Source organism: Bombina bombina, chromosome 12, assembly GCF_027579735.1.
Source record: "Bombina bombina isolate aBomBom1 chromosome 12, aBomBom1.pri, whole genome shotgun sequence".
In the NCBI taxonomy this organism is placed as follows: Eukaryota; Metazoa; Chordata; class Amphibia; order Anura; family Bombinatoridae; genus Bombina; species Bombina bombina.
In genome coordinates, this window is record NC_069510.1 from 71853611 (window position 1) to 72141968 (window position 288358).

The window sequence follows — 288358 nt, forward strand, 5'->3', positions numbered from 1 at the left end:
ATAGGGGGTTTGGCTTCAGTGATGTCAGAATCACAATATAAAATATAATTTTATTAGTTTTAGAGACTTCGTTTTCGTGTATAAGTAGGTAAGTGCTGAAATAGTAACTTTGGTGCTACGAATGTGATTATCTAATACCGCTTAAAAAAGTAAACTTTTGGAATCCTTTAAGACACGTTTTTGCTTAGACAAGTTTTTTTCATTTTCTTTTTTCTAAATATTATTAAAAGGAGAAATGGGTCTGTTTAAATGGAATGTAGATAGTATAGCTTAATACCAAGGAGCAGTCTTTATACATTTGATACAATATTTTATTAATATTTAATAATACAATATATAATAAAGAGCACTGAAGGGTGATAAACTAAAACACTGTCATCACCCTAAAGGCAGATTAACCTATTTAGCACAAAAATATTGATTTCAAAATTCTTATTTATTGGTGTGGGTTTTGAACACAACAATAACAAATAATAAGCTATGCTAGATAAACACAAATAATACTACTAATTTGGGAGCTCCCAACATAAACCTTCACATAATGTAGCTATATAGCAGAGCAGAAAGTTAGTACTGGTTAGATTGCTAGGATTAATGGTCAAACAAATATTAGCAGTTAGCATATCAAATGGATCCAGCCAGGGGCGTATTTTGGCCTAGGCAAACAAGGCATTGCCTAGGGCACCAGATTGGAGGGGGGCAGTGCATGTTTTGTGGCTATATTTATTATTATATTTATTTTAGTATTATACAGGTATATAATGGGAGCTTACATTCTAGGGAGGATAATATGAGACTGCCTATGGAGCTTACAGTTTAGAGGTAACTCTGAACCTTTTATTTATTTAGCTTGCTATTGCCTTTAGTTTTGTTGGCTTTCAGCACTTAGTATTATGTTTGGGGAAGTATTGTTTCAAAAAATCTGTTTGGGTTTTATATAAATATATATATATATATATATATATATATATATATATTCAAAATTCTCACCCTTGCATACAAAGCACTCACTAACTCCGCTCGCCTCTACCTATCCTCAAGTATACTTCAGCCCGCCCACTAAGATCCAACAATGACCTGCTCCTTGCTTCTGCGACTATCACCTCCTATCATGCTAGACTGCAGGACTTCTGTCGTGCAGCACCTACCCTCTGGAACACTCTCCCTCGTGCTGTCAGGCTTTGCCCAAATCTTTCTTCCTTTAAATGCTCTCTGAAGACTTTTCTGTCCAGAGAAGCCTACCACCCAACTCAATAATATTCCTTTTACCTAACAACATTTCCCTTCTCTAACTCTGCATTAACATATTTCTCACTCTTGCAGTCCTCACCTCCTGTTTCCCAACCTCCTACCCTTCTAGATTGTAAGTTCCCACGGGAATAGGGCCCTCGATTCCTCCTGTATGCGTTTGTAAATTCTGTCCTGTCTCTTAGTCTTAGAAGTTTTATACTATTGTTTTATTTAAATGATCTGTATCCATGGACAGCGCTGCGGAATATGATGGCGCTTCATAAATAAAGTATAATAATGATATATATATATAAATATATATATATATATATTGCAGCAATAGATAGATATGTGTGAAAAGTGTTTTGCAAGCCCTGGTGAACATTTACTTTAGAAATGCCATGAAAAAAAACAAGTAACTCCCTGATCAAAAAATATCATGGGCAAAAATGGAATAAAACTGGGGGGGAGGGGCAGCAGAATTGTGAGTGCCTAGGGCAGCACAAAATCGAAATACGCTACTGGATCTAGCGTATTAGAGGTCAATAGCTCAGCATGCATGCATTGTTTAAGTTTTGGACATTTCATAATGGTTCAAAAGACTTTGTTGTATTGAGGGACATTCATGGTTATGTGTTGTGTTAAAATACAGTCCAAGCAGTCAGTGTTAATTCAAATAAAAACTGCAGCTTGCTATATTAGTGGATAAGTCTGTTACATTTTTTTTTCTTTTTTTCCTTCGGGAGTTTATTTAGGCAGCTGCTGTCTTACAATTTTAAGCACTTTATTCAGTTTCTCTTTACTCAAACAAATTACCCTAAACGACTACAGGGGATTAGCGGTCATTCATTATGTGACACAAGGCTACTATCCAACGTTTATGGGACTCACTTAGAAGAAGCATATCACAAGGCTTATTGCCATACACACTGTTACCAACCGCATACCAAATTTTTCTCACTGCGGTTCATACGATGCTAGTCAACTATGGTTGATGTGATATGTATGAGGGTGGTCCGTCTGTTTCAGAATTCATCTTCTCTGAAGGTACAGGGATCCTGGTCCGGTCACTGTGTTACTTCAAATCAATAGCGCCTTCAAGTTGTTGTTTTTTTTGCGGCATTACTGCTTACCCTGAAGCAGAATTTCAACTTGGAAGGCTCCCAATGAAAAGTTCATTTTAAAGACAAGCTTTAAACAAGCGTATTAGTCTTCTCCCATCTTAGTATAGCGTGTTTGAGCCTTAGCTATGCGCGTTTCACCCTTTCAGGCTTGGGTTTGTTCCAGCTATTAGTTAGTGATAACGTACTGAAGGATTCTCCTGATTTTAAACAGTTCACAAAACTCCTCCTTCTTTTCAGTGTTAGATTCTTTTAAAGCCGGTCTTTTTTGGGTGAAATAGTTTCATTGTTCAAAACAGGTATTAAAGGGACACTGAACCCAATTTTGTTCTTTCACGATTCAGATAGAGCATTAAATTTTAAGCAACTTTCTAATTTACTCCTTGTCAGGTCTCCCTGTGCCTTTAACTACTTTGTCCCGCCTCTCATCACCTTCCCATAAAGGTTCGACGCTTACACCTGAACCTTGCTTGTTTATTGAAGCTAGTTTGCTTTCTCAGCTTACCTGCAAACAACCAGACTATGCAAGTGGAATCTACTTCAATCAAAGCTCCTGGATTCTTCGTTGCACTAATCTAAAGATCTACTTCTAAAAAGCTTGCAAGATATATTTCAAAACTCATATCCTTAAACTCTTTCTAGAGTGAAGTTAATTTACTAAAAGCCTGCTTCTTGATTTCTGCAGCTGAACCACAACATCAAGCCACGCTGCATTTGTTTTCAACCTTTAAAGCCGCCTGTATCAACTGTCAACTAAACTCGCAGTGCTAACGGCCTGAACCGCAAGTATTTCTTTACAATAACTTCTTGATACAGACTGTATAGACTTTGTAAATACATCTAGCATTACCTTGTTCATATTTCAATCACTGTCTGCAGCATTTCACACTGTTGCTCTGTGAGGTTAACACTGGTCTCCGCCTCCAGCTGTTTGCTCAAAAGAGACTGCTATTCTTCTGTGTTAAAGTGCCACGTTTTCTCTTACATGCATCAGTTGCTAACAATAACGATATTCTGCAACATTCTGTAATTCTTGTATGCTGTACATCTTTAACAAGGTATCTTAAGCAAACACTGAAAAGAGGCTTATTGCTAAAAATAACTTCACTGAATTTAATTCAGTCCGTCTTGCTGACATTTTACGGCTACAAATAAAAGCGCTGTTCTAACATTGTCTTCGCTCATAAAGAAAAACATTGTGCGTTGAAGTAAAGGAACAGCTACAAATTCAATATTTTATTGAATTATAAAAGCAGTCATAACACTCCTATTATCAAATTTTCTTTGTTCTCTTGGTATCTTTATTTGAAAAGCAAGAATGTAAGTTTAGATGCCGGCCCATTTTTTGATGAGCAACCTGAGCTGTCCTTTCTGATTGGACAGCAACAATAAAAAAGTGATGTCCAGTGTACTGAACCAAAAATTGGCTAGCTTCTTAGCTTAGATGCCTTCTTTTTCCAATAAAGATAGCAAGAGAATGAAGAAAAAATAATAGGAGTAAATTAGAAAGTTGCTTAAAATTGCATGCTCTATCTGAATCCCTTTTTAAAGGGACATAATACTCATATGCTAAATCACTTGAAACTGATGCAGTATAACTGTAAAAAGCTGACAGGAAAATATCACCTGAGCATCTCTATATAAAAAAGGAAGATATTTAACCTCACAATTTCCTCAGCTCAGCAGAGTAAATTCTGTGTAAAAAGTTATACTCAGCTGCTCCCAGCTGCAGGTAAAAAAATAAATAAAAAAAATGAAGAAATGAATAGCAGCCAATCAGCATCAACAGTGTTGAGGTCATAAACTCTTTTAACCCCTTAACGACCAAGGACGTGCAGGGTACGTCCTCAGAAAAAAGGCAGTTAATGCCTGAGAACGTACCCTGCACGTCCTCGGTGTGGAAAGCAGCTGGAAGCGATCCTGCTCGCTTCCAGCTGCTTTCCGGTTATTGCAGTGATGCCTCGATATGGAGGCATCCTGCAATAACCTTAAATGGCCATCCGGTGCAGAGAGAGCCACTCTGTGGCCCTCTCTGCACCGGACATCGGTGGCCGGTAACGTTGGTGGGTGGGAGCTGACTTGGGAGGCGGGTGGGCGGCCATCGATGGGCCGGGTAATGTAGAGGGGGGCGGGATCGGGGGCGGGGGCGATGGGGGCGCGCACAGGCGCGCGCACGTGCACGCCGGGTGGCGGGCGGGCGCGTGCACGGGGCGGGAGCGGGTGGGAACCGCTACACTACAGAAAAGTTTCAGGTAAAGCTTTTTATTATAAAAAAAAAAAAACAACAGTCAAAGGTATCTAGGAGGGGGTGGGGGTTTGTTCTTTGGTGGGTAGGGGAGCTACACTACAGAAAATGGGGGAAAAAATGAAAAAGCAACTGGTTTTTTTTATAAACTGGGTACTGGCAGACAGCTGCCAGTACCCAAGATGGCGGCCATTAAGGCAGAGGGGGAGGGTTAGACAGCTGTTTGGTGGGGGATCAGCCAGGTTGGGGGCTAAGGGGGGCTCCTACACAGCAGCATATGTAAATATGCTTTAAAAAAAAAAAAAAAGCCTAAATATATATTTTATTTTAGTACTGGCAGAGTTGCTGCCAGTACTTAAGATGGCGGGGACAATTGTGGGGTGGGGGAGGGAAGGGAGCTGTTTGGGAGGGATCAGGGGGTCTGATGTGTCAGGTGGGAGGCTGATCTCTACACTAAAGCTAAAATTAACCCTGCAAGCTCCCTACAAACTTCCTAATTAACCCCTTCACTGCTAGCTATAATACACGTGTGATGCGCAGCGGCATTTAGCGGCCTTCTAAGTACCAAAAAGCAACGCCAAAGCCATATATGTCTGCTATTTCTGAACAAAGGGGATCCCAGAGAAGCATTTAGAACAATTTGTGCCATAATTGCACAAGCTGTTTGTAAATGATTTCAGTGAGAAACCTAAAATTGTGAAAAATGTAACTTTTTTTTTTTAATTTGATCGCAATTGGCGGTGAAATGGTGGCATGAAATATACCAAAATGGGCCTAGATCATTACTTGGGGTTGTCTACTACACTACACTAAATCTAAAATTACCCCAAAAAGCTCCCTACATGCTCCCTAATTAACCCCTTTACTGCTGGGCATAATACACGTGTGGTGCACAGTGGCATTTAGCATCCTTCTAATTACCAAAAAGCAACACCAAAGCCATATATGTCTGCTATTTCTGAACAAAGGGGATCCCAAAGAAAAATTTACAACCATTTATGCCATAATTGCACAAGCTGTTTGTAAATAATTTCAGTGAGAAACCAAAAGCTTGTGAAAAAATTTGTGAAAAAGTGTGAACGATTTTTTGGATTTGATTGCATTTGGCGGTGAAATGGTGGCATGAAATATACCAAAATTGGCCTAGATCAATACTTTGGGATGTTTACTAAAAAAAAATATATACATGTCAAGGGATATTCAGGGATTCCTGACAGATATCAGTGTTCTAATGTAACTAGCGCTAATCTTGAAAAAAAAATGGTTTGGAAATAGCAAAGTGCTACTTGTATTTATGGTCCTATAACTTGCAAAAAAAAGCAAAGAAGATGTAAACATTGGGTATTTCTAAACTCAGGACAAAATTTAGAAACTATTTAGCATGGGTGTTTTTTGGTGGTTGTAGATGTATAACAGATTTTGGGGGTCAAAGTTAGAAAAAGTGTGTTTTTTTCCATTTTTTTCTCATATTTTATAATTTTTTTTAAAGTAAATTATAAGATATGATGAAAATAATGGTATCTTTGGAAAGTCCATTTAATGGCGAGAAAAACGGTATATAATATGTGTGGGTACAGTAAATGAGTAAGAGGAAAATTACAGCTAAACACAAACACCGCAAAAATGTAAAAATAGCCTTGGTCCCAAATGGACAGAAAATGGAAAAGTGCTGTGGTCATTAAGGGGTTAATGTGATCTCATGAGATTTGACTTAACTCTCGTGAGATTTCATAGTAAACTTCCTTAAACTGAATAGGGAAATAAGATGAGTGTTTACAAAGCTGACTCCCTTAGTTGTCCCAGGACAGACATACTGATTTGCTGCTTAGAAGTCCTTTACAATGGGATGTGGCTACTGAGGAACTTTTGAGGTAAAATATCTTTCTTTTTTACATAGAGATGTTCAGGAGATATTTTCTAGTCAGCTTTTTACAGCTATGCTGCATCACTTTCAAGTGTTTCAACATTTGGGTATCATGGCCCTTTAAGTAATTTTTTCAGATTATGACATTACCTATTTTCATATGATACAATTAGGCTATAGAACACATTTATTTTATTCACCTATACAAATAATGTTAAACTTTACTGTTATTTATCATTCATTCAAATATATAATTTTTTTCAATTAGAAGTATGAAACCGTAACGAAACACTGGTTTTTAGGCAGAACTAACCATAATACTCTACATGTTATGTTCAAATGTGATTAATATTTTTCACATAAATAAATTCTCTTAGTGCTAAAATATTACTTGTTTAATATATATATATATATATATCTCCTTTTCTTTTATGTGAAAATCATTGGAATATAAAATCATAATATTATTTGGCTTTAGCTTTGTAGGTTAGCGCGCAAGCAAGTCTTTGGATTGAAGTTAGCGCGATTGCGATCTCTAAAGTCCTGAAGATAGCGTGCATTAGGTTCTGTTTATTTTCAGTGGTGTTGGCGAACTTGCAAAAAATTGTGCGCCACTTGTAGTCTGGCACTCAGCTTTTTTTTATCCTGTAATACAAGTAGCTGCACTTTTTTTTTTTTTTTACGCAATTTAAAAGTTTCAGAACAAATATAAAATAAAAACCCTCAAGAAAGTGCACCACATCTGTAACGGGGAAAAAGAATACTTAACCCCTTAATGACCGGACCATTTTTCAATTTTCTTACCCTTAATGACAATGGCTATTTTTACATTTCTGCTGTGTTTGTGTTTAGCTGTAATTTCCCTCTTACTCATTTACTGTACCCACACATATTATATACCGTTTTTCTCGCCATTAAATGGACTTTCTAAGGATACCATTATTTTCATCATATCTTATAATTTCCTATAAAAAAAATATAAAATATGAGGAAAAAATTGAAAAAAACACACTTTTTCTAACTTTGACCCCCAAAATCTGTTACACATCTACAACCACCAAAAAACACCCATGCTAAATAGTTTCTAAATTTTGTCCTGAGTTTAGAAATACCCAATGTTAACATGTTCTTTACTTTTTTTGCAAGTTATAGGGCCATAAATACAAGTAGCACTTTGCTATTTCCAAACAACTTTTTTTCAAAATTAGCGCTAGTTACATTGGAACCCTGATATCTGTCAGGAATCCCTGAATATCCCTTGACATGTATAGATTTTTTTTTAGAAGACAACCCAAAGTATTGATCTAGGCCCATTTTGGTATATTTCATGCCACCATTTCACCGCCAAATGTCATCAAATAAAAAAAAAAGTTCACTTTTTCACAAATTTTGTCACAAACTTTAGGTTTCCCACTGAAATTATTTACAAACAGCTTCTGCAATTAAGGCACAAATGGTTGTAAATGCTTCTTTGGGATCCCCTTTGTTCAGAAATAGCAGACTTATATGGCTTTGGGGTTGCTTTTTGGTAAGTAGAAGGCCGCTAAATGCTGCTGCGCACCACACGTAAATTATGCCCAGCAGTTAAGGGGTTAAATTAGGTAGCTTGTAGGGAGCTTGCAGGGTTAATTTTAGCTTTAGGGTAGAGATCAGCCTCCCACCTGACACATCCCACCCCCTGATCCCTCCCAAACAGTTCTCTTCCCTCCCCCACCCCACAATTGTCCCCGCCATCTTAAGTACTGGCAGAAAGTCTGCCAGTACTAAATAAAAGGAGTTTTTCTTTTTTTTAATAAAAAAAAATAAAATGTTTTAGCTGTGATGGACCCCTGCCTTAGCCCCAACCTCCATGACCCCCCCCCAGCTCTCTAACCCTCTCCCCTACCTAATTGCCGCCATCTTGGGTACTGGCAGCTGTCTGCCAGTACCCAATTTGCCCCCCAAAAAAGTGTTTTTTTTAATCTTTTATTGATAGTTTAAATTTTTCTGTAGTGTAGCAGCCCCCCACAATACCCCAACCCCCTCCCCCTCCCAGATCCTCATATATTTACTTTTTCCCCCCTCTTCCCACTCATTGGTGTCAGTGTGGGTAGGTAATCGCGCACGCACGCTCCCGGCACCCGGCGTGCACATTGCACTTACAGGAGCCGGATGCCGGGTAGCGATGGGCCGCCCACCCGCCTCCCTGTTGCGCTCCCACCCACCAACGAACCGGCACCATCGCTACCGGTGCAGAGAGGGCCACAGAGTGGCTCTCTCTGCATCGGATGCTTTCTAAAGGGTATTGCAGGATGCCTCAATATCGAGGCATCACTGCAATACCCTGAGAGCTGCTGGAAGCGATTGCGATCGCTTCCAGCACTCTCTTAGACAAGTGACGTACCAGGTACGTCCATTGTCACTAACTGCAAGTTTTTGCAGGACGTACCTGGTACGTCACTTGTCATTAAGGGGTTAAAGGGGCATGAAACCCAAATTTTTTTCTTTCATGATTTAGAAAGAGCATACAATTATAAACAACTTTCTAATGTACTTCTATTATCTACTTTGCTTCATTCTCTTGATATTCTTTGCTGAAAAGCATATCTAGATATGCTTAGTAGCTGCTGATTGGTAGCTGCACATAGATGCTTCCTGTGATTGGTTCACCTTGTGCATTGCTATTTCTTAATTAAAGCATATCTAAAGAATGAAGCAAATTCGGTAATAGAAGTAAATTGGAATGTTGTATTCTCTACCTTAATCATGAAAGAAAATGTTCAGGTATAGTGTCCCTTTAATTCCAAGATGGAGACACCTAGTGTAATGATGTAGCGCATGCTAACCAGCACTTGCAAAGGGTTAAAATAATAGAACAGCTTTAAAGAAAGCTACATGCATATGGGGGGGGGGGGGGAAACAGCATGGTGAGTATTAAAGCTCCTACCTTAAAGGGATACTGAACCCAAACTTTTCTTTCGTGATTCAGATAGAGCATGACATTCTAATTTACTCCTATTATCAATTTTTCTTCGTTCTCTTGCTATCTTTATTTGAAAAAGATGGCATCTAAGCTTTTTTAATGGTGGATGAATGTATCCACCAATCGGCAAGGACAACCCAGGTTGTTCACCAAAAATGGGCCGACATCTAAACTTACATTTCAAATAAAGATACCAAGAGAATAAAGAAAAATTTGATAATAGGAGTAAATTAGAAAGTTGCTTAAAATGTCATGCTCTATCTGAATCACGAAAGGAAATATTTGGGTTCAGTGTCCTTTTAACCCTTTGGGTGCTAAGACATTTCCCACCTGGGGGTTAATGTCCCATTAACAAAATGTTACACATATATGCTAAATAACTGGAAAGTGATGCAGCAAAACTGTAAAAATCACCTGAGCATCTCTGTGTAAACAAATAAAGATATTTTACCTCAAAATTTCCTCAGTAGCTACATCCTATTGTAAAATTATTTTTGTGCAGCCAATCAGGATGTTAGTCCTAGGACTAACAAGGGAACATGCATCTGGTCCTGTTATTTCCCTCCTCATTTTAAGGACATTTACTATGAAATCTCACAAGACTGCAATAAAACAAAGTGTGGCACTATCAAGATATCAGAAAAAAAGAGTAGCTAATGAATAGCTGCTTACACAACACTTACTCTGCTCAGCTGAATAAATTATGAGGTAAAATATCTTCCTTTTTTTGTCAGCTTTTACAGTTATGATGCATTCATTTCAAGAGCTTCCAGTATTGGGTAACCTATCTATATAAATGAAATGTACCTTTCTCTTGTTCTCCTTAGTAAAACCATATCCATGAGGGCATACTGAGGTAGGCTATTGAGCACTGTTATAAAAGTAACCTATAGAGGGCATTTAACTGCAGCAGGGAATACACACAACTCTGTCTTCACTTAATGCTACTGCACACACTGTTTAAATGTCTCCTATCCAAAGACAGAAGCCCTGAGTCTGTGCTCAGATCTATAAAAAAATTACTTCAACTAATATGCAGCTTTAATTTACCATAGAGTTTTACCACAGAGTGGCTGAAGATATTGAACTCTGGAGCTCCCTCTACAGGTTGCAGATATAATAACCTTGCTAAACACACTGCTGGCTCAAAATGCTCATGAAAAATGCACATTCCTGAGCCCTACCTGTGTATGCCCTGCTGGAAATAAGACGACTAATTTCAACCAATAGAGAGAAAAAAAGTCAATTTGATGACAGATGGAAATTTGTGGGGTTTTTTTTTTTTGTTTTGTTTTTTTAATTAATTAATTTATTTTATTTTTTTTTCTTTCATGATTCAGACAGAGCATACAAAGTTTTTCTAGGTAACATGCAAATTTCTGGAGCATTACATGACAGGAAACACTGTTGCCATATATTGCTCTAGTCACGTGCACTCTCCTACATCTTCCTACTTGCTTCTCAACAAAGGATACCAAGAAAACAAAGTAAAATTGGTCATCAAAGTACATTGGAAAGAATCATGAAATAAATCTGTGGGGTTTTATGTCCCTTTAAATCCTACTTCTATCTGTCATGTCTCTGTCACAGAAATCTGCAGCTTATAAAATCTATTTTATCATTTAAAGTATAAAATACTTTTTTTTTTTTTTATTATTATTATTTTAAATATCTATAGATTCTTTAAAAGTGTCATAACTGTCTCTTCCTGTATTTTAAAGGGGACAACTTAAAACGTGTTACATTTTCCTGTCCTCAGGCCTCCCCAACAGGCCAGGTTTTCAGGATTACCTTGGGTGAGAGCAGGTAAAATAACCATATTTTACTAATCAGCCGATTAATTCACCTGTGCTCTAGTTCAGATTTCCTCAAAATGTGGCCTGTTAGGGAGTCCTGGGGACAGGTTGGAAAACACTCAAGTCAAAATTAAACTTTCATTATTCAGATAGAGCAATTTTAAACAACTTTCCAATTTATTTTCATTAACATAATTCTATTTATATTTAAACTTGAGTTACCAGCTCCTACTGAGCATGTGCAAAAATTCAGACTATACGTATATGCATTTGTGATTGGCTGATGGCTGTCACATGGTATGGGGGTGTGGAAATTAAAAATTTTACAATTGTCAGAAAAAAAATCTACTACTCATCTGAAGTTTAGACTTAGTGCTATAGCATTGTCTTGTTATCTTGCATTTGATGATTATGCAAATCTACTCTGTTTACTGGTCCTTTAAGCTTGTTCTATCTTGATTTTGTATTAATTTGCACCTTCCCCCATTGAGACTAGCTGAGCCAAACTAAACAAATATCACTAATCACTAGATATATAATTACATTTTGTTATGAGTGATTGAAACACAAATTGCTTGAGTACAACATCCAACTAATAACTGATTGCATAAAAAAAAAACTTTCCAAACACCCTGATTTCCAAGGGGCAGACATTTTCATTTTAGTCTTATTAATTTAAATATCCTCCATAGTTTTACAATGTGACTGAGTTTTTTTTTTTTTCTACAATTTAAAAAAATGTAAAGGACTGAAGCTAAATTATTAATATCATCTTTGTCTTCTGCAGATAAATGAATGACAACACTACAAGAGCCTTAGACTGGGTAAACTTTGAAAATACTGGATCTCCAATGGACACCAAATTACTGCCTGATAGAGATGTTGAAGGGGTCCAACAAAGACAACTAGAGCTTCACTCTGCTGGGACACGAATGTTCTACAATTTGTTGATGTTCAAACTCAAGGGTAAATTAGGTGGCCATTGGACTGATGAAACTAAACCTCTCAGTCATGAAGACCATGATCATTCTGAGGTGGTACCCAGACCTGGAATCTGCCAAAGGAGTAAGATGCTGCTTGTGGTTGGAGTGTTCTTGGTCCTGATGTTGATGGTGATGTTACTCCTCTGGAACTATAAATGCATTGTTATTGATCACTTTTGCCAGGGAAATCGGGAAATGTTAACACCAATATTCAAAGACAATTAGCGTTTCCGAGATCTTCATTCCACAAACATCTAATTTGCTTTAACCCTCCAAAACCTGAAGGTTCTTTACAATGTATGGTTCCTTTTAAACATTCGCTCTAAAAATACCTCATCTGGAGGCTATACTTGAGATTTTATTTTTTATATCAATTTGTAAATACAAAAATATAGTTGCCTGGCAATAGGTGTCATCAACAGAGACTGTGATATTCTGACCTTTCAATTTGGATTTCTGTTGACCCTAAAAAGATAATGTTTCATATTAAATATAATTATAGTTGATCTAATATTTAGCTGGATATAGGATCCAGACCGATTGATGAATATATATATATATATATATATATATATATATATATATATATATATAGTGTGTGTGATCTATCTTTCTGCATATGCTGAAAATATAAAGCAAAGCAAATTTCAGTTATGTATGTATGTATGTATGCATTATTATAAGATTATTTTTTTTGTCCACTGTATTTTTACACATTAGTAAATGTTAATAAACAGGTTTCTATTGAGATTTTTTTTTATTCTACAATACAATTAAATAGGCAGAAGAACTACTGTAAAAATTGGTGATCAGGGGTGGACTTAGACCCAACCTCAAGGGACAGGGTCTTCAAACCTCCAGGGCCCCCAGCCTGCCGACCCGTTACTGCTTATTTACTCACAGCTATGCTTGGTCCTGATTATCTGCAACCCTCCCCAACTCGCAACCACTAGAGCATAGCTAACCTTTGAACTTGGGGAGGGGGAGCTGTAATCGCTTACGTGTTTGTGGACACATAGTAAAACTTGCCTGCCTGCTGTAGCCCCTTCACTTACAGTAGCAATCGCTAGCTCAGCCGTCACTTCTGCACGAGCTAATTCAGTCAGCTGTGAGTGTAGGCAGCAGACCATGAGCATTGATGACACCACTTGCGGGCCCCTTCTATCCAACAGGTCCTACTTGCTTGACTGCTCAGTATTTCCCTGTTTGTGATTTAATTAATGAGACTAAGAGTGTGGAGTATTTATTTATATATATATGTGTGTGTATGTTAACCTATATCTCTCATATCTCAAATTTCCTTTATATTACCCAAACCTATTTTATATTTAGATATACAAGAAATTCTTAGAATTTGGCTAAACTTTTTTTGTGTGTCTGCTAATAAGTATGCAAGTTTCATTTTTGTTCACATTCATATGGTTACCAGGTGTCTAGTATTTCAGCAGGCTGTCATGTAAAATCTGTACAAAAATAATGGACAGCCCCCTGAGTGACAGCTAAAATTAGCTCTTTTGCCTGTATGTGTGTATTAAAAAAAAAAAAAAAAAAAAATGACCTAGAAAGATGGGACATTCTGTGTTACTGGCAGGTAAAAAAATGTACTGCCTTAGGTATGTGAAGAACAAGATAGGGACAGAACACCTTAAAGGAACAGTAAACACTCCTTATAAAATTACGTTATTCAGTAGTTGTGAACTTGCTGATAAGTCTGCAATATTTTAAATTATACCTGTACACATCGTATTGTGTCTGATTGTAAATTCAAACTGTGCATCCAGACCGTTAAAAATGGCCCCCAAACTCAGCCCCTAAGGATACTTCTTCCTAACCTTGATTCCATATGCCCCTCTAGTAAACGACTAGTAAATAATTTCTTCTGTCCCTGCACGTACTGTTACGCTTGCGTCATCCGATCGTCTTACACGTGACTCGCCAAAATTGCTCATACGCAATGTCTGGGGGGAAGAAAAAAAACGGAACCTTCAGACAACAACTTTAGTTCCTGTTGTTTTTTTTACGGATACTGCAGAAAAATTACACTTGTTATTTCAATTCCGTTTTAGGCATTACGTTATAAAAATATGTATAAAGGAGAAAAAAGATCGATTAATATTTTTAAATAATTAAAATATGACGTCTTGAGACATTATATTTTAGAGCTAGGTATATAGTATGTAAATATTAGTAAACTGTGTGATACAAATACACCTGGCTGTAAGGGTGTGTATGTATATATATATATATATATATATATATATATATATATCTCAGAAGAGAGAGAACTGCATTCCTGAGATAGAACAACTTCCCTGCCTGTTCATTTTTATTTCAACTCAGGGTGCGCGTTCTTTTAGCACACTATGCCTGCCCTTCTCACAGAGAAAAAATATTCTGTAGCATTTCAGTCTGACCCTGCCCAATGACAGTCCAGCACCGAAATACCAAGCAATTCCTCTCTAAACAAGAGAAACAACAACTCCAAACAATCATTTCAGCCTTCTGTTGGCTTTGTCAGTGAGGTGCAGATGCATCCCTCTAAGGACATGAGTGCAAGGAGCCCACATCTGGTTTTCCCATTACTCTTGGGGAGACCCAAGAGTAATTTGCATAAATATCAGAAGAGAGAGAACAGCACTCCTGGGATAAAACAAAAGCTAGAATTACTTTCATGCCTGTTCATTTTTAGGGCATAGTGTGCTTAAAAAGAGCGCTCACCCTGAGTTGCAATAAAAATGAACAGGCATGGAAGTTATTCTAGCTTTTGTTCTATCCCAGGAGTGCTGTTCTTGTTCTTCTAATATTTCTGCAAATTACTCTTGGGTCTTCCTAAGAGTAAAAGGGGAAACCAGACGTAGACTCTGTGCACACATGCCCTTAGAGAGATACAACTGCACCTCACTGACGAGGACCACAGAAGGCTGAAACAAATGCCTGGGGTGGTTGTTTCTTGTTCAGAAAAGAATTGTCTTGTATTTCGGTGCTGGACTGTCATTGGGCAGGGTCAGACTGATATGCTACAGGATATTTTTTATCTGTGAAAGGGCATCAACGTGTGCTAAAAGAACGCGCACCTTGAGTTGCAATAGAAATGAACAGGCATGGAAGTTATTCTAGCTTTTATTCTATCGCTTCTGATATTTATGCAAATTAACCTTGGGTCTCCCTAAAAGTAATGGGGAAACCAGACGTGGACTCCTTGCACACATGCCCTTAGAGAGATACACCTGCACCTCACTGACGAGGCCCACAGAAGGCTGAAATGATTGTCTGGGGTTGTTGTTTCTCTTGTTGAGAGAGGAATTGCCTGGTATATTGGCGCTGGGCTGTCATTGGACAGGGTCAGACTGATATAATACAGGATATTTTTTTATCTGTGAAAGGGCATCAACGTGTGCTAAAAGAACTGGCACCCTGAGTTGCAATAGAAATGAACAGGCATGGAAGTTATTCTAGCTTTTGTTCTATCTCAGGAGTGCTGATCTCTCTCTTCTAATTAATTTATATATATACCCCCCCCCCTCTCTCTGCTTATCCGGTAATGAGGAAAAAGAAAACACATTGCGGTGTGCATCGCTGTGCAAATAGCGTTTATATGTCATCCTCACTGCGTAATGACACAGTTGAAAGCCTTGGGAATGAGCCAAGGTATTGTAAAAAAAACAGAATTTATGCTTACCTGATAAATTACTTTCTCCAACGGTGTGTCCGGTCCACGGCGTCATCCATAACTTGTGGGAATATTCTCTTCCCCAACAGGAAATGGCAAAGAGCACAGCAAAAGCTGTCCATATAGTCCCTCCTAGGCTCCGCCCACCCCAGTCATTCGACCGACGGACAGGAGAAAAAAAGGAGAAACCATAGGGTGCCGTGGTGACTGTAGTTAAAGAAAGAAATTTATCAAACCTGATTAAAAAACCAGGGCGGGCCGTGGACCGGACACACCGTTGGAGAAAGTAATTTATCAGGTAAGCATAAATTCTGTTTTCTCCAACATTGGTGTGTCCGGTCCACGGCGTCATCCATAACTTGTGGGAACCAATACCAAAGCTTTAGGACACGGATGAAGGGAGGGAGCCAATCAGGTTACCTAAACAGAAGGCACCACGGCTTGCAAAACCTTTCTCCCAAAAATAGCCTCCGAAGAAGCCAAAGTATCAAATTTGTAGAATTTGGCAAAAGTGTGCAGGGAAGACCAAGTCGCTGCCTTACATATCTGATCAACAGAAGCCTCGTTCTTGAAGGCCCATGTGGAAGCCACAGCCCTAGTAGAGTGAGCTGTGATTCGTTCGGGAGGCTGCCGTCCGGCAGTCTCATAAGCCAATCGGATGATGCTTTTCAGCCAAAAGGAAAGAGAGGTAGCAGTAGCTTTTTGACCTCTCCTCTTGCCAGAATAAACGACAAACAGAGAAGACGTTTGTCTGAAATCCTTTGTTGCTTCTAAATAGAACTTTAAAGCACGTACTACATCTAAATTATGTAACAAACGTTCCTTCTTTGAAACTGGATTCGGACACAAAGAAGGCACAACTATTTCCTGGTTAATATTCTTGTTGGAAACAACCTTTGGAAGGAAACCAGGTTTAGTACGCAAAACAACCTTATCTGAATAAAACACCAGATAGGGCGGATTACACTGCAGAGCAGATAACTCAGAAACTCTTCTAGCAGAAGAAATAGCAACCAAAAACAGAACTTTCCAAGATAACATCTTGATATCTATGGAATGTAGAGGTTCAAACGGAACCCCTTGAAGAACTGAAAGAACTAAATTCAGACTCCAGGGAGGAGTCAAAGGTCTGTAAACAGGCTTGATCCTGACCAAAGCCGGAACAAAAGCTTGAACATCTGGCACAGCTGCCAGTCGTTTGTGTAACAAGACAGATAAAGCAGAAATCTGTCCTTTTAGAGAACTCGCTGATAATCCCTTATCCAAACCTTCTTGGAGAAAGGAAAGGATCCTAGGAATTTTGATCTTACTCCATGAGAATCCCTTGGATTCACACCAACAGATATATCTTTTCCATATTTTATGGTAAATTTTTCTAGTTACAGGTTTTCTGGCTTGTACCAGAGTATCTATCACAGAATCCGAAAACCCACGCTTAGATAAAATCAAGCGTTCAATTTCCATGCCGTCAGCTGGAGAGAAACTAGATTTGGATGTTCGAATGGACCCTGTACTAGAAGATCCTGTCTCAAAGGTAGCTTCCATGGTGGAGCCGATGACATATTCACCAGGTCTGCATACCAAGTCCTGCGTGGCCACGCAGGAGCTATCAAAATCACCGAGGCCCTCTCCTGTTTGATCCTGGCTACCAGCCTGGGAATGAGAGGAAACGGTGGATACACATAAGCTAGGTTGAAGGTCCAAGGCGCTACTAATGCATCCACTAGAGTCGCCTTGGGATCCCTGGTTCTGGACCCGTAGCAAGGAACCTTGAAGTTCTGACGAGACGCCATCAGATCCATGTCTGGAATGCCCCATAATTGGGTCAACTGGGCAAATATCTCCGGGTGGAGTTCCCACTCCCCCGGATGGAATGTCTGACGACTCAGATAATCCGCCTCCCAGTTTTCCACTCCTGGGATGTGGATCGCAGATAGGTGGTAGGAGTGATCCTCCGCCCATTTTATGATTTTGGTCACTTCTCTCATCGCCAGGGAACTCCTTGTTCCCCCCTGATGGTTGATGTAAGCAACAGTCGTCATGTTGTCTGATTGGAATCTTATGAATCTGGCCTTTGCTAGTTGAGGCCAAGCCCTGAGAGTATTGAATATCGCTCTCAGTTCCAGAATGTTTATCGGGAGAAGAGACTCTTCCCGAGACCATAGACCCTAAGCTTTCAGAGAGTCCCAGACCGCGCCCCAGCCCACTAGACTGGCGTCGGTCGTGACGATGACCCACTCTGGTCTGCGGAAGCTCATTCCCTGGGACAGGTGATCCTGGGTTAGCCACCAACGGAGTGAGTCTCTGGTCTTCTGATCTACTTGAATCACTGGAGACAAGTCTGTATAGTCCCCATTCCACTGTTTCAGCATGCACAGTTGTAATGGTCTTAGATGAATTCGCGCAAAAGGAACTATGTCCATTGCTGCAACCATCAACCCTACTACTTCCATGCACTGAGCTATGGAAGGTCATGGAACAGAGTGACGAACTTGACAAGCGTTTAGAAGTTTTGACTTTCTGACATCTGTCAGGAAAATCTTCATTTCTAAAGAATCTATTATTGTCCCCAAGAAAGGAACTCTTGTCGACGGAGACAGGGAACTTTTTTCTATGTTCAAATTCCACCCGTGAGATCTGAGAAAGGCCAGAACGATGTCTGTGTGAGCCTTTGCCTTTGAAAGAGACGACGCTTGTATCAGAATGTCGTCCAAGTAAGGTGCCACTGCAATGCCCCTTGGTCTTAGAACCGCTAGAAGGGACCCGAGTACCTTTGTGAAAATCCTTGGAGCAGTGGCTAGCCCGAATGGGAGAGCCACAAACTGGTAATGTTTGTCCAGAAAGGCAAACCTTAGGAACTGATGATGATCTTTGTGGATAGGAATATGTAGATACGCATCCTTTAGATCCACGGTAGTCATAAATTGACCCTCCTGGATTGTAGGTAAAATCGTTCGAATAGTTTCCATTTTGAACGATGGCACTCTGAGAAATTTGTTTAGAATCTTTAAATCCAGAATTGGTCTGAAGGTTCCCTCTTTTTTGGGAACTACAAACAGATTTGAGTAAAACCCCAGTCCTTGTTCCACAGTTGGAACTGGGTGTATCACTCCCATTTTTAACAGGTCTTCTACACAATGTAAGAATGCCTGTCTCTTTATTTGGTTTGAAGATAAGTGAGACATGTGGAACCTTCCCCTTGGGGGTAGTTCCTTGAATTCCAGAAGATAACCCTGAGAAACTATTTCTAGTGCCCAGGGATCCTGAACATCTCTTGCCCAAGCCTGAGCGAAGAGAGAGAGTCTGCCCCCTACTAGATCCGGTCCCGGATCGGGGGCTACTCCTTCATGCTGTTTTGGTAGCAGCAGCAGGCTTCTTGGCCTGCTTACCCTTGTTCCAGCCTTGCATCGGTTTCCAAGCTGGTTTGGTTTGCGAAGCATCACCCTCTTGTCTAGAGGCTGCAGAGTTGGAGGCCGGTCCGTTCCTGAAATTGCGAAAGGAACGAAAATTAGACTTATTGTTGGCCTTGAAAGGCCTATCTTGTGGGAGGGCATGGCCCTTACCCCCAGTGATGTCTGAGATAATCTCTTTCAATTCTGGCCCAAAAAGGGTTTTACCCTTGAAAGGGATATTAAGCAATTTTGTCTTGGAAGATACATCCGCTGACCAAGACTTTAGCCAGAGCGCTCTGCGCGCCACAATTGCAAACCCTGAATTTTTCGCCGGTAATCTAGCTAACTGCAAAGCGGCATCTAAAATAAAGGAATTAGCTAACTTAAGTGCGTGAATTCTGTCCATAACCTCCTCATACGGAGTTCAACTACTTCCAGACCCACACACATGCAGCTGCATGTACTGCTCTCAAAAGTAACTGCGCAGTAATGGCGCGAAAATGAGGCTCTGCCTACTACAGAGAAGGCCCTTCCTGACTGGGAAGGTGTCTAAACCAGTGCCTGACGTAAAAAAAAACGTTCCCCAAAGTTATAAAGTGTGAATTTCAACATCAAACTGTATAAAATGCCCAAATAAAGCAATCGATCTAGCCCATAAAAGTGTCTACCAGTTTTATAGCCCATATTAAGCCCTTTATTCTGTTTGAGACTAAGAAAATGGCTTACCGGTCCCCATGAGGGGAAAATGACAGCCTTCCAGCATTACACAGTCTTGTTAGAAATATGGCTAGTCATACCTTAAGCAGAAAAGTCTGCCAACTGTTCCCCCCAACTGAAGTTATCTCATCTCAACAGTCCTGTGTGGGAACAGAAAACGATTTTAGTTACTGCTGCTAAAATCATACTCCTCTCACAAACAGAACTCTTCATCTTTTTCTGTTTCAGAGTAAATAGTACATACCAGCACTATTTTAAAATAACAAACTCTTGATAGTAGAATAAAAAACTACAACTAAACACCACATACTCTTCACCATCTCCGTGGAGATGCTGCTTGTTCAGCGGCAAAGAGAATGACTGGGGTGGGCGGAGCCTAGGAGGGACTATATGGACAGCTTTTGCTGTGCTCTTTGCCATTTCCTGTTGGGGAAGAGAATATTCCCACAAGTTATGGATGACGCCGTGGACCGGACACACCAATGTTGGAGAAATTTGAATGTAGATAAAGAAGGTACAGGGAGGAGTTTGGTGGCCATTTTGGAGACATATAAATCGATCATTATATTAGGGATATTTATGGCTGCTGCTATTCTTCACTATTGGGGGTATGTGAATAATGATTGAATGGTTATGTATTTTTATAATATATATCAATGTTAGTGGTGTTTACTGTCCCTTTAATGGTTCATTTTTGTTGCTCAGGCAAGAGAATTTCTCTATGTGTATGTTAGGTGTGAGGTAGGAGGGGGAGGAGTAAGCAGGTTATTTAAAGAGATTAGACACTTTGAGATGTTCTATGGCGATTTACCAACTGGCCATTGAACAGGCTAACAATGTTATTGAGCTGGTTGTTCGTGCCTGTGAGTGTGCTTCTCTCTGTATGTATTTAGTCTCCCTATGGGAAAAAGGGGAAACCAGATGTGGACTCCTTGCTCAGTGTGCTTAGAGGAATATGGCTACACTTCACTTATGAGGCCCAATGAAGGCAAAAACTATCATCTGGGGTTGCTGTGTTCTTTGTTCATTGAGGGATTGCCAGGCATTTTGGTGCTGGATTAACCGAAAGTCTGCCAGTATAAAATTAAAAGGGATTTGTTTTTTTATTATATATTTTCTGCAGTGTAGGATCCCCCCCTTACTACCCAACCTCCTTGAGCCCCCCAAACAGCTCTTTAACCCTCTACCTATTTGCCGCCATCTTAGGTACTGGCAGCTGTCTGCCAGTACCCAGTCTACTTTAAATTTATTGTACTTTTTTTTTTAAACACAAAAAATACTTTTTTTCCCCCATAGTGTAGCTTCCCCACTCCACGATCCCTTTACAGACATGGATTCAACATAGGATCCCCATCCTCCCTCCTTCCCACTCACTGCCAGGATGTAGTGGTCCCACCCACTTCCGCCCTCCTCCAGCGATAGGCCACCCACTCACCTCCCTCCAAGCCCTCCCACGCCACCAACGATCGGCACTATCGCTGGTCGATGCCATAGAGTGGCCCTCTCTGCATCGGTTGCTTAACAAAGGGTTTTGCATGATGCCTCAATATCTAGGCATCACTGCAATACCCTGACAGCGGCTGGAAACTATCGCTCCTGCACTTGAAACCCCTGAGGAGGTACCAGGCACCTCCTTGGTCGTTAATGACTGTTTTTTGTAGGACGCACCTGGTACGTCCTTCGTCGTTAAGGGGTTAATGTCCCTTTAAGAGTATGTAGACAGGAAGTTGGCCTCTTACCTTGTTTGCTGTCTTCCGTCCCTATTTTTTTAGGTGAATCTGCAGCGGTGAATAGGTCTTCAGTCTTAAAGGCTGGCGTTCAGCTAATTGGCTTTAGATCATCTAGGCTGGAGGCTGAATAGTCATTCAGACCTTTTGTAAGTCCTGAGTGCTTTAATTTGGTAGCATGAAGCTTCCCTTCGGAACTCGCATTCTTTAGGATGATGTCCATTGCCTTGTCGGTAATGGAAGCGTCCCAACCCCAGGTTTGGCTTTAAGGGATGAGGCAAACTCATTGTAGGAGATCAGTCCAACAGTAGAAGGGAGGGACAAACAAAGCAATTTCTCACTCCAAATTTTTTGGGGCCATGCACAGGAAAATAACTATACACCTCTTTGTGCTCACACAGCATATTTTTCTTTCATGATTACCCACAGAACACAGCATGACCAAAAATGTATTTAAAGGGACACGATTCAGAGCATACAATTTTACACATCTTTCCAGTTTACTTATATTATCAGTTTTGCTTCATTCTCTTGGTATCCATTATCGAAAGAGCAGCAATGCATAACTGGGAGCTAGCTGAACACATAAGCCAATGACAAGAGGTTATATATGTACAGCCACCAATCGGCTAGCTCCCAGCTCCTGAGCCTACCTAGGTATGCTTTTCAACAAAGGATACCAAGAAAACAAAGCAACTTAGATAATTGAAGTAAATTGAAAAGTTGTTTAAAATGGTATTGTCCATCTGAATCATGAACGGTTGTTGTTGTTGTTTTTTTTGTTTCTATGTCACTTTTATGAGAATTCATTTTTACATGCTAAAATACAACAAAATCTAGCTTAATCCTGTTATTTTATATTGTGTTAGAATTAACTATGCTATACCTATAGAAGCTGGTAGGAATTTTAACTAGTTCCAAGTAAAGTGCATAATGTTTCTTTTTCAAGGTTACAACAGTTTTATCACAGATACATTTTGATGGGGGTGGCAATATTCTAAATTGTTTTGTCACTTGCCTTCAACATTCAGTTTTATATGAAATGACCTTTTATTTATGTAAACTGAGAATCTTTATTTCACATATTTATTTAAAGGGATGGTAAATTTAAATAATATACTAAGTGCTAGTTGATGTAAAAATAAAAAATAAGATGAGTTTAATTCATAAAAAAAAACCAAGTTTACAACTTACTATAGTAAATGATATATAAAAGCGCAACTTTCCTATGTTATCCGCCGCAAGCCCAGACACAGACACATGGCGTTTTGGCATGTTTCAATAGAAAAAAAAATATTTTGGGCACGCGTTAGCGACGTCATGTTTCTTGTCTGCATAAGCGCATTACAATTTTGAAGAGACATGCCCACAGTTCATCATATACAGATTATACACGGAGCGCATATTTTGAATGATGATCATGATTTCGTATTGGGTGATTGTTTGTTTATATATATATATGTGTGAAAAGATACACCAGCTATTTGTGAATATAATTAATGATGAGCACAAATAAAAAATAATTTATAATTCCATCTGGTGCAAGGAGGTGCACAAAATAATGAAATATGAAAGTGAAGAACAATACAGGCGAACCTTTAAACCAGCACACTCTCATTAATCATAGTATATATAAGTAGATGATTATGACTCAATAATCAGACGCAAAGCTGTACTCAAGAAAACACAAATACCCTTTATTAACTTCAAGTAGCAATCATATTTGGTTGCAGCACCAAACAACAAAATACACGTGTTTCACCCAAACTTTCGCTCTGATTGGGCTTCCTATAGATGGATCTCTGATGAAGTGCATCTGAGCATGCGCGAAACGCGTCAGATCCCTTGCACCTGCCCTGTACACTGAATAGTGCTTCACCTGTAAAAGCTTGAATAAACCACGTTTGGTTATCGATTCTACGATTCCTTGTTCTTTTTGGTCTATATATATATATATATATATATATATATATATATATATATATATATATATATATATATATATATATATATATATATATATATATATATTTAAATATATATATAACCCACTTACTATAAAGTTTATTTTGCTTGTTATGAATGGGAAATCACTTTCTATGATATAGTCAGCACATCTGAAAAACATCCAGCTTACACGGCTCCGGAGATACAGAATGAATCATTTGAGTGATTTATTGTATTCTCCGTAGCCTAAATATCAGCAAGTCGGCGAGCTTGCTATTGACGGCTCAGTATGTAAACAATGATTGTGACTCATTCTTTACATTGCAGCCGGATGGGTTGCAAAGAGCATGCACAATTGGTTAACCAAAGTTCACGATCGCATCATGAATAATAAGCGAGGGGGGTGGGAACAATATGGAAATAACAGAGAAAATACAGGAAAGTTAAAGGGTGCAGAACTTCTGACTGAATAAACAGCTCTGTAAGTATATAATTTATTACACAAATAGATTTTAAATAAAAGTAAAAACGTTAGCGACTATTACAAACAACTATTGTTAAGAATTGATTGTCTGCAATAGTAAAATTTACTATCACTTTAACGTGGTATAAAGCACGCACATACGTGAAGAATAACATTTGACAAGTAATAAAGTACAGACTTAAAGGGACATGAAACCTAAAATGTTTCTTTCATGATTCAGATAGAGAATACAATTTTAAACAACGTTCCAATTTACTTCTATTATTTATCTTGCTTCATTCTTTAGATATCTTTTAAAGAAATATCAAAAAGCACATGAGTGAGCCAATAACATGAGGCATCTTTGTGCTGCCACCAATCAGCAGCTACTAAGCCTTTCAACAAAGGATATCAAGAGAATGAAGCAAATTAGATAATAGAAGCAAATTGGAAAGTTGTTTAAAATGGTATTCTCTATCTGAATCACTAAATAAATATTTGGGGTTTCGTGTCCCTTTAAAGGGTCATTAAACTCATAATTTTATTTCCCATAATTATGCAAAATTTTAAGAATCTGAACAAATAACATCATCTACTGGTGGATATGTCTACATTTCACCTGTGGAGGGTCCTGGATCCCACAAGGAGCAGCTCATTGTAGACCAGATTGGTGGAAAAGTCCTCGTTTCACCTGGGAGGCCTGAGACATTTCCCACTGAGAAAAGACCATTTCAGTGCCTGGCTTATAACTTCTTATCTACCCTCTGAACAACAGGTTACTGCAAGGAGGATTTGAGCCTCAGATCGGTTAGAACTGTATTTCTCAACCACGCCCTCAAGTACCCATAGCAGACCATATTTTCATTGTGTCTTAACTAGAGCACAGTTGAAATAATAAAATGATGGGTGAGAGCAGGTTAGTAACCATGGTTACTGATCAACTGATTATTTCACCTGTGCTCTAGTTCAGATATCATGAAAATCTGGCCTGTTAGGGGTACTTGAGGACCATCTGATGAATCTGTGATTGGTTGATATGTGCAGGAGCGCCTAAATGGCGACAGCAATTGAACTAATAAAAAACATTGAGGCGTTTCAGGTAGTGTATGCAAAGTTTGTAAATCATATTTTTTTGTGTTAAGTACCCGTTTCCAAAATAGAAACAGGGAGATCACCCGAAACTTATTGATACAAAAGCCTATTCACACCTCTTAAGGTTACAATAGGTAAATACTAATTTAGATGTGTGTGACATTAACCTATTGTAATCCGAATCCATTCTCAACACTAATTAACCATGTGAATGCCATTGGTATTTTGGCATGAAGGGCATAATTCAATAGTCACTTCATGACCACAGCATCTACAAATGGCATGTTTTTAATTTGAATTTGAATATTTGATTATAAGTCCCCACTTGCAATGCTGTGATTGTCACTAACAGTACTGGCGTCTTTAAAAATAAGGTTTTAAAAGGGGACTGCACAATCACGACTTTCATAGGAAACTACTGTAATCCGTTTCCATCCACACCACTGTTAAACCCTCTGATTGTATTTTTTATGTTGTCAGGATGGGGAGATTGAGCTCTATTTTTCTATAACTATATAATCGCTTTTAAACTTAGACAAGTATTGTTTTTGACAATATTTATTTTTATTATTTGTTTACGCATTGTTTCCATTTTGGCGTGATCTAAAAACAAGATGGTGACTGTGGGTTTCTATGGATGGTACTTATATCGTCTTAACAGTACTTAAACACTGGCTACATGCCAACCTTAATTAGTAAGACTGGAAGTGATTCTGAGAGCAGGTTGGGTACATAAGATTTATCAATAAAACAATGATAACTTTAATTAAAGCACTTAGCAAACAAGTTTATTGCAAACATGTTCTCATAAACTTTGAAATGCGGTGGTGTGAGTTTTTTTTATATGTAGAATGTTTTTTATTGATGCAAACAGAAAATACAAATGACATCGCAAAAAATGAGATAAGACAAAAACATTACAGTTAAACAGCATTTGATACTATACTAAAGAGATACTAATTGCTGTACGGTGATCAACTGAAAGGTTGGGTGCAATCATTTTACAAATAAAATATTACAGCATATAAGATTACATTATGAAATTCTGCTAACCCTCAAGTTTTAATAATAAATACAGTAACATACAAAACAAGATTCTCCTACATCTTTAATAGGCCACTTGTGGACCTGTAAGGGGATATTTAATAAGCAGCGTAGGCTCTGGCGATCTGGAAACTGAGGTTTAGAAGCAGAGGTCGTAAGACCGCTGCCCCTTAACTTGTCCACCAATCATCCTGATCAAATACGATCGGGATGATTGACACCCCCTGCTAGCGGCCGCGAATGTGCAGGGGATGGCATTGTGAAATGCTTGTGCAATGTTAAATGCCAACAGCGTATACTATCTGCATTTAGCGATGCTGAGCGGACATGATTCGCTACAATGAATCATGTCCACCCGGCACTTAGTAAATTTACCCCATAGGCTCAACAGTTGATGCAATATTTGGAGGGGAAAGCTAAAAACAAGTAATCTAGTTGTCAACCTGTTAACCACATTGCAAAAATAATCTATCAACAGGTTTGAAAATATATCTGAACCAGCATTTTATATATCTTAGTAAATAGCCAGCAAAGGATAAGGAAAATTATATGCTCAGTTTAACACAGTAAGTAACCACGAACCATGTACATATATGAATCACTATATGTATTCTCAGAAGTGTATAATACAGCTTAGTCGCCATAGTACAGCTTTATCCACTAGACAAATGAGTAATTCATTAACATTCTGTCCATTAAATCAACATAGATCTCAGATTTAAACTTTAGCAGTTTAGTTAAAGGGACAGTCAACACCAGAATGTTTGTTGTTTAAAAAGAAAGATAATCCCTTTATTACCCATTCCCCAGTTTTGCATAACCAACACAGTTATAATAAAACACATTTTACCTCTGTAATGATCTTGTATCTAAGCTTCTGCTGACTGCCCCCTTATTTCAGTTCTTTTGACAGGCATGCAGTTTAGCCAATCAGTGCTCACTCCTAGGTCACTTTACGTGCATGAGCTCAATGTTATCTATATGAAACATGTGAACTAATGCCCTCTAGTGGTCAAAATGTATTCAGATTAGAGGCAGTCTTCAAGGTCTAAGAAATTAGCATATGAAACTCCTAGTTTTAGCTTTCAACTAAGAATACCAAGAGAACAAAGCAAAATTGGTGATAAAAGTAAATTGGGAAGATGTTTAAAATTGCATGCCCTATTTAAAACATGAAAGTTTTTTTTTGGACTTGACTGTCCCTTTAATGTCCTTTTAACTGAGCCCAAAATATATAGACAAAAAGCTCACTTCTTCAAACGTATAAAGCAGATAATATTGCTATACTAGTAGAAACACTGTAGCCTAGATTACGAGTGGAAAGCAAAATTGCGCTTTCATGAGCGCGATATTTGCGCTCCACTCAGTAATACCAGCAAACACACAAAGCACGCTTCCGTAGGCTCCAATGGGAGCCTCGTTCTCATGCCGTGAGACACGGCAAAGAACCTAGCACAGCACAGGGGGTAAGTCGGGCAGCGTTTGGTATATACACATATTAATACATAAATATATATGTATATAAGCATTTATATATATATATTATGTAAAAAAAAAGTCCCCATAGACTGCAATGTAAAGGTACTTTTAAGTGCTGCTTTTTTCCAACATTCCACATGCCACAACAATGCTCATATTTTTTATTTTAAGAAAAGAGCTGCCCACTTTATAAGGGTGACAATTGGGGAACTTTTTTTTTTATTAACCAGAAGTCTGAGGTCGGCGGACAGGGGCGCATATGTACGTCCCTGTCCGAAGTAGCATGATAAATCGACCCCTAAGTATTGTATTAAATAAAGAAGATAAGGACGACTGAGTAAATAATTAGACAGAAAACAAAATGAGGTATTGTCTCCCCACAAGATCAGCTCACTGGTTTCAGCTAGCAGAAACAGCTATTTTATAATCAAAAATATACCTAAAGGAAAAATATCCCATACATGTTAAACTTGCCAGCTGAGCTGTTATAAACAAGTAACTGGAAATTAATTAAGGAGAAAACAATTTAACAGTACACCTTGGGTTGCCACCTTTCTTGGAAGAAAATACCGGCCATGCTAATTAACATAAATTTGCATAAATAATTAAACAGCATAACTCAAAAACTAAAGCTGATAGGACTGATTTTAAATGCTCATTTGTTTATAACTGGTATTGATCACACTCAGAAGAAGATGCACTTTGACAGGGGCTTTCTTTCAATATTTATTCTTTATGTTCTACATTGACATGAACCTTAAAAATACCGGTCGTGTCGGTAAAATACCGGCTGGGTGGCAACCCTAAGTATACCATCCCTTTTACGTATTCAGTCATACAGTACATATCACCACCAGGCAGGCATGGTATTTGAATCCTGATGCTCTAGTAACGTTTAACATATGTGCACATGCTGCTAAATCTCTAATAACTTTTACTAGGAACATTTTTGCTAATGGAAGTATTTTTGGCTTAAAGGGACACTGAACCCAATTTTTTTTCTTTCATCATTCAGATAGAGGGTGCAATTTTAAAGGGACAGTAAACACCAGAATTTTTGTTGTTTACAAAGGTAGATTATCCCTTTATTACACATTTCCTAATTTTTCATAACCAACACAGTTATAATAATATACTTTTTACCTCTGTGATTACCCTGTATCTATGGCTCTGCAAACTGCCCCCTTATTTCAGTTCTTTTGACAGACATGCATTTTTAGCCAATCAGTGCTTGCTCTTAGGAGCTTCACGTGCCTGAGCTCAATGTTATCTATATTAAAAACATGAACTAACGCCATCTAGTGGTGAAAAACTGTAAAAATTCTTTCAGATTAGAGGTGGCCTTCAAGGACTAAGAAATAAGCATTTATACCTCCTAGATTTAGCTTTCAGCTACGAATACCAAGAGAACAAAGCAAAATTGGTAATAAAAGTACATTGGAAAGTTGTTTAAAATCATAAAGTTTTTTTTTTACTTGATGTCCCTTTAAGTAACTTTCTAATTTACTCCTATTATCAAATTTTCTTCGTTCTCTTGGTATCTTAATTTGAAAAAGCAGGACTGTAAGCCGGCCCATCTTTGGTTCAGCACCTGGGTACAGCTTGCTAATTGCTGGCTTAATATACCCACCAATCAGCAAGTGCTATCCAGGTTTCTGAACCAAAAATAGGCCGGCTCGTAAGCTTACAGTCCTGCTTTTTCAAATAAAGATACCAAGAGAACGAAGAAAAATTGATAATAGGAGTAAATTAGAAAGTTACTGAAAATTGCATGCTCTATCTGAATGAATCATTAAAGAACAAAATTGGGTTCAGCATCCCTTTAATATTATGACACATTAAACGTGTTACAAGAATGATTGTGATACAGAAGCAAAAGTTTATTTGTGGCAAATATTTATGTTGTAAACATGAGGTTTTATAAAGCTCTGAAAGTCCGTGATTATGGAGTAGTCGAGCGTTAAAATTGTTTCCTGCCATGATGGAACATATGAATGTTTATTACCGCAGTTGTCCTTCTGCTGTGATGTTTTCCAAGTCTTAATTATTACGCTTCAGTGCCTCAGTCCTGACCGTTTGAACCTATTTTCAGCTGGCAAAATGCACACACTGCACTATTATACAGATAAACAGCGGCAGAGGGAGAAAAATGATAAAGGTTTTAAAATGGTGCCTCTGGTAAGGGGCGAATCTACACATTAAAAATACCAGCTGCTAATGAATAATTATTTCTAACTACGTGTTTAAATCTTTTTTTTCCCCCCAATTCCTGTTTCAAATGTATAAAGCAGACTTAAAGGGATATATAACCCCAATTTTTTTCCGTGATTTAGACAAGACATCTGCATTCTGAGGTTTTGGATGCATTCAAATGCAGAAGAAGGTGGCTGCTCGCGGAGTTCTTTTTAGAGCTGGATTTCTTCGCTACCAAAGTCCATCTCTGGCGGTCTCGCTGTGTAGATTGTTACAATCCTATGCCATCCTGTAGCTACAAACTTGATACAAAGTTTATTTTGGTCAATACAGATTAATACTCCGAGTGACTTTTCACTGATTTCAATATTTTATTGTTTCTGATTGATACCTTTTTAACCCTTTGAGTGCTAATGACGGCTCTGAGCCGTCACAGAGTTTCCCACTCTGGTGCTAATGATGGCTCAAAGCCGTCACTAGCACTCTCCCACCTTGAGGGAGATCTGGGGGCTCCCACCCGCTCCTACCCCGGCGATTGTGCCTGTAGAGTGACAGGCATCGCCGGGGCATCATGTTTTGTGCGGTGACGTCACGCGCAATGACGTGATGACGTCACCGCACAACTTTATTTATACTTAACAATGTTAAGTATAGGAGCAGGGGGCATGCTGCTTAGAAGCCTGTATCTTAGGCATCTAAGCAGCTACAGACCCCCAAGACCCACCATTGGAAAGGTAATCGCCTAACCTTTCCAATGGTGTAAGTCTTTGGGATCTGGAAAAAAAAACACATTTTTTTTTCACAAAATAAAAAAAGAAATTAAATCAGCTTAGCACCCAGGTGGGAAAGTGCTTAGCACTCAAAGGGTTAATAAATACTGTATAGTTTGACAAGTGTTCCAGTTTACATCTTATAGCTTTACTCAGTGGCTGATACTGGGTATGCGTTATATATAGAACTTAATAGCTCTAGAAAGTATGAGTGTAAGTCTGTTTAATATCATAACTCTGTTTAGCATTATGGTATCACGCTATATATACGCTTTTATACTTTGAGCAATAGCAACGCTGGAAGACCAATTTACTACGGACATCGATAGGAGAAGGAGATCTGAACCTGACAGTTTTTGAATCCAGGATCGTCCAAAACTTGAGATTTTGATAACTCAAGTTAGTGTGAGTACGCACTTTGTATATTATGTGTGTTTGCAAAGACATAGACGATATTACACTGTATTTTAATTTTTTCTATAAGATAATTTGTCACAGTATTGAAGATTCTGAATGATCACGGAACGGACTTTGCACACTTATTCTCATATACATTGATCATATTTATTTAATGTTTATTATTTACAGTGTGATTTTTTTGTGTTATTTATTGTTATTCACATATACTTGAAGCAGCAACCAAACTCTTGCTATGTTTAAAGGAATAGTCTAGTCAAAATTTTATGCAACTTTCTAATTTACTCCTATTATCAATTTTTCTTCGTTCTCTTGGTATCGTTATTTGAATGGAAGCTTAGGAGTATTTTTGGTTCAGAACCTGGGTAGTGCTTGTTGACTGGTGGCTACATTTAGACACCAATCAGAAACTGTTACTCAGGTGCTGAACCAAGAATGGGCCAGCTCCTATGCTCACATTCTTGCTTTTTCAAAAAAAGATACCAAGTGAGCTAAGAAAAATTGATAATAGGAGTAAATATGAAAGTTGCTTAAAATTGCTGCTCTGTCTGAATCATAAAAGTTTAATTTTGACTATACTATCCCTTTAATGAGAATAGTAGAACAGCAAAAAATATATAAAAATAAATAAATAAATACCATGTAGTGAGCAAAAGAAACTGAACAATAGCAAGTTAAGAGGTCACTGTATATCAATCAAACATATAAAGATAAAGCATCTGTACCATAACATAAAATTACGAGCTTAGGGGAGAACTATCGGCATCAGTAAGGAAAGGAAAGGAAAGCATGGTTATAGCCAGGAGAGAGTTAAAGGGACACTGAACCCAATTTTTTTCTATGGTGATTCAGATTGAGCAAGCAATTTTAAGCAACTTTCTAATTTACTCCTATTATCAATTTATTTTCATTCTCTTGGTATCTTTATTTGAAATGCAAGAATGTAAGTTTAGATGCCGGCCCATTTTTGGTGAACACATTGTGTTGTTCTTGCTGATTGGTGGGTAAATTCACCTACCAATAAACAAGTGCTCTCCATGGTCCTGAACCAAAGAAAAAGCTTAGATGCCTTCTTTTTCAAATAAAGAAAGCAAGAGAACAAAGAAAAATTGATAATAGGAGTAAATTAGAAAGTTGTTTAAAATTGCATGCTCTATCTGAATCACGAAAGAAAAAAATTTGGGTTCATTGTCCCTTTAACTATTAGGTAGATCACACAATACTAGCTGTCTACTGTAAGAAACCCAACCCAGCAATATATTAAAATAAGATACCGCCTTTATATAAATATATATATATATATATATATATATATATATATATATATATATATATATATATATATACAAACAACAACCAATGTCAGGGCTTGTCTCATTATCATGCTATCCAGCAATAAAACAGTGAGTATAGCTGTTCAATATAAATCAAACACGCATTTAGTATTCCATTAGGATGACAGTAAACTGTCCAGAGTCCATTCTTTACTACCCAATAGCTTTTTAACCTAGAGAGATTACCGGAGCTTGTAAAGATGGCAGCTACATTGCAGGTTGTTATGTGGGATGGAGCGCCTGCAATCAAACAACAAGTTCCACACTTCACTTGTTTGCAAGTAATGTCATATTCACTACTAGTAGCCTCATTAGCATGGGATCCATAAAAGCCAATGGAGCTGCAAGACCACTGAAGCCAGACAGCAACCGCCCTATCCCAGGGTTCTGACTTGGTTTCACCAAAAAGGTAGAACCAATCTCTGCTCCAAGGGAGGTGTCTGTTGTCAGAATAGGTAAAGGATTGTTGCTTACAGATTGCTCACCTGTATATTGTGAAACTAAACATAGAGTCTCTGTATCATGATGCACCTCATGGTCGTGCCGACTGAGTAGCGTTCTTCAAGACCTCTCCAGAACCGCCATCAGATCCTTCAGCTGCACCAGCTCAGCAAAGTGAGTATTGATAAAGGTTGTAACTGTCATTTCCTGTCATTTCCCAATGCTCAGTCCCAGACATGTTGAATAGAATTTCACACCAGGGACATAGATTACTCTATTAGATCTGAAAGTTACTAGAACAGAGTCAGCAGGCACACCGAAGTATAACAACAGTTGTATAGCACCTATAAATGCAGGTGAACTCAGCATAGAAGGCAATCGGTGGTGGTGGGGGGGTGTAGATGAAGGCCTGAACGACTACATAGTCGCCACTGCATGTTTGATTGTTTCAGGTATTTATGAAGGAAATCTACTAGCAATCTGCACATTAAAATCCAGATACAATTAAATTGAAATAGGCTTGGATTACAAATCTGAATTCTAAAACCAGCTTCTAAAAACAGCAGCCATTTTGTCTGCCACCAGGAAGCAGCCCCCTTGTGCTGGAAATTTTAGAGGAAATGGCAGCAGGCATGTAAAACATTAGATTTTTCCAATCTATTACGGCTAGATTAGGAGTCTTGCGTTAGCCTTAAAAAGTAGTGTTGAGAGGTCCCAACGCTGCTTTTTAACGCCCGCTGGTATTACGAGTCTGGCAGGTACAGGTGTACCGCTCACTTTTATTCTGCGACTCAAGCTTACCTCAAATCCCCTTACGTCAATTGCGTATCCTATCTTTTTAATGGGATTTGCCTAACGCTGGTATTACGAGTCTTGGAAGAAGTGAGCGGTAGACCCTCTCCTGTACTGATACCGCATTTAAAAGTCAGTAGTTAAGAGTTTTATGGGCTAACGCCGTAACATAAAACTCTTAACTAAAGTGCTAAAAAGTACACTAACACCCATAAACTACCTATTAACCCCTAAACCGAGGCCCCCCCCGCACATCTCAAACACTTTAATAAATTATTTAACCCCTAGTCTGCCGACCGGACATCGCCGCCACTTTAATAAATATATTATCCCCTAAACCGCTGCACTCCCGCCTCGCAAACACTAGTTAAATTTTATTAACCCCTAATCTGCCGTCCCTAACATCGCCGACACCTACCTACATTTATTAACACCTAATCTGCCGCCCAACGTCGCCGCTACTATATTAAATTTATTAACCCCTAAACCTAAGTCTAACCCTAAGTCTAACCCCCCCTAACTGAAATATAATTTAAATAAAACTAAATTAAATTACTACAATTAAAAAATTATTCCTATTTAAAACTAAATACTTACCTATAAAATAAACCCTAAGCTAGCTACAATATTACTAATAGTTACATTTGTATCTAGCTTAGGGTTTATTTTATAGGTAAGTATTTAGTTTTAAATAGGAATAATTTATTTCCTTGTAGTAATTTTATTATGAATATTTAAAATCATATTTAAATTAGGGGGTGTTAGGGTTAGACTTAGGTTTAGGGGTTAATAACTTTATTATAGTGGCGGCGACGTTGGCAGATTAGGGGTTAATACATTTAATATAGTTTTGGCGACGTTGGGGGGGCAGAGTAGGGGTTAATAAATAAAATGTAGGTGTCGGCGATGTTGGGGACATCAGATTAGGGGTTCATAAGTATAATGTAGGTGGCGGCGGTGTCCGGAGCGGCAGATTAGGGGTTAATAATATAAAGCAGGTATCGGCGATGTCGGGGACGGCAGATTAGGGGTTAATAAGTGTAAGATTAGGGGTATTTAGACTCAGGGTTCATGTTAGGGTGTTAGGTGTAGACATAAAATGTATTTCCCCATAGGAATCAATGGGGCTGCGTTAGGAGCTGAACGCTGCTTTTTTGCAGGTGTAAGGTTTTTTTTCAGCCGATTTTGCCCCATTGATTCCTATGGGGAAATCGTGCACGAGCACGTTTAGCCAGCTTACTGCTACTGTAAGCAGCGCTGGTATTGAGGTGAGATGTGGAGCTAAATTTTGCTCTACGCTCACCTTTTTGCGGCTAACGCCAGGTTTAAAAAAACCTGTAATACCAGCGTTGTCTTAAGGGAGCGGTGAAAAAAAAAGGCTTGTTAGCAACGCACCCCTGTTACCGCAAAACTCGTAATCTCGCCGTTAGTTTGTTTTCTCTGACTGGTAAACTATAGTCATATGTTCAGACTGAGGGCCCCATGTATAAAAAGGCAGGCGGACAGCTTCTTAACATGCAAAGCTGTCCGCCTGCCTTCACTGCATACGGGCAGCGGATCTGTTCATCCGCTGGCCCATATGTATCATTACACAAACCTTTGGCTAATAAATTAATTTCCTGATTGTTTAGCTTTCTTTTGGTAAGATCATAGATATTCCCTTTATTCCTCTCTAATAGTTCCTTCTTAGATCTCGCTCTCTTGAAAAAGTCTGGATGATACCAGAAGAAATGCGTTGAGGTAACGTGGGTTCAGTCCGACGCAATTTACAAATCCTCTAAAAGCCTGACGCTCACCAAGCAGAAGCACAAGAACTTCTAGCGGTTTCAGGCAAAGGCGGACATTCTATTGCAGAGGAGAATCACACGGTGACAATTCACATATTGCACATTGGTTTTTAAACGTTTGTACGTGTATTTTTATGTTTTGCGCATTTTAAGTACTGAGTAAAACTTCTACCCTTAGATTGGCTTTTGCGTTAATGTCTTTCTTTCTTTTGTTTTTTCTACAGCATTTCGTTTGGGAGGCAACTCACAGATATCCTCCGATTACACTGAGCAGCAGCCTCCAAGTCTCCAATTTTCATTCCGGATGATACGGGTCCTCAAATTTTTGGACTGCAGAGACATACTTCTTTAGTACATTATCCTAGGATTATCCAGAGATTAAGGTCTGTTTTGTTTCTTGAGATAAGACTTTCCTGTATCATAATCTGGACAGAATTTCAGGTCACTGACCGATCCATTGCAAACACTCTATTGCTTATTTAATTGCATACATTAAGTGGAGTAGAATGGATTTTTATATATACAGGATATATGTTCACTTATATTGGGAAGCGCAACAGTATATTTCTATTTGTTTAGATGTGTTCACTGTTCAGGTAGCTGCCAATGTTCCTTCAACAAAGGATAACAAGATAATGAATCAAATGATAATAGTGGTAAATTTGAAAGTTGATTAAAATTGTATGTTCTATCATAATCACGAAAGAACATTTTGGGGTTTCTAGTCCCTTTAACTGTGCTTTATGTGAAGCTGTTTTTTTCCAGAACATTTACCATCGATATGCATTTAAAGGGATATGAAACCCAATTTTAAAATAGAGCAGCTTTAGAAATCGACCCCTATGTGACACGGTCTACATATGTTTATCCATTTTAGTGTTTTTTATTGTGGTTTCCTGAAATTCCTTTTAATGTGCCAGTTGTTGCACATGCGTAGATATTTATTCAGAATCTAACTTCTGTTTCAAAGGTATTAGCTCCCATATCACAGTTTGACAGGGCTACGCTACACAGAGAATTTCTAAGTGTTCATTATGCAAGAAAGCAAGCAAGTTGTTTGCGGTTTTTTTACACAATCTGTTTCTTTTTAGGTTTACTTTGATTTACTTTAGTTCTCTCCTAATTTCTCTTTTTATCTCTCTTGCCAGGTGTTCAGCTTGAAAAATGCAAAACACTATCGAACCTTAGAAATTTCTCAAGATTGGAGTTTCAATCAAAACTAGAAGTAATAAATAATGGAAGATCAATGCCTGAGCTTAATGACTTACTTCAAAAACAGAAAAACCTGACACGGTCATTTCAAATATAGTGGTACCAAAGGAAAGAATGGCTGTGCGGCTGTGCTACGAAGAATCACGTTTACTACTTTCTAGGGGGGGTATCATGTCCGCCATATTCAGCATTGCACAAGCAGTTCTAGTGAACTGATAAAGAAAAAACACAAGCTCCCACAAACGGACCTCTAAGGGTAAAAGTTTTATTAACAATTAAATAGCGCACAAATAAAATGCACGTACAGTATTTAAAATAAGTGTAAGCAGTTAGTAATAGTGTCACCGTGTACAGCTCCTCTGCCTGAGCGAGCCTCTCTTGAACTTCAAAGCCCCTACTGTGATTCTTCCTATAGTCACCAATCTGGTGTACGGACCGCTTATGGGGCTAGTTCACTGTTTGAAGACTGGCTGTAGTTTAAAAATCATGGTACTTGACTGGGTAGCACCTAAAACCACCAATAACAGACTAAAGACACTCAGACAAAAAGAAACATATTAGATCTATGAACTCAATACTCTAAATAAAGCGAATGAGAAAGGGTTAAACATAGACTTGGATCTACAGGCCTTTATGTAACGAAGCAATCATGAAAATAAATTCAGTATCACTAGATAACCATTAGTTTTAGATATAATAAATTTATCCACAATAATGTTGACACATGAGTTATAGGTCTCAGATTTATTGCTCTCTAGCTTCTTTAGTTATTATGAACACATACGTGATTGTCATAATAGCGGAATGTCAGTACTACTTGTATTTTTTAGTTGGTGCATTTTTAAGGATTTTTATGCCAGCGTATTTTATATATGTTTATTCTATCTGTTTACTCAGTATACGGTGGTATAGTTTTATAATAGATGCTATATCATACTCACTTGTATATTTTTGTAACATTGATATGAGCGATAAGTATAATCAATTGTTTTTCAAGTTGGGGCGGGCTCTCACCAGACCAGTCCCTTCCGATTGGATGCCCTCTAGCCAACCAGGACCCGGCATGAAACCTGGGAGTTTTTACGAAACGGACTATTTAAGATCAGAGCTCAGTAGCTCTTTAAACTTAACTCTGGAAAAAGTCTGGGTGCCACCAGATGAAACGCGTTGAGGACAACGTGTCATCGCAGCAACGCCAGCCAGCCAGTCTTCAAACAGTGAACTAGCCCCATAAGCGGTCCGTACACCAGATTGGTGACTATAGGAAGAATCACAGTAGGAGCTTTGAAGTTCAAGAGAGACTCGTTCAGGCAGAGGAGCTGTACACGGTGACACTATTACTAACTGCTTACACTTATTTTAAATTCTGTACGTGCATTTTATTTTTGCGCTATTTAATTGTTAATAAAACTTTTACCCTTAGAGGTCCGTTTGTGGGCACTTGTGTTTTCATCGCAAGCATTTTGGGAGACATTCTACAGGAAATCTCCCACAATACAAAGCATCAGCCTCTAAAGATATACCACACTGGGGATTCTGATGTTTCTACAAGGCAGACTTAAAGATTCGTAATAATATATACTGTCTTGTACTTCAAGCCCTTACGTGTCCCCACATACAAGGTCTGTGTTTTTTTTCTACACACTCAGGATTAGAATTACAATTGTTCAGAGCATACATCAGTATACGTGTGAGTATATGACTGTGGACATTTTCAGTTCTGTGTCTTTGATACATTATATCAGAGAGTCCACGATACATTTATTTTTTAAATGATATAATATTACTGTTATAGTGAAAGTATTTAAAGAGTTATAAGACTCAAACATCTATATAAGAGGGTAGCGCAACAGTTTCCATATCTTTTGTAGTTCTAGTGAACTGCTTGTGCAATACTGCCCCCTGCAGATTCGCGGCCAATCGGCCGCTAGATAGGGGTGTCAATCAACCCGATCGTATAGGATCGGGCAGATTGCTGTATGCCGCCTCAGAGGTGGCGTATGGGTTAAGGAGCAGTGGTCTAAAAAGGCTTGCGTGGAAACAGAGTGAACTGGCCCAATTCGGCCAATAATAAATTGACTCTGTGTCTTTTTTTTTCTATTACCGAAAATGTTTGGACAAATGCCGGATTTGCAGACTTAAAAAAATCTATCAAGGGGCCTCAACAAACATGAGAAATCAACAACTCACATTCAGAACCAAATTGCTTTAAAAAGCTTTGGAACAGAACTTTTTTTTTATTTTCTGCGATGAGATTTTTTTTTAGTGAAAATGTTTCTGCAGAATCTCCCTGCACACGCACGCACGCACGCACGCACATATATATATATACAGACACACACACACACACATATATACATATACACATAATATACACACACAAATATATATACACACACACACACACACATACATACACACATATACACACACATACATATAGACAGACACACATACACACAAAATACACATATACACACATACACACACAGACATACATACAGATACATACAAACATACACACACATACATTTATTAAAGAAAGATAAATCTGACTCCTAAAAGTATTTTGGTTGGCTCCTATACTTAAAATTAATTTGTTAAGCCCTGACTTCTGGTTCTCACTATACCAGCTACAACAGTCTCTGTTGAGAAGTCACTCTCTGCTTTAAAGAGAATCAAAACACACAGCAGGAATCGAACCGATCAAGGACATCTAAGCTATTTTTTTTGTTCAGCACTTTTTTTATTGGTGGATGAATTTATCCACCAATCAGCAAAGACAACCCAGGTTGTTCACCAAAAATGGGCCGGCATCTAAACTTACTTTCTTGCATTTCAAATAAAGAGAATAAAGACAATTTTATAATAGGAGTAAATTAGAAAGTTGCTTAAAATGTCATGCTCTATCTGAATCACGAAAGAAAAAAATTGGGTTCAGTGTCCCTTTAAAGGGACATGAAACCTAAAATTTTTCTTTCATGATTCAGATAGAACATGCAATTTTAAACAACTTTGTAATTTACGTCTATTATCAAATAGTCTTCATTCTCTTGGTATCCTTTATTGAAAAGCAGAGATGTAACCCTCAGGAGCATGCACATAACTAGAGCACTATATGGAAGCACTATTTCCTGCCATGTCGTGCGAGAGACGCCTAAGTATCTCTTTAACAAAGAATAACATTAAAACAAGGCAAATTTGATCAGAGAAATCAACTGGAAACGGTTTTTAAAAATGGTTTGCTCTGTTTTAAAGGTTTCATATCCCTTTAAAGAGGAAGAGAAGGAACACATATCCTCTGCATGCACCTCGTAATGTGCTGTTGACAGAATATGGGAGAAAGGGGCAATGTATAATGCCATTGGATGGTATAGATGAGACGTCATGAGTAAATATGAGCCCAGCATACAATACAATCATCAATATCACAGATCATCAGGCAAGGCATAACAATGCTGCTATTAATTTCTTGGGACAATAATAAAGCATAAATTAAAGCTTACCTTGTTCACCAGAGAGAATAAAAGCAAATCAAATCAACTTCAGAAACTTACTTTATTAGAACGCACTAAACATGGTTACCTGCAGATATTATTGGCGATCAGCAGGGTGGTATTTTGGTCTATTGGTGCAGACACACAATATTACAAACTCTTCAAAGTACGTTTTTCTTTCTGGATTTCAAATATCTTATCCTTTAAGAAAATGTATAATCGTAGAAACACAGCTAACAAATAACTAGAAACGAGATGTTTCTACTGGACCTGCATAAGTCCTGTCTTGTCAATGCGAAGCCTTTAGACTCTTCTGTGTAATGAGTTCCAACAATGCAATTTATGCATCAGCGAAATACAGACTTGAATCATTATTCTGCTAGACTATGGATTGACGGACATCCTTGGAAATAAAATGTGGATACTGGAAGCTAAAGATTCCGGCACTTGGTATATAGTTCCAGAAATTTAGCTGGAGTTCTTAGGAAGTCTGTACACTCCTCCGGAGTAGACCAGTTGTTGATCACTGACTTTCTTCTGAAGGAAACTTTGAAGTTCTTGCATATCAATCTCTGTCACAACAGGGCCAGTCATTACAAACATTTTCAGCATACTGTGAATCCTCTCCAGAGGCAAACTCTCAAGATTTGTCAACATCGCCTGAATGTACGTCCAAAACAGCTAACAGAACAGGGAGAGAAAAAAATTGTAATCAGGACAATGAGGCATAATACTATTAACCAGGAGCACCTAACAGAAGTAATGTAAAAGTGTCAATACAAAGTTTATTATCAAACAATAAACAATATTAAAAATATATATATAAAATAGTATAAATAATATAAGTAGTGAATCCGAAAAATAAATAAATGTTAAGTGTTCAAAGAAACCTAAATGGGGTAATCTTCTTTAGTGAAAAAAATATATAATCCTCCTCTATAAAACCATTCACTGATTGAAGATGGATACGTATGAATTGTCATGGTGGAAACATTAAAAATCTGACCAGATGTAACAGAATTCTTACGGCTAGATTACGAGTTTTGCGTTATGAGCGGCTCGGTGCTAACTTGCAAGTTATTGTCACCGCTCACCTCCCTATAGCGCTGCTATTACAGGTTTTCAAAAACCCGGCGTTAGCAGGCAATATGGCAGCATTGAGCTCCATACCGCACACAAATAACAGCGCTGCTTTGAGCTGGTTTTACGTGATCATGCACGATTTCCCCATAGACATCAATGGAGAGAGCCGGCTAAAAAAAGCCTAACACCTGCAACAAAGGAGGGTAAAGCTCCATAACGCAGCCCCATTGATTCCTATGGGGAAAGAAAATTTATGTTTACACCTAACACCCTAACATAAACCCTGAGTCTAAACACCCCTAATCTGCTGCCCCCAATGTCGCTGCCACCTACCTACACTTATTAACTCCTAATCTGCAGCCCCCGACATCGCCGACACCTACATTACACTTATTAACCCCTAATCTGCTGCCCCAATGTCGCCGCTACCTACCTACACTTATAAACCCCTAATCTGCCACCCCAACATCGCCGACACCTACATTACATTTATTAACCCCTAATCTGCCACCCCCAATGTCGCCGCCACCAACCTACACTTATTAACCCCTAATCTGCCGCCCCTAACATCGCCGCCACCTACATTACACTTATTAACCCCTAATCTGCTGTCCCCGACACCGCCGCCACCTACATTATACTTGTTAACCCCTAATCTGCCGCCCCCGACATCGCCGCCACCTACCTACACTTATTAACCCCTAATCTTCCGCCCCCAACGTCGCTGCCACTATGCTAAAGTTATAAACCTCTAAACCTAACCCTAAGTCTAACCCTAACACCCCTAACTTTAATGTAATTAAAATAAATCTAAATAAAAATTACTATCATTAACTAAATAATTCCTATTTAAAACTAAATACTTAGCTGTAAAATAAACCCTAAGCTTGCTACAATATAACTAATAGTTACATTGTACCTATCTTAGGTTTTATTTTTATATTTCACAGCCAAGTTTGTATTTATTTTAACTAGGTAGACTAGTTAGTAAATAGTTATTAACTATTTACTAGCTACCTAGTTAAAATTAATACAAATTTACCTGTAAAATAAAACCTAACCTGTCTTACACTAACAACATTACACTACAATTAAATAAATTAGATTAATTAAATACAATTAACTAAAAAAAACAAAAACACTAAATTACACAAAATAAAAAAGAAATGATCAAATATTTAAACTAATTACACCTAATCTAATAGCCCTATGAAAATAAAAAAGCCCCCCCAAAATAAAAAAACCCTAGCCTAAACTAAACTGCCAATGGCCCTTAAATGGCCCTGACCTGTAAAAATTACAAAACACATTAAAAAATACAAACAACCCCCCAACAGTAAAACCCACCACCCACACAACCAACCCCCCAAATAAAAACCTATGTAAAAAACCTAAGCCCCCCATTGCCCTGAAAAGGGCATTTGGATGGGCATTGCCCTTAAAAGGGCATATAGCTCTTTTTCAGCCCAAACCCCTAATCTAAAATTAAAACACACCCAATAAACCCTTAAAACAAAAAACACTAACCCCCGAAGATCCACTTACAGTTTTTGAAGACCGGACATCCATCCTCAACGATGCTGCAGAAGTCTTCATCCAAGCGGGGCAAAGTCTTCATCCAAGCCGGTAGAAGTTTTCATCCAGAAGGCATCTTCTATCTTTATCCATCCGGCGCTGAGCGGCTCCATCTTCAAGACATCCGGCGCGGAGCATCCTCTTCAATCGACAGCTCTTACAGAATGAAGGTTCCTTTAAGGGACGTCATCCAAGATGGCGTCCCTTGAATTCTGATTGGCTGATAGAATTCTATCAGCCAATCGGAATTAAAGGAGAAAAAATTGCATCAGCCAATAGGATTGCATCAGCAAATAGGATTTTTTCACCTTTAATTCCGATTGGCTGATAGAATTCTATCAGCCAATCGGAATTCAAGGGACGCCATCTTGGATGACGTCCCTTAAAGGAACCTTCATTCTGGAAGAGCCGTCAATTGAAGAGGATGCTCTGCGCCGGATGTCTTGAAGATGGAGCCTCGCCGGATGGATGAAGATAGAAGATGCCGTCTGGATAAAGACTTCTGCCGGCTTGGATGAAGACTTCGGCCCGCTTGGATGAAGACTTTTGCCGGCTTCGCTGAGGACTTGTGCCGCTTCGTTGAGGATGGATGTCTGCTCTTCAAAAACTGTAAGTGGATCTTCGGGGGTTAGTGTAAGGATTTTTTAATGGTTTATTGGGTGGGTTTTATTTTTAGATTAGGGGTTAGGCTGAAAAAGAGCTAAACGCCCTTTTCAGGGCAATGGGGAGCTTAACTTTATTTAGATAGGATTTTATTTGGGGGGGTTGGTTGTGTGGGTAGTGGGTTTTACTGTTGGGGGGTTGTTTGTATTTTGTTTTACAGGTAAAAGAGCCGATTTCTTTGGGGCAATGTCCCGCAAAAGGCCCTTTTAAGGGCTTTTGGCAGTTTAGTTTAGGCTAGGGTTTTTTTTATTTTGGGGGGCTTTTTTATTTTGATAGGGCTATTAGATTAGGTGCAATTAGTTTAAATATTTGATCATTTCTTTTTTATTTTGTGTAATTTAGTGTTTGTTTTTTTTGTAATTTAGTTAATTGTATATAATTAATGTAATTTATTTAATTGTAGTGTAAGGTTTGGTGTTAGTGTAAGACAGGTTATTTTTTATTTTACAGGTATATTTGTATTTATTTTAACTAGGTAGTTTGTAAATAGTTAATAACTATTTACTTACTAGTCTACCTAGTTAAAATAAATACAAACCTGCCTGTAAAATAAAAATAAAACCTAAGATAGCTACAATGTAACTATGTTATATTGTAGCTAGCTTAGGGTTTATTTTACAGGTAAGTATTTAGTCTTAAATAGGAATTATTTAGTTATTAATAGTAGGTTTTATTTAGATTTATTTTAATTACATTAAAGTTAGGGGGTGTTAGGGTTACACTTAGGGTTAGGGGTTTATAACGTTAGTATAGTGGCGGCAGCAGATTAGGGGTTAATAACAGTAATGTAGGTTGCGGCGATGTTAGGTACAGCAGATTAGGGGTTAATAATATTTAACTAGTGTTTGCGATACGGGAGTACGGCGGTTTAGGGGTTAATATGTTTATTATAGTGACGGCGATGTTAGGTACAGCAGATTAGGGGTTAATAATTTTATTTTATTATTTGCAATGTGGGAGGGCCTCGGTTTAGGGGTTAATAGGTAGTTTATGGGTGTTAGTGTACTTTTTAGCACTTTAGTTATGACTTTTATGCTACAGATTTGTAGCGTAAAACTCATAACTACTGACTTTAGATGGCGGAACGAATCTTGACGGTATAGGCTGTACCGCTCACTTTTTGGCCTCCCAGGCAAAACTCGTAATACCAGCGCTGTGGAAGTCCCATTAAAAAAGGACTTTTTGAAAGCTGCGGTAGTTACGTTGCGTTACGGCCCAAAAAGTGTGCGGTACAGATATACCTGCAAGACTCGTAATACCAACAGTAGTGAAAAAGCAGCGTTATGAAGCTTTTTCACTCATAACGCAAAACTCATAATCTAGCCGATAATTCTTTAAATAAGCCCGTTCTATAGATTCAAACACAAAATACTTTTTTATTTTGGTCCAGTTTTACCTCTTTAAAATATCAATTTCATATAAAATTCTCTCATAAACAAAACAAATCCAGTTAACTAATACTGCTTGTGTTTCCATTACTGTGTGGCAACAGTTGTATTCAATATAAAGACCATAAAGTCAAAATGAAATGATCATGATTTAAAAAAACATGCAATTTTTAACAACTTTCCACTTCTATTATTAAATGTACTTTATTCTCTTGATATCCTTTGTTGAAGAGTAAATATAGGTAGGCGGATAGAAACGTGCACGTGTCTTTAGCATTCTATGGAAGCAGTGTTTGCAACTATGTATAACATTGTTATAAATTTTGTTGCAAACTCTGCTGCCAGATGGCTAAAGACAGGTGAATGTTCCTGAACCTCACCTAGGGTTACCCTAACAAAAGGATACAAAAAGAACAAAGCAAAACTGATAACAGATGTCATTTGGAAAGTTTAAAATTCCATGTTCTATACAATCCATTTTAAAGGGCCACTTTGCATAATTATCAAATGCATAATAAAAAAGACAATGATTTAACACCTACTCTGAATTTCAAATAAGCAGTAGATTTTTTTCTCCCATTTTCCGGCCCTCTGTATCATGTGACAGACATCAGCCAACCACAGACTAGTATATAGAAACTATGTATATAAAAATACTGTGCAAAATGTGATAATGGAAGTGTCTTAAAACGGCTTGTTCTTTCTGATTCAGAAAACTTTATTTTGACTTGATTGTCCCTTTAAGTTTAACTCGCTGTTCCTTTAGGCAAATGGATAACAAATGTGTAAAGCACAGTAACTATGATTAATAGCTGAGAGTTTAACAGTATCTGGTTATACCTGTAACTCTTCTTCCTTCTGGTCGGCCTGCGAAGCCATGGCAGAATCGCCTTCTTCGTCACTATCTATTAACACCACCTTTTCAGGCCGGTCTTTCTGCTCTTCCTCAATCACATGAAATGTCTCGGGAGGGTCCTCGCGTAAAACCCCTTGCTGGAGCCATAAGGTCATTTTCCTTCGAAGAGAGGTAACTGGCACCTTCAGGACTTCACTCAGCTCTTCAAGAGTCCATGTGCCTAGAGACAATTAGACCATGATTACAACTGACCTCAGCTAGTCAAATGGTTACAAAGAAAAGTCAAATAATCCAAAAAACTTAATAGAAAGGGTAACGTTCTGGAGCGGTGACTTTCAGGAGCTCATAACTTGTCATGCACTGGCTTATTGTACTAGACCAGGGGTCAGCAACCTTCGGCTCCCAGATGTTTTGTAACTACATTTCCCATGATGCTCAGATAGCCTAAAGAGTGTCTCAGCATTGTGGGAAATGTAGTTCCAAAACATCTGGGAGCCGAAGGTTGCTGATCCCTGTACTAGACCAGCGATGGCCAGTTTTCTAACCCATGGAGCCGCAGATGAGTGTTTTTGATTCTTTAAACGGATATGAAACCCAAAAAATTATTTTGTGACTCAGAGCGAGCATATACATTTAAAAAAAGTTACCAATTTACTTCTATTAACACATTTGCTTTGTTCTCATGATATTCGGTGTTGAAGAGATACCTTGGTAGGTGTCTGGAGCACTGCATGGTAGGAAATAGTGCTGCCATTTAGTGCTCTTGCAAAGGGATAACATTCTAGCAAACCTGCTGCCATATAGTGCGACAGACACGTGCACGCACCTAAGCTTATGTTCCTGCTTTTCAACAACTGATACCAAGAGAACGAATACAATTTGATAATATAAATAAATTAGAAAGTTGTTTAAAATTGCATGTTTTGTCTAAATCACGAAAGAAAATGTTTGGGTTTCATGTCCCGTTAAGGGCCACAGATCAGTATTTTAGAAGCCTCAAGGGTCACATATAAATTCACGGCTACACACAAATAATACATTTCCTAAAAATGTCCAGTAGCACCGGGCCTGGTTTAGGTAAGGTTGTAGGGCACCCTCTGTCAACTGTTCTCCCCTTTAGAGGACTCTTAAAGGGACATGAAACTCAAACATTTTCTTTCACAATTTAGATAGATTGCACAATTTAAAATTGCTTTCCAATTTATTTCTATTAGCTGATTTGTTTAGTTTCCTTTGTATCCTTTGTTGAAAAGTATGCATAGGTAGGCTCAGAAGCTGCTGATTGGTTTCTGTACATATATGCCTCTTGTCATTGGCTTTTAGCTAGTTCCCAGTAGTGCATTACTGCTCCTTCAACAAAGGATACAAAAAGAATAAAGCAAATTAGGTAATACATATATTCATTATCTCTCAATGATGTCATGTTTGTGCTGTATCCTTTGTAGACTTTCAAAAAATAAAAAATAATCTTATTTGAAATGTTCATGGTAATCTGCAGACCGTTCCCCCAACTGAAGTTGTCCCAAACTCTTCAGTTATGTGTGAGAACAGCAATGGACCTTAGTTGCAAACCGCTAAGATCATCAACCTCCAGGCAGAACTCTTCTTCTAATTTCTGCCTGAGAGTAAAACAGTACAACGCCGGTACCGTTTAAAAACAACAAACTTTTGATTGAAGGTAAAACTACACTAAGTCACCAAATATCTCTTGATACTTCCTCTCTTGTCGAGAGCTGCAAGAGAATGACTGGGGGTGGCAGTTAGGGGAGGAGCTATATAGACAGCTCTGCTGTGGGTGTCCTCTTGCAGCTTCCTGTTGGGAAGGAGAATATCCCACAAGTAATGGATGAACCCGTGGACTGGATACACCTTACAAGAGAAAAATCCTTTTAAAGAAACACTAAAATCCCACTTTTCAAAATCTTCCATTACACACATCATTGAAAAGATCTGTCCCAGTTTGGCTTACCCCCAACTCTTCATCCTCCGCCCAGATCTTTTAGCTGTTATTTTCTTGTTCTGAAGTGGACGATACAGCCAATGAGAAGCTACCATCACCTCTAATATAAAATAGCAGAGCATACTAACGCGCCTCTCCGTATACTATACAGCCACCTACCACATGCAGAATCAGAAATAATATATTTTTAATTGGTTGACAAAACCATGTGATTAAACGTATCTAATTAAAGGTTTCGATGTCATAATATAACCACACCAAAAAAATACTGTTTATTGATTGAAGTCATGTGACTTTTTTTTATAATATCGTAATAAACTATCGAGTTTATGTGGTGATAGATCACAAATTTTGAGTTGTTTGGCATATAAATGAAAGGGTTTTTTTCCAAATAAATCAAGAGTCACTGAATGGAATTTTTATCAAATTTAATATCGTCACTGCATTTTTTTCCTTATTATGATGGAACAACGAGGTTGCCCTGATGTAAACCACTTCCCAGCACCTGCGTGAAGGCTGTGTTGGGAGGTGGATAGGCAGGGCCGTTTCCTCTATATATAGTTGTTTTCTAGGCAGTATTACACAGCTTATTTTTTCTATTTTTTATTGTTAATTTTCTCTTGAAAAAGTCAAAATGTGTTGCCGAAACGCGTAGAGCTTTTTGAACTGTTTTTAATAAATCTACACTTGGCTGTTGTTTCTCTGAAGCCTTTCAAATAAAAGAAGAAGAGTAAATTCCATTTCGTTTCTCATTGTGTTTGAAAATATCACGCTATTCTGAGCCAACTGTTCTATCATGGTGGTTGCAGTGATTGGAGCCGGAATGAGGAAACAGACGAGAGGAACCATTAAAGTGATAGTAAACACCAAAAATGTTATTGTTTAAAAAGATAGATAATCCCTTTATTTACTATTCCCCAGTTTTGCATAACCAACACTGTTATACAAATATACTTTTTACCTCTGTAATTACCTTGTATCTAAGCCTCTGCATACTGCCTCCAGGCAATTGGTGCTGACTCTTAAATAACTCCACGTGCATGAGCACAATGTTATTTATATGAAACACATGAATGAATGCCCTCTAATTGTAAAAAAACTGTCAAATGCATTCAGATAAGAGGCGGCCTTCAATGGCTTAGAAATTAGCATATTAGCCTAGCTAGGTTTAGCTTTCAACTAAGAATACCAAGAAAACAAAGCAAATTTGATGATAAAAGTAAATTAGAATGTTGTTTAACATAGCATGCCCTATCTGAATTATTAAAGTTTAATTTGGAGCTTACTATCTCTTTAAAGGGACAGTCTAGGCCAAAATAAACTTTCATGATTCCGATAGAGCATGTCATTTTAAACAATTTTCCAGTTTACTTCTATCACCAATTTTGCTTTGTTCTCTTGGTATTCTTAGTTGAAAGCTTAACCTAGGAGGTTCATATGCTAATTTCTTAGACCTTGAAGGCCACCTCTTTTCAGAACGCATTTTAACAGTTTTTCACCACTAGAGGGTGTTAGTTCACGTATTTCATATAGATAACACTGTGCTCGTGCACGTGAAGTAATCTGGGAGCAGGCACTGATTGGCTAAACTGCAAGTCTGTCAAATGAACTGAAATAAAGGGGCAGTTTGCAGAGGCTTAGATACAAGATAATCACAGAGGTTAAAAGTATATAAATATAACTGTGTTGGTTATGCAAAACTGGGGAATGGGTAATAAAGGGATTATCTATCTTTTAAAACAATAAGAATTCTGGTGTAGACTGTCCCTTTAAGCCTGACATTCCCAAGAGACACAGTGTCGCGAAACTAAAGATTGATCCGAGCCACAGCATAAGAAGAGCAGCAGGAATACACTCTGTACACATTCTGATTTGCTTACAACCTGCTTTACCATAGAAATAAAACAAATCCAAAAGAATCTGGGTGGAAGGTGAAGAGAGGGGTATAAGCCGGAACATGGATTTAAAATGATTCATGGAGAGAGCTCTAAGGTGCTGGTCTGGGACAAGTGTTAAGATTGTGTGTTCTACCTAAACCATGAAAGAACATTTTTTGGTTTCATGTTGTTTAATGATTTAGATAATGCCATTTTAAATTATTTTTCAATTTACAGTTATTACCACTTGGTATTCTTTGTTGAAGAAAATACCTAAGTGGACTCAGTAGTGCATTGCTATTCCTGAAACAACCCTTTAATAAAAGGACACAAAAAGAATGAAACAAATTTGACAATAGAAGTAATTTGGAACGCTATTTAACGCTAGTTGCATGCTCTATCTGAATCATGTAAGTTTAATTTTAACTTTACCGTCCCTTTAACTGACAACATAGACCCAAGTACAGAAGTACTGAAAGGGGAACTCACTCTTGTTTTGAAAGTTTAGGATAATTGCGGCATGCACAGGTGACACTGAGAAAGACAGCGTGCGGTCAGCCAGTTCTACATCAAGGTCCACCAATCCAAGATGATGTTTCCAGTTGAGTGTTCGCATGGCCTGTGAAAAAAAAAAAGGGGGTTAAAGTGACATGAAACCCCAAATTTTCTCTCAAGATAAAGAATAATAATACATGTCTATTATGTCATTTGATTCATTCTTTAGGTATCCTTTGTTGAAGAAACAGCAATGCACATGGGTGCTCTAATAACACGAGGCATCTATGTGCAGCCACCAATCAGCAAGCTATGGAGCATATGTAGATATGCTTTTCAACAAAGGATGCCAAGAGAATTAAGCAAATTATATAATAGAAGTAAATTGGAAAGTTGTTTAAAATTTCATGTTCTTTCTGAATCATGAAAGAAAAAATGTGTTTCACATGACATTTTTAATGGAATATGAAGAAGAAGAAAAAATATCACATGCATAGGAAAGATCAGGAGTCAAGGATCAATTGCTGATAGAGACAACTTATTTAGCTCTATTAATTAGTGGAAAATCCCAAAAGTTCTACCCCCCCAAAAAAGTTTTTTTTAAAAAGTTTTTTTTATCTGTTTAAAGGGACAGTCAAGACCAGAATTTTTATTCACTTTATTACCCATTCCCCAGTTTTGCATAACCAACACAGTTAAATAAATACACTTTTTACCTCTGTAATTACCTTGTATCTAAGCATCTGCAGACTGCCCCCTTATGTCAGTTCTTTTGAAAGACTTGCATTTTAGCCAATCAGTGCTGACTCCTAAGTAACTCCACTGGTGGCAGCACAATGTTATCTATATGGCACGCATGAACTAATGCCCTCTAGTGGTGAAAAAATGTCAAAATGCATTCAGATTGGAGGCGGCCTTCAAGGGCTAAGAAATTAGCATATGAGCCTACCTAGATTTAGCTATCAACTAAGAATACCACAAGAACAAAGCAAAATTGATAATAAAAGTAAATGGGAAAGTTGTTTAAAATGACATGCCCTGTCTGAGTCATGAAAGTTTATTTTTGACTAGACTGTCTCTTTAAAGTTAGTGCTACATCTAAGAGGTTCTATATTATTTTATTTAAAGTGATACAGCAGGAAAATATCAAAATGTACAAATCCACTTAAAAAATGACTTCTAGTAAGAGTTATCAAAGGTTTTGTAGTAACTATTATGCACATAACTTTATGAGTATGTGGAATAAAACAGTGTGTATGATTATTCACTTATTGCTTATGCTCTGAGTGGTTGCGCATCACAGCTGGCACATTCAGCATACGAGATGAGTGTCCCACAACTCCACCAAATTGTCATCTCTTCAGTCTCTGGCATCTATATAATCCTTCAACCACCCAAAAGTACATTCAGTAGACCCTTGTATCTTTATCATATTGGCTGCCAGAGACGGCAATGCACTGTAAATATCTAATGAGTTAGATGAACTGTCGACTCAACAAATGTTATTGTTTATACCCATTCCCCAGTTTTGCACAGCCAACATAGTTACATTAATACACTTTCCGCCTCTGTGATTACCTTGTATCTAAGCATCTTCTGACAGACCCCTGATCACATGACTTTTTATTTATTTATTATCTATTGACTTGCATTTTAGCTGTGTTGTGCAGAACCCACGGGAGTGAGCACAATGTTATCTATTTGACCCACATGAACTAGCAGTCTCCCATCGTGAAAAGCTAATAAAAAAGCATGCGTTGTCTGTAGTAGCTTAGAAACAGGCAGAAGTTAAGAGGTTTAAATGTTATAAAGTATATTAATCTACGAATGTTGGTTGTGCAAAGCTGGGGAATGAGTAGTAAAGGCGTTATCTAACTTTTTAAACAATAACAATTTTGGCGTTGACTGTCCCTTTAATATTGCCTTATTGTTGCACGTCTTTTTCATACCTTCAGCTTCTCATATTTTTTGGTGTATACATCCATAGCTGCTTTTATCTGATCAGGCAGCTCCAGTTTTTCTTCTTTCAGTGCCGGCCAAAATTCGCTGGAAAGAATCACGGAATTCAGTTTAAATTCAGGCCTTTCCTCCTCAGGTAGCTTCTCGTCCTCATCGTGAATGTTGGTGTTAATCCTTCTAGAATCTGCCATATCCTAAAAATGAATAAAAAAACAGAATTTATGTTTACCTGATAAATTACTTTCTCCAACGGTGTGTCCGGTCCACGGCGTCATCCTTACTTGTGGGATATTCTCTTCCCCAACAGGAAATGGCAAAGAGCCCAGCAAAGCTGGTCACATGATCCCTCCTAGGCTCCGCCTTCCCCAGTCATTCGACCGACGTAAAGGAGGAATATTTGCATAGGAGAAATCATATGATACCGTGGTGACTGTAGTTAGAGAAATTAAATCATCAGACCTGATTAAAAAACCAGGGCGGGCCGTGGACCGGACACACCGTTGGAGAAAGTAATTTATCAGGTAAACATAAATTCTGTTTTCTCCAACATAGGTGTGTCCGGTCCACGGCGTCATCCTTACTTGTGGGAACCAATACCAAAGCTTTAGGACACGGATGATGGGAGGGAGCAAATCAGGTCACCTAGATGGAAGGCACCACGGCTTGCAAAACCTTTCTCCCAAAAATAGCCTCAGAAGAAGCAAAAGTATCAAATTTGTAAAATTTGGTAAAAGTGTGCAGTGAAGACCAAGTCGCTGCCTTACATATCTAATCAACAGAAGCCTCGTTCTTGAAGGCCCATGTGGAAGCCACAGCCCTAGTGGAATGAGCTGTGATTCTTTCAGGAGGCTGCCGTCCGGCAGTCTCATAAGCCAATCTGATGATGCTTTTAAGCCAAAAAGAGAGAGAGGTAGAAGTTGCTTTTTGACCTCTCCTTTTACCAGAATAAACAACAAACAAGGAAGATGTTTGTCTGAAATCCTTTGTAGCCTCTAAATAGAATTTTAGAGCACGAACTACATCCAAATTGTGCAACAAACGTTCCTTCTTTGAAACTGGATTCGGACACAAAGAAGGCACCACTATCTCCTGGTTAATATTTTTATTAGAAACAACTTTCGGAAGAAAACCAGGTTTAGTACGCAAAACCACCTTATCTGCATGGAACACCAGATAAGGAGGAGAACACTGCAGAGCAGATAACTCTGAAACTCTTCTAGCAGAAGAAATTGCAACCAAAAATAAAACTTTCCAAGTTAATAACTTAATTTCTATGGAATGTAAGGGTTCAAACGGAACCCCTTGAAGAACTGAAAGAACTAAATTGAGACTCCAAGGAGGAGTCAAAGGTTTGTAAACAGGCTTGATTCTAACCAGAGCCTGAACAAAAGCCTGAACATCTGGCACAGCCGCCAGTTTCTTGTGAAGTAAAACAGATAAAGCAGAAATCTGTCCCTTCAAAGAACTTGCAGATAATCCTTTCTCCAAACCCTCTTGTAGAAAGGATAGAATCTTAGGAATTTTTACCCTGTTCCATGGGAATCCTTTCGATTCGCACCAACAGATATATTTCTTCCATACTTTATGGTAAATTTTCCTAGTTACAGGCTTTCTAGCCTGAATAAGAGTATCAATGACAGAATCTGAGAACCCACGCTTTGATAAAATCAAGCGTTCAATCTCCAAGCAGTCAGTTGGAGTGATGCCAGATTCGGATGTTCGAACGGACCTTGAACAAGAAGGTCCCGTCTCAAAGGTAGCTTCCATGGTGGAGCCGATGACATATTCACCAGGTCTGCATACCAAGTTCTGCGTGGCCACGCAGGAGCTATCAAGATCACCGAAGCCCTCTCTTGATTGATCCTGGCTACCAGCCTGGGAATGAGAGGAAACGGTGGGAACACATAAGCTAGGTTGAAGGTCCAGGGCGCTACTAGTGCATCTACTAGAGTCGCCTTGGGATCCCTGGATCTGGACCCGTAGCAAGGAACCTTGAAGTTCTGATGAGACGCCATCAGATCCATGTCTGGAATGCCCCATAATTGAGTTATTTGGGCAAAGATTTCCGGATGGAGTTCCCACTCCCCCGGATGAAATGTCTGACGACTCAGAAAATCCGCTTCCCAATTTTCCACTCCTGGGATGTGGATTGCAGACAAGTGGCAGGAGTGAAGCTCCGCCCATTGAATTACTTTGGTCACTTCTTCCATCGCCAGGGAACTCCTTGTTCCCCCCTGATGGTTGATATATGCAACAGTCGTCATGTTGTCTGATTGAAACCTTATGAATTTGGCCTTTGCTAGTTGAGGCCAAGCCTTGAGAGCATTGAATATCGCTCTCAGTTCCAGAATGTTTATCGGGAGAAGAGATTCTTCCCGAGACCATAGACCCTGAGCCTTCAGGTGTTTCCAGACCGCGCCCCAGCCCACCAGGCTGGCGTCGGTCGTTACAATGACCCACTCTGGTCTTCTGAAGCTCATCCCTTGGGACAGGTTGTCCAGGGTCAGCCACCAACGGAGTGAATCTCTGGTCCTCTGATCTACTTGGATCGTCGGGGACAAATCTGTATAATCCCCATTCCACTGTCTGAGCATGCACAGTTGTAATGGTCTTAGATGAATTCGCGCAAAAGGAACTATGTCCATTGCCGCAACCATCAAACCTATTACTTCCATGCCCTGCGCTATGGAAGGAAGAAGAACAGAATGAAGTACTTGACAAGAGCTTAGAAGTTTTGATTTTCTGGCTTCTGTCAGAAAAATCTTCATTTCCAAGGAGTCTATTATTGTTCCCAAGAAGGGAACTCTTGTTGACGGGAATAGAGAACTTTTTTCTACGTTCACTTTCCACCCGTGAGATCTGAGAAAGGCTAGGACAATGTCCGTATGAGCCTTTGCTTGTGGTAGAGACGACGCTTGAATCAGTATGTCGTCCAAGTAGGGTACTACTGCAATGCCCCTTGGCCTTAGCACCGCTAGAAGGGATCCTAGTACCTTTGTGAAAATTCTTGGAGCAGTGGCTAGTCCGAATGGAAGTGCCACAAACTGGTAATGCTTGTCCAGAAAGGCGAATCTTAGGAACCGATGATGTTCCTTGTGGATAGGAATATGTAGATACGCATCCTTTAAATCCACCGTGGTCATGAATTGACCTTCCTGGATGGTAGGAAGAATTGTCCGAATGGTTTCCATCTTGAACGATGGGACCTTGAGAAATTTGTTTAGGATCTTGAGATCCAAAATTGGCCTGAATGTTCCCTCTTTTTTGGGAACTATGAACAGATTGGAGTAAAACCCCATCCCTTGTTCTCCTAATGGAACAGGATGAATCACTCCCATTTTTAACAGGTCTTCTACACAATGTAAGAATGCCTGTCTTTTTATTTGGTCTGAAGACAATTGAGACCTGTGGAACCTTCCCCTTGGGGGTAGTTCCTTGAATTCCAGGAGATAACCTTGAGAAACTATTTCTAGCGCCCAAGGATCCTGAACATCTCTTGCCCAAGCCTGAGCGAAGAGATAGAGTCTGCCCCCCACCAGATCCGGTCCCGGATCGGGGGCCAGCATCTCATGCTGTCTTGGTAGCGGTAGCGGGCTTCTTGGCCTGCTTACCTTTGTTCCAGCCTTGCATCGGTCTCCAGGCTGGCTTGGTTTGAGAAGAATTACCCTCTTGCTTAGAGGATGTAGAATTCGAGGCTGGTCCGTTTCTGTGAAAGGGACGAAAATTTGTTTTATTTTTAGCCTTAAAAGACCTATCCTGAGGAAGGGCGTGGCCCTTTCCCCCAGTGATGTCTGAAATAATCTCTTTCAAGTCAGGGCCAAACAGCGTTTTCCCCTTGAAAGGGATGTTAAGCAATCTGTTCTTGGAGGACACATCCGCTGACCAAGACTTCAGCCAAAGCGCTCTGCGCGCCACAATAGCAAAACCTGAATTTTTCGCCGCTAATCTAGCTAATTGCAAAGTGGCGTCTAAGGTAAAAGAGTTAGCCAACTTAAGTGCTTGAACTCTGTCCATAACCTCCTCATAAGAGGATGCTTGATTGAGCGACTTTTCTAGAAACACGCTGCTGTAGTGACAGGAACAATGCATGAAATTGGTTGTAGAAGGTAACCTTGCTGAACAAACATCTTTTTAAGCAAACCCTCTAATTTTTTATCCATAGGATCTTTGAAAGCACAACTATCTTCTATAGGGATAGTGGTGCGTTTGTTTAGAGTAGAAACCGCCCCCTCGACCTTGGGGACTGTCTGCCATAAGTCCTTCCTGGGGTCGACCATAGGAAATAATTTCTTAAATATAGGGGGAGGGACAAAAGGTATGCCGGGCCTTTCCCATTCTTTATTTACAATGTCCGCCACCCGCTTGGGTATAGGAAAAGCTTCGGGGGGCACCGGGACCTCTAGGAACCTGTCCATCTTACATAATTTCTCTGGAATGACCAAATTGTCACAATCATCCAGAGTAGATAACACCTCCTTAAGCAGAGCGCGGAGATGTTCCAATTTAAATTTAAATGTAATAACGTCAGGTTCAGCTTGTTGAGAAATTTTTCCTGAATCTGAAATTTCTCCCTCAGACAAAACCTCTCTAGCCCCTTCAGACTGGTGTAAGGGCATGTCAGAACCATTATCATCAGCGTCCTCATGCTCTTCAGTATCTAAAACAGAGCAGTCGCGCTTTCGCTGATAAGTGGGCATTTTGGCTAAAATGTTTTTAATAGAATTATCCATTACAGCCGTTAATTGTTGCATAGTAAGGAGGATTGGCGCACTAGATTCACTAGGGACCTCCTGAGTGGGCAAGACTGGTGTAGACATAGAAGGAGATGATGCAGTACCATGCTTACTCCCCTCACTTAAGGAATCATTTTGGGCAACATTATTATCAGTGGCATCATTGTCCCTACTTTGTTTGTCACATTCATCACATATATTTAAATGGAGAGGAACCTTGGCTTCCGAACATACAGAACATCGTCTATCTGATAGTTCAGACATGTTAATAGGCATAAACTTGATAACAAAGCACAAAAAACGTTTTAAAATAAAACCGTTACTGTCTCTTTAAATTTTAAACTGAACACACTTTTTTACTGAATATACGCAAAAGTATGAAGGAAATGTTCAAAATTCACCAAAATTTCACCACAGTGTCATAAAGCCTTAAAAGTATTGCACACCAAATTTGAAAGCTTTAACTCTTAAAATAACGGAACCGGAGCCGTTTTTACATTTAACCCCTATACAGTCCCTGGTATCTGCTTTGCTGAGACCCAACCAAGCCCAGAGGGGAATATGATACCAAATGACGCCTTCAATAAGCTTTTTCAGTGGATCTGAGCTCCTCACACATGCATCTGCATGCCTTGCTTCTCAAAAACAACTGCGCATTAGTGGCGCGAAAATGCGGCTCTGCCTATGACTAGAAAAGGCCCCCAGTGAAAAAGGTGTCCAATACAGTGCCTGCCGTTTTTTTAATAAAATTCCCAAGATTAAAATAACTCTCCAAAGTTATAAACCATTAAATATGCTTATAAAGTAATCGTTTTGGCCCAGAAAAATGTCTACCAGTCTTTAAAGCCCTTGTGAAGCCCTTTTATTCTTATATTGAAAATTAAGAAAATGGCTTACCGGATCCCATAGGGAAAATGACAGCTTCCAGCATTACCAAGTCTTGTTAGAAATGTGTCATACCTCAAGCAGCCAAAGTCTGCTCACTGTTTCCCCCAACTGAAGTTAATTCCTCTCAACAGTCCTGTGTGGAAACAGCCATCGATTTTAGTAACGGTTGCTAAAATCATTTTCCTCTTACAAACAGAAATCTTCATCTCTTTTCTGTTTCAGAGTAAATAGTACATACCAGCACTATTTTAAAATAACAAACTCTTGATAGAAGAATAAAAACTACATTTAAACACCAAAAAACTCTGAGCCATCTCCGTGGAGATGTTGCCTGGGGAATGACTGGGGAAGGCGGAGCCTAGGAGGGATCATGTGACCAGCTTTGCTGGGCTCTTTGCCATTTCCTGTTGGGGAAGAGAATATCCCACAAGTAAGGATGACGCCGTGGACCGGACACACCTATGTTGGAGAAAAAGCAAGAATGTAAGCTTAGGAGCCGGCCCATTTTTAAAATCAGCACCTTGGATAGCTCTTGCTGATTGGTGACTACATTTAGATAAAGATACCAAGAGAATGAAGAAAAATTAATAGGAGTAAATTAGAAAGTTGCTTAATACTGCTCCTCTATCTGCATCATGAAAGTTTAATTTTGAATATAATTATCCCTTTAACAGATCACATGTTAAATAAGTATAGACATTTTCCTTTCTTTAAAGGGGCATGAAACCCACATTTTTTCTTTCACGATTCAGATAGAACATGCAATTTTAAGCAACTTTCCAATTTACTTCTATTATCTAATTTGCTTTGTTCTCTTGATATGTTTTGTTGAAAAGAATGCCTAGGCAGGTTAAAGGGATAGTAATAAACACCAAAATTGTTATTGTTTAAAAGGTAAATAATCCCTTTATTACCCATTCCCCAGTTTTGCATAACCAACACTGTTATATTAATATACTTTTTACCTCTGTGATTACCTTGTATCTAAGCCTCTGCTGACTGCCTCCTTATCTCAGATCTTTTGACAGACTGCATTTCAGGGAATTAGTGCTGACTCTTAAATAACTTCATGTGCATGAGCACAATGTTATCTATATGAAACACATGAACTAACGCCCTCTAGCTGTGAAAAACTGTCAAATGCATTCAAATTAGAGGCGGCCTTCAAGGGCTTAGAAATTAGCATATAAACCTACCTAGTATTAGCCTTCAGCTAAAAATAACAAGAGAACAAAGCAAATTTGATGATAAAAGTAAATTAGAAAGTTGTTTAAAATGGCATGCCCTATCTGAATCATGAAAGTTTAATTTGGACTTTAATATCCCTTTAAGGAGCAGGAAAGCACTACTGGGAGCTAGCAAAGGATACCAAAAGAACAAAGCAAAATTAATAATAGAAGCAATATAGAATGTTGCTTAAAATTGTATGCTCTATCTGAATCATGAAATAAAAAAATTGGTTTCATGTCCCTTTAACAAATAGAAAATGTTGGTGAACTTAAACGTTTCTATGTATTATTGTGATAAAAGACATCAGTTATGTTCGAATTAACTCTCACCAGTCTACTTTTGTGCATTTAAAGGGACAGTCTAGTCCAAAATAAACTTTCATGATTCAGATAGGGCATGTAATAGTAAACAATTTTCCAATTTACTTTTATCACCAATTTTGCTTTGTTCTCTTGGTATTCTTAGTTGAAAGCTTAACCTAGGAGGTTCATATGCCAATTTCTTAGACCTTGAAGCCCACCTCTTTCAGATTGCATTTTAACAGTTTTTCACCACTAGAGAGTGTTAGTTCACGTATTTCATATAGATAACATTGTGCTTGTGCACGTGAAGTTATCTGGGAGCAGGCACTGATTGGCTAGACTGCAAGTCTGTCAAAAGAACTGAAATAAAGGGGCAATTTGCAAAGGCTTAGATACAAGATAATCACAGAGGTTAAAAGTATATTATTATAACTGTGTTGGTTATGCAAAACTGGGGAATGGGTAATAAAGGGATTAGCTATCTTTTAAAACAAAAACAATTCTGGTGTAGACTGTCCCTTTAACTGATATGCTATAATATTTTCACTTGTTATCACTATTTTTGTAATGGCAGGTAATGCAGTTTAACTAATTGGATTATTTCACAGTGCTACACATTTACTGGTATGAAATATATGTAACAAATAGTTATCAACTATTGCAACACAAGTATTTACCTTCAGCATGACCTCACAATAATGCATCTGGGCTTCTCCAAAACGCAACTTCAACAGCTCCACATTACGGATTTCTCTGTTAAAACAAAAGTTTTTTGTTTATTATTTTTATATTCATAAAGAAAATTCATTCAATGTGTGCCAGTAAATAAAATAGAAATACTACCGCCAATTCTTTTATATATCCATTATCTAATATTACTAAACAGAATACCCCCTATCTGATTCCTTAGGGAAAAGGAGAGAATGAATGTAACATGGAATATACAAGTATATTTATAATATAGTTTTCTAAAAAAAACACATTTTTATTTATATTGGTGCAAATCGTGTTGTCAAACCTTTAAAAACCCATGGAAATTACTGGATATATTCTATAGGTTACCTGATATTAAAGGGACATTATACACTATTTTTTTCTTTGTATAAATGTTTTGTAGATGATCTATTTATATAGCCCATAAAGTTTTTTGTTTTTTTTAAATGTATAGTTTTGCTTATTTTTAAATAACATTGCTCTGATTTTCAGACTCCTAACCAAGCCCCAAAGTTTTATGAGAATACCGTCAGATACCTTCTCCAGCTTGCTTCTGTTTGTGTAAAGGGTCTTTTCATATGCAAAAGAAGGGGGAGGGGGGTGTCTTATTTCCCACTTGCAGTGGGCTTTCCAGTTACCTTTTCAACAGAGCTAAACTGAGAGCTTCTAAGTAAGTTTTTAACAGTTTGATACAGGATTTTTATATCAGTATCTGTGCATCTTATTCTTTATAGTAGTATCTACTACATGCAGTTATATGAAAATTGGTGTATACTGTCCCTTTAAGTAACCAATGAGCGTTCCAAAAGAATATAGCAGGGCTTGACAAATCCAGGGGAACTCAAAAACAGTGTGTGTAGATTTGCAAGCTCTGATACTGATCCATTAGGCAGACTTATTTTCACACCAAACTAATGTCCTACGGCCGCCTATATCAAACATAGAAACTAGAATTCCCTCCAGTTGTGTGCTATGTTCAAGAAGCCAGGCCACACAGCATAATGTAGATCTCATGCTCTATGCAGAGTGAGATGCACACAACCACGGGGCACTAATGTGCAGAGAATGGTTAAAGGGATAGTATAGTCAAAATTAAACTTTTATGATTCAGATAGAGGATGCAATTTTAAGCAATTTTCTCATTTACTCCTATTATAAATTTTTCTTCGTTCTCTTGATATCTTTATTTTAAAAAGCTGGAATGTAAGCTTAGAAGCCAGCCCATTTTTGGTTCAGCATCTAGATAGCACGTGCTGATTAGTGTCTAAATGTAGCCATCCAATCAGCAAGCGCTATCCAGGTGCTGAACCAAAAATGGGCTGGCTCCTAGACTTAATTTCCAGCCTTTTTAAATAAAGATACCAACAAAACAAAGAAAAATTGATAATAGGAGTAAATTAGAAAGTTGCTTCAAATTGCATGCTCTGTCTGAATCATGGACGTTTATTTTTGACTAGACTATCCCTTTAAAGGGACAGTGTACACAAATTTTCATATAACTGCATGTAATAGACACTACTATAAAAAATAAGATGCACAGATACTGATATAAAAATCCAGTATAAAACCTTTTAAAAACTAACATAGAGAGGCGGAGCCTGGAGGAGCACAGTGATGGCTGCTTAATCACTGTGCTCTGTGCATTGAAAGCAGATAAAAAGCTGCAAAAGTTCAAATAATGAGCTAAACTAGCTAAAATATAGCAGACAATCTCCCTGAGACTAGTGGGACAAAATTGAGTCGAGGTAAATCACACTGAGGAGAGCCTGCACGGCAAGGAATCAAAACAGACACCCACGCAGTGAACACCTCAGAGCGCCCGCCATTAAGGGAGCCGGTCACAGAGGACCATGGAAACAAGCAAGTGGGGATGAAGATGAAATCCATCTGTTACCGTAACACAGCTTAACCCGGCTCCGGTAAGAGATCTCAATTAGCCACTTGATGCAACGCAACACATAGTTGAGATAAGAGGAGGGGGAACTGAATAGTGCTATAAGCCGCCATTACTACACTATCCTGACAGGATCTTTGGCATATGATATATTACACAGCTTACAGGGACCGGGAGCCAGCACATAGCATGCAGAGGCATAAATGTACATATCTTGAGACCCTTGCAAAAAAGCTTCAGAGAGCAGAGGATTAAGCAACAGAGATCACAAATGACAGGGCCCCAGCATCCGGTATATGACAAGGAAAATGTAAATGCGCAATCAACAATATAGATATATCCCAAAGCCATTAGCAACTATCCAGCAACTGAAAAGTTCACCCCCTACACAGGGCAAGAGCCAGATGATACCATAAAGCCCCAAAGATTTATTTAGGGGAACAAGCATGTGAAAGGCAGATATCGAAGGCCCACAGAAAGTTATATACCGGCAGCTAAGAGACAGTAGCTCATCACAAACCGCACAATTATTTGAGGCACAAATGTCTATATATGCTAACTGTTCTATGAAGCCAGATGTCAATTCAGCATATGAGGTAGTGGGACACTGATACTCGGATCTCAAAGATATTATATTTAGCATTGCCTACCCGGCTTGATTTATCTGACTACAAACAAGGGACAGAATATTCCCCTTCCCCTTCTTTTCTTTTTCCTTCTGCATAAAATATATTTGTTGGTGCAAGGGACAACTATGTCTGTTAGAAAACAGAATAAAGCAGGACCCAATGCAAAATCGCAACATCCCTTTTTTAAGTAATCTAAAGGAGATAAAGGACTAGGGACAGATACTGTACCATCAGAGGAAGACATGGACTCTGACACAGACTCCCAAACTACTAATGCAGATCTAACCCCAGCAACAAAAGCAGATATTAATAATCTTGTATCTAAACAAGACATCAACACGATCTTCGATAAGATGTGGGAAAAGATGGATACCTTACAGACCACAGTTACCACTAGTCTAGCAGATATTAAACAGGATATCAAAGACCTAGGAACCAGAGTTGAATCACTCGAAGAGAAAGAGGAGACAACAATGGAAGAGATAAGTGCATTGTCCCAAAATATGGCCTCCCATCAACAAGATATAGCTGAAATTCATGACAAGATGGAGGATTTAGAAAACAGAAGCCGCCGATGCAATCTAAGGTTGAAGGGAGTCCCCGAAGCCGTCACACCTTCGGAGCTGCCTGATTTTCTTTTGCAGCTATTTCAAGCTGTTACAGATAATAAAGAAGATGGCAAATATGAAATAGAGAGGGCGCATAGGGCCTTACGAGCAAAACCCAAAAAAGGAGATCCACCAAGAGATATAATAATAAAGATGCTGCGTTTTCGAGAAAAAGAGGAGATAATGACAGCAGCAAGAAAGAACCCGACTTTCAAATTTAAAGGCTCAGTTATCCAGTTCTTTCAAGATTTATGTTTAAGAACACTGCAAAGGCGAGGTACCCTGCGCCCTCTCACACAACTTCTACGTAAAAACCAGATACCCTACAGATGGGGATTCCCATTTTCCCTCAATATTCAACACGATGGGAAGAATTTGTCAATTAAAGATCCAGCAGAGATCCCAGAAATATGCCAATACTTCAAACTCAACTGCCCAGACATACCTACCTCATCCCAGGGAAACAAAGAGATACATCAGCCCTCCCAACAACCAACGGACAGATGGTCCAAGGTGGCAAAGAAGAAGCAAAGAACCTGAAGTCCCATCAATCTTTCAATATCATATTGGGAACTTAACTTTGAACATAACTGAATCAAGTTGCAGCATTTGGGGGGGACCCTCACAGGAATACACTCCTAATGCTGGAAACAGTTTACAACACCATATCAGGAACTTAACCAAAGGATAAGCAGAACTGAGTTGCAATAATCCTGGAGGACCTCGACAGTAATGGACTCCTGACGCTGAGGACAAGTTGCAGATGAGTACACTTCTGTAATCTGTTAAATGTATATTTAGATTGGGGGGAAAGAAGGGGTTTCATGTTTATTTCTCCTCTGGAGCCATTAGCTTCAGCGGACAAAACAGGTATGCTATGCACCTACTAAGACTGTCTTTGGAGCTGCCAAATATTTGGAGGTAGCCTAAAATTAATCTGAACTTTATCATACTAAGACTGCTCTTAAATACGCATCTAGCTTTACAATGCACATCCGCCTAGATGTGTAATCACCGAATGTTATTAGATGTTATATACAATTTACACGTTACTGTTTTTCTGTTTTATTGTTCTATTTTTTGTTTTTTAGTTAATGTTATCAGTTCAGTATGGGATTGCTCATACTACACAGTCACTAAATTCAATCGGTCACACACTAGGTATCTTTACCCAGACCCTCACAAGGTGTCACGACTACTAAGAAGAAGATTTAAGGTAAATTATAATATGAATGACTATATGATGTGTTTCTCCCTGATTGCTTGCAAAACAGTTTTAGATCCTTATTTCAAAGTACACTTAAAAAGCAATGGTCATGTTAGAGATCATACATACATTATAAAATATGGATATATGGACCATTAACTTAATATCCCACAATGCTAGGGGTCTGAATTCAGATATCAAACGTAGGACAGCAATCACACAGTATAAATCCTTACAAGCAAATATAGTTTTCCTTCAGGAAACTCACTTTATGAAGGCTCAGATACCGAAATATTGGACCAAGGCTTTTCCACAACACTTTCACTCCACATCAGACACAAAAAAACGCGGGGTATCTATACTTATACATTCTTCATTGCCCTTTGTACATAGGGAAACAATAGAGGACAAGGAAGGTAGATTTCTAATTGTGAGAGGTCAGATCCAGGGAACTGATATTACCCTATGCAATATATATGCTCCTAATGATAAACAAGATACTTTCATTAGACATATTACACACCTTCTGACAGAGTGGTCTCAGACGAGGACGATTCTGGCAGGCGATTTTAATGTAGATTTTACGCTACAATCTAGAGGATCTCACCTTACGCTCACTAATAAACAGAATAAGCAATGCAAAATGACTAAACTAATACAAGATCACCTAACCACACTTGCTCTAATAGACTCCTGGAAAGCTTTATATGGTCACACAGACGACACTACCTTTTTTTCAGCAGCACATAAGACATATACAAAATTAGACTATGTTTTTGTTAGTCAGTTCTTACAACCTATATTGATAACTTCGTCCATTCACTCCTGTGTGTGGTCGGATCACTCTATAGTGCAACTCAAATTAGGCAGTATTCAGGTACCAAATAGGAAAAGAGTTTGGACATACGATCCAATCTGTCTAAAAGATCCTATGGTCCACAACACAATCACACAAAGTATGCTGGAGTATTGGGACATTAACACAGGATCTACAGATAATCCTATTTCAACATGGGCAGCTCATAAGACTTACTTGAGGGGACTGCTCATTAAAGAAAAATCTATCTTACTCCGCAAAAACAACACACAAAGATTAACTCTCCAAAAAGAGATAGACACGCTAGTGAGACAACACAAACTTACACAATCTGGAAGTATACTTACGCAACTCAATGACAAGCGCACAAAACTAGCAGCAATTCTAAATGATCAAGCGGTAAAAGCAGCATTCCGACTCAAGACAAATTACTATATTTATACTAATAAACCCGACAGATATATGGCGAATAGAATTCGCGAGAGAACAAAATTAGCTACAATACCACAAATTCAAAAACAAGACGGCACCACTACATCCCACCCGCAGGAAATTGTTGATTGCTTTGCTCAATACTATAGCACGTTATACGAGGGAACTCATGTCAGCCATTCCCCACATACCGAAACCATACTTACTAAATTATTAGACGAAGCCCAACTCCCCTCCATTACAGAAACAGAAAGAGATGACCTTAACAAGGAAATCACTATTAATGAGGTACAACAGGCTATCAAAGATCTAAAGCCAGGGAAGGCCCCGGGTCCGGATGGTCTGCTCGGGGAATATTATAAACTATTTAAAGCCTCATTAGCCCCACATTTAGTTAAATTCTCAAATTATATTATGCAAGGTTACGAGATTCCATCTGATCTTCTAAGAGCTAAAATAGTTGTCATCCCTAAACCAGGGAAAAACCCGAAATGCTGCACCAGCTATAGACCTATATCCCTTATAAATCAGGACTTGAAAATTTTCACTAAGATTTTAGCAAACAGGTTGAAATATATCCTCCCGAACATAGTACACCCAGACCAGGTAGGGTTTGTTTTAGGTAGAGAAGCACCGGACAATGTTCGGCGCATAATCACTGCAATAAATCACCTAGACCACACTAGAACGCCTTCTCTGGTCCTGTCATTGGACGCGGAGAAGGCGTTTGACAGAGTTGACTGGACATACATGTTCACGGTTCTGGACAGAATGGGATTTGGAGGCCCTTTTGTAGAAGCCTTGAGAAGCATATACTCTAACCCCATGGCTACGGTAGGTGCCATGGGACATCACTCTGGGCCCATTTACATACGAAATGGCACGAGGCAGGGATGCCCACTATCCCCGTTGCTATTCGCCCTATGCATGGAACCTCTGGCGGCTAGTATTAGACGCTCCCCCGATGTAACAGGACTTAAAATTAAAGACACTGACTATAAAATCACCCTCTTCGCGGACGATGTTCTGCTGACGCTGACCAGACCCCTTACGTCTTTAACAGGCCTCTATGATATCCTACAGAGGTTCTCTATTGTGTCAGGATATAAGATCAATATGGATAAAAGTGAGGCGCTAGCAATATCTTTACCAGCCCACACAAAAAAACTAATCGAACTGAATTTCTCATTCTCATGGGCCAAATCATATATTAAATACCTAGGAATTAAGTTAACGGTTCGCTATAGTGATTTATATAATACAAACTATCTCCCTATGTATAGAGAATTGCGAAGAGATATGGCTAAATGGAAGCTTCTTAACTTTTCTTGGTATGGCAGGATCTCTGCAATAAAGATGAATCTATTACCAAGAATCCTCTATTTGTTTCGGACCTTGCCTATACTAGTCCCAAAAAAAGACCTAAAAACCCTTCAGACAGATATTATCTGCTTTGTAAACGGCAAAAAGCAATCGAGACTCCCTTATAGAGTACTAACTAGACATAGACAATTAGGGGGGGCAGGGGTCCCTGATTTACTTAATTATTACGACGCATCTAGGCTGGCCCAAACTGCGCTGATGGGATCCTCAATAAAATACTTGGTGTGGATGGACCTAGAGAAGGAGATAGGAGAATTAGATTCCCCGGGAGATTTGGTTTGGGACAGACTTCAACCCCAAGGTAAAATCAAAAAATACTCCCAAACCACAGTATTTTCGATTGATCATTGGACAACACTAACGAAAAATGAAAAACTGATGCCAAGCTTTTCCTCTAAGATGCCACTTAAATATCTTATTCCACATGACTACCGAAGACAGTTAGACAAATGGGAAAACAAGGGTCTGTACCGGGTAGGGGACTTGCTAGCACATAACAAACCACTAACCTTCAATCAACTAAGAGAAAAGTTGACACCCATTCCCCTACATTGGTATTTATATTTACAGATTGCATCTGCACTAAATCGATATATACCACACATGCACAAACAGATTAGCACTACATTGGAGAGATTGTGCTGTACCCCCTCTAGACCCAAGAAATCCATTTCACTGTTATATCTTGCGTTACAAAACTTAATTAATGAAAATAAACCAGCGGTCATGCTCAACTGGGAAACAGATACACATTCAACACTAGAGATAAGCGAATGGCAGGAATTGTTCTATTCCTCCTGTAAGGGACTAATTAGTGCCGATTTAAGAGAAAATAGCCTTAAGACCATTTTTAGGTGGTATCTAACCCCAATCAAAACGTCACACTACACTGAGGGGAGAAGTAGAAATTGTTATCGTGGATGTGAGTCGACTGGTACATACATACATATGTGGTGGGAATGCCCTGGTGTGACTCACATCTGGACTAGACTATCGGTATTTCTCAGCACCCTTCTAGATGAACAGATATCACTGACCATTTCCCAGGCGTTATTAAATGCTCCACTTCCAAACTTTAATAGGCATATTAATACCTTCATTAGAATACTCTGCACAGTCACGAGAATAGGAATAGCCAGACACTGGAAAGAGGGAGTACCGACATGGTGCGAGATACTAGAAAGATTTAAACTAACATATTCTCTATACGAAATGGCAGCAAAAATACTAGATACGACGGAAAACTTCCAAAAGATTTGGTTCTATTGGATAATGCATCCACCTTAATATGATTATCCTAATCTAACCTGATAGAACAGTAAAAAGAAACATGATGGGAGGGGGAAGAAGGTAGGAGTTTTGGAGAGACATAATTATGAAGACTACACTGAGTTTACTATATCATATTCAGAGGTGTGACACATCAAGAGTACATTCTAGTGACCTAAAGTTATGTTTAGTTAGTTTTCTTTTATTGTAATAAAAATCCACATGAGAGATAGGTGTCTTTCATAAGAAATATATCAGGTATGCCTTACTGACTTTGAGACTTGATTGTATGTTGTAATTCCATGTGAAAAAAGATAAACCTCAAACTGTTAAATTTAGGAACTAAAGGGTTTATATGCCTGACAAGCTGATAATGTAATCAACTGTAAAAGACCGATATTGTATTCAATGATGTTATTTCAATAAAAATTATTTTATCATAAAAACTAACATAGAAGCTCCCAGTTTAGCTCTGTTGATGAGGCTAGGCTGGGACACCCAGTGAAAGAGGCTGGGAAAGCAAGAAGAGCAGAGACCCCCCCCCCCACCTATGAAAAGACCCATTACACAAATAGGAGCAAGTAGAGTAGGAGTCTGTAGACCTGGGTCTACATCTGATACTTTGGGGCTTGGTTAGGAGTCTGAAAATCAGCACAATGTTATTAAAAATAACTATGCATTGTTACAAAAACACTTCCAGATGTAATATTTAAGTGGATCATCTACAAAACAGTGCACAATGTCCCTTTAACACAATGAAGGTATAAAGTAAACATTAATGCATTTATGACAGACTAATAAAGGTTTTAAAGGGACATTTACATCCAAAATTGTTCTTTCACAATTTAGATAGAGCATACGAGTATCATTTTATTTTTTTTCCAATTTACTTAAATTATCATATTTGCTTCATAGTCTTTATCCTTTATTGAAGGAGCAGGAATGCTTTAATGAGAGCTAGCTGAATACATAGTCAACCAATGACAAAAGGTATATATGTACAGCCACCAATCAGCAGCTAGCTCCCAGTAGTGCATTGCTGCTCCTGAGTCTGATTTTCAACAAAAAAGATAGCAAGAGAACAAAGCAAATTTAGTAATACGAGTAAATTAGAAAGTTGCTTAAAATTGCCCGCTCTATCTGAATCAGGAAAGAAAAAAAATGGGTTTTATATCCCTTTAAGTTGCAAAATAGCTTAATTCCATAACTGAATTGCAGTCATGCACATTTCAATGTTGGCTATTATGCTTTTGTTTGCAAAACATCTCTGAAAAATGTGCTTGCTTGGGCATGAAACTCAGCATGCATGTGTCTGGATCACTATATAGCAGCAGTTTTGCAACAGCTCAATGTCATACATTGTGCAAAACACTGCTGCCATCTAGTGCACAAAAAATATATAACATTGTTAAAAGCATTATTGCAAAACCGCTGCTATATAGTGCTGTAGACACTTGCACTCTCCTGAGCCTACCTAGGTGTTCTTTCTAACTAAGGATAAAAAGATAGCAAAGTCAATTTGATAATATAATTAAATTGGAGATTATTTTTTTTTTTTTTAATTGTATGCTCTGTCTGAATCATGAAATAAAAATGTCGAGTTTCATATCCAATTAGAAGAGCCATTATAGTGATAGTCACGTTCTAATTTGTAAAAGAATGTAATTTTATCCCTTCCAAAGTAGTGTTTTAAATCCCACAAATGGGTTAAACACATAATTAAAATTATAGTCGTGAGCAGCAGAGAACTGCTGGTCCCAAGCAGAAACTGACACGGATCCAATCACAGCTGGGTCGTGTGACTAGGGCAGCAGTTACCACTTGAAACCAGCAGTTCTCTGCAACTCCCAAGCGATATTTTATGTATTTACCCATTTGTAGGTGTTAAAAAAAAAAGTGTGGCAGTGTCACTTGCGATAAAATGATATGCTCAAACAGATTAGAGTATGTAAATGTATCACTATAATCACACCTAAAATATGGAAAAATTTACCTGAGCTTGTATTTTTCTACATAGGGGCACTTTAATGAGTGTAAGCTCTGAGCTAGCGAATGACTAACTGGTTACAGCAAAGGAGACCAGGATATAAGCTTTTTCAAAATGACAGTGTTAATAGATGTTTTTTAAAACATTGTTTAATTGAGGGTATATGCCAATGAGTTTTAGGTCCCTTTAATTTGCTTTAGTGGCTGCAGTGTCTTTTACATCAACTCTTTACAAACCCTAATTATGTATAAGAATAAATAACGCTGCAGTTACCTTTCGGAGCTGTAGCTGAACTGATGGAGAAGTCGGTCGGCGAGCAGGGTTCTGTATTCATTAATAAACAGCTCCTTGCTACCGTATATACTGACCAAGAGGCTGATGATGTCCGACGACCTGCGCTTTGAACTGCTTTTACCTGGGAAACGTGAAAACGTATATTTTGTTTGAGATGTGGGCTAAACAGAAATACATTTCTTTGCTTATAAGGTTTCTGTTTAGCTATAGAGAAACCAATACAGTCTACAAGTACTGCTAATAAGAGTCATTTACTGTACAATATTCGTTGTGAAAAAGCTACCATCAATAACGGAGAGTAAATGAGGTTTAAAGGGACGTTAAACACTAAATATGTTTCATATGCTTCCCACTAATCATTGGTTGCCACTATGATGGAACCTAGGTTACACTGCAGGTATCTGAAGGAGAGTACTAGAGTGTAGTGAAAGCTAGATTTAGTGTTCAATATCCACCTAATACATCACAGTTATCCTTAAAGGGCAATGATGCCCAAATGTTGAAACACTAGAAAGTGATGGAGCATAGCTGTAAAAAACTGCATAGAAATTGTCACCTGAACATCTCTATGTAAAAAAAGAAAGATATTTTACCTCAAAATATCCTAAGTATTCAAACCCCATTGCAAAGGACTTTAAGCAGCAAATCAGTATGTCTGACCCGGGACAGCTAAGGGAGTGAGCTTTCATGAACACTCATTTTATTTCCCTATTCAGTTTAAGGAAGTTTACTATGAAATCTCATGAGAGTTAAGTCAAATCTCATGAGATCACAGTAAAAGGGTTCATGACCTCAGCACTGTTGATGCTGATTGGCTGCAGTTTATTTCTTCTTCATTTTTTTTTTTTACCTGCAGCTAGACAGCAGCTGAGTATAACTTTTTACACAGAACTTACTCTTCTGAGTTGAGGAGATTGTGAGCTAAAATATCTTCCTTTTTTACATAGAGATGCTCAGGTGATATTTTCCTGTCAGCTTTTTACAGCTATACTGCATCAGTTTCAAGTGATTTAGCATATGAGTATTATGTCCCTTTAAGTGAAAAAAACATCCAATCACATCTCTTAGAACCAAGTAAGAGAAGGTATAACTGGAAAGTGATACTTAAAGGGACAAAAAACAACATTCCAATGTACTTCTATCTAATTAGCTACATTCTTTAGATATCCTTTGTTAAAGAAATAGCAATGCACTTAGGTGAGCCAATAACACGAGGCATCTATGTGCAGGCACCAATCAGCAGCAAATGAGATATGCTTTTCAACAAAAGATATCAAGAGAATGAAGTAAATTAGACAATAGAAGTAAATTGGAAAATTGTTTTAAATTGTATTTTCTATCTGAATCATGAAAGAAACATTTTGGGTTTCATGTCCCTTTAAAGAAAAAACAGGGCTCTTATCTGTCAAAATTTACTTTTTATTTCTCATTACTATAGCAGAATACACCAACAAATTGATACTCCTTTATTTAACCCCTTACCGACCAGCGCAGTACCCTGTATGACGCTGGTAGTTATGCCTTTTATGGACCAGCAGAAAAAGATTTGCAGAGTTACCGATGCAGAGAGGATCCCTCTGTGGCCCTCTCTGCATCGGACAGCGGTGGTGCCGATCGTTGGTGGGTGGGAGGGTAAGGAGGGAAGCGGGTGGGCGGCCCATCGCTGGAGGGGGCGGGAGGGAGGCAGGAGCGGGTGGGACAGCTACGCCACACTACAGGGGTTGAAAAATAAAATAATAAAAGCTGCGTCATTGAGGGGGAAGGAGGGAGGAGTAGCAATGAGGGTGATCCAATATGGGATCAATTGAGGGAAAAAGATCTGGGAGGGGGGTAGGGTATTGAGGGGGGCAGCTACACTACAGAAAAAAAAAATCTGTATTTTACATTATTTTATTTTTTTTAAAACTGTCTAATTTGCAGAAAACTGGGTACTAGCAGATAGCTGCCAGTACCTACGATGGCATCAAATAGGTAGAGGGGGGAGGGTTAGAGAGCTGTTTAGGGGGATTAGGGAGGTTGGGAGATAAGGAGGGATACTACCCTTTTCTGCCAGTACTTAAGATGGAGGTGACCTTTGGGGTGGGGGAGGGAAGTGAGCTGTTTGAGAGGGGTCAGGGAGGGATCAGGGGTGGGATGTGTCAGGTGGGAGGCTGATAATCTACACTAGAGCTAAAATTAACCCTTCAAGCTACCTAATTAACCCCTTCACTGCTGGGCATAATAAAAGTGTGGTGCACTGCGGCATTTAGCAGCCTACTAATTACCAAAAAGCAATGTCAAAGCCATATACTGTATGTCTGCTATTTCTGAACAAAGGAGGTCCAATGGAAGCATTTACAACCATTTGTGCCATGATTGCACAAGCTGTTTGTAAATATTATTCAGTAAGTAACCTAAAATTGTGAAAAAATTAACGATTTTTTTAATTTGATCGCATTTGGTGGTGAAATATACCAAAATGGGCATAGATAAATACCTTGGGTTGTCTACTAAAAAATATATATAGTTTTGACAGATAAATATAAAAAATTGCTCTATTTCTGTTTAAATGTAGTGATGGCAAAAATGCTCTGGTCTTTTGGGGGAAGTTTTTGTCTGAAATGCTCAGTACTTAAGGGGTTACACTATGCATCAGTCTTATTTAGAACCTACCTTCTAAGCCTAACTACAGCTGAGGCACAAACATGATGCAACTGATGATGTCTCAAAAGTATGCAGATAATCTAAACTGCAGCTTTACAACATACATCTAATTCTGCTATCTAACAGATATAAATAGCCCATGTAGTAAAGAAACCTTGCTATTCTGTTAAGCCATAGCAATGGATGAAACAATTGACAAGGCAACAGGAGATGTTTCATGCAAAGTGTACATTCTATGCCTTTGTGAAACCCCTTGCTGCCTACTAGAGAAGTCATTTGCAGGCACACGTGTGTGTATATATAATATTTTTCACATACACACACATATATATATATATATATACAGTGTATATAACAACAAACAGGAACGAGGACTCCCAGAATCGATAACCAAAAGTGGTTAATTCAAGCTTTACAGGTAAGGCACATTTCAGTGAACAGGGCAGGTGCAAACGATCTGACGTGTTTCGCGCATGCTCAGATGCACTTCATCAGAGATCGCCCATTCGTATATATATATATATATAGACACAGTGCTTTTTGTGTAAAAGAAAAGGTGCCAGTATTAATATGTATCACTATGATACATAGTATGTAAAAAACTTAAATAATCAATATATGTTGGGCAGTATAAGTCCATTAATGTGATCCTATAATATGTTACTATGGCGCTCCCTCCCTAATGCTTGTGAGCTGCTTTCATAGTAATTGCTAGTTACAGCACGGTTTCAACATTCAGATATGTACATATTAAATCATAGATGCAAACAAGATGTTTAAAAAGCAGACAAGATGTATGTATATTTATATATATATATATACACACACACACATACTGTTAGGAGAAACACACATACCAAACACCATCTGCATCATGTACAGCCGAAAACGCTACACTTGTGAGTGGTGGGCGTGACCAATAGGGGGTCATTGGGGGTCATCGAGCGTTACAGACAGAGGCGGCCAATCAGGCCGGTGTTATGTCACTCAGAAGAATAGATATTGACAGTTATGCCGGGGACTCACAGCGTGTGTGCAATGGGCATTGGTTCAATCCATTTGGATATAAAGTTCTTAATCTAAATATCCATTTCGATTCAGTTTGTAGAAGACGTTGGTTTCTGTCCCCTCCCCCTCTTTATGGGTGGTACGTGATCTATGAGAATGAATCTTAGATCACTCACTGTGTGTTTGTGTCTCATGAAGTGCCTAGCCACAGGTAATTTGCTTTTCTGCTGGTCAATACTGATCCCAACAACGGTATCTATATATATATATATGCATCTTGTCTGCTTTTTAAACATCTTGTTTGCATCTATGATTTAATATGTACATATCTGAATGTTGAAACCGTGCTGTAACTAGCAACTACTATGAAAGCAGCTCACAAGCATTAGGGAGGGAGCGCCATAGTAACATATTATAGGATCACATGTGCACTTATACCGCCCAACATATATGGATTATTTAAGTTTGTTCACATACTATGTATCATATTGATATTTGTCTTTTGTGCATATGATTCACATGATGATGCTTATGGGCGGTTTTTCTCTGATTAGGGGTGGGGCTAGCACCTGTTAAATATACTGTTTGTTTCTTACATTTTCACTTAGTCTGATGAAGGGGTGACTGATCCCCGAACGAGTGCCTTTTTGGAACTGTATATTTTGGTTGCTTGCACCCTGGTAACTGACTTTGGAGGTGGGAGTGACCTAGTGACCTCTATTGTGCATTATATATATATATATATATATATATATATATATATATATATATATATATATATATATATATATTCATCCCTTTTAATGGTTGCTTATCTGTAGAGAAAGACATTCATGATTAAAGGGAACCACAAATATTTAATTCATGATTCGGACAGAACATACAATTTTAGACAACTTTCAAATTTACTTTTATTATTAAATATGCTTCATTCACAGCATTGCACAACTGGCAGCTAGCTGAACACATCTAGTTAGCCAATCACAAGAGACAAATGGGTGCAGGTACCAATCAGCAGCTAGCTCCCTCTAGTGTAGGATATGTGCGTATTGATTTTCAACAGGGGATACCCAAAGAACAAAGCACATTTGAAAATAGAAGAGATTTTTTTTAAAGTGTATTACAATAACATGCTCTATCTGAATATTGTAACTTTAATTTGGACTTTCTTATACCTTTATTATGAAATTTGGACACATTTTACAGGAGAATTCAGGAACTTTCTCAAAAGTTAGAATAGGCTGAGGATATAAAAAAGACCCAGTTCTTTATCTCGTGTCAAGTCAATGTCAAACTGGGCCGTCAGTGCAAATCATAATAATAATAATAATAATCTCACCTGGGTCAGCATCCACGGGGTCCGGCACCCAGTCCTCAGGCTCGGACACATCATCATCACTCTCCTGCCCATTCTCCAGAACCACAGGGTCTGCTTTAGAAAGCTCATTGGCCAGGTCATTAGAGCTTTCTGAGTCACCAGTTAAACCTGCAACAATCTGACGGACTGTATCATCTCTTGTCCTGGTAAATACAAAACTCGCTTTGTCAGATGCATATAAAAAGATTTGTACACATTAAACTGCTGTCTTAAAGGGACACTAAACCCAAATTTTCTTTCATGATCCAGATAGAGGGTGCAATTTTAAGCAACTTTCTAATTTACTCCTATTATCAATCTTTCTTTGTTCTCTTTTATCTTTCTTTGAAAAAGCAGGAATGATAGCTTAGGAGCCTGCCCGTTTTTTGGTTCAGCACCCTGGAAAGTGCTTGCTGATTGGTGGTTACATTTAGCAAACCAATCAGCAAGCACTACCTACGTGCTGAACCTAAAATGGGCCGGCTCCTAAGAGTTCATTCCTGCTTTTCAAATAAAGACACTAAGAGAATGAAGAAAAAATTAACAATAGGAGTAAATTAGAAAGTTGCTTAAAATTGCCTGCTCTATCTGAATCATTAAATATAAAATGAGGTTTAGTATCCCTTTAATAGTTAACTAAGGCATAAGTTTGATGCAAATACAATACATACAAAATTAATCCTAGTTTGCATTACTTAAAATCCCTTTCTACAGTAATAATTGGTAAGTTAAACGAGATAGACTAAATGAACACAAGGAGCAATAATAAAGTACTCTCATGTGCTACAGTATTTTCTATTACACTATTGCTTGTAGAGAATTATGTGCATAATGCACGCAAAAGAGTTAAACAGATAAAGTTTAATCAGAAGAAGCACTGTGCTGAGCTAAACACAAATAGTTTGGAAAACAGCACCCTCTTGTCAGGCCTACAATCTGCCCTTAATCATGTCATGCCATGATTAAGGGCTAATTGTAGGCCGAAACGTTGTCTATTTGTTATACTTGGACCCTGCCATGAAACAATAAAGGTCCCTTTTTAAGAACATTTGATGGCTGGAACTCATCTCTATTTTCTTCTGAGCTAAACACAGCCAATGATTAGAGGCTACACATAGATGTCACCCGTGATTGGCTCAGTGGAATTGTTCAGCTCCAGACCATAATGCATTGCCCATCCGAACCTATCTTTGCAGGGGTTAAATACACAGTTATCTACAAGCAACAGTGCTATAAAAAAATATGATACATTAGATTGTTTTAATATTGTTTTTTTTTACCTTAAAGGAACATGAAACCCAACATTTTTCTTTTAGGAATAGAACATACATTTTCAAACAACTTTTCAATTTCCTTCTATTATTAATTGTGCTTCATTCTCTTCATATCCTTTATTGAAGCAGCAATGCACTACTATGCACTACTGGGAGCTAGCTCAATACATCAGTAAGCCAATGACAATAGACATATATGTGAAGCCACCAGTCAACAGCTAGTTCCTGAGCCTACCTAGGTATCTTTTTCAGCAAATTATATCAGAAGAACTAAGAAAGTTGGATAATAGGAGTAAATTGGAAAGTTATTAAAAAATGTATGTTCTGTCTGAATCATGAAAGAAAAATGTTGGGGTTTCATATCCCTTTAAAAGCACATATACATGTAAGACACAAACTTTATTACATTTAATAACTTATTTTCTCACCTCAAAATAAAAGTATATCATATTAAAATGTGCACATAGTTAAAGACGCATAAATCTTTTCACTAGTGGTGCAACTTGTCACTAAACAGGCGCGATCGCCGGGGTAGGAGCGGGTGGGAGCCCCCAGATCTCCCTCAATGTGGGAGAGTACTAGCACCTGAGTGGGAAACTCTGCAAAGGCTCAGAGCCGTCGTTAGCACTCAAGGGGTTAAAGGGACAGTAAACACGTTGTAATTAAAATACATTTCTGTTGTGCTGTTATAGAAAAATATATCAGCTAAGTCTTAAAGTTTTTAAAACATATTAACATCCTTTTTACTAAATTATTTATCAATAGCAAAACTCCAACCACCATTTGCCTTATTTAGAGGAGCCAATCAGGGCTTTAGTCTGCAGACAACAAGGCAAGCTTGGCTAAAACGTTAGTTTTGATCAAACACTTACTGCATTGACTATAGCAGCGTTGGGCTACAGGGTTCCATTTATTAACCTGCAGAAGTAGCTTTGGAGAATGACCAAGCCTGCAATGCTAATTATGAAGTGGCGGTCTTAAAGGGACGCTAAACATAGTTATTAAGCACTCGCTTATAGGGGCCCTGTTTTCATGTTGGTCATGTAGCCAGTATTTCTGATTGGCTGTGGAGGTTACAGCAATGTTTTTGTTTGGTGTATCGGTTCAGGTGTCTGTTGATCGGAATTCATTATTTTACTTTATTAACAGGAAAAAAACATAATTTATGTAAGAACTTACCTGATAAATTCATTTCTTTCATATTAGCAAGAGTCCATGAGCTAGTGACGTATGGGATATACATTCCTACCAGGAGGGGCAAAGTTTCCCAAACCTCAAAATGCCTATAAATACACCCCTCACCACACCCACAATTCAGTTTAACGAATAGCCAAGAAGTGGGGTGATAAAAAAGTGCGAAAGCATATAAAATAAGGAATTGGAATAATTGTGCTTTATACAAAATCATAACCACCACAAAAAAAGGGCGGGCCTCATGGACTCTTGCTAATATGAAAGAAATGAATTTATCAGGTAAGTTCTTACATAAATTATGTTTTCTTTCATGTAATTAGCAAGAGTCCATGAGCTAGTGACGTATGGGATAATGACTACCCAAGATGTGGATCTTTCCACACAAGAGTCACTAGAGAGGGAGGGACAAAATAAAGACAGCCAATTCCTGCTGAAAATAATCCACACCCAAAATAAAGTTTAATGAAAAACATAAGCAGAAGATTCAAACTGAAACCGCTGCCTGAAGTACTTTTCTACCAAAAACTGCTTCAGAAGAAGAAAACACATCAAAATGGTAGAATTTAGTAAAAGTATGCAAAGAGGACCAAGTTGCTGCTTTGCAAATCTGGTCAACCGAAGCTTCATTCCTAAACGCCCAGGAAGTAGAAACTGACCTAGTAGAATGAGCTGTAATTCTCTGAGGCGGAGTTTTACCCGACTCAACATAGGCAAGATGAATTAAAGATTTCAACCAAGATGCCAAAGAAATGGCAGAAGCTTTCTGGCCTTTTCTAGAACCGGAAAAGATAACAAATAGACTAGAAGTCTTACGGAAAGATTTCGTAGCTTCAACATAATATTTCAAAGCTCTAACAACATCCAAAGAATGCAACGATTTCTCCTTAGAATTCTTAGGATTAGGACATAATGAAGGAACCACAATTTCTCTACTAATGTTGTTGGAATTCACAACTTTAGGTAAAAATTCAAAAGAAGTTCGCAACACCGCCTTATCCTGATGAAAAATCAGAAAAGGAGACTCACAAGAAAGAGCAGATAATTCAGAAACTCTTCTGGCAGAAGAGATGGCCAAAAGGAACAAAACTTTCCAAGAAAGTAATTTAATGTCCAATGAATGCATAGGTTCAAACGGAGGAGCTTGAAGAGCTCCCAGAACCAAATTCAAACTCCAAGGAGGAGAAATTGACTTAATGACAGGTTTTATACGAACCAAAGCTTGTACAAAACAATGAATATCAGGAAGAATAGCAATCTTTCTGTGAAAAAGAACAGAAAGAGCAGAGATTTGTCCTTTCAAAGAACTTGCGGACAAACCCTTATCTAAACCATCCTGAAGAAACTGTAAAATTCTCGGTATTCTAAAAGAATGCCAAGAAAAATGATGAGAAAGACACCAAGAAATATAAGTCTTCCAGACTCTATAATATATCTCTCTAGATACAGATTTACGAGCCTGTAACATAGTATTAATCACAGAGTCAGAGAAACCTCTTTGACCAAGAATCAAGCGTTCAATCTCCATACCTTTAAATTTAAGGATTTCAGATCCTGATGGAAAAAAGGACCTTGTGACAGAAGGTCTGGTCTTAACGGAAGAGTCCACGGTTGGCAAGAGGCCATCCGGACAAGATCCGCATACCAAAACCTGTGAGGCCATGCCGGAGCTACCAGCAGAACAAACGAGCATTCCTTCAGAATCTTGGAGATTACTCTTGGAAGAAGAACTAGAGGCGGAAAGATATAGGCAGGATGATACTTCCAAGGAAGTGATAATGCATCCACTGCCTCCGCCTGAGGATCCCGGGATCTGGACAGATACCTGGGAAGTTTCTTGTTTAGATGGGACGCCATCAGATCTATTTCTGGAAGTTCCCACATTTGAACAATCTGAAGGAATACCTCTGGGTGAAGAGACCATTCGCCCGGATGCAACGTTTGGCGACTGAGATAATCCGCTTCCCAATTGTCTATACCTGGTATATGAACCGCAGAGATTAGACAGGAGCTGGATTCCGCCCAAACCAAAATTCGAGATACTTCTTTCATAGCCAGAGGACTGTGAGTCCCTCCTTGATGATTGATGTATGCCACAGTTGTGACATTGTCTGTCTGAAAACAAATGAACGATTCTCTCTTCAGAAGAGGCCAAAACTGAAGAGCTCTGAAAATTGCACGGAGTTCCAAAATATTGATCGGTAATCTCACCTCCTGAGATTCCCAAACTCCTTGTGCCGTCAGAGATCCCCACACAGCTCCCCAACCTGTGAGACTTGCATCTGTTGAAATTACAGTCCAGGTCGGAAGCACAAAAGAAGCCCCCTGAATTAAACGATGGTGATCTGTCCACCATGTTAGAGAGTGTCGAACAATCGGTTTTAAAGATATTAATTGAGATATCTTCGTGTAATCCTTGCACCATTGATTCAGCATATAGAGCTGAAGAGGTCGCATGTGAAAACGAGCAAAGGGGATCGCGTCCGATGCAGCAGTCATAAGACCTAGAATTTCCATGCATAAGGCTACCGAAGGGAATGATTGTGACTGAAGGTTTCGACAAGCTGCAATCAATTTTAGACGTCTCTTGTCTGTTAAAGACAGAGTCATGGACACTGAATCCATCTGGAAACCCAGAAAGGTTACCCTTGTCTGAGGAATCAATGAACTTTTTGGTAAATTGATCCTCCAACCATGATCTTGAAGAAACAACACAAGTCGATTCGTATGAGATTCTGCTAAATGTAAAGACTGAGCAAGTACCAAGATATCGTCCAAATAAGGAAATACCACAATACCCTGTTCTCTGATTACAGACAGAAGGGCACCGAGAACCTTTGTAAAAATTCTTGGAGCTGTAGCTAGGCCAAACGGCAGAGCCACAAACTGGTAATGCTTGTCCAGAAAAGAGAATCTCAGGAACTGATAATGATCTGGATGAATCGGAATATGCAGATATGCATCCTGTAAATCTATTGTGGACATATAATTCCCTTGCTGAACAAAAGGCAAGATAGTCCTTACAGTTACCATCTTGAACGTTGGTATCCTTACATAACGATTCAATATTTTTAGATCCAGAACTGGTCTGAAGGAATTCTCCTTCTTTGGTACAATGAAGAGATTTGAATAAAACCCCATCCCCTGTTCCGGAACTGGAACTGGCATAATTACTCCAGTCAACTCTAGATCTGAAACACATTTCAGAAATGCTTGAGCTTTTACTGGATTTACTGGGACACGGGAAAGAAAAAATCTCTTTGCAGGAGGTCTCATCTTGAAACCAATTCTGTACCCTTCTGAAACAATGTTCTGAATCCAAAGATTGTGAACAGAATTGATCCAAATTTCCTTGAAAAAACGTAACCTGCCCCCTACCAGCTGAGCTGGAATGAGGGCCGCACCTTCATGTGGACTTAGAAGCAGGCTTTGCCTTTCTAGCTGGCTTGGATTTATTCCAGACTGGAGATGGTTTCCAAACTGAAACTGCTCCTGAGGATGAAGGATCAGGCTTTTGTTCTTTGTTGAAACGAAAGGAACGAAAACTATTATTAGCCCTGTTTTTACCTTTAGATTTTTTATCCTGTGGTAAAAAAAGTTCCTTTCCCACCAGTAACAGTTGAAATAATGGAATCCAACTGAGAACCAAATAATTTGTTACCCTGGAAAGAAATAGAAAGTAAAGTTGATTTAGAAGCCATATCAGCATTCCAAGTTTTAAGCCATAAAGCTCTTCTAGCTAAAATAGCTAGAGACATAAACCTGACATCAACTCTGATAATATCAAAAATGGCATCACAGATAAAATTATTAGCATGCTGTAGAAGAATAATAATATCATGAGAATCATGATGTGTTACTTGTTGCGCTAAAGTTTCCAACCAAAAAGTTGAAGCTGCAGCAACATCAGCCAAAGATATAGCAGGTCTAAGAAGATTACCTGAACACAGATAAGCTTTTCTTAGAAAGGATTCAATTTTCCTATCTAAAGGATCCTTAAACGAAGTACCATCTGACGTAGGAATAGTAGTACGTTTAGCAAGGGTAGAAATAGCCCCATCAACTTTAGGGATCTTGTCCCAAAATTCTAATCTGTCAGACGGCACAGGATATAATTGCTTAAAACGTTTAGAAGGAGTAAATGAATTACCCAATTTATCCCATTCTTTGGAAATTACTGCAGAAATAGCATTAGGAACAGGAAAAACTTCTGGAATAACCACAGGAGCTTTAAATACCTTATCCAAACGTTTAGAATTAGTATCAAGAGGACCAGAATCCTCTATTTCTAAAGCAATTAGTACTTCTTTAAGTAAAGAACGAATAAATTCCATTTTAAATAAATATGAAGATTTATCAGCATCAACCTCTGAAACAGAATCCTCTGAACCAGAAGAGTCATCAGAATCAGAATGATGATGTTCATTTAAAAATTCATCTGTAGGGAGAGAAGTTTTAAAAGATTTTTTACGTTTACTAGAAGGAGAAATAACAGACATAGCCTTCTTTATGGATTCAGAAACAAAATCTCTTATGTTATCAGGAACATTCTGCACCTTAGATGTTGAAGGAACTGCAACAGGCAATGGTACTTTACTAAAGGAAATATTATCTGCTTTAACAAGTTTGTCATGACAATCAATACAAACAACAGCTGGAGGAATAGCTACCAAAAGTTTACAGCAGATACACTTAGCTTTGGTAGATCCAGCACTAGACAGCGATTTTCCTGTAGTATCTTCTGACTCAGATGCAACGTGAGACATCTTGCAATATGTAAGAGAAAAAACAACATATATATAAAGCAAAATTGATCAAATTACTTAAATGACAGTTTCAGGAATGGGAAAAAATGCCAAAGAACAAGCTTCTAGCAACCAGAAGCAATGAAAAATGAGACTTAAATAATGTGGAGACAAAAGCGACGCCCATATTTTTTCGCGCCAAATAAGACGCCCACATTATTTGGCGCCTAAATGCTTTTGGCGCCAAAAATGACGCCACATCCGGAACGCCGACATTTTTGGCGCAAAATAACGTCAAAAAATGACGCAACTTCCGGCGACACGTATGACGCCGGAAACGGAAAAAGAATTTTTGCGCCAAAAAAGTCCGCGCCAAGAATGACGCAATAAAATGAAGCATTTTCAGCCCCCGCGAGCCTAACAGCCCACAGGGAAGAGTCAAATTTTTGAAGGTAAGAAAAAATGATTAAATCAAATGCATTATCCCAAATATGAAACTGACTGTCTGAAAATAAGGAAAGTTGAACATTCTGAGTCAAGGCAAATAAATGTTTGAATACATATATTTAGAACTTTTTTAAACAAAGTGCCCAACCATAGCTTAGAGTGTCACAGAAAATAAGATTTACTTACCCCAGGACACTCATCTACATGTTTGTAGAAAGCCAAACCAGTACTGAAACGAGAATCAGCAGAGGTAATGGTATATATAAGAGTATATCGTCGATCTGAAAAGGGAGGTAAGAGATGAATCTCTACGACCGATAACAGAGAACCTATGAAATAGACCCCGTAGAAGGAGATCACTGCATTCAAATAGGCAATACTCTCCTCACATCCCTCTGACATTCACTGCACGCTGAGAGGAAAACCGGGCTCCAACTTGCTGCGGAGCGCATATCAACGTAGAATCTAGCACAAACTTACTTCACCACCTCCATCGGAGGCAAAGTTTGTAAAACTGAATTGTGGGTGTGGTGAGGGGTGTATTTATAGGCATTTTGAGGTTTGGGAAACTTTGCCCCTCCTGGTAGGAATGTATATCCCATACGTCACTAGCTCATGGACTCTTGCTAATTACATGAAAGAAATATGTTTTCCCATTTTTTTTTCTATATCAAAACAAAACAAAGATATACGGAGGTTGGAATAACCCCATAATTAAATGCAAGCAACAGTGCAATAATAAAATGCTCTAGCACATAAAAGCATTTTCATTTATGCCCTTTAATATCCATTTAAACATGTTATATTACAATTTCAAACTGTTTTATGTCTGTATAACACATTTTAGATATTCTTATAATAAAGTCAATAAAAAGTAATTGTGTTATTGTCAAATTAACAGCTATCTGATTTAATGATTACACACATTTAGGAACATAAAACTCAGAATTAAGCTTTCATTTATCAGATAGAGCATGCAATAAAAAAAAAAAAAAATCTCCAATTTATGTCTACTTACAAATTTGCTTTATTCTCTTGGTATCCGTTATTGAAGGAGCAGCATAACACTACTGGGAGCTAGCTAAACATATTGGGTGAGCCAATGATAAGAGACATATATGTGCAGCCACCAATCAGCAGCGAGCTCCCAGTAGCGCATTACTGCTCACGAGCCTACCTAGATACGCTTTACAGCAAAGCATATCAAGAGAATAAAGCCAATTTGATAGTAAAAGTGAATTGGAAAGGTGTTTAAAATTGCATGCTCTGTCTCCGTCATGAAACTTACATTTTAACTTTACGATCCCTTTAAGTAATTATAAGTTTAACATCCCTCCTTGTATTGGCCCAGCATCTATGAGTAAGACCTCCAGACAAAACGCGTTAGACGTGTTTACTGCAACTGCTGCAGATATGTCTTTAAACAAGTGAAACAATAAAGAAAATGGTGTTTGATCCAGAGCGTGCCGCCATTACTTTATACAATTGTTTTGTCTGCTGGTTCCATAAATATCAGATATAAATGTAACAAAGACATATACAATACCTTAAGTATTTTCTAATCGGCTCACAGGCGACTTCTAGAATAACCATGGACGGATCCAGTTCTCGCAAGGCTTTAATGGCAGATATATACAGCGTGATAATGTCAGAGGTATTTACTCCTAGTAAGACAATACAATGCCAAAATTAGCTTTCACGTGGGTTTGCAAATCAAAAGGACAAAACAGAAAAGGTAGAGACACTAAATAACAATGTCCACCGAATGAACGCGTTCGTGAAATCAGCCCTCATGCCATCCCTCGGATCCTGTGGTCTGATAAAATACCCTGGCACTAAATGTTACTTGGGTAGAGGTGGAGTACTCGCTTCTCTGTATCATTATAACCACTTAAAGCACAGTCACTGTGCGTCACTTTCACCGGAATACCCAAGTTTCAGTATCATTCTGTGATCGTTTCCTTTTCCCATGAATCCCTCTTCAATTCCAAGCATGTGGCACTTATAAAAACAGAGTATCACAAGCAGCTAACCCAGTCCCTGTGCCTTCCAGACAACTAAACTGTTAATTCACTGCTACATATAATAATATCAATAATCATATATGGAGAAAAAAAAATCAGTACAGTATCCCTTTAAGTGCCCTGTGTGTTTCAAGCAATCAAGAATTAAATCCCTACTATATGTATGTTCTAGGCAATTAAAAGGCCAATATAGTCAAAAATTACATGCACTAATTTGGAGACTAGTGACCCTGCACCTTTATGTGTTTAACTCCCGCAAAGGGGTTAAAACACATGGTAGAAGTAATTAGCAGTGCTAGCTACACAGCTGGGTCATGCAACTAGCGCTGCCAATTGGGTCAGCGGCAGTTTCCAATGAGGGGTACTCCTACTATGTGTTTAACACCACTGTGGGGGTTATATACAAATATAATGGCCCTTTATTGGGATAAAATATACCAAGGAATATAAATACTCTCCTAAGTGTGACATACTGTCGAATATGCAAAGACCTCATTCTAGCTGCATACCAGGGTGCAGCAGCCTCGTTTCCAACGCAGCTTTTAGCGACGTGAGCAGCTGCTGCCTCAGGTTGGTCCTTTCCAAACAATACTTTAAATCTTCAATCGCTGGCTTGGATTCAGGAAAATCTGTAAAATATTTCTCACTATTAAATAACAGAAATATTGCATTTAACACAAATCTACACAGTTGAATAGTTTGCAACAGACAGTAAAAGTGATGTGTACAATACTATTTGCATCTGCTGGCTTACCGGCACCTGTCATATGACCCAATAAATTCCATGTATACTGTTTTTTGTTATTTTGTGTACATCAACAGTATATCAGTAACTTTAAACTTAGAAATCATTTACCACTTATTAAACGTACGTGTACATAACTTATGCTAGTGGAAATAAGCTGCTAACATTAACCCATACATAACCAGTCTATCATGAATATTTAAATGATGTTCAGACCTAATTAGTTACATTGAATTGAATATACTGACCCCAACAGAGGAACAGATCATATATTGACAGACAACTATTGTTAAAGGGACAGTAAAGTGAAAAAAACTTTCATGATTTAAATAGGGCATGTCATTTTAAACAACTTTCCAATTTACTTTTATTACCAATTTTGCTTTGTTCTCTTGGTATTCGTAGTTGAAAGCTAAATCTAGGAGGTTCATGTGCTAATTTCTTAGACCTTGAAGACTGCCTCTAATCGGAAAGCATTTTGACAATTTTTCACCACTAGAGGGCGTTAGTTCATGTGTTTCATATAGATAACATTGAGCTCAGGCACGTGAAGCTCCTAGGAGTCAGCACTGATTGGCTAAAAATGCATGTCTGTCAAAAGAACTGAAATAAGGGGGCAGTTTGCTGAGGCATAGATACAAGGTAATCACAGAGGTAAAAAGTATATTATTATAACTGTGTTGGTTATGCAAAATTGGGGAATGGGTAATAAAGGGATTATCTACCTTTTTAAACAACAAAAATTCTTGTGTTTACTGTCCCTTTAAGTTTCACTACTGCAACTGATGTTTGTAACTAACTGGGTAGAGCGTGCTGATGGGTGGCTACATTTAGACACCAGCAAGCTCTACTCAAGTGCTGAACCAAAAATGGGCCGGCTCCTAAGCGTTCATTCTTGATTTTTCAAATAAAGATACCAAGAGAATGAAGAAAATTTGATAATAGGAGTAAATTAGAAAGTTGCTTAAAGGGACATTGAACCCAATTTTTTTATGTTGTAATTCAGATAGAGCATGCAATTTTAAGCAACTTTCTAATTTACTCCTATTATCAAATTTTCTTCATTCTCATGGTATCTTTATTTGAAAAGCAAGAATGTAAGTTTAGATGCCGGCCCATTTTTGGTGAACAACCTGGGTTGTTCTTGCTGATTGGTGGATAAATTCACCCACCAATAAACAAGTGCTTTCCTGTGTGCTGAACCAAAAATTGGCTGGCTCCTTAGCTTAGATGCCTTCTTTTTCAAATAAAGATAGCAAGAGAACAAAGAAAAATTGATAATAGGAGTAAATTAGAAAGTTGCTTAAAATTGCATGCTCTGTCTGAATCACAAAAGAAAAATTGTGTGTTCAGCGTCCCTTTAAAATTGCCTGCTCTATCTAAATCATGAAAGTTTAATTTTGAACTAGACTATCCCTTTAAGTTTTTATTTTGTTGTGACCCACGCACCAGAAAAATGTGGGATGAATTTGAGTGCTTATAAGTATCCTTTTCTTTCAGTTCCTTAAACTGAATTAGTAAATGTATGAATTTGATACATAGCGCCTAGTAACCACAATATAATAACAATAAAGGCCTGAGTATTATTTAAAATGGAAGAATCCCTAATAGAACAAATATTATTCTTACAGTTACTGGCACCCGATTCATAAACACATTTAAACGATTATAAAACCTGGCATTTTTCTCTTATGATTCAGCTAAAGAGTACAATTTGAAATATTTTCCAATTTACTTCTATTAAAAAAATGGACTTCATTCTCTTGATATTGTTTATTGAAAATCAAGTAGGTAGCCTCAGGAGTGTGCATGTGTCTGGGACACTATATGGTAGCAGTTTTGAAAGATTTATTTTAACAAAGTATACATTGTGCAAAAACTGCTGCCATTTGGTTAGTGCTCAAAAGCATTCTTGCAAAACTGGTGCTGTATACACGTGCACGCTACCTACCTAGGTATTCTGTATAACTTAAATGAAGATACACTACTTTACTTCTAGTGGCAGGAATTTCCGGTCAAGGAGATCTATCTGAGGGAATCCATATGAATTGATATGCAGCACTTACCTCATATAACCTTTGTAACTATATATTTAACACACACAATATATAAAAAACTAGAATGGATCCAGCTGCACCAAGCTAAATTTTAGGTGGGGCTGACGATGGCCAGAGCGGTGAAATTGAGGGGCACCCATGGTTGTCTTGGGGACTCTAAACTAGGGTGCCAGGACCTTATTTTAAGAGTCCTGTGGCTCCCTGGCAACTGGGTTTGTCAAGCCCAAAAGAAAAATAAGAATGTTGATTCTACACTATAGCGATTTAAGATCTATGCACCTCTTATAATACTGAAGAGCTCGTCAATGCGCATGTTGGCGTAGAGGTGGTAGAAGAAGCGTTGAACGTGACATCGCCAGCGTTTCAGTGTGCTGTTGGGCTCCGGGGTAGAGGCAGGATGGGCACCATCATGCAGGAACACTTTGCTAAGCCAACCAATCAACTTCTCTATCCACTGTCAACAGAAAAAAAAAAGTGCAGGTTAAAACTGGAGATTAAACTTTTCCTGCAATGGAAAAGTCACACGGGTGGAAATCTGACAATAATTTAAAGGGACATTTTGTTAAAAAAAATTGATCATAAATATGAAAGATTACCAATTAAATCTCTTAAAAGGGACATGAACCCTAACATTCAGACAAAACACACAATTGTAACCAACTTTCCAATTCAAATTAAGAAGCCGAACCACCGTTTGCTCACTCTAGTAACATTTATATCTGTCCATGATTGGCCTCAGCAGAGAAGATGAGATAAATGAAACCAAGGTTACAACATGGTAGTGCCTATTATTAGGGAACTTAACCTTTACTCTTATTTCTTCAATATTTAAACAACTATTATTAAAAATAAATATATATATCTGTATATTATTCTCACGGTTGTATGGGACGTACAACACATTTGTTGTCTTTCATTAATCAGATAGAGCATACAATGTTAAACAATTAACTTCTATTATCAAACTTTCTTTGTTTTCTTGGTATCCTTTGTTGAAAAGAAAGAAAGTAAACTCAGGAGCGTGCAATCTACAACAATATAGAGCAGCCGTTTTGAAAGAATGTTATACATAATCGAGATCACTAGAGGGTGGCATATTTTACTGTCATGTAGTTTCAGGCATGTGCACGCTGCCTATCTTAAAGGTACAGTAAACGTTGTAAAAAATGTTACATAATTCTGCACTATGTGCAAAAAGGTATTACATGAAGATACCATTATTAATTATTTTAACTTGTTAAAAGCATAATATGTCCCCCAAAAGTATACTTACCTCTACTGTGAAGCCGTCCTCTTCAGCGTGGCTGCTTTTTCAAACAGCGTATCACGGGCTCACTGTCTAATCACAGCGTGCCCAATAGTGCCATTGAATTACATGTAGTGCGCTCCTGCACTAAATAAAACAGACAATGGGGCCGAATTATCAAGCTCCAAATGGAGCTTGATGCCCCTGTTTCCGCGCGACCCTTCAGGCTCGCCAAAAACAGAAGTTATGAAGCAGCGGTCTAAAGACCTCCATAACTTGTCTGCCTGCTCTGACGTGGCGGACAGAAATCAACCCGATCGAATATGATTGGGTTGATGGACACCCCCTGCTAGTGCAGGGGGGGCGGTATTGCACAAGCAGTTCTGGTGCAATGATAAATGCAGACAGCGCATGCTGTCGGCATTTATCGATGTGCAGTTAACATGATACGCTGCATTGTATCATGTCCACTTGCACTTTGATAAATATGCCCCAATGGTTTTAGTTAGTGCAGGAGCGCGCTACATGTAATTGTGTAAGTATATCTCCTGAGCCTCCCTAGGTATCATTTTCAACAAAGAATACCAAGAGAACAAAACAAATTAGATAATAGAAGTAAATTAGAAAGTTTTTTAAAATCTCATGCTCTATCTGAATCATGAGGAAAAAAAAAATCGAGGTTTTATGTCCCTTTAATACCTTGTATTGGAAGAAGATTCAAACTCCTGATTATACTCAATGGATAAGAGAGGTTAACTTTATCTCCCTTGAAAAAAATAAATTACTACAGCTTTGAAGTAAATAGCCTCCTGCACCATTTTCTATATCATGCAGCAGGAACTAATGATTTTAAAATAAATATTGTTTCTGCCACTTTGGTTGCCAAGCTCCGCCCTCTGATGACATCATGATCATTGAACGTCTGTTGAATCCAACTAGTGAAATTTTTGTTATTGGCCGTCCTATGCAGCCCAGATCGTGATGTCATCACTGGGCTGAGCTTGGCAGCCATTTCAAAGTAGCCAGAAACAATATTCATTATAAAATAACTTGTTTACTGTTCCTGCTGCATGATATAGAAAGGATGCAGGAGGATATTTGCAGCTTAATCTAAGGTAGGACTTTAAGATGACCAAGGTGTAGACTGTCCCTTTAGATATATTCCACTCAAATTGATAATATACCTCCTGGAATTCATTGAGGAACGACCGCTCATACTCCCCACGGCATCTCTTTTCCATTCTCTCCTCGATCATCTTGTGTAGGATTGTGGTGACTGCTTCAGAACAAACTCTTTCCATCAGATTGAGCCTGTGACTAGAGGAAGCACAAAGAAAAAAAAATCTCTACAATCCAATCACAAAAATGTATACAAATCTGGGTATATAATCAACTGAATATTACCAAAAGGTTAAAAATATTACTAATATGAGACAATGACAAAGGATATGAAGTAGTATATATCTTGCAAATATAAGAAAAATGACTTTCACAGAACCATCTCAAGAGCTTTGGCTCCTAAAATTTTAATTTTGACTCTTAACTTTTTTTGGGTTATCCCACTAACAATACTGTATGCAAACACACTCATCTGGTTCCTAATAAATCTGTGTTGCTACTCACTATTCTTGATAGGCCTTATAGTGATGGTAAATCCAAGCGTTAAAAAAAAAATGCTAGGAATTACCATCACTAAAAATAAAGTGGAGTTTCAGTAATGAGTTTCAAAAAAAAAAACAAAGGGTGATAAACTCACCCTTTTTGTGCAGGGGCTCCTCGCTAAAGTCAGCTGCTCCGGCCGCCCACGGCACAGCGCTCTTCTCTCAATGAGATGATGCTTCCATCTCTAAACCAATAGCCGTGCTAGCATACAGAACCCTGTCAGATGACTAGGACGGCTATTGGTTTAGAGGTGGAAATGTCACCTCATTGAGAGAAGAGCACTGTGCAGTGGGCTGTCAAAGCCGATGACTTTAGTGAGGAGCCGCGGCACAGAAAGGGTCAGCTTAGCACCCTTTTATTTTATTTTAGAAACTCATCACTGAAAGTCCACCTTATTTTTAGTGATGGTAAATCCTAGCATTTTTTAAACGCTCGGATTCACCATAACTTTAAAGTGATAGTAGGATTTACAAATGCAACTAATAAAGGGGACTTTCAGTCATGAAATATAAAATATTTCATGCTAAAGTTCCTTTATTTGTCTGCATCGTTCACCACACTGAGCGCCTCAGGCAGCCCGCTGCAAAACGCTATTTTGCAGTGAGATGATCTTAGCCAATAGTGTGTTAGCTATCCGGCATAGTGCCAGCTGGCCAGTTTGGCTATTGGCTAAGAGGTGGAAACGTCACTTCACTGAAAAATAGCATTCTGAGGCGGGCGGCCTGAGGTGCTCAATGCGGCGAACGCTTCAGACAAATACAGAAACTTTCAGAATTAAGTATTTTATACTTCATGACTGAAAGTCCTCTTTATTTGTTGCACTGGTCAATCCTAGAGTTTCACAAACACTAGGATTTACTATCACTTTAAGTTTGATATTAAAAGGATATAAAAGAGACAGTAAAAATATTGTAATTATGATACATTTCTGTTGTCTTGCTATAGATTAACATATCAGCCAAGTCTAGACATTTTTAAAACAAATTAACATCCTTTTTACTGCAATTGTTTGTCAATAGCTAAACTCCACCCATCATTTGCTTATACGGAGGAGCCAATCTGGGGTTTAGTCTGCTGACTATAAGGATGGTCACAGTCATACATTTAGTATTAAGTGAATTGTTTTGCAGTTATCATCAGCTAAAGCCTATTAGGGAAAGATATATAGCTGAGTCAGCCTTGGCAAATCAGCTGTGCGCATTTCCACCTCTAAGAATAAAACATATCTACAATTTTCAGAGTTAAATTACAAGAAATGGGGGCAAAATAAATAACAATTATTGGAAAGTTGTTTTGCTACACAATACTAAACATTTTATATTAAAATCTCAACATATTTACTGTCCCGATTGTTTATTGCTTTAAGACAGTGCTTTCTAAACTGTGTGTCGTGACACATTAGTGTGTCGGCGGCAGTGTGTAGGTGAGTCCCTGCTTCAGCACAAATATTTTTTAATTTAAAATTCTTTTTAAATTTTCTTTTGGTTTCCGACTTTCTGCCTGCCTGCTATGCATACCACGTGGTTGACACGTGATTGATACCTAGTGGGTCACAGATCATCTAAACCTATTGGCGCAGCTTAGCTGGAACTGAAACTATTCCCATTGGCAGCACATTAGCTCCTGAATGCACGTGTAGTCTCCTCAATCGGCTCGTGACTGCATGTGTAGTCAGTAAGAGGGATAGCAGTGTGTTTGCAGCACGGGCAGTAGTCAGTCGGACTCGCAAAGCTCTGAGGGCAGCAGCTTTAACGCTGAGCTGAAGTCAGAAGTCAAAGTGTTTTTATTTTTTGGCAGCTAGCTCCCAGTAGTGCATTGCTGCTCCTGCTCTTGATATATGGATAGTAGGTGGAATCTAAAAAATGCTTGATGATGAAATGCGAGTATATTTATCTTATAATCCACTAAATATTCAGAAACTGTGTTCATCCCATCAACCTCATACATCCCATTAAAATAGTAAGTAGCTATTGGTGGTATTAAACCTTTTTTTTTAAATTCTTGCACATACTTACTGTTACTTGTAAATACATTTCATTATTATATCATTTATGTATGTGTCCGTATCTCAAACAAGTTAGTTTAATTTCCTGTTTGCTAGAACAACTGAATTACAGTGTCGCCAAATGATGTAGGTCTAAAAAGTGTGTCACCAACATGAAAAGTTTGGAAAGCTCTGCTTTAAGAGATAATCCCTTTATTACCCATTCCCTAGTTTTGCATAACCAACACTGTTATATTAATAAACTTTTTACCTCTGTAATTACCTTGTATCTAAGCCTCTGCAGACTGCCCCCTTATTTCAGTTCTTTTGACAGACTTGCATTTTAGCCAATCAGTGCTGACTCCTAGGTAACTCCACGTGCATGAGCACAATGTTATCTATAGGACACACATGAACTACCACCCTCCACTGGAGAAAAACTGTCAAAATGCATTCAGATTAGAGGCGGCCTTCAAGGTTTAAGAAATTAGCATATGAACCGCCTAGACTTAGCTTTCAACTAAGAATACCAAGAGAACAAAGCAAAATTAGTGATAAAAGTAAATTGGAAAGTTGTTTAAAATGTCATGCCCTATCTGAATATTAAAGTTTATTTTGGTCTACACTGTCCCTTTAAACTTATTAAACCCCTTTTCTATATACTGCAATCTAGAACTATAAATGTAAGGAAAAGGAGGAGACTTTAATGTAACTTTGGATCCATTGCTAGATAACTCGGAAAAAAAAATCTGCTACGTCTAAATATATAGTAAATCAAGTTAACAATTGTCTAAGACAGATAGCTATGTATGATTCATGGAGATTGGTAAATCCCGATCAAAGAGATTATACTTTTTATTCATATCCACACAGGTCTTATTCAAGACTAGATTACCTCTGTCTAAATTTAAAAGGGTTATCAAAACTACAGGAAATTCAAATATTACCAATGACATGGTCGGATCACGCTCCAGTAAAGATGAATTTAAAATGGGGAACACAGGAGAAGTATCAATATACTTGGAGAATGGATGACTATATTTTAAAGAGAATAGAAGATAAGGATAAGATAGCAAGAATAATGGAAGAATATTTTGGCATAAATAATACAGAGGATATATCAGTAATGTCCCTCTGGGATGCACATAAATGTGTTATGAGAGGAGAGCTAATTAAATTGAGAGCGGAACAAAAAAGGCTAAGGGATACATTTTTCCAGGAGACAATGAATAGGATCTATAAATTAGATAGGAATCATAAATTAGATTTTAGAAGAGCTAGAGAAGGAAAGAAGGAATATACAGGAATACTGGCCTAACATAAATAAAAAAAAAGCAATTTGGTTAAAACGTAAGTATTACACAGAAGGGGATAAAAATGGACGGCTTTTGGCTAGGGCGATTAAGAAAAAAGAAATAAGTAAAGGGATATATAAATTAAGAAATGATAAAAAGAAACTCTATAAGAATCAACAAGAAATTAGTACCCAATTTGAAAATTTTTATAAATCCCTATATAATATAGACCCCCGAAATAGAGAAGACATAGATTGGAATATGTATATAAATAAAATGAAATTAAATAAAATTACAGATTTGGAAAACCAAAAGTTAGAGGAAATAATAACAATACAGGAAATACAAGAGGTGATTGAATCTCTCCCAGAAGGAAAAGCCCCAGGTCCAGATGGGTTCACGGCTGCCTATTATAAAAATTATAAGGATATTTTAATACCACATCTATGGAGGTTATTTAGGTCAATAGATAAAGGGAAGACATTTTCCACAGAAATGCAGGAAGCCTGTATAATAGTGATTTCTAAACCGGACAAAAATAAGGAAGAGGTTAAAAATTATAGACCAATATCACTTTTAAATTTAGATTTAAAAATTTACGCAAAAATTATAGCTAATCGTTTAAGAAATATATTGGAAAGAATTATCCACTTAGATCAAGTAGGCTTTGTCCAGAACAGAGAAGCTAGAGACAACATCATTAAGAATATACATTTGATTGAATATGTGCAACATAAAAATATACCATCAGTATTTATATCGGTGGATGCCGAAAAGGCATTCGACCGGGTTAAGTGGTCATTCCTAGAGAGAACATTAGGATTATTTAATATTAATCAGGTAATGATCAAGAGGATAATGGCCTTATATTCAAACCCAACAGCTAAGATAAAGATAAACGGGAGTATGTCTAATAGCATAGAGATACATAATGGAACTAGGCAAGGATGCCCATTATCCCCAACACTATTTATTTTATCTATAGAAATTTTAGCAGCATGTATTAGGTATAATAACATGATAAAGGGGATCAAGGTACGAGATAGCGAATATAAAACTTCTTTGTTCGCAGACGACATCCTCCTGTCTCTATCTGACCCGGTTTCCTCAATTAAAGAATTAAAGGAAGAGTTCAAGATATTTGGGATCCTATCTAATTTTTCAGTCAATTTAGACAAATCGGAAATACTACATGTAGAAATAGATGATAAGATACAACAAGATATACTTAAGATCTCACCCTTTAAAAAGGTAGAGACGGTGAAATATTTAGGGATAGTGCTAGCGAAATCAGTGAGGGAAATGTGTGACCTTAATTATATTAAATTTAAGAAAACTATAACAAATGAGCTGTTATCTTGGTTCCCTAAAAGGATATCATGGTTAGGGAGGATAAATATAATTCAGATGAATATTTTACCTAGATTTTTATACCTGTTACAAGCATTACCAATTCCATTGCCGACTAAATACATAGCAGAAGTACAAAAAATAATTAATAATTATGTATGGGGGAAAATACATCCAAAAATAGGTATAGAGACTATGTATAGGAAAAGGATGGAGGGAGGATTGGGGTTACCCAATCTGGCTAAATATAGACAGGCATCTATGATTCAAAGGGTAATAGAATGGCATGTGAAAGAGAAAGAGAAAAGTTGGGTAAAATTGGAAGGAGACCTTATAGACAGGAAGATGTTAAGCAATCAGTGTTGGGTATACCCAAAGGATAGATCTATAAAAATAGAGAATTATAGTATAATGAAAGAAAATTTCAAGATATGGGATAAAATAACTAGGAAAAAAGGGGAAATATCATCAAATCCATCTCTATTATTAGCCCTAGTAGAGAACAAAAATTTTTTAGCCGGACAATTTAAAGGGGATGAAAAAGAGAACAGCTACCGCATTATAGACTTAACAGAGAGGGGTAAATTGAAATCACAGAATGACCTTCGAATGAAGGGCTTAACGGAAATAACGGACTGGTTTACTTACTCACAGGTACACCATTATGTATCAACAATTAAAGATAAAGAGAAGATATTCAGAGCATTAACAAAAATAGAGAATCTGTGTAATGCTAAAATTAATATAAAACATACTCTTTCTAAGGCATATAGTATAGTACAAGAGCACAAAGCACCCCTCCCAACTTATTGTAAGAATTGGCTTGGTGAATTAGAACGAGATATAGACCATAAGACATGGCTAAATATATTCCAGAATACAGCTAAATCTTCCGTCTCAGCTAGAATGGTGGAACAAAACTTAAAGATATTAACAAGGTGGTATTTAACCCCAACTAGAATCAAAAAATTATACCCACATACTCAAGATAGTTGCTGGAGAATGTGCGGGGAAAAGGGATCACTATCACATATTATGTGGTTTTGCCCCAAAATAAGGCTTTTTTGGGCGTCCATATTACAAGTAATAGATAGAAGGGAAGATAGGAAGAAATTACAGAACTTTACTACTGCTATATTAAATAATCTAGAATTCAAGGGAGATAAAGTTAGAAGATATTTATATCAGATTATGCTTAATAGTGCAAAGAATCTAATTTTGTCTAAGTGGAAAATAGCAGGGGTTCCTACAAAAGAAGAATGGATTAAAAAAGTTAATGTAAATTTGTTGAATGAGGAATATTATTTTCTGTATAACAATAGATATGAGACTCCTAGGGCAGCAAAAGCTTTGTGGGAGAGGTTAATAGGGATCTCTCCATCCTCCTCAGAGCAAAGAGGTGGGTAAGGAAGTAATAGTCCAAAAAGGAGTTAATACATTTATGCGGTGCTCATATAAGAAAACTTTAGAGATTGTTATTATTTTGGTAAACCCTGTGTGTGTAGCTTTGTTTGTATGTCACTTTTAAAGAAAAAAATAAATAAAAAAGAAAGTAAATTGGAAAGTTGTTTAAAATGACATGCCCTATTTGAATATGAAAGTTTATTTTGGTCTACACTGTCCCTTTAAACTTATTAAACCCCTTTTCTATATACTGCAATCTAGAACTATAAATGTAAGGAAAACCAAAGGAAATGTGTACAATACATGTGTAATGATGCAGGTTACTTACAATATGTCATTGAGCTGGTGAAATTGTTCCATGGCACATTGGCACCAGCACTGGTCCTTACTGTTATCACATCCTTTGCAGTTTAGGTCCTCTCCCCTGTCCTCAGAGTCACTCTCTCTCTCATTTTCATTCATCATGTTGTCACAATCGCTGATGCTATCGTCTGCTCTTTTCTTCTGCCTCATGTAAATCTTAAATGACCTGCTGTAGAACTGTTGAATCATTTCTGGAAAGTTTTTAGAGGTCGAGAAGAAAAGAATGGCCTTAAACATGGTAAAGACCTGATCACGGAGCAGCTGGGAGTCTGAGCTGGGCAGCAAACCCGTATCTGCCCACCTACCCAGGATGTCCAGACTCTTCAGATAGGGTTCCATCCTGGACATAAGCAAAGAAAAAGTATCCAATAAGAGCACAATGCATTGCTGTTCTTCGACTGCATTCTCGTGCTGGTTGATGCCGTTCCAGAATTCAGGTGCAATGTTTCTTTGTAAGTCGGTCTGAAGTACTTCTGTGAACCATTCCTCCACCACATAATGAAGATCATAGTTGTACAAAACCTCCACAGCATCTTTAAGATCAGCTTCTTTGATGGATTCAACCAAAGTAGATCTGGAGGCATCCTACATTTAAATACAATTACACCAAATTGTCAGTCTATCCGAACAGTCATTTCAATAAGTACAACATGGTGTTGCATGCAGTTAGCTTAAAGTTATTCTTAAAGGAATAGGCTAGTTAAAATTAAACTATTAAGATTCAGATAGACAACTTTCTAATTTACTCCTATTATAGATTTTCCTTCCTTCTCTTAGTATCTTTATTTGAAAAAGCAGGAATCTAAGAATAGGAGTCAGACCATTTTTGGTTCAGCACCTGGGTAGCGCTTTCTGATTGGTGTCTAAATGTAGCCACCAATCAGCATCAGCAAGCACTACCCAGTTTCTGAACCAAAATGGGCCAGCTCCTAAACTTACATTCAAATAAAGATACCAGGAGAATGAAGAAAAATGTATAATAGGATTCAATTATAAAGTTGCTTAAAATTGCATGCTCTATCTGAATTATGAAAACTTAATTTTGACTAGACTATCCCTTTAACTATCTTTTAAAGGGACTTGATACCCAAATGTTGAAGCACTTGAAAGTGATGCAGTATAACTATACTAGAAAATATCCCCTGAACATCTCTATATAAAGAAGGGAAGTTATTTTACCTAAAAATTTCCTCAGTAGCCATGTCCCATTGTAAAATGACTTTAAGCAACCAATCAGGATGCTAGTCCTTGCAAGGGAGCGTGCATCTGGCATGCACAGACACAGTCATGTTATTTCCATAATTAGTTTAAAGAAATTTGCTATGAACTCTCATGAGAATACAATAAAGCAAAGGGTGACATTAGCACTGATGAAGCTAATTGGCAACTATGAACAAATTTGTAGGTAAAATATCTTCCTTTTTACATAAGTGTGTTTGCAAAAGGATTGGGGAAGCACATCTATTCTACACAAGATCCTTATATAAATCAAGGCCTGAAATGAGTCTGTTCATGCAGTATTGATGAATATAAAGGGTCACTAAACACATTTTGATTTTGTGAAAAAGGTAAGCTTTTCCCACGCTCCCTAAAGAGGCCAAAATGCAAATTCAGTAATCTATGATCTTCAAAACGCTGCAAATTGCCTAAACCAGCTATAACAGGAATACTAAAATCAAAATTAAACTTTCATGATTCAGATACTTCAGTTCACTTATAAAATTGTACACATTGTTTTTATATGCACACTTTATGAGGCATCAACTCCTACTGAGCATGTAAAAGAGGGCACAGTATATACCTATATGTGTAATTGGTTAATGGCTGTCACATGATACAGGGGAAGGGAAATTTGAATTAACATTAAAATTTGCCAGAATATTTTTTTACTATTAATTTGAAATTCAAAGTAAGTGCTGTTGCATTGTTTTTTTGTTGTGCATCTGTTGACTATGCAGTATTTATTGGTCCTTTAACTTGTGAACACACAGGTTATATAATTTGCTTTTTGGTATTGCTAAGGAACGTGGAAAGGGCACAGTTTTTACACAAACAAGTGTCTAGCATCCCTTTAAAGTATTAGTGGGCAAAGGGGAACTCAGCAGTCACATGCAGCCCTCACTGGATTCCCCAACGTCCTCCATCCTTGGCTCCCATTTCCCATTTGTACATCACAAACATTGGAACACCCTTCACAACCCTTTCTAACCTTAATCAGATAGTTCCTACAAAGAAAAAAATATACATTTTGCTGGGAACACAACATAGTGGTTCTGCAGTAACAAAATGTGCTTCATATGTATGTGCCTATGAAGCAAGGCTTGTTTAACATATGTTTGTGTACACATTACACATATACAGTATATGTCTATATTATTATATAATGTATATATTTCACATTAATACATAGATTATTAAGTGTGAGTTTTGCAGCATGTGTAAAAAGGGCCCAGCAGTGTGTGTTCTGCAGTATGTGTAAAAAGGACCCTGCAGTATACATATACACAGATGCCAGTGGTATGTCCCACACATATATGAAGAGAAGCCAGTGGTGTGTGATCTGCAGTATGTGCCATACATATATGAGAGGCCAGTGGTGTGTGATCTGCAGTGTGTGCCATACATATATGAAGAGAAGCCATTGGTGTGTGATCTGCAGTATGTGCCATACATATATGAGAGGCCAGTGGTGTGTGATCTGCAGTATGTGCCATACATATATGAGAGGTCAGTGGTGTGTGATCTGCAGTATGTGCCATACATATATGAGAGGTCAGTGGTGTGTGATCTGCAGTATGTGCCATACATATATGAGAGGTCAGTGGTGTGTGATCTGCAGTGTGTGCCATACATATATGATGAGAGGCCAGTGGTGTGTGATCTGCAGTATGTGCCATACATATATGATGAGAGGCCAGTGGTGTGTGATCTGCAGTATGTGCCATACATATATGATGAGAGGCCATTGGTGTGTGATCTGCAGTATGTGCCATACATATATGATGAGAGGCCATTGGTGTGTGATCTGCAGTATGTACCATACATATGTGATAAGAGGCCAGTGGTGTGTGATCTGCAGTGTGTGCCATACATATATGATGAGAGGCCAGTGGTGTGTGATCTGCAGTATGTGCCATACATATATGAGAGGTCAGTGGTGTGTGATCTGCAGTGTGTGCCATACATATATGATGAGAGGCCAGTGGTGTGTGATCTGCAGTATGTGCCATACATATGAGAGGTCAGTGGTGTGTGATCTGCAGTGTGTGCCATACATATGAGAGGCCAGTGGTGTGTGATCTGCAGTATGTGCCATACATATGATGAGAGGCCAGTGGTGTGTGCTCTGCAGTATGTGCCATACATATATGATGAGAGGCCAGTGGTGTGTGATCTGCAGTATGTGCCATACATATATGAGGCCAGTGGTGTGTGCTCTGCAGTATGTGCCATACATATATGATGAGAGGCCAGTGGTGTGTGCTCTGCAGTATGTGTCATACATATATGAGAGGCCAGTGGTGTGTGCTCTGCAGTATGTGTCATACATATATGAGAGGCCAGTGGTGTGTGCTCTGCAGTATGTGCCATACATATATGAGAGGCCAGTGGTGTGTGCTCTGCAGTATGTGTCATACATATAGGAGAGTCCAGTGGTGTGTGCTCTGCAGTATGAGCCATACATATATGAGAGGCCAGTGGTGTGTGATCTGCAGTATGAGCCATACATATATGAGAGGTCAGTGGTGTGTGATCTGCAGTATGTGCCATACATATATGAGAGGTCAGTGGTGTGTGATCTGCAGTGTGTGCCATACATATATGAGAGGCCAGTGGTGTGTGATCTGCAGTATGTGCCATACATATATGATGAGAGGCCAGTGGTGTGTGATCTGCAGTGTGTGTCATACATATATGATGAGAGGCCAGTGGTGTATGCTCTGCAGTATGTGCCATACATATATGATGAGAGGCCAGTAGTGTATGCTCTGCAGTATGTGCCCTATATATATAAGATGAGAGGCCAGTGGTGTGTGATCTGCAGTATGTGCCATACATATATGATGAGAGGCCAGTGGTGTATGCTCTGCAGTATGTGCCATACATATATGATGAGAGGCCAGTGGTGTATGCTCTGCAGTATGTGCCATACATATATGATGAGAGGCCAGTGGTGTATGCTCTGCAGTATGTGCCATACATATATGATGAGAGGCCAGTAGTGTATGCTCTGCAGTATGTGCCCTATATATATAAGATGAGAGGCCAGTGGTGTATGCTCTGCAGTATGTGCCATACATATGATGAGAGGCCAGTGGTGTGTGATCTGCAGTATGTGCCATACATATATGATGAGAGGCCAGTGGTGTATGCTCTGCAGTATGTGCCATACATATATGATGAGAGGCCAGTGGTGTGTGCTCTGCAGTATGTGCCATACATATGATGAGAGGCCAGTGGTGTGTGCTCTGCAGTATGTGCCATACATATGATGAGAGGCCAGTGGTGTGTGATCTGCAGTATGTGCCATACATATATGATGAGAGGCCAGTGGTGTATGCTCTGCAGTATGTGCCATACATATATGATGAGAGGCAAGTGGTGTGTGCTCTGCAGTATGTGCCATACATATATGATGAGAGGCCAGTGGTGTGTGATCTGCAGTATGTGCCATACATATATGATGAGAGGCCAGTGGTGTGTGATCTGCAGTATGTGCCATACATATATGATGAGAGGCCAGTGGTGTATGCTCTGCAGTATGTGCCATACATATATGATGAGAGGCCAGTGGTGTGTGATCTGCAGTATGTGCCATACATATATATGATGAGAGGCCAGTGGTGTGTGATCTGCAGTATGTGCCATACATATATGATGAGAGGCCAGTGGTGTGTGATCTGCAGTATGTGCCATACATATATGATGAGAGGCCAGTGGTGTGTGATCTGCAGTATGTGCCATACATATATGATGAAAGGCCAGTGGTGTGTGATCTGCAGTATGTGCCATACATATATGATGAAAGGCCAGTGGTGTGTGATCTGCAGTATGTGCCATACATATATGAAGAGAGGCCAGTGGTGTGTGATCTGCAGTATGTGCCATACATATATGATGAAAGGCCAGTGGTGTGTGATCTGCAGTATGTGTCATACATATATGAGGCCAGTGGTGTGTGATCTGCAGTATGTGTCATACATATATGAGGCCAGTGGTGTGTGATCTGCAGTATGTGCCATACATATATGATGAAAGGCCAGTGGTGTGTGATCTGCAGTATGTGCCATACATATATGATGAGAGGCCAGTGGTGTGTGATCTGCAGTATGTGCCATACATATATGATGAGAGGCCAGTGGTGTGTGATCTGCAGTATGTGCCATACATATATGATGAGAGGCCAGTGGTGTGTGATCTGCAGTATGTGCCATACATATATGATGAAAGGCCAGTGGTGTGTGATCTGCAGTATGTGCCATACATATATGATGAAAGGCCAGTGGTGTGTGCTCTGCAGTATGTGCCATACATATATGAAGAGAGGCCAGTGGTGTGTGCTCTGCAGTATGTGCCATACATATATGATGAGAGGCCAGTGGTGTGTGATCTGCAGTATGTGCCATACATATATGATGAGATGCCAGTGGTGTGTGATCTGCAGTATGTGCCATACATATATGATGAGAGGCCAGTGGTGTGTGATCTGCAGTATGTGCCATACATATATGATGAGAGGCCAGTGGTGTGTGATCTGCAGTATGTGCCATACATATATGATGAGATGCCAGTGGTGTGTGATCTGCAGTATGTGCCATACATATATGATGAGAGGTCAGTGGTGTATGCTCTGCAGTATGTGCCATACATATGATGAGAGGCCAGTGGTGTGTGATCTGCAGTATGTGCCATACATATATGATGAGAGGCCAGTGGTGTATGCTCTGCAGTATGTGCCATACATATGATGAGAGGCCAGTGGTGTGTGATCTGCAGTATGTGCCATACATATGATGAGAGGCCAGTGGTGTGTGATCTGCAGTATGTGCCATACATATATGATGAGAGGCCAGTGGTGTGTGCTCTGCAGTATGTGCCATACATATATGATGAGAGGCCAGTGGTGTGTGATCTGCAGTATGTGCCATACATATATGATGAGAGGCCAGTGGTGTGTGATCTGCAGTATGTGCCATACATATATGATGAGAGGCCAGTGGTGTGTGCTCTGCAGTATGTGCCATACATATATGATGAGAGGCCAGTGGTGTGTGATCTGCAGTATGTGCCATACATATGATGAGAGGCCAGTGGTGTGTGATCTGCAGTATGTGCCATACATATATGATGAGAGGCCAGTGGTGTGTGATCTGCAGTGTGTGCCATACATATATGATGAGAGGCCAGTGGTGTGTGATCTGCAGTATGTGCCATACATATATGATGAGAGGCCATTGGTGTGTGATCTGCAGTATGTGCCATACATATATGATGAGAGGCCATTGGTGTGTGATCTGCAGTATGTACCATACATATGTGATAAGAGGCCAGTGGTGTGTGATCTGCAGTGTGTGCCATACATATATGATGAGAGGCCAGTGGTGTGTGATCTGCAGTATGTGCCATACATATATGAGAGGTCAGTGGTGTGTGATCTGCAGTGTGTGCCATACATATATGATGAGAGGCCAGTGGTGTGTGATCTGCAGTATGTGCCATACATATGAGAGGTCAGTGGTGTGTGATCTGCAGTGTGTGCCATACATATGAGAGGCCAGTGGTGTGTGATCTGCAGTATGTGCCATACATATGATGAGAGGCCAGTGGTGTGTGCTCTGCAGTATGTGCCATACATATATGATGAGAGGCCAGTGGTGTGTGATCTGCAGTATGTGCCATACATATATGAGGCCAGTGGTGTGTGCTCTGCAGTATGTGCCATACATATATGATGAGAGGCCAGTGGTGTGTGCTCTGCAGTATGTGTCATACATATATGAGAGGCCAGTGGTGTATGCTCTGCAGTATGTGCCATACATATATGAGAGGCCAGTGGTGTGTGCTCTGCAGTATGTGTCATACATATAGGAGAGTCCAGTGGTGTGTGCTCTGCAGTATGAGCCATACATATATGAGAGGCCAGTGGTGTGTGATCTGCAGTATGAGCCATACATATATGAGAGGTCAGTGGTGTGTGATCTGCAGTATGTGCCATACATATATGAGAGGTCAGTGGTGTGTGATCTGCAGTGTGTGCCATACATATATGAGAGGCCAGTGGTGTGTGATCTGCAGTATGTGCCATACATATATGATGAGAGGCCAGTGGTGTGTGATCTGCAGTGTGTGTCATACATATATGATGAGAGGCCAGTGGTGTATGCTCTGCAGTATGTGCCATACATATATGATGAGAGGCCAGTAGTGTATGCTCTGCAGTATGTGCCCTATATATATAAGATGAGAGGCCAGTGGTGTATGCTCTGCAGTATGTGCCATACATATATGATGAGAGGCCAGTGGTGTATGCTCTGCAGTATGTGCCATACATATATGATGAGAGGCCAGTGGTGTATGCTCTGCAGTATGTGCCATACATATATGATGAGAGGCCAGTAGTGTATGCTCTGCAGTATGTGCCCTATATATATAAGATGAGAGGCCAGTGGTGTATGCTCTGCAGTATGTGCCATACATATGATGAGAGGCCAGTGGTGTGTGATCTGCAGTATGTGCCATACATATATGATGAGAGGCCAGTGGTGTATGCTCTGCAGTATGTGCCATACATATATGATGAGAGGCCAGTGGTGTGTGCTCTGCAGTATGTGCCATACATATGATGAGAGGCCAGTGGTGTGTGCTCTGCAGTATGTGCCATACATATGATGAGAGGCCAGTGGTGTGTGATCTGCAGTATGTGCCATACATATATGATGAGAGGCCAGTGGTGTATGCTCTGCAGTATGTGCCATACATATATGATGAGAGGCAAGTGGTGTGTGCTCTGCAGTATGTGCCATACATATATGATGAGAGGCCAGTGGTGTGTGATCTGCAGTATGTGCCATACATATATGATGAGAGGCCAGTGGTGTATGCTCTGCAGTATGTGCCATACATATATGATGAGAGGCCAGTGGTGTGTGCTCTGCAGTATGTGCCATACATATATGATGAGAGGCCAGTGGTGTGTGATCTGCAGTATGTGCCATACATATATATGATGAGAGGCCAGTGGTGTGTGATCTGCAGTATGTGCCATACATATATGATGAGAGGCCAGTGGTGTGTGATCTGCAGTATGTGCCATACATATATGATGAGAGGCCAGTGGTGTGTGATCTGCAGTATGTGCCATACATATATGATGAAAGGCCAGTGGTGTGTGATCTGCAGTATGTGCCATACATATATGATGAAAGGCCAGTGGTGTGTGATCTGCAGTATGTGCCATACATATATGAAGAGAGGCCAGTGGTGTGTGATCTGCAGTATGTGCCATACATATATGATGAAAGGCCAGTGGTGTGTGATCTGCAGTATGTGTCATACATATATGAGGCCAGTGGTGTGTGATCTGCAGTATGTGTCATACATATATGAGGCCAGTGGTGTGTGATCTGCAGTATGTGCCATACATATATGATGAGAGGCCAGTGGTGTGTGATCTGCAGTATGTGCCATACATATATGATGAGAGGCCAGTGGTGTGTGATCTGCAGTATGTGCCATACATATATGATGAAAGGCCAGTGGTGTGTGCTCTGCAGTATGTGCCATACATATATGATGAAAGGCCAGTGGTGTGTGATCTGCAGTATGTGCCATACATATATGATGAAAGGCCAGTGGTGTGTGATCTGCAGTATGTGCCATACATATATGATGAGAGGCCAGTGGTGTGTGATCTGCAGTATGTGCCATACATATATGATGAGAGGCCAGTGGTGTGTGATCTGCAGTATGTGCCATACATATATGATGAGAGGCCAGTGGTGTGTGATCTGCAGTATGTGCCATACATATATGATGAAAGGCCAGTGGTGTGTGCTCTGCAGTATGTGCCATACATATATGAAGAGAGGCCAGTGGTGTGTGCTCTGCAGTATGTGCCATACATATATGATGAGAGGCCAGTGGTGTGTGATCTGCAGTATGTGCCATACATATATGATGAGATGCCAGTGGTGTGTGATCTGCAGTATGTGCCATACATATATGATGAGAGGCCAGTGGTGTGTGATCTGCAGTATGTGCCATACATATATGATGAGAGGCCAGTGGTGTGTGATCTGCAGTATGTGCCATACATATATGATGAGATGCCAGTGGTGTGTGATCTGCAGTATGTGCCATACATATATGATGAGAGGTCAGTGGTGTATGCTCTGCAGTATGTGCCATACATATGATGAGAGGCCAGTGGTGTGTGATCTGCAGTATGTGCCATACATATATGATGAGAGGCCAGTGGTGTATGCTCTGCAGTATGTGCCATACATATGATGAGAGGCCAGTGGTGTGTGATCTGCAGTATGTGCCATACATATGATGAGAGGCCAGTGGTGTGTGATCTGCAGTATGTGCCATACATATATGATGAGAGGCCAGTGGTGTGTGCTCTGCAGTATGTGCCATACATATATGATGAGAGGCCAGTGGTGTGTGATCTGCAGTATGTGCCATACATATATGATGAGAGGCCAGTGGTGTGTGATCTGCAGTATGTGCCATACATATATGATGAGAGGCCAGTGGTGTGTGCTCTGCAGTATGTGCCATACATATATGATGAGAGGCCAGTGGTGTGTGATCTGCAGTATGTGCCATACATATGATGAGAGGCCAGTGGTGTATGCTCTGCAGTATGTGCCATACATATGATGAGAGGCCAGTGGTGTGTGATCTGCAGTATGTGCCATACATATGATGAGAGGCCAGTGGTGTGTGATCTGCAGTATGTGCCATACATATATGATGAGATGCCAGTGGTGTGTGATCTGCAGTATGTGCCATACATATATGATGAGAGGCCAGTAGTGTATGCTCTGCAGTATGTGCCATACATATGATGAGAGGCCAGTGGTGTGTGATCTGCAGTATGTGCCATACATATATGATGAGAGGCCAGTGGTGTATGCTCTGCAGTATGTGCCATACATATGATGAGAGGCCAGTGGTGTGTGATCTGCAGTATGTGCCATACATATGATGAGAGGCCAGTGGTGTGTGATCTGCAGTATGTGCCATACATATGATGAGAGGCCAGTGGTGTGTGATCTGCAGTATGTGCCATACATATATGATGAGAGGCCAGTGGTGTGTGATCTGCAGTATGTGCCATACATATATGATGAGAGGCCAGTGGTGTGTGATCTGCAGTATGTGTCATACATATATGATGAGAGGCCAGTGGTGTGTGATCTGCAGTATGTGTCATACATATATGATGAGAGGCCAGTGGTGTGTGATCTGCAGTGTGTGCCATACATATATGATGAGAGGCCAGTAGTGTATGCTCTGCAGTATGTGCCATACATATATGATGAGAGGCCAGTGGTGTGTGATCTGCAGTATGTGCCATACATATGATGAGAGGCCAGTGGTGTGTGATCTGCAGTATGTGCCATACATATGATGAGAGGCCAGTGGTGTGTGATCTGCAGTATGTGCCATACATATGATGAGAGGCCAGTGGTGTGTGATCTGCAGTATGTGCCATACATATATGATGAAAGGCCAGTGGTGTGTGATCTGCAGTATGTGCCATACATATATGATGAGAGGCCAGTGGTGTGTGATCTGCAGTATGTGCCATACATATATGATGAGAGGCCAGTGGTGTGTGATCTGCAGTATGTGCCATACATATATGATGAAAGGCCAGTGGTGTGTGATCTGCAGTATGTGCCATACATATATGATGAAAGGCCAGTGGTGTGTGCTCTGCAGTATGTGCCATACATATATGAAGAGAGGCCAGTGGTGTGTGCTCTGCAGTATGTGCCATACATATATGATGAGAGGCCAGTGGTGTGTGATCTGCAGTATGTGCCATACATATATGATGAGATGCCAGTGGTGTGTGATCTGCAGTATGTGCCATACATATATGATGAGAGGCCAGTGGTGTGTGATCTGCAGTATGTGCCATACATATATGATGAGAGGCCAGTGGTGTGTGATCTGCAGTATGTGCCATACATATATGATGAGATGCCAGTGGTGTGTGATCTGCAGTATGTGCCATACATATATGATGAGAGGTCAGTGGTGTATGCTCTGCAGTATGTGCCATACATATGATGAGAGGCCAGTGGTGTGTGATCTGCAGTATGTGCCATACATATATGATGAGAGGCCAGTGGTGTATGCTCTGCAGTATGTGCCATACATATGATGAGAGGCCAGTGGTGTGTGATCTGCAGTATGTGCCATACATATGATGAGAGGCCAGTGGTGTGTGATCTGCAGTATGTGCCATACATATATGATGAGAGGCCAGTGGTGTGTGCTCTGCAGTATGTGCCATACATATATGATGAGAGGCCAGTGGTGTGTGATCTGCAGTATGTGCCATACATATATGATGAGAGGCCAGTGGTGTGTGATCTGCAGTATGTGCCATACATATATGATGAGAGGCCAGTGGTGTGTGCTCTGCAGTATGTGCCATACATATATGATGAGAGGCCAGTGGTGTGTGATCTGCAGTATGTGCCATACATATGATGAGAGGCCAGTGGTGTGTGATCTGCAGTATGTGCCATACATATATGATGAGAGGCCAGTGGTGTGTGATCTGCAGTATGTGCCATACATATATGATGAGAGGCCATTGGTGTGTGATCTGCAGTATGTGCCATACATATATGATGAGAGGCCATTGGTGTGTGATCTGCAGTATGTACCATACATATGTGATAAGAGGCCAGTGGTGTGTGATCTGCAGTGTGTGCCATACATATATGATGAGAGGCCAGTGGTGTGTGATCTGCAGTATGTGCCATACATATATGAGAGGTCAGTGGTGTGTGATCTGCAGTGTGTGCCATACATATATGATGAGAGGCCAGTGGTGTGTGATCTGCAGTATGTGCCATACATATGAGAGGTCAGTGGTGTGTGATCTGCAGTGTGTGCCATACATATGAGAGGCCAGTGGTGTGTGATCTGCAGTATGTGCCATACATATGATGAGAGGCCAGTGGTGTGTGCTCTGCAGTATGTGCCATACATATATGATGAGAGGCCAGTGGTGTGTGATCTGCAGTATGTGCCATACATATATGAGGCCAGTGGTGTGTGCTCTGCAGTATGTGCCATACATATATGATGAGAGGCCAGTGGTGTGTGCTCTGCAGTATGTGTCATACATATATGAGAGGCCAGTGGTGTATGCTCTGCAGTATGTGCCATACATATATGAGAGGCCAGTGGTGTGTGCTCTGCAGTATGTGTCATACATATAGGAGAGTCCAGTGGTGTGTGCTCTGCAGTATGAGCCATACATATATGAGAGGCCAGTGGTGTGTGATCTGCAGTATGAGCCATACATATATGAGAGGTCAGTGGTGTGTGATCTGCAGTATGTGCCATACATATATGAGAGGTCAGTGGTGTGTGATCTGCAGTGTGTGCCATACATATATGAGAGGCCAGTGGTGTGTGATCTGCAGTATGTGCCATACATATATGATGAGAGGCCAGTGGTGTGTGATCTGCAGTGTGTGTCATACATATATGATGAGAGGCCAGTGGTGTATGCTCTGCAGTATGTGCCATACATATATGATGAGAGGCCAGTAGTGTATGCTCTGCAGTATGTGCCCTATATATATAAGATGAGAGGCCAGTGGTGTATGCTCTGCAGTATGTGCCATACATATATGATGAGAGGCCAGTGGTGTATGCTCTGCAGTATGTGCCATACATATATGATGAGAGGCCAGTGGTGTATGCTCTGCAGTATGTGCCATACATATATGATGAGAGGCCAGTAGTGTATGCTCTGCAGTATGTGCCCTATATATATAAGATGAGAGGCCAGTGGTGTATGCTCTGCAGTATGTGCCATACATATGATGAGAGGCCAGTGGTGTGTGATCTGCAGTATGTGCCATACATATATGATGAGAGGCCAGTGGTGTATGCTCTGCAGTATGTGCCATACATATATGATGAGAGGCCAGTGGTGTGTGCTCTGCAGTATGTGCCATACATATGATGAGAGGCCAGTGGTGTGTGCTCTGCAGTATGTGCCATACATATGATGAGAGGCCAGTGGTGTGTGATCTGCAGTATGTGCCATACATATATGATGAGAGGCCAGTGGTGTATGCTCTGCAGTATGTGCCATACATATATGATGAGAGGCAAGTGGTGTGTGCTCTGCAGTATGTGCCATACATATATGATGAGAGGCCAGTGGTGTGTGATCTGCAGTATGTGCCATACATATATGATGAGAGGCCAGTGGTGTATGCTCTGCAGTATGTGCCATACATATATGATGAGAGGCCAGTGGTGTGTGCTCTGCAGTATGTGCCATACATATATGATGAGAGGCCAGTGGTGTGTGATCTGCAGTATGTGCCATACATATATATGATGAGAGGCCAGTGGTGTGTGATCTGCAGTATGTGCCATACATATATGATGAGAGGCCAGTGGTGTGTGATCTGCAGTATGTGCCATACATATATGATGAGAGGCCAGTGGTGTGTGATCTGCAGTATGTGCCATACATATATGATGAGAGGCCAGTGGTGTGTGATCTGCAGTATGTGCCATACATATATGATGAAAGGCCAGTGGTGTGTGATCTGCAGTATGTGCCATACATATATGAAGAGAGGCCAGTGGTGTGTGATCTGCAGTATGTGCCATACATATATGATGAAAGGCCAGTGGTGTGTGATCTGCAGTATGTGTCATACATATATGAGGCCAGTGGTGTGTGATCTGCAGTATGTGTCATACATATATGAGGCCAGTGGTGTGTGATCTGCAGTATGTGCCATACATATATGATGAGAGGCCAGTGGTGTGTGATCTGCAGTATGTGCCATACATATATGATGAGAGGCCAGTGGTGTGTGATCTGCAGTATGTGCCATACATATATGATGAAAGGCCAGTGGTGTGTGCTCTGCAGTATGTGCCATACATATATGATGAAAGGCCAGTGGTGTGTGATCTGCAGTATGTGCCATACATATATGATGAAAGGCCAGTGGTGTGTGATCTGCAGTATGTGCCATACATATATGATGAGAGGCCAGTGGTGTGTGATCTGCAGTATGTGCCATACATATATGATGAGAGGCCAGTGGTGTGTGATCTGCAGTATGTGCCATACATATATGATGAGAGGCCAGTGGTGTGTGATCTGCAGTATGTGCCATACATATATGATGAAAGGCCAGTGGTGTGTGATCTGCAGTATGTGCCATACATATATGATGAAAGGCCAGTGGTGTGTGCTCTGCAGTATGTGCCATACATATATGAAGAGAGGCCAGTGGTGTGTGCTCTGCAGTATGTGCCATACATATATGATGAGAGGCCAGTGGTGTGTGATCTGCAGTATGTGCCATACATATATGATGAGATGCCAGTGGTGTGTGATCTGCAGTATGTGCCATACATATATGATGAGAGGCCAGTGGTGTGTGATCTGCAGTATGTGCCATACATATATGATGAGAGGCCAGTGGTGTGTGATCTGCAGTATGTGCCATACATATATGATGAGATGCCAGTGGTGTGTGATCTGCAGTATGTGCCATACATATATGATGAGAGGTCAGTGGTGTATGCTCTGCAGTATGTGCCATACATATGATGAGAGGCCAGTGGTGTGTGATCTGCAGTATGTGCCATACATATATGATGAGAGGCCAGTGGTGTATGCTCTGCAGTATGTGCCATACATATGATGAGAGGCCAGTGGTGTGTGATCTGCAGTATGTGCCATACATATGATGAGAGGCCAGTGGTGTGTGATCTGCAGTATGTGCCATACATATATGATGAGAGGCCAGTGGTGTGTGCTCTGCAGTATGTGCCATACATATATGATGAGAGGCCAGTGGTGTGTGATCTGCAGTATGTGCCATACATATATGATGAGAGGCCAGTGGTGTGTGATCTGCAGTATGTGCCATACATATATGATGAGAGGCCAGTGGTGTGTGCTCTGCAGTATGTGCCATACATATATGATGAGAGGCCAGTGGTGTGTGATCTGCAGTATGTGCCATACATATGATGAGAGGCCAGTGGTGTATGCTCTGCAGTATGTGCCATACATATGATGAGAGGCCAGTGGTGTGTGATCTGCAGTATGTGCCATACATATGATGAGAGGCCAGTGGTGTGTGATCTGCAGTATGTGCCATACATATATGATGAGATGCCAGTGGTGTGTGATCTGCAGTATGTGCCATACATATATGATGAGAGGCCAGTAGTGTATGCTCTGCAGTATGTGCCATACATATGATGAGAGGCCAGTGGTGTGTGATCTGCAGTATGTGCCATACATATATGATGAGAGGCCAGTGGTGTATGCTCTGCAGTATGTGCCATACATATGATGAGAGGCCAGTGGTGTGTGATCTGCAGTATGTGCCATACATATGATGAGAGGCCAGTGGTGTGTGATCTGCAGTATGTGCCATACATATGATGAGAGGCCAGTGGTGTGTGATCTGCAGTATGTGCCATACATATATGATGAGAGGCCAGTGGTGTGTGATCTGCAGTATGTGCCATACATATATGATGAGAGGCCAGTGGTGTGTGATCTGCAGTATGTGTCATACATATATGATGAGAGGCCAGTGGTGTGTGATCTGCAGTATGTGTCATACATATATGATGAGAGGCCAGTGGTGTGTGATCTGCAGTGTGTGCCATACATATATGATGAGAGGCCAGTAGTGTATGCTCTGCAGTATGTGCCATACATATATGATGAGAGGCCAGTGGTGTGTGATCTGCAGTATGTGCCATACATATGATGAGAGGCCAGTGGTGTGTGATCTGCAGTATGTGCCATACATATGATGAGAGGCCAGTGGTGTGTGATCTGCAGTATGTGCCATACATATGATGAGAGGCCAGTGGTGTGTGATCTGCAGTATGTGCCATACATATGATGAGAGGCCAGTGGTGTGTGATCTGCAGTATGTGCCATACATATGATGAGAGGCCAGTGGTGTATGATCTGCAGTATTGTGCCATACATATATGATGAGAGGCCAGTGGTGTGTGCTCTGCAGTATGTGCCATACATATGATGAGAGGCCAGTGGTGTATGCTCTGCAGTATGTGCCATACATATGATGAGAGGCCAGTGGTGTATGATCTGCAGTATTGTGCCATACATATATGATGAGAGGCCAATGGTGTGTGATCTGCAGTATGTGCCATACATATATGATGAGAGGCCAATGGTGTGTGATCTGCAGTATGTGCCATACATATATGATGAGAGGCCAGTGGTGTGTGATCTGCAGTATGTGCCATACATATATGATGAGAGGCCAGTGGTGTGTGATCTGCAGTATGTGCCATACATATATGATGAGAGGCCAGTGGTGTGTGCTCTGCAGTATGTGCCATACATATATGATGAGAGGCCAGTGGTGTGTGATCTGCAGTATGTGCCATACATATATGCAGATATGCCAATGGTGTGTGCTCATGCTCAGCAGTATAATTTTATAGTATTGTGTGTTGTGCTGCTTGTGCAATGCATGAAGATGGTAACCAATTGTGTGTTTACAACATGCGGGTAAAGAAGATAGGGGAGGCTGTTCTGTAGTAATTTTTAGACATGTTAATGCCTCAAAAAGGGAATAGCTGGTTTTCTCTGACTTCTCAGCACCACTAACATATGTCACAGCACTTAATAAGAGGGGGTACCAGGGCAAACGCACTGACCAGGCCTAGAGCGCACGCCGGGACCAAGCCACAGCTCAGTGTGTTCCAAGCCGCTGACACCTCTTCCAGATCGTTCTGCAACAACATCTCCCCAGCCATTCCCGCTGCGTTCCTTATGAAGCACTACAAGACAAGGCGGGAATAAGTGACAAATACAGGATCGTTAACATGACAACCAATAATGCTGCCAGCATCCAGGAACTTGGCTACAACATCACCATTGTAGAAACTACATTGGGCCGAGCGCATCAAAATACGCATGCGCAGTTTCTGACTTCCGCCCTCTCTCGGTTGAAGGCTACCATGACAACAGGCGACGCTCTGCACTTTTCACCGACGCTTTGGGCTTCTTCTGGGAGCAATAGCAAAACGTCGCTGTTGATTTGTGGAGATTTTGCGCATGCGCATTGCGACAATGCTGGCCGCGGAAGTTTAACAGAGGCGATTGCACTCAGGCTGTACAGTGTTTTGAGGTAAGTGTCCGTGCTCATAGATTATTATTATTATTATGTCCCTTATAGTGGTGTGGCAGTGATATGGACTGTATTATACGTGGTGTAGGCAGACTTGAAGCATACATTTATAGTATACACTATAAATCTGTCATCTCTAAAGCAAATCTTGGATTTCTGGTTGCCCAATATTTTATCTGTCTTTTCCAAAAGAATATATATTTACAGAATGACTGGGTCTTATGTGGGCTTATGTGACAAACACTACAGGGACAGGGGGTATGATCTGAGGAGCAATAGAGGCTGCAGGGGATCTGATCTGAGGTCCAGTGTGGGCATTATGGTTGCCAGGGTTACAGGAGCACATTAGGTATGCTATGCTCATATATATATGCAAGCGGTGAGATATACAGTGCTCATATATCTGCAGGAGAGGAGCACATCAGATATGCTCCCCATTTGCACATATTTGAGCACTGCATATCAGATTGTAAGTGCTCATATATGTGCAGACAAGAAGCACATCAGATATGCAGTGCTCATATATGTGCATACAAGGAGCACATCAGATATGCAGTGCTCATATATGTGCATACAAGGAGCACATCAGATATGCAGTGCTCATATATGTGCATACAAGGAGCACATCAGATATGCAGTGCTCATATATGTGCATACAAGGAGCACATCAGATATGCAGTGCTCATATATGTGCATACAAGGAGCACATCAGATATGCAGTGCTCAAATATGTGCAAATGATGAGCACATCAGATATGCAGTGCTCAAATATGTGCAAATGAGGAGCACACCCGATATGCAGTGCTCATATATCTGCAAAGAGCACATCAGATATAGTGCTCTGCTCAAATATGTGCAGACAAGAACCACATCAGATATGCAGTGCTCAAATATGTGCAAATGATGAGCACATGAGATATGCAGTGCTCAAATATGTGCAAATGAGGAGCACACCCGATATGCAGTGCTCATATATCTGCAAAGAGCACATCAGATATAGTGCTCTGCTCAAATATGTGCAGACAAGAACCACATCAGATATGCAGTGCTCAAATATGTGCAAGTGAGGAGCACATCAGATATGCCTTGCTCAAATATGTGCAAATGAGGAGCACATCCGATATGCAGTGCTCATATATGTGCAGACAAAGAGCACATCAGATATGCAGTGCTCAAATATGTGCAGACAAGAAGCACATCAGATATGCAGTGCTCAAATATGTGCAGACGAGGAGCACATCAGATATGCAGTGCTCAAATATGTGCAGACAAGGAGCACATCAGATATGCAGTGCTCAAATATGTGCAGACAAGGATCACATCAGATATGCAGTGCTCAAATATGTGGAGACAAGGAGCACATCAGATATAGTGCTCAAATATGTGCAGACGAGGAGCACATCAGGTATGCAGTGGTCAACTGTGCAGGCGAGGAGCACATCAGGTATGCAGTGGTCAACTGTGCAGGCGAGGAGCACATCAGATGCTCAAATATGTGCAGATGAAGAGAACATTAGATATGTAGTGCTCAAATATGTGCAAACAAGGAGTGCATCAGACCTGCAGTGTTCATACTTAGATGAGAAGTGCATCAGAGCTATAATGTTTATATGTACTCATATGAGTAATTCATATGTAATACTAGGAGTGCATTAGATCTGCAATGTTTATCTGTCGTCGTTTAAGGAGTGCATCAGATTTGCAGTGTTCATATATGAGGAGCGAAATAGATCTGTATTGTTTATATGTATTTAGACAAGGAACGCATCAGATCTGCAGTGTTCAAATGTTCTTAGACAAGAGCACATCAGATCTGCATTGTTCATTTGTACTCATATGAGAAAAACATCAGATCTGCAGACTTGTTTATATGTACTCATAAGAAACACGTCGGATCTGCAGTGTTCATAAGTAGACATACCAATAGTGCATCAAATCTAAAGTTAACATAGGTTAGGAGGTGTACTTGCCCCTTATCCATGATTATCCTTGTCACCATACTGATATTATTTCTGAGGAAGGGGTGAAGTCCACGAAACGTAAAGGCTTGCAGTGAATCCAGAGAGTGTGATTTTCTTTTAAAGCTGTACATTAGTATGAAACTGTGAAAAGAAAAAACAAGCGCATCCACGATTCACTGTATTTATATTTATTAGGTCACATGTAAAAGCTTAAAAATGCACACTTACAAGATGTGTGCATCAAACATGCACGTAGTAAGTCTTTACAGCGCCGTCTCACTTGGGCTCCCACTGTGGATAACTGATTAGGATTGCCAAAACTTTCTCACATTGACCCAGTGGTTCCGGCTGTCAGCTGAAGGTGAAAGACTTTCACTGAAAGTGGAAATGGGTTCCAAATGTGGCTTCCTTCTGAACGCGTTTCGTTCACACCCGGGTGAACTTTATCAACAGAGTTTGTATACAAACTCTAGGAAATCAGTGCCGCAATTCTAATCAGATATCCATAGCGGGAGCCCAAGTGAGACGGCGCTGTAAAGACTTACTACGTGCATGTTTGATGCACACATCTTGTAAGTGTGCATTTTTAAGATTTTACGTGTGACCTAATAAATATAAATACAGTAAATCGTGGATGCGCTTGTTTTTTATTTTCACAGTTTCATTCTATATAAAGATCCAAGTACAAGCAGGACCTTGAGACCAGCAGCACCGGAAAGATTCAGTCTCCCTCTAAACAGGATACTAATACAGTGGATTAGACCTTGATATGGTTTTTTTAAAGTTTTTTAGAATCCAATTAATTTCTGGACGTCCATCAGGATAATAGAAAGAGACGTTAGTATATTACATCATAGGTATATCGTTGTTTCGTATTGTTATTCATTTGTTAATTGTTATTCATATGCTAATTGTCTCTATTAGGTAACACATTTTTGTATACATATGAAGTGAGCTTTTTTACTCTCAGTTTGATACACCCACTACATTTGAACCATTCAGTTAGTAAGGTTTATTTTTAGTGGGATTACGATTTTATTTTTACAGCTATTTATTAAGTCCAATTCTGTTAGTATATTCCTAGTACTCTAGATTTTATTTTTACATTCAGTGGTGATTGTTAGCTTGCAGCCTATAGCTCCGTGCATTTATTGCGCTGCTATTTTTGTAAGTAAATTTTCTGTACATTAGTATATTGCACCCTGGTCCTGAAGATCCTAGGTCAGTGTGAGTTTGCCCTATCGATAATAATATATATATATATATATATATATATATATATATATGCACACACACATGTACAGGACTTTAACATTGGTAATTATTTGTGGTCCCTCTGTATACCCTACATGTATATTTCACTGTGTGCCCTACGTATATAGTTCTTGGAGATACCTCTGCTGCAGTTCATTATTCACAAAGATACAGACCAGTATTGTCAAGCTCTGTGGTGTATTTGTATTTTTTAGAAAGCTTTCATGTTATGGCATGGGGTCTCAGTGGTGCCATCCTGCAGTGATGACCCAGAACTCTATTGCCTTTGACCCCTTCAAATCTGGCTTCCTCCAATCACAACGTTGCATCAGGCAATGATTCCTCTGGGGGGGGAAGCCGTGATTGGAGAATGCTGTATTCGTCATTGCTGACGTATAAGTGACGAGCGGCAGGAGGGGGAATCACTTCTCTGGCTTCAAGAAGAAAAGGTAAGTATTTGAACAAAACCGGTGAAATGTAAACCTTCGTGAATGAAAGTGCCCCTGTTTTTAACAGTATTTTTAAAAACTGGGCACTCATTTTTGAAAGTTGACATTCACTTTAATTACTATCGTCTGTTATATTATTGCAATGTACAGAATGGACATTTGCTTTTTACACTGTAACTGACTAATGCAACTTTAATGACACAGATATTGTACAATTACTTGAAAATCTCAATAAAAAGTAATTTATAAAAAAAAAAAAAAAAGATGGGAAGTTGGGTGGTTCATACTTTGGGTTCTTGTTTATATGCTCGTATGTAATGAAGAGGTTGACAAATGTTTATAAAATGTAGTAACCTGAGCCAGATACACACTGTTTTAGGGGACAGCAAAGGATGTTATATATAGATATACCATTTATACCATCATTTTGATATTGCAACTTTAGCATTCAACCTCCCCCCCCCCCAACATTTGTGGCTTGGTGTTAGGGGCTCAGTAAGTTGAGGGGGCTGCCTTTGTGTGTCATTTGCACATTGTGTTTAGACATTTTTGGGTACCTTGTACATAATTTCAAGATCTCTGCACACAACATAATATTTTAAAAGTACATGAACATGTTAGAATTTAGTTTAATTTGTAAACACTGCATTTTGGTGTTGGTGGGTTTTTTTTTTTTTTCGTCTCCATATTGCTGTTTGTAGACTGGCTGTACTTTGCTGGCCGCAGTTGTAGTCGCTAACTATAGCTACCACGTAACTTGAGACCAATCACTTATATATAGTAACATATATATATATATATATATTTATTTTTTTATATATATTTATATTTGGCTTAGATTTGCTATTTATTTTATGTATTTATCTCAGCTTGCATACTTTCTTGTTTTAAGTGTATATTTTATGTGTGTATTTGTCTGGTATAATTGCCTCCTTTTTCAAAGCTTCACCAGCTATTACAGGATATGCCTTTAAGAATTTTTTTATTTTTTTCTTGTTTTGCATTTGCTGGACCAATAAAGAAAAAAACTTGTTAAAAAAAAAAAAAAAAGTTGAGGGGGCTGCCACTGTTTTTTGGGTGGGGTCATGTGTGGGTTACTAGGCATGTCTGGACAATCAGTGGGTTGTCTAATTGGTTTCTGGCCGTGTTTGGGCAATCAGTGGGTTGTTCGGTTGTTTTTTGGGCGTGTCTGGGCAATCAGTGGGTTGTCTGGTTGGTTTGTGGGCGTGTCTGGGCAATCAGTGGGTTGTTTGATTGGTTTGTTGGAATGTCTGTGCAGTCAGTGGGTTGCCTGGTTGGTTTGTGGGCGTGTCTGGTCAGTCAGTGGGTTTCTAGTTTGTGGGCGTGTCTGGTCAGTCAGTGGGTTGCCTGGTTGGTTTGTGGGCGTGTCTGGACAATCAGTGGGTTGTCTGGTTTGTGGGCGTGTCTGGGCAGTCAGTGGGTTGCCTGGTTGGTTTGTGGGCGTGTCTGGACAATCAGTGGGTTGTCTGGTTTGTGGGCGTGTTTAGGGCAAAAGAAAATTCTGCAAATAGGGACTTATGCCTGTCTCAGAGGGACAGCGATACTGAGGTCAGATTTAGGAACTGTCCCTCTCAGATGCAATACATTGTAAAACAATATTCATTTTGAATGCAGGTAAACCCCGCTCATACAGCGGTTTAGGAACCAGAGCCCGCAAGTGAAAACTGCCTTAAAGTGAAACAAGGCGGTTTTAGCTTTGTTTTCACTTGCCAGTGTGTTTAAAAAACTTGAAAAAATGATTGAACTAACATATATTAGGGGTGCAATAGTGCTACGTTTAGTTTAACACTAGCACAGCACAGTATTCAATATACAGTATACCGTACCTGTAAAATAGTGACCATTACTGTAGTACAATTTCCCAGACTATAGCACTGAGACACAGATTGCACTGTAATTCTGTAAACAGAGTGAACTAAGCATAACAAAATTGTGCCAGTCACTTTTCTCGCAATCTCACGAAGATTATAGCACTGTTTCAAAATCCTTGGAGATTGAACTTCAGCTCCACAAAGCGCTGTATTAGCAAAGCGCTGTAAAGTGAGGTTTACCTGTATTATTTAGTGCCACTAAATTCCGCAGCACTGGGTACAGAGGATATTTTTTAGTTCAATTTCCATTTAGCTATAATGATTACTTAAAAGTAAAAACAGCTGTTAATTTATGTACTTGTTTCCTTTTTGTATTGTGAAATCAGCATTATAAGCCTTTGGGTGTAAGAAGAGGCTGCAAACTGATTTGCAAGATGGAACCCTTCCCAAGTCTTCAAATTAGCGGAGCTTTGGGAGTTCCAAACACGGAAACCGAGCTGCAGAAACTGCTAATTGATGAAAGAATGAGATGTGAAAATCACAAGACCAATTACCAGACTCTAAAAGCAGAACATACCAGGTAATGCTCTTACATTTATCTTGCATTAAATGTATTTATTTTGCTTTAAAGTAACATAAAATCCCAAATCTTTCTTCCCTGATTCAGATGGAGTGTAAAATAAAAAAAATCAATAAAAAAAAAATCTATTATCACTTTGTTCCTTTGGTAATTCTTTGTTAAATAGCAGGTAGGAAGGCTCAGGAGCGTGCACACGTCTTAAGCACTTTATGGCAGCAGTTTTTCAAGAATGCTTTTAACAATGTTTTATATTTATGCAAAGACACAAGAATACTAGATGGCAGCAGTGCGTGCTACCGAGCTAGGTATGTTATTCAACAAAGAATACCATGAGAATGAAGAGCATGCAATTTTAAGCAACTTTCTGATTTACTCATATTATCAATTTTTCTTCATTCTCTTGCTATCTTTATATAAAAAAGAAGGCATCTAAGCTTTTTTCTTGGTTCAGAACTCTGGACAGCAGTTTTTGATTGGTGGATGAATTTTTCCACCAATCAGCAAGGACAACCTAGGTTGTTCACCAAAAATGGGCCGGCATCTAAACTTACATTCTTGCATTTCAAATAAAGATTCCAAGAGAATGAAGAAAAATTGAGAATAGGAGTAAATTAGAAACTGAAGCAGCAATGCACTACTGGGAGCTAGCTGTTGATTGGTAGCTGCACATGTTTGCCTCTTGTCATTGCCTAACCAGATGTGCTCAGCTAGCTCCCAGTAGTGCATTGCTGGTCATTCAACAAAGGGTGCCAAGAGAATGAAGCAAATTTGATAATAGAAGTAAATTAGAAAGTGGTTTAAAATGTATGTCCTTTTAAAGATAACTTGTCATAGTATTTTGTTATCTTGTGCTAGGTGATTCAGTTTGGGTGGAGAGCAGGGTTCCCTCTAAGGTCAGTTTGGGTGGAGAGCAGGGTTCCCTCTAAGGTCAGTTTGGGGGGAGAGCAGGGTTCCCTCTAAGGTCAGTTTGGGTGGAGAGCAGGGTTCCCTCGAAGGTCAGTTTGGGTGGAGATCAGTGTTCCCTCTAAGGTCAGTTTGGGTGGAGATCAGTGTTCCCTCTAAGGTCAGTTTGGGTGGAGATCAGTGTTCCCTCTAAGGTCAGTTTGGGTGGAGAGCAGTGTTCCCTCTAATGTCAGTTTTGTGAGCGGCCAGCAGTAAAACCGTTAATAAGGGGACCACACCTTGCATTGTGTAGTGTTTGCTAATTGCTCTAATTAACTGTTTCACTGCTGGGTCGCTCAAAAAACTAGCCTTAGAGGGAACACTGGCGAGAGTAATGTAATGCTATTCTATATGTATAGTGTGTGTATATGTGTGTGTGTGTATATATATATATATATATATATATATATATATATATATATATATATATATTCTATCTATATTTAGCTATCTGATTATCACTTGTATCAGCAGTTAAGCGTTAAGCATTGCATTATATCTGCATACAAGTTACGTTTTGAAAAGCATTTTTTCTTTCAGAACAGCCTAGGGACACATCACTTAAAAAGTCTATTAAAGGGACAGTAACGTCAATTCTAAATTTTAAACAACTTTCCAGTTTATTTCCATTATCTAATAGGCTTTGTTATCTTGCTGTCCTTTGTTGAAAAGCAGGACGGTAAGCCCAGGAACCGCAATGCCCTACTGAGAGCTAACTGCTGATTTGTAGCTGCACATATATCCCCTTGCCATTGGCTCACCCGATGTGTTCAGCTAGCACCCAGTAGTGCGTTGCTGCTCCTTCAACAAAGGATACCAAGACAATGAAGCACATTTGATATCCTAAGTAAATTGGAAAGTTGTTTTAACAGAAAAAAAGCATATCCAGATCATCTCCGTTGCTGTGGCCAATCAGGGACAAATATAAATGAGCTCCTACACTGAACACTGTGTGATGTTGTTTGGTCAGAATTCTGGAGGATGCATTCCAGGCTTTCTAGATACAGTGGACTCCCCCCACACACTCCCACACACACTCACACTCACTCCCACACACACTCCCACACACTCCCACACACACACTCCCACACACACTCCCACACACACTCCCACACACACTCACACTCACTCCCACACACACACTCCCACACACACTCCCACACACACTCACACTCACTCCCACACACACACTCCCACACACACTCCCACACACACACTCCCACACACACACTCCCACACACACACTCCCACACACACACTCCCACACACACTCCCACACACACTCCCACACACACTCACACACACACTCACACTCACTCCCACACACACACTCCCACACACACTCCCACACACACTCACTCCCACACACTCACTCCCACACACACACTCCCACACACACTCACACACACACTCACACTCACTCCCACACACACACTCCCACACACACTCCCACACACACTCACACTCACTCCCACACACACACTCCCACACACACACTCCCACACACACACTCCCACACACACTCACACTCACTCCCACACACACACTCCCACACACACTCACACACACACTCACACACACACTCACACTCACTCCCACACACACACTCCCACACACACTCCCACACACACTCACACTCACTCCCACACACACACACAAAATGTACAAAGTTAAATTAAATGAAAAGTCAGTGAAAATAAATAATGAAAATGTGTTGCAAATATTTTTTTACTAGGCATAATTACAGTATACAGCAATTTTCATATAACTGCATGTAATAGACACTACTATAAAGAAGAATATGCACAGATACTGATCTAAAAATCCAGTATAAAACCTATTAAATACTTACTTAGAAGCTCCCAGTTTAGCTCTGTTGATGAGGTTAGGCTGGGACACCCAGTGAAAGGGGCTAAGAAAACAAGAAGAGTAGACCCTCCCCTGCATATAAAAAGACCCATTATACAAACAGGAGAAAGCAGGAATCTGTAGACTTCAGTCTACATCTGATACTTTGAGGCTTGGTTAAAGGGATAGTAAACCACTACATTTTCTTTTATGATTCAGATAGAACATACAATTTTAAACAAATTTGCAATTTACTTCTATTATCAAATTGTCTTCATTCTCTTGTTATCCATTGCTGAAGGGACAGCACTGCACTACTAACAAGAAGCTGAAAAATATCTAGTTAGCCAATCACAAGAGACAAATGTGTGCAGGCACCAATTAGCAGCAGCTCCCACTAGTGTAGGATATGTGCGTGTTCATTTTTTAACAAGGGATACTAAGAGAACGAAGCACATTTGAAAATAGAAGTAAATTTAAAAATGTCTTAAAATGACCTGCTCTATCTGAATCATGCAAGATTAATTTTGACTTTCCTATCCCTTTAATGTCTTAAAGTGAAGATAATGTTAATTAGTTAGTTAGTTTTATTCATTATGTTTGTTCCTACCGTTACAGGACAAACTCCTCCCATCCTTTACTTCCCATTTTACTGTTGTGTGACGTATAGAGCGGTCCCACCCGCTCTATACGTATCTCTAATGTGCGGTCACGAAGATACTTTCTAATGCGCATGTGCGAATCGGCAGTTTCTCAGTCTACCGTGCATGCGCGTCACGGCAATACCGGTGTCTCCAATGCGCTAGAAACATAGTACTCAATGAATAACAATAATTTGTTCATTGAGTACTATGTTTTTTGTGAACGAGAGCCGATTTTTATTAGTTTGAGCCGTCCGTGACAGCAGATGCTGTTTCTTGGGTAAGCTATCCAATGCACATGCGCTAAACGGGAGCGCGCTCCAGACACCATTTACATCATTGATAATGGTTGAGCATGCGCAGGCTAAGATGTGGACGGGTGACGTAGTTCCACGGCCGCCTATCGGCCAGGATTTCAATAAGTTATTTGAGCAACGTGACCTAGGGAGAAAAAAAGATAAAAATTACGGGCTGATTTAGGCGATGAATATTGTTTCTATGAATTACGGCTATAACTTTGTTTAGAGTGAAACTTATAAAAAACGATGAATGAAACTTATATTGATTTTTGGAGAACAATATTACTGTGGATTGTAAACATGGTAAGTTTACCTTCACTTTAATATCAGCACAATATTATGAAACAATCAGCAACACTATACATTGTTACAAAAACACTCCCATATAGGTTATATAAAGGGATCATCTAAAAAGTGTACAATGTCCCTTTAATCATATCAAGATTCTATTTTGAGTTTACTGTTGACTTTTAATATTGTAGCAGAACAACTTTAATCTAATTGTTCTTTCCAGATTGCAGGATGAATATATAAAGTCACAAAATGATTGCAGACGGCTTCTGGCTGAAAAACAGACTAGTAATGAAAAATTTCAACATTTACTTACTGAACTCCAAGAGGAGCTGTTGGATAAAGCGAGAGAAATAGAGGAACTTACATTAAAAGTAAGATGATAATCAATCTGTCAAGTTAATTTGTGCTAATTTATTGTGACCATTAATTTATTTGTAAATAAACCTAGTAAATATATTTATACTGTATAAATATTGACAATTAAAGGGACAGTCTAGTATAAATTAAACTTTCATTATTCAGATAGGACTTTTAATTTTAATTGACTTTCCAATTTACTTTTATCATCAAATTTGTTTTTTTCTCTTGGTATTCTTAGTTTAAACTAAACATAGGTAGGCTCATATGCTAATTTCTGAGCCTTTGAGGGCTGCCTCTTATCACATGCTTTTTAAATCTCTTTTCAACACAGAGACAGAAAGTACACGTGGGCCATATAGATAACACTGTGTTCAGGCACAGGGGGTTATTTAAGATTTAGCAGAAAACAATGCTAAGTTTAAGACAATAGATAATAAACAGTCACAGTCATGTGATCAGGGGGCTGGAAGAAGGTTCCTATATACAAGGTAATCACAGAGGTAAAAAGTATATAAATATAACGGTGTTGGTTATGCAAAACTGGGGAATGGGTAATAAAGGGATTATCTATCTTTTAAAACAATAACAATTCTATGGTAGACTGTCCCTTTAAAGGGACACTAAACCCAATTTTTTTCTTTTATGATTCAGATAGAGCATGCAATTTTAAGCAACTTTCTAATTTACTCCTTTTATCACATTTTCTTTGTTCACTTTGTATCTTTATTTGAAAAAGCAGTAATGAAAGCTTAGAAGCCGGCCCATTTTTGGTTGAGAACCCTGGCTAGTGCTTGCTGATTGGTGGCTACATTTATAATTTGTGTATCAGAATTTTTTTATTTTATTTATTTTCTTAAACTTGATGGATATATATATATTTTTTAAAATATATATTTAAAAGGACAGTAAAGTTATAATTAAACTTGATTCAGATAGAGCATGTGATTTTAAGCAACTTTCAATTATACTTTTATTATCTAATTTGCACCGTTCTCTTTTGTTGAAAAGCATACCTAGGTAGACTCAGGAGCTGGGAACTAGCTGCTGATTGGTGACTGCACATTTATACCTCCTTATCATTGGCTAACTGATGTGTGCAGCTAGCTCCCAGTAGTGTTTTGCTGCTCCTTCAACCAAGGATACAAAGACAATGAAGAAAATTTGATAATAGAAGTCATTTGCAAAGTTGATTAATATTCTATGCTCTATTTGAATCATGAAATAAATATTTGGATTTTCATGTCTCTTAAAGGGACACTGAACCCAATTTTTTTCTTTCATGATTCAGATAGAGCATGCAATTTTAAGCAACTTTATAATTTACTTCTATTATCAATTTTTCTTCATTCTCTTGATATCTTTATTTGAAAAAAAGGCATCTAAGCTAAGGAGCCAGCAAATTTGTGGTTCAGAACCATGGACAGCATCTGTTTATTGGTGCTGTCCAATCAGCAAGGACAACCCAGGTTGTTCACCAAAAATGGGCCGGCATCTAAACTTAAATTCTTGCTTTTCAAATAAACATACCAAGAGAATGAAAAAAAATTGATAATAGGAGTAAATTAGAAAGTTGCTTAAAATTGCATGCTCTGTCTGAATCCCGAAAGAAAAAAATTTGGGTTCAGTGTCCCTTTAAACAAAAAGTGACAAAAAACAAATATTGTCTCTAGGGGCTTGTAATACTATTATAGTCTCTTGTGGCTTGTGCCATAGTAACAGATCTACTTGCAGAAAAACAACCTGACAATTGATAATCCCCTTGTTTCATGCTCGTATGCAATATGTGCTTGTCTTTTACTGCAACAAATATATTTTTGTTTATTTTATAGTAGAAATGTGACCTTTGTTCTCTACTGAAAACCCCCCAAAATATTTATAAAGAATAAACAAAATTCCCAGCACAATAATTTGAGATATCGGACAAACTGTATCAATCCATAATATTTATTCATCCATATACAGAATATATCAAATGTCTAAGGCAAAATAATTCACACAATCACCCAGTCACTGCAAACAAACAACGGGGACCTCGGTCATCAGCTGTCCAGAATTAGTAGCAAAAAGCCAGGCATGTTAGTCCGTGATAACGCATAAGACAGAAGTTTGGGATGCTAAGACACAAACGTATAGGTAGTCAGTGGTTCATTATAAGTGCCCCAGTCATATGCATATATCCGGTTAATCGCTTATGCTTGAATTGAGACATCAGAGCCATATATATATATATTTATTTAAAGGGACATGAAACCCAATTTTTTTTTTTTCTTTCTTGATTTAGAAAGAGGATGCCATTTTAAACAACTTTCTAATTTACTTCTATTATCTAATTTGCTTCATTGTCTTGATTTAATTTGCAGAAAAGTATATCTAGATAGGCTCAGTAGCTGCTGATTGGTGGCTACACATAGATGCCTTGTGTGATTGGCTCACCCCTGTGCATTGCTATTTTTTCAACAAAGGATATCTAAAGTATGAAGCAAATTAGATAATAGAATTAAATTGGAGTGTTGTTTAAAATTGTATTATCTGTCTGAATCATGAAATAAAAAAACTTGGGTTTAGTGTCCCTTTAAGCATGAGTTCCTCATTGCTGACGTGTGTGTAAATATACGCGGTGTCCAATCGCCCCTGATACAAAGAAGCCAAAACCAAGTATAGGGTATACCATGCATAAGTCACGCTATACACTCTATGTGCATCCACCTCTGTAAGTGGCACAGCTGTGTAACCCGCATATACTTGCTTTTCAAAGCGGGCACTTCAGGCTCATGGAGGCAAAAACATGGATGATAGATAAGCCAATCATCTACAGCGGCCCTGGGGTATTTGACACTTTCAGCTCCCAATCCGCCGCCCATCAAAGTATCCACGATACCGCTGTAAACAACACACATGTGGCGTCTCTTGCTCTATCTCCAGCTGATGACGTCAGTGTAACTCTGACGCGTTTTTCGGGACTTCGCCCTTTCTCAATTTATAAAGAATATTCTAAATATTTAGTAGGGCAGCGTCCATATCATATTGTTCCTATTAGGCCAATGTGATAGATAAAATTACAGCAAAACCACCAAAATATTTAACTGAAAAAATGGGAAGTAAAAGGTCATTTGTCGTGCAGAGCACAGAGGACGACACGTTTGCATAGTCTGCACTGAATTCATGATAAACGTCACCCATCCAATGGAGATAGTGGGGACCTCAGAAATGCAGAAGGAAAAGGAGATTGTAGTCTCCTTACCCGTCTTTTGTTGAAGTTAAAACTCCCTATGGCATCATAGGGAACAAGGAAGTCTCTGTTGATACAGGGATTTCCTTGCTAGTGATTCTGAGGCCTTAAAAGCTCATATCTCAGCCTACAGACAGGTTAGAGAAACTAGACCCTTCATATCAAAGAGGGGGTCTTCCTTTTCAAATGAGGGGTTGAACCCCCTGTAAGATACAGGCCGTTGCTGTAGAAAACAACAATTACCTGCCCTAGCACTTAAAGTGGTGTTTACTCTTAGAATGAGGGGGCCCTAACGGAGCCCCAGATCCCTCCCATGTTTATGCTAGATGGGCAAGTGACCCCTCATTTGAAAGGGCAGAATGTCCTCTTTTAAATGAAGGGTTACTTGTCCCCCTAGAATGTAGCTGATTACCAATAATCTAGAAATATTCACAATACCTACTAAGGTATCTCTTTAACAAAGCATACAATGAGAACAAAGTCAATTTGATGATAAAATTACATTGGTAACTTTTTTTTTTTTTAAATAGTATACATGGTTTGATAAAAAATTAGTTTCATATCCCTTTAAAGGGGTAGAAGTACAAAAAAGAAAATGCTGTTATGTGCTTCCATATAAATGTGCGTTTAACCCCTGCAAAAGGGTTAAACACATAGCTAAAGTTAGCTCCAGAGCAGGAATGCTCTGCTGGGAGCTAGCTGAGCACATCTGGTGAGCCAATGACAAGAGGTAAATGTGCGTAGCCACCAATGACCAGCTAGCTCCCAGTAGTGCAGTGCTGCTGCTGAGCCTACCTAGGTATGCTTTTTAACAAAGGATGCCAAGAGAACAGTTTGATAAGTAAGTCTCTTAAAATTGCCTGCTCTCTCTGACCCAAAATAGATTTTAATTTTGATTAACACGTCCCTTTTACTGTTTAATTATTACTAAAAACAAATCAATGTCGTTTATCCTAGGTGCCTTCCCCTCAGAAAATAGAACTTTTAAAATCTCAAATACAACAGGAACTTGAAGCTCCAATGAGGGAGCGTTTGCGGAAACTGGAGGATGTGAGTAAATGATTGTCCAAGTAACCAAAAGATTATTTTTAATATGAGGCCCAGAAGTGAAACAGTTAATTAGGTAACTGCACCCTGTAATTAGCAAACGCTGCAAGGTTTGGTTCCCTTATTAACTGTTTCACTGCTGGGCTGCACTCAAAACCGGTCTTTGAGGGAACACTGGTCCATAGACACACCCCTTGAAAAGCTTCTTGCGTATGTTTATCTTATTCTTCTTTGCTGGTTGTGTAATTAGGGACAGGTGTGAGTGGGCTCCCTGCACTTATCTAGCAATCACTGTGTAGAATGTTGGAGGGTCACTGCTTTGAATCTGGGGGGGGGGGCATTGTTTTAAATGTTGAAGGATGCACACTAGTGGAAAATGATCAATTTCAGAGGGAAATTACAGGAAAAGCATGCAAAATAAATAAAGAAAATACATTGCAGATTTTTGATAATAATAGACCATTTATGGGGAATTAGATATTCAGTGTAGTGTCCCTTTTTAAACTAGATTTATGATTATTTTATTGTAGTTTTATAATTTTTCAAATACATTCTGCTTTTATATTAAAGGGATAGAAAGGTCAAACATTAAATGTGCATGGGTGGATTTACCTTTTAAATAGAAGCATTTTTGCAATATACTTCTGTTAGCAAAAATGCTTCTAGTAACATTTGTTACTGCTTTTCAACAGCATACACACATATGCCAGTATTTAAAGGGACACTGAACCCGAATTTTTTCTTTCGTGATTCAGATAGAACATGCCATTTTAAGCAACATTCTAATTTACTCCTATTATCAATTTTTTCTTCATTCTCTTGCTATCTTTATTTGAAAAAGAAGGCATCTAAGCTAAGGAGCCAAACAGTTTTTGGTTCAGATTTATTGGTGGATGAATTTATCGACCAATCAGCAAGAACAACCCAGGTTGTTCACCAAAAATGGGCCGGCATCTAAACTTACATTTTTGCTTTTCAAATCAAGATAGCAAGAGAACGAAGAAAAATTGATAAAAGGAGTAAATTAGAAAGTTAAAAATTGCACGCTCTATCTGAACCACGAAAGAAAAAATTTGGGTTCAGTGTCCCTTTAAGCTCAGAGAGCTGTTAGTGGTGTGTATAATGTCAGTAAAGACCTATTTTGTGTCATGCAAGCCACTGCTGAGTCTCTTTGAATACTGGTGCACAGGCCCTCACAGCATATGTACGTATGCCGCTGTAAAACAGTTAAAACTTTTATTTGCAGCATTTTTGCTAATGGAACTATATTCCAAAAATGCTTCTATTTAAAATTGAAATGCACCTCTGCACATTTTTACCTTTCCCTTTAACTTAATCATATTGACAACAGTTTGTGATTGCAACTTGTGTAATTGCTGTCATTTCATAGGCACTTGAAATAAAAAAAATTTTTGAATAGGAAGGGGCATAAAAGAGTGATAATTAAATGATCTAATGTGATATAGATGTTTATTACTGCTCTACTACTTGGAAAAAACTTTGGATCTGATTTATCAAAAGCTGTCCTGCTTGGAGAGAAATCACTGTGCAGGCCTCACAGGGGCAGAACTCCCTGAATTTTCTAAGGAAAAAGGGCAGGACCTGGGAGTCCAAGAGAGATGAAAGATGCAGATATTCACAGGAGGGAGTGAGGTTAACAAGGGAGCACCTGGCACCAATATAAATTCTCAGTTTGCAGCAAATAGAAAATAAAATGATATGTTTAACTTGCATTTGCTTCTTTATTAGTATTCATAGGGGTCAATTTATCAACCCCTTTGGCAGACTTTCGCCTTCCTACGAGTGCAGGTTCTCACAAGAGAACCTGCAGTCCGTATTTAATCAAGCAGCAGTCATCAGATCTCTGCTTCCCTAACCTTTCCCACCTCTAAGGTAGCGAACTTCAATCTCCCCAGGTAGCGACTGGGGACATTGACAGCTCCTGCCCGCGCGTGATTGGCTATGCCCAGGCAGGGGGCGTGATTGCACTTGAGCGCAAAATAGCGCTAGTGTGCAATGCTGAATTCTTGCAGAAGAATTCAGATTTCCAGAGACGAGCTGCGGCGGACAGGGACGTGTATGTGCGCCCCTGTCTGCTACAGCTTGATAAATCGACCCCATTGCTTTTCTGTTAGTTAAACAAGTGTATTGTGAATTTTGAGCAAACCTCACCAGAATGGAATTTGCAAGATAAACTAGTGAGATCTGCAGGTGTATATACAGGGTGCAATGCAATTTGTACAATATATTTATAAATATAAGTTTATAATCATAATTTATGAGTTTTACAGAAACATTTAAATCACAATCAGCATTTGCAAAATCACAATCAGCATTTGCAAAATCACAATCCTAAATACATTATTGTATACAAAATCTTAAAGCATTAAAACACAAAATAGAGGGGGCGTGTCTCTGGGCAGCACCATGAATGGTCACAATATTGGCAGCTGCATGCAGGCTTCTGGTAAAATCGCTAATTATCGGCAGCTCTCCTACAAATCTATCTCTAAAACCTCAAGCTTGATATCCAGGAGATTGAAAGCTCTTGAATGATACAATTGTGTGAAACTAAACCAGATTGCTGATCCAGAGTGTTGAGGCCTGTGGCGGGCCCTTCGTAGGAGAGGTTCCCCCCCGGTAAATGGGATAAAACAGTGTTATATCACTGTCATATTGCCTACCCAACTACCAGTAAAGACAAGACTATTAAGGGAAGTGAAGAATTCTTCTCAAAATGAAGATTACTGGGAACACCATTTCTGAGCAAAACCGATATCGTTTATTACAAGAACACTATGAGTGTCTTACTAAGAGTATCGCTGAGGCCTGGAACAACACCACAGTCTGCCAGGTTTCAGGAGACAGTTCAGACGCAGCTCCCACTGAAAGTGAAGTGCTACTGTGGAATGAAACAGAACCCATGGTTACTGTAAATGATGATCCGGAGCGGCTTCTTACCATTGACGTAAACACTGCTGCCCAAAGGAGGCTATATGGACAGCCGTGGCATAGGAGCTTGCAGATCCCTATGTCGCACCTTCAGGGGCTAAATCGACAGAGCCAATTTTGCTGAAGTTGGATTCCTTGTCAGAACCAACGAGCCACACTTATGCAGCGGTTCCATTTAGGGCAGTAAGAATTGTCACAGCAGCTTCGACTCAATTTTAAATAAAGAGAAGAGTTTGTCTTCCCCGTTGTACAGAAAGGGCAGTACCCAATCTCCACCTGAGAGACTTTCTCTATATCCTCCAGGACACCGAAGAGACTGTTTAATGCTAAGTAAAATGAAGGGACATGTCACCGGCCTATGTACTACTACCATGAGGGCCTTAATAGGCTGGCGGTAAGGTATTGGGTAGCTAGTGACTAAAGCCTACATATTTAGCATATTGTAATATGTTTATTATATGTAATTACTCAATACTATAATGTAGTGAAATGTTTGTACGCCTTCATTTAAACCTCAATAAAAATGTATTTAAAAAAAAAGCAAAACACAAAATAGATAGTGCAAAGCTATAAATGTAAAGAAACTTAAAGGACAAAATTTAAAGTAAATCAAACCTCAAATGTAACTAATAAAACTATCATATATTGTACTGAGCTTGTCTTACCACCAGAAATGCAGAAAACGCTACTTAGGGTCTGGTGATCTAAAGCTCTCCGCTCAGATGAGATGATCTAAAATGATCCTCCAGCACTGTGAGATCTCTCACACAAGATTCTAGACAGGCAGATTTTGCTATTCTTCTCTAAGGGGCGTTTTTTTTTTCCTTTCTAGAAACTTGTGAGAAATCTCTCAGGGCTGGAGGATGAATTTAGATAATCTCATCTGAACACAGAGCTTTATGGGAGGCATCTCTCATCTCTCTGGGACTTTCAGGTTCTGCTCTTTTTCTTAGAGAATTCAGAGTTCAGCCCCTGTGAAGTCTGCACTATAATTTCTCTCCAAGCTGGAAAATCTTTAGAGATACATAGAAAATGTTTCTTTCAAGAATCCTGTAGGGATCTTGTAGTGCCGGAAGATCAGTTTAGAAATTCTCATGAGCTTTGGGCCCTATGTGTTTAACTCCCACAAAGAGGATAAACACATAGTTAAAGTCAGCTCTGGGCCAGCAGTGCTTAATAGGCACGTGCATTTGTTGATTAGTTTTGGAAACGAATGCGGAATATGGCAGCAGCATTCAGCTATTTTAAGAGATGAATTTATTTTTGTGGTAGTGTAACACACAAAGATCTGTGCAATTCCAGAACTTTCACATAAATAAATCTGGCGCCAAAAATAGCTGAATGCTGCTGCCCGCAGCCATCTGCGGCCTTCATTGTCCTAACGAATCAGCGAATGCACATACCTAGTGCTTAATAGCGGAGCCAATGAGGGCAGCATATGCTTAGCTCTTCCACCAATACTTTGCCGTATTTAGCTCAATATCAGCTGTGTAGCTGATTTAACTGTGTGTTTAACCATTTTGAAGAGGTTAAACTCATACTTCTATTCAAGCAATATTGAAATAATAACATACTCTAGCATTTTGTTATTGCTCCTTTATGTCACTTTAAGAGATATCATTGAACTGATCAAAATCTATGGGAGCAAAGGACTAGCTATAAATGATTACACCCAGTGAGGGAGCTTCACTGTATGATGCTAACTGTATCAAACCCTTGTAACACAATGACAACACATTCAAATCCATTAGAAATAGTGCAGAGAAAAAAGGCTTTAACTGTAATCATATAAAAAAATAATAATGGGTTAAATCTCTTATACAGGAAGCTGAAAAATATAGAGGAGAATATAACAAGCTTCGATATGACATTACATTTCTGAAATCAGAATTTGAGCATCAACGGGAAGAACACGAACGTGTTTTAGAGGAACAGAAGATAAGACATGAAACGGAGGTACTGAATAAAATAACATGATATGGCACATAAGACGCACTGGAGTATAAAGCACATTCATTTTTTTTTTTATAGAATATATAGATAAAGTGAAACCATAATTTATTTGGAATATAAGATGCAGAGCATTTTTAGCATCTTATATGCTAAAAAGTGGTTTAATTAAAACATAGCTCTTTTTTTTTCTTCCAAACACAATATTGTTTGTCTATTTAAAGGGACACTGAACCCAATTTTTTTATTTTGTGAATCAGATAGAGCATGACATTTTAAGCAACTTTCTAATTTACTCCTATTATCAAATTTTCTTCATTCTCTTGGTATCTTTATTTGAAATGCAAGAATGTAAGTTTAGATGCCGGCCCATTTTTGGTGAACAACCTGTGTTGTTCTTGCTGATTGGTGGATACATTCATCCACAAATAAAAGTGCTGTCCAGAGTCTGAACCAAAAAAGAAGTTTGATGCCTTATTTTTCAAATAAAAATAGCAAGTAAACGAAGAAAAATTGATAATAGGAATAAATTAGAAAGTTGCTTAAAATTGCATGCTCTATCTGAATCACGAAATAAATTTTTTTGGGTTCAGTGTCCCTTTAAGTAAATGCTACTCATTTTATGGTGCAATTTAACCTATGGGAAAACAATAATCTGTGATTATTAAGGGTAAGAAATATCATTGCTTGTCTCTTTTTTTATAATTATTATTATTATCAGTTATTAACAGATTCTGCAGCGCTAATAATAATTTTATTACATTACTCTAAGAGATCTCAATTTTTATTTTTTTATTTTTGTATAAAGATTCACTTTTTTTTTTTTTTCCGACAGTGTGTGTATATACCATATATCACTTGAAAAAAATATATATCTCCATTTTCTTTTATCAGTGTACAACATTAATTTCTGCCAGAAACTTCTTTTGTAGAGCTCAGTGATCTACTTTTTCACTTGGCTACACATTTGTTACTAAATAAATTGGAATATTGCATTTAGTGTGGAAAAAGAAAGTAATATTTTTTTCACAGTTGGATAATACACTACTAGTCTGGAGCTGAACATGACCACTGAGCCAATCGGGGAGAGTATATGTGTATAGCTTCCAATATAAGACTGTGTTTAGCTCAGGATCTGCCGTGTATTGCCACACTAGACGGTAACCCCCTTCGCTATCGGGAATTTCATAAAAAAACTTGCCCAAAGTACCAGAGAACTTTTAGCAGAACAGAAATAGAGCTTTTTTTTATTTTTTTTTATTTTTTTTATTTACTGATCAAAACTATATATATATTTTTGTTTTTAAGTAGACAACCCAAGGTATTAATTTATGCCTATTTTAGCATATTTTATGCCACCATTTGGCCCCCAAATGCAATCTTTTTAAAAAAGTTAACGTTTTCACAAACTTTGGGTTTCTCACTGAAATTATTTACATATTACTTGTGCAGTCATAACACAAATGGTTGTAAAAGCTTCTTTTATTCAGAAATAGCTGATGCATGGCTTTGCCATTGTGTTTTTGTAATTCAAAGGCAGCTAATTGCAGCTGCACACCACATTTCTGAAATTCCTGTCAGTGAAGGGGTTAATCAGTTAGCTGTTAAGGATAATATTTATTGTAGTGCAATATTTTTATTTCTGTAATGTATCTTTTATTTCTGTAATGTAGGGATCTACCTCACCCCCTCTAAACAATCAGACATTTCTGTTTTGTAGGGACCTCCCATGATTGCTGCCCATCCACCTCCAATTCTCCCCTCCCAACAGTAAAGGCAGTGTCTCGATTTGCCTTCATAGCACGATCAGTGCTCCCTTACCATATAAGGCAGATGCCTTCTGCCCCCCCCCCCCCCACCCACCCAGTTGCGGCTCCCGCTGTCAAAACATCCTGCACTAGAGTGTTAGACTTGGTACTACGCCAACATATTATGCTAGGCAATGTATTTTGCGATGTAGAATCTATGTCCAAATGGTGCAAGGGGTTAAAGTTAGTAAAGTTTATATTTTGGGATATGGCTGTTTATTTGCTACTACTGAATTAATACTGTTTGCTCCCTAACAAAGTGAAGTCTCTGCTGCTTCTATTAATATGTTTTGAATTTTTGTTGGAGTAGACTGCGTTTTATAACAGTGAACCTGGATTTGGAGGAAAAGAAACAATCTTTTAATGTTGGTTTAAAACACTCAAGAATGTAGTTACTTGTGAGTTGTATAATATTCTTGTATTAGCAAAAATGCTTCTAGTAAAAGCTATTACTTTTTCCAGTGAGAGATTTTAGTGTGCATGTATGTGCGAAGCATATCTAAATATCCGTTGTGCACCAGCTTTTTAAACAGCGTGTTGATTTAAAAAGCTGGCCGTGGCTTGTATGATATAAACTGAGTCATCTCCAAAACAATACAAGGTACCACCAGCTATCTCAGCTAGGGTTGCCATATTGCCACTTTTAAAGGAGAACACATATAAAAAATACATCTGTCAGGGTTCATATTATGGAACATTAAACAAAACATTTCTTTAAACAGTTCTTGTTTTTGAGCCATCTGAGCCACCGTAGTTTTACGAGACTTAAACGCTTGAACTTTCCTTCCTTGAAATTTCCTTCCTTAAAGCGGCAATATGGCAACCCTAATCTCAGCAGACACACAGTTTAAAATGCTAGTCCATGAAGCATATATAGATATGTTTCTGGTCTACATGCACAGTAAAAGCTCGTATTTAAAACAGTGATAGGTTTAATTAACAACATCTCTGTTACCTCTATTAATGTGTTTTTAATATATCACAAAAATACTTTTATGCAGAATTGGGTGGAATGTCCCTTTAACACATTCGAGCATTTACTTATTGCAGCGTTTATGTCCCTTTAAACAGACAGACTTTGATGCATATTTAAATATGAGACATCAGTTCATATATGTTATGTTCCTTTACTGCTATAGATATCACTGCTAGAAAAAGACAAAGACGATCTGCGCAGCCAGTTAACTGCAGTTGATCCCATAAGAGACCATAAACGCGTAGAGGCTCTTCTACTGGATAAAGCCCAATTACATCAAAAAATCAAAGGCTTAGAAGCTGAGGTGGCAGAACTAAGGGCCAAAGCAGATAATAGCGGTGCACAGGCTGAAAATGTCCAGAGGATTCAGGTGCGACAGATGGCGGAGTCTCAGGCAACAATAAAATCCCTGGAGGTAAGACAAGTCTCCTTGTTTTTGTTCTCTGTTTTGTGGGGGTTGGAAATATAAACAATAACGACATTATCTGATGTAAAGCTGTAAATTTGTGTCCTTAGATTGCGTTATCCTGTTTTTTTTTATCCATAATGTCACCATAAATCAATAAAAATTTGAGGTAAAGTAAATAACTATATGGATCATGGATTTAACAGATTGCATGTTAAATAAGTAGTAGAGTAAGAATAAAATGCTGTATTTTGTTAGAACAATGTATCAGAGGATGAAACGTGATCACTTGAGCGCATCTTCAGAATTCTGGTTAACTGTTATGCGAGTTTAAAAAGTGTCACAAAACACAACAAAAATACATTTAAAAGTAAAGTTACACTCATAATAACACCATCTAATAACAAATATTTTTTAAAAATGCATGAAAAAGTTATAAGGGCTCAAAGATATGAGGTCAAAGGGCTTTAACAAAGAGATATATACATGTCTAAAGATATGGATGTATGTGTATAAATATATATATATATATATATATATATATATAATGTGTGTGCACATATGTATTTATATGTGTATATATGTACTGTATTTACAGATAGAGAGATATATATATATATATATTTATTTAGTAGATGAACACCTCGAAAAATCACTGCAAATAAAACTCAAGTTTAAATATTTTTCAAGACCAGTGAATGCTTTGTTCCATATCTACTTGCTTCTTAGCACCCTGGCATTTGAATACAGTTAGTGTGAGTGCACTTAACCTACCTCATATATATATATATATATATATATATATATATATATATATATATATATATATATATATATATATATATATATATATATATATATATATATATACCTAATCTTATATAATTCTAGGTATAAATATATATTATACCCAAAAACATCATGTGTGTGTGTGTGTGTATATATATATATATATATATATATATACACACAGTATCTCACAAAAGTGAGTACACTCCTCACATTTTTGTAAATATTGTATTATATATTTTCATGTGACAACACTGAAGAAATAATACTTTGCTACAATGTAAAGTAGTGAGTGTACAGCCTGTATAATAGTTTAAAATGTCTGTCCCCTCAAAATAGCTCAACACACAGCCATTAATGTCTAAACTGTTGGCAACAAAAGTGAGTACACCCCTAAGTGGAAATGTCCAAATTGGGCCCAAAGTGTCAATATTTTGTGTGGCCATCATTATTTTCCAGCACTGCCTTAACCCTCTTGGGCATGGAGTTCACCAGAGCTTCACAGGTTTCCACTGGAGTCCTTTTCCACTCCTCCATGACGACATCACGGAGCTGGTTGAAGTTAGAGGCCTTGCGCTCCCCCACCTTCCGTTTGAGGATGCCCCACAGATGCTCAATAGTGTTTAGGTCTGGAGACATGCTTGGCCAGTCCATCACCTTTACCCTCAGCTTCTTTAGCAAGGTAGTGGTCGTCTTGGAGGTGTGTTTATCATGTTGGAATACTGCCCTGCGGCCCAGTCTCGGAGGGGAGGGGATCATGCTCTGCTTCAGTATGTCACAGTACATTTTGGTATTCATGGTTCCCTCAATGAACTGTAGCTCCCCAGTGCCGGCAGCACTCATGCAGGCCCAGACCATGACACTCCCATCACCATGCTTGACTGTAGGCAAGACAAACTTGTTTTTGTACTCCTCACCTGGTTGCCGCCACACACGCTTGACACCATCTGAACCAAATAAGTTTATCTTGGTCTCATCAGACCACAGGACATGGTTCCAGTAATCCATGTCCTTAGTCTGCTTGTCTTCAGCAAATTGTTTGCAGACTTTCTTGTGCATCATCTTTAGAAGAGGCTTCCTTCTGGGACGACAGCCATGCAGACCAATTTGATGCAGTGTGCGGTGTATGGTCTGAGCACTGACAGGCTGACCCCCCACCCCTTCAAACTCTGCAGCAATGCTGGCAGCACTCATACTTCTATTTACCAAAGACAACCTCTGGATATAATGCTGAGCACGTGCACTGAACTTCTTTGGTTGACCATGGCGAGGCCTGTTCTGAGTGGAACCTGTCCTCTGAAACCGCTGTATGGTCTTGCCCACCATGCTGCAGCTCATTTTCAGGGTCTTGGCAATCTTCTTATAGCCTGGGCCATCTTTTTGTAGTGCAGCCATTCTTTTTTTCAGATCCTCAGAGAGTTCTTTGCCATGAGGTGCTATGTTGAACTTCCAGTGACCAGTATGAGAGAGTGTGAGAGCGATAACACCAAATTTAACACACCTGCTCCCCATTCACACCTGAGACCTTGTAACACTAACGAGTCACATGACACCAGGGAGGGAAAATGGCTAACTGGGCCCAATTTGGACATTTCCACTTAGGGGTGTACTCACTTTTGTTGCCAACGGTTTAGACATTAATGGCTGTGTGTTGCGTTATTTTGAGGGGACAGCAAATTTACACTGTTATACCGGCTGTACGCTCACTACTTTACATTGTAGCAAAGTATTATTTCTTCAGTGTTGTCACATGAAAAGATATAATAAAATATTTACAAATATGTGAGGGGTGTACTCACTTTTGTGAGATACTGTGTGTGTGTGTATGTACGGTATATATGTGTATGTGTGTGTGTGTGTATATATATATATATATATATATTTATGGATAAATAGAAAATATTCTTCTATGTGAAGTACATTGAATGTGAAATATTTATATTTTATGTCAGGTTAGCGCACTTGAGAAAATGCGATTGGGTTTGCGTGTGAGTAGGGTGTGTTTTTCTTTTGCCGTTTTTGCACTCCATTGACATTTATGGGGAAATACGTTAATGCGGTCGCTATATCCTAACCTCTGCTTTTTGCGTGTCTCTGGTTAGGGGCATGAAACACATGTTCATTTAATGATTCAAATGGAGCTTGCAACTGTAAAAAATAAATAAATACATTTATGCTTATTAAATTTACTTTGTTCTTTTGGTGTCCTTTGTTGAAGGGCATATTTAGGTATCCTCTGCAGTGTGCATGTTTCTGCAGCACTATATGTCATCAATGCTTTTAACAATGTTATACACTTTTGAGCCATAGATTGCAGCAGTGTTGTACAGTGAGTACACTACTATAAGACCTAGCTTAAAGGGACACTAAATAAAAATTAAACTTTCATTATTCAGATAGAGCATGCTAGTTTAAACAACTTTATAATTTACTTCCATTAACTAAATGTGCACATTCTTTTTCCTACTGAGCATGTGCAAGAATAAGTGTGTATGCATTTGTGAATGGCTGATGGCTGTCACATGGTACGTGTATGCATTTGTGATTGGCTGATGGCTGTCACATGGTACAGGGGGAGTGGAAAAAGACATAACTTTTAAAATTGTCAGAAAAAAAATCTACTACTCATTTGAAGTTCAGACTAAGTGCTATTGCATTGTCTTGTTATCTTGCATTTGTTGATTATGCAAATCTACTGTGTTGACTGGTCCTTTAAAGGGACATGAAACCCACATTTTCTTTCATGATTCAGACATAGATTGTGATTTTAAACAACTTTCTAATTTACTTCTATTATTAAATTTTGCTTTTTATTTGCTGAAAGGTTTATTTTGTTTGCTGAATTCATGCCTTGCTAATGACGATTTCTATTTTGTAGGCAGAAAAACAGTCCCTGAAGCAACAGCTGGAACGTATGGAACGGGAGTTACGTGACACGCAAGAACAAAATACCTCCTTAATCACCAAGTTGCACAAAACCGAACGTGAAGTTAATAAACTCAGCAGCAAAGTAAGCAATTTATACCATCTACTAGTAATAAGCATGAGCACTAATACTTAGTGTTATTTAAAACATGTAAACATTTAAAAAAGTAAACAAGGACATGTGTTTCTTAAAGGGACACTAAACCCAATTTTTTTCTTTCATGATTCAGATAAAACATGCAATTTTACTTTTATCAATTTTTCTTCGTTCTCTTGCTATCTTTATTTGAAAAAGGAGGCATCTAAGCTAAGGAGCCAGCCAATTTTTAGTTCAGAACCCCGGACGGCACTTTTTATTAGTGGGTGAATTTAATCAATCAGCAAGAACAACCTAGGTTGTTCACCAAAAATGGGCCGGCTTCTAAACTTACATTCTTGCTTTCCAAATAAAGATACCAAGAGAATGAAGAAAATTTGATAATAGAAGTAAATTAGAAAGTTGCTTAAAATTGGATGCTCTATCTGAATCATGAAAGAAAAAATGTGGGTTCCGTGTCCCTTTTAATTTATAATTTTTAAAGTGAAGGTCAATTTTCATCAATGAGTGCCCGGTTTTTAAAAATACTTTTAAAAACAGGGGCACTTTCATTGATGAAAATTAACATAGCACTGGATTTGAAGAAATACTTACCTTTTACTTCTGCAAAGCCGGATCGACGATCCCCCTCCTTCTTCTTCCTGCTGTAGACCACGGCAATGACGAAACTGGCTTCCTTCAATCACAGCCAGGCATCACGAGCTGGACGCTCTGGGGTGCAAGCCATGATTGGAGGAAGCCGGTTTTCGTCATTTCTGACGTCACTACAGGGGAACTGGGGCTGAGATCGTGGATCCGGTTTTGCAGGAGCAAAAGGTAAGTATTTCTTAAAATCCAGTGCAATGTTAATTTTCATCAATGAAAGTGCCCCTGTTTTTAAAAGTATTTCTCCTGTTAAGTGTGGTCAGTCCACGGGTCATCATTACTTCTGGGATATTATCTCCTCCCCTACAGGAAGTGCAAGAGGATTCACCCAGCAGAGCTGCTATATAGCTCCTCCCCTCTACGTCACCTCCAGTCATTCTCTTGCACCCAACGAATAGATAGGATGTGTGAGAGGACTGTGGTGATTTTAATTAGTTTATTACCTTCAATCAAAAGTTTGTTATTTTATAATAGCACCGGAGTGTGTTATTCATTCTCTGGTAGAATTTGAAGAAGAATCTACCTGAGTTTTTTCTATGATTTTAGCCGGAGTAGTTAAGATCATATTGCTGTTTCTCGGCCATCTGAGGAGAGGTAAACTTCAGATCAGGGGACAGCGGGCAGATTAATCTGCAAAGAGGTATGTAGCAGTTTATATATTTTCTGACATGGAATTGATGAGAAAATCCTGCCATACCGTTATAATGTAAACTCAGCCTTAAATACAGTAGATGTATCTGGTATCAGGCTGTCATGTATGTATATTTTACACTTCAGTATTCTGGGGAATGGTACTTCACTGGATTTATACTGTATGCATAGATTTAACCTAATTTGCAGGGACTTGCAATAGGTTTTTAAATAACAATTAATTTATTGAGGTTAAACGTTTTTTGCTGGCATGTAAAATAGTTTATTTCTCTGAGGTACTGGGTGAAAAAAATGTTTTGGGCACTGTTTTTTCCACTTGGCAATAGTTTTGTTTAAATTTAAACAGTTTACTGATCTCTCTCACTGTTATGTGTGAGGGGGAGGGGCCATTTTTGGCGCTTTTACTACGCATCAAAAAACTCAGTCAGAGGTTCATTTTCTTCCTGCATGATCCGGTTCATCTCTACAGAACTCAGGGATCTTCAAAGCTTGTTTTGAGGGAGGTAATCATTCACAGCAGAGCTGTGAAGATTGTAGTTGACTGTGATAAAAAACGTTTATTTGTGTATTTTTTCTGCTGTCAGGGTTAGTTATCCTTTGCTAATGGGAACAATCCTTTGCTAAAATTGTATATTTCTTACAAAGATTTGATGCTATAATTTATTTATTTCAACTGTCATAATTTTTTCTGTGCTTCTTATAGGCACAGTTCGTTTTCATATTATTGTAATTTACTTGAAAAAGCATTTCCAAGTTGCTAGTTAATTGCTAGTGTGTTAAACATGTCTGATTCAGAGGAAGATACATGTGCTATATGTGCTAATGCCAAAGTGGAGCCCAATAGAAATTTATGTACTAACTGTATTGATGCTACTTTAAATAAAAGTCAATCTGTACAAATTGAAAATATTTCACCAGACAACGAGGGGAAAGTTATGCCGACTAACTCGCCTCACGTGTCAGTACCTGCATCTCCCGCTCGGGAGGTGCGTGATATTGTAGCGCCGAGTACATCTGGGCGGCCATTACAAATCACGTTACAGGATATGGCTACTGTTATGACTGAAGTTTTGGCTAAATTACCAGAACTGAGAGGTAAGCGTGATCACTCTGGGGTGAGAACAGAGTGCGCTGATAATATTAGGGCCATGTCAGACACTGCGTCACAGGTGGCAGAACATGAGGACGGAGAACTTCATTCTGTGGGTGACGGTTCTGATCCAAACAGACTGGATTCAGATATTTCAAATTTTAAATTTAAGCTGGAAAACCTCCGTGTATTACTAGGGGAGGTATTAGCGGCTCTGAATGATTGTAGCACAGTTGCAATACCAGAGAAAATGTGTAGGTTGGATAGATATTTTGCGGTACCGGCGAGTACTGATGTTTTTCCTATACCTAAGAGACTTACTGAAATTGTTACTAAGGAGTGGGATAGACCCGGTGTGCCGTTCTCACCCCCTCCGATATTTAGAAAAATGTTTCCAATAGACGCCACCACAAGGGACTTATGGCAAACGGTCCCTAAGGTGGAGGGAGCAGTTTCTACTTTAGCTAAGCGTACCACTATCCCGGTGGAGGATAGCTGTGCTTTTTCAGATCCAATGGATAAAAAATTAGAGGGTTACCTTAAGAAAATGTTTGTTCAACAAGGTTTTATATTGCAACCTCTTGCATGTATTGCGCCTGTCACGGCTGCAGCAGCATTTTGGTTTGAGTCTCTGGAAGAGACACTTGAATCATCTACACTAGATGAGATTACACACAAACTTAAAGCCCTTAAGTTAGCTAACTCATTTATTTCAGATGCCGTAGTACATTTAACTAAACTTACGGCTAAGAATTCCGGATTCGCCATTCAGGCACGCAGAGCACTGTGGCTAAAATCCTGGTCAGCTGATGTTACTTCTAAATCTAAATTGCTTAATATACCTTTCAAAGGGCAGACCTTATTCGGGCCCGGGTTGAAAGAGATTATCGCTGACATTACAGGAGGTAAAGGCCATGCCCTGCCTCAGGACAAAGCCAAAGCTAAGGCTAGACAGTCTAATTTTCGTTCCTTTCGTAATTTCAAAGCAGGAGCAGCATCAACTTCCTCTGCACCAAAACAGGAAGGAGCTGTTGCTCGCTACAGACAAGGCTGGAAACCTAACCAGTCCTGGAACAAGGGCAAGCAGGCCAGGAAACCTGCTGCTGCCCCTAAGACAGCATGAATCGAGGGCCCCCGATCCGGGACCGGATCTAGTGGGGGGCAGACTTTCTCTCTTCGCCCAGGCTTGGGCAAGAGATGTTCAGGATCCCTGGGCGTTAGAGATCATATCTCAGGGATACCTTCTGGACTTCAAATCCTCTCCCCCAAGAGGGAGATTTCATCTGTCAAGGTTGTCAACAAACCAAACAAAGAAGGAAGCGTTTCTACGCTGCGTACAAGATCTTTTATTAATGGGAGTGATCCATCCAGTTCCGCGGTCGGAACAAGGACAAGGGTTTTACTCAAATCTGTTTGTAGTTCCCAAGAAAGAGGGAACTTTCAGGCCAATCTTGGATTTAAAGATCCTAAACAAATTCCTAAGAGTTCCATCGTTCAAGATGGAAACTATTCGAACAATTTTGCCCATGATCCAAGAGGGTCAGTACATGACCACAGTGGATTTAAAGGATGCTTACCTTCACATACCGATTCACAGAAATCATTACCGGTATCTAAGGTTTGCCTTTCTAGACAGGCATTACCAGTTTGTAGCTCTTCCATTCGGATTGGCTACGGCTCCAAGAATCTTCACAAAGGTTCTGGGTACTCTTCTGGCGGTACTAAGACCGCGAGGAATTTCGGTAGCTCCGTACCTAGACGACATTCTGATACAAGCTTCAAGCTTTCAAACTGCCAAGTCTCATACAGAGTTAGTACTGGCATTTCTAAGGTCGCATGGATGGAAGGTGAACGAAAAGAAGAGTTCTCTCTTTCCACTCACAAGAGTTCCCTTCTTGGGGACTCTGATAGATTCTGTAGAAATGAAGATTTACCTGACAGAAGACAGGTTAACAAAGCTTCAAAATGCATGCCGTGTCCTTCATTCCATTCAACACCCGTCAGTAGCTCAATGCATGGAGGTGATCGGATTAATGGTAGCGGCAATGGACATAGTCCCCTTTGCACGCCTACATCTCAGACCGCTGCAATTGTGCATGCTAAGTCAGTGGAATGGGGATTACTCAGATTTGTCTCCCACGCTGAATCTGAATCAAGAGACCAGAAATTCTCTTCTATGGTGGCTTTATCGGCCACATCTGTCCAGGGGGATGCCATTCAGCAGGCCAAACTGGACAATTGTAACAACAGACGCCAGCCTACTAGGTTGGGGCGCTGTCTGGAATTCTCTGAAGGCTCAGGGACTATGGAATCAGGAGGAGAGTCTCCTTCCAATAAACATTCTGGAATTGAGAGCAGTTCTCAATGCCCTTCTGGCTTGGCCCCAGTTAACAACTCGGGGGTTCATCAGGTTTCAGTCGGACAACATCACGACTGTAGCTTACATCAACCATCAGGGAGGGACAAGAAGCTCCCTAGCAATGATGGAAGTATCAAAGATAATTCGCTGGGCAGAGTCTCACTCTTGCCACCTGTCTGCAATCCACATCCCGGGAGTGGAGAACTGGGAGGCGGATTTCTTAAGTCGTCAGACTTTTCATCCGGGGGAGTGGGAACTTCATCCGGAGGTCTTTGCCCAAATACTTCGACGTTGGGGCAAACCAGAGATAGATCTCATGGCGTCTCGTCAGAACGCCAAGCTTCCTCGCTACGGGTCCAGATCCAGGGATCCGGGAGCGGTTCTGATAGATGCTCTGACAGCACCTTGGACCTTCAAGATGGCTTATGTGTTTCCACCCTTCCCGATGCTTCCTCGATTGATTGCCAGAATCAAACAGGAGAGAGCATCAGTGATTCTAATAGCACCTGCATGGCCACGCAGGACTTGGTATGCAGATCTAGTGGACATGTCATCCTGTCCGCCTTGGTCTCTACCTCTGAAACAGGACCTTCTGATCCAGGGTCCATTCAAACATCAAAATCTAACTTCTCTGAAGCTGACTGCTTGGAGATTGAACGCTTGATTTTATCAAAACGTGGGTTTTCTGAGCCAGTTATTGATACCTTAATACAGGCTAGGAAGCCTGTTACCAGAAGGATTTACCATAAAATATGGCGTAAATACTTATATTGGTGCGAATCCAAGAGTTACTCATGGAGTAAGGTTAGGATTCCAAGGATATTGTCTTTTCTACAAGAAGGTTTAGAAAAGGGTTTATCCGCTAGTTCCTTAAAGGGACAGATTTCAGCTCTGTCCATTCTTTTACACAAACGTCTGTCAGAAGTTCCGGACGTTCAAGCTTTTTGTCAGGCTTTAGCTAGGATCAAGCCTGTGTTTAAAACTGTTGCTCCGCCATGGAGTTTGAACTTAGTTCTTAATGTTTTACAGGGTGTTCCGTTTGAACCCCTTCATTCCATTGATATCAAGTTGTTATCTTGGAAAGTTCTGTTTTTAATGGCTATTTCCTCGGCTCGAAGAGTCTCTGAGTTATCTGCCTTACATTGTGATTCTCCTTATCTGATTTTTCATTCAGACAAGGTAGTTCTGCGTACTAAACCTGGGTTCCTACCTAAGGTGGTCACTAACAGGAATATCAATCAAGAGATTGTTGTTCCATCTTTGTGTCCTAATCCTTCCTCGAAGAAGGAACGTCTGCTACACAATCTAGATGTAGTCCGTGCCCTGAAATTTTATCTACAGGCAACTAAGGATTTTCGTCAAACGTCTTCCCTGTTTGTCGTTTATTCTGGCCAGAGGAGAGGTCAAAAAGCTTCGGCTACCTCTCTCTCTTTTTGGCTTCGTAGCATAATACGATTAGCCTATGAGACTGCTGGACAGCAGCCTCCTGAAAGAATTACAGCTCATTCTACTAGAGCTGTGGCTTCCACTTGGGCCTTTAAGAATGAGGCTTCTGTTGAACAGATTTGCAAGGCTGCAACTTGGTCTTCTCTTCATACTTTTTCCAAATTTTACAAATTTGACACTTTTGCTTCTTCGGAGGCTGTTTTTGGGAGAAAGGTTCTTCAGGCAGTGGTTCCCTCCGTATAAAGAGCCTGCCTGTCCCTCCCGTCATCCGTGTACTTTTGCTTTGGTATTGGTATCCCAGAAGTAATGATGACCCGTGGACTGACCACACTTAACAGGAGAAAACAAAATTTATGCTTACCTGATAAATTCATTTCTCCTGTAGTGTGGTCAGTCCACGGCCCGCCCTGTTTTTTATGGCAGCCTAAAAAAATTTTTGGATTATACTCCAGTCACCACTACACCCTTGGGCTTCTCCTTTCTCGTTTGTCCTTTGGTCGAATGACTGGAGGTGACGTAGAGGGGAGGAGCTATATAGCAGCTCTGCTGGGTGAATCCTCTTGCACTTCCTGTAGGGGAGGAGATAATATCCCAGAAGTAATGATGACCCGTGGACTGACCACACTACAGGAGAAATGAATTTATCAGGTAAGCATAAATTTTGTTTTTTAAAAACCGGGCACTCATTGATGAAAATTGACCTTCACTTTAAGTGAATATGCTCTAAAACATACCATTTTTTGTTAATAGTTCTACTAAAATAACCCCCTCCAGCCGCATAAAATAATTTTTTTATTTTTTTTTGAGGTGACATTTCCACCTCTTATCTAATAGCCATGCAAGCCATACGGCCTCAACAGTTGATTGCCGTATGACTAGCACAGCTATTGGATACTAGGTGGAAATGTCACCTAATGGAAAAAAAATAGCGATTAACAAGATAAAGGTATTTTTTAGAGCATATTTACTTAAAAATCATGACTTAAAGGGACAGTCAAGTCAAAATTAAACGTTCATGATTCAGATAGGGCATGCGATTTTAAACAACTTTCCAATTTACTTTTATAATCAAATTTGCTTTGTTCTTTTGGTATTATTTGTTGAAAGCTAAACCTAGATAGGCTCATATGCTAATTTCTAAGCCCTTGAAGGCCACCTCTTATCTCGGGGAATTTTGACAGTGTTTCCACAGCTAGATAGCGCTAGTTCATGTGTACCATATAGATAACATTGTACTCACTCCCGTGGAGTTATTTATGAGTCAGCATTGATTGGCTAAAAAGCAAGTCTGTCAAAATAACTGAAATAAAGGGGCAGTCTGCAGAGGCTATAACAGAGGTAAAAAAGTATATTAATTTAACCGTGTTGGTTATGAAAAACTGGGGAATCGGTAATAAAGGGATTATCTATCTTTTTTAAACAATACAAATTATGGAGTAGACTGTCCCTTTACGGTCAATGTTCTTTTTTCCATAGAGACAGGCTAGTGTTTCAAAATCGATAACATTTACCTTCAATTTAAGTTTTGAATTAACCTTTTTTTATGCAAAACAAAAAGGTTAATATGTTTAGATAGTACTTTTCCAAACAACGTTCTTGTTTCACTGGGCGCAGCAGCTCAATAGTATAGAAGCACAAATGACTGTATACAAATTTATAAATATTAAACACCAGATTTAGCGTCATCACTCATCATCACTCCAGAGGGCTTCTGCCAATTGTGGTCACCTTGTTTGCTCACCCACTGTCCCTTATAAACTTTGATATTGTACTATAGAATGTGTACTAAAATACTTTGCAATATACTTTAATTATTTTTATTCTTAAAAAACTTTATTAAAGGACCCATAAATAAAGTAGAATTGCATAATCAACAGATGCATAATTGCAAAGACAAAGCAATAACTTAGGGCCCAGAGATCTAAAATTTGTCGGCATGGCAAAAAATATCACGCTGTCCCTCGCATGGGCAGACATCACGGAATGATCTAAAAAAATGGGCTAAACCAGGAATTCCTGGCAAGTTGCAAATTTTCCTTTATAGAAAGTAATGAAGCTCACTAAACTGCAGATTCTCGCAGGGGAGAGTGAATGTGACAGGGAACACCTGGGACCCATAGCAATATTTTTCTGAAGCACATACAAATCAAATGATGCTGTTTTCAGCGTAATTTGCCTTGCATTTGTTTCTAGTTTCACATGCATTTATTTTTTCTTAACTTTAATAAGCACATGATTATCTTAACACTCCGCCCTACAGTTTTCACTGTTTTTTTTCTCACAAACTAAAAAGTGGCGAGGTTGTGACAAAATGCTTAATACCTGTGGCAAACCTAGCCACTTCTGGACTATAATGTAAGAAAGGTTGTCTATAGGCTGTATTGTGTGCTATGTATATGTGACAGACCCTTCGGTCAGAACTACAAGAGTTAACTCTGTGCAGCTTTCAGAAGCTAATTTCTAAACGACAAGGTTACTAGCCTCAGCTATTGTGTACTGTCATTAAAGTTAGTTATAAACATTCCATTGTTTAATCACAATCAGAGAGCAGACGCCTAGGTGATAAGAAAAGCCAAGTGTGTCTTGTGTTTAAGTTGTTATCTGCCTAAGTAAAGTAATGTGATTCTATTGTGGCCTGTTAAAGGGCGTCGTCCCTCCATCTAATGTACAACATTCTTTCAACCCCCCATCTGGGGGGTCAGACCTGCATAAATACTGGGCATATGAGCCTTAATAAAGACATTCTGTTTTAAACCTGAAAACTGGCTGGGTTGTGAATTGCTGATTCCCTATTCAGGACATTGTTCATCTGGTATTAACCCTTGGTATCCTGTTGGTACCGTTACAATTGGTGGCAAGCGACGGAATGAACCTTATCGCCCAGAAGAGCAACTACACAAGCCAGTAACCTCAGGAAGAGGGGGATTACTACAATACTGACTAAGATGGAAAGAGTACCAGGGATCCGACCTTACAGCCGAAAAGCGCAATTCGTGCAATGGTAACTGCCGAATAAGAAAAGGGAATGGCAAGCAGAATACAGCGAAAGAACCGACTACCGAAGTGAATGGAGACGGATTATTCTAAGCTAAAGAAACAAACGTTAAAGGAACTGCTAGAAGCCAGGGGAAAGATAGCCAGCAGCAAACCCAAGGCTATATTAATTGTCGAGCTGATGGAGGGAGACAGAGCTCGCAGCGCTACGCCTCCAGCAGCCATGGAGGAGACCCTATACCAGAGGGAAATGAGGACCAGGTTGGAATTTTTACCCCAACCTGTACCACGGGACATGCTATCCGTGGTAATGGCAGATGTGCAGGAGTACGTGATGGCACACAGTCCGCGGAATGCATCCTCCCTAGCAGAATCCATTTCGGAAGCACTCAGCAACCCAGTAAGACCCAAAATCCCATACCATGCCTTTAAAATGTTTTGTGAGGAGAAGGATGAGATCGATGGGTATTTACAGGATTTTGAGAGACTGTGCGAGTTACATGATTTGGAGCAGTCCGTATGGGTGCCGGTGCTAGCAGGCAAGCTAGCCGGTAGGGCAGCGGAAGCGTATCGCGCTGTACCCAGGGAGGACAGCAAGGATTACGCTAAAGTGAAGAGAGCGATCTTGGAAAGATATGCCATTACCCCAGAGGCATACCGGCGCAAGTTTAGAGGCCTGCGCAAGCCAGAAAGAGATTCACATGCAGAGTGGGCCCACAAGCTGGATCAAGCATCTCAAGGGTGGATACAGGCCAGCCAAGCTACAACCATGGAAGAATTGCGACAACTGATGCTGTTGGAGCAATTCTTTAACGGCTTGTCCCCAGAAGCCCAAGAATGGATGAGAGATTGAAAACCCCTCACCTTAACCGAAGCAGCCAGATTAGCAGACCAGCATTTTGATGCCAGGAGGCACCATAGACTACTGCCTAAGACGTACGCTCGACCCACGGGACAGCCCAGTCCTCTACAGCCTAACAACCCCACAGCGGCACCTTTTCGCCCAGCCCCAGGGAATCCACCACCCCCCTCACGATACAACGGACGGGCGAATATACAATGCCACACCTGCAAGCAGTGGGGACATATGGCACGTGAGTGCACCCAAAATCGGAGCAGACAAGCTTGGAACCAGGTCAGACAGAACCTGGCCCCAAGGGCGGCTGCTCACCATTACCAAACGGAGCCAGACGCTCATGAGGTGTTGAGCACCCAAGCCGAGGAACCCCTGGGAATTCTGCATGAGGTGATGTCGGTCCGGGCCACCGATAACCGGCAACATCACCACCAGCTGGTGACCGTAGAGGGGAAGGAGGTCCAGGGACTTCGGGATTCGGGAGCTACTTTAACCCTGATAGCTCCCCATTTGGTGCCGGATACAGCACACACTGGCGGATCCGTGGCAGTACGAGGGGCAGGGGGAGCAGTATACCGATTGCCCACTGCTAGAGTGGAGTGCAGACCCCCAGTCACCCCAGCAGCTGCCAGTTACCAACCCCCGGCGCACCGCTATACCACACGGCCTCCGGCCACGAACTACCCTCAGAGAGCCCGGTTCAATTCGCGGGGCTACTCACAACTTATTCGGTGCTTTGGATGTAAGCAACTAGGGCACAAAAGACCAGAGTGTCCCCTAAACGCAGCGAACCAAGCACAGTCCTGGAGAAGACCCGCCGGCGGAATCCCACATAATCCTCAGCCTGCGGCCCGCTACGTAGAGGCGCCAGAATGCTGGGGCAGCCTACATGAAGCAGACCCCTTGCAAGCTGCCCACCGGAATAACCGGCAACTGGTTAAAGTGAATGGGAAGGAGGTCAGTGGTCTACGGGATACTGGTGCTACCATGACCTTGCTTCAAAAGAACTTGGTGTCTGAGAAACAGCACACTGGAGACACTGTGGCTGTGAGGGTAGCAGGGGGCACTGTGTTCCGCCTACCTGTTGCCAGGGTACATTTGGATTGGGGAGTGGGCGCTAGACCTGTGAATGTGGGGGTCAAGAAGGACTTACCTGCTGATGTTCTCCTTGGAAATGACTTGGCCCCCCTTGTTTCTGCCTATGCTCCCATGGGTCCCGCTGATGTTAACCCTGTGACTACCCAAGCCCAGTCCCTCCGGGAAGAGGTACATTTTAACCGTGGTGGACTACGCCACTAGGTACCCCGAGGCCATTGCTCTCTCCAACATCCATGCAGAGACGGTAGCTGAAGCCTTAATAAAAATATTTTCCCGGGTAGGGTTCCCCCAGGAGATAAAATCGGATAGGGGCACCCAGTTTACCGCAGAGGTGACCCAACAACTAAAGACTGCTCTAACTAATGCGCCTGTACTTGCTGCACCCGATCCCACTAAAAGATTTCTTGTTCACACAGACGCTTCGATGTTTGGAGTGGGGGCAGTGCTGAGCCAAGTTGGAGCAGATGGCGGAGAACACCCCGTAGCTTACTTGAGCCGAAAGTTGTTGCCCCATGAAGTAAGCTACGCCGCCATCGAAAAAGAATGCCTGGCCATGGTGTGGGCCCTCAAAAAGTTGCAGCCGTACCTGTATGGACAACCTTTTTCCTTACTCACAGATCACAACCCGTTGGTGTGGCTGAACCGTGTGGCCGGGGACAATGCCAGGCTGCTGCGCTGGAGTTTGGCGCTGCAGCCCTTCGACTTTACAATCCATTACCGCCCAGGGAAACAAAACGGTAACGCCGACTGGTTGTCCAGACAAACTGAACTTGAAAAGTGATCTGTGAGTACTTCCCCGGACATCCCCAAGCCGATCCGTTGGGATCAGACTGTGTATGCCGGCTTGGTTCTGGGGGAGCATTGTGGCAAACCTAGCCACTTCTGGACTATAATGTAAGAAAGGTTGTCTATAGGCTGTATTGTGTGCTATGTATATGTGACAGACCCTTCGGTCAGAATTACAAGAGTTAACTCTGTGCAGCTTTCAGAAGCTAATTTCTAAACGACAAGGTTACTAGCCTCAGCTATTGTGTACTGTCATTAAAGTTAGTGATAAACATTCCATTGTTTAATCACCCTCAGAGAGCAGACGCCTAGGTGATAAGAAAAGCCAAGTGTGTCTTGTGTTTAAGTTGTTATCTGCCTAAGTAAAGTAATTTGATTCTATTGTGGCCTGTCAAAGGGCGTCGTCCCTTCATCTAATGTACAACATTCTTTCAACCCCCCATCTGGGGGGTCAGACCTGCATAAATACTGGGCATATGAGCCTTAATAAAGACATTCTGTTTTAAACCTGAAAACTGGCTGGGTTGTGAATTGCTGATTCCCTATTCAGGACATTGTTCATCTGGTATTAACCCTTGGTATCCTGTTGGTACCGTTACAATACCCTAATAGAAAAACGCATGAATAAGAAAAAAGAGGCAAAAAGTGCGCAATGTGATTTGTTTTTGAAGCAGGATTTTATTTTTAATGTGCACCCCTGCTCACTGCCAATTTCCCTTTCCAGTGAGCGTCATTACTTTCTATAGGACACATTTCGGCATTAGCAGGAACTGCCACTTTTTAAAGATAATTCCACGAGAGCAGCCCCTGAGATGGTCATCGGGAAAAACCATGTCTGAGCCGGCTAAGTTTAGGTCAATGGGGCCTTTGTCTAAATTTTAAACGAGATTTTGGCCATCAGCCAATGAAGCACATATATGTAATTACTGTGAACTCTTGCGCATGCTCAGTAGGAACTGGTGCCTCAGAAACTGTGCAAATAAGACTAGACACATTTTGATAATTAAAGTAAATGTAAATGTTGTTTGGGTTTTTATTTTTATTTTACAGGTTGACGAGCTAAAACATTCCAATAAAATGGAGATCACTAATGTCAAACTAGAAGCAGCAAGAGCAAAGAATGAAGCTGAAAGAGAAAGAGACAGAGTGCAAAGTCAATTAGATGGTATTTATTACTGTGGTAATGGTTTGGAGAAACCTGATGATTAATTAGGAGTACACATTAGACAGGATTATGGACAAACTGGATTAGTTCTTAGCTCATTAAGATATATTTCTGAGATAGCGTGGGATTTCGGTTCATTTACTTTGAAGTCCCAAGAAAGATCATTTTAAAAAAAGGAAAGTATTTTCATTATGGTGGTGGTTTGACTGAGTAAAAACAGCTATTTCCATTGCTAGATTAAACCTAAATAAATAAAAATAAAATAAAAATATATATATATGTATCTTAGCAACTGGAGAGCACTCGCACAACCAGGTCAACTTGCCAGGGTGCATGCAAAAATATGGATAGAAAAGAACAAATGGCGTGCACTCACTGGACTTTTGAAATACGTGCCTATTTGTGACGTTTCGGGGACCGTATCCCCTTCCTCAGACCTATATATACATATATATGCAGCTGGTATATTCACAGGGATAAACAAACCCCCAAAAAGAACTAGGGAAAAGGGTTTATCTAGCACTCTCTCATTTAAATATATATATGGGTATAAAACTTAACCTTTAATAAGTATAAGTAAAAATAGCAGGTATACCTGCTTACCAAAAACAACCACCACTATAAAAACTGTGGAAATACCCCCCTGTTTCCTGGCCGATAACTACGCGTCGGCTTCAGGTGCCAAGGGTATTCCACACAGTACAAAATAATAACAAATGTGTTTTCGGCCTATGAACTGGCCTTTATCAAGCCAAGTTCATAGGCCGAAACGCGTTTGTTATTATTTTAGTGGTGGTTGTTTTTGGTAAGCAGGTATACCTGCTATTTTTACTTATACTTATTAAAGGTTAAGTTTTATACCCATATATATTTAATTGAGAAAGAGTGCTAGATAAACCCTGTTCTTTTTCCCTAGTTCTTTTTGGGGGTTTGTTTATTTGTTGTATTTATTAAGGGTTGCACCGGTCCTGCTTTATATTGGCAAGACCATTATTTCTCTATTACATTGTACCATAGGGCCAGTTTCAATCCTTTGTGTTATATTAACTGGGATCACACAAAGGGTATACAAATATACAGTGTTCCTTTAAGACAGCTTAAAACGCAGTACACATCTTTTTTTTTTTTTTTAAATGTATTTAATTATTAACTGGACTAAGTCTGTCTCCACTATATTTATTATATATAGAATAAACATGACCAAATGTGTTTTTTCTATGTTTTTGGTTTGTATAATGTTTATGGTAATTTGTAAAATTTTGATGATATTATGGGTTGGTTGTTGTAGAAGTAAGGACAGAAAATGAAATCTTTAAAGCAACGTTGGATCGGCAAAAAGAAATATTGGCGGAAAAAGACAAGGAATTAATACGCAAAGTGCAGGCAGCAAAAAATGAAGGATTTCAACAAACTGCAACACTTCAGGATGAAAGGTGAATTAAATTATGTTTGTTAGCAGTATCTATGCTGATCAAGAAATCAGTGTTAAATAGTGCATGGGTACAGTTAAAGTGACATGATACCCAGATGTTGAAGCACTTGAAAGTGATGCAGCATAACTAAATAGCTGATTAGAACATATTACCTGAACATCTCTATGTAAAAAAGGAATATATTTTACCTCAAATGTCCTATATTCACACCCCACTGTAAAGAGACTTTAAGCAGCCAATAAGGATGCTTGTCCCAGGACTTGCAAGGGAGTGTGCATCTGGCATGTGCAGGCACAGTCATGTTTTTTTCCTATTCAGTTTAAATAAGTTCTTCTGAAATCTCTTGAGAGGCAAAGCATGACCTCAGCACTGCTGATACTGATTGGCTATTGTTTTTTTTTCTTTTTCAACTTGCAGCTGGACAGTAGCTGAAGTATAACTGTTCACAGAGCACTTACTCTGGTGAGCTGAAGAAATTTTGAGGTAAAATATCTTCCTTTTTTACATAAAGATGTTCAGGTGATATTTTCTTGTGAGCTGTTTACAGTTATGCTGCATCACTTTCAGTTGATTTAGCATATAATTATGTCCCTTTAACAATCCTGCAGTATGCGCTCCAACCTTTTTAGTGATGTGAAAAAAGAAACATGGGAGTCAAAATTAAACATTTATGATTTAGAGCAAACAGCTTTTTAAAAACATTTTCCAGCTTCTCTATTATCAGATGTCCCCTTATAGATCAGAAATGCACTACTGGGAGGTAGCTAAACACATCTGGTGAGTCAATGACAAGAAGCATATATGCGTTGCCACCAATCAGCAGCTAGCTATCAGTAGCATAGTGCTTCTGTGTGTTTTCCAACAAAGGATACCATGAGAACTAAGTAATTTTGATATTAAAAGTAAACTGTAAAGTCTGTAAAAACTGCATGCTCTATCTGAACCATAAATGATTTATTTTGAATTTCCTGTCCTTTTAAATGGATTTTTCTATTTATTTATTTTTTCAGGCTGGAATTAGAAAATCGAATAGCTGAACTAGAAAGATTTAAAATGGAACAAGATAGTCAAAAGCAATCTGAGATAAGTCAGTTAGAAGAGAAATTACGGATTGTGCAGACAGCAGAGGAGTCTGCTAGACGAGAGCTTCAAAATGTGAGGTTAGTAAATAAATACACATTGCGGTTAGTAACACGTATTTCATATATGACTTTGTATTGAATATCAGAAGTTATTGCATAAATATAAAGATAATTAGCTCACAAAAGACATAGGGCTAGATTACGAGTGGAGCTCTAACAGTTAAGCGGAAGCGATAAGTGGTTTATCCCGGGTGTTTGCGTGCATCAGCTTTTCCGCTCGTATTACAAGTTGATAGTAAACGCAATCAACAAACGCGAAACAAAAAAGTGTCCCAAAACATATATATATGTATGTGTGTGTGTGTATATATATGTATTTATTTATATGTGTATATACAGTATGTATTTACAGACATATACACACATATAAATACATATATGTATTATATATATATATATATATACACATAGTAACATAGTAGATGAGGTTGAAAAAAAGACCGAAGTCCATCGAGTTCAACCTATACAAATCTAATATACCTACAAAAAAGCTCCAGTTAAAGTGAAAGTAAATCCTAGCGTTTTACAAATGCTAGGATTTACTATTGAAACAAATAAAGGGGACTTTCATTCATGAAGTATAAGATACTTCATGTAGAAAGCTCCTTTATTTGACTCAATCGATCGCCGTGTTTCCCTTGTACAGCAGCCCACAAGGTAAACACGGCGATCGATTGAATCAAATAAAGGAGCTTTCTACATGAAGTATCTTATACTTCATGAATGAAAGTCCCCTTTATTTGTTTCAATAGTAAATCCTAGCGTTTGTAAAACGCTAGGATTTACTTTCACTTTAAGCTTAAATTAATCACACTAAAAGGTGACCCATTTAATACAAGCAATCTTATCCATGAATTTTGTTTCTAGACAGAAATGTATCCAAACAATTTTTAAATGTATCTAGGGTATTGGCATTCACTACCTCCTTTGGTAATGAGTTCCGCAATTTTATTGCTCTTACAGTGAAAAAACGTTTCCGTTGAAGGAGATTAAATCTCCTTTCTTCCAACCTTAAAATGTGACCTCTTGTTACAAAATCCCTTTCCTCCTCTGTTTGGCTAAGTCTTGTCCCATTTATATAATACATTGCCTGCTTATTGTTACTTCCAAAATGTAGAACCTTGCATTTTCCTGTATTAAATCTCATTTACCTTCTAATTTTTGCAGATCCCTTTGTAACAAAAGTTAATCCTGCTCTGACCTAATGACCTTACTTAACTTAGTATCATCTGCAAAAATAGAGATGTCGCTACTTAATCCTTGCTCCAAGTCATTTATAAAAATATTAAAAAGAACAGGGCTCAGTACTGATACCTGGGGACTCCACTGATTACCTTTGTCCAATCTGAGTATGATCCATTCACTACTACTCTTTTCCCCCTATCTTTTATCCAGTTATTTGTCCATGAGCTAACATTTTCAGTTATTCCCAGTCCCTTAAGTTTGTGCATTAATCTCTCATGTGGCACTGTATCAAACGCCTTTACAAAATCTAAGTATATCACATCAACTGATTCCCCTGTATCTATATTTTTACTTACTTCCTCGTAGAATCTAATTAGATTAGTTTGACATGATCTATTTCTCATAAAACCATGCTGCATTGAACTCATAATCGTGTTTACACGAATATGCTCATCAATATAATCCCTTATAATACCTTCAAGTATCTTCCCCACCACTGATGTCAGACTAACTGGTCTATAGCTTCCTGGATCAGCCCTGCTTCCCTTTTTGAAGAGTGGCACCACATCAGCTTTTAACCAATTCTGGGGTACTATGCCTGAGGATAATGAGTCTTGAAAAATTAAGAGTAGAGGTTTGTCTATAACAGTGATAAGTTCCCTTAACACCCTTGGGTGTATTCCATCTGGGCCTGGAGTTTTATTTACCTTAATATTATCCAGTTTTTTTTCCTGATATCCTCTAGACATAACCCAGTTAATGGTATGGGCTGGCATGTTCTAGTTAGTTCCAAAGTATCCTCCATTGGTTCCTCTCTTGTGTATACTGAAGAAAGGAACTGGTTTAGTATCTCAGCCTTCTCCCTGTCACTGTTAATCATGCTATATATGTGCATTGGAACCATTTGCAGTTAAGCAGATGAAAACATTAAAGCGTATTTCTGCAGTATTCATATTTAATAAAGTGTTTAACAGTGTATTTACTGTAAATATTTCTCATACCAATATGTTCTAAGTATTTTTAAATATATATTCCTATATATATATCTATATATTTATATATATATATATATATATATATATATATATATATATATATATATATATATATATATATATATATATATATATATATACATACATATACAGTGTGTGTGTGTGTATATATATATATATATATATATATATATATATATATATATATATATGTATATATAAATAGTAGAGACCAGTGCATTCTCACAAACAGGATACACTTGCCAGGGTGCTGAGTAAAATTTCAAATATATGTAGAAGGAAACAGCACTCACTGGGCTTGACTTCAAAAAGTGTTCTTTATTCCAGTGACGTTAGATCAGGTCTGATGAAGGAGTGCAAGCCCTGAAACGTCACTGGAACAAAGAACACTTTTTAAAGTCAAGCCCAGTAAGTGCTGTTTCCTTCTACATATATATATATATAGGGGGAAACAGGAAAGACTCCTCGGCACTCCAAAGGTAAGATGAAATAAAAGCAGTCCTTTATTCAATAGCCTTTAAAAGCATAGAATACATACAGCGACTTGGTAAAATCAAATGTAGAACAGAAAAGCAGGGGGAACATCACCCTCCTGTGACAGGGGGGGTAGACAAAATGAGAAGTGATATACAACAATTGGAGGATTGGACAAACGACTGGGATCTAAAGTTTAACACAGCAAAGTGTAAAATAATGCATTTAGGGAAGAAAAATCCAAATGTTAATTACAGACTCAATGACACTTTACTGACTGTTACAGACGAGGAACAGGACTTGGGAATTATTATTTCAGATGATTTAAAACTTAGTAAACAATGTAGTAAGGCAGCGAGTAAGGCTAGCAGAATGCTTGGATGTATTGGTAGAGGTATTTGCAGCAGAAATAGTAAGGTTCTTATGCCACTTTATAGATCATTAGTTAGGCCTCATCTTGAGTATTGTGTGCAGTTCTGGAGGCCATATCTTCAGAAGGATATTAACAAACTTGAATCTGTGCAAAGGAGGGCTACCAAAATGGTACATGGTCTAAAAAATAAAACTTACCAGGATAGGCTCAATGACCTAAATATGTATAGCTTAGAGGAGAGAAGGGAAAGAGGTGATATGATAGCAACTTTCAAGTACATTAAAGGGTTTAGTAAAACTGAGGCTGTGGGTATTTTACATAAAATGGAAAATTCAAGAACAAGGGGTCATGAGCTCAAGCTAAAGGGTAGTAGATTCAGGAGTAATTTGAGGAAGCACTTCTTTACAGAAAGAGTGATTGATTTATGGAATAAACTTCCTCAAGAGGTAGTAGCAACAAACACTGTGGGGGACTTTAAAAATGCATGGGACAAGCATAGGGCTATCCTACGAACTAGATAAGTTTATACTGTTAGGTAAGGTGGGGCAGACTTGCTGGGCCTATGGCTCTTATCTGCCGTCAATATCTATGTTTCTATGTTTCTATCATACGCGTTTCATGCCTCTAGGGCACTTGTTCACTGATAGGGAACAGGTGGTGAAAGTGTTCATTTTATACAGACTTGTATCCAATGAATATACATCAATTAACACTCTTCTTGTTAACCCCTTATGTTCTGTAAGATACATAGTTCATAACAATAATAATATATATATTGTACCAAAATAGCATCAGATATATACGTAGAAATATGTTTTTATGAATAAATGGAACATATTATTCTGTGTGTCGATCATTGGAATGTGAAATATTCATATTTTTATGTTGCGTTAGCACACTTGAGAATTTGCGATTGTGTTTGCACTTGAGTAGGATCTTAGTTTTTTTTCCCACTTTTTTGCTCGATTGACTTCTGTGGGGGGAATACGTAACCGTGCACGCGATACTCTAAGTTCAGCTTTTTGTGCTCGTCGGGTTAGCACAAGAGCGAAAACAGTTTACTTTAAACTCATAATATGAGCGCAACCCGACGTGCGCAAAAAGCTTACTTCTAGCGCAGATAACGCTTGAGCGGAAGCATTAAATAGTGCCCCACTTGTAATCTGGCCCATAATCTGTAATGGTACATCAGCACATGTATCATAGCACCCTGGGTATATAAAGCTCTATTAAAATGTGGAGATTTGAGACCTCTTGGAATAAACTCCAAACTGTGTAAAGCAAATGTTTATTGTAATGTTCTGTAAAAATCAGGCAAAAATAATCATCAAAGAAATGCAACCTATTTAGGGGTTAATAGGTTTATTTAGGTGTTAGCAATGCGGGGGCGGCAGTTTAGGGGTTAATCACTTTATTTAGTGTCGGGGGCGGCAGCTTAGAGTTTAATATCTTAATTTAGTGTCGGCTAAATTTGTAGCGTTATTTATGCACCTGTTTTAGCGAACAACTTGTAATCTTGGTGTATATTTTTTAGGTCAAAACTTCAACAGCAATTGGCGTACACAGAGCAACTGCAAAAGGAAAAGCATAACGAAGCCAGTTTTAAGCAGGTAATGTTTTATGAAAAGCACAATTGGGCTAAAAAAGGCAGCTCCCAGGCTGTGACCCGTTAAAGGGATAGTCTAGTCAGAATTAAACTTTCATGATTCAGATAGAGCATGTCATTTTAAGCAACTTTCTAATTTACTCTTATTATCATTTTTTCTTCGGTCTCTTGGTATCTTTTTATTTGAATGTAACCTTAGGGCTCTGCCTATTTTTGGTTCAGCACCTGGGTAGCGCTTGCTGATTGGTGGCTACATTTAGACAGTTGAAATACAATGGAATACAGTTGAAATCAGGTTGCAGTGACAGGTTGCTAATGTAAGAAAATATATAATGTATATCATAGTTCACAGCTAATACGCATTATGTGTAACACAGTCACAGCCAATGCATATTTCATGTTTAACACAGTACAGCCAAACTGCATCACATATGTAATATAGCAAACTGCTAATGCACATTGCATTTGTAGCATAGCACATAGCCTGTCTTCATTGCATGTGTTAGACAGTATACAGCCAATTCACACTGCATGTGTAATATTGCCAATAAGCATTGCATGTAATTACATTTTGTGGACTATAAGGGCTCCATGTACTAAGAGGCGGGCGGACAGCTTCTTAACTCGCGAAGCTGTCCGCCCGCCTCCGCTACACACGGGCAGCGGATCTATTGATCCGCTTGCCCGTATGTATCATTACACACTCAGCGGAGTGTGTAATGCCCGCCCCTTCAGTCGCGCGACCAATCACGCGACTGAAGGGGCTGTCAATCACCGAGAGCGAGCGAGCTCTCAGTGATTTTGCTTCGCCACCTAAGAGGTGGTGTAGGGTGTAGGAAGCAGCGGTCTAATGACCGCTGCTTCTTACATTGCGGGAAGCAGGCTCGCATATGCGAACCTGCCCCGCAAAGGCTCCGGAGCAGCTTTCGCTGCTTCGTACATGGAGCCCTAAGTGTAGTAAGAAAACCTATGCTGGGACAGCACGATAATTAAAGGGACATAAAACAAGTTGGGATAGAGATAAAATATAATAATATGTACTTTACCTGCAAATTTATACTGCAGTGCCTCGCTATTAAACATTTCATTTAAGTTTCCGAATTGTAAAGCTCTAACTCCCCGCACACATTTCCTTCTATGGCTGTATCTATATCTATTGTTTTGGTAGAATGCAAAAGTAAACAGGGACTATCTGCTGGAGCATGCCTAGAAGCTGTGAACTCAGTTGAAATTATAATGCCTGTGTCTAAACACTGATAAGGGGGTGGAGCAGACTGCTCCAGACAGCATGGTTTTGTAACTAATTTTGCTGATTTTTGAAAATACTTGCCAGCAATTTTTAAACAATTTGTTTATGCAAACTATTTTTAATTAATTAGCTCTTTTAGGATATGCACAGATAGCAACCTGTTTTATAGCACTTTAAGTAATGTGTAATACTGTTTTTTGCTCTTTACAGCAAGTTCAAGAATTGCAAATTCAATTATCATCTTTGTCGGATTCAGAAAACAGCTTGCTACAGGCCAATGAGAAGCTCCGGGAGATGATAGAAAGGTTAAAACAGGAAAATCGTAGCGCTAGAACTCAGGTTGACAAAGTCCAGCAAGATGCAGAAAAGTATGTTATTGTGCATTATTTGTGTAAATTATATGAGATATATAAAATTATGTTCAGAGTAAAAACTAAACATGAGCATTCAGCAGTTTCGATCACTGAATTTGCGCAGATCTTAGTGTGTTGCATTTTCACAAGAAGAATTCCGTTTCCAAACAGAGCTGAATGACTTAAGCCACCACCTTCTTCCTCATTTGGCATTGGATGGAACTGCCGAATACACATGTCTTTTAAAACTCACTGGGGTTTTCCATAAAATGTTATGTCCATTCAGTTGTAATATAGATGTATTGATTCTGGGTCTATAATGAAACCAAGGAATTAATCACAATAAATTGCCAATTTGCTCTCAAAATACTATTTTCTTCTTAAACTGGGAGAGTCCACAGCTGCATTCATTACTTCTGGAAATTACAGAACCTGGCCACCAGGAGGAGGCAAAGACACCCCAGCCAAAAGCTTAAATACCTCTCCCACTTCCCTCATCCCCCAGTCATTCTTTGCCTTTCGTCACAGAAGGTTGGCAGAGAAGTGTCAGAAGATTCGGAGTAGTCTCTTATGGAGGGTAGTACTCTTCGGAATGGGACTGGAGTTTTAAGTAGTCCTGTCAGCCTCTCAGTGAGAGCATCAATGAAAGTTAGAGTCCAAAGATGCAGGGAGAGTCTTTCTGGGAAACCATCCCGACTCATATTAACAGCTCCATAAGCAATCAGCGTTGACGAGTTTCGCTGCCTACTTTTTTCACTAAAGTCCATGTCAGAAGCGACACTACTATCTGTCACACTTGAAGGGCCGTGTTCCCTTTCCACGACGTAGATTCCGGTAAGATCGTTTCATTTTATTTTCATTATTGAAATGTAATGTATGAAGAAGAACTCAGGGTCCCAGTGAGACTCCTTTTATCTTATGGAATCAAGGGTTAATATCTCCTGAGGTGGGGTTATTAAACAGGCGGGGACTTTAACCATGTTTGTTATGTGATTCGTCTGCTAATGTGTAGTGATACTTGGGCTCGTGGCTTTTTCGGAACATTGGGGGTGTAAAAGGGTGCCGTTTCTTTTTTGTTCGTATTTATAATTTCCACGTTATGGAGGATTCTGATTTTGTGGAGACGAATGTGTGATTCAGATTCTACTTCTTGTGAAGAATATGAAAGGGCCCGGGTGATCCATGCCCATGAGTTATATTTCAAATGCGGCTTTTTAGTGCTCTGCTCTCCGGAATCGGGGATCTTAGAGTCCGCTGAGCCATCCGCCCCTGGGGATTCCATTTCCCGCGCGGTGCGAGCCCCAGAACCTTCCTTTGCTATACAGGCAGGTGTCCCGAATGCCGTTTATCCTTCTCCGGAAGGTGGCTTGTTTCCTCCAGAGGTTACGGCACGGTTCTGCATGGCCCTATCGATGGCGTTGACGCATTTACATTTTCCACCTTGTCCGTATTCTGGTAAACAGGGCTCGTCAGGCGTGTGATCGTCTGGTTCAGATCAGCCTTCTGGGGAAGCGGTTTCCTCTGAAGCTTCAGGGGTTCAATTCTCAGGCCAGGGTCGTTTGTTGCCCCCGCAGAGGTAAGTCTTGCTTTTCGTTATAGACTGATGCGCCTTCTCTTACTGTTTAGGCACGTTTTGGCAATGCTAGAGGATCCTAGGCCTAATAGGTTTGTGGATCCTCGGTCTTCCGTTTCAAACGGCAAGCAGGGTTAGACGACGGGAGATGAATCGATCTTCTTGTCATACTTTTCTTTTAAGTATCTTCTTCCAGTTCTGAGCTCTGGAGGAATTGGATCTCTGTCCGATTGGTCCTGTCAGTGTGTCCGTTATTCTGGGCGTTAACCTGCAGGTGTTGCCCTCCTTTATTTGGATCCGGTTAGGATGTAATTTTCTTTATTTTTGAAAGCTCATGTTGTTATAAGTTTTTCCATTGGAAATCTTTCTTCTCTGGAAATTGATACTAGCGATTTTGTGGTCGCATTGGCGCTTCTGCGGAAGTTATATGGCAGGTTAGGACATGTTATGTCTGCCGTTTGTGTAAAATGTCTATCTCTTGCGGGTTGCGACTTTCAGCGGCCTCGGACAGTATTTGGGTGCCCTACGTATCAGGCTGGTCTTGGTTGGGTAATAGATTCTGTCCCTAGGGGCCTATGTCAGCTATGTGGTGCCCGTTACGCTTGGCTGGTCCGGTTGGTGTACCGAGTGGCTCACTCTGGTTTTTTGAGTTTCGTTTTCTTGTTCCTGTTACAAGTTCTAGTTTTCCTAGATGCCAGGCTGGTCCTCGTTTATTCTTCTGGGGCATCAGAAGGGATTGTGCTCAGTCCTGCTTATCCTATCCATGTTTAGCGGGGGTTCCGAGGTTTGGATCCTGCTACTGTGTACTCTGTAGGTTCCTGTGTTCTTCAGGTGCTAGAGTTTTTTTCTCCTTCCCAGAGTTGGTTGGGCTCCGGGTTTTCCATTGAATTCCGTGGTGCCGGTGGCGTTTACTTGTCTCCTCTTCTGATGATTCCCTTGAGGACTCTCTTTTCCTTGATGACGGTATCTCTTCCTTTGGGTCGAGGTGGTGTGGGCTTGTTGTCCCTTTTCCTTGGGGCTGGACTTCTGGTCATCGGTTTCAGGAAGTTTGGGCCTTTATTGGGGGGGTTTCTGCTTCTTCTGGGATCTCATTTGCTCCCATATTTTGGAGCTATGCAGATTATGTTTCCTTTTTCCCTGGATGCGCCCCTGCCTAGGCGTCTTGGGTTTCCTCCGCCAGGGGTTAGGATGCTTGTTCATCATGTTCCTTGAGCTGTAGGGGCTTATGGGAAGTTGATCCTGGTTGAATCTTGAAGATTTTTGGTTATCTGCTCAATCCAGTTCTAGTTTTGAGCTTTGCTCTCTTGTACGTTTTGCCCTAGTCTTCGGACTTAGTGGGTGCTGTCCCTAGAGTCTTTGTAGGCCTAGCAGGGTAGCTGGGACGTTCTTCATTGCCTAGCACCTTTTCGGTGGGGAGTTTGTATCCCGCTGTGGGTGTATTTATCGCACTCTGTATCTGGGCTACTACATGAGAATTCAGTGTCCAGGGTACCTTGGATATGATGCCACATGATGGCTTAGAGGTAATCTTTGCTGCTTGAAAGCTGAGTGTCAAGAGTTCAACTCCAGCTGTGGCTAAGTCCTCTTTATTATGTATGTCCTATAATTTTCCTTGCTGGCGTTGCATCGCCTGTTGTGCAAGGTGTATTCCGATTGGGGTAACCCGGGGGTTCCTCAAGGTATATTATTTTGTTCCTTGTCTTTGACTGGACAATTGGTTCTGTATCCAGATCGCTTAGGACTGGTTCAGGACAGCCCAGATTCCCAGTGCGGGGACATCTTATGTTCCTATGGGAGGATTCCTCTCTCTCTTCTCTGAGGTTTGGATATTCTGATGGGCAGGCAATGGTGGCCGGATGGTTCCTTCTCCGGTTTTTCGACCCCTTGGGTCCTTCTCAGCTTTTCACTCCATATCGGTGTGGGTTAAGCAGTTTTCGTTTACCCTTCCTGTGGTGGACTTTTCATTCTCTGTTTAGTGGGGTTGTCCCTTCTGCCTTGCGGGCAGGTTGCCAGGTGTAGACGTGCTGTTATGTAGAGGGTCTCCTTTGGGAGTCTCCTTTGTCTTGGGAGGGGAGCTGCGTCTGTGTTCTCGAACCCAAGCTATTTTGGGGGGCTGGATCCCCCCCCCTTCATTCCTGAGGGTTTTGGTGTATGGAATTTTTATTTGGACATTAACAGTTGATTTGTGCTGGGTCCGTTGCCTGGAGTGAGGGTTAGGGATCTGTCTGATCTGTTGATCTTTGGCCGCGTATCAGAGTTACATCTGTGAGCCTCCCTTAGGTGAGTGTTTCGCGGTGGTTCCTTCCTCAGCAGGTAGTTTTTTGGTTTTTTTTACGGGTTCTAGGTTTTATTCTCCCTTTCCTGCAAGATTAGCTAGGGTTGGGAACGTGTGTTTGCTTTAACCCTTTGCTGCAGGAAGTCTGGGGCTTCTAGGGAGCTTATTCAGTTTTTCTGATGGTGGTTTTTGCGGCTCCCAGGGACAGTTCATCTTTCAGTTGCTCTATCCGGGGTGCGAGTTAGCACTCTGCGTAGGGGAGGGGTTCCTCTTTTCTGGGCTTTTCTTTGGTCCCTTGGACTCCATTCAGATGGGGGTCTGGGATTTTTCTCCCTTTGCTCTGCTAGTTCATTTTTTTTCCCCTTATTGCCCTAGTCCCTGTGTGTTCCTAGGGGTCCGTGCGGACTTCCTTATTTGAGTCCTTTTTTCTTCCTTTCAGGGAGACTGTGGATGTTTCCCCCTTTTCTGGTCAGGGGTGAGTTTATTTGTGGGCTGAGAGCCTGCAGGTTTTGTCTCCTCAGTGGCTTTTGGGCTCGGTCGAGTCTAAGGATTCAGAGCGGTCTCTATCAAGGGCCTTGCTGGTTCTAACTGATGGGCAGTTACTCTGGCCTTTTCTTTTTTTGTTCCTCTGCTTCTGATGACGCAGTTTTTTGTCGGGAGTTTGGGTGTTTTTAGGCTATGGTGCCCTCAGAATGGGCCGCCTTTTTGTCGCCGCCCATTTTGCATTCAGTGTCCTCTATAGCTTGGGTATTGATTTCCCAAAAGTAATGAATACAGCTGTGGACACTCCCCGTTTATGAAGAAAAACTTAAATTATGCTTACCTGATGATAATTTTCTTTTCTTCTGACGGGGAGAGTCCATAGCTCCCCGCCAGTGTTTTTTGTGGGGGGCGGCCGTAATTTTTGTTTTTGTTCTTCTGGGACCTTTTTCACCCTAATATTTCTCCTACTGTTCTTTGTTCCCTCAGCAGAATGACTGGAGGATGAGGGAAGTTGGGGAGGTATTTAAGCCTTTGGCTAGGGTGTCTTTGCCTCCTCCTGGTGGCAAGGTTCTGTATTAACCAAAAGTAATGAATGCAGCTGTGGACTCTCCCCGTCAGAAGAAAAGAAAATTATCAGGTAAGCATAATTTAAGTTTTTTTATTTACTTCTGAAAACGCTTTTCGTGCAGATCCTCTTAGCTGTACAGGTTATCACATACTCCACAAATACACATATGTATATGGCCCTACATATATGAAATGTATCCCCTGCCCATTGTGTACAGCCCAAACAACAGTGATAAATAGAGTTTTAATGAAAAGATACCATGGATGTTAATACATTTCTAAAATGTGTTTTGCACAGGTGAAATATAATAGATTCAGGGCCTATGAATACTCAAAAACTCCTCTCACCCATCGGGCGAGTAAATGACAGAACTTACCAGCCCGGAGGAAACTTTAGTCGCCAGTGCGTGTCTGCATGTAGTGTGTATCTATCTTATTTAAAAAGGCAATATAAATAGTGTTATTGTAATCTCACAAAGCATTTGCAGACAGAGGTCCCAATTTGATTGCCCTGCAATCTGCTTAATATTTGGGACCTGTGCATTAACAAAAAGGTTTTAACTTTAGAAAATATTTTTCTATCATCAGGTATAAAATAACAGGGATATTATCTTTGTAATACTGTATGTACAGTCTTGACCTTTTTTTTCTTCTAAGTTTTTTTTTTTTTTTTTACAGAAAAAGTGTGCACTGCACTATATAGTTATGGTAACCAGCTTGCTCATGTACATTGTGCTGACCTACTGAAGAGGACCCTGCAGTACGTCAGCACAATGTACATGAGCAAGCTGGTTACCATAACTATATAGTCACTTTAACCCATACTTCATTCACACACACACACAGAAAAGAAACACTCACCCCTCTAGCAGGATGTCTTCCGTGCATCCGTGCAGACAACCTTAGGGGTGGGAAGTTGCAATTGACAAGGAGGATACCAAGAGCCATAGAGATAAGGGGGAGTCGTTTGAATGCATTTGACAGAAATAACCTCCCCTTTCTTCCGTCCTTTCCCATATGTGGAGGGCAATTTGACTTTTTTTTTATTGCTACTGATATCCCACTTAAAATATTAGGTTGCTGTTTGGGCTGGTAATTTAAAAAAATGTACTTGCCTGCAAGAAATTTAGGTCGTATTTGGCGACCGGACCGGTCTATTCATATGCCTTGTAGATTGTTTTCAGCTAGTCTGGGAATACTTACTTTAGGTATCGAATTTGAAATTTCAAAACTGGTCTCAAAAAAGGTGTTTACAAAAGTCTCTTGAAAAGGGATCGTGATCACTGAGAACTTTAATGCCCAATAGTAAAAATAGGGCTTCTAGCAAGGAAGCAAAAACATGATTGCGGGTGTGGGAAATAGCCGAAAAGGCGCTATTGTGATTGTACAAATGTACGAATGGCACTACTGAGTAATTGTTAGACAAATCCCTCATGTATTTAGGTATATAATAGTATTTAATAGGTTGGTGCTTGTGTACTAGGAATAATATTTAAAAGCTATTCCAGCAAAGAGCTGGAGAGAGAGTACACTGTGTAGCACAGAATGGGGCATATGTATCAAGCTCCGAATGGAGCTTGATGCCCCGTGTTTCTGGTGAGTCTACAGACTCGCAAGAAACAGCAGTTATGAAGCAGCGGTCACAAAGACCGCTGCTACATAACCTGTCCGCCTGCTCTGAGCAGGCGGACAGACATCGCCGGAAATCAACCCGATCGAGTATGATCGGGTCGATTGACACCCCCCTGCTGGCGGCCTATTGGCCGCGAGTCTGCAGGGGGCGGCGTTGCACCAGCAGCTCTTGTGAGCTGCTGGTGCAATGCTGAATACGGCGAGCGTATTGCTCGCCGTATTCAGCGAGGTCTGTCGGACCTGATCCGCAATGTCTGCAATAGTGTTGCAAATTGTATCCAATACAAAAAAAAGTGTTAAAACTTAACCTTTATAAGGTATAACAATACAATTAATTAAGATTAAAAACGCAAAAGCGTACTCATATGATAATCTCAGTGAATTAGAGGGAAATATGAGAATATATTAACCAGAGCCTTCTAATCGCCGTGTATAAACAATCAAGCTAAGTACATAAGATGGCTATAGGTAATAACGTTTGCGTTCTGAATTTTAAATTATTATTAAATGCCTCTAACAAGTTTCTTAACTATTCATAGAGTTGGCTTTTGAGCATTAAAAAGAGAGAGCAGATACGTCAGCACTGACGAGTTTCTCCGTTGTGGCTTTTTCTTTGCTGGAATAGCTTTTGGCTATTGTGATTGTGTCACTAGGTGCTAGCGACATGAAACCATTATCCAATTGGTTGTGCATCCGGTGACCTCACAGAAACAGACCAATCAGATCATGCAATAATTCCCAGAGGCGGTTGTGGCGCCTGAGGCTCTGATTAGAATAGAACTCTCTGAAGAGTATCTGCCCTCAGCCGCTATTGCATAATCTGATTGGTCTGTGTCTCCAGGTGGTGACCGGATGCACAACCAGTCCGGATAATGGTTTCATGTTGTCGCTAGCCCCTTGTATTTTGTCAAATCAAAAAAATAGCTGAAAAAGTTTCAGCCGATAGATTGTGATCTAAAAGTCTGGTACCTACTGATCTACATATCTCCAAATCATAGTAGCACAAGTCCTAAAGGTTTAGCGTAATTGCAAACCAGATCCTGCTGGAATTGCTTACACAGGTTAAAGTGAAAACATAGTTAGCCACAATGCTCAGGCTAGGAAACGCTAAATAAATGAATGAATGAATGACAATAAAGACCCATATTAAAAGAACTAAGCCATTTGTTATTCTGTGTTTAGCAATATAAGTAATATGTTAACTGAAGCAGATTAATTATTTTTTCTGAATAAAGGGACATTAAACTCAAAATTGAATTTGAAGGGATAGAACATTAAATATTGAACAACTTTCCCATTTACTTATGTTATATAATTTAGTTTGTTCTCTTGGTGTCCTTTGTTGAAACGCATAACCAGGTATGTTCAGGAGCTGGGAGAAAGCTGTTGATTGGTAGCTGCACATATATGCCTCTTGTCATTGGCTTAATGGTTGTTATAAGCAAGCTCCCAGTAGTGTATTGCTGCTCCTTCAGTAAAGGATACCAGGAAAACTTTTTGTTGTTTTTAAAGATAGATAATCCCGTAATTACCAATTCCCCAGTTTTGCATAATCAACACAGTTAAAATTATACACGTTTTACCTCTGTAATTACCTTGTCTCTAAGCCTCAGCAGATTGCCCCCTTATTTCAGTTCTTTTGACAGACTTGCAGTTTAGCCAATCAGAGCTGTCTCCATGGTAAATTCACGTGCATGAGCTCAATGTTATCTATATGAAACACGTGAACTAATGCCCTATAGTGGTGAAAAACTATCATGCATTTAGATTAGAGGCGGCCTTCAAGGTCTAAGAAATTAGCATATGAACCTCCTAGGTTTAGCTTTCAACTAAGAATACCAAGAGAACAAAGCAAAATTGGTGCTAAAAGTAAATTGGAAAGTTGTTTAAAATTACATGCCCTATTTGAATTATGAAAGGTTTTTTTTGGACTTGACTGTCCCTTTAAAAATGTTCTATTTGACTCATGAAAGAAAAAATTTGGGTTTCATGTCTCGTTAACTGTAATAGTAGCTTTTCTCACTTACCCCAGAGGCCACGTAGAATTAATTACATTGATCCTGCTATAAGCTTTACAGTGATTGGCTAATCAGTGCAGGGGCTCATTTATATCTCTCTCTAATTGGTCACAGCAAAGTTGATAAAAAAAAAAAATCCCTGGTCTACGTAACAGTGCACATTTTTCTATTAAACCATTTATTGTGTATGCAAATATTTTACTATGCATTAATTCATCTCTGATCCATGTATTAAAAAAAAAAAGATGTAAGTATCCCTTTAAAGGGACCATCATGGTAAAAAAAAAAATTGTGCATGAGTGCATTTCAGTTTTAAATAGAAGCATCTCTGCAGAGTGATGGGAGCCGGAAGGGGAGGAGCTAGCAGCAAGATGGACGCTAGCATGCTGCTCTGATCTAAAGGGCACTACCCAACACCCCCCCACCTGCATTATTCCTTGGCCAGAAACAATCCACCTGGCTTGGATACTTTGTTTGCAGAACCGGCTCCTTAATTGTAGACAGACTCAGGAGCAGAGTCAATACGCCAGGAGGCGTTCTGGCACAGAGTTATCTGGTTAAAGACCTACAACAAATCTGACTTACCTTGGAACCTAAGGGAAGGGAAGTGGAGCTGCTGGGGTGGAGGCAGAGACCACGGAGATATCTGGGATCGGCGGCCCCTATACCCACGGCAACCATTGTTCCCTTGAGCGGAGTCAGGAGCTGAGAAGCGGCGGTGTTGTAGCTGGTTCCGGGTTGTGCTGTGTGCCGGAGGGCCGGAGCTACCGGAAACAAACAGGAACCAAAGAGAGGCTTGGCGGTGCAAGGACGCTGAGGTCAAGCTGGGACGGCAGCGATACTCTATTGCAGGAAGTATCGTAAATTAGCAGCCTGAGAACTGACAAGGCTGAGAGGAGAGGAGACACGAGCAGAGCAGGTAGCAGGGACAGAGTCTACACTGCTACGGTCCGGTAAGATCACCCGTTCACCCCCTCTAGCTGGGACTGATTAAGAACTGCCATATAACTCGCTAGAACAGCTGAATATAGCGAGGTGTTGCCCACAAACCAAAAAGGTTGCAAACTATAAGAAAAACCAAATTCTCTCAATTTATAATAGAGTGCAACAATTTAACTGTATCCCGCTTGATTATAAAGAGGTACCCAAGTGTTGGTGGAAGCATTTCCCTATATACATAATATCACGAAGCTGGATTGCTTTATACTGGTCCCTGGGGATTTACAACCTTTTTTCCAGAGAGACACTTTCCCATTCCATAAGCTGATAAAATCTAAAGACGTTCTGGTTTCAATTAAAAAGGGACTGTGGAGAGTGGGAAAACGATAACTTTGAATATCAGTCTTACCAATTCATATAATTGACTTTAGGGGACTACGGTATTTAAAAACAGCAAAGGACTTAAAACCAAGGGATTTAGAAGTAGCTCTTAAAGTCAATCTTGCAGATATTCTATTCATATAATTGGTATTAGACAGAGGCTACTTTTAAAGACTCTGAAAGTATATAAAAAGAATCTAAGAGTGAACCTTGTGTGTAATTGGCCGATGGTTTCATTATTGTTAATTGTTTCATTGCACTGTCTAGCTGATAAGACAACTCTAACCAACTGCTAATTTTTGAGAAAAATTTTCTATTGAGGGTGTTAAACTTCTCTTTTTTAGTATATACTTTGCTTAGCAAGGGTTTAGTTTAAAATACCATGTGACAAAGGTATTTATTCTTTTACAGAGAAAGAGCAACATATAACTGAACAAATTGTGGTTTGCAGGGGTTAAATACTTGGCCTTAAGTAGGGGGACCATCTGGTTGCCTGGCATTGAAGGCTCTCTCTTTTTTTTTTTTCCCCCTTTTAATAGCAAGCAAGGAACTGGTTAGATAAAGTGGCTACTTGATTCAGTCTATTCTTTTTCATTGAACTAATAGAGTAAGATTACTACAAGTTTCAGAGGTGGTATACACATACTCATGCACCCTTTTCTACAGGAGTACTTTATTGTGCCCCCCAAAAATTTTTAAAATTTTTAACACAGTTTGTAATTTTGGTTGGTTGGTTGCTTCACAGTTAAATTTGAAATAAGAACCCTTTTGAAGGAGGGAGTGGAGGGGGATAGGGGAGGCAGAGAGGAAGGGAGGAACGCCCCTGTTTCTTATCCTCTTCTAGCTCCCAATCTGGTTATCATAGGGTCTTTTTTGTTTTTTGGTGTTGTTTAACACTATATTCACCTCACGATTGGCTCTAACCTGGTTAACAGGCTAGACCCTTTTCCCTCTTTTTTTTTTTTTTTTCTCCTTTTTTTTTTTTTTTTTTCTTAGCACATACACAGTTCTCATGCGAGTAGCCTCGCCTAAATAGGAATAAATAACTTCACTTAAGGATCCAAGATCAAGATAAGAACAACAATTTCTAAATATTTGTTAACTGAGATCTTGGGTATTTTTGTTTCTCACATATTCACTATATGGAAAGATTCATCTCACACACTAAAACCACCTCCCCCAATATGCCACTCAAATCAAGAGAAAAAAAACTTAAACCCAATGAGAGTTGTTCAGATTTACTCAATCAGAATGATACAGGGGTGAGTGGCTCAGATAATACCTTACTTATACAGCAGATTTCAGAACTAGTGATGCCACAATTTGAAGCTCTAAAAACTGAAATAGCAACTGTCACAAATGAAATCAAACAATTTTCAAGTCGTATGAATGAGGTAGAGTCCAGAGTATCTGACATAGAGGACAGATTTACAACACAAGACCAAATGGTTAATGCACATGAAGTTAAACTCTCCGTGATCCAAGCCAAAATTGAGGAATTAGAGGATAGGGCAAGGCGCAACAATTTGAGGGTCGTGGGGCTTCCGGAAACCGCGGAATACCACGATCTGATAAATTTTGCAGCTTCACAGCTACCAAAACTCGTAGGGAGCACTATAGAGAATGTCAGGATTCCAATAGAGAGAGCTCATAGGTTGGGTCAGCCTAGAAGCAATTTAGAGGGACAGTCAAGGCCTAGACCTGTCATTATCAAATTCTTGAACTTTCAAGATAAATTTCATATCCTTAGGTTATATCGCAAAAATAATAATATCATGATTGGCCCTAACAGAATATTACTATTCCAAGACTTCTCAATGGAGACTCAAACTAAACGTAGGGAAATGGCCCCATATTGCTCTCGAATGATCAAAGCCAATTTTAAGGCGAGGTTAGTCTACCCTGCTAAAGTAATACTAGAAAAAGATGGCAAATCCCATAGTTTTACAAAACCTGAAGAGATCAAGCTATTTTGTCAGAATATAGGAGTATAGCCAGGTAACTACTAAAGGAGCTCGAAACAGCGAATTAATGGCGGTTTTAAAACCGATGACCACAAATATGATAAATGAAGGTTGTTTTGTTAGGGAAAGATGGAAAAGTGTCGATTCGGTGGCAAGGGAGGGGGGGTATCCCCCTTTTGTTTCTTTCCCCCCCCCCCTATCCCCCCCCTTTTTTTTTTTTTTTTTTTTTTTTTTTTTTTTCTTTCTTCCCTCTCTCTCTACTATCCCTTCTTTCTGCCTTTTCTTTACCGCCTAGTAGTCTAAATGGTTAAGTTAAAACTTTTATCCTGGAACATTGGAGGAATTTCTTCTCCAAGGAAAAGGAAACTGGTTATTAGACACTTAGGAGTCCAGAATCCTAATATAGCCTTCATTCAGGAGACTCACCTCAGACCTAAGGAGGCTATTAAACTTAAGTCTAAATGGGTTGGGGAGGTCCTCTACACAGTATATGACAAGTCAAATAGAGGCTTAGCTATTCTTATACGTAAACATCTAGATTATAAAGTTAATAAATTAGTAAATGACCCAAATGGGCGGTATCAAATTGTGGAGATGGAAGTAAATGGTACTAACTTTATTTTTTGCAATGTATATGGCCCCAATGTTATGGATAAATATTTCTGGGAAGAATTGAGATTAAAACTGTTTTTGTATTCTGGGAGTAACTTGATAGTTGTCGGTGATTTTAATTTGACCTCTTCCGAGGTATTGGATAGATCAAAAACCAGGTCGGGGATGAGGAAAGATAGGAGAAAGGATACCCTTGAAGGTTTTACTAAAACATTAATCCTACAAGATATCTGGCGGGTACAGAACCCGGATAGTCGTGAGTATACATGTGCTTCATGGGCACATGCCTCGTTTTCAAGGATAGACTTTTTTCTAATCTCAAAACATATGCTAAAAATGAAGATGCGGGCAGAAATTCAGGATATTGTGATCTCTGATCACGCTATCATTTCCCTAGAGATAGGATTAACTGGGAAAGCATTTTCACCAAACAAGTTTTTCTTCCCTCAATATCTCTATAATAACCCCCACTTTAAAAAATGGATCCAAAAGAGATGGCATCAATTTGAGATTGATAACCAAGACTACTTGGATAGGCCAGAAATCCTCTGGGAAACTGCAAAAGCAGTTTTCAGGGGAGAGATTAAGGCATATTTAGCAAAAATGAGGGCAATCTGGGGGAAAAGGGAGGAGCAATTAGCAAATACTTTAACTAATAACTATAAGAGATACCTGGTTGATCCTTCGCCTGGGCAGTGGCAAAAATATAAAGATAGTAAAAATCTGTATGATCTTTTCTTGAAACAACACTCTGCTTCAGAGGATTTAAAGTTGAAGGCAATCTACAAGGGACTACATGGGGTCTCAGCTAAATACCTAGCAAGGATCGTTAATACTAGACAGCAAAAAAATTATATAGCAGCAGTTAAACATAGGAATACTAGAGTCTCTGATCCCCCAGGAATAAGAGAAGCCTTCTTTCAAACATTTCAAGATCTATATGCGCAGAAACAGATCAATGTAGCCTCTAAACAGCATTTTTGGCAAGGAATATCCTTGCCTCAAATTAAGAAAGAGGATCTTCAAGAGCTTAATAAACCCTTTACTGTGGAGGAAATAACAAATACTATCCAGAAGCTGAAGTTAGGGAAAGCCCCAGGACCAGATTTCTTGCCGGCAGAATTCTATAAGTTACTCTCTGAAGAGATCCCGACGGTTTTAGTTAAGCTATACAACGACTACTTTATTAGGGATAAACCTCAATCCACGCTGTTCGCAGCTTCCAATATAGTCTTAATTCCCAAAAAAGGTAAAGACCCAGAGCTAACTTCATCGTATAGGCCTATCTCGCTCTTGAACCAAGATTACAAGATCTTGACACATATCTTGGCTGGTAGATTAAAAACCCCTTTAGATGGTCTGGTCCATCCGGATCAGACAGGCTTTATGACAGGTAGGAGTTCTGTCAAAAACATTAGGAAAACACAATTGGTCTTAGATTATTTCTGGAACAAAATAGAAAGACAAAGGCCCTCTCCCAAGCCAGATCTCGCTTTACTTGCAATCGATGCGGAAAAAGCCTTCGACTCCATTATATGGGACCATCTATTAACAACATTGGGAAAGTTCGGTATAGTCGGCCCCTTTCAACAATTTATCACACAATTATATAAGGGACCAACCTCTGCTATTATAGTAAATGGAGAACTCTCTGAGAAAATTACTTTGGGGCGGGGCACTCGTCAGGGGTGCCCTTTGTCCCCTTTTCTTTTTAATTTATCCCTTGAACCTCTCGCAATACTTTTGAGAAATGAACTGCAGGGTATTCAGTTAGGAGGACATAAGTTAGTCCTATCGTTATTCGCAGATGATCTTCTGCTTTTTCTTAGCAATCTAAAGATAGCCATTCCTCGATTGTTGGAACTATGTAACCTCTTTAGCTCCTTCTCAGGCTACAAAATTAACTATGAAAAGACAGAGATCATGTGGATACGCAAGCCTGTAGTTCCCTGCAATCATCCATTCTTAGAAACCTCTCAGATAAGGTATTTAGGAATCACATTGAGTAGGGACCCCAATAGGTGGTACGATCTGAACTTTAAACAGTGCATTAAAGCACTGGCTCTGAAACTACAAACCTGGGCTAAGCTTCCCTTGTCACTTACTGCACGAACTATGCTTATTAAAGTGGTGCTCTTTCCTAAGCTTTTATATTTTCTGCAGAATCTCCCGCTCCTATTATACAAGAAAGATCTAGTCATGCTTAATAGGCTATTTAATCAATTTATATGGCAAGGTAAGAAATCTCGAATCTCACTATCTAAATTAACACTCCCTAAAGCCTTTGGAGGTATGGCATGTCCTAATGTAAAACTATACAATTACGCCACACTAGTAAAATTTGCCTTGGATTGGATCACTGAAAAGGGTTTAAGCTCATTTTATGAGATTGAATCTGCTCTCATAAAACCATTCAGTCTAAAGGCGATTCTCCATCATGCAGCAAATAGACTTCCAGATCAAGTTTACCAGATGTCTACGTTTAAATATATTGTCCATGCATGGCAGAAAACATGCAAGGAACTGGGCGTAGATTTTAGGAAATCAGAATATCTACCCTTAGTAGGTAACCCGAGTTTCCCGATAGCTTGTGAACCTTCGGTTTTTGATATATGGGCTAGATACGGATTGAAGTATGTGATCCAGATATGTGAAAATAATGACTTGAGGCTTCGACCATTTGAGAACATAGATCATCAATTCCATCTCCCAAGGTCCAGTTTCTTTGCATATCTACAAATTAGACACTGGGTGGAGAAATTGAGACTAGATACAGGAGTGGGGATAGATAGTAAAGTTTTGAAGACTATAATCTCACAATATAGTGAGGGGGTTAATACTATTTCCCAAGTTTACCAAGCCATAATGAAGGAAGGGGGTCAGAAAAATCTTGTTGATATTTCAGTAAAATGGGCAAAAGAAAAACTAAAAGTAGAACCCGAGGATATAGTACAAAGTATCTCCCTAGTAGCTAGGGCAACATATAATTGCACTTGGAAAGAATCCCATATAAAATTATTAAATAGGGCATATCTTACCCCAGCCAGGCTAGCAAAATGGAGCTGGGAAAAGAGGAAGTGTCTCAGATGCAGTAAGGAATATGCAGATTACATACACTCCTTTTGGGCTTGTCCCAAAGTAGCCCAATTCTGGCAGAAGGTAAATTTCTGGGCATCCAGGATAATGGGAAGTAGGATTAAACTGACGCTTCATCAGATACTGTTTTTTTGCAAATATACCCTTGACCTATCTAACAATAGATTTATGAACCTACTTATTTTGATAGCCCGAAATTTAATTTTAAGAAATTGGAAGAATCATAAATCACTCAAATTTACAGAATTCTTGAAAGAAGTCCAGTATCAAATGGTGCTGGAGCAATATAATACAAGATCTATTAATCCAAAACAAGTATCCAGATTCTTTAATAAATGGAAGTCCTATATTATCTCACTCTCTATGGATGTACAAAAACAGGTAGTGCGACATTTTAATTCCTCCTCTTGGTTCCAACAACAAATAGAACGGAGTCGGTTCCCTAGAAGCTGGCTATGTTAGGAAAGAAGGGAATGGTTGGTCTTCTATCTTTATCCTACTATTTTTCTCCCCTTTTTTACCCCCCCCCCCCCCCCCTTTTTTTTTTTTTTTTTTTCTCTCTCTCCCCCTCCCTCCCTCCCACTTGACATAGATAATGCCTAGCCCTCAGTTTAGGTTGGATTGTTTGTCACCCAGAACAAGGAATGGTAACTGCTTAGAAGTAGGATCCAGCAGAATAATCTCATTTATTAGAAATTCGCTCAGACATAGGTAGTAAGAGTAAGGGGGTACACCAGAAATAGCTAGAAGTGGCAAATAACACACCTTGAAGAGATTGAACAGCTGAGGTAGCTAGATAGGAACATAACAAGTTTCTGTAGACGATCTTATATAAGATTAATTGAATCAGTTTTGATTTAAAAGAGGAGTAATCGTCCTTTGTAATGTTCTTTATATCGTTCTTTTGTGCTTTCATAAGTTTTTGCTTTTCTGTTTTCTTTAGCGTTACCCTGCTTAGGGCTGAAATAGATAAATCAGTTTGAACTTGGAAGTAGTTATAGATTGATGATATGTTATCTATTTAAAAACTTGTAAATATTACCAATTGCATTGTACGGGAGCTGTGTCTCCCAAATGACGTTTTCTGTTATTCTATAATGAACAATAAAAAACTTTAAAATTATAAAAAAAAAAAAAAAAAGAAGCATCTCTGCAATATACTTTCATTACCAAAAACGCTTCTAGTAAAAGCAATAGCTATTCCAGCAACATATGTACATATGCCCTAATCCAAACTCCACACTTGCTCAGCTGTGGCTTGTATGATCCAAATTAATTAATTGATAGCACAATTACACACAAATTACAGCTCTCTGACTAGACAAAATTGTTGAATGCTGGTGCATATGCCGCTGAAACACTCATGCACATTTCAGTTTGACTATTATGTTCCTTTAAGGGGAAGTTCAGCTGTTGTTTCTACTAGACTTGCGCATTTGTCGATTCCTTTGCTAGATGAATGTTGCTGGATATGGCCGCAAGAAGCAGCATTTGGCTCTTTTTAGCGCCGGATTTTTTTGTGGTACAGTGCAACACACAAAGATCTGTACAAATCCAGAGCTTTGTGTGTCACACTCTCATACAAATAATATCTGGCGCCGAAAAGAGTTGAATGCCATTTCCCGCTGCCAGTTTAGCAAAAGAATTGGCGATTGCATGTGTCTAGTCCAGGGCTTGACAAACTCAGGACCCAGGTTGCCATTGGATCCTAGAATTTTACCCCTGGCTCCTAACTTTTTGGGTTATTCTCCATATATCTGTATAGAAATACCACTGTCTGGCTCCTAAAAGTTGGTCTGGCTTCTAGATTTGTCAACCCCTGGTCTTGTCTCTACCACATGCAGATTTCCTAAGCCAGTGTATCATTTTCACATCAATTTATGTTTTTTTATATATATAGATCAATAGAAAGGAACCAAATAGAATGGCTGCAAGAAAAACACAAATATGATGAGAAACTATCAGAATTGGAGGTGAAGTACACTCAGGCAAAAGAAAAAATGCTTAGAGCTGCGGCTGCCCAGAAGAAGGTACATTTTATGTATTGCTGGCATTGCAAGTATTATTTATAATATAAAATGATTCTTTATAGATACTATGCTTTTGAATGTCACTTAAAGGGATGCTAGTGTAAATTATAGAATACTCTAATTCATTGAAGCATTTTATTCTAAGGGGTTAAACCCATAGTTGCTGTAGTGCTCAGGAGCTGCAATGCATTGCCACTTTTGGCCAGTGAGCCAATCATGAGCGGTAAACACAGAGTTGCCAATCACCTACCATGTATTGCTTGTGACTGGCTCCTGGTGCAGCAGATTAATGCGAATATAATTTCCAGAGCTAAATTACACGAAAAGGGGGCAAAATAAATCATGAAAATATATTGCAAAGTTGTTTTATTATACATAACTAAACATTTATATAAATCAAGGTGTTTACTGTCCCTTTTCTCTTGTAAGGTGTATCCAGTCCACGGGTTCATCTATTACTTGTGGGATATTCTCCTTCCCAACAGGAAGTTGCAAGAGGACACCCACAGCAGAGCTGTCTATATAGCTCCTCCCCTAACCCCCACCTCCAGTCATTCTCTTGCAACTCTCGACAAGATAGGAAGTATAAAGAGATATGTGGTGATTTAGTGTAGTTTTGCCTTCAATCAAGAGTTTGTTATTTCTCTTGTTAAGTGTATTCAGTCCACGGGTCATCCATTACTTATGGGATATATTCCCTTCCCAACAGGAAGTTGCAAGAGGATCACCCAAGCAGAGCTGCTATATAGCTCCTCCCCTCACATGTCATACCCAGTCATTCTCTTGCAACTCAACTAGATAGGAGGTTGCGGGAGGTCTGTGTTGTTTTTATACTTAGTTTATTTCTTCAATCAAAAGTTTGTTATTTTAAATGGCACCGGAGTGTGCTGTTTGTTCTCAGGCAGTATTTGGAAGAAGAATCTGCCTGCGTTTTCTATGATCTTAGCAGAAGTAACTAAGATCCACTGGCTGTTCTCGCACATTCTGAGGAGTGGGGTAACTTTCAGAAAGGGAATAGCGTGCAGGGCACCCTGCAAACAAGGTATGTGCAGTAAATTATTTTTCTAAGGAATGGAATTGACTAAGAAAATACTGCTGATACCGATGTAATGTAAGTAAAGCCTTTAATACAGTGAGAGTGACTGTTAGCAGGCTGATTTAATTATATAAAGTAAAAGTAATTTTCTAAGGAATGGAATTTGACTGAGAAAATGCTATTAATACTGAAGTGATGTTATAAGCCTTAAATGCAGCAGGAAGTCTGGTATCAGGCTTATCAATAAAGATACATATTCCTTAAAAAAAAGGATGTTTAAAACGATTTTGCTGGCATGTTTAATCGTTTTGTGAGGTACACTGGTGATAAAACTTATGGGGGCATAAATTTTTTCCACATGGCTGACCGGTATTTCTGCATAGAAACAGTTAACTGAAACTCCCAATGTTATAATATTGAGTAGGAGGGGCCTATTTTAGCGCTTTTTTGACGCAGTAAAAATTCAGGCTCAGTCTTCCAGCTTCTTCCTGCATGACCCAGGTCGTCTCCAGAGAGCTTAAGGGACTTCAAAAGTCATTTTGAGGGAGGTAATCAGTCACAGCAGACCTGTGACAGTGGTTTTGACTGTATTTCAAAAAACGTTTTTTTGTTTACTGCTTATAAAAAACCGTTTTGGATATTAAGGGGTTAATCATCCATTTGCAAGTGGGTGCAATGCTCTGCTAACTTATTACATACACTGTGAAAATTCGGTTGCTATAACTGATTGGTTTCATTGTTATTTAAACTGTGACAGTTTGTTGTGCTTCTTAAAGGCACAGTAGCGTTTTTCTATATTGCTTGTAAAATTATTTACAGTGTTTTCCAAGTCTGCTAGTCTTATTGCTAGTCTGTTTAAACATGTCTGACACAGATGAATCTGTTTGTTCACTATGTTTGAAGGCCAGTGTGGAGCCCCATAGAAATATGTGTACTAAATGTATTGATTTCACTTTAAATAATAAAGGTCAGTCTTTATCTATAAAGGAATTATCACCAGACAACGAGGGGGAAGTTATGCCGACTAACTCTCCTCACGTGTCAGTACCTTCGCCTCCCGCTCAGGAGGCGCGTGATATTGTGGCGCCAAGTGCATCAGAGAGGCCCATACAAATCACTTTACAAGACATGGCTACTATTATGAATAATACCCTGACAGAAGTATTATCTAATTTGCCAGAACTAAGAGGCAAGCGCTATTGCTCGGGATAAGAACAGAGCGCTCTGGTGCTATGAGAGCCATGTCCGATACTGCGTCACAGTTTGCAGAACATGAGGACGGAGAGCTTCATTCTGTGGGTGACGGTTCTGATCCAGGGAAACCGGATTCAGAAATCTCTAATTTTAAATTTAAGCTTGAGAACCTCCGTGTATTGCTAGGGGAGGTTTTAGCGGCTCTGAATAACTGTAACACAGTTGCAATTCCAGAGAAATTATGTAGGCTGGATAGATACTATGCAGTACCGGTGTGTACTTACGTTTTTCCTATACCTAAAAGGCTTACAGAGATTATTAGCAAGGAGTGGGATAGACCCGGTGTGCCCTTTTCCCCACCTCCTATATTTAGGAAAATGTTTCCAATAGACGCCACTACACGGGACTTATGGCAGACGGTCCCTAAGGTTGAGGGAGCCGTTTCTACTTTAGCTAAGCGTACCACTATCCCGGTGGAGGATAGTTGTGCTTTTTCGGATCCAATGGATAAAAAATTAGAGGGTTACCTTAAGAAAATGTTTGTTCAACAAGGTTTTATCTTACAGCCCCTTGCATGCATTGCACCTGTCACTGCTGCTGCGGCATTCTGGTTTGAGTCTCTAGAAGAGGCCATTCACTCAGCTCCATTGGATGAAATTATGGACAAGCTTAAAGCACTTAAGCTAGCTAATGCATTTGTTTCGGATGCCATTGTACATTTAACCAAACTAACGGCTAAGAACTCCGGATTCGCCATCCAGGCGCGCATAGCGCTATGGCTAAAATCCTGGTCAGCTGACGTGACTTCTAAATCTAAATTGCTGAATATTCCTTTCAAGGGGCAAACCTTATTCGGGCCCGGCTTGAAAGAAATTATCGCTGACATTACTGGAGGTAAGGGTCATACTCTTCCTCAGGACAGGGCCAAATCAAAGGCCGAACAGTCTAATTTTCGTGCCTTTCAAAACTTCAAGGCAGGAGCAACGTCAACTTCCTCCGCTCCAAAACAGGAAGGAACTGTTGCTCGTTACAGACAGGCCTGGAAAACTAACCAGTCCTGGAACAAGGGCAAGCAGGCCAGAAAACCTGCTACTGCCCCTAAGACAGCATGAAGGGATGGCCCCCTATCCGGAAACGGATCTAGTGGGGGGCAGACTTTCTCTCTTCGCCCAGGCGTGGGCAAGAGATGTCCAGGATCCCTGGGCGTTAGAGAACATATCTCAGGGATATCTTCTGGACTTCAAGGCTTCTCCTCCTCAAGGGAGATTTCATCTTTCAAGGTTATCAAAAAACCAGATAAAGAAAGAGGCATTCCTACGCTGCGTACAAGACCTCCTAGTAATGGGAGTGATCCATCCAGTTCCGCGGACGGAACAAGGACAGGGATTTTATTCAAATCTGTTTGTGGTTCCCAAGAAAGAGGGAACCTTCAGACCAATCTTGGATCTAAAGATCTTAAACAAATTCCTCAGAGTTCCATCTTTCAAAATGGAAACTATTCGGACCATCCTACCCATGATCCAAGAGGGTCAGTACATGACCACAGTGGACTTAAAGGATGCCTACCTTCACATACCGATTCACAAAGATCATCATCGGTTCCTAAGATTTGCCTTTCTAGACAGGCATTACCAATTTGTAGCTCTTCCCTTCGGATTGGCTACGGCCCCGAGAATCTTTACAAAGGTTCTGGTCTCTCTTCTGGCGGTTCTAAGACCGCGAGGCATAGCGGTGGCTCCGTATCTAGACGACATCCTGATACAGGCGTCAAGCTTTCAAATTGCCACGTCTCATACAGAGATAGTCCTGGCATTTCTAAGGTCGCATGGGTGGAAGGTGAATGTGGAAAAGAGTTCTCTATCACCACTCACAAGAGTCTCCTTCCTAGGGACTCTGATAGATTCTGTAGAGATGAAAATTTACCTGACGGATGCCAGGTTATCAAAACTTCTAAATGCTTGCCGTGTCCCTCATTCTGTTCCACGCCCGTCAGTGGCTCAGTGCATGGAAGTAATCGGCCTAATGGTAGCGGCAATGGACATAGTGCCATTTGCGCGCCTGCATCTCAGACCGCTGCAATTGTGCATGCTGGGTCAGTGGAATGGGGATTACTCAGATTTGTCCCCCCTACTAAATCTGGATCAAGAGACCAGAGATTCTCTTCTCTGGTGGCTATCTCGGGTCCATCTGTCAAAGGGTATGACCTTTCGCAGGCCAGATTGGGCGATTGTAACAACAGATGCCAGCCTTCTAGGCTGGGGCGCAGTCTGGAACTCCCTGAAGGCTCAGGGATTGTGGACTCAGGAGGAGAAACTCCTCCCAATAAATATTCTGGAGTTAAGAGCAATATTCAATGCTCTTCTTGCTTGGCCTCAGTTAGCAACACTGAGGTTCATCAGATTTCAGTCGGACAACATCACGACTGTGGCTTACATCAACCATCAAGGGGGAACCAGGAGTTCCCTAGCGATGTTAGAAGTCTCAAAGATAATTCGCTGGGCAGAGTCTCACTCTTGCCACTTGTCAGTGATCCACATCCCAGGCGTGGAGAACTGGGAGGCGGATTTTCTAAGTCGTCAGACTTTTCATCCGGGGGAGTGGGAACTCCATCCGGAGGTGTTTGCTCAACTGGTCCATCGTTGGAGCAAACCAGAACTGGATCTCATGGCGTCTCGCCAGAACGCCAAGCTTCCTCATTACAGGTCCAGGGAGCGACGCTGATAGATGCTCTAGCAGCTCCTTGGTTCTTCAACCTGGCTTATGTGTTTCCACCGTTTCCTCTGCTCCCTCGACTGATTGCCAAGATCAAACGGGAGAGAGCATCAGTGATTCTGATAGCGCCTGCGTGGCCACGCAGGACCTGGTATGCAGACCTAGGGGACATGTCGTCCTGTCCACCCTGGACTCTACCTTTGAGGCAAGACCTTCTAATACAAGGTCCTTTGAATCATCCAAATCTAATTTCTCTGAGACTGACTGCATGGAGATTGAACGCTTGATCCTATCAAAGCGTGGTTTCTCCGAGTCAGTTATTGATACCTTAATACAGGCACGAAAGCCTGTTACCAGGAAAATCTACCATAAGATATGGCGTAAATACCTGTATTGGTGCGAATCCAAGAGTTACTCATGGAGTAAGGTTAGGATTCCTAGGATATTGTCTTTTCTCCAAGAGGGTTTGGAAAAAGGCTTATCAGCTAGTTCTTTAAAGGGACAGATCTCTGCTCTGTCTATCCTTTTGCACAAGCGTCTGGCAGAAGTTCCAGACGTCCAGGCTTTTTGTCAGGCTCTGGTTAGGATTAAGCCTGTGTTTAAAACTGTTGCTCCTCCGTGGAGCTTAAACTTGGTTCTGAAAGTTCTTCAAGGAGTTCCGTTTGAACCCCTTCATTCCATTGATATTAAACTTTTATCTTGGAAAGTTCTGTTTTTGATGGCTATCTCCTCGGCTCGAAGAGTCTCGGAGTTATCCGCCCTACATTGTGATTCTCCTTATCTAATTTTCCATTCAGACAAGGTAGTTCTGCGTACTAAACCTGGGTTTTTACCTAAGGTAGTTTCTAACAGGAATATCAATCAGGAGATTGTTGTTCCATCATTATGTCCTAATCCTTCTTCAAAGAAGGAACGACTTTTGCATAATCTGGACGTAGTCCGTGCCCTAAAATTCTATTTACAGGCAACTAAAGATTTTCGTCAAACTTCTTCCCTGTTTGTCGTTTACTCTGGACAGAGGAAAGGTCAGAAAGCTTCGGCAACCTCTCTCTCCTTTTGGCTTCGTAGCATAATACGTTTAGCCTATGAGACTGCTGGACAGCAGCCCCCTGAAAGATTTACAGTTCATTCCACTAGAGCTGTGGCTTCCACCTGGGCCTTTAAGAATGCGGCCTCTATTGAACAGATTTGCAAGGCTGCGACTTGGTCTTCGCTTCACACCTTTTCAAAATTTTACAAATTTGACACTTTTGCTTCTTCGGAGGCTGTTTTTGGGAGAAAGGTTCTACAGGCAGTGGTTCCTTCCGTTTAAGGTCCTGCCTTGTCCCTCCCATCATCCGTGCACTTTAGCTTTGGTATTGGTATCCCATAAGTAATGGATGACCCGTGGACTGAATACACTTAACAAGAGAAAACATAATTTATGCTTACCTGATAAATTTATTTCTCTTGTAGTGTAGTCAGTCCACGGCCCGCCCTGTCTTTTTTAAGGCAGATCTAAATTTTAATTAAAACTCCAGTCACCACTGCACCCTATGGTTTCTCCTTTCTCGTCTTGTTTCGGTCGAATGACTGGATATGACATGTGAGGGGAGGAGCTATATAGCAGCTCTGCTTGGGTGATCCTCTTGCAACTTCCTGTTGGGAAGGGAATATATCCCATAAGTAATGGATGACCCGAGGACTCAATACACTACAAGAGAAATAAATTTATCAGGTAAGCATAAATTATGTTTTTCAAACGGTACCGGCGTTGTACTGTTTTACTCTCAGGCAGAAATTAGAAGAAGAGTTCTGCCTGGAGGTTGATGATCTTAGCGGTTTGTAACTAAGGTCCATTACTGTCCTCACACATAACTGAAGAGTATGGGATAACTTCAGTTGGGGAAACGGTCTGCAGATTACCTGCTTTGAGGTATGTTCAGTATTTTTATTTCTAGAGAGAGAGATAAGTTCTAGAAAATGCTGACAGATCCTTGTGTATATGGAGGTAAGCTAGATGCAGTGATTGTATAATGACTGGGATCATGCTTACAAAGTGGGATAATGCTCATGTTAATGCTCATAAGTGGTGACAAAACGTTTACATGTTGCACAAATGGGACGTTTTTTTCTCTGAGGTGATAAGTCTTTAGTTGGGGCCTAATTTTCCACATGGCATAGTCAAATACTCCTAGGAGTATTTCCTTAAGGCCCCTCTGACATTGAGTACATGGTGGGAGGGGCCTGTTTTAGCGCTTCTGTTGCGCAGTTTCTTTCAGACTGAGACATCCAGCTTCCCTAGAGGAGTCCTATTGCATCTGAGGACCACTATAGAGGGCTTATTTCTTCCCTAATCGTATTTGAGGGCAGGTAGGAGCAACAGCAGAGCTGTGGCAAGGTGTAACTGTCTTTTAACGGTGGTTGACATTTTTTTTAATCCAGTTTGGGGGCTAAGGGGTTAATCATTTATTTGCAAGTGGGTGCAATGTTGCTTTAGTCCCTTACTCACACTGTAAAAATTTCGAAGTCTTTACTACATTTTAACACTGTTTTGCAGTTTAAGTGTTAGTTTTTTTCTCTTAAAGGCACAGTACCGTTTTTGTTTAATTGCTGTTTCACATTTATTAAAGTGTTTTCCAAGCTTGCTGGTGTCATTGCTAGTCTGTTTAAACATGTCTGACATAGAGGAGACTCCTTGTTCAATATGTTTAGAGGCCATTGTGGAACCCCCTCTTAGAATGTGTACCAAATGTACTGAAGTATCTATAAACTATAAAGACCATATCATGGTTTTTAAAGATTTATCACCAGTGAATTCCCAGACTGAAAAAAGGGAGGTTATGCCATCTAGCTCTCCCCATGTGTCAGAACCTATAACTCCCGCCCAAGTGACGCCAAGTACATCTAGCGCGTCTAATTCTTTTACTTTACAGGACATGGCGGCAGTTATGACTAATACCCTTACAGAGGTATTGTCCAAACTGCCAGGGTTACAAGGAAAGCGAGACAGCTCTGGGGCTAGAACAAATACAGAGCTTTCTGACGCTTTAATAACTGTGTCCGATATACCCTCACTAGGCTCCGAAGCCGGTGCAAGGGAGTTTCTATCTGAGGGTGACATTTCAGATTCAGGGAAGGCTTTACTTCAGTCTGATTCTGAAATGACAGCGTTTAAATTTAAGCTCGAACACCTACGCTTATTACTCATGGAGGTTTTAGCGACTCTGGATGACTGTGACCCCATTGTGGTTCCAGAGAAATTGTGTAAAATGGACAAATACTTTGCAGTGCCTGTTTACACTGATGTGTTTCCAGTCCCTAAGAGGTTTTTGGAAATTATTACTAAGGAATGGGATAGACCAGGTGTTCCGTTCTCTCCCCCTCCTGATTTTAAAAAGATGTTTCCCATAGATGTCGCCATACGGGACTCGTGGCAGACGTCCCTAAGGTGGAGGGAGCTGTTTCTACCCTAGCTAAGCGTACAACTATCCCTGTCAAGGACAGTTGTGCTTTCCTAGATCCTATGGATAAAAAATTGGACGGTCTCCTTAAGAAAATTTTTATACATCAAGGTTTTATTCTCCAGCCTCTTGCATGCATTGCTCCAGTTACTGCTGCTGCGGCTTTTTGGTTTGAGTCTCTTGAGGAGGCTCTACAGGTGGAGACCCCGTTAGATGATATCTTAGACAGGATTAAAGCTCTTAAGTTAGCTAATTCCTTTATTTCTGACGCCGTTTTTCATTTAACCAAGCTAACGGCTAAGAATTCAGGTTTTGCCATTCTGGCACGTAGGGCGCTATGGCTTAAGTCCTGGTCAGGACGTTACTTCAAAGTCTAAGCTTCTTAACATCCCCTTCAAAGGACAGACCCTATTCGGGCCCGGCCTGAAGGAGATCATCTCTGACATTACCGGAGGAAAAGGTCAAGCCCTTCCTCAGGATAGGTCCAATAAATTAAGGACCAAACAAAATAATTTTCGTTCCTTTTGAAACTTCAAGGGTGGCGCAGCTTCGACTTCCTCTAATGCAAAGCAAGAGGGAAATTTCGCCCAGTCCAAACCAGTCTGGAGACCTAACCAGACTTGGAACAAAGGGAAGCAGGCCAAAAAGCCTGCTACCGCCTAAGACAGCATGAAGGAGTAGCCCCCGATCCGGGACCGGATCTAGTCGGGGGCAGACTTTCTCTCTTCGCCCAGGCTTGGGCAAGAGACGTCCAGGATCCCTGGGCGCTAGAGATTGTTTCCCAGGGATATCTTCTGGAATTTAAAGGTTTATCTCCAAAGGGGAGATTTCATCTCTCACAACTATCTGCAAACCAGATAAAGAGAGAGGCATTCTTACGTTGCGTTCAAGACCTATTGGTTTTGGGAGTGATCCACCCAGTTCCAAGAGAGGAACAGGGGCAGGGTTTCTATTCAAACCTGTTTATAGTTCCCAAAAAAGAGGGAACTTTCAGACCAATCTTGGATCTCAAGATCCTAAACAAATTTCTCAGGGTCCCATCCTTCATGATGGAGACAATCCGAACCATACTCCCTATGATCCAGGAGGCGCAATATATGACTACCGTGGACTTAAAGGATGCTTATCTCCACATTCCGATTCACAGAAAGCATCATCAGTTCCTAAGGTTCGCCTTCCTAGACAGGCATTACCAGTTGGTGGCTCTTCCCTTCGGGTTAGCCACGGCGCCAAGAGTCTTTACGAAGGTTCTAGGGTCCCTTCTGGCGGTTCCATACGGACATTGTTCTGGCCTTTCTCACGGGTGGAAAGTGAACAGAGAAAAGAGTTCTCTCTCTCCTCTCACAAGAGTTTCCTTCCTAGGAACTATAATAGATTCAGTAGAAATGAAAATTTTTCTGACAGAGGTCAGGATATCAAAGCTTCTAGCTTCCTGCCGTGTTCTTCATTCCACTTCTCGGCCATCAGTGGCTCAGTGTATGGAAATGATCGGCCTAATGGTGGCGGCAATGGACATAGTTCCGTTTGCCCGCCTACATCTCAGACCACTGCAACTTTGCATGCTCAATCAGTGGAATGGGGACTACACAGATTTGTCTCCTCTGTTAAATCTGGATCAAGAGACCAGGGATTCTCTTCTCTGGTGGTTATCTCGGGTCCATCTGTCCAGGGGAATGAGTTTCCGCAGGCCAGAGTGGACTATAGTGACGACAGATGCCAGCTTTCTGGGCTGGGGCGCAGTCTGGAACTCCCTGAAGGCTCAGGGTTCGTGGACTCAGGAGGAAGCCCTCCTTCCGATAAACATTCTGGAACTTAGAGCGATATTCAATGATCTTCAATCCTGGCCTCAGCTAGCTGCGGTCAGATTCATCAGATTTCAGTCGGACAATATCACGACTGTAGCCTATATCAACCATCAGGGGGGAACAAGAAGCCCCCTGGCAATGATGGAGGTTTCCAGGATAATTCTGTGGGCAGAGGTTCACTCTTGCCATCTCTCAGCTATCCATATCCCAGGAGTAGAGAACTGGGAGGCTGACTTTCTAAGTCGGCAGACTTTTCATCCAGGGAAGTGGGAGCTCCATCCGGAGGTATTTGCCCAGCTGATTCAACTATGGGGCAAACCAGAACTGGATCTGATGGCGTCTTGTCAGAACGCCAAGCTTCCTTGTTACGGGTCCAGGTCAAGGGATCCCCATGCAGCACTGATAGATGCTCTAGCAGTGCCCTGGTCCTTCAACCTGGCTTATGTGTTTCCACCATTTCCTCTCCTCCCTCGTCTGATTGCCAAGATCAAGCAGGAGAGAGCTTCAGTGATTTTGATAGCACCTGCGTGGCCACGCAGGACTTGGTATGCAGATCTGGTGGACATGTCATCCTTTCCACCATGGACTCTGCCGCTGAGGCAGGACCTTCTACTCCAAGGTCCATTCAAACATCCAAATCTAATTTCTCTGCGTCTGACTGCTTGGAGATTGAACGCTTGATTTTATCAAAACGTGGTTTCTCCGATTCGGTCATTGATACCTTGATTCAGGCTCGAAAGCCTGTCATCAGGAAAATGTATCATATGATATGGTGTAAATATCTTCATTGGTGTGAATCCAAGGGTTACTCATGGAGTAAGGTCAGGATTCCTAGGATTTTATCTTTTCTCCAAGAAGGATTGGAAAAGGGATTATCAGCTAGTTCCTTAAAGGGACAGATCTCTGCTCTGTCTATTCTTTTACACAAGCGTCTGGCTGATGTTCCAAACGTTCACGCGTTTTGTCAGGCTTTAGTTAGAATCAAGCCTGTGTTTAAACCTGTTGCTCCGCCATGGAGTTTAAATTTAGTTCTTAAAGTTCTTCAAGGGGTTCCGTTTGAACCTCTTCATTCCATAGATATCAAGCTTTTATCTTGGAAAGTTCTGTTCTTAGTAGCTATTTCTTCAGCTCGAAGAGTTTCTGAGCTATCTGCCTTACAGTGTGATTCCCCTTATCTGATCTTCCATGCAGATAAAGTAGCTTTGCGTACCAAACCTGGGTTTCTTCCTAAGGTAGTATCTAATAAGAATATCAATCAGGAAATTGTTGTTCCGTCACTGTGTCCTAATCCTTCTTCAAAGAAGGAACGTCTGTTACACAATCTTGACGTGGTTCGTGCTTTAAAGTTTTATTTACAAGCTACTAAGGATTTTCGTCAAACATCTGCATTGTTTGTTGTCTACTCTGGGAAGAGGAGAGGCCAAAAGGCTTCTGCAACTTCTCTTTCCTTTTGGCTGAGAAGCATAATCTGGTTAGCTTATGAGACTGCTGGCCAGCAGCCTTTTGAAAGAATTACAGCTCATTCTACTAGAGCGGTGGCTTCCACTTGGGCTTTTAAACATGAGGCCTCTGTTGAACAGATTTGTAAGGCGGCGACTTGGTCTTCGCTTCATACTTTTTCTAAATTCTACATATTTGATACTTTTGCTTCCTCGGAGGCTATTTTTGGGAGAAAGGTCTTGCAGGCAGTGGTGCCTTCCGTTTAAGTTCCTGCCTTGTCCCTCCCTTCATCCGTGTCCTAAAGCTTTGGTATTGGTATCCTACAAGTAATGGATGAACCCGTGGACTGGATACACCTTACAAGAGAAAACTAAATTTATGCTTACCTGATCAATTTCTTTCTCTTGTGGTGTATCCAGTCCACGACCCGCCCTGTCACTTTAAGGCAGGTGTTTTTATTTTTAAAACTACAGTCACCACTACACCCTATAGTTTCTCCTTTTTCTTACTTGTCTTCGGTCGAATGACTGGAGGTGGGGGTTAGGGGAGGAGCTATATAGACAGCTCTGCTGTAGGTGTCCTCTTGCAACTTCCTGTTGGGAAGGAGAATATCCCACAAGTAGTGGATGAACCTGTGGACTGGATACACCACAAGAGAAAGAAATTTATCAGGTAAGCATAAATTTTGTTTTTAAAGGGTTAAAGATAATTTTAGTGTAGGATCTATCGTTTTTTCAAGTTATATCATAGCTATATGGTTTGCAAACACAAAAACAGGATAGATAAATAGAGGTTCATCAAAATGTCTCACTAGCTTTGTCTACTCTTTATTGACACATTTTTACAATACTTGCATGTTCTCGATTTAAAGGGACATAATACCCATGTGCTAAATAACTTGAAAACTGATGCAGTATAACTGTAAAAAAATGACAAGAAAATATCACCTGAGCATCTCTATGTAAAAAAGGAAGATATTGTACCTCACAATTTCTTCAGATCACCAGAGTAAGTGCTCTGTGATTAGTTTTCCATCAGCTACATTTTGAAAAACAGCCAATCAGCTTCATCAGTGCTAAGGTCACACTTTCGTTACTGTGATCTCGTTGGATTTCACTGAAATCTTATGAGATTTCATAGTAAACTTTCTTAAACTAAGGAGGGAAATAACATGACTGTTCCAGATACATGCTTCCTTGGTAGTCCCAGGACATAGCATGCTGATTGGCTGCTTAAAGGGATAGTAAACCCAAATATTTTCTTTCATGATTCAGATAGAGCATGCAATTTTAAGCAACTTTCTAATTTACTCCTATTATCAATTTTTCGTCGTTCTCTTGGTATCTTTATTTAAAAAAGCAAGGATGTAAGCTTGGAAGCCGGTTGCTGATTGGTGGCTAAATGTAACTACCAATCAGCAAGCGCTATCCAGGTTGCTGAACCAATAATGGGCCGGCTCCTTAGCTTAGATTCCTGCTTTTTCAAATAAAGATAGCAAGAGAACAAAGAATAATTGATAATAGGAGTAGATTAGAAAGATGCTTAAAATTGGATGCTCTACCTGAATCATGAATAAAAAAAATAGGTTTATTATCCCTTTAAAGTCCTTTTAGAATAAGATGTGGCTACTGAAATTTTGAGGTACCAAATCTTCCTTTTTTACATAGAGATGTTCAGGTGATATTTTCTAGTCCACTTTCTACAGCATCACTTTCAAGTGCTTTAACATTTGGGTATCATTGTCCCTTTATTATATTACAACCATAAAGATTTGATGCAAGTAAATATTCACTAAATACACTTTCATATTTATTCTTGCACCAGAGGAAGACAATGAATGAAAACAAAATCCAAAGGCTCAAACAAAAAATTGAACTTCTAGAGGCAAAACAAGAAGAGCTTGAGACGGAAAAGCTGGTATTAACTAGGTAAGGCCAATTATTTCAGCAATAATGCGTCCGCATGAGTATTAACTTTTAAAGGGACATAATTCCTATAAGATAAGTAATTTGCATAACTATAACAAACTAACAAGAAAATATCACCTGAACCGGAACATCTCTATGTAAAAAAATGAAGATATTTTACCTAAACATTATTTCAGCCCACAATGGTAAGTGCTGTGTGAACAGTTATACTTCATCTGCTATCATCTACATGTGTGTGGGGGGTAGCCAATCTGCATCAGCAGTGCTGAGGTCATGCTTTGCTTTACTGTGATCTCATGAGATTTCAGCTAAATCTTTTGAGATTTCATAGTAAAATGTCCTTAAACTGGGGAGGGAAATAGCATGACTATGCTTCATATTCCATATGCATGCTTCCTTACAAGTCCTGGGACTAGCATTCTGATTTGCTGCATAAAGTTTTACAATGGGATGTGGCTACTACGGAAATCTTGAGGTAAAATATCTTCCTTTTTGACAGAGATGTTCAGGAGATATTTTCTATTCTGCTTTTTACAGCTATGCTGCATCACTTTTAAGCACTTTGAGTATCTTGTTCCTTTAATTGTGTTTCTTTTGCATTATACAACGTTTTCTTGTTTACTGGTTTACAAAGATGTATGAGATCAGTGTGTCTAAATAACAAACAGGAAATGTCACGCTACCTAACAGTGCTGACATCTCGGAGAAATAAGTGTCACTGATTTGGGCATTAAAGGAACATGAAAGTCAAAATTAAAATTGTATAATTTACATAGTTCCTTTGGTATCCTTTGTTAAAGTTAAAGGGACAGTAAAAAATAATGTTAAATAGTTCTGTACATAGTGCAGAATTATGTAACATTATATTAGCGACAGCTTGTAAAAAAAAAAAAAATATTTGAGAGATTTTAGCCCCCAAAGTTATAGTTACCTTGTTTCCTCCCCAGGCTCTTGTCATCTGGTCTTCTTTTCGAAAGCGATAAGCAGGCGCGCTGTCCAATCACAGCGCTCTATTAAACTAAATGTAGCCCGGTCTGGTAGCGGGAGCGCACTACATTTAGTGCAATCCGCCGCGCTGTGACTAGACAGCATGCCTGGGAATCGCACAACAAATAAGGCCTGATCAGAAGAGCCTGGAGAGGAAACAAGGAAAGTGTAACTTTAGGAGCTAAAATCTCTCAAATCTTTAGTTTTCTTCAAGCGGTTGCTAAGATAATGTGCACTGTGTGCAGAATCTTTTCCATTTACTGTCCCTTTTAGCTGCTTTCCATGAAAGCATACAGAGGTAGGCTCAGAAGCGTGCCCATGATTTGAGCACTATATGGCAGCTGCAAAAGTTTAACAATGTTATACATATAGTGGTAAACTCACATGCTCCCTCCTGAGCCTACTTTAATATGCTCTCATGGAAAGTAGCTTCGATTTAACAAGTGATTTCTGGTCGGGTCCGCAGTGGGGGGCAGAACCAGTTGTGTTGCGGGCCTGGGCAGAGTGGTGGGGGAAAGGGAGAGATTACCACTATTGGGGGAGCAGCTCTCATGAGCAATATCTCATGAGCCACTGAGTAAAGTTAAAGAAGTTAATTGGAATTTGTTTTTAATAACTGCATGCTCTATCTGTATTATAAAATGTCCCTTTAAAGCAGTGATTTTCAACCTTTTTTTTGCCGTGGCACACTTTTTTACATTAAAAAATCCTGCGGCACACCACCATCGCAAAATTTTACAAAATCACACATTGTAGCCTAATACAGCATATATATACACTGTACTGTGTTGTCATGCCTCCTACAAACTATACATGACATAATGATTGTCTGTGAATGAATGTTAATATGTCATGGTTGTAAATGATGCCTGATGAGCCTGTCGCATACCTCCCAATATTTTAAAATTTGAAAGAGGGACACCCCCGCACTGGGAAAAGTCCCCCCCCCCCCCCCCCGCACACTGGGAAAAATGTTATCTGTGGAGCACAAGATTATATGTGGAGCACTGTGTGTGTGTGTGTATATATATAAATCAGTGTAAATATTTGCATAGGAAATTAGTACATCTAGGCAAGTATCCCCGCTTGCTTTTCCCCAGAAATTCTTAATATACAATGTTTCCAATGCACAAGAGAATTGTGGGTAAGATATGCAAATTAGATATGCAAATTCTCAGTTTTTTTGCTTCAAAAATACTGTTTTGACACAGCGATCCTTTTAAACAGGATTATGAAAGCCAACCAGAAATCACTCACTATATATATATATATATATATATATATATATATATATATATATCAGGATCAGAAGAAATAAAAAGCGCTGGATATTCTATTGTAAGTTCAAAAACACAATGGACATAAGTTATATTTCAATGGCTGCTGTTCCTATGGAGTTCGTTATGTCCCACCCCTCAGTGGTGCACACTAAACTAAATAAAATGTAATACAAGAAGCGGTACAGCACTATATAGAAATAAACTGTTGGAATTAAATATAATAATATGGTACCTAAATACCCTATAGTTGTGTTCTTATATTCTGTCAGACACACTGTAATGATATAGCAATTAATAAAACTTGTTCTATATCACTCTTATAGGTAATATTGAATAATAAACCCCCTTATAATACACTCTATAACAATAATTTGATATTTCAATAGTCAATGAAATGTTCAGTTCGTATGGGTTTTCCAAAGATGAACCAAGGTGAGTAATGATAATCCCCGTCGGGGTTCCTACTTACATTTCCTGACCTCAATCTAATGAGGTAAGTGTCGCAACATAAGGAGGAACATGCACGGGGAAATCCACAGCGTCCTTGTCCTGCCTGCTAGGGGATGGTAGAATCTTCCTCTATTAATGCTCCGCTTTTCTTGAGGGAATGGTAGAATCTTCCTCCGCTTGAGGCTCCGGATCTTAAAAGATAAAAAATAAAAGGATTGCTGTTCTCAATGGATTCCACACCACCTCCAGATGCTCACGGAATGATTAATGAGCTGCACTCCGTGAGTCCCTTGATGCTGGTTTCTTCTGCTTAAAAGATGCTGTGAACAAAATCTGTCAGGTTGCTACAGATGCCCGTCTTGTAATCTGATTAGCCGGTGCCTGATTTCTACTTGTGAGAACTTGTGCTCCGTGCCTCCTGTCAGTAGCTCGGTGCTGTGCACTCTCAAGCCGGTCACACGCAGCAATCTCTCACCTCCTACCGTCAAAGACGTGTGTCTGACAGCCAATCAGCCTGACGGTAGGAGGTGAGAGAGATTGTTGCGTGTGACCTATTTCTTCTCTTGGTATTTTAAAAAACGTTTCCCTCCTGAACTCTAGTAAAATTATGTAAAAATATGGAGGTGCTAGCTTGGTTATGCTTTTTTAGTGATATTTGACCAGCAGTCAACTTGCACACCCAAATTACCAAGAAAGGAGATATAAAGGTGGTAACAGTAAATTTGAGGACTTTTTTTTTACCTTATTACACACTGACACTCCTTAAACCCCACTGCCCAGATTCAGACCTTCTCTATCTTCTGACTTCGTCACACGGACGTTCTTTCTGTGCCACTGCCAGACTGTAACAGCCAGTGCTTCTCCTTCCCCCACGCTAGTTCTGCACACATTCCGAGTCCACACAGCATCGGCTGGCTGGCTCCTCCCTCTTCCTCTCCAGTCCTCCAGTAATGTTCCTTGTGCTGAGAAGGAACGTGAGTGACGTGACCTGGCTGGAACTGTTCTGGAGGAGGAGCAAAGCTGCGCCAGCATGCATGGGGGATTGAAGTGTCGCGCGATGCTGCGTGTAGAGCCGGCACTAGACACGTGTTGTGGTGGGTGGGGGGTTCCTTCCAAGTGTGAACACGGGTCGGGGAGGCGAGCTGCCGCTGCGCAGTTACCCTCAGTCATCACCTCACTCAAAATAAAAAAACGGCCCAGAATAAAAAGCAAGCAAAATTTTAAAAATATGTCACACTGTTGTCAGTCTGCCGCGGCACACTGGTTGAAAAACACTGCTTTAAAGGACCATTAAATACAGTAGAATTGCCTTATCAACAAATTAAAGGGACACTCAATTCAAAATTAGACTTTCATGATTTAAATAGAGCAGCAATTTTAAAAAAACTTTCAGATTTACTTCCATTAACTAAATGTGCACAGTCTGTTTATATTTACACTTTTTGAGTCACCAGCTCTTACTGAGCATGTGCAAGAATTCACAGACTATACGTATATGCATTTGTGATTGGCTGATGGCTGTCACATGGTACAGGAGGAGTGGAAATAGACATAACTTTAAAAATTGTCAGAAAAAAACTGCTACTCATTTGAAGTTCAGACTAAGTGCTATTGCGTTGTCTTTTTATCATGCATTTGTTTAGTATGCAAATCTACTGCATTTACTGGTCCTTTAACCCCTTAACGACCAACGACGTATCGGGTACGTCCTGCAAAAAAATGCAGTTAATGACCAAGGACGTACCCCATACGTCGTTGGTCTTTGAAAGCAGTGGAAGCGATCCTGATAGCTTCCAGCTGCTTTCATGTTATTGCAGTGATGCCTCAATATTGAGGCATCCTGCAATAACTGTTTTTAGCCATCCGATGCAGAGAGAGCCACTCTGTGGCCCTCTCTGCATCGGCTATCGATGGCTGTTATCGTTGGTGGGTGGGAGCTCATCCAGGGAGGCGGGTGGGCAGTCATTGGTGGAGGAGGGGGGAGGGATCTAGTGCGGGTGCGTGTGCGTGCACGGGCGCATGCACGAGAGCCGTGCACGCGCGTGCACGTGCGGTCTATGAAAACAGCATCAATATGCTGTAGATCTGGAGGGTGGGAGAGAGGACTGGGGAGGGTGGGATTTTAAAATCAAGGCATCTGGGAGAGGGTGGGGGGTTGGATGTTGAGGGGGGGGGCAGCTACACTACAGAAATAAATAAAATATTTAATAAAATAAAAAATACATTATTATTTTTCAAATTGGGCACTGGCAGACAGCTGCCAGTACCCAATATGGTGCCCAATAAAGGCAGAGGGGGGGGTTAAAGAGCTGTTTGGGGGGGGATCAGGGAGGTTGGGGGCTAAGGGGGGTCCTACACAGCAGAAGAATTTTTATTTTTATTTTTTAAAACTAAAACCCCCCCAAAAAACTTTTATTTTAGTACTGGCAGACTTTCTGCCAGTACTTAAGATGGCGGGGACAGGGAGGGAAGGGAGCGGTTTGGGAGGGATCAGGGGGTGGGATGTGTCAGGTGGGAGGCTGATCTCTACACTAAAGCTAAAATTAACCCTGCAAGCTCCCTACAAGCTACCTAATTAACTCCTTCACTGCTAGACATAATATACGTGTGATGCGCAGCGGCATTTAGCGACCTTCTAACTACCAAAAAGCAACGCCAAAGCCATATATGTCTGCTATTTCTGAACAAAGGGGATCCCAGAGAAGCATTTACAACAATTTGTGCCATAATTGCACAAGCTGTTTGTAAATAATTTCAGTGAGAAACCTAAAATTGTGAAATATTTAAAGTTTTTTTTAATTTGATCGCATTTGGCGGTGAAATGGTGGCATGAAATATACCAAAATGGGCCTAGATCAATACTTGGGGTTGTTTACGACACTACACTAAAGCTAAAATTAACCCTACAAGCTCCCTACATGCTCCCTAATTAACCCCTTCACTGCTGCGCATAATACACGTGTGGTGCGCAGTGGCATTTAGCGGCCTTCTAATTACCAAAAAGCAACGTAAAAGCCATATATGTCTGCTATTTCTGAACAAAGGGGATCCCAGAGAAGCATTTAAAACCATTTGTGCCATAATTGCACAAGCTGTTTGTAAATAATTTCAGTGAGAAACCTAAAGTTTGTGAAAAAATTTGTGAAAAAGTGAAAAATTTTTTTTATTTGATCGCATTTGGTGGTGAAATGGTGGCATGAAATATACCAAAATGGGCCTAGATCAATACTTTGGGATGTCTTCTAAAAAAAAATATATACATGTCAAGGGATAGTCAGGGATTCCTGAAAGATATCAGTGTTCCAATGTAACTAGCGCTAATTTAGAAAAAAAGTGGTTTGGAAATAGCAAAGTGCTACTTGTATTTATGGCCCTATAACTTGCAAAAAAAAGCAAAGAACATGTAAACATTGGGTATTTCAAAACTCAGGACAAAATTTATAAACTATTTAGCATGGGTGTTTTTTGGTGATTGTAGATGTGCAACAGATTTTGGGGGTCAAAGTTTGAAAAAATTGTTTTTTTTTCCATTTTTTCCTCATATTTTATAATTTTTTTAATAGTAAATTATAAGATATGATGAAAATAATGGTATCTTTAGAAAGTCCATTTAATGGCGAGAAAAACGGTATATAATATGTGTGTGTACATTAAATGAGTAAGGGGAAAATTACAGCTAAACACAAACACCGGAGAAATGTAAAAATAGCCTTGGTCCCAAACGGTCAACAAATGGAAAAGTGCTCTGGTCACTAAGGGGTTAAAGGGACACTGAACCCAATTTTTTTCTTTTGTGATTCAGATAGAGCATGCAATTTTAAGCAACTTTCTAATTTACTTCTATTATCAATTTTTCTTCATTCTCTTGCTTTCTTTATTTGAAAAAGAAGGCATCTAAGCTATTTTTTTGGTTCAGGACCATGGAAAGCACTTGTTTATTGGTGAGTGAATTTACCCACCAATCAGCAAGGACAACACAGTTTGTTCACCAAAAATGGGCCGGCATCTAAACTTACATTCTTGCATTTCAAATTAAAGATACCAAGAGAATGAAGACAATTTGATAATAGGAGTCAATTAGAAAGTTGCTTAAAATTGCATGCTCTTATCTGAATCGCTAAAGAAAAAATGTGGGTTCAGTGTCCCTTTAATAATAACAAGACAATGCAGTAGCACTTATTCTGAATTTCAAATAGATTTTTTCTGACAAATTTCAAAATTTGCTTAAAATTTTCCTACCCGCTGTATTATGTGACAGCCATCAGCCAATCATAAAATACATATATGTACTGCATATACTGGCTGGTTCCTCAGAAAGTGTGCTTAAAAAAGACAGTTTGCTAATGAACGTAAATTGGAAAGTCTCTTAAAACTGCATGTTCTATCTGAATCATGAAAGTTTATATTTGACTGTTTAAAGGGACGTAAAACACAAAAAAATGCTTTCATGACTCACACAGAACATACACTTTTAAAAAAAAATTCCAATATACCTCTATTATCAAATATTCTTAATTTTCTTGTTATCCTTTCTTGAAAAGCAGGTAGGTAAGTTCAGGAGCGTGCACGTGTCTGCAGCACTATATGGCAGCAGTTTTGCTACAATGTTACACATTAGCAAGAGCACTAGATGGCAGCACTATTTCCTGTCATGTAGTGCTCCAGACATGTGCACATTACCTATATAGCTATCTCTTCAACAAAGAATACCATGAGAATGAAGCAAATTTGATAATTGAAGTAAACTGGAAACTTTTTAATATGTGTATTCTCTATCTGAATCATTAGAGAAAATGTTGTGTTTCATGTTCCTTTAAAGATAATATAAAATGATAAACTGTACATATATAAAACAAATCTACAATATACTTTCATTGTTTATTTTGTCCCCTTTCATGTATTTCTATTCTGAAATTTTGAGCTTTTCAGTTGCTGTTAGAAATGGAAGTGCAGAACACGGTTATATTCCACACAGCCATTGGCTGCTCACTCTAGTGACCTATTTATAACTGTCCCTAATTGGCCACAGCAGAGAAGGTAACCTAAGTTACAACATGGCAGCTCCCATTGTTTTATAGACACTAAACTTTAAACAGCTAATGAAACGTTAAAAAATACATTTACATGTTATTCTCAAGCTAATCTTTTCTTTGAATGCTTCATTCTATCTAGCATTTATTTAGTGTTTAATGTCCCCTTAAAGGGACATGAAACCCACATTTTTTTATTTCATGGTTCAAATAGAGAATACAATTTTATACAACTTTCCAATTTACTTATATTATTTAATTTGCTTCCTTCTCATATTATTCTTTGCTGAAAGGTTTATCTAGGCAATCTCAGGAGCAGCAGAGAACCTAGGTTCTAGCTGTTGATTGGTGGCTGCATATATATATATATATTGATTGTGATTGACTCACCCATGTGTTCAGTTGGAAACCATTAGTGCATTGCTGCTCCTTCAATAAATGATACCAAGAGAATGAAACAAATTAGAAAATAGAAGTAAATTAGAAAGTTGTTTAAAATTGTATTGTCTATCTGAATAATGAAAGAAATTGTTTGGGTTTCATGTCCCTTTAATGTCCCTTTAAGTACATTTCAGGGGTACAAAAATATGTTTGTAAATGTTACAATGTTGGTGACATTTTATTGTTTTACTCATGTATGTAAATGTGTTTTATAGACAAAATGGCAATCATGAAGAAACCATTAGACTTCAGAAACGACTGAAGGATTTACAACGTAGACATAATGAATTTCGAAGTTTAATTTTGGGACCAACAGTTCCAACTTCTGGGCTTTCAAATACAGCCAGATATTTCACATCCTCGTTAATTCCAGGAATGGATATGTCTATCCGTAACGCTCAGGTAACGGTTTTCATTTCACTTTTGCTTAGAAAAGATTTCCGTAAAATATCTCATGTGAATTAAAGGGCCATGATAGCCAAATGTTTAAACACTTGAAAGTGATGCAGCATAGCTGTAAAAAGCTGACTAGAAAATATCACCTGAACATCTCTATGTAAAAAAGAAAGATATTTTACCTCAAAATGTCCTAAGTATTCACATCCTATTGTTAAAGACTTTAAGCAGCAAATCAGTATGTCTGTCCCGGGACAGGCAATGGAGTGAGTCTTGTGCACACTCATGTTATTTCCCTATTTTCCCTAGTTTAAAGAAGTTTACTATGAAATCTCATGAGAGTTAAGTCAAATCTCATGAGATCACAGTAAAAGAGTACATGACCTCTGCACTGCTGCATGCTAATTGGCTGCAGTTCATTTCTTCATTTTTTTTTATTTTTTTTTTTTACCTGTAGCTGGACAGGACTTACTCTGCTGAGCTGAGGAAATTGTGAGGTAAAATATCTTCCTTTTTCTCCAACATTGGTGTGTCCGGTCCACGGCGTCATCCATAACTTGTGGGAATATTCTCTTCCCCATCAGGAAATGGCAAAGAGCACAGCAAAAGCTGTCCATATAGTCCCTCCTAGGCTCCGCCCACTCCAGTCATTCTCTTTGCCGTTGCACAGGCAACATCTCCACGGAGATGGTGAAGAGTATGTGGTGATTAGTTGTAGTTTTTTATTCTACTATCAAGAGTTTGTTATTTCAAAATAGTGCTGGTATGTACTATTTACTCTGAAACAGAAAAAGATGAAGAGTTCTGTTTGTGAGAGGAATATGATTTTAGCAGCAGTAACTAAAATCGTTTGCTGTTTCCACATAGGACTGTTGAGATGAAATAACTTCAGTTGGGGGAAACAGTTAGCAGACTTTTCTGCTTAAGGTATGACTAGCCATTTTTCTAACAAGACTGTGTAATGCTGGAAGGCTGTCATTCCCCTCATGGGGACCGGTAAGCCATTTTCTTAATCAAACAGAATAAAGGGCTTAATGTGGGCTATAAAACTAGTAGACATTTTTATGGGCAAGATCGATTGCTTTATTTGGGCTTTTTATAAAGATTGATGTTGATATTCACACTTATAAAATTTGGGGAACGTTTTTTTAACGTCAGGCACTGGTTTAGACACCTTTTTCAGTCAGGAAGGGCCTTCCCTGTAGTAGGCTGAGCCTCATTTTCGCGCCATTACTGCGCAGTTTCTTTTGAGAGCAGGACATGCAGCTGCATGTGTGTGGGTCTGAAAGTATTTGAAAAGGTTCCTAGAAGGCTTCATTTGGTATCGTATACCCCCTGGGTTTGGTAAAGTCGCAGCAAAGGCTGTAGCTGGGACTGTAGAGGGGTTAAAACTTTAACCGGCTCCGGTTTCTTCATTTTAAGGGTTAAAGGTCTCAAATTGGGGTGCAATGCTTTGAATGCTTTAAGACACTGTGGTGAAAATTTGGTTAAATTTGTACAATTCCTTCATAGTTTTTCACATATTCAGTAATAAAGTGTGCACTGTTTAAAATTTAAAGAGACAGTAACGGTTTTGTTTAAAAAAACGTTTTTTGTACTTTATTGACAAGTTTAAGCCTGTTTAACATGTCTGTGCCTTCAGATAAGCTATGTTCTGTATGTATGGAAGCCAATGTGTCTCCCCCTTCAAAATTGTGTGATAATTGTGCCATAGCGTCCAAACAAAGTAAGGACAATACTGCCACAGATAGTAAAGTTGCTTAAGATGATTCATCAGATGAAGGGAGTAGACATAGTTCTACATCATCTCCTTCTGTGTCTACACCAGTTTTGCCCACACAGGAGGCCCCTAGTGCTTCTAGCGCGCCAATGCTTATTACTATGCAACAATTGACGGCAGTAATGGATAACTTCATAGCAAATATTTTATCCAAAATGCCTGCATATCAGAGAAAGCGCGATTGCTCTGTTTTAAACACTGTAGAGCAGGAGGGCGCTGATGATAATTGCTCTGTCATACCCTCACACCAATCTGAAGTGGCCATGAGGGAGGTTTTGTCAGATGGGGAAATTTCAGATTCAGGTAGAATTTCTCAACAGGCAGAACCTGATGTTGTGACATTTAAATTTAAATTAGAGCATCTCCGCGCACTGCTTAAGGAGGTGCTATCTACTCTGGATGATTGTGACAACCTGGTCATTCCAGAAAAATTGTGCAAGATGGACAAGTTCCTAGAGGTTCCGGTGCACCCCGACGCTTTTCCTATACCCAAGCGGGTGGCGGACATAGTGAATAAGGAGTGGGAGAAGCCCGGCATACCTTTTGTTCCCCCTCCTATATTTAAGAAATTATTTCCTATGGTCGACCCCAGAAAGGACTTATGGCAGACAGTCCCTAAGGTCGAGGGGGCAGTTTCTACACTAGCCAAGCGCACTACTATTCCTATCGAGGATAATTGTGCTTTCAAAGATCCTATGGATAAAAAATTGGAGGGTTTGCTTAAAAAGATTTTTGTACAGCAAGGTTACCTCCTGCAACCTATTTCGTGCATTATTCCTGTCACTACAGCAGCGTGGTTCTGGTTCGAAGAACTAGAAAAGTCGCTCAGTAGAGAGACTCCGTATGAGGAGGTTATGGACAGGGTTCACGCACTTAAGTTGGCTAATTCCTTTATTTTAGATGCCGCTTTGCAGTTAGCTAGATTAGCGGGGGAAAATTCTGGGTTTGCAATTGTGGCGTGCAGAGCGCTCTGGCTAAAGTCTTGGTCAGCGGATGTAACTTCCAAGACAAAATTGCTTAATATCCCTTTCAAGGGTAAAACTCTTTTTGGGCCAGAATTGAAAGAGATTATCTCAGACATCACTGGGGGTAAGGGCCACGCCCTCCCACAAGATAGGCCTTTCAAGGCCAAGAATAAGTCTAATTTTCGTTCCTTTCGCAATTTCAGGAACGGACCGGTCTCCAACTCTGCAGCCTCTAGACAAGAGGGTAATGCTTCACAAACCAAACCAGCTTGGAAACCGATGCAAGGCTGGAACAAGGGTAAGCAGGCCAAGAAACATGCTGCTGCTAACAAGACAGCATGAAGGAGTAGCCCCCGATCCGGGACCGGATCCAGTAGGGGGCAGACTCTCTCTCTTCAATCAGGCTTGGGCAAGAGATGTTCAGGATCCCTGGGCACTAGAAATAGTTTCTCAGGGTTATCTTCTGGAATTCAAGGAACTACCCCCAAGGGGAAGGTTCCACATGTCTCACTTATCCTCAAACCAAATAAAGAGACAGGCATTCTTACATTGTGTAGAAGACCTGTTAAAAATGGGAGTGATACACCCAGTTCCAACCGTGGAACAAGGAATGGGGTTTTACTCAAATCTGTTTGTGGTTCCCAAAAAAGAGGGAACTTTCAGACCAATTCTGGATTTAAAGTTCCTAAACAAATTTCTCAGAGTGCCATCGTTCAAAATGGAAACCATTCGAACGATTTTACCTACAATCCAGGAGGGTCAATTTATGACTACCGTGGATCTAAAGGATGCGTATCTACATATTCCTATCCACAAAGATCATCATCAGTTCCTAAGGTTCGCCTTTCTGGACAAACATTACCAGTTTGTGGCTCTCCCATTCGGGCTAGCCACTGCTCCAAGGATTTTCACAAAGGTACTCGGGTCCCTTCTAGCGGTTCTAAGACCAAGGGGCATTGCAGTGGCACCTTACTTGGACGACATTCTGATACAAGCGTTGTCTCTTCCAAAGGCAAAGGCTCACACAGACATCGTTCTGGCCTTTCTCAGATCTCACGGATGGAAAGTGAACATAGAAAAAAGTTCCCTGTCTCCGTCGACAAGAGTTCCTTTCTTGGGGACAATAATAGATTCTTTAGAAATGAAGATTTTCCTGACAGATGTCAGAAAGTCGAAACTTCTAAATGCTTGTCAAGTTCTTCACTCTGTTCCACGACCTTCCATAGCTCAGTGCATGGAAGTAGTAGGGTTGATGGTTGCAGCAATGGACATAATTCCTTTTGCGCGAATTCATCTAAGACCATTACAACTGTGCATGCTGAAACAGTGGAATGGGGACTATACAGACTTGTCTCCAGTGATTCAAGTAGATCAGAAGACCAGAGACTCACTCCGTTGGTGGCTAACCCAGGATCACCTGTCCCAGGGAATGAGCTTCCTCAGACCAGAGTGGGTCATCGTCACGACCGACGCCAGTCTAGTGGGCTGGGGCGCGGTCTGGGACTCCCTGAAAGCTCAGGGGCTATGGTCTCGGGAAGAGTCTCTTCTCCCGATAAACATTCTGGAACTGAGAGCGATATTCAATACTCTCAGGGCTTGGCCTCAACTAGCAAAGGCCAGATTCATAAGATTCCAATCAGACAACATGACGACTGTTGCTTACATCAACCATCAGGGGGGAACAAGGAGTTCCCTGGCGATGAGAGAAGTGACCAAAATCATAAAATGGGCGGAGGATCACTCCTGCCACCTATCTGCGATCCACATCCCAGGAGTGGAAAACTGGGAGGCGGATTATCTGAGTCGTCAGACATTCCATCCGGGGGAGTGGGAACTCCACCCGGAGATATTTGCCCAGTTGACTCAATTATGGGGCATTCCAGACATGGATCTGATGGCGTCTCGTCAGAACTTCAAGGTTCCTTGCTACGGGTCCAGATCCAGGGATCCCAAGGCGACTCTAGTGGATGCATTAGTAGCGCCTTGGACCTTCAACCTAGCTTATGTGTTTCCACCGTTTCCTCTCATTCCCAGGCTGGTAGCCAGGATCAAGCAGGAGAGGGCCTCGGTGATCTTGATAGCTCCTGCGTGGCCACGCAGGACTTGGTATGCAGACCTGGTGAATATGTCATCGGCTCCACCATGGAAGCTACCTTTGAGACAGGATCTTCTAGTACAGGGTCCATTCGAACATCCAAATCTAGTTTCCCTACAGCTAACGGCTTGGAAATTGAACGCTTGATTTTATCTAAGCGTGGGTTTTCGGATTCTGTAATAGATACTCTGGTACAAGCCAGAAAACCTGTAACTAGAAAAATTTACCATAAAATATGGAAAAGATATATCTGTTGGTGTGAATCCAAGGGATTCTCATGGAGTAAGATCAAAATTTCTAGGATCCTTTCCTTTCTCCAAGAAGGTTGGGATAAAGGATTATCAGCGAGTTCTCTAAAGGGACAGATTTCTGCTTTATCTGTCTTGTTACACAAACGACTAGCAGCTGTGCCTGATGTTCAAGCTTTTGTTCAGGCTTTGGTCAGGATCAAGCCTGTTTACAGACCTTTGACTCCTCCCTGGAGTCTGAATTTAGTTCTTTCAGTTCTTCAAGGGGTTCCGTTTGAACCTCTACATTCCATAGATATCAAGATGTTATCTTGGAAAGTTCTGTTTTTGGTTGCTATTTCTTCTGCTAGAAGAGTTTCTGAGTTATCTGCTTTGCAGTGTAATCCGCCCTATCTGGTGTTCCATTCAGATAAGGTTGTTTTGCGTACTAAACCTGGTTTCCTTCCAAAGGTTGTTTCCAACAAGAATATTAACCAGGAAATAGTTGTGCCTTCTTTGTGTCCGAATCCAGCTTCAAAGAAGGAACGTTTATTACACAATTTAGATGTAGTTCGTGCTTTAAAGTTCTATTTAGAAGCGACAAAGGATTTCAGACAAACGTCTTCTCTGTTTGTCGTTTATTCTGGCAAGAGGAGAGGTCAAAAAGCTACTGCTACCTCTCTTTCCTTTTGGCTGAAAAGCATCATCCGATTGGCTTACGAGACTGCCGGACGGCAGCCTCCTGAACGTATCACAGCTCACCCTACTTGGGCTGTGGCTTCCACATGGGCCTTCAAGAACGAGGCTTCTGTTGATCAGATATGTAAGGCAGCGACTTGGTCTTCCCTGCACACTTTTGCCAAATTCTACAAATTTGATACTTTTGCTTCTTCGGAGGCTATTTTTGGGAGAAAGGTTTTGCAAGCTGTGGTGCCTTCTGTTTAGGTAACCTGATTGGCTCCCTCCCTTCATCCGTGTCCTAAAGCTTTGGTATTGGTTCCCACAAGTTATGGATGACGCCGTGGACCGGACACACCAATGTTGGAGAAAACAGAATTTATGCTTACCTGATCAATTACTTTCTCCAACGGTGTGTCCGGTCCACGGCCCGCCCTGGTTTTTTAATCAGGTTTGATGAATTTCTTTCTTTAACTACAGTCACCACGGCACCTTATGGTTTCTCCTGTTTTTTCTCCTGTCCGTCGGTCGAATGACTGGGGTGGGCAGAGCCTAGGAGGGACTATATGGACAGCTTTTGCTGTGCTCTTTGCCATTTCCTGTTGGGGAAGAGAATATTCCCACAAGTTATGGATGACGCTGTGGACCGGACACAACGTTGGAGAAAGTAATTTATCAGGTAAGCATAAATTCTGTTTTTACATATAGATTCTCAGGTGATATTTTCCTGTCAGCTTTTTAAAGTTATACTTCATCAGTTTCAAGTGATTTAGCAAATGAGTATTATGTCCCTTTAAAGGGACAGTCAACCCAAAAATTACTGTAACTTATTTAGATTAGTTAATTAACGATCTTTACAGTAAACTGTAGCCCAATTTTCATTTAAATAAACTTTGGCAGAAAATAAACTTACTGATCTCATCTGGCTGTTTTGAAATGGCCGCCTGACCCCTCCTTCTCTGACGTCTCCCAAAAGCTCCCACCTAGTACAGGATCCTTTCCTTTTGCCTCGTCCCTCCGCGCTCCTGTGTCTCCCTTCATTCAGTGAGACACTCATATGGCAATTTCAGCTCTGTTTCTACACCTGTCAAAGAAGCAACTGTGCTTTCTTTTTCTGGCTGTCAGGTTCTCCATTGCTAGTTAATCCACAAACTTATTTCTGCCTAAGTGCCTATTATGTTGGCGATCAGCTTGTCTAAGGTGCCCGGTGTCCCAGTACTGTGCGATCACACTCACACAAGTAAAAGAGCTCTGTGTTTTGTTTGTTTTTTAGCAAAGCTACACAACTGTCCCTCCAATGTACCTAAATGCAAAACAAAAAATATGCCAACAGACCTGTTCCCAGCACTGTCTGAAATTCCACAGCGGAAAGAGAAACTGCCTGGGCTCAAATAACAGGGAAATCTAATCAAAGTCCTGCTCGACACACAAAACAAAGCTGGCAGCAGAGTCTCAGCGCTAACTTGCTCACTATTTGCCTGTGCTGAGGTGAAGGGAGCGATGTGCAAAAAAACCCCAAGCATTTACAGAAGGGCTGCACAGAAGTACGTTTTACAAGTGGGAGTTTGCAGTTGATACACTTACTTGCAGGCACCAGTGCTGTCTCCAGAAAACAGATGCAAGCTCTGACCTCCGCTCATACTGATTTTGCCTGACACAGCTCACAACAGCCTACTACCTAAAGAACAGCTTTCATTGCTGTGGCAGCAAAACTATGCTTTGGTGCTAGTGCGAGTGTGATCGCACAGTACTGGGACACCGGGCGCCTTAGAAAAGCTGATCGCCAACATAATAGGCACTTAGGAAGAAATAAGTTTGCGCCCGGTGTCCCAGTACTGTGCGATCACACTCGCATTAGATAAATGTTCTAAGACCTGAAATATGACAATGCAGATTCAGAGGTAATGCATGTTTAGATGATCTCATCTTTTTGTAGCACCAGGGACAAAAAGCATTCTTGAGGATACAGGTTATTATACCATCTTCACACAATATGTTTTATTTATTTTTTTGCATTGAAACAGCAGCTCAGTGGAAACCGAATCGCCGCTGTCATTTTGTGGGAAACAGGCATGTGGCAGTATTCCATGTGCACTACAAGCCCTTAGGGTTGGAAAATTCTTAATTTTCAGACTAAAATCACAGGATCGGGGTTAAAATTAAAGGGACATAAGACATTAGTGAAATAAGTTTGCGCCCGGTGTCCCAATACTGGGCGATCACAAAACTATGCTTTGGTGCTAGTGCAAGTGTGATCGCACAGTACTGGGACACCGGGCGCAAACTTATTTCACTAATGTCTTATGTCCCTTTAATTTTAACCCCATTCCTGTGATTTTAGTCTGAAAATTAAGAATTTTCCAACCCTAAGGGCTTGTAGTGCACATGGAATTACTGCCACATGCCTGTTTCCCACAAAATGACAGCAGCGATTCGGTTTCCACTGAGCTGCTGTTTCAATGCAAAAAATAAATAAAACATATTGTGTGAAGATGGTATAATAACCTGTATCCTCAAGAATGCTTTTTGTCCCTGGTGCTACAAAAAGATGAGATCATCTAAACATGCATTACCTCTGAATCTGCATTGTCATATTGCAGGTCTTAGAACATTTATCTAATGCGAGTGTGATCGCACAGTACTGGGACACCGGGCGCAAACTTATTTCTTCCTAAGTGCCTATTATGTTGGCGCTCAGCTTTTCTAAGGCGCCCGGTGTCCCAGTACTGTGCGATCACACTCCCACTAGCACCAAAGCATAGTTTTGCTGCCACAGCAATGAAAGCTGTTCTTTAGGTAGTAGGCTGTTGTGAGCTGTGTCAGGCAAAATCAGTATGAGCGGAGGTCAGAGCTTGCATCTGTTTTCTGGAGACAGCACTGGTGCCTGCAAGTAAGTGTATCAACTGCAAACTCCCACTTGTAAAACGTACTTCTGTGCAGCCCTTCTGTAAATGCTTGGGTTTTTTTTGCACATCGCTCCCTTCACCTCAGCACAGGCAAATAGTGAGCAAGTTAGTGCTGAGACTCTGCTGCCAGCTTTGTTTTGTGTGTCGAGCAGGACTTTGATTAGATTTCCCTGTTATTTGAGCCCAGGCAGTTTCTCTTTCCGCTGTGGAATTTCAGACAGTGCTGGGAACAGGTCTGTTGGCAAATTTTTTGTTTTGCATTTAGGTACATTGGAGGGACAGTTGTGTAGCTTTGCTAAAAAACAAACAAAACACAGAGCTCTTTTACTTGTGTGAGTGTGATCGCACAGTACTGGGACACCGGGCACCTTAGACAAGCTGATCGCCAACATAATAGGCACTTAGGCAGAAATAAGTTTGTGGATTAACTAGCAATAGAGAACCTGACACCCAGAAAAAGAAAGCACAGTTGCTTCTTTGACAGGTGTAGAAACAGAGCTGAAATTGCCATATGAGTGTCTCACTGAATGAAGGGAGACACAGGAGCGCGCAGGGACGAGGCAAAAGGAAAGGATCCTGTACTAGTGGGAGCTTTTGGGAGACGTCAGAGAAGGAGGGGTCAGGCGGCCATTTCAAAACAGCCAGATGAGATCAGTAAGTTTATTGTCTGCCAAAGTTTATTTAGATGAAAATTGGGCTACAGTTTACTGTAAAGATCGTTAATTAACTAATCTAAATAAGTTACAGTAATTTTTGGGTTGACTGTCCCTTTAAGTGAAAAATTCTTAATGGCTATTATTTCATTCATATGGCATGGAGAGTCCACAACGGCATTCCAATTACTAGTGGGATATTCACTCCTGGCCAGCAGGAGGAGGCAAAGAGCACCCCAACAGAGCTGTTAAGTGTCACTTCCCTTACCCATAACCCCCAGTCATTCTCTTTGCCTTTTGTCAATGAAGGGTGTGCAAAGTTGGTGTCTGAAGATATTTAATCCTTATATGGGTATTTTCCCTGCAAGCAAGGATTGGGGGTCTAGCTGTTTCCACGTCAGCTCTTAAGTAAGGGTAGTGGTGGCTTTTAGCAGTTAGAAGGCGGCAAGGTTGTCTTTGCTTTGCTTCTAACATTGTTGCTACCCCTGTTATAGAAAGCCAGAGTTGGTTACTCTGTTCTCTCTTTTTCTACAGGTCTCTGATAGGAGTATGTGTCCTTTCACACCTTGTGAGCTGTCTTTCTGCCCGACAGCTGGAAATGCAGGTAAGTGCCACTTGTCTTCTAGGTACTGGAGACTTGCACTATATACATTAATTCTGCATTAAATTGCATGGACCATTTATAATCCTTTATTAAGGATTCATTTGGGGCAGTATGCAGGCACTATTTATATGTGATGAGACTAAGGGGTTAATGGCTTCCATTATGTTTTATGGGATGGTTCTACTGACCTTATGGCCATTTTAATTTTATTGCAATCTGTTGATGGGATTGTGTATTTTTCTTATTTGGGAATGATTTAAACGGCTACTTTCCATTTTTCACTTCAGAGTCAGAAACGCGCGCTTTTACTTTGATGCACAGTTTCTTTTGCTGCCACTCATGTGACCTCCCGCTTGTAATTCTGAGCAGAGCGGTGTCATTTCTGTGAGTTTTTCTTCAGTTGCGGCTGTGGGGTTGCCGTCTCGCCGATTGGAGAGTCCTAGCTTTGTGCAGTTTCTGAAGGTTACGGTAGGGCACTTCAGCTTTCATTTTTATTTTGAATTTTCTTAGCGTTTTTTTTGCCCATTGAAGGACTACTATCTTTTTTAAAGCGACATTCCTTAATTTTGGGTATTTTTATAAACTATGGATATTGAACAGGAGTCTGTTCCATTTGTTAAATGCTTGTTATGTTTGGAGGCTCAAATTGTTTTGCCTATGCAATTTTGTTCCTTATGTTTAAAAAATACCTTAAGATTTAAAGATAAATTACTTTTTTCTGAGCCTACTGTCTCTCAGGATAATGCTGTTCAGGATATGCCACAGCTTTTTCCTCAAACGTCCCAAGCCTCAATGGTATCACATACAGTGCCCTGCGGTTCCTCTCAGCCTCCTGGAGGCTTGTATTTGCCAGGAGATTTTTCTGCACAGATATCTAATGCGGTATCTCTGGCTTTATCTGCTTTTCCCATTGCGGGTAAGCACAAGAGGAATTTTAAGAATATTTCTGCTAGTAAGGTGTCCTATCTTCTTCTGTGATGGTTGACCTCCCCCATAAGTCGGATGAGGAGGATACCTCGTAGCTTCTGAGGGTGAGATCTCAGATTTTGACAGTTTAAATCCATTGATTCTGAAGAAGCTTGAACATCTTAGCTTACTTCTAAAGGAGGTACTGGCTACTCTGGACGACTCCGACTCTTCTGTCGCGGTCAACCCCAAAAAATCTAGTAAGCTTTATAAATACTTTGATGTTCCTTCTTCCGTGGAAGTATTTCCTGTTCCAGACCGTGTGTCAAAGATCATATCACAGGAATGGGATAAACCAGGGATTCCCTTTTCACCTTTTCCAGTTTTTTTAAATATTTTCCTGTTGCTGACTCCATTAGGGACTCATGGCGTACTGTCCCTAAGGTGGAAGGAGCTATTTCTACTCTGGCCAAAAGAACTACAATTCCTATAGAGGATAGCTGTTCTTTTAAGGATCCCATGGATAAAAAGCTTGAGGCTTATTTTAAGAAAGTGTATTTTCATCAGGGATTACAATGGCAACCTGCTGCTAGTATTGCTATGGTAGCAAGCGCAGCTTCTTATTGGTGTGATCCCTTGTCTAAGATGATTTTTGAGGAGACTTTGTTAGAGGAGATCCAGAATAGGATCAAGGCTCTTAAGCTGACCAATTCCTTTATCTCTGATGCCAATATGCAAGTCATTAGACTGGGAGCCAAAATGTCTAGCTTCGCTGTTCTAGCTCGCTGGGCTCTGTGGCTAAAATTTTGGTCAGCTGAATTTACTTCCAAGTCCAAGCTCCTGTCGTTACCTTTCAAGGGTAAGACCGTTTTTGGTCCTGGTCTGGCAGAGATAATTTCAGAGATTACAGGTGGAAAGGGGTCTTTTCTACCTCAGGACAAGAAGAATAGATCTAAGGGTCGCCAAAATTCTAATTATCGTTCCTTTCGTAACTTCAAAGGACAAAAGTCTTCCTCTTCCTTCTCCAAGCCAGAGCAGTCTAAGTCCTCTTTGAGATCCAATCAGCCTTGGAATAAGGGGAAGCAGTCAAAGAAACCTTCATCTGAGGCTAAATCAGCATGAAGGGTCCGCCCCCAGTCCGGTATTGGATCAAGTGGGGGGCAGGCTTTACTTGTTTTGTCAAGCTTGGATACGTGATGTCCCAGATCCTTGGGCTGTGGACATAGTATCCCAGGGTTACAAAATAGGATTCAAGACTTGTGCTCCCAAGGGCAGATTCCTCCTCTCGAGATTATCTGCAGACCAGGTAAAAAGAGAGGCCTTCTTAAGCTGCATTCAGGACCTTTCCTCCGTGGGGGTGATTGTTCCAGTTCCTGTAAAGGAACAGGGTCGATGATTCTATTCAAATCTATTTGTGGTTCCCAAAAAAGAGGGAACTTTTCTACCCATTTTAGACCTAAAATTTCTCCACAAATTCCTCAGGGTTCCGTCTTTCAAGATGGAAACCATTCGTTCCATTCTTCCTTTGGTCCAAGAGGGTCAGTTCATGACGACCATAGACCTGAAGGACGCATATCTGCATGTTGTCATTCACAGGGATCATCACCAGTTCTTGAGATTCGCTCTTCTAGACAACCACTTTCAATTTGTTGCTCTTCCGATTGGCCTTGCCACAGCTCCCAGAATTTTCACAAAAGTCCTGGGGGCTCTTTTGACAGTCGTCAGGTCTCAGGGAATTGCGGTGGCACCTTACCTGGATGACATCTTGGTTCAAGCGTCATCGTTTCAACTAGCAAGCTCTCATACAGAGATCTTGTTGTCTTTTCTACGTTCCCATGGGTTGAAAGTGAATCTGGAAAGGAGTCCCCTTGTTCCAGCTACAAGGGTGGTTTTCTTACGGACCATCATAGATTCCCTATCCATGAAGATTTTTCTGACGGATGTCAAGCTTCTCTCTTCATCTCTCTCCTTCCAGTCTGCTATTCGTCCACCAGTGACTCAATGCATGGAGGTAATTGGTCTGATGGTTGCTTCCATGGACATCATTCCTTTTGCTCAGTTTCATCTGAGAGCTCTGCAACTATGCATGCTCAGTCAATGGAACGGAGACCATTCAGATCTATTTTAAAGGATAGATCTGGATCCCTTAACAAGAGACTCTCTCTCGTGGTGGATTTCTCAGAATCATCTGTCTCGGGGCACATGCTTCCGGAGACCTTCATGGCTGATTGTGACCACGGACACCAGCCTGTTAGGTTGGGGAGCAGTCTGGGGTTCATTAAAAGCTCAGGGTCTGTGGACTCGGGAGGAGTCCTTTCTTCTCATAAACATCATAGAGTTGAGAGCAATCTTCAATGCCTTGATGGCTTAGCCTCAGTTGTCTTTAGTCTGGTTTTTCAGATTCCAGTCAGACAACATCACCTCAGTGGGTTACATCAATCACCAGGGGGAACTTGGAGTTCCCTTGCGATGAAGGAGGTGACTCGCATTATCCAGTGGGCGGAAGCTCACGATTGTCTCCTATCTGCCATCCACATTCTATGTGTGGACAACTGGGAGGTGAATTTTCTGAGCAGACAGACCTTTCATCCCGGAGAGTGGGCTCTCCATCCGGAGGTGTTCACCAGGATAACCCTCAGGTGTGGGGTTCCAGACTTGGATCTGATGGCGTTTTGCCAGTACGCCAAGCTTCCAAGGTACAGTTCAAGGTTTTTCAGGCCACCCTGATAGATGCTCTGGCGGTTCCTTGGGATTTCGGTCTAGCGTACCTGTTTCCTCCGTTTGCTCTTCTTCCACTAGCCATTGCTCGTATCAAACAGGAGAGATCATCTGTAATTCTAATTGCTTCTGCATGGCCTCGCAGGACCTGGTTTGCGGATCTGGTGAAGATTTCATCTATTTCACCTTGGAGGTTACCTCTGAGGAAGGACCTTCTAACTCGGGATCCTTTCCTTCATCCAAATCTAGTTTCTCTGAAGCTGACTGCTTGGAAATTGAATGCTTAGTTTTGGCCAAGCGTGGTTTTTCTGAGCCAGTCATTGCTACTGTGCTTCAGGCTCGCAAGCCAGTTACTCGCAAGATTTACCATAAGGTATGGCGCAAATACCTATATCGGTGTGAATCAAAGGAGGACCTGTAGAATGGTTCATCAGTCAGTTCTCTGAAGGGTCAGATTTCTGCATTGTCTATTCTTTTGCACAAGCGTCTGGCAGATATGCCAGATGTTCAATCTTTTTTTCAGGCTCTGGTCAGAATCAGACCTGCATTTAAACCAGTTGCTCCGTTTGAGCCATTGCATTCTGTGGATATTAAGTTGTTATCTTGGAAGGTTTTGTTCCTTATGGCTATCTCTTCTGCTCGCAGAGTTTCTGAACTCTCGACTTTGCAGTGTGATTCCGCTTACCTTCTTTTTCATGCAGATAAGTCAGTCCTTCATACTAAATTGGGTTTTCTCCCTAAGATGGTGTTGCGTCGAAATATTAATCAGGAAATTGTTCCTTCTTTTGTCCTAATCCTTCTTCTCATAAGGAGCGTCTTTTACATAACTGAGAAAATTATGGGTCATTCCACTAGGGCTGTCTCCTCATCTTGGGCTTTTAAAAATGAAGCTTCTGTGGAACAGATTTGCAAGGCGGCAACATGGTCCTCTTTGCATACTTTTTCCAAATTCTATAAATTTGATACTTTTCCCTCGGCTGAGGCCTCTTTTGGGAGAAAGGTTCTTCAAACGGTGGTGCCTTCTGTTTAAATCCTCCTGCCTTTTTTCCCTCCCTGTTCATTCCGTGTACTCTAGCTTGGGTATTGGTTCCCACTAGTAATTGGAATGCCGTCGGGGACTCTCCATTCCATAGGACAGAAAATAAATTTTATGTTTACCTAATAAATTTTATTTATTTCCGGGCATGGAGAGTCCACGACCCTACCCTTAATTAAGACAGCTTCTTTATGTTAAACCTCAGGCACCTCTACACCTTTGTGTTATCTTCTTTTTCCATTTCCCTTCAGCTGAATGACTGGGGGTTATGGGTAAGAGAAGTGACACTTAACAGCTCTGCTGGGGTGCTCTTTGCCTCCTCCTCCTGGCCAGGAGTGAATATCCCACTAGTAATTGGAATGCCGTTGTGGACTCTCCATGCCCGGAAAGAAATACATTTATGAGGTAAGAATACATTTTCTTTTTTGTGATTAGAAAATGAGACTAATAAAACAACTTTATATTTTTAAAACAAATTAAGATGCTACTTAAAGGGCCATTATAGTGATAAAATGACAGGGTCTATTTCATTAAAGGGATAGAGACAAAATATAATAATATTTACTTTAATTACTTTACCTGCAAATTTATACTGCAGTGCCTCGCCATTAACCTTTTTTTGTTTTTTTGTTTCTGAATTGTAAAGCTCTAACTCCCCCCACACATTTCCTTCTATGGCTGTATCTATATCAATTGTTCTTTTAATAGAATGCAAAAATGCATAGGGATTATCTGCTGGAGCTGCCTAGAAGCTGTGAACTCAGCTGAAATACAATGCCTGTGTCTAAACAATGATAAGGGGGGTGGAGCAGACTGCTCCAGGCAGCATGGCTTTGTAACTAATTTTGCTTATTTTTGAAAATTATTTTAAAATACTTGCCAGCAATTTTTAAACATTTTTTTATGCAAATTATTTTTACTTAAAGGGACATTCCAGCCAAAATTGGAATCCACATAGATGCATTTCAGTTTTGAATAGAAGCATTTTTGTAATATACATGTATTCTCTAAAATGCTTCTAATAAAAGCTATAGCTGTTTCAAACACGTATTTAAGTATGCACCGTGCACCAGCATTTTAAACACAGCACTTGCTAAGAGTGCCTGAGGTGCTTTTATCATCTGGTAATTACTCCATTTGTTAATTGCTGACATAATACAAGCCCCACTGGTGCTCTGAGCAGCTGCAGTATTTAAAATGCTGGTGCACTGAGAATATCTAGCTATGCTTCACATGCACGTGCAGAGAAAAATGTTAACACTAAAACAGTGATAACTTTTACTAGAGGCATTTTTGCTAATACATCTATATTGCAAATATGTTTCTATTCAAAGATGCAATTCATCTATGTGCATTCCAATTTTGACTGGAATGTCCCTTTAATTAGCCCTTTTAGGATATGCACAGATCTCAACCTGTTTTATGGCACTTTAAAGCATTTAATTCCATCACTTGCAACAAAGCTAAGCAAATGGATAACACATGGTTAAAGTACCGTTCAGGACATGCATAGCACTGCTGGTCTTGAGCAAAAACTGCTGCTGACTCAATCAGTAGCACTAGTTACACTGCAATTTTCATCCTGATTTACTTATTTTTAACACATTTGCTTTGTTCGTTTGGTATCCTTTGTTGAAAAGCATAACTAGGTAGGTTCAGTAGCAGCAATGCACTATTGAGAGCTAGCGGTTGATTGGTGGCTGTACATATATGCTTTTTGTGATTGGCTTACCTGATGTGTTCTTCTAGCTCCTAATAGTGCATTGCTGCTCCTCCAACAAAGGATACCATGAGAATGAAGCCAATTTGATAATAGAACTAAATTGAAAGGCCGTTAAAAACTGCATGTTCTATTTGAATAGTGAAAGAAAAATTTGGGGGTTTTTTCTTTTTAAAAGTGACACAAAAAACACCTAAAAGTCAAACCTTTTTCTTGGCATGACAGTAATTTGTACCTGGAGTCTAAACAATTCCAAATTATAAGAACTGCTATTTGCTTTTCTGCTTTAAAGGGACATGCAACCCAACATTTGTCTTTCATGATTTAGGTAGAACATACAATTTTAAACAACTTTCTAGTTTACTGCCATCATTAAATCTGCATCATTCTCTTGGTATCATTTGTTGAAGGAGCAGCAATGCACTACTGGTTTCTAACTGAACATATGGGTGAGCCAATGACAATCGGTTTATATATCTGCATCCACCAATCAGCAGCTAGCACCTAGGTTTTGTGCTGCTCCTGAGCTTACCTAAATAAACCTTTCAGTAAAGGATAATAAGAGAAGGAAGCAAATTAAATAATAGAAGTAAATTGGAAAGTTGTTAAAAATTGTATTCTCTTTCTGAATCATGAATGTCTAATAATTACTTTACTGTCCCTTTAAACACTTTTTATTTCTCCTGATTTTTTTGAGCTACTGTGTGACTGTAGTTTAAAGCAGTGGTTCTCAACCTAAGTGACCACAAGGCCCAGTAAATTTTAGCCGGACCTGTCCAGGGCCCGGTAAGCATCGGGGGTGGGTTGGAGTAGGTTTGGAAGAAATTATATATACATATATATATATATATATATATATATACATATATATATATATATATATATATATATATATATATATACTGTATATATATATATATATTTACACACACATATATATATATATATATATATATGTGTGTGACAGGGGGTTAATTATAACATAAAAAATGTATATATATATAAATTGGTGTACAGTGGGATAATTAATTGGTGTCAGTGGGATATATATATATATGTGACAGGGGGTTAATTATAACAAACAAAATGCATTGGTGTCGGTGGGTTCATAATAATAAAATATAGTCATTGGTGTCAGTGGCCTCCCTATTTGCCTCCCTATTAATCTAATTATGCATTGGTGTCAGTGGCCTCCCTAACTATGGAATTATGCATTGGTGTCAGTGGGTTACTAACCTGTCAGCTGCCCGTCGCTGAATGCCCGTCCTTCACGCACGCTCCTTCACGCACGCTCCCCGTCTGCCGCCGCTACACAGCGGAACAGCGCACAAGCGGACATGCGCAGTGGTGCCGCAGTGGGCCTGTCAGAGTTAGAGTGAGTGGCGGTCGGGTCGCGGCCCACCAGCAGGGCCGTCGCGGCCCGGCAGTGGGCCGCGGCCCGGCTGTTGAGAATCACGGGTTTAAAGGACCAGTAAATACAGTAAATTTGCATAATGAACAAACACATGATAAAAAGACACTGCAATAGCACTGTCATGTGACAACCATCAGCCAATCACAAATGCATATAGTATATTCTGTGAATTCTTGCACATGCTCATTAAGAGCTGCTGACTCGAAAAGTGTAAATATAAACAGACTGTGCACATTTTGTTAAAGGAAGTAAATTGGAAAGTTGTTTAAAATTGCTGCTGTATCTGAATCCTATAAGACATTACATCACAGAACTAGCACATAAGGTTGGCTGGATCTGGTCCTTAGGCAAAATAGAATCCTGGCTTACAATAACTAGAGATTCCTCTATGTCTATTTCTCCGTGTTATCATCTCTTGAGCCTTAGTAAGGCGGTCCCGCTAGGGGAGAATTTAGCCGTAATTTGGAACAATATAATTCCACATAATAATATAGAATTTAAAACTATACAACTTTCTTTGAACAAAGTATTAAAAACAACTCTCTCCTCTAATTGGCGAGACGCCCATTTGAAACTTCTGCACAGGGCATATTAGACCCCGGAGAGAGGCCTTAGAGTCCGAAATCCTGAATTTGATAAATGTCCTAGATGCTCTTATTTAGCTGCGGATTTAATGCATATGTTCTGGTCTTGCCCTAGGATGAGAAATGTCTGGAGTAAGTTGGAATATTGGCTCAAAAATGTACTCAAAATCGAGTTGGTAGCCCTCTCCTTGTTTCAGATTATATTTTGTCTGAGACCTGGAGAGGAATGTCAGCCTAATGAAACATTAGTTAATTTATCTATCTTAGCTACCAGATATTTGATATGTAAGAAATGGAAAATGAGGGCGACACCAACTATCCCAGAAATTAGGAATCACCTAAAGAAACAATGTGTCTTAGAACAGAGAAATGCCAATATAGACAATGAACGTGACATAAAGAAATTTTTTTACAAATGGGCGCCTTTCATTAAGATCTTCCCCGAAAGAGAAATTGAATATCTGATATACCCATTTAAGAACTCAGAGCTAGTATTATTAGGTATGTGGTGATCTGAGGTAGATTAGTGTAATTTGAGACTCATCATCGGCCCCCCCCCCCCCCCCCCCCCCCCCTTTTTTTTTTTTTTTTTTTTGGTTCTTCGTTGTATGTATGGGTTGCTGGTGCTGGTTAACGGGATGGAACGGGGAGGGATGGGAAGGGGGAAAGAAAAATTAGAGAAAAAAAAAATTCCAACACTGAGTTACTAAGACAAAGTTTCATTTTGACTTGAGTGTCCCTTTAATTTTTTTCTTTTAATGATTCAGAAAGAGCAGCAATTTTAATCATCTTTCTAATTTTACTCCTATTATAATTTTTCCTTTGTTCTCTTGCTATCTTTATTTAAAAAGCAGCAATGTAACGCTTAGGAGCCGGCCAACTTTTGGTTCAGAACCTGGGTTACGCTTGCTTATTGGTTGGCTGAATGTAGTCACCAATAAGCAAGCGCTATCCAGGGTGCTGAACCTAAAATGGCCCGGCTTCTAAGCTTTACATTCCTGCTTTTCAAATAAAGATAGCAAGAGAACGAAGAAAAATTGATAATAGATGTAAATTAGAAAGTTGCTTAAAATTGCATGTTCTATCTGAATCATGAAAGAAAAAAATTGGGTTTACTATCCCTTTAGATTTGTTAATGGGATATCAAATACTAAATATATGCTAGACAGAAAAAACTGTATGCTCTAGCTGAGGTTTCATATTCTATTAACTTCACAATTCCGATGCTTTTAATATGTTTGACTGGGAACTTTAAAGGGACACTGAAGTCAAAATGAAACTTTAATGATTCAGATAGAACATGCCATTTTAAACAACTTTTCTAATTTACTTCCATTAACCAAATGTGCACAGTCTTTTTATATTTACACATTTTGAGTCACCAGTTCCTACTGAGCATGTGCAAGAATTCACAGAATATACGTAAATGCATTCGTGATTGGCTGATGGCTGTCACATGGTATGGGTTGGGGGTGGAAATAGACATAACTGAAATTTTTCAGAAAAAAAATCTACTATTCATTTGAAGTTCAGTCTAAGTGCTATTACATTGTCTTGTTATCATGCATTTGTTGTTTATGCAAATCGACTGTATTTCTCCTGTTAAGTGTAGTCAGTCCACGGGTCATCATTACTTATGGGATATTAACTCCTCCCCAACAGGAAGTGCAAGAGGATCACCCAAGCAGAGCTGCTATATAGCTCCTCCCCTCTACGTCACACCCAGTCATTCTCTTGCACCCAACTAATAGATAGGATGTGTGAGAGGACTGTGGTGATTATACTTAGTTTTTAAATCTTCAATCAAAAGTTTGTTATTTTAAACAGCACCGGAGTGTGTTGTTTCTTCTCAGGCAGAATTTGAAGAAGAATCTACCTGAGTTTTGTATGATCTTAGCGGACGTAACTAAGATTCATTTTGCTGTTCTCGGCCATTCTGAGGAGTGAGGTAAACTTCAGATCAGGGGACAGCGGGCAGGTTCACCTGCAAAGAGGTATGTTGCAGTATATTATTTTCTAAGGAATGGAATTGACTGAGAAAATACTGCCAATACCGATATAATGTAAGTTCAGCCTTAAATGCAGTAGTAACAACTGGTATCAGGCTGATATGTATATATGTTTACACTTCAGTATTCTGGGGAATGGCACTTCACTGGGACAATACTGTATGCATATAACTTTTAGCCTAACTTGCAGTGTGAACGACTAGCAGCAGGCTTTTTAATGATTTCATATAATTAGATTTTAAACGTTTGCTGGCATGTTAAATCGTTTAATTATCTGAGGTACTTGGTGAAAAATTGTTTTGGGCGTTATTTTCCACATGGCTGTCGTTTATTTTAAATTAAAAACAGTTTCACTGAGCTTCCCTCACTGTTGTGTGTGAGTGGGAGGGGCTTATTTTGGCGCTTTTGCTACGCATCAGAAATTCAGTCACAAGTCTGTCTTCTCTCCCTGCATGATCCGGAACGTCTCTACAGAGCTCAGGGGTCTTCAAAACTTATTTTGAGGGAGGTAATCACTCACAGCAGACCTGTGAGATTGTGCTTTGACTGTGATAAAAACGCTTATATTTTAAATGTTATACGTTTTTTCTGATATTAAGGGTTAGTCATCCATTGCTAATGAGTGCAATCCTTTGCTAATTTTATGCTTTTACTGGGAAAAATTAGGTTTTTATAACTAATCCGGTTCATTGTTATTCAACTGTCATAGTTTTTTCTGTGCTTCTTAAAGGCACAGTACGTTTTACATATTACTTGTAAATTTAGTTGAAAGGTATTTCCAAGCTTGCTAGTCTAATTGCTAGTTTGTTAAACATGTCTGACTCAGAGGAATATCTCTGTGCTATATGTGTAAAAGCCAAGGTGGAGCCCAATAGAAACTTATGTACTAATTGCATTGATGCTACTTTAAATAAAAATCAATCTGTACATGTTGAACATCATTCACCAGACAACGAGGGGGAAGTTATGCCGACTAACTTGCCTCACGTGTCAGTACCTGCATCTCCCGCTCGGGAGGTGCGTGATATTGTAACGCCAAGTACATCAGGGCGGCCATTACAAATCACTCTACAGGACATGGCTAATGTTATGACTGAAGTTTTGTCTAAATTGCCAGAACTTAGGGGTAAGCGAGATCACTCTGGGGTGAGAACAGAGTGCGCTGATAATACTAGGGCCATGTCAGATACTGCGTCACAATTTGCAGAACATGAGGACGGAGAGCTTCATTCTGGGGGTGACGGATCTGATCCAAATAGACTGGATTCAGACATTTCAAATTTTAAGTTTAAACTAGAAAACCTCCGTGTACTGCTAGGGGAGGTATTAGCGGCTCTGAATGATTGTAACACGGTTGCAATCCCAGAGAAATTATGTAGGCTGGATAGATACTATGCGGTACCGGCGTGTACTGACGTCTTTCCTATACCGAAGAGGCTTACAGAGATTATTACCAAGGAGTGGGATAGGCCCGGTGTACCTTTTTCCCCCCCTCCTATATTTAGAAAAATGTTTCCAATAGACGCCACCACACGGGACTTATGGCAGACGGTCCCTAAGGTGGAGGGAGCAGTTTCTACTCTGGCTAAGCGTACCACTATCCCGGTGGAGGATAGCTGTGCCTTTTCAGATCCAATGGATAAAAAGTTAGAGGGTTACCTTAAGAAAATGTTTGTTCAACAAGGTTTTATATTGCAACCCCTTGCATGTATTGCGCCTGTCATGGCTGCGGCCGCATTTTGGTTCGAGTCTCTGGAAGAGACCCTTGACTCAGCGCCAATAGATGAGATTTCAAACAAGCTTAAAACCCTTAAGCTAGCTAATTCATTTATTTCTGATGCCGTAGTACATTTAACTAAACTTACGGCTAAGAATTCCGGATTCGCCATTCAGGCACGCAGAGTACTGTGGCTAAAATCCTGGTCAGCTGATGTTACTTCTAAATCTAAATTACTTAACATACCTTTCAAGGGGCAGACTTTATTCGGGCCCGGTTTGAAAGAAATTATCGCTGATATTACAGGAGGTAAAGGCCATGCCCTGCCTCAAGACAGAGCCAAACCTAGGGCTAGACAGTCTAATTTTCGTGCCTTTCGTAACTTCAAGGCAGGAGCAGCATCAACTTCCTCTACTCCAAAACAGGAAGGAGCTGTTGCTCGCTACAGACAAGGCTGGAAACCTAACCAGACCTGGAACAAGGGCAAGCAGGCCAGAAAACCTGCTGCTGCCCCTAAGACAGCATGAAGTGAGGGCCCCCGATCCGGGAACGGATCTAGTGGGGGGCAGACTTTCTCTCTTCGCCCAGGCTTGGGCAAGAGATGTCCAGGATCCCTGGGCGTTAGAGATCATATCTCAGGGATATCTTCTGGACTTCAAAGCCTCTCCCCCAAAAGGGAGATTTCATCTTTCAAGGTTGTCAACAAACCAGATAAAGAAAGAGGCGTTTCTACGCTGTGTACAAGATCTTTTACTAATGGGAGTGATCCATCCGGTTCCGCGGTCGGAACACGGACAAGGGTTTTACTCAAATCTGTTTGTGGTTCCCAAGAAAGAAGGAACCTTCAGACCAATCTTGGATTTAAAGATCCTAAACAAATTCCTAAGAGTTCCATCGTTCAAAATGGAAACTATTCGGACAATCTTACCCATGATCCAAAAGGGTCAGTACATGACCACAGTGGATTTAAAGGATGCCTACCTTCACATACCGATTCACAAAGATCATTACCGGTATCTAAGGTTTGCCTTCCTAGACAGGCATTACCAGTTTGTAGCTCTTCCATTCGGGTTGGCTACGGCTCCAAGAATCTTCACAAAGGTTCTGGGCTCTCTTCTGGCGGTACTAAGACCGCAAGGAATTTCGGTGGCTCCGTACCTAGACGACATTCTGATACAAGCGTCAAGCTTTCAAACTGCCAAGTCTCATACAGAGTTAGTACTGGCATTTCTAAGGTCGCATGGGTGGAAGGTGAACGAAGAGAAGAGTTCTCTCTTACCACTCACAAGAGTTCCCTTCTTGGGGACTCTTATAGATTCTGTAGAAATGAAGATTTACCTGACAGAAGACAGGTTAACAAAGCTTCAAAATGCTTGCCGTGTCCTTCATTCCATTCAACACCCGTCAGTGGCTCAATGCATGGAGGTAATCGGCTTAATGGTAGCGGCAATGGACATAGTACCCTTTGCTCGCCTGCATCTCAGACCGCTGCAATTGTGCATGCTAAGTCAGTGGAATGGGGATTACTCAGATTTGTCCCCTACTCTGAATCTGGATCAAGAGACCAGAAATTCTCTTCTATGGTGGCTTTCTCGGCCACATCTGTCCAGGGGGATGCCCTTCAGCAGGCCAGACTGGACAATTGTAACAACAGACGCCAGCCTACTAGGTTGGGGCGCTGTCTGGAATTCCCTGAAGGCTCAGGGATCATGGATTCAGGAGGAGAGTCTCCTTCCAATAAACATTCTGGAATTGAGAGCAGTTCTCAATGCCCTTCTGGCTTGGCCTCAGTTAACAACTCGGAGGTTCATCAGGTTTCAGTCGGACAACATCACGACTGTAGCTTACATCAACCATCAAGGAGGGACAAGAAGTTCCCTAGCGATGATGGAAGTATCAAAGATAATTCGCTGGGCAGAGTCTCACTCTTGCCACCTGTCAGCGATCCACATTCCAGGAGTGGAGAACTGGGAGGCGGATTTCCTAAGTCGTCAGACTTTTCATCCGGGGGAGTGGGAACTTCATCTGGAGGTCTTTGCCCAAATACTTCGACGTTGGGGCAAACCAGATATGGATCTCATGGCGTCTCGCCAGAACGCCAAGCTTCCTTGCTACGGGTCCAGGTCCAGGGACCCGGGAGCGGTCCTGGTAGATGCTTTGACAGCACCTTGGACCTTCGGGATGGCTTATGTGTTTCCACCCTTCCCGATGCTTCCTCGTTTGATTGCCAGGATCAAACAGGAGAAAGCATCGGTGATTCTAATAGCGCCTGCGTGGCCACGCAGGACCTGGTATGCAGATCTAGTGGACATGTCATCCTGTCCACCTTGGTCTCTGCCTCTGAGACAGGACCTTCTAATTCAGGGTCCTTTCAAACATCAAAATCTAATTTCTCTGAAGCTGACTGCATGGAAATTGAACGCTTGATTTTATCAAAGCGTGGATTTTCGGAGTCAGTAATCGATACTTTAATACAGGCTAGGAAACCTGTTACCAGGAAGATTTACCATAAGATTTGGCGTAAATACTTACACTGGTGTGAATCCAAGAGTTACTCATGAAGTAAGGTTAGGATTCCTAGGATATTGTCTTTTCTACAAGAGGGTTTAGAAAAGGGTTTATCTGCAAGTTCTTTAAAGGGACAGATCTCAGCTCTGTCCATCCTTTTACACAAACGTCTGTCAGAAGTTCCAGACGTTCAGGCTTTTTGTCAGGCTTTGGCTAGGATTAAGCCTGTGTTTAAAACTGTAGCTCCACCGTGGAGCTTAAACTTAGTTCTTAACGTTTTACAGGGTGTTCCGTTTGAACCCCTTCATTCCATTGATATCAAGTTGTTATCTTGGAAAGTTCTGTTTTTAATGGCTATTTCCTCGGCTCGTAGAGTCTCTGAGTTATCAGCTTTACATTGTGATTCTCCTTATCTGATTTTTCATTCAGATAAGGTAGTTCTGCGTACTAAACCTGGGTTCTTACCTAAGGTAGTTACTAACAAGAATATCAATCAAGAGATTGTTGTTCCATCATTGTGCCCTAACCCTTCTTCAAAGAAGGAACGGCTTCTACACAATCTGGACGTAGTCCGTGCCCTGAAATTTTATTTACAGGCAACTAAAGATTTTCGTCAAACTTCTTCCCTGTTTGTCGTTTATTCTGGACAGAGGAGAGGTCAAAAAGCTTCTGCTACCTCTCTCTCTTTCTGGCTTCGTAGCATAATACGTTTAGCCTATGAGACTGCTGGACAGCAGCCTCCTGAAAGAATTACAGCTCATTCTACTAGAGCTGTGGCTTCCACTTGGGCCTCTGTTGAACAGATTTGCAAGGCTGCAACTTGGTCTTCTCTTCATACTTTTTCCAAATTTTACAAATTTGACACTTTTGCTTCTTCGGAGGCTGTTTTTGGGAGAAAGGTTCTTCAGGCAGTGGTTCCTTCCGTATAAAGATCCTGCCTGTCCCTCCCGTCATCCGTGTACTTTAGCTTTGGTATTGGTATCCCATAAGTAATGATGACCCGTGGACTGACTACACTTAACAGGAGAAAACATAATTTATGCTTACCTGATAAATTCCTTTCTCCTGTAGTGTAGTCAGTCCACGGCCCGCCCTGTTTTTTATGGCAGGTCTAAATTTTAAATTATACTCCAGTCACCACTGCACCCTATAGTTTCTCCTTTCTCGTTTGGTTCTCGGTCGAATGACTGGGTGTGACGTAGAGGGGAGGAGCTATATAGCAGCTCTGCTTGGGTGATCCTCTTGCACTTCCTGTTGGGGAGGAGTTAATATCCCATAAGTAATGATGACCCGTGGACTGACTACACTACAGGAGAAAGGAATTTATCAGGTAAGCATAAATTATGTTTTACTAGTCCTTTAACGGTGGAATTAACGTGCATTTATTGCTTATAAATATAACTATTAATGTTTTTTCAGAATTTGTTTATATAAATGAATACCAAATGCACATACGTAATAGCGATTTACAGTCATCCTTACCTGGCTCCTAAAAAAAAATAGCCGGTGTCCTCTGCATTCTTGCTGGCCCATAAGTGACACATTTCAATAGGTAATGGTTTGCCAACTTTTTATTGTAGGTGTTCATTTGTGTGTATGTTTCAGAAATTCTTGCTTATGTTAACTAGATGTAATTCTGATCATTCCTAGGAGGAACAGCATCAGAAGGAACTAGACCTGCTTCGCCAACGACTTGAGGAACTAGAGGCTTCTCAGAGGAAGCAATTGGAAGAACTGAGCTGAGTGCGGAAAACTGTGCGCCACTTGTTTAATTCCGCTCTAGGTGGAAAGAAAATAACGTTTGGAAAGCAAACTATTTTATCAACTTTAAGGGACATGAAACACTTTATGATTGTAATATAAAATGTTTAATTATGGATAGTAAAAATCATTATTTATTTTGCCCCGTTTTCCTGTAATTAACCCTACAAATTATGGGTTTTCTATATCCCACCACAACTGGATGTGCAGAGTCCAGACTTCACCAGCCTAACCTTGCTAAATTCTACTCAGACTTTGTTTGTTCACTGTCGAATCTCATTTATAAAAGTCCTCCTCAGAGGCGACAAGATAAGATACTGCAAATCAATGCAAGTTTTCTTAACAAAATGGCAGCAACTTTGACTTGTCTACTCTAATAACAAGTCTGGATTGGCTAATCCAAATAAGGCAATTTGCGTGTGTGTTTGTGGTGTGGGGGGTTGTCCAATGAAAACCAATTGCCTCAAACAAAAAGTTAATGTATTCAAAAAGTTTTCAAACTCAGCAAGAGTTGATTAGAATGGGCTTATAATTGCAAGGTGTTCCATGACTTATTAATAAGATTGGAACCTACTTGCTATGTGCTCTATTTCTTTTAAAACGTAAAATGAAAAGACTTCCTATAGAAGTGATCAAACCTTTACTTGGGGCAACTCAAGTATAACAAAGTCGTATTATTGTAATTCTTTTCTTTTTTTAGTGCCAATGTTTAAAAAAAATACTAGAAACTACTAATAAATGTTATTGTTTTTCAGCGGCATACGCACATATGCTGTGAGGTCACGTGCACCAGCATTTAAGCTCAGAGAGCTGTCAGTGGTGTGTATTGTGCCTTTGAAGACTTAATTTGTGTCAATAAAGCCACTGCTGACTCTTTTTGAGAAGGGGTAGCATTTTAATGCTGATGCACAGGCCCTTGCGGCATATGTGCATATCCCACTGAAAAAACATAAATAACTTACTAGAATCGAAAATGCTTTTATTTAAAATTGAAATGCAGTTCTGCACATTTTGGTTTTGATCTTTACAACTATTTAGTAGAATTGGCTGTACTGAAAATGGAGAGATGTCATGAGCCAATGCAGGAACTCTCTTTCTTTTTAAAGGGACATCAATATTCCAATTTACTTCTATTATCTAATTTTTCATTCTTTAAATATCCTTTGTTTAGGAAATAGCAATGCACATGGGTGAGCCAATCATGCGAGGAATCTATGTGCAGCCACCAATCGGCAGCTATGAAGTCTATTTAGATATGCTATTCAACAAAGGATATCAAGAGATTTAAGCAAATTAGATACTAGAAGTAGATTGAAAAGTTGTTTAAAATGCCATGCTCTTTCTAAATCATAATAGAAAAAATGTGGGTTTCATGTTCATTTAATAGCCCAACCCTACTCCGCAATCTCTTCTTTATAGGCTTATGGGTTTGAGTGCAGCAATGTGAAGAAGAAAAAGCTGTGACAGAAAATTACAGGAAAGTTATGTTCAGTCTTTAATTTTGCAGTAATTAACATTATAAAACTATAATGCAACCAATACCTCAAATATTACAAGGTATTTTTTTTTATTTATTTGTTTGAACAGAAGATATAGTGCCTTTTATTATATTGCTTATTTTTATTAATAAAACACATTTTTTTTAAACATAAATATCATATTTTGTTACTGGTGTATAAAGAAAATTACTTACAAGCTAAACAGTTGCTAATACAGCAATTAAAACTGCAAGACGCCAAAGCATCTTTGTTCTGTGCATTCAGCAGTTTTGTTAACTGACGAATGCGGAAGAAGGCAGCCACTCGCGGTATTCAGCTTTTTTCAGAGCCGGATTTATTCTTGTGAAAATGCAACACACAAAGATCGGTGCAAATCCATAGCTTAGTGTGTTGCACTTTAACAAGCAGAAATCTGGCTCCGAAAAGAGACGAAACGCTGTAAGCAGCAGCCGCCTTCTGCATCCGTTAGTTTACGAAACTGCTGATTGCACAACCCTAATGCATCTAATAAAGGCCTTTAAAGGGACACTAAAGTCAATATTAAACTTTCATAATTCAGATAGAGCAGGCAGTTTTAAGATACTAATACATTTACTTCTATTATCAAATTGTGCACAGTCTTATTTATATGCACAATTCTGAGGCAACAGCTCCTACTGAGCATGTGCAAGAGTTCACAGTGCATATGTATATGAGTCTGTGATTGGCTGATGGTTGTCACATGATACAGAGGGCTGGCAAACAGAAGTCAAGTTTGAAATTTGTTAGAATTTGCATTCTTTTTATTATACATTTGTTGATTATGCAATTCTACTGTATTTAATGGTCTATTAAATAATTTCAAAATTTACAAAGGACATGGAAGTCAGAATTACATCTTAATGATCCAGATAATATATGTAATTTCTTTCCTAAGATATGGTGAGTCCAAGATGTCATCAGTTACTGTTGGGAATACCACTCCTGGCCAGCAGGAGGAGACAAAGAGCACCACAGCAAAGCTGTTAAGTGTCACCCCCCCTACCCATAATCCCCAGTCATTCTCTTTGTCTCTGTTAAATGGAGGAGGTGAAGTTTTTGGTGTCTGAAGAAAATTGGATTTCTTGTGCTACAAGCAAGTTTTTGGGTAAAGCTGTACTCCACGTCAATCTCTTCAGTAGAGTAGTGGTGGCTTCAAATCAGTTAGGAACTTGTAAGGAGGGCCTTGCTGCATTTTTCATAACATGTTGCTGCCCTAGTACAGAAAGCCAGAGTAGGTTTACTCTGTTCTTTCTTTTTTACACAGGTCTCTGTAAGGAGTGGCTTCCTTTCACGCTGGGTGGGCTGTCCTCCTGCCGAAAAGCTAGATGTGCAGGTAAGTGCCTTTTGTCTTCTGGGACTAGGAGGCTTGCACTGTGAGGGTTAATTTGAATCCAACTCTGCATTTATTGTGGGACTGAAATCCTGAGTTCAGGATAGATTATGGCAGGGGCAGGCACGTTTATTATGTGACTTAGAGACAGGGATTAATCTCCTTTATGGGTAGTAAGGAGTTTATCCCAATCCGGTGGCTCAAGAAATTATTTTTAATTGAAGAGGATTTTACTCGATCGCATACGATCATTGCCGGCTCTGACACAGTTATTTCTGTCAGAGAGCGGCTGTGTTTTTTTCTCTTTGTCTCTTCCGGCTAGAAACGCACGCTTACATGTGTGGCGCAGTCTCTTTTGCCCATGTGACCATTTGCTCCGATTCTGCTTAGAATCGGTTGAATGAATCCGCTCTTGCAGTTCAGTGTTTCTTCCTTACGGCTGAGGTGTAGAGGTGGTCAAATTTTAGAACTAATATTGGTATATTATTCTTGCTGCTCAAGTTTATATTGCATTAGTGGGTGACTTGCTTCAAGCTAAGAGGCATTACTTAAAGTAGCAGTACGGCTAAGGTTAAATAACTTTTTCTTTTCTGCCATGGAACAGGATTGTGTTTCCATGGACAATTGTCTGCTTTGCTTAGAAAACCAAATTGTTTCACCTTGCAATTTTGTTCCTCATGTATAGAGAGGACTTTGAAAAATAAAGATAAACTTTTTGTTTCTGGTCCAACTGTCTCTCAGGATGATGCTGTTCAGGCAATGCCACAGATTTCTCCTCAAACCGTCCCAAGCCTTAGTGGCGTCACATACAGTGCCCTGCGGTTCCTCTCAGGCTCCTGGAAGATTGTATTTGCCTGCAGAAATCATGGCTCAGGTATCCTCGGCGGTATCTGCGGCCTTGTCTGCCATTCCTATGCTAAAGGGAAAACGCAAGAGGAATGTTAAAGATTTAGATGCTCAGGTTTCTTTCCCAAACTCTGCTACTCAGATTGCTCTCTCTCGTAAGTCTGATGATACGTCAGTAGCCTCTGAGGGTGAAATCTCAGATTCGGACAGTGTTATTCCTTAATCTGATGCTGAAGTAGTATCCTTCAGATTCAAGCTTGAACACCTCCGTGTATTGTTAAAGGAGGTTTTGGCTACTTTGGACGACTCTGACCCGCCTGTCATTGTCAACCCCAAGAAATCAAGTAAACTTAATAAATACTTTGATGTTTCTTCCTCTGTGGAAGTGTTTTCTGTTCCAGACCGTGCTACGGAGATTATTGCGCAGTAATGGGAGAGACCGGGATACCATTTTCTCCGTCTCCTGTTTTTAAAAAGATGTTTCCTGTTGCTGATTCCAGCAAAGATTCATTGCGCATGGTGCCTAAAGTAGAAGGGGTTATTTCTCTTGTTAAGTGTAGTCAGTCCACGGGTCATCCATTACTTATGGGATTATATCTCTTCCCTAACAGGAAGTGCAAGAGGATCACCCAAGCAGAGCTGCTATATAGCTCCTCCCCTCATACGTCATATCCAGTCATTCTCTTGCACCTAACTAAAGACAGGTCGTGTGAGAGGACTGTGGTGTTTTAAACTTAGTTTTTATTTCTTCAATCAAAAGTTTGTTATTTTAAACGGCACCGGAGTGTGTTGTTTGTTCTCAGGCAGCATTAGAAGAAGAATCTGCCTGCGTTTTCTATGATCTTAGCGGACGTAACTAAGATCCACTGGCTGTTCTCATACATTCTGAGGAGTGAGGTAACTTCAGAACAGGGGAATAGCACGCAGGGCCCCCCTGCATGGAGGTATGTGCAGTAATTTATTTTCTAAGGAATGGAATTGACTGAGAAAATACTGCTATTACCGATATAATGTAAGTGCAGCCTTAAATGCAGTAGTAGCGACTGGTATCAGGCTGATGAGTATGTATGTATACACTGTAGTATTTTTCTGGGGAATGGAATTTCACTCACAAAATACGGTTAATACTGAAGTAATCTGAGCCTTCATTACAGTAAAAGCGACTGGTAGCAGGCATTTTAATAACACTTCATAACTTTAAAATTCATTTGCAAAACGTTTACTGGCATGTTAATCGTTTTTGTGAGGTACTTGGTGATAAAACTTATTGGGCATGATTTTTACCACATGGCTGTCGTTTTTTCTGCATAAAAACAGTTTACTGAGCTTCTCCACTGTTGTAATATGAGTGGGAGGGGCCTATTTTAGCGCTTTTTTGCGCAGTAAAAATTCAGTCACAGTCTTCCCTTTCATCCTCCATGATCCAGGGCGTCTCTACAGAGCTCAGGGGTCTTCAAAGCTAGTTTGAGGGAGGTAATCAGTCACAGCAGACCTGTGACAGTGTGTTTGACTGTGATAAAAACGTTAATTAATACATTTGTTATCCGTTTTTGATTATCAAGGGGTTAATCATCCTTTGCTGGTGGGTGCAATCCTCTGCTAACTTTATACATTTACTGTACAAGTTTGGTTGCTATAACTAATGTAGTTCACTGTTATTCAACTGTGGCAGTTTTTTTGTGCTTCTTAAAGGCGCAGTAGCGTTTTTATATTGCTTGTAAATTTATTAAAAGTATTTTCCAAGCTTGCTAATATCATTGCTAGTCTGTTTAAACATGTCTGACACAGATGAATCTGTCTGTTCACTATGTTCAAAGGCCAATGTGGAGCCCAATAGAAATTTATGCACTCAATGTATTGATGTTACTTTAAATCAAACTTTGCATGTAAAGAAATTATCACCAGACAACGAGGGGGAAGTTATGCCGACTAACTCTCCTCACGTGTCAGTACCTTCGCCTCCCGCTCAGGAGGTGCGTGATATTGTGGCGCCATGTACATCAGGGCGGCCCATCCAAATCACTTTGCAAGACATGGCTACTGTTATGACAGAAGTACTATCTAAATTACCAGAATTAAGAGGTAAGCGCGATCACTCTGGAGTAAGAACAGAGCGCGCTGATAATGATAGAGCCATGTCTGACACTGCGTCACAATTTGCAGAACATGAGGACGGAGAGCTTCATTCTGTGGGTGACGGATCTGATCCAGGCAGACTGGATTCAGAGATTTCTACTTTTAAATTTAAGATTGAGAACCTCCGCGTATTGCTAGGGGAGGTATTAGCGGCTCTGAATGATTGTAACACGGTTGCAATTCCAGAGAAAGTATGTAGGCTGGATAAATACTTTGCGGTACTGGTGTGTACTGACGTTTTTCCTATACCTAAAAGGCTTACAGAAATTGTTAACAAGGAGTGGGATAGACCCGGTGTGGCCTTTTCACCCCCTCCTATATTTAGGAAAATGTTTCCAATAGACGCCACCACACGGGACTTATGGCAGACGGTCCCTAAGGTGGAGGGAGCAGTTTCTACTTTGGCTAAGCGCACCACTATCCCGGTAGAGGATAGCTGTGCTTTTTCAGATCCAATGGATAAAAAGTTAGAGGGTTACCTTAAGAAAATGTTTGTTCAACAAGGTTTTATCTTACAACCCCTTGCATGCATTGCGCCTGTCACGGCTGCGGCGGCATTCTGGTTTGACTCTCTAGAAGAGACCATTCGCACAGCTTCATTGGATGAAATTATGAACAAGCTTAAAGCCCTTAAGCTAGCTAACTCATTTGTTTCTGATGCCGTTGTACATTTAACCAAACTCACGGCTAAGAACTCCGGATTCGCCATCCAGGCGCGCAGAGCGCTGTGGCTTAAATCCTGGTCAGCTAATGTGACCTCTAAATCTAAATTGCTTAATATTCCTTTCAAGGGGCAGACCTTATTTGGGCCCGGCTTGAAAGAAATTATCGCTGACATTACCGGAGGTAAGGGCCATGCCCTGCCTCAAGATAGAGCCAAATCAAAGGCTAAGCAGTCTAATTTTCGTGCCTTTCGTAACTTCAAGGCAGGAGCAGCATCAACTTCCTCCACTTCAAAACAGGAAGGAGCTGTTGCTCGTTACAGACAGGGCTGGAAAGCTAACCAGCCCTGGAACAAGGGCAAGCAGGCTAGGAAACCTGCTGCTGCCCCTAAGACAGCATGAAGTGAGGGCCCCCTATCCGGAAACGGATCTAGTAGGGGGCAGGCTTTCTCTCTTTGCCCAGGCTTGGGCAAGAGATGTCCAGGATCCCTGGGCGTTGGAGATCATTTCTCAGGGATATCTTCTGAACTTCAAAGCTTCTCCTCCACAAGGGAGATTTCATCTTTCAAGGTTATCAACAAACCAAGTAAAGAAAGAGGCGTTTCTATGCTGTGTACAAGACCTCTTGCTAATAGGGGTGATCCACCCAGTTCCGCGGACGGAACACGGGCAAGGATTTTATTCAAATCTATTTGTGGTTCCCAAGAAAGAGGGAACCTTCAGACCAATCTTGGATTTAAAAATCCTAAACAAATTCCTAAGAGTTCCATCATTCAAGATGGAAACTATTCAAACAATCCTTCCCATGATCCAAGAGGGTCAATACATGACCACAGTGGACTTAAAGGATGCTTACCTTCACATACCAATTCACAAGGATCATTACCGGTATCTAAGATTTGCCTTCCTAGACAGGCATTACCAGTTTGTAGCTCTTCCTTTCGGGTTAGCTACGGCCCCAAGAATCTTTACAAAGGTTCTGGGCTCACTTCTGGCGATACTAAGGCCGCAAGGCATAGCGGTAGCTCCGTACCTAGACGACATTCTGATACAAGCGTCAAGTTTTCAGACTGCCAAGTCTCATACAGAGATAGTTCTGGCATTTCTGAGGTCGCATGGGTGGAAGGTGAACGTGGAAAAGAGTTCTCTATTGCCACTTACAAGGGTTCCCTTCCTAGGGACTCTTATAGATTCGGTAGAGATGAAAATTTACCTGACAGAGGCCAGGTTATCAAAACTTCTAAATGCTTGCCGTGCCCTTCATTCCATTCAACACCCGTCTGTGGCTCAGTGCATGGAGGTAATCGGCTTAATGGTAGCGGCAATGGACATAGTACCATTTGCGCGCCTGCATCTCAGACCGCTGCAATTGTGCATGCTAAGTCAGTGGAATGGGGATTACTCAGATTTGTCCCCTCTGTTAAATCTGGATCAAGAGACCAGGGATTCTCTTCTATGGTGGCTTTCTCGGCCACATCTGTCCAAGGGGATGTCCTTCCGCAGGCCAGATTGGACGATTGTAACAACAGACGCCAGCCTTCTAGGTTGGGGTGCAGTCTGGAATTCCCTGAAGGCTCAGGGATCATGGACTCAGGAGGAGAAACTCCTTCCAATAAACATTCTAGAATTAAGAGCAATTTTCAATGCTCTTCTGGCTTGGCCTCAGTTAGCAACTCTGAGGTTCATCAGATTTCAGTCAGACAACATCACGACTGTAGCTTACATCAACCATCAAGGAGGAACCAGGAGTTCCCTAGCGATGTTAGAAGTCTCAAAGATAATTCGCTGGGCAGAGTCTCACTCTTGCCACCTGTCAGCGATCCACATCCCAGGCGTGGAGAACTGGGAGGCGGATTTTCTGAGTCGCCAGACTTTTCATCCGGGGGAGTGGGAACTTCATCCGGAGGTCTTTACCCAACTGATTCATCGTTGGGGCAAACCAGATCTGGATCTCATGGCGTCTCGCCAGAACGCCAAGGTTCCTTGTTACGGATCCAGGTCCAGGGACCCGGAAGCGGTGCTGATAGATGCTCTGACAGCACATTGGGTCTTCAACATGGCTTATGTGTTTCCACCTTTCCCGATGCTTCCTCGAGTGATTGCCAGGATCAAGCAGGAGAGAGCATCGGTGATTCTAATAGCGCCTGCGTGGCCACGCAGGACCTGGTATGCAGATCTAGTGGACATGTCGTCTTGTCCACCATGGTCCCTACCTCTGAGACAGGACATTTTGATTCAGGGTCCTTTCAACCATCCAAATCTAGTTTCTCTGAGGCTGACTGCATGGAGATTGAACGCTTGATTCTATCAAAGCGTGGATTCTCGGAGTCAGTTATTGATACCTTAATACAGGCTAGAAAGCCTGTTACCAGAAAAATTTACCATAAAATATGGCGTAAATATTTATATTGGTGTGAATCCAAGAGTTACTCATGGAGTAAGGTTAGGATTCCTAGGATATTGTCTTTTCTACAAGAGGGTTTAGAAAAGGGTTTATCTGCTAGTTCGTTAAAGGGACAGATTTCAGCTCTGTCTATTCTTCTGCACAAACGTCTGGCAGAAGTTCCAGACATTCAGGCTTTTTGTCAAGCTTTAGCAAGGATTAAGCCTGTGCTTAAGACTGTTGCTCCGCCGTGGAGCTTAAACTTAGTCCTTAACGTTCTGCAAGGCGTTCCGTTTGAACCCCTTCATTCCATTGATATCAAACTGTTATCTTGGAAAGTTCTGTTTTTAATGGCTATTTCCTCGGCTCGAAGAGTCTCTGAGTTATCTGCCTTACATTGTGACTCCCCTTACCTGATTTTTCACTCAGACAAGGTAGCTCTGCGTACTAAACCTGGGTTCTTACCTAAGGTAGTCACTAACAGGAATATCAATCAAGAGATTGTTGTTCCATCATTGTGTCCTAACCCTTCTTCAAAGAAGGAACGACTTTTGCACAATCTGGACGTTGTCCGTGCCCTGAAGTTTTATTTGCAGGCAACTAAAGATTTCCGTCAAACTTCTTCCCTGTTTGTCGTTTACTCTGGACAGAGGAGAGGTCAAAAGGCTTCGGCTACCTCCCTCTCTTTTTGGCTTCGTAGCATAATACGTTTAGCCTATGAGACTGCTGGACAGCAGCCTCCTGAAAGAATTACAGCTCATTCTACTAGAGCTGTGGCTTCCACCTGGGCCTTTAAGAATGAGGCCTCTGTTGAACAGATTTGCAAGGCTGCAACTTGGTCTTCACTTCACACTTTTTCAAAATTTTACAAATTTGATACTTTTGCTTCTTCGAAGGCTGTTTTTGGGAGAAAGGTTCTACAGGCAGTGGTTCCTTCCGTGTAAAGATCCTGCCTTGTCCCTCCCGTCATCCGTGTACTTTTAGCTTTGGTATTGGTATCCCATAAGTAATGGATGACCCGTGGACTGACTACACTTAACAAGAGAAAATATAATTTATGCTTACCTGATAAATTCATTTCTCTTGTAGTGTAGTCAGTCCACGGCCCGCCCTGTTTTTTACGGCAGGTCTAAATTTTAATTAAACTCCAGTCACCACTGCACCCTATAGTTTCTCCTTTCTCGTATGGTTTTGGTCAAATGACTGGATATGACGTATGAGGGGAGGAGCTATATAGCAGCTCTGCTTGGGTGATCCTCTTGCACTTCCTGTTAGGGAAGAGATATAATCCCATAAGTAATGGATGACCCGTGGACTGACTACACTACAAGAGAAATGAATTTATCAGGTAAGCATAAATTATATTTTCTACTCTGGCTAAGAGAACTACTTTTCCTATAGAGGATAGCTGCTCTTTTAAAGATCCTATGGACAAAAAGCTGGAGGCTTATTTGAAGAAGGTGTATGTTCATCAAGGCCTTCAGTGGCAACCGGCAGTTTGTATGGCCACGGTGTCCAGTGCGGCATCTTATTGGTTAGATGCTCTGTCTGAGTCTCTTCAGGCTGAGACTCCTTTGGAGGAAATCTAAGATAGGATTAAAGCTCTCAAACTAGCCAATTCCTTTATTTCTGATGCCACCATGCAAGTTATAAAGCTAGGAGCCAAGATATCTGGCTTCGCTGTGTTAGCTTGCAGGGCTTTGTGGCTGAAATAATGGTCAGCGGATGTTACCTCTAAGTCCAAACTTTAGCGCTTCCTTACAAGGGTAAGACTTTGTTTAGCCATGGTTTGGCAGAAATAATCTCTGACATTACTGGTGGAAAAGGGTCTTTCTTTCATGTAATTAGCAAGAGTCCATGAGCTAGTCACGTATGGGATATACATTCCTACCAGGAGGGGCAAAGTTTCCCAAACCTTAAAATGCCTATAAATACACCCCTCACCACACCCACAAATCAGTTTTACAAACTTTGCCTCCCGTGGAGGTGGTGAAGTAAGTTTGTGCTAGATTCTTCGTTGATATGCGCTCCGCAGCAGGCTGGAGCCCGGTTTTCCTCTCAGCGTGCAGTGAATGTCAGAGGGATGTGAAGAGAGTATTGCCTATTTGAATTCAATGATCTCCTTCTACGGGGTCTATTTCATAGGTTCTCTGTTATCGGTTGTAGAGATTCATCTCTTACCTCCCTTTTCAGATCGACGATATACTCTTATATATACCATTACCTCTACTGATTCTCGTTTCAGTACTGGTTTGGCTTTCTACTATATGTAGATGAGTGTCCTGGGGTAAGTAAGTCTTTTTTTCTGTGACACTCTAAGCTATGGTTGGGCACTTTTATATAAAGTTCTAAATATATGTGTTTAAACATTTATTTGCCTTGATTCAGGATGTTCAATATTCCTTATTTCAGACAGTCAGTTTCATTATTTGGGATAATGCATTTGAATATTAAATTTTTCTTACCTTTAAAATTTGACTTTTTTTCCTGTGGGCTGTTAGGCTCGCGGGGGCTGAAAATGCTTCATTTTATTGCGTCATTCTTGGCGCTGACTTTTTTGGCGCAAAAAAATTCTTAGTCATTTCCGGCGTCATACTTGTCACCGGAAGTTGTTTGTGTGTCATTTTTTTTGACGTTTTTTTGCACCAAAGATGTCGGCGTTACCGGATGTGGCGTCATTTTTGGCGCCAAAGCATTTAGGCGCCAAATAGTGTGGGCGTCTTTTTTGGCGCTAAAAAATATGGGCGTCATTTTTGTCTCCACATTATTTAAGTCTCATTGTTTATTGCTTCTGGTTGCTAGAAGCTTGTTCATTGGCATTTTTTTCCCATTCCTGAAACTGTCATTTAACGAATTTGATCAATTTTGCTTTATATGTTGTTTTTTCTATTACATATTGCAAGATGTCTCAGATTGACCCTGGATCAAAAGCTACTTCTGTAAAAACGCTTAACTGAGTTCAGTTCTACCAAAGCTAAGTTCATTTATTTTAAATGTTATAAATGTTTATCTTTAGCTATGGTTTGTAATAAGTTATTATGATATACTTTTACATGCAGAATCCATTAGTATTTATGCTTTATTGCCATTCTTACATCTTATGTACAAGAAATATTTAGAAGATTTATAAGAAATATTTTCTGATTCTATTTTAAAGGCTTTGTCTGACTTCGTGCCTTCTAATAAAATTTTTAGGTCTTTTTTCACTTCTTTTTTAATTATTGAAGTTTCTAATGACCAACAACATACTGTTTTATCCTTCTCTGATGATGTTTTTTTCTCTTTCAGAATTTTCTTCATCAGATATTGACACTAACAAATCTAGTTTTTTATTATTTTTTTTATTAAAGTACATTTGTTCTTTGTTGAAAAGGTGTTGATTATTTTGGATATTAAGGTAACTAGTTCTTTAAGACTAGCTGACACTATTTCTGCTTATTTATTCTTCCGTGTTTTCAGAAGTTTTCTTTCCAATTCCTCATACTAGGGAATGGAATAGGCTGAGAATTTTCTTTTATTCCTTCTTCAAAGGCTTTAAACTATATTCTTTTGCCAGCAGTTAAATTCAATTTGGAGGGTTCTCCAATTTATTGGGGCTATCTCTACTCCTACTAATTATGCTATTGTTTCTATAGCAAAATAGTATTTATTTTCCTTTAGATGGTTGTATCTTATTTATGGAAAATTATTTAGTTTCAGGTACTTTTCTTGGTCCTGTGATTATGATCAAGTATCAGATTATGATTTATTTTAGCATTCTTAAGGGACAACATTTACTAGACTAGGTGCTGTTGCATTTGTCTTGTTGTTTTGCATTTATTGATTATGCAAGTCCACTGTATTGACTGTTCCTTTAACTGGACTATCATGCTAATAATTTCATTTGTGTCTTCATTTTATTGAATATTTTCGCAAATGAGGGTTAATCTATGTCTTTAGCTATTTTAGCTAGAAGAATTTTGTGATTTAAAAAAAAAAAAAAAAAATCCATATTTCTTTTGTTCTAAGATAATCTGTTTTATAATTGGATTCAATTCTTAACTGTTACTCTGGGCTTCAAGATTGAGTTCTAAGACTTAAACTTTAAGCTTATACTAGTTTGGTTGTTCTTATTAAGGAACGAATTCCTGAATTCTTTCCCAAGTAACATGTTTATAATTGGAAATTTTTCAGTTCAAATTCAGCTCCCTAATATTGCGATGTACGTGCCATATTCCAGCTTGGCTGGCAAGGGGCAGGTTACGACTTCTTTGAAATTTATTTGGTTCTATTCAGTCCAAATTTCTTTGATTTTATTCCAGTAAGGCTAACACTATCTTTAAGTGTGTTTGGATCCTATTTATTTTAGGTACTGTTGAAGCATGGCTGGGCACCCATGGGGTTCAAGCGCTGCTCAGACCTGGAATCTTCTGGGGTATTTCTTCCAGTTCCATTTTTAGGAAATGGGTTTTGGAGTTTTATTCAAACTATTCTGCCTTTTTTTGGTCATTGATAGCATTATTTGTTTTCATTAGATACAATAAATGCATATTTTCATTTTTCTGTTTTCATTCAGATTATTTTCTGAGGATGCGGAATTTCATATGATTCACTTGCTCTTCAGGACATAGTTAGAGGATCTTTTTTTCAAAAAAGCTCTTGATTCCTCACACAAGGGTCACCTTTTTTAGGTTTCCAGATAGTTTGTGTCACTGTCTTTGTCTCTATCAGACAAGGGACAATTTTATTGTGTTCCGTTTGTCGGTACCTTTAGTCTCTATTATTTCCTTCAGTTGCTATATATGCATAGAAGTTTTAGGTCTTATGGCCACAGCATTGGATTTAATTCCCTTTGCTCATTTTCAATAGAAAGAACCTTTCCAGTCTTTAATGCTGAATTATGGTGCAGGGATTCTAGGATTTCACATTTTAAATCTTTGAATCCTAATATTTATCTCTTGATTTGATGGTTAAGATCACCATCATTTAGTTCTACAGGTCTCTTCGTTTCTTTCAACCTGGACCATGGTCTCTACAGATGCGAGTCTTTTTGGTTGGGAGGCTGTCTGAGGATCTCTGTCAGCACAAGGGGTTTGGAAATCTCAGGAGGCGAGATTACCATTTGATATTTTAGAACTCCGTGTTTTCTCAGAGTTTTTCAGTTAGTTTCTTTTTGAAGAAGAGACGTTTAATGTTTTTCAAACAATATCACTACTATGGTGTATGTCAATCATCAGAGTAGGACTATCAGTCCTTAGGTTGAGACAGAAGTATCTCGGATATTAGCTTGGGCTAAATCCAGCTCCTATCTAAATTCTGTGGTTTTTTTCCCAGGTATAGATATTTGGGAAGCGGATTATCTCTGTTAATCCAGCTTTTCCTCCGGGAGAATGGTCTCTCTCACCCAGATATGTTTTTCATCTCATCTGAATAAAGAACTTCCCAGGGGCCTATTAAGGTCCGGGAATTTTCAGGCGGAAGTAGTGTATGCATTGACATTTCTTTGGAATTATCTTTTTGCCTATTTCTTTCCGCCTCTAGTTCTTTTGTTATGCTGGTAGTTTCAGCATGGCCTCTCAGGTTTTGGTATACGAATCTCATTCGGATGGCCAGTTGCCAACGTTGGACACCTCCGTTTAAACCAGACCTTTTCTTTCTCAAGGCCATTTTTTTCCATCAGGATCTCAAATCATTAAATTTGAAGGGATGGAGATTGAATGCTTGGTTTTTAGTCATAGAGGTTTTTCTGACTCATTGATTAATACTATGTTTCAGGCTCATAAAACTGTCTCTAGAAAGATTTTTATTGAGTCTGGAAGACCTACTTTTCTTGGCATTCTTTTAAAATTCATAGAATTTTATTATTTTTTCAGGTTGGTTTGGATAAGGTTTTGTCTTCAGTTCTTTGTTAAGGACAAATCTCTACTCTTTCTGTTCTTTTTATTACAGAAAAGATTGCTAATCATCCTGATATTCATTGTGTTGTGCAGGCTTTGGTCCATATCACGCCTGTCATTAATTCAATCTCTCCTCTTTGGAGTCTCAATTTGGTGCTGAGGGCTTTACAGGCTCCTCCGTTTGAAACTATGCATTTTCTGAACATTAAATTACTTTCTTGGAAAAGTATTGTTCCTTTTGGTTATTTCTTCTACTAGAAGAGTTTTTGAGTTATCTGCTCTTTTTTGTGAATATCCTTTTCTGATTTTTCATCAGGATAAGGCAGTGTTACTTCCTGATATTCATCATTTTTGTTCAGGTTTTGATTCGTATCAAACCTGTCATTAAGCCAATTTCTCCTCCTTGGAGTCTTAATTGGGTTCTGAAGGTTTTTCAGGCTTTTCTATTTGAGCATATGCTTGCTCTGGACATTCATTACTTTCATGGAAAGTATTGTTATTTTTGGACATCTCTTCAGCTAGAACAGTTTTTGAATTATCTGTTTTTTCTTGTGAATCTCCTTGTTCTGATTTTTCATCAGGATAAGGTGTTTTTTTTGCTGTCCTCATTTCAATTTTCACCTAAGTTGTGAATTCTAACAACATTAGTGGAGGAATTATTGTCTTTTCCTTGTGTCCTAATCCTAAGAATTCTTTGGTAAGATTCTTACATTCTTTAGGATGTGGTAAGAGTTTTGAAATATTATGTTGAAGCTACTCAGATTTCAGACAGACTTCTAGTCTATTTGTTATCTTTTTTTGGTTTTAGGAAGGTCAGAAGGCTTCTGCCATTTCTTTGCCATCTTGGTTAAGCTTTTGATTCATTATGCTTATTTGGAGTCAGATTATTCCCTGTCTCAGAGGATTACGGCTCTTTTTACTAGGTCAGTTTCTACTTCCTAGGCTTTTTAAGAATGAAGCTTCTGTTGATCAAATTTGCAAAGCAATGACTTGGTCTTCTTTGCATACTTTTACTAATTCTACCATTTTGATGTTTTCTCTTCTTTAGAAGCAGTTTTTGGTAGAATAGTACTTTAGGCAGCTGTTTCAGTTTGATTCTTCTGCTTATAATTTCAGTTTTTTCATTATTAAAATTGAAACTTTTGATTTGGGTAGTGGATTAATTTTTCAGCGGAATTGTCTGTCTTTATTTTATCCCTCCCTCTCTAGTGACTCTTGCGTGGAAGTTCCACATCTTGGGTATTTATATCCCATACGTCACTAGCTCATGGACTCTTGCTAATTACATGAAAGAAAACATAATTTATGTAAGAACTTACCTGATAAATTCATTTATTTCATATTAGCAAGAGTCCATGAGGCCCACCCTTTTTTGTGGTGGTTATGATTTTTCTGTATAAAGCACAATTATTCCAATTCCTTATTTTTTATGCTTTCGCACTTTTTTATCACCCCACTTCTTGGCTATTCGTTAAACTGATTTGTGGGTGTGGTGAGGGGTGTATTTATAGGCATTTTAAGGTTTGGGAAACTTTGCCCCTCCTGGTAGGAATGTATATCCCATACGTCACTAGCTCATGGACTCTTGCTAATATGAAAGAAATGAATTTATCAGGTAAGTTCTTACATAAATTATGTTTTTCTACCACAAGACAAGAAGAATCGATCTAAATGACGTCAAAGTAATTTTCGTTCCTTTCGTAACCCCAAAGGAAAGTCTTCCTCTCTCTCTTCCAAGCAGGAACAAGGGGAAGCAATCTTAGAAGCCAGCAGCTGAGTCTAAGTCAGCATGAAGGGGTTTCCCCTGGTCCAGGACCCGGATCAAGTGGGGGGCAGACTTTCTCTGTTTTATCCAGCTTGGGTACGAGATGTCCCAGATCCTTGGGCTGTGGACATAGTGTCTCAGGGTTGCAAAATATAATTCAAGACTTTTCCTCCCAAGGGCAGGTTTCTTCTCTCAAGATTATCTACAGACCAGATAAAAAGAGTGGCATTCTTGGATTGCGTTCGGGACCTTTCTTCCCTGGGAGTGATAGTTCCTGTTCCAGAAAGGGAGCAGGATCTTTTCGTCCTATTTTAGACCTAAAGTGTCTAAACAAGTTTCTCAGGGTACCATCCTTCAAAATGGAGACCATTCGCTCTATTCTACCCTTGGTGCAAAAGGGTCAGTTTATGACGACCATAGACCTGAAGGATGCGTATCTTCATGTTCACAGGGATCATCACAAGTACCTGAGATTCGCCTTTCTAGACAAACACTTTCAGTTTGTGGCTCTTCCGTTTGGCCTTGCCACAGCTCCCAGAATTTTTGCAAAGATTTTGGGGGCTCTCTTGGCAGTGATCAGGGCTCGGGGAATTGCAGTGGCGCCTTATCTGGATGACATATTGGTTCAGACGCCATCTTTTCAACAAGAAAACTCGCATACAGAGATCTTGTTGTCTTTTCTACGTTCCCAAGGATGGAAAGTGAATCTGAAAAAGAGTTCCCTTGTTCCAGCTACAAGGGTGGTTTTCTTAGAGACCATAATAGATTCCGTATCTATGAAAAATTTTCTGACAGAGGTCAGAAAATCCAATAATCTTTCCTCTTGCCTCTCTCCTCAGTCTACTGTTCGGCCATCAGTGGCTCAATGTATGGAGGTAATTGGTCTGATGGTTCCTTCCATGGACATCATTACCTTTGCTCGATTCCATTTGAGAACTATACAGTTATGCATGCTCAGACAATGGAACGGGGACCATTCGGATCTGTCTCAGAGGATAGATCTAGATCAGTCGACAAGAGACTCTCTCACATGGTGGTGTTCTCAGGAGCATCTGTCTCGAGGCACATGCTTCCGGAGACCTTTCTGGGTCATTGTAACCACAGACGCCAGCCTGCTGGGCTGGAGAGCAGTCTGAGACTCGTTAAAAGTCCAGACTCGGGAGGAGTCTGCTCTCCCCATAAATATCTTAAAGTTGAGAGCGATTTACAATGCTCTGATAGCGTGGCCTCAGTTGTCCTTAGCCCGGTTTATCAGGTTCCAGTCGGACAATATCACCTCTGTGGCTTACATCAACCACCAGGGAGGAACTCGGAGTTCCTTAGCCATGAAGGAGGTGGCTCAGATTATTCAGTGGGCGGAAGCCCACAATTGTTGTCTATCTGCCATCCACATTCCAGGGGTGGACAACTGGGAAGTGGACTTTCTGAGCAGAGAAAAACAGTTAGAGACCAGCGCAATATGACCTGAATACAAACACTTATATACAAGGAGGATTCCCAATAAAACCTCCAAACAAAGAGCAAAAATAGAAAAAAGGAGAAATAAGTGCGCAAAAATGCTGAAGTAAACAAGAAAAAAGGGGGGGGAGAGAGAGAGAGAGAGGTATCAACAATAAAAATATCTAACTTGAAATATAATATAAAATATCTCTGATTGAATGGCCACTATGTTTTCACACTTGGGAGGCAGTGTATTGCCTCTAAAAATTATGTGATTATAACCATGGAAATGAAACACGTAAAAAAAAAATGTTTTTAGAACACAATTTTTCATCCCAGGGAGTAGGCACTCCATCCGGAGGTGTTCTGCAGGTTAACCCTCAAATGGGAGATGCCGGAGTTGGATCTGATGGCGTCTCGACAGAATGCCAAGCTTCCGAGGTACGGTTCAAGGTCAAGAGATCCTCAGGCCGCCCTGATAGATGCTCTGGCGGTGCCTTGGGTTTTTATACCTGTTTCCTCCATTTGCTCTCCTTTCACGAGTCATTGCTTGTATCAAACAGGAGAAAGCATCTGTAATTCTAATAGCTCCTGTGTGGCCTCGCAGGACCTGGTATGCAGACCTAGTGAAGATGTCATCTCTCTCACCTTGGAGGCTGCCTCTGAGGAAGGACTTTCTAACTTATGACCCATTCTTTCATCCAAATCTCGTTTCTCTGAAGCTGACTGCCTGTTACTAGAAAGATTTACCATAAGATATGGCGTAAACTCTTGGAGTAGGGTCAGGATTCTTAGGATTTTGTCTTTTCTCCAGGAAGGTCTGGAAAAAGGGTTATCAGCCAGTTCTCTGAAGGGTCCGATTTCTGCATTATCTGTTTTGTTACATAAGCGTCTGGCGGATGTGCCAGATGTTCATTCCTTTTGTCAGGCCCTGGTCAGAAACAGACCTGTCTTTATATCTGTTGCTCCTCCTTGGAGCCTTAACTTAGTTCTTAAGGTTTTGCAACAGGCTTCGTTTGAGCCTTTACATTCCATAGATATTAAGTTGTTATCTTGGAAGGTTCTGTTTCTTGTTGCTATTTCTTCTGCTCGGAGGGACTCGGAGCTCTCAGCCCTGCAGTGTGATTTGCCTTATCTTATCTTTCATGCCGATAAGGCGGTTCTTCGTACTAAGTTGGGTTTTCTTCCTAAAGAGGTTTCTGTTAGAAATATTAACCAGGAAATCGTTGTTCCTTCTCTATGTCCTAATCCTTCTTCTCATAAGGAACGTTTGTTGCACAACTTGGATGTTGTGCTTGCTCTAAAATTCTACCTACAGACGACTAAGGATTTTCGTCAGTCCTCTGCTCTGTTTGTTTGTTTCTCTGGAAAGCGTAAAGGTCAGAAAGCTACTGCTACTTCTCTTTCTCTCTGGTTGAGAAGTACGATCCGTTTTGCTTATAAGACTGCTGGACAGCAGCCTCCTGAGAGAATAACAGCTCATTCCACTTAGGGCTGTTTCGTCTTCTTGGGCTTTCAAAAATGAAGCTTCTGTGGAACAGATTTGCAAGGCTGCAACTTGGTCCTCTCTGCATACTTTTCTCAAATTTTACAAATTTGATACTTTTGCTGAGGCTTCTTTTGGGAGAAGGGTTCTTCAAGTCTGTTTAGGTCTGCCTGTCTTGTTTTCCCTCCCTAGCCATCTGTGTCCTCTAGCATGGGTATTGGTTCCCAACAGTAATTGATGACATTGTGGACTCACCATATCTTAGGAAAGAAAAAAAAATGTATGCTTACCTGATAAATTTCTTTCTTTCCGGATATGGTGAGTCCACGACCCCATCCTTAAATTTAAGACAATTATTTTTGACTAAACCTCAGGCACCTCTACACCTTTGTGTTGCCCCGTTTTTTCCATTTTCCTTTGGTTGAATGACTGGGGATTATGGGTAGGGGAGTGACACTTAAAGGGACAGTCTAGTCCAAAATAAACTTTCATGATTCAGATAATGTAATTTTAAACAATTTTTTTATTTACTTTTATCACCAATTTTGCTTTGTTCTCTTGGTATTCTTATTTGAAAGCTAAACCTAGGAGGTTCATATGCAAATTTCTAAGCCCTTGAAGGCCGCCTCTTCTCTCAGGGCATTTTAACAGTTTTTCGCCACTAGAGGGTGTTAGTTCATGTGTGACATATAGATAACACTGTGCTCACTCACGTGGAGATCCAGTGAGGCAGCTCTGATTGGCGAAAATGGATGTCTTTCAAAAGAACTGAAATAAGGGGGCAGTTTGCAGAGGCTTAGATACAAGGTAATCACAGAGGTAAAAAGTGTATTTATATGCAAAACTAGGGAATTGGTAATAAAGGGATTATCTATCTTTTTAAACAATAACAATTCTGGTGTAGACTGTCCCTTTAACAGCTTTGCTGTGGTGCTCTTTGCCTCCAGGAGTGGTATTCCCAACAGTAATTGATGACGTCGTGGACTCACCATATCTTTGTTCTCCTAGTATACTTTTTTTGAAAATCATACCTAGGTAATTTCAAGAGCAGCAATGCACTACTGGAAGCCAGATGGTAATTGGTGGCTATGCACACATAACTCTTGTCATTAGCTCACCATATGTGTCCAGCTAGCTCCCAGTAGTGCATTGCTGCTCTGGTGCTATTTACACCCTTGTGCTGAGCTGTTTTGAAGTTTTTAGATGCTGCTCACATTTAAGCCATACTGTAGGCCATTTTTCAGTGAGAACCCCACACATAATATATATAGTTTGTTATTTTCAGCAGATTCAATCTATACTATTATTGTATGTATTTATCACAGCATGTAATAATTGTACAACAAAATGTGTGAAAAATGTTTATTTTGTATTTAAATTTTAATAAACAAGGTTGTAAAAAAGTGTTTTCTTTCATAAGGTGGTGTGAGTCCACAAGCCATCCTGGGATTCAACTCTAGGCCACTAGGAGGAGGCAAAGATACCCAAAGCTCTAAGAGCACTTAATCCCTCCCACCTTTCTGGTATTCCAGTCTTATCTTGGCCTTCACAGGAGAAGGTGAAGAATTGAGGGGCTTCAGTTTTCTTTTCTGGAAGTTTTTTTTTTTTTTTTAAAACAACTTTCCAATTTACTTCTATTATCAAATTTGCTTTATTCCCTTGAAATCCTTTGCTGAATCAGCAGCAATGCACTACTGAAAGCTAGCAGAACACATCTAATCAGCCAATCACAATAGATGTGTGCAGGCACCAATCACCAGATAGCTCCCACTAGTAGTGAAATGCTTGTGCAATGCTGCCCCCTGCACATTCGCGTCTAATCGGCAGCTAGCAGGGGGTGTCAATCATCCCGATCGTATTTGATCGGGATGATTGCAGTCCGCCACCTCAGAGGTGGTGGAGAAGTTATGGAGCAGCAATCTTATGACCGCTGCTTCTTAACTTCTGTTTCCGGCAAGCGGTGTATCGCGACAGAAGAATCACTGTTTACTATAAGCAGCTAATCTGGCAGGTACAGAAAGCTGACACCATAGCCAGGGCCTGAGACCAGTTTGAAGAACCTGCACAGTTAGCCGACATCTCAGCCAAGGACAAGTCAGAAGAGTAGACAGGTGGCAAGCCAGAGGTAAGAGGCCCAGGAAAACTAGCACGGTCAGAACCAGGAATCAAGGGAAAAAACAGTCTGGACTAGAGATCAAATAAAAGAGCAATGCAGAGAGGATATGTCACAGGAGCAGAGGAAGAGAACATAGTAACCCAAACTCAGAATAATAGATTTTAAATTTTACTGAAACCAAAACTATAAGAGGTCAATAAGGGGTTGCATTGCTTGTGGTCACCAGACAACTTGCCAATAAATAGGACAGAAGGTTCTGGTGTTAGAGCACGGTCAGCTGGTTGTATAAAAATTGCCTGCATTGGTAGTGGTGCAGGGCGCACTGGAACCACAACATCAGTTTAGAAACCTTTATATCAACAAAGAAGATTCTCCCAGTATAGTTAATCTCTTGTACTGTCTAGGTGAGAGCAGCCACTGATTGGAACACGGTTAGCTGTCCCTGTCCGCGGCCTCTGAGGCTGCGGTCTTCAATCCGCCTGATCTCATACAATCTGGCTGATTGACAGCCCCTGCTAGCGGCCGATTGGCCGTGAATCTGCAGGGTGCAGCATTGCACAAGCAGTTCTAGTGAACTGCTTGCGTAATGATAAATGCCGACAGCATCAGCTGTCGGCATTCAGCGATGTCTATCGGTCATGATACGCTACAGCGTATCATGTCGGGCAGACATTGGTAAATCTACCCTGAAGAGTCTAACCCCTCAGTGGCTCATTCCACACTACGGTTCTACCACTCGCTATCTGAAACACACATAATCATTTTCTTTTTTCGCAAAAGGCTTATTCCGCCTTTACTCTTTGGATCAAATGTACAAAAAGAAAAAGAGAAAACTTTACTGAAAGAGAAATGTTATTACCTAGGGATCTCATGTATTCAGTGTTGAATGGGACATTCCAGTATTTCAACCAACTGTCCAGTAAAAGCTACACACACAAAAAGACACTTAAAGGGACATTAAACTCACTTTATTCTCTCTGTATCCTCTGTTTAAAGAAGCAGCAATGCACTACTGGGAGCTAGCTGAACACATCTGGTGAGCCAATGACAAATCAGCAGTTAGCTCCCAGTAGCTCCTGCGCCTACCCAGGTATACTTTTCAATAAAGGATACCAAGAGACCAAAGCAAATTACATAATAGAAGAATAATGGAAAGTTATTTAAAATTGCATGCTTTATCTGAATCGTTATAGTTTCATTTAGGACATTACTGTCCCATTACGGATAAGGGATAAATAACTGCCCTGTGAGAATTTACTCAGCCTCTGGGGAAATCATTACAGTGCCTGTATCACTAACAGCCAAGTGGAGGAAAATCAATGCTTTGTAAGGGTTATTGGCTGCAATGGAGCACTGAGTCACTGAGCTGTGTTATGGCACCAAGGGCATAAAAAATTGTTTTAAACAAAGGCACAATCTCTGGTTTATTTATGTTTCAGAGGGTTAAATCCATTTCTTTTTAAATCTGTTAATGAAAACCATTCAGGGTAAAAAAATAAAAAAAAAACACTGCCTTGTGTGTCACTATCAGCTAAGGGGTAAAATAACTGGCCTGTGTGTTTCTAGTTAGCCTTGGTTGATACAAAACTACAACAATGAATGTCTGTCTTACTGTCTAGCAGTCAGGGGTTACTGGCATCAAAGGAAAGTCAAGTTACTGATCTGTACATCTTATGGCACCAAAGGAGTCAAATCACTGCATGACTTACATTAAGGCGCTGTGATGTGCTGCTCTATCTGCGTATATAACAGCATATATGCAATTTATATTATGCATAACGCGCGCCAGAACATAATCAGCTCAAGTTAGTTCATTATTGGTTAACTATTTCAGTTCTACGAGCTCCCAGCAGCACTGAGTGAATACCAAAATCACATGACTGGCGTAACGTCCAGGTGATTTGGTTGCGTAGAAACTAGCAGGTACGGTTGACAACTACCTAAGCGTTACCATGATACCCAGTAAAGCGCTTGAACTTTCTTTGCCTTTACCACGTGAGTACTATCTGATCACCACCATTGGCTGAAAAAAATACAGGGAGGTTATACGCATGCGTATTATGTGGCGGTCTGCCTGTTACGCATGCGCTGTGCTTGTTTCGGTCTGGCGGTAACTCTAGGTGGTTGCCTAAAGAGAGAGCTGAGGGAGGAAGTACTGGGCAGCAATGACCCAGCAAGGGGCTGCTTTACAGACGTACAACAACGAGCTTGTGAAGTGTGAGTGAGTAGTATGGCTGGGATTGTAAATGCTTTGTTTATGCGGCTACTTAGACTGAAACAAAGCTCACTACAGATAACCAGGTGAAAAATATGGTGACCAAGATCACTTCTGTCAGTCACTTTTTTTTTTTGTCTCTAAGTAGAGGGTATTTCTAATGCAGAAACATAAGAATTAGTATTCCTTGCAATCTATATGGTTAAAAGGACACCTGTTTTGTCGTGGTATAAAATAATATAGCCAAGTCTAGACATTTTTAAAATAAATTAACATCTTGGTTGCTGCAATTGGTTTTCAATAACCAAACTCCACCAACAAACCAAACTGCAGCTGATATTAGACACTGTCATTATGTTAGCAGTGTTCACAGAAAATGTTGCCAACTGGTTTGTGTTATGAGTGGGAGCAGTGTAATACTTTGTAATATAATAACATTTGCTGTTATTTATGTTACTTTAAGCTATCCAGAGCACAAACTAATTGTACTATTTAACATAAATTCGTTTCATGATACTTTATGCAACAAACTTTGAAACAATTTATATGAGCTTATTTTAGCTTATATCAGCTTACTTTTTAGCCTTGTTGGTCAGTAGAAATCAGCCGAGTGGTGTCCTAAAGCTCTTTAAAAAACTGTTAAACTAAGAGAGATAGAGATTTTATGAGCTGCTTACAGGTTAACACAAGCTTTTTCAAGAGAGTGCATCTTTTAATACATACCGCTTTTGCAATCATGGCACAAATGATTGTGAAAGCTTCTCTGGGGTCCCCTTTGTTCAAAAATAGCAGACATTTATGGCTTTGCCATTGCGTTTTGGTAATTAGAATGCAGCTAATTACATCTGCGCCCCACACTTCTATTATTCCAGGCAGTGAAGGGGTTACTCAGGTAGCTTGTAAGGTTATTTTGTTTTAGCTGTAGTGTAGATATACCCTCCCACCTGACACCCTCCCACCCCTGATTCCCCAAATAGCACTCTCCTCCCCCCCCCCCGTCATCTCCATCTTAGGTTCTGGCAGCAGCTGTCTGCAGCTACCTATAAACCAGTCCCCCACCTCCCCTCCTCCGGCGATTGTTAGTCAGGGACCACCCCACATTTTTTCTTTAGTGTAGATTCCTATCCCTCCCTCTCCCTTTATTTTTTTTCCCTGCAGTGTAGGACCATCTCGACTCCCGGTTTCCCTCCCGTGGGCACCAGCAGATTATCTTTACAGACGGTGTAACGATTTGGCATCTGCCTTCATATGGAACCAGAGCACCAATCGAGGCTTCGGTTCAATATGAAGACAAATGCCATAAGCTCAGGAACTCCAGCTCTCGGCTGTAGCTTCTTGCAGGTTGGATGGATGTGTGTGGGTATGTGTGTGTGTATATATATATTATATATATATATATATATATATATTATATATATATATATATATATATATATATATATATATATATATATATAATATATATAATATATATAACCTAATGCGGTAAGATAGGCAAAGTACATGTCTGTCACTGTCTTAATTGATTTTGAATTATGTCATTGCTAAATTTAAAATAATGTAAAATGGAAGTTAATACAAAATATGTGTAAGTAAATCTTTTTCTGTATAGATATAATATACAACTGTTGTGATTTTTATTAACTAACGTTCCAGACCAGCTTATTTATGGATAATAGAATAATTGACTAGAGATACCTTTTGATTTATTTTTGCAACATTTATGAAATGTACATATTGCTTGTTTTGTCTATAGGATAACATCATAGTGGCTTTTAGGATGTCTCTTGTTAGTCATCATACTGAATACAGTGCTACATGTATTTTAAATTTAAACCAATGTGCTGGTGCATTTATTTCTGTTTTAATCAGGCATAGAAGATCTGTGCAGTAAAAGGGATGAGCTAAACAGACAGATTCAACAAGAGGATGAAGAGAAGAATAAACTGCAGAATGATATCAGGATCCTGACAGAGAAGCTCTGCAGGGTAAATGAGAACCTGGCAAGGAAGATGGCATCCCGAGACGAGTTTGACAAAACAATAGCAGAAACGGAAGCGGCTTACATGAAGGTAAATAAAGTATTTGCCTATTAGACATGTGCGTTCAGAGGTCTTGGATGCAACATATGTAGAAGATGGCGGTCTTTTTCCAGAACCCAGCTCAGAAAATAGCCGAATGCCACAAGTGTCTTTCTTCCGTATTCGTTTGCATATATGATCTCCAAATCCACATGTCTATTGCCTATTATGATGCAGGGAAATTAATATAAAAGGCCTCTGCAGACTGCAGTAAAGACGTATTGGTCCAGAGGCATCAAAATCAAGGACCACAAATTCATTATCATTTTGGGATCTCTTATTGAACACAATTAAATTAATCTGATTCATTTACTTTTCTTGAAATTGAGCAAAAAAGGCTAAACCTCTTTAAAAAGGATGTAAAAAACAACACACACAATGTAAATTTATTATTTATTTTGCCTACATTTTCCTGTAAATTGATCTTATCCAACCATCAGAGGCTGCAGTTTTTCTAACCTTTTTAAATGCTCTACAGTGATTGCTTAGATCAGTGCTTTTTTTAAAATCTGGCCTCTTGACCGAACATACCAATAACGTTTTTTTATTTTTATTAAATTCAATTATATGTTGAATACAGTACACAAAAATAGAAAAGAAAATACAAAGAAAAGGTAGACAGTCATATTCCACCGGAATAAAGTGTTTTTAAATAACTGAGAGGTAACTCATACTGTACATGTGCAACAGTTAGCCCAGAGACATGGAGTCTTTAAAGGGACGGTAAAGTCATAATTAGACAGTCGGGATTTAGACAGAACATACAATTTTAAACAACTTTCCATTTACTTCTATTTATTTTGCTTTCTTCACTTGTTATTCTTTGCTAAAAGGTTTATCTAGGTAAGCTCAGGAGCACCAAAGAGCCTAGGTTGTAGCTGCTGATTGGTGGCTACATGTATATATACTGATTGTCATTGGCTCAGTTAAAAACCAGTAGGGAATTGCTGCTCCTTTGAAAGGTAACAAGAGAATGAAGCAAATTTTATAATAGAATTAAACTGGAAAGTTGATTAAAATTGTATGTTCTACCTAAATCATGAAAGAAAATTTTTGATTTTCATGTCCCTTTAAAGTGAAAGTAAATCCTAGCGTTTTACAAACGCTAGGATTTACTATTGAAATAAAAGGCACTTATATTCATTAAGTATAAGATACTTTATGTAGAAAACTCCTTTATTTGATATAATCGATTTAAAAAATTTTTGGTTCAAGAGGTGACTTTTAAACCTCTTAGCCAATAGCCGTGCGGTAAATCCGGCTCCCATGGGCGCCAAGCTGTATTTACTGCACGGCTATTGGCTATGAGGTGAAAACGTCATCTCTTGGCCAAATTTTTTTTTTCGCCGTGCGCTGCTGTAGAAGCTAATCGATTGAATCAAATAAAAGAGCTTTCTACATGAATAATCTTATACTTCATGAATGAAAGCGCCCTTTATTTGTTTCAATAGTAAATCCTAGCGTTTGTAATACGCTAGGATTTACTTTCACTTTAATTGTCCAATAGTGCTTATTTAAACAACAAAAAATTAAAACTGAAGCACAAATATTTAGTAGTTACCCATGTTCTATAACTGAAAGTACGTAAAACATTATTGTATAGGTCCTTGCAGATCAACAACAGTCCAATAAATAAAGTCCATTCTTGCTCCCATCTATTATGAAAACTGCAACACCATTCCATAACTCAATTCCTTGGCTAAGCTATGAAGCAGCAACTGCTTGCCTACTGGAGTTATGTGTAACTTATAGTACACCTTAAAAAAAAATCCAAAAATGTGCCACTTGCTCACACAAGACACAACTAATATTTTAATCCACTCGCTCATCATTTTCCATCTGGACTATTGCAACTCCGTCCTTACTGGGCTCAGTAGCAGCTGTCTATCTACTTTACTAATCCATAATAAATGCCTCTGCCAGGATGATCTTCCTTACACGTTGCTCTTCACCTGCTGCACCTTTCTGCCAATCCCCTCACCGGCTTCCTCTAGCCTCCAGAATAAAACATAAAATTCTGACCTTAACATTAAAGACCCTCAATAACATTGTGTCCCCTATATCTCAGACCTCATCTCCAGATGCTCTCCCTCCTGTCCTCTTCACTCTACTCTCTACCTCCTCTCCACCTATCTTGTTAACCTCCTCACATTACCGTCTACAGGACTTCTCCAGACTGGCCCCTATCTTATGGAACTCTCTGCCTCGCTCCACAAGACTCTTCCCTAGTTTTACAATTTTTAGGCACTCCTTAAAAACTCTGTTTCTTGCCTCAGTTCCTCTCCTCCTTTTGTCATCCTACCGAACCCCCTTAGCATTTAAGTCTACAATCCCAGCTTCTTGTAAGGTAATCTACAACAGTTAAACTCTTGATAGGGTCCTCAACCCATTTCCTCCTTATAAATGCCACCTTCGCATATTATACCTATGTTTATAGCGCTGCAGAATTTGTTGTTGCTCTACAAATTAACTAATTATAATAGTATGAGAGTATGAGGAGGTTCTTCAGGACTATACTAATGTAGGCCAACAATTAGCAAGCGCTGCCCAGTGTCCTGAACCAAAAATGGTCCAGCTCCTAAGCTTACATTCCTGCTTTTCCAAATAAAAATACCAAGAGAATGTAGAAAGTTTGCCTAAAATTGCATGCTGTATCTGAATCTTGAAAGAGAAAAAAATCTGGGTTTCATATCCCTTAAAGCTAAACAAATTTTAGTAGAGCCATTTTTGTTTACATAATTTTTCACATCTAAGATTAAAGGGACAGTAAACGTAGTGCAGAATTATATAACATTATCTTAGCGGCAGCTTTCAAAATCTTTGAGTCAAACTTTGATAGCAAAAATAGCTTTTGGTGGTCCTTTTTGCGAAACTCTGAAATTTCTCATCGGAAGTTTTGTGTAAATCATAATTGTATGTTTTTCCTTTTGATTATTAAATATGGTGTTTTTTTATTATTTTTATTAAGCCTTTTAAAATTGAAACAAACAAAAACAAATTTCCACTTGTCAACAGACAGAGATTACAGCAACATAACAATGTAATTGCTTTTTGGTAATACAGAATAAAAAACTCAGGTAGTCATGGTCTTATACTTGAGTCCATTAAATTGAAGCTAAACTCTTCCATTGATATACCACAAGAAGAACACAGAATATCTCTACCCATGTTTGGATTGGTTTTCATCCCAAATAAAACACATATAATAGAGACAAAACCCTATCTCTCCATATAGAGGTTGAAGGTAAGCTTAATTGTTTTCAATTTGCCAGAATTAACTGTTTAGCACAATTAATCATGACGGTTAATAAATTAAAATGTAGTTTACATTTAGGGGCCCATTTATCAAACTCCGTATGGAGCTTGAGGGCCCGTGTTTCTGGCGAGCCTTCAGTCTCCCCAGAAACACAAGTTTATGGAGTTGCCGAGGAGGAGGACAAACATCGCCGCAATTCAACCCAATCAAAAACGATCGGGTTGATTGACACCCCCCTGCTAGCGGGCCGATTGACCGCGAATCTGCAGGGGGCGGCGTTGTACCAGCAATTCACAAGAGCTGCTGGTGCAATGCTGAATGCGGAGAGTGTATTGCTCTCCGCATTCAGCGAGGTCTGTCCGATATGATCCGCAATGTCGGATCATGTTTGACAGGCCTTTCATAAATAGGCCCCTTGATCTTTGGGAATTTATTGAAAAGGAATGAAACCAAGTTCTAGGGTAATACTAGTTAAAGGACCTGTTCTGTTTCAATGTTTATGGCAGACCAATAGGTCTGAGCGACTGTGCATAGCCACTAGATATGCATATATGTTCCTCTATGCATCCTCTCCAACAATTTGTAGGGAGAACAGGTACTATCACCACCTAAATATGGTGTTAATGTCCCTTTATTAAAGTACACAGTGGAAGAAATTATCATGACGTTGTTTCTGGCGAGATGATCTAATATGTCTCGTCAGTACCCCGAGATCCCTCAAAGACGATTTTTCTTTCCATAAGGCAGGGAGAGTCCACAACAATATTCCTTACTGTTCGGAAATACAACACCTGGCCACCAGGAGGAGGCAAAGACACCCCAGCCAAAGGCTTAAAGGACCAGTCAATACAGTAGATTTGCATAATCAACAAATGCATGATAAAAAGACAATGCAATAGCACTTAGTCTGAACTCAAATGAGTAGTAGATTTTTGTTAATAAATTGCAGTTATGTCTATTTCAACTCCCCCTGTATCATGTGACAGCCATCAGCTAATCACAAATGCATATACGTATATGCAGTGAATTCTTGCACATGCTCAGTAGGAGTTGGTGACTCAAAAAGTGTAAATATAAAAAGACTCTGCACATTTTGTTAATTGAAGTAAATTGGAAAGTTGTTTAAAATTGCATGCTGTATCTGAATCTTGAAGTTTAATTTTGACTTGAGTGTCCCTTTTAAATATCCTTCCCCCATCCCCCCAGTCATTCTTTGCCTTTCATCACTAGAGGAGGATGACAAAGAAGTGTCAGAAGATTTGAATAGTCTTTAAATAGGTATGTTCCCTTCAAGAATGGACTGGAGTTTTAAGTAATCATCTCAGTGAGACTATTGATGAACATTAGAGTCTGAAGATGCAGGAAAAGGTTTTTCTGCAAAGCGATCCAGACGGTCTATCTGACAGCTCCTGGGCAATCAGTGTTAACGAGTTACACTGCTTGCCTTCTTACACTCGGGTCCCTGTCAGAACATCGTGGCAAGGCTGTTACACTTGAGAGCTAAGAAGGGAGCTAAATCTGCTAACCCCCCTAGCATAATTAGTCCCTCTGAGCCATAAACCTCTAAGGATTCTGTGGTCCGGGAGATGCCTACCCTATCCCCTCATACCGCTTCACATGCAGTTCCCAGTGGGACGCCTAATACTCTGACTGGAGGGGTCTTTTCCCTGCAGACTTTACCACGCAGTTACAATCTGCTGTGTCTGCGACCCTTAGTGCCTTACCTATCTCTGATAAACGAAAGAGGTTAAACATAGTTATACTGAATTAGATTCAGCTAATTTCCAATCAAATTTAGCCAGTATGTCTCAATTGTCAGAGGATGAGTTGACCTCTGTAGCGTTGGGAGGGTGAACTTTTGGAGTCAGAGACTTCATTACTAAACCCTCTCCTTCTGAGGAGCCCTCCTTCAGATTAAGATTGAGCATCTGTGTTTTTTACTAAAGGAGGTTCTGTCTACATTAGAGGTTCCAGAAGCAACGCTTCCAGAGGGACCCAAGATTCCTAAGTTAGACAAGGTTTAAAAGGACAGAAAGGTTCCACAAACTTTTCCTATCCCAGTTCACATGGCGAATATTATCAGTAGTGAATGGGAAAGAGTTGGAACTCCTTTTCCCCCCTTCGTCAACTTTTAAAAAGTTATTCCCGCTCCCTGATTCTTAGCTGGAATTGTGGGGCTCCATCCCTAAGGTGGATGGTGCCATTTCGATGCTAGCCAAGCGTACCACTATCCCTTTGGAAGATAATTTTTCCTTCAGGGAGCCCATGGGCAAGAAGTTGGAAAGTTTCCTGAGAAGAATGTTCCAACACACAGGATTTTTGTTTCAACCGGGGGCGGCAGTTGCCACTGTTGCCAGGGCCGCCATCTACTGGTGTGATTCTATCAGAATCTTCCCTCGAGGATATTCAGGAGAGGATTAAGGCTCTAAGAATTGCCAATTCCTTATCAGTGATGCGAATATGCAAATGATATGTCTGAACGCAAAGGCTTCTAAATCCAGACTCCTTTCCTTACCTTTCAAGGGGAAAGTTTTGTTTCGTCCAAGTCTGGACTCTACCATTTCCGAAGGAAAGGGTGCTTTCCTTCCGCAAGATAAGGAAAACAGAACTAAGCAATTGCTCTCCAAGCCTGAGCAACCCAAGAGTAGCTTGAAGTCCTGGAATAAGTCCAAGCAGACTAAGAAGCCCGCAGATAACAAATCTGCATGAAGGGGCGGCCCCCTGATCCGGGATCAGATCTAGTAGGGGGCAGACTGTCATTTTTCACAAACGCTTAGTTTCAGGATGTTCAGGACCCTTGGGTACTGGAGGTTTTATCTCAAGGGTACAGGGTAGGATTCAAATCTCATCCGCCTAGGGGCAGATTCCTTCTCTCCAGATTTTCTGTCTACAAGACCAGAGAAGAGGACAGCCTTTTTATATTGTGTAAGGGATCTATCCTCCTCTGAGACCTGCATCAGAAAGAGGCCTGGGGTTCTATTCAAACCTCTTTGTGGTTCCCAATAAAGAGGGAACTTATCATCCAATTCTGGACTTGAAGTGCCTAAACAAATTTCTAAGCGTCCCCTCCTTCAAGATGGAGACGATCAGATTGATCCTTCCCCTGGTTCAGGAAGGACAATTTATGACTGCCATCGATCTGAAGGATGCATACCTGCATGATCCGAACCACATGGATCATTTTCAGTTCCTAAGGTTTGTTTTTCTGGATTAGCCCTTTCAGTTCATAGCACTTCCTTTTGGCTTAGCTACTGCACCAAGTATTTTTACAAAGGTTTTGGGTGCTCTTATGGCGGTGGCCAGAACTCAAGGAATTGCAATAGCACCATACCTGGATGATATCTTGGTACAGGCACCATCTTTTCGTCTGGCAAAGGATCATTCGGAATTTCTTCGGAGTCGTCTTAAGTCTCATGGATGAAGATAACTTGGAAAAGAGTCTCTTACTCCAAATTACCAGGGTGAATTTCCTGGGTACAGTTATAGACTCGGTATCCATGAGGATCTTTCTAACAGATCAGAGGCCGCCTCAAGATCTTCGTTGGCCCAATGCATAGAGGTGATTGGACTCATGGTGTCTTGTATGGACGTTATTCCTTTTGCCAGATTCCGTCTCAGACCATTACAACTATGCATGCTGAGACCGTGGAATGGCGGACCATTCAGACCTGTCGCAGCAGATCGTATGGACAGCTTGTCGATAGATTCGCTCTCTTGGTAGCTTTGTCAAGACCACCTGTCTCGAGGTGCGTGGTTCTTGAGACCGTCCTGGGAGATTGTGACTACGGACACCAGCCTTTCAGACTGGGGAGCAGTCTGGGGTGCCAGGAAGGCACAAGGTTTGTGGACTCAGCAGGAGTCAACTCTTCCTATCAATATTTTGGAACTGCGGGCAATCTTCAATGCGCTGAAGTCTTGGCCTCTTCTGGGCTCGGCCCAGTTTATCCGATTCCAATCAGCCAATATAACGACGGTCGCTTACATCAACCATCAGGAGGAACGAGAGTATCCTTGTGGACAGGGAGACCTCCCTCATCGCTAATCATAGAATGGGCAGAAGCCCACAGCTGTGTGTGGTCAGCGATCCACATTCCGGGTGTGGACAGCTGGGCAGCAGACTTCCTCAGCAACAATCTTTTCACCCGGAAGAATGGTCTCTCCACTCTGAGGTGTTTGGAGAGATTTGCAGCAGATGGGGGATGCCAGAGATAGATCTTATAGCCTCTCGTCTCAATGTCTAACTACCCCACGTATGGGTTGAGATCAAGGACCCTCAAGCAGTATTAATAGATGCTCTAGTGGTTTCCATGGAGTTTAAGACTCATATTTCTTTCCTCCATTGCCTCTTCTCCCTTGTGTGGTGGCTCACATCAAGCAGGAGCTAGTATCAGTGACTTCAAATTGCTCCATCCTGGCTGCGAAGGACCTGGTTTGGCGGATCTGGGAGAATTTCCTCTTCTCCTCCATGGAGGTCACCTTGTTGCAGGGACCTGCTGATACAGGGTCCTTCCTACACTCAAAATCTCGATTCTGAGGCTGACCTGGGTGGAGATTGAAACGCTTAGTCCTATCCAGGAGAGGATTCTCTGAGAATGTCATAGGACACTTTGATTCAGCTCATAAGCCGGTTACTTGGCCGATACCTACCATAAGGTATGGCGAACTTACTGTGCACTGGAGTGAGGAGCGTAATTTTTCTTGGTATTACGGTCAAAGTTGCCAGAATTTTATCTTTTCTCATGATGGTTTGGAGAAGGGTCTATCTGCCAGTTCTCTGAAGGGACAGATATCGGCCCTGTCGGTGTTGCTACACACAAAGATTACCAGAAAGCTTCCAGATGTGCAGTCATTGTTTGTTAAAGGGACAGTATACACTCATTTTATATAACTGCATGTAATAGATACTACTAGAAAGAATAATATGCACTGAATACTGATATAAAAATCCAGTATAAAACTGTTTAAAAAACTTACTTAGAAGCTCTCAGTTTAGCTCTGTTGAAAAGGTTGTTGGAAGCCCACTGCAAGTGGGAAATAAGACGCCCCCCCTTCTTTTGCATATGAAAAGACCCATTACACAAACAGGAGCAAGCTGGAGAAGGTAGCTGACCGTATTCACATAAAACTTTTGGGGCTTGGTTAGGAGTCTGAAAATCAGAGCAATGTTATTTAGAAATAAGCAAAACTATATATTTTAAAAATAAAAAAAAAAATCTTTATGGGCTAATATAAATATATAATCTAAAAACATTTATGCAAATTAAAATGAGTGTAAAATGTACCCTTTTTAAGGCTCTGACTAGGATTAGACCTGTGACTCTGCCCTTGGAGTCTCAATCTTGTTCTTCGTGTTTTGCAGCAGGCTCCGTTTGACATGCTGTTGGCATTAAACTGTTATCTTGGAAAGTTTTTTGTTTCTATTAACCATTGTCTCGGCTCTGCAGAGTCTCTGAAATCTCGGCTTTACAGTGCAACCCACCTTCACTTTGTTTCTCATGCCGATAAGCGTGGTTTTACGTACTAGGCTAGGTTTCCTTCTTAGGTGGTGTCAGATCGTCAACTTCAATCAGGAGATTGTTGTTCCTTCCTTGTGTCCCAATCCTTCTTCAGTGAAGGAACGTTGTGGACTCTCCCTGCCTTATGGAAAGAAAACAAAATTTATGCTTGCCATATAAATTCTTTTCTTTCCTCGCAGGGAGAGTCTACAACCCCGCCCGTTAGTTTTTTGGGGCGGCTCCCTTTTTTGTTATTCTTCTGGCACCTTTATACCCTGATTTTCTCCTACTGTTCCTCTTTCCCTCCGGCCGAGTAACTGGGATGGGGGAAGTGGGAGGACATTTTAAGCTTTGGCTGTGGTGTGTTTGTCTCCTACTGGTGGCCATGTGTTGTATTTCCAACAGTAAGGAATATTGTCGTGGACTCTCGCTGCCAGGAAAGAAATACATTTATCTGGTAAGCATACATTTGTTTTTTCTTGAGTTGTTTATCTCTCTATGCAGAGTCTGGATGTGAAGGATAGACACCTACATCATCAGGCTCTCCATGAGATCTTGTGTGTTGTAAGTTTCTTAAAGAGTTTGACTCACCTGTGACCAACTAGCGAGATCCTGAATCCTATCCATGTGTTCTGAGTCCTGGAGCTGTTAAACATATTGATCTGTCTTCCTTTATTAACTAAATAAAGTTGTTTTTTTTTCACACCATCCAATGTTTGGGTTTTGGAGAAGCTAGCACCCTACTGTATGACAAATATATTTATTCAACTTTCAGAAATCCATGGAGTTCCAGTCTCACAGAAAATAATTCCATTTGTCATATTTTCTGTTACATATGCATCATACTGCTACTTATTAATTATTATTTTTTATTCTAGATCTTGGAGAGCTCCCAGACTCTACTGAATGTTCTTAAAAAAGAAACCGGAAACCTGGGCAAAAGCACAGACTTTAGAGGAACCTTTCCTAACCCCCAACACTGAGCAAACCACAATTCTACATACTAAAAGCCTACTTGTTTTGTACAGAAAAGGGGGCAGGTTATGCTATATTCATTTTAATTTTTTACTACATAATGTCTAATAGAAGTGCAATATAATAAAATGTTATTTCTAAAATGACTGATACTTTATTCACTTTTTCCTAAAAAAAAAATAAAAAAATTCTAAAGAACACTTTGATATGCATTTAGAAAAAAAAAATTATTAAAAAAAATGAAAACGACATTTAAGTATAATCAATCGTGTTAATAATTTCACATGCTATATCTTTCAGATATTTAATTAACACTTACAAAATGTGCAAAAAAGGTGTTTAAAGGGACAGTCTACTCCAGAATTTTTATTGTTTAAAAAGATATATAATCCAGTTTTTACCCATTCTTCAGTTTTGCATAACCAACATTTTATATTAAAATACTTTTTTACCTTTGTGATTACCTTGTATCTAATCCTCTACAGACTGCCCTCTTATTTGAGGTCTTTTGACACACTTGCATTTTAGCCAATCAGTGCTGACTCATAAATAACTCCACAGGAGTGAGCACAATGTTATCTAATGTGGCACACACGAACTAGCGATGTCTAGCTGTGAAAAACTGAAAATGCACTGAGATGAGGTGTCATTCAAGGCCTTAGAAATTAGCATATGAGCCTACCTAGGTTTAGCTTTCAACAAAGAACACCAAGAGACAAAGCAAATTTGATGATAAGCATAAATTGGAAAGTTGTTTAAAATTGCATGCCCTATCTGAATCGTGAAAGTTTAATTTTGACTAGACTGTCCCTTCTAAGCATGCCTAAGCAGTTATTCCCCAGAAATGCGTTTTTTGCTCTTTAGTTGTTTTCCACACTTTTCATTGTAAATTTTAACACATAGATGAGCATCCTGAATTTTAGAAATGCAAAGCAAACAAATTTATAGCAATTATTATTCTCATTTATTTTCAGAGAGCCAACACAAATGTATTATCTTTCCTAAAACAAAATGATAATTTACTATTATTTGTAAGTAAGGTATAAATTTGTTGAAGGGATATTAACTTTTATAAATAATTTGCAATCTATTTTGACACAATTCAAATTAGTATATTTCTTGTGTATAAAAAGGCTGGAAAACATATTGTAGGACACATAATCCACATTTTTATTATTTGTTTATTTAAATTCATTTTTTTTTTATCAAACATTTTTTCCAATTGAGCTATCTATGGCCAGATTGTATTGATTCCCTAGTGATTAGGGATGTGCATTCGGATCCTTTGTTAGAATCCGAATGCCGAACAAGACAGTGAACAAGATTGTGTCAATTGTCTATTTTTCTGAGACGGATTTCTTTTGTGAAAGTTCAACAAGCAAAGATGTGTGCAAATCCAGATATTAGTGTGTTGCACTTTCACATGAAGAAATCCAGCTCCGAAAATAGCCAAATGCCACGAACGGCCACCTTCCGCGTTTAAAACCTAACAAGGGATCTGAATGCACATCCCTAATAGTAATCTACACACTAAGGGTTAGATTATAAATAAGGTGCCAATAATGGGGCAAAATTGAATCCATTAAAGAAAAAAAAAAATGGTGTTTCACGTTTTTTAATGTAAACAGTATACTTGAAATGTAATGTTCATCACAATCTCAAAATATGAATTTAAATTTGTACGAAAAGTACCAAATTCAAAGTGTGTATTTTTATTTTGTTATAGTTTAATGAGTATTGGTTGAACAGGGGCAATTTTTTTTGGCATATCTGAAGTTCTCTCAAAGGCATCATCTTATTTTCTAAGCATGTTACACCTGTAGATCTCACTGTTTTAGCTTGGCAATTGTAAGTTGGCAAGTTTATGCCAAAATATCCAAAGCGCTTATTGTATTGGTTAAAAAAAGATGAATGCAAGGTGAAATATGCTAAAATGGCAAGTTATGTGTTTTGGGGGGAAAAAAGTTATCAATGCCAGGTGGTTCCTATAACATTCTCTTTGCTCTGCAAAAATTATCTAATTTGCTTCACTGTTTTGGTATCCTTTGTTGAAGAAGCAGTAATGCTCTCCTGGGAGCTAGCTGAACACATTGGGTGAGCCAATGGCAAGACATATATGTGCATCCACCAATCAGTAGCTCCTGAGCCTACTTAGGTATATGTATCAACAAAAGATACAAAAAGAACAAAACAGATTAGATAATAGATGTAAATTGGAAAATCTCATGCTCTATCTGAATCATGCAAGACAAAAATTGAGTTTCATATCCCTTTAATCGAAGGATATGCATCTCCTTTACAATCATGGTGACAGGTTTTTCTATACATCAACACCGTGGCCACCAAATTTGTGAAAGCAAATCTTAACACTTTCTATATAATCTAAACCCTGTTTTTTAGAGGGACAGACAAGAAGCAGGTGGTCTGACCCCTGTATCAGTACTGATTGTAGCGCCAAATGGGCCCCCTACAGATGTAAGCCCGGTCTCAACTGACACCTTTGAGCTCCTGTAGTTACGCCTGTAGTTGGTGGACAGAAATAAATATACTTATGCTCACCTGCAAGCAAAAGACAACAGAAACCTTTTACAGTCTTTTACTGCCGTTACTTCTAGTAGGTATCAATAAATATTCTACAAAAACAAGAGCTCCCAAGGTTCCCTAAAAAAAAAACTCTCACCTTGAATGGGGGTTGATCTGAAAACGGGCAGTGAAGCTATGTCACTCCAACCCGAGGGACCAAAAATGGTCAGAATGTACCTACTTTCACTGCTTGATGGAGCTTTGTTTTATAATGTATTCTCTAAATAAAGTTTTTTGTTTTTAAATTTTGACTACTTTTTACAGAGGCCTTCCCATGCAGTTCTAGTTTGTAAGAGGTCAAAGTTTGTTTTAAAATACATGTAGAAAAGAAACAAAATCCTGAAACGGAATTCTAACACCTTGTTTTAAATATGTTCTTTTACATAAATGAGAGAAAACTTGTGTCCCTTTAAAGGGCCATTAAATACAGTATAATTGCACAATCAAAAATGCATAATACAAAGATAATTCAATTTCACATATAAAAAAAAAAGACATAGTGCAATGTAATTTGTAAACGATACACAGAAATGTACAGAATCGCTGAAGTTACACAGAAACTGTCAAAGTATAATGAAATTTTGTAAAATGGCAATCCTAAATACACTGCAGTATACAGAATCTAAATGCATTTAAATACCAAATGGAAAATACGTTGTTTAAATGTAATGAAGCTTAAGAACAAAATCTGAAGTCTAAAGTAAATGAAAATATCATACCGCCCAACATTTGTGAATAGTTATAAACTCAGAAGGTTGAGGGGAACTGTTGCGGTTCTGTGGGTGCGGTCTTGTTGGGAGTGGGCGTGATCATGGGTGTGTCTGAGCGATTCATGGCTTATCTAGTCTGTCTGTGGGTGGGGCTAAGGGAACTTCTCAATTCACTGTCTCGGAACAGCAGGACAGAGCTCAGAATTAGGAACCGTATTATTTTTCCCAAGCATTAATCCGAATAGTGCAAAAATCCTAACTTAATTTTTCGCATGTGCGTGCATGTATTCCCCCATAGAAATCAATGGAGACAAAAAGTGGGGAAAAACCTAAGTCCAAACACCATTGCATTTTTGCATTCCCATAGAAGTCAATGGAGAAAACAAAAAAGATGGGAAAAAAAGCCCAAAACCCCCATTGTGCAAACAACATAGCATATTCACATTAGCAAATATAAATTATTTACAGTAAAGACATAGTTAAAATCTTTATTAACTATGAATATTGTATATATATGTTTTATCATGTTTTCATCTACTTAAAGGGCCACTAAACCCAAAATCTTTCTTTCATGATTCAGATAGCGAATACAAATTTAAACAACATTACAATTTACTTCTATTATTTATTTTGGTTCATTTTTTAGATATCCTTAGTTGAAGAAAAAGCAATGCACATGGGTGAGCCAATCACACAAGGCTTCTATGTGCAGCAACCAATCAGCAGCTACTGAGTATATCTATATATGCTTTTCAGCAAAGAATATCAAGATAATAAAACAAATTAGATAATAGAGGTAAATTAGATGTTTAAAATTGCATTCTCTTTCTAAATCATGAAAGAAAAAATGTGGGTGTCATGTCCCTTTAATGGCAAAGAGCTCTAAGGCACTTATATATATGTCTATATGTGTGTACATATATATTATCCCTGTAAATACATATATACACATATAAATACATTAATATACATGTACACACACATATATATGTATGTATGTATCTTAATGTTAAAGAAATCTCATATCTTTGAGCACATAACTTTTGTGTGCATTATTTTTTAGAAAACAGGGTTAATATGAGTGTAACTACTTTGTAATGTATTTGTGAAGTGTTTTGTGACACTTTTTTTTTTATTTAGGAAAGTAAGAGGCTCCCATAATTGACTTAAGACACACACTGATTTTTTTATTGAAAGAAATATTTGAAATAAAAAACAGAACTATGGCACAACCTGAGAGCTCCAAGCAGAAATTTTAATAATCCGCTGATTATTATTATTTAACAGCACAAATAAGCATATATCACGCAAAGGTTTCGCAGTTCTAGTAATTGTGATCCACATTGACTTTTTCAGCTGTACATATGACGCTGGGGACCCAGATCGGAATCTAAAGGCCTAAGGCAGCGGCCATATATTAGGCATTCACCTCCCCCCCGGGAAGAGCCGGGTGATCAGTGCTGCCGGGCAATCCGGCTTACTGAACCTCTTCACAATCTATCACTACCCAGTCATCAATCTAACATACTGAACTAAGTAGCTGAAAAGCTTGCAGATCGCGGTGACTGGGGCGAGACATTTCCATGCAGTGCAATACAGCAAGTATGGAGGAAGGGGACTGCATGACAAGATATGAGAAACTTTTTGCAAAATTTGAAAACGTTATGTATAGGCTAATGGAGAGAGCACCGTATGACTATCTGGTGAGTCGCTTAGCACCTGAGAGTGGGCTTACAATATATCTGAGGGATTCACATGAGGGAGAGGAGAGCCACCTTAACGTCGACAACTCCACTCGTGTGCTGCGAGAGCCGCATACCACTAAACAGGATCAACCAGCCTTTGATGTTCTGAGCGGCATGCTTGGAGCAGGGCGGCGTCCGAGACTGCAAGAGCAAGAGCTCCCTGGTTTGCGGATGCCGCCGGTGTTGACAGATCTGGCTGCAATCTATAGGGAGGTTCCTCACCCCTCCTTCACTAAAACAAAGACTCGATCACCAAAAAACATCCGGACCGATCTGCTGGGGGAAAAGATGTTGACGACTCAAGCAGAATTAGCACAGATGTTCGGAAGAGCCCACAACCCGAATAAACTATACTACCTGACTGAGCAACACTATAAGCCGGGTAAGTCTAATACCCTCCGTTGTAGTGGATGCGATTCTTGTGGAGCCGGGGACACGCTGACTGTATTTAAAGTCGGCTCTTGGCAACATACATATGATCTTCACGGCGATAGCCGGGCCCCGAGGAAAGGAGAGGGATAGCTGGTAAAGGCTCCTCTTAGTCGGACTGCAGCTGGCCCTCAAAAGACATTTGTTCCACTTTTGATATCAAGTGATGGAAACGAACTGGCTCAGTAATATAATGTAATTGGATTGAGTAAGGTTAAATTTTTCACTTAGTTACACAAATGTATATATCTTATTGGTTGTTAAAACAAGTCTAATGGGCTATCATATATCAGGCATTAATACTTATGTAGTTTCATCACTTGGGGTATATGTGTCCAGACCTTTATAGGGCCTTCCCTCGTGGCTTGCGGCCGAAGCCGCGGGAGGAGAGGGAAAAAAACAAAAAAACTTCTTGGTATTTGAACATACACTGGCCCTTAGGTATTAAGCTCAATAGCGCACACATATAATTTCTGCTAACTAGCCCTGTACACTCACTTCACGCCAAGCCTTGCAAATCCCTAACAAACAGTCTCATAATATAAACTCTCTTCAAATAACCCTCTATAATGAACGATAGTTCTCCCTCACGCTTATATTTTAGCTCTCAGCACTACTATTGCCCCTTCCCCATGAATGAAGCAGGAGGCCATTTGTATTTGTTTTACTTGTATACCAGGATGTATCACCATCTGGTTTATGTAGTTAAGTTTATGTTTAAGAAGGAGGCCATTTGCATTTATATTGCCCAGTTTTGGTCTTTATTCTACAAATGTATCACCATCTGGTTTATGTTGTTAAGTTTATGTTTTTGTTTTAGTATAATACCCCTATCTCTACTGTTTTCTTGTCTTTATGCAAACAAGGGCACATGAGTGGCCCAAATCACTTTAACAGGGGACAAAAAAGAGGACTGTAGTAAAAAAATGAATATTTTCTTATTTCTTTTTTTATCCTTTTTTATGCAATGTCTGTACTATTGCTGAAAATATTTTCTGTTATGTCAATAATTTATCTGTTGTATACTACTCCTCAATAAAAAATAATTAAAAAAAAAAACAAAAAAAAAAACAGAACTATGAGTCTCTGTGTATTCTGGATGTCTGTTATAACTCTATCAGCAATTTTTCTATTACTCTTTTCCATTTCACTGTTGACTTAAACTTTACTTTCTGTATTTTGGTCGGAGTTGGCTCCTCGGAGCGTCTCTTTGTCTGTATCAATAAGTTCTTCAGATATTTAAAAAAAAAAAAAATCCAAACTCTTAGCTAACACTGAAAAACATAAGTGATTCCCTGTTCTGAGAAAACACATTCTTTGTCTAGAAAAAAAACCAAGTTCATATAGCAAATCTTATTATAATCCCTATCACCAGTATCCCAACTGCAGCTACAAGGGCCAGCATACGGCGCAGCACAAGCTGACATTTGGTTAACGAGACTGAATGTGGCGGCGTCCCATTTACTGCAGGTTCTGAAATCTGTCTTTCTGTGCAACCCAGTTCAGTAAGTGCCACATTTCCAGGACATTCTGTTTCATCTAGAAAACACAGAAAACGATTCACTGCAAATAAACTCCACTTATGAACAAGTAAACTTATTAAACGGATAGAAAGGTCACAACTAAAATGTGCATGGGGTGTATTTCAGTTTTAAATGGAAACATTTTTGCAATATACTTCCATCAGCACAAAAAATGCTTCTAGTAAATGTTATTGGTGTTTTTTTCCAGTGGCATACGCACATATGGTGTGAGGGCCCGTGCACCAGTATTCAAACACTAAACCTCAGAAACTCAGCAGTGGCTTTTATGACACAAATTAAGTCTTCACAAGCACAATAAACACCACCATCAACTCTCGGAGCTTGGATAGTGGGGCACGGGCCCTCATATTTGTGTGTATTGAAAGCAATTGCATCAAATGGTGTTAATGAATTCAAAATGTTTTCTCACTAAGCAGGTATGTTTGATTTATCAGGCTATAGTCAAGTCTTGGAACTGCAAGGTGTTTTATGTACCTGTTAGTCTTTTCTGTGTGAAGAACCACATAATGTCATCCTATGCATTTTCTCCTATGTGTGAAGTATCCTGGGTGTGGCACTTATTTTCTTTAGCATAGTCCCTAACTGTCCCATTTTTCCCGGGACAGTCACTTTTTTGGCTTCCTGTCCCTGACTTTTAAAGTGATGGTAAATTGCATTAAGTTGCAATCAAGAATTGTAATAATGTTCAAAATTAAGCCTCAAATCATTGTCATCTTCTTTCAAAACTTACATTCTCTGACACGCTCGTTATTAAAAGGGAAACACGCTCTCTTAATTGCACAGCGCACTTGTTCGCTCTCATCCGCTCCAGTCTGATAAGTAAACAATGAATCTCGTGATTCATTGTTTACATTGGAGCGGATAGAGAGCTATTGCGCATCTGTGGGTTGCTCTGACATGCAAGTGCGTATTCCTCCCTTGGAAGAGAGCGGTTGGCACCTCCCCCTACGTCACACTGTCTCTAAATCAGGATATATGAGAGGGTTTGAGGAACAAGTGGAGCATGTAAAAAATAAGATATTAAAATAAAAAAACAACAAATGATTAAAAATTTTTTTTTTTTTTTTTTTTTTTTATAATAACAAGCTGATATCAACTATGTGCTGTAAAATTTACCATCACTTTAAAGGGACATTAAACACTTTGAGATTGTAATATAAAATGATAACTCGTATACAGGTATATATATATATATACTCTGCAATATACTTTCATTATTTATATTGTCCCTTTTGCTTAAATTCTATTCTGAAATAGTGAGCATTCCAGTTCCTGTTAGAAATGGAAGTGCAGAACACTGTTATATTCTGCACAGCTATAGGCTGCACACTCTAGTGACCTATTTATAACTGTCCCTAATTGGCCACAGCAGAGAAGGTAACCTAAGTTACAACATGGCAGCTCCCATTGTTTTATAGACACTAAAACTTTACACTTATTTTGTCAATATTTAAACAGCTAATGAAACTTTAAAAAATTCATCTACATGTTATTCTCAGACTAATCTTTTCTTTGAATGCATTATTCTATCTAACATTTATTTAGTCTTTAAAGGGAAAACCAAGTCCAAATTAAAATGCACTTCAGAAGTATAGAAGTATTTTTGTAATATACATGTATTAGCAAAAATGCTTCTAATAAAAGCTATAGCTGTTTAAAACGTGTATTTATGTATGCTCCATGCACCAGCATTTTAAACACAGCACTTTTATCATATGGTAATGACTCAATTTGTTAATTGCGCACATGATACAAGCCACACTGGCACTCGGAGCAGCTGCAGTATTTAAAATGCTGGTTCACTGTGAATATCTAGCTATGCTTCACATGCACGTGCAGAGAAAAATGCTCACACTAAAACAGTGATAACTTTTACTAGAGGTAGTTTTGCCAATACATCTATATTACAAATATGTTTCTACTCAAAGATGTAATTCATCTATGTGCATTAAAATTTTGACTGGAATATCCCTTTAATGTCCAATTCAGTCTGCTTATAGTTTATAATTATTGTGTGCAGTGCAGTACTCCCACCACAGAGGGCGCTGTGGCATTAGTCTCATTGCTTACAGTATATTTTTTTCTGCAGTTTTCTATGGTCTTCTGTCACACTGAAGTTTATTTGTGTGAGGTCAGGTAAGGGGAAGCCATGATATGTGATTTATATAATAATACCAGGGTAGGAGACAAGGGGAGATGAGTCAGGCAGCTCAGTAGTGTTGCACAGTATGTAACCTGTGTAATTTCCCTCATGCATATACTGAGGCTTTTATTAGCAGAGACCTAACACATCAGGCTTGTCATGTGCTGGCACTGGGGTCATGTCTGGGTCTATTATACTATTGTTATCAATCACTGCAGCAACAAAGATACAAACCTGACTATTTACCTCATAAAATGCCACTTTAGTTGTGAAACTCTCAATAGTGTCTTAGCAAAAGTAAAACATAAAAACAACATATTACAAAATGGTGCACAGTTACAAAAAATAACCTTTCAAATACTATTTTTATTTATTAATAATGTAGGTATTGGACTCAATCCTAAAACTGTTTTTTTTTTTAAAGATACTGGCCTATAACATTTATAGGAAATAAGGACTCCCATGCTGTCATTTACTATGAATATTATAGAAAATCATGGCACAATAAATCACATTTTTGCATTCTCTATGGCTGATATTTTACCATGCTTGAGTATAAATGCAACTTTTTAAAGTTTGTGCTTTGCCTTAAAGGGCCACTAAACCCAAAATCTTTCATGATTCAGATAGAGAATACAAATTTAAACAACATTACAATTTACTTCTATTATTTATTTTGCTTCATTTTTTAGATATCCTTAGTTGAAGAAAAAGCAATGCACATGGGTGAGCCAATCACATGAGGCTTCTATGTGCAGCAACCAATCAGCAGCTACTGAGCATATCTAGATATGCTTTTCAGCAAAGAATATCAAGAGAATAAAACAAATTAGATAATAGAAGTAAATTAGAAAGATGTTTAAAATTGAAAAAAATGTGGGTTTCATGTCCCTTTAAACAGCATATAGTTTGTGTGGGAAACTAACAAAAAAAATACCACACCACAAGGGCAAATTATTGAAACAACTTCAGCATAGGTGATGACAAGATTAAAGGGACATTAAAGTCAAAATTAAACTTTCATGATTCTGATAGAGCATATCATTTTTAAAAACTATCCAATTTACTTTTTTTTTTAAAATCAATTTTGCTTAGTTCTCCTGGTATCCTTTGCTAAAGAGTTACCCTAAGTGAGCTCAGAAGCGTGAACGTGCCCTTAGCCACCAGGCAAGTGTTTGTAACTATATATCACATTATTTTAAGCATTTTTTGCAAACTCCGCTGTCATAGAGTATCTGTAGAATTATATGTCTGCAGTTTGTAACTATGTATAACATTGCTATAAACATTGTTAAACACTGATGCTAGGTGCCTAAAGACACGTGCATGCTCCTGAGCTCAACTATGGTTACTTTTTAATAAAGGATGCAAAAGAGAACAAAGCAAAACTGGTAATAAAATTGGAAAGTTGTATAAAATGCCATACTCCAAACCATAAAGGTTTAGTTTTGGCTTTACTGCCCTTTTTATACAGTTAATTTTCTGTTCAATTATATGTAGATTTTTTCAATTATTTTTTTGTAGATTTTTTTTTTTCAGAGCAGGACCTTCTCCTCTACTTTTTTCTTTGTTTAGCTTCTCTGGAATATTTTGTCACTTTACGAAAAGGACAAAAATGGAATAATAGTTACCACACAGTAGATTACTGTTCCTTGCAGGTGAGAGGGGCACCCACTGAGGGCCCCAAACTATCAGATGTAAGGGTATAAAAAGGTGCAATGTTGCTCCTTTATTTTATTTATGAAGAAGTGTTTATGGTATTGTTAGGTGTAATATATACTGTACTGCTATTGTTTATATAGGTAACATTGGATTTAGTGACAGGAGTGGGGCTATACAGTGGGAGGGGAATAAGTGCGCAGGGCTGTGGAGCTCTGCAAATTTGTCTTGCTAAAGACCCCACAAATGCTAAGGGTGTCCCTGGTTCCTTGGCATTAGTAAATGTAATATTTCTGTAATTTACCAAATACAGGATAAAACCAATAAGTACAGTTTATGGTCAGGTACATACATACCTGATGGAGACGCACTCTGATAAATAGCTGATTTGTTGTTTATGTCCTTAGCCCTCTTCATTCTAAGCATGGCCCTCACTTGAGCCTAGAAACAAAAGACATGCAACATGTTATAACCAGGTGGTGGTGTTTTATATTCTGCTTGTGAACGTAACATTAAACTCTAAATACACCTCATGCACCTCTCTCTAATTATGAATGCCGCCATTTTGGAACCTAGATTTCACTGTAGGTATCTGAGGGAGAGTTGCTAGACAGAAGAATACACAGCAGCAATAAAATGTAGTGAAAGATAGATTGCAATACAGCGGCACCCATGACTAGAGGGAGATGGGAAATAACCTCAATACTATGTCCCTTTAAGAAAGTCTGGCCTAAGTATCTCCTGCATACCCCCAACTGACCTGGATATTGCGGGATTGTTATGGCATTGGGAGTCTGCCCTAGGCAACTGCCTATATTGCTCAAACTGAAGGTTAAGTTTTATACTTTTCAAGACATGAATGCATTAGTTAAGCTTACCCTAATGTAATCGCTAACTTTTTTTCATTTTTTTTTTTTAATGTTGAAGATTTCTATATTGATATATCACTACCGTTGCAATGTCGGACTTCTCCCAGATATTACTTCCTTCTTTTCTTGTGTTTGACGTATAGAGCGGTCCCACCGCTTTCTACGTCAGCTCTGAGCGCGTTCACGAGGCTTCTTGAAACAGTGCACGTGTCAATCGCCGATCTCTATGTCTTCTGCGCAAGTGCGATTCTGAGTCTTATGGGGATTCCTGTATCTTGCCAGTACGCATGCGCTAATCGTGAGCGTGCATGGATGCAGAGATGAGCGAGAGAACAATCGCGCATGCGCACAGGTTCAGGCTAAAGTAGGCGGGTGACGTGTACTGACGGTGACGTGTACTGACGGCTGTCTAATGGCCAGAATTTCAGTTGTCTGATACCGAAACGTGATCAGCAGAAAAAAAAAGGGTTGCTTTAGTGTATACTCAAAAATGGATAAATAATGGATATAACTTTGTTTTTACATTGATTGATCAAGATTCATGAATGAAAGTCCTATTTAATTTGGTAGATTACTGATATCCTGGATCGTGATAATGGTAACTTTGCTTTCACTTTAAAGAAACATGGTAATCAAAGAAAGAGCAACGGTAAAACATACTAAACTGTTTTTTATTTTTGCATTTAAAAGGGTTAAAGGGACATGAAATACAAAAATTGTCTTTTATGATTCAGATAGACAATACAGTTTTTAAAAAAAAATCCAATTTACTTCTATTATTAAATTTGCTTTGTACTCTTGTTATTCTTTTTTTTGGAGATATCTAGATAGCTAGTATAGACATGCCTGAAGCACTACATGACAGGAAATAGTGCTCTTGCTAATGCATAACATTATTGCAAAACTGCTGTCATAAAGTGAAGGCGCTAGCAAGAACCCCAACCCATATCCAGTTGTCGGATGCATGATCTGATTGGTCCGTTCAATCTTCACTATCTATTTTTGCCTTCACCTGGGAGGTTCAAGGTATATACGAAGCCCCCCTTATAAACCTCATTCCCAAAGGTTTCACTTGGGGTGGATGCCAGAATTACAGTGCCCATCTGATTGGCCTGTGTCTCTGTGAGGGACAGGATGCACAACTAATTAGATGAATAGTTCAGGTGCTCCCTAGCGCCTTGTGTCATGATGTGCTGCAGATGTGCACACTCCTAAACTTACCTTCCTGGTTTTCGACAAAGGATAACAGGAAAACAAAGACATTTTGATGGTAGAAGTACAATGGAAAGTTGTTTAAAATTATATGTTCTATCTGAAACATAAAAGAAAGATATTGGGTTTTATGTCCCTTTAAAGGGATACTAAGAGGGCGGAGTCTGCCCGGGCTCCATGATGGTTGTGTGAAACCGGAGCTCCGGGCAGCTTGAGCACTAAACAGTGGAAGAAAAGTTTCACCGCACTGCTAAAAAGCAGTTTAACATGCTGGTTGCATGTATAAAGACCTAAGGATAGCTCGGACCTGACCATCCGCCTGTGGAAGCGTGTAATTTGTGGAGGTTCCGAGACGGAGGCCTACTCTGGCATGTAAGGAGCAGCCTGAGTGGTTTTACTGTGGGGCTTAGCCGGAGCAACGGAAAGAAGAATATTATCGTCATGGTGACATATTGATCCAGAGGCCACTTTATTCAGCTGAGCTGTGAAGCAGACAAGCAGTGTTAGCGGAGAGGATTACAGAAAGTAACCAACTGCCACGTGGGTGAGATAATCCCCTTTATGTCTGTTAACTCGCTTTAAGGACAAAACTATGCAAGCCTACTGTTCCCCCTCTCAATGGGAATCACCATCTAACCCTTGGGCATGACATTAAACTAAGAGGTTTATATAACTCTTCATAAATACCCCTCACATCATATTGGGCTGAGACTGTTTTATTTTTTCAGTGAGAAGCCACCCATTTTGCTTATAAGGGACTATACAAGATGTGGTCTCCACTATTGTTGCTGAGAGCAGAGGAATGTTGTGCTATAGAAGGGAACTCATACATTTTCCATATGCAGTTCTATTAATGTCCCTTAATTAGGGGAGAGAGGGAATCACTACATCAGCACCAATACACGACCAAGCAGGGTCACTATCATTACAGCTCCCTAACTGAGCGGACCTGATCTCACTTAGAGATAGAGGAGAGTTTTTTTTTTTTCTTCAGCACTGGGTATACATACAAAACTGGACATCATGTCAGATAGAAAACTAAATAAACTGAGTGATAAAAACGCCAAATCCACAAATGTGGAATCATTCTTCAAGACCCAAAGGTCAAATAAACCCGCTGAAATAGTGGAATCCGATAGAGAAGATGAGGCCGAACTAGAGCCCAGCACACAAATCACACCAATAGACCAATCCTTAGCGCCTATTGCTGATCTGCAACTCCTGGTATCTAAACAGGACATTTCTATAAATTTTGAAAAGATGTTGGAGAAGATGGGTAGTCTCCAATCATCAGTGACCGCTAGCTTAAAAGAAATAAAGAGTGACATAGCTGACATGGGCAATTGAGTCGAGACACTCGAAAATAATCAAGAATCTTTCTCGGAAGATATCTCCATGCTTTCACAAACTCTAGCCTCTCAACAACAAGATGTCTCAGATATCCAGGATAAGATGGAGAATCTGGAGAATAGATCCAGGAGGAGAAACATTCGCCTAAAGGGAATCCCGGAGTCCATAGGGATAAAGGAACTGCTCTCCTATCTTCAACAACTTTTTTGTTCAATTTCGGGAAAGTCAGAAGGTGAGGAATTCCAGATCGAATACGCACATAGAGTGCTCAGAGCAAGACCCAAAGATGATCTCCCTCCTAGAGATGTGATTGTTAAACTATTCCGATTTCCTGACAAAGAAAGAATCTTGACAGCAGCACGCTTAAATCCCATGTTCAAATTCCACGGAACACTACAGAGACGTAGCTCCCTCAAACCACTCACGTCAGTTCTAATAGAATTATGTATCCGCTCTTTAGTGCAAGTAGCACGCAGGATATCTTTGATACTGGTAAAGATAATATCTTGACAGGGGGGTTTGCTGGCGAAACAGCTAATCAGCTGAGAAACTTCCCTGTCTGAGAGGACGGCACTGACCAATAGGTTTGCAGTAACAGGACAGCGCCCACACGCGTGACGTCAACGGTCACGCATGTGTGTCTCTACGGAGGTGGAAAGCCCTGTAAGATGTTGAAGTTGTTGAGACTGGAATGGTGTCCGGACGAATAAGGTAATAGACACCCTGTTATCTTGAATCTCCTGGGAACTTTGGTTGATTATTTATGACCTTGGAACTGTAGCGACTGTTTACGCACCCTGTTGCTCAATATTTTTTCTGTGGTGGCAACTTTTTAGCTTTTTTATGTATATTGGAGACGTCCAATTTTTATAGAAATGTACTTGTTTTTAGCATTTGTTTGTCAAGCTGCTTGACATCTATATATGAATAAATTGGCATAGCTGGTTTTTTATATATGTCCTCTATTTTTGTCTATAAATTTCTTCTTACATACACCTTTAGCTTAAGCGCTCCTATTTACTTTTTTCTTTGGTTTTCTGTTTTGCCTATTGTGAGGGACACTTAGGTTATTTTAGGAGTTTGGTGGTCTACTCAGCGCACACTACTTTACATATGTATTTAAGCATCACAGAGATAGACCAAGAAGGGTTGAATGCCAAAATTACATATGCAGAGGTAGCATCTGTGATCAAAGACCTCAAACCAGGGAAAGCCCCAGGCCATGATGGGTTTCCTGGAGACTACTACAGAATCTTTAAGTCCACTCTAATACCCCACTTGGTTAGATTTGCCAACCATGTACTAGAGGGCTAAACAATTCCCACTGACTTGCTTCAAGCAAGGATCGTGGTCATCCCCAAACCTGGTAAAAAAACCAAGCACTGCTCCAGCTATAGGCCCATATCCTTAATCAACCAAGATCTCAAAATAGTGACCAAGATTCATGCGAACAGGCTCAAGGCTATTCTTCCCAAAGTCATTCACCCAGACCAAGTGAGTTTTGTCCAGGGTAGAGAAGCTTCAGATAACATCAGTTGAATGATCTCGGTGATAGATCATTTGGCAGACAAAAAAGTGCCTTCTCTGCTCCTATCGTTGGATGCAGAGAAGGCATTTTGATAGGATCGACTGGCAGTATATGTGGGCAGTAGGATATAGGGATCCTTTTGTAACTGCTATCAAAAATATTTACTCTACCCGCCCTATGTATTGAGCCCCTAGCAGTCTCCATAAGAAATTCTCCAGATATTTCAGGGGTGGAGCTCGGTCCACTTACAAAATAACTCTATTTGCAGACAACAGTCTAGTCACCCTCACTAAGCCCATAATCTCCCTCTCTAATATTTTCAACATCATTAACATCTTCTCCTCAATATCAGGGTATAAGTTGAAAAGAGATAAGTGTGAGGCCCTCCCAATAGCCATCCCACAACATACTGCCAAATTGATGGAAATGAACTTTGACTTCAGGTGGGCAAAGGGGAGTATCCAATATCTGGGGGGTCAAGCTGATGCCACAGTCCTCTCGGCTTTATAAAACATACTTCCTACCCCTATACAAGATAATTAGATCAGATCTCATCAAATGGCAAAATATAACATCTTGTGTTATGGGAGGCTCTCTGCCATAAAGATGAATGTCTTACCCCGGCTGCTATATCTTTTCCAAGCTCTACCAATACAGGTACCTAAACAAGACTTAAGACTTGATTCAGACAGCTCTACATAGTTTCGTCAGAGGGAAAAACAAGCTAGAATCCCATTCCACATTCTAACAGGGCATAGGCAGTTAGGAGGAGTGGGTATGCCAAACCTTATAGATTATTACCAGGCTTGGGAGGACTGAGCTCACCTGAGGAAGCAATATGGAAAGGGGAGGGGGTACACCCGACGCCTGGCCCCCAGTCACTACACTTTCCTACAACAATGGAAATCGGTCACCAAAGCCGGGGCTCTCATGCCCACACACTCATTGATATCCCCCTTAAAATATATAATTCATAACGACTATAGACCGCTCATACAAAAATGGGAGAATAAGGGTCTGTATAGTGTGGCAGATGTTTTTGTTTATAGGAACCCCTTAAACTAAACTCAGCTACAACAGAAACTTGACCCGCTATCCTTACAATGGTTTTTGTACTTGCAGATTATGACAGCCCTTTGCAAATTCATCTCGACAATAACCTCATTCTCATTGACCCCCTAGAAAGACTCTGTATAGCCCCCAATAGACCAAAGCATATGATCTCTCTCTCATATACAATCTACTAAAAGTAGAAACAAACACCCCATGATCCTTAAGTGGGAAACAGACATAGGAGAAGAAAGGGATATTGCTCAATGGGATGATATACTCTTCAATTCCTCCAAAGGCTTACTTAGTGCTGACATGAGAGAAAACTGCATTAAGACGACGTTCCACTGGTATCTGACCCCTGTGTAAACAATGCACTTAAGTAATGGGGGGACTAGGAATTGCTATAGTGGTTGTGATATGGTAGGTACATATCTACACATGTGGTGGGAGTGCCCCAGAGTCCAAGCAATCTGGATAGACCTATCCATACTTTTAGGCATCGTCCTAGACAACCAAGTCTCTCTCACTATAACACAGGCATTATTAAATGAAAACATATCGCGTTACAACTTTCATATAAACACCTTTATAAGAATCCTTACCAGGACTACTAGAATAAGTATTGCCAAGTACTGGAAGACAGGCGTTCCAGCCTGGAGAGAAATTAGACATAAAATAGACGACATGTGCTATGTACAAAACCGCAGCACATGTTCAAAACCAGACAGACTTATTTCATAAGGTGTGGTTTTACTGGATACTTAATAAGGACAAGCTACAAACTCAGCCTGGAACACATAGTGCAGATAACACCCCTCTAGGAGTGTGAGAAAATAGGGGTATTGTGGTCACTTTTGGCGGATAGCATCCATAAACGTTAGATTGCAAGCAAATATAATGGTATTTATATTAGATATGAAAAGATACACATCAAGACAGAGTATTGTTTTTTATAAGTTTATGTTTTCTTTCATGTAATTAGCAAGAGTCCATGAGCTAGTGACGTATGGGATATACATTCCTACCAGGAGGGGCAAAGTTTCCCAAACCTTAAAATGCCTATAAATACACCCCTCACCACACCCACAATTCAGTTTTACAAACTTTGCCTCCGATGGAGGTGGTGAAGTAAGTTTGTGCTAGATTCTACGTTGATATGCGCTCCGCAGCAAGTTGGAGCCCGGTTTTCCTCTCAGCGTGCAGTGAATGTCAGAGGGATGTGAGGAGAGTATTGCCTATTTGAATGCAGTGATCTCCTTCTAAGGGGTCTATTTCATAGGTTCTCTGTTATCGGTCGTAGAGATTCATCTCTTACCTCCCTTTTCAGATCGACGATATACTCTTATATATACCATTACCTCTGCTGATTCTCGTTTCAGTACTGGTTTGGCTATCTGCTATATGTAGATGAGTGTCCTGGGGTAAGTAAGTCTTATTTTCTGTGACACTCCTAGCTATGGTTGGGCACTTTGTTTATAAAGTTCTAAATATATGTATTCAAACATTTATTTGCCTTGACTCAGAATGTTCAACTTTCCTTATTTTTCAGACAGTCAGTTTCATATTTGGGATAATGCATTTTAATTTAACATTTTTTACCTTAAAATTTGACTTTTTCCCTGTGGGCTGTTAGGCTCGCGGGGGCTGAAAATGCTTCATTTTATTGCGTCATTCTTGGTGCAGACTTTTTTGGCGCAAAAATTCTATTTCCGTTTCCGGCGTCATACGTGTCGCCGGAAGTTGCGTCATTCTTTGACGTTATTTTGCGCCAAAAATGTCGGCGTTCCGGATGTGGCGTCATTTTTGGCGCCAAAAAGCATTTAGGCGCCAAATAATGTGGGCGTCTTATTTGGCGCGAAAAAATATGGGCGTCACTTTTGTCTCCACATTATTTAAGTCTCATTTTTTATTGCTTCTGGTTGCTAGAAGCTTGTTCTTTGGCATTTTTTCCCATTCCTGAAACTGTCATTTAAGGAATTTGATCAATTTTGCTTTATATGTTGTTTTTTTCTTTTACATATTGCAAGATGTTCCACGTTGCAACTGAGTCAGAAGATACTTCAGGAAAATCACTGCACAATACTGGAGCTACCAAGCTAAGTGTATCTGCTATAAACTTTTGGTATCTGTTTCTCCAGCTGTTATTTGTATTGCATGTCATGTCAAACTTATTAATGCAGATAAAATTTCCTTTAGTACTGTTACATTACCTGTTGCTGTTCCGTCAACATCTAATTTTCAGAGTGTTCCTGATAACATAAGAGATTTTATTTTTTAAATCCATTAAGAAGGCTATGTCTGTTATTTTTCCTTCTAGTATACATAAAAGTCTTTTAAAACTTCTCTTTTTTTCAGATGAATTTTTAAATGAACATCATCATTCTGATACTGATAATGGTTCTTCTGGTTCTGAGGTTTCTGTCTCAGAGGTTGATGCTGATAAATCTTTGTATTTGTTCAAGATGGAATTTATTCGTTCTTTACTTAAAGAAGTGTTATTTGCATTAGAAATAGAGGATTCTGGTCCTCTTGATACTAAATGTAAACGTTTAAATAAGGTTTTTAAATCTCCTGTAGTTATTCCAGAAGTGTTTTATCTCCCTGATGCTATTTCTGAAGTAATTTCCAGGGAATGGAATAATTTGGGTAATTTATTTACTCCTTCTAGACGTTTAAGCAAATTATATCCTGTGCCATCTGACAGATTAGAGTTTTTTGGGACAAAAATCCCTAAGGTTATGGGGCTGTCTCTACTCCTGCTAATGTACTACTATTCCTACGGCAGATAGTACTTCATTTAAGGATCCTTTAGATAGGAAAATTGATTCCTTTCTAAGAAAAGCTTACTTATGTTCAGGTAATCTTCTTAGACCTGCTATATTTTTAGCGGATGTTGCTGCAGCTTCAACTTTTTGGTTAGAAGCTTTAGCGCAACAAGTAACAGATCATAATTTTATAGCATTATTTTTATTCTATAACATGCTAATAATTTTATTGGTGATACCATCTTTTGATATCATTAGAGTTGATGTCAGGTATATGTCTCTAGCTATTTTAGCTAGAATAGCTTTATGGATTAAACTTGGAATGCTGACATGTCTTCTAAGTCAACTTTGCTTTCCCTTTCTTTCCAGGGTAAATAATCATTTTCGTTCCTTTCCTCACAAGGAACAAAAGCCTGATCCTTCATCCTCAGGAGCGGTATCAGTTTGGAAACTATTTCCAGTTTGGAATATATCCAAGCCTTATAGAAACCTATAGCCAGCTCCTAAGTACCTATGAAGGTGCGGCCCTTATTCCAGCTCAGCTGGTATGGGGCAGATTACGTTTTCTTCAAAGAAATTTGGATCAATTCCGTTCTTAATCTCTGGTTTCAGAAACATTGTTTCAGAAAGGTACAGAATTGGCTTCAAGTTAAGGCCTCCTGCTAAGAGATTCTTTTCTTTCCCGTGTCCCAGTTAACACAGCAAAGGCTCAGCATTTCTGAAATGTGTTTCAGATCTAGAGTTGGCTGGAGTATTTATGCCAGTTCCAGTTCTGGAACAGGGGCTGGGGTCTTATTTTATCTCTTCATTGTACCAAAGAAGGTCAATTCCTTCAGACCAGTTCCGGATCTATCATTATTGAATCATTATGTTAGGATACAAACATTCAAGATGGTTACTGTAGGACTATCCTGCCTTTTGTTTAGCAAGGGCATTATATGTCTACAATAGATTTACAGGATGTGTATCTGCATATTCCGATTCATCCAGATCACTTTTAGTGTCTGAGATTCTCTTTTTAGACAAGCATTACCAGTTTTGTGGCTCTACCGTTTGGCTTAGCCTCAGTTCCAAGAATTTTTTTCAAAGGTTCTCGGTGCCCTTCTTTCTGTAATCAGAGAATAGGGTTTTGGTATTTCCTTATTTGGACGATATCTTGGTATTTGCTCAGTCTTCTCATTTTCGAAGAATCTCATACGAATCGACTTGTGTTGTTTCTTCAAGTTCATGGTTGGAGGATCAATTTACCAATCAGTTCATTGATTCCTCAGACAAGGGTAACCTTTTTAGGTTTCTAGATAAATTCAGTGTCTATGACTCTGTCCTTGTCAGACAAGAGAAGTTTAACATTGATATCAGCTTGTCAAAACCTTCAGTCACAATCATTCCCTTTGGTAGCCTTATGCATGGAAATGTTGGGTCTTAGGACTGCCGCATCAGATGCGATCTCCTTTGCTCGTTTTCACATGCAACCTCTTCAGCTCTGTATGCTGAACCAATGGTGCAGGGATTACTCAAAGATATCTCAATTAATATCTTTAAACCGATTTTACAACACTCTCTGACATGGTGGACAGATCACCATCGTTTAGTTCAGGGGGCTTCTTTGTTCTTCCGACCTGGACTATAATCTCAACAGATGCAAGTCTTACAGGTTGGGGAGCTGTGTGGGGGTATCTGACGGCACAAGGGGTTTGGGAATCTCAGGAGGTGAGATTTCCGATCAATATTTTTGAACTCCGTGCAATTTTCAGAGCTCTTCAGTCTTGGCCTCTTCTGAAGAGAGAGTTGTTCATTTGTTTTCAGATAGACAATGTCACAACTGTGGCATACATCAATCATCAAGGAGGGACTCACAGTCCTCTGGCTATGAAAGAAGTATCTCGAATTTTGGTTTGGGCGGAATCCAGCTCCTGTCTAATCTCTGCGGTTCATATCCCAGGTATGGACAATTGGAAAGCGGATTATCTCAGTCGTCAAACGTTGCATCCGGGCGAATGGTCTCTTCACCCAGAGGTATTTCTTCAGATTGTTCAAATGTAGGAACTTCCAGAAATAGATCTGATGGCTTCTCATCTAAACAAGAAACTTCCCAGGTATCTGTCCAGATCCCGGGATCCTCAGGCGGAGGCAGTGGATGCATTATCACTTCCTTGGAAGTATCATCCTCCCTATATCTTTCCGCCTCTAGTTCTTCTTCCAAGAGTAACCTCCAAGATTCTGAAGGAATGCTCGTTTGTTCTGCTGGTAGCTCCGGCATGGCCTTACAGGTTTTGGTATGCGGATCTTGTCCGGATGGCCTCTTGCCAACCGTGGACTCTTCCGTTAAGACCAGACCTTTTGTCTCAAGGTCCTTTTTTTCCATCAGGATCTGAAATCCTTAAATTTAAAGGTATGGCGATTGAACGCTTGATTCTTGGTCAAAGAGGTTTCTCTGACTCTGTGATTAATACTATGTTACAGGCTCGTACATCTGTATCCAGAGAGATATATTATAGAGTCTGGAAGACTTATATTTCTTGGTGTCTTTCTCATCATTTTTCTTGGCATTCTTTTAGAATACCGAGAATATTACAGTATTCTTCAGGATGGTTTAGATAAGGGTTTGTCCGCAAGTTCCTTGAAAGGTCAAATCTCTGCTCTTTCTGTTCTTTTTCACAGAAAGATTGCTATTCTTCCTGATATTCATTGTTTTGTACAAGCTTTGGTTCGTATAAAGCCTGTCATTAAGTCAATTTCTCCTCCTTGGAGTTTGAATTTGGTTCTGGGGGCTCTTCAAGCTCCTCCATTTGAACCTATGCATTCATTGGATATTAAATTACTTTCTTGGAAAGTTTTTTGTTCCTTTTGGCCATCTCTTCTGCCAGAAGAGTTTCTGAATTATCTGCTCTTTCTTGTGAGTCTCCTTTTCTGATTTTTCATCAGGATAAGGCGGTGTTGCGAACTTCTTTTGAATTTTTACCTAAAGTTGTGAATTCCAACAACATTAGTAGAGAAATTGTGGTTCCTTCATTATGTCCTAATCCTAAGAATTCTAAGGAGAAATCGTTGCATTCTTTGGATGTTGTTAGAGCTTTGAAATATTATGTTGAAGCTACGAAATCTTTTCGTAAGACTTCTAGTCTATTTGTTATTTTTTCCGGTTCTAGAAAAGGCCAGAAAGCTTCTGCCATTTCTTTGGCATCTTGGTTGAAATCTTTAATTCATCTTGCCTATGTTGAGTCGGGTAAAACTCCGCCTCAGAGAATTACAGCTCATTCTACTAGGTCAGTTTCTACTTCCTGGGCGTTTAGGAATGAAGCTTCGGTTGACCAGATCTGCAAAGCAGCGACTTGGTCCTCTTTGCATACTTTTACTAAATTCTACCATTTTGATGTATTTTCTTCTTCTGAAGCAGTTTTTGGTAGAAAAGTACTTCAGGCAGCGGTTTCAGTTTGAATCTTCTGCTTATGTTTTTCATTAAACTTTATTTTGGGTGTGGATTATTTTCAGCAGGAATTGGCTGTCTTTATTTTATCCCTCCCTCTCTAGTGACTCTTGTGTGGAAAGATCCACTTCTTGGGTAGTCATTATCCCATACGTCACTAGCTCATGGACTCTTGCTAATTACATGAAAGAAAACATAATTTATGTAAGAACTTACCTGATAAATTCATTTCTTTCATATTAGCAAGAGTCCATGAGGCCCGCCCTTTTTTTGTGGTGGTTATGATTTTGTATAAAGCACAATTATTCCAATTCCTTATTTTATATGCTTTAGCACTTTTTTCTTATCACCCCACTTCTTGGCTATTCGTTAAACTGAATTGTGGGTGTGGTGAGGGGTGTATTTATAGGCATTTTAAGGTTTGGGAAACTTTGCCCCTCCTGGTAGGAATGTATATCCCATACGTCACTAGCTCATGGACTCTTGCTAATATGAAAGAAATGAATTTATCAGGTAAGTTCTTACATAAATTATGTTTTATTGTTAATACAATTTCACTACTAC

The 288358-nt window shown here is 39.8% G+C and overlaps 4 protein-coding genes across 4 annotated transcripts in view; 2 read left to right on the forward strand and 2 right to left on the reverse strand.

Annotated features, from left to right (window-relative positions):
* Positions 1 to 40217: 40217 nt before the first annotated feature.
* Positions 40218 to 114407, reverse strand: ANAPC2 (anaphase promoting complex subunit 2). The gene is made up of 13 exons (XM_053696149.1): positions 114170 to 114407; positions 97179 to 97798; positions 90340 to 90472; positions 88189 to 88363; positions 85617 to 85736; positions 84630 to 84747; positions 75409 to 75590; positions 70398 to 70539; positions 59862 to 59937; positions 52022 to 52225; positions 50067 to 50196; positions 45725 to 45960; positions 40218 to 40856 (listed from the first exon to the last, which is right to left on the reverse strand). Exons 1-13 carry the CDS (start codon positions 114266 to 114268, stop codon positions 40644 to 40646), a joined length of 2448 nt encoding a protein of 815 aa, XP_053552124.1. The 5' UTR covers positions 114269 to 114407; the 3' UTR covers positions 40218 to 40643.
* Positions 114408 to 114598: 191 nt separating this feature from the next.
* CEP83 (centrosomal protein 83) lies at positions 114599 to 230848 on the forward strand. Its single transcript, XM_053696198.1, has 16 exons — positions 114599 to 114642; positions 120525 to 120718; positions 124963 to 125113; positions 129289 to 129381; positions 134155 to 134286; positions 137228 to 137479; positions 141138 to 141269; positions 154257 to 154371; positions 155660 to 155804; positions 156815 to 156964; positions 161529 to 161604; positions 163060 to 163217; positions 180643 to 180772; positions 194227 to 194330; positions 202734 to 202920; positions 229085 to 230848. The coding sequence occupies exons 2-16, from the start codon at positions 120573 to 120575 to the stop codon at positions 229175 to 229177; spliced, it is 2064 nt and encodes a 687-aa protein (XP_053552173.1). The 5' UTR covers positions 114599 to 114642; positions 120525 to 120572; the 3' UTR covers positions 229178 to 230848.
* A 21995-nt stretch (positions 230849 to 252843) lies between these two features.
* On the forward strand, positions 252844 to 264923 carry SSNA1 (SS nuclear autoantigen 1). The gene is made up of 3 exons (XM_053695545.1): positions 252844 to 252972; positions 254843 to 255042; positions 264681 to 264923. The coding sequence occupies exons 1-3, from the start codon at positions 252921 to 252923 to the stop codon at positions 264783 to 264785; spliced, it is 357 nt and encodes a 118-aa protein (XP_053551520.1). The 5' UTR covers positions 252844 to 252920; the 3' UTR covers positions 264786 to 264923.
* Positions 264924 to 269231: 4308 nt separating this feature from the next.
* Positions 269232 to 288358, reverse strand: part of LOC128642753 (multidrug and toxin extrusion protein 1-like) — a 433625-nt gene continuing 414498 nt past the window's right edge. The window contains exons 17-18 of the mRNA XM_053695544.1: positions 275947 to 276031; positions 269232 to 271783 (exon numbers count right to left, since the gene is read on the reverse strand). Coding sequence (XP_053551519.1) covers positions 271584 to 271783; positions 275947 to 276031 — 285 coding nt within the window. The 3' untranslated portion in view covers positions 269232 to 271583. The remainder of the gene's footprint in view (positions 271784 to 275946; positions 276032 to 288358) is intronic.

Coding starts and splice junctions, on each gene's coding strand:
- SSNA1 (XM_053695545.1), top strand. CDS start 252,921: ATGACCCAGCAAGGGGCTGCTTTACAGACGTACAACAACGAGCTTGTG. Junction 252,973..254,842: donor CAACAACGAGCTTGTGAAGT/GTGAGTGAGTAG, acceptor TGTTTTAATCAG/GCATAGAAGATCTGTGCAGT. Junction 255,043..264,680: donor CGGAAGCGGCTTACATGAAG/GTAAATAAAGTA, acceptor TTTTTATTCTAG/ATCTTGGAGAGCTCCCAGAC.
- CEP83 (XM_053696198.1), top strand. CDS start 120,573: ATGGAACCCTTCCCAAGTCTTCAAATTAGCGGAGCTTTGGGAGTTCCA. Junction 134,287..137,227: donor AGATAAGACATGAAACGGAG/GTACTGAATAAA, acceptor TTACTGCTATAG/ATATCACTGCTAGAAAAAGA. Junction 154,372..155,659: donor AGTGCAAAGTCAATTAGATG/GTATTTATTACT, acceptor TGGTTGTTGTAG/AAGTAAGGACAGAAAATGAA.
- ANAPC2 (XM_053696149.1), bottom strand. CDS start 114,268: ATGGCTGGGGAGATGTTGTTGCAGAACGATCTGGAAGAGGTGTCAGCG. Junction 97,799..114,169: donor CGGCGTGCGCTCTAGGCCTG/GTCAGTGCGTTT, acceptor ATTTAAATGTAG/GATGCCTCCAGATCTACTTT. Junction 45,961..50,066: donor CCTAAACTTTCAAAACAAGA/GTGAGTTCCCCT, acceptor AATTGTCTCTAG/GCACATGGACTCTTGAAGAG.